Source organism: Hyperoodon ampullatus (assembly GCF_949752795.1).
Source record: "Hyperoodon ampullatus genome assembly, chromosome: 1".
NCBI classification, from domain to species: domain Eukaryota; kingdom Metazoa; phylum Chordata; class Mammalia; order Artiodactyla; family Ziphiidae; genus Hyperoodon; species Hyperoodon ampullatus.
The window spans coordinates 201,793,195-202,031,461 of NC_136914.1; the positions used below are offsets into that span (position 1 = coordinate 201,793,195).

Sequence of the window (238,267 nt, forward strand, 5' to 3'; positions counted from 1 at the left end):
AAAATTAAAGAAAAAATTTTCAAGAAATGTGAGATGGCAAGAAAGCGTCTAAGCAGTCATCATGGGAAAAATTAAAACTTCCTGACATTAGTTGTCCGGTTTAGCACTGAATTTTTTTTTTTTTTGCGGTACGCAGGCCTCTCACCGCTGTGGCCTCTCCCGTTGCGGAGCACAGGCTCCGGACGCACAGGCCCAGCGGCCATGGCCCACGAGCCCAGCCGCTCCGCGCATGTGGGATCCTCCGGGACCAGGGCACGAACCCGCGTTCCCTGCATTGGCAGGCGGACTCTCAACCACTGCGCCACCAGGGAAGCCCAGCACTGACTTTTATACATTGGGGGTGGGGTGGGGTGGAGTCAGTTGGAGAATCCGTCAAGGTTTCCGGCGTCTGAAGGTCTAGCCCAGCCCGCCCTCCAGGGAGGGCCTAGCTCTGGGCCGGCCTGGAGGGTGGAAGATGGTGGGAACTACTCGTTGCCCCCATCCCCAGGCTCTCGCGCCCGCTCTCCCCCCACCTTCCGTCAGGCCTCGGTCTGGGCCCAGGCCTTGGTCCTGCCCGAGCTGCCACTCCCTCCTCTGCAGCTCCGCGCGGCTCCACCCCGGGCTCCATCGTCTGCTCCAGCGCTTGCTCAGGCGTCAGTTCGCTTTCGGGCTCCGGTTCCCACTCGCGGCACAGCTTGCTCAGCTTGCTCGGGGCGTCTCCCTACTGAAGAATTATGTTGCATGAAGCAGCCGCCACCATCTTGAACTGGCAGTGAACTTTGCTTTCTACATATAAATACAGATAGCAATCACACCCCAATCAGCGCTGAGGCTTCAGGGCATCATCTCAGCAACTCTAACTTTCCCATTACGATAATGTGATTTTCACTCAGTCTATAATATCACCAGCCATGAATAAAGCAACTGGCTCTTTCTGTCTCTCTCCTCCCTCCCCTCTTTTACTGCATCTCTCCCACCTTCCTCGGTCTCTTTTCTTTTCCTCCCTCACTCCCTCCTCTTCTGTCTCTCTCTGCAACTCCTCCCGGGGTCAGCCTCCATCTCTATCTCTGCATCTCTGAGCATTTCAGCCTTCCTCTCCCAGTCTCTCTGTCTCCCTCCCTCCTCCTCTGGGACTCACCTTCCCTAAATACTAAAGACAGGCAGGGATTTGCAGTGCCCCGAGGGTTCAGTTAAGTTCTGTTCCCCAGCTCTGCCCTCATCTGCCTTTGCCTGAAGTTGAGAAACTCTGTGGGGTTGGAGGTGGTAGGGCAGCCTGCAAGGCTTTGGGGAGGGTGAAGAGATGGGGAGGGGAGGCCAGGAGTTGGCTGTTTGCCTCCCCTCTTTCTCTTTCCTTAGGTAACAGGATGGCTCTCTGCAAGGATTCCCATCAGGAACTTAAGGATCCAGCAAGGAGAGCTGAAAACTGCCTTCTTAGGAGAGGTCCTGGAGGTTTCTGGATATTGGAGGCACCAAACCCAATCAGATTCCAAGTGCCAGACTATTGTGAGTAGGTCCAGCTGGTGACAGGGTGCTCTGGAGAGGCCTGGGGAAAAGGAGGAGCTGGCCCAACCTTCTAGGGCTGCTTCTGAGTACACTGGGTTGTGAACTTGGCAGAGCTATCCAGGCTGGAGCTGCCTTTGCCAGGACATGGCTTAAAAGTCCACTGACAGCCTTTATCAAGGTGTCAGCCCCCATGTCAGAGCTCCTGGAAAGGCCTTCTCTTGCCTTCGTGGATATTCTCTAAGATGGTGGTGGTGCTGGTGGAGAGATTGTCTGTGCTGGTTGTTCATTTATCCATCCCCCTGGGTTTGTATTCCAGTTCTTTCACCTACTAGCTTTGAGGCTGTGGACAATGCTCTTAACTTCTCTAAGCTTCAGTGACCTCATCTATAAAATGGGAATAATAATAATACCTATCTAGTGAACAAAATAATGTATATAAAGTGCTTAACACCATGTTTGGCACATTATTCAATAAATGTTAGCCATTATTATTACTATCAGCAAATATTGAATAATCACCTGCCATATATATTAAGCAGTACACCATGGAGATTATGAGCCTGGGTTTTTGGAGTCAGGTTGAGTTTGGGTCCTAGCTTAGCCACCTTTCCAAGGCTTAATGACCTTGGAAAAGTCACTTAGCCTCTCTGAGACTCAGTTTCCTCATCTGTAACAGCAATAATAATTGTCCTTACTTATAGTGTTGTTGTGAGGGTTACTCAGGCTAAGATAGTGCTGGCACAGTGCTGACATATGGCAAGGGCTCTAGAAATATTAGCAATTAAGGGTCAGGCATGGCAGATCCAGTCATGAGTGAAGCAAACACTGCCCTGGGTGTCCTGGGGTTATTCCCTGGGCTCTGACTTTTTCTATTGTTCTGGACCACTGAAGACCTTGACCTTTCACTTCTGTCTAGGATGAGGGCTTGCTTTAATTTCTCTGGCTGTAAAACGTGGGCTTGCACCTTTTCAGCTGCCCACCTAGCTGAAAAGGGGTGGGACTAGGATTCCTGCTTAGCCCCTTCCCTGGGTAAGAGTGGTGAGAGAAGCTGGCTTTTGAATGCGCTGTCTTAGGCAAAGGTGACAGTGTCCAGAAGGCGACTCTTGAATGTGCTCCCTAAGACAGGGGTGACAAATTAGAATCAGACATCTGCATTCTGTCCATTGCTGTGTTTCTAAGTATGGGTTGGTCTGTTTGTTTGCTTGCTTGCTTTTAGTTTTTCTTGGTTTCTCTCTGAAGATTCCTTTGGAGGTATTCCCAACCTAATCTCAGATGAAAGAAGGGAAAGAAGACTCCACTCACCTCAGTTGGGCCATGAAGGCCAGACAATCAGAGCTTCCAGCTCTGGGGCCTGGAGAGGCAGACCCAGAGGAGGAACCTAGGGGCACAGTTTCTGGCCAGTGGTTTATTTGGGTCTCTTTGCTCATACCTAGCCTCTCTGCTTGGCTCCAGGAGAAAGGAAGCTACCCTTCAAAATCCAGAGCCATAAGCCAAAGCACTCTTAACTAAGTGCTTTAGCCAGGGGAACTTAGAGTCTGCTCTCCTCCCTCCTCACCCCTCTTCTCAAAGGCAAATAAGACATGGTCCAATTCTTCCAGATGCCACAGTCCAGTGGGGGAGTCAGGCATGAAAACAAAAAAGTAAAATAGAGTGAGAGACAACATAATAGAGACAATTACAGGGTGCAGTGAAGACAAAAAAAACAGTGGTCAGTTCAACCTCAGGTAACATTCAGGTAACACTTCTTAGAGGAACTGGTGCTTCAGCTAGTTTGTAAATGTGGGCAAAATGGGAGGGGGAAGAGAAGGAAGGGCATGTAAGGTGGGGGAACAGCATATGCAAAAGCCTTGAGGCATCAAACAGCCTGGCACATTTGGAGAACTGCTGTACAGAAGGTGGGGTAGAGGGGTCACTTTGGGGGAGGCCAGGGGAAGGGGACAGATAGTAAAGGGCCCATGCGAAGCTGTGCTTTTATCCGGAAGGGCATTAACAGTGGAATGATTTGCATTTCAGAAAGATAGCTCTGAGGATGATGAAGAGAAGGGGAGAAGGATGCAGCCAAAAATGCTGGAGGCTGGGAGGCCAGTGAGGAGGCCCTTACAATTGTGCAGGCAAGAGACAAAGAGAACCTGAGCTGTGACAGTGGTGGTGGGGGTCCTGAGGAAGGAGACTGGGGAGAGCCTTACAAGGCAATTGACAGGATTTTGTACCTGGTTGGATGAGGGAGGTGATGAGGGAGAGGATTCCTGGATGACCGCCTTGGGTGAATGGTTGGAAGTGACAGAGATGGGGAACAGAAGGAGTGGAATGGGTTTGGGGAGAGTGCAGAATACTGAGTTCTGATTGGGACTTGTACTTGGGAGACCTAGAGTACATCTCAGTAAAGATACCCAGGAGGTTAAGAGACTATTAAGAACAATTTTACCTCCATACATTTGGAAACTAAGATGTCTAGTAGGGAGTTGGAAATATGTGTGTGTGAGAGAAGTCTTGTCAGGGTATATGGATTTGAGGGTCACCAGCAGATGGATGGTAATTACGGCCATGGGAAGGAGGTCAATTACTTGGGAAAGACACATGAGGAGAGGGACTTCCCTGGTGGTCCAGTGGTTAAAAATCCACCTTCCAATGCAGGGGAAGTGGGTTCGATCCCTAGCTGGGGAACTAAGATCCCACATGCCGCAGGGCAACTAAGCCCGTGCACTGCAACTACTGAGCCCGTACGCTCTGCCGCAACTAGAGAGAAGCCTGTGCACCGCAACAGAGCCCTCACGCAGCAGCTAAGACCCAATGCAGCCTAATTAATTAGTTAATATTTCAAAAAAGCTGTGATGTTAAACAATTGCAGGTGATTATTAAAAAAAAGAAAGAAAAACACGTGAGGAGAGAAGAAGGCCAAGAACAGAGTCCTAGGGAGTATCAACACTTAGAGGAGTGGTTTTCAGCCTTGGCAGCACATTTCGATGAGCCAGGGAACTTGAAAAACACTAGTGTCTGAGCCCCATCCCAGACCAACTAGATCTGAATCTCTGGGAATGAGCTGTAAAAGTTCCTCAGGTGATTCTAAAATGAAGTTGAGACTGAGAACCAATGACTCAGAGGGAGGGCAGAGGAACAGGGCTAGCAAAGAAGGCTGAGAAGGAATGTTCAGGAAGATAGGAAGAGTTTCAAGGAGGGCGAGTTCCAAAGCATCAAATGATGCAGAATAGCAACGGTTGAACCCTACCCAGCACTTATGCTATGTTGGGGACTTTACATGAACTCACTGAATCCTCCCAGAGACTCGATGAGGCAGGTCCTATTATTATCATTGCCATTTTAAAGATAAGTAAACCGAGGCACAGGGATATTAAGTACTTGCCCAAAGTCACATAGCTAGTAACCAGAAACCAGGATTCAAGCCCAGGCAGGTGACTACCTGAGTCTGCGCTCCTAACTGCTCTGCTAGACCACCTCTTTTGCAGAGGGCTGAGTGAGGTGAGCACTGCCCGTGACTTTAGCAGTTAGCTGGTCCGTACAGCCTTCAAAGGGGGCCAGCTGTTCTCTTCTCTCTTCCCTTCTTTCTGTCTCTTTCCCTTTTTCCTCTCGCCCTTTGTTACTAAGGCAGCTGCCTCTCACCTCTCTGGCCTTCCTCTGGCTGATGGGCCAGGTGGAGCTGGTTCTCTTCCCTCTTGGTGAGACCACATGTTCTGCCCCTTACTGGGTGGCCACAACTGTGAGCACATGGCCGGTAGCCTCTTCATTCATCAGGCTGAGCTGAGCATCCTTTTAAGTCTCCACAGTCCGGAAGGGGGTGGGGAGTTGGGGTGATGCAGAAGAAATAGAGGCTCTGATCATCCTGGGAAGTAAGTCTTCCCGGGAAGTTGACGCCAAGATAGACCCTGAGGAGGAAAGAGACTGGAATCCACGTTCACGTGGAGGGGATGTGAGCCTAATCAGACACCTGGGACGCCCCTGTGCGCAGCTCCTGCCTGACTTCACCGGGCCCGGAAGCAGTGGTTCTAAACCAGTCTGCATGTTAGAATTTAAAAATATACCACAAAGATCACCTTCAGAACAAGTGGATCAGAATCTCCGGGGGTAGGGCTCAGGCACTGATGGGTTTTAAAAGCTCCCCAGGGGATTTTAAAGTAGCCAGAGTTGAGAAACACAACCTCAAGAAAAGAGGTCTGGATAAGTATGAAAAGACTCTGTTTCTTTATCATTTCCTAGCTGGTGGGCTTGGGCAGCCCATCGAACCTCTTTGAGCCTCAGTTTTCTTATATCTGTAAAATGGGGATAGTAACCTTGACCTTGCCTACTTTATACAAGTTGTTATGATGCTCAGGTAGACTGTTAAATGTGGTGTATTTTGTTAATTATATAAGGCACTATATAAAAGTGAGGTGGAATTAACCTATACAGATACTAAAATACAAATAAGCACACAAGGGACTTCCCTGGTGGCACAATGGTTAAGAATCCGCCTGCCAACACAGGGGACATGGGTTTGAGCCCTGGTCCGGGAAGATCCCACATGCCGCAGAGTAACTAAGCCCATGCACCACAACCAGTGAAGCCCGCGCGCCTAGAGCCCGTACTCCGCAACAAGAGAAGCCACCGCAATGAGAAGCCCGCACACCACAACGAAGACTAGCCCCCGCTCGCCGCAACTAGAGAAAGCCCACACGCAGCAATGAAGACCCAATGCAGCCAAAAATAAATAAATTCATAAAAAACAAAAACAATGGGTATCCCTGGTGGCGCCTGCCAGTGCAGGGGACACGGGTTCAAGCCCTGGTCCAGGAAGATACCACATGCCGCAGAGCAACTAGGTCCATGCGCCACAACTACTGAGCTTGCGCTCTAGAGCCCACAAGCCACAACTACTGAAGCCCACGCGCCTAGAGCCCGTGCTCCGCAACAAGAGAAGCCACCACAATGAGAAGCCCACGCACCGCAACGAATAGACCCCACTCGCCGCAACTAGAGCAAGCCTGCACGCAGCAACGAAGACCCAACGCAGCCAAAAATAATAAATAACTAAAAATAAATAAATTTATTTTAAAAAACCCAAAACAAATAAGCACATGTGTTCACTTGGCACAGTAGGTGCACTTGAGTGAGTACACACACACATACACAAGACCAGACAGCTGCTGGCTGGGTTCTGAAAGCAGAGCCGTGGTTCTCTAGACTTGGCCTTTTATGTTTTTAGCCTTCAGAATATGCCGTTAAAATATGGAGAGATGATCTGTGTGTGCGTGTGTGCGTGCGTGTGTATGAGTGTATGTGTTTAAATGATTGCTAAAGTGTGGCATCATTTGAGTCCGCCTGTCAGCCTATCAGAAACGTCATCTATAACCTTCACTGTTTGCAGTTTAATCTCCCCTGCCTCCCTGAGGGCCCTGTTCTGACATTTTAAACCCCATAAATGACAGTAGTGCTCTTAGCGATTTTGAAAAAAGCCAAGCATTTGGAAAAAACACACATAGACACATATCCCTAAATTCCCCTTCCCTGAACACATGCTCACTCATGCTCATAAGTGGAATCACACACCTGCTCACACCCTTGTACTCGCCAATTTAGAAGTCACAGATATTGGCCAACATAAGTGCACACACGTGATGGCAGGACACAGATGTATGAAGGCCCAGCCGTGCATCTGGTGCCTGTGTATACGCTCCAGTAGACACACAGCAGACACACCTTTCTGCTCCCATCCTCAAGTCCCATCTATTCCTCTGCTCCTTGGCCTTGAAAGAGAATGGAAGAATCCAAGGTCCTTGGAAGGCTGGTGCTGGGAGCAATGGGGTGACATGGGAGGCTGAGGGGCCCCAAATCTCGGTTTAGTGTTAGGTAAGGTTGTACGTTAATAGGCTCAAAGTCTCCACTCTTGGAAAGCCCATGCGTAGAGGGGATAAAAAGCAAATTGTACCCCGCCCTACCAGCAACCAGAGAGCTCACCACATTTGGGGAGCTAGAATGAAAAAAGAAAACCCAGAGATGCATATTAAAGGGTTGAGCATGTGAGTATAGAAGGACGTGGTATAAGATGTTGACAGGGAGCTCCATAAGGCAGGGCCCTGTCAGCTCCTGGCTGTATCCCTAGGGTTTACAACACACCAGAGGCTCATCAGTACTTGTTGAATGAATGAAAGAATGTGTAAGCTCTAGAGTGAGTAAGTAGTAAGGGGAACGTGTGTCCGTGTGTGTGTGTTGTGTGTGTGTGTGTGAGAGAGAGAGAGAGAGAGACAGAGAGAGAGACAGAGAGAGATGGAGATGAGGATGGGAGATTGGATAGTTAAGGACAGTTTCTTAGAAGAGATAACTTCTGATCTAAGACTGAAATAGAGGGGTCCACATCATATGTGATATCCATTTATTCCAGGGTAAGTGGCTGGCTTTTCTTGCTCTGGACTATCTCTGACTTTATAGCAAGATCTCCCTACTCAAAGACAAGACGGACTTTTCTCCTTATATGTGAGGCAAATGTACCAGCAGAGGATAGGGACTCTGGGCAGCCCTGCTTGATTCTGAGGGGCTCTGTGGATTCTTCGTGGCAGGGCTTGCTCTTATGGCTCTCCCTCCCACCACCTCAAGTCATCATGCACTTTAATGAACTTGTTTCCATGGCAACCAATTAGTGCCAGAAAATGAGGTCTGTGACATCAGGATGGGAGTGGGGTGAGAAACCTCCATCTTCCATATTCCTGGCTCCCTGCTCAGTGTCTGCAGCCTTGTGGGAGGACACAGGGAAAGCTCCAGAAGAGATGCAGGACATTGCACTCCTGAGGAGCACAGATTCTGGGTCAGGCAGGGCCCAGGAATAGGGACTGCGTTGGAGATCTGATTCACCTGGCAGTGTCCCTACCTGCCATTCCACTCCCAAACGCTGACAAGGCTGTGGGCCCAGTAGTGAGAGAGTGTGGGAATACTTAGAAGGGTAACAATAATCTGGGACCATTGCCTGTTCCCTAAGAGAGAGGGATCCCAGGCTTTCTTTATTTTGGGGGCTGTAAACATGGCCCAGAAGGAAGGAAGTCTTAGCTCTAGGAGAGGAGACCCTCCCCTTAGACCTCACTTAAGACCTGTTGCCACCCCCTAGGGACGGATGCTTTGGTCTACAGGAGGAAAGTGCGTGCTTTAAATAAAGAGTAGGAAGCGCAGCTAGAAAGGCGTCTGGAGAATGTAGGAGAGAGAATCCAATGGGCACTTAGCTCACTGATTCTTGGTGCAGAGAATGAGATGTGGGTAAGAGAACTTCACCAATCTGAACCCCTAGATCCTTAGGACCACAGCTGGCTTTCTGGGGGAGTCTGGCCAATTTGGGAAGGTCATTCTAATCAGAAGATAAAAGGAAGAATGCAAAGGACCTTGTCCTTAGGACAAAAAAGAAGGCTGGGTGTTCATTTACTGGACTTCCTGGCCAAAATATGTGAACCTCATCACACCAGCTGGGCAGGCTCTGCTGTGAAGATGATGGAGAGGACAATGATGATGATGAAGGCAAACAGCAGCAGATGTGTTTCTCATGGCACTTTACAAAACACTTTCATCCTTGTAGTAGCCCAGTCAGCAGGTAGGCAGGAATTGAATTGCCTGCAGGTTGGGTCTGGAAGCAGACTCTGGGGTGGAGATTACTGTGCAGGAGCTTCACTGGGGAGTGCCCTTGGGATCATCACAAGTGCAAGGGATGGAACTGGAAAGAAGCAGGACTGAACAGAAGGAGAAGTTGAGCTGTGCTGCAGTCTCAAAAAAGGCCTTAGTGGACCACAAGGAGGGCTCTGAGTCTGGAATGGCCCTTCAGGACTGTCCCAAGTCGGGGAGAGGGGGCTGAGCCTTCATATGCTGGGGATGACCAGGCATTGGATGCAGGCTGCCCAGGGGAAGGGCATGACCTTAAGTGAGGCAGCTCCCTTTAGACAGAGACAACTCCAAGGAAAGCTGCCAAGCCAGGGCAGCACCTGGAGACCGTCCTTGAGTACTGAGGGAAGCAGGGCATTGCAGCACGGCCTCCACAACAGCAGTTACCACTTTCCTTTTGAAGATGAGGAGACTGAAGTTCAGATAGATGCAATGACCTGCCTCGTCATACAGCTATCATACAGGTAGGGTTGGAGTTTAGTTTCAGCATCGAAGGCTTAAGCCTTGGCTTCATGGAGAAGGGATTTCAGTGTAAAATTCTTCAGTGTGACTGCATGAGTAATTCGTTAAGGGAACCGTCTCGCTGGGCTCCATGGAGGACAGGCCACTGGAGCTGAGGGTGCCCGGGGTGGGAGGCTGCAGGGAAAGCTCCGTGCGCTGTACCCGGGCAGACAGAGTCAGGGTGCAGCGACCCTGTGCCAAGCCTCCTGAGAGCCTGCTCAGCTCTGCCAAGGTCCAGAGAGCCTCTCCCCCTCTGGAAAGGGGAAACTGTGGCTTTAATCCTTCCCAGCGCAGAGGCCACAGAGCTGGCTGGTCTGGGCCGTAAGAGAAACTTTCAGGGGTCCGGCCAATGGCCAACCTCCCTGGCCAACCTCAGGGGCCACCAGCTGCCTCAGGAAGGCCTGGCAGAAGACCTTTGTTTGCTGAGGGATTGACAGAGGTGAGGGAAGGAGTGGGCAAGGTGACAGAAGGTGAGAGATACCAAGGTGGAGGCCAAGAGAACAGAGAGGGGGCTGACGCTCTCAGAACCGACCACCCCACAGAAACAAGCTGAAGGAAGGCAGTCCCTCGGCTGGGCCATCTGTGCCCTGTTGTGGATTCCGGAAGTCTCCGAAGAGTGTTATGAATACGTGCGGTAGGGTGCGGTAGGGTGACAGGATCAGGTGAGCGTGGGAAATGGAAGTCCACCTGCACGTTGGAAGTGCTGGGTCCGCAGGCTGGGAGTGACAATGGTTCTTGCTGTTGCTTCTTACAAGTGTCCCTGGCTAGGAGGTGGGAAAGCGCCCTGAGCCACTAAGGGGGAAAGACCCAGAGATGCAAGAGGCAAAGGGACAGGAACCTGATGGCAGCTTGGGAGGCTCTGCCAGGGAGACTCACAAGGATCTACCAGCCTCTACCCAGTTACCCTTTTTGCCCTGAGGGCCATGGGCATGTGCCCCAAGGACCCGGTCCTTCTTGCTCTTTTCTGGGAGGCAAGAGTGAGTGGCTGGGGCTTCCCTGGTGGCTCAGTGGTTAAAGAATCTGCCTGCCAATGCAGGGCACATGGGTTCGAGCCCTGGTCTGGGAAGATCCCACGTGCCACGGAGCAACTAAGCCCGCGAGCCACAACTACTGAGCCTGAGTGCCACAACTACTGAAGCCCACACACCACAACTACTGAAGCCTATGCGCCTAGAGCCTGCGCTCCGCAACAAGGGAAGCCACTGCAATGAGAAGCCCACACACCGCAACGAAGACCAAAAGCAGCCAAAAATAAATTAAACAACAACAAAAAAGAGTGAGTGGCCACAGCTTCTGTCCAGGAGACCCTGATCAGAAAGAGATTGTTGATTTTTGTTTTTTTTAACTCTGTCACCTTGCCCTTCCCCCATACATTTCCCTTCATGACCTTGTGACTCCTCCATTAGGTCTCCTTTCTTCTTGCTTCAAGAAAAAGCCAAGCGCGAGGGCTGGGGGCCAGGGAGGGAGGCGAGGCAGCAGAGAGGCTGAGCCAATCGCGGGTCTGCAAGGTGCAAAGCAATCAGCGGAGCCGCTGGTGAGCGGGTCACTCAGTAGTGTGCACATCAGGGTGAAATCCTTTCAGCTCTTCGCCAAACCCCTAGTGAAAGACAATCAGGCTCGCTGTCACCGAGCTAATTCTGTCTATATAAAAGCAGTAATGAAATTCACGGCAGGATTACCCTCTCCATCCAATGGGCCAGCGTCACGGTGACATATCTCTCTTATTGCCCGAATGTAACACACCATCTAATTTACGTCGTGTAGCGAGCAGGAATGAAATGTTCATAAAGAATTGCTGCATCTCGTCACCTTAACTGCGGCCCGGGGCTCTGAGGCATCTGTCAGGGAGAGGAGCAGGAGGGAGGGCGGGCGGGGCTCAGGGAGCAGCAGCCGGGGGCAGGGGTTCTGGGGGTGGTTGTTTCTCAGTAGGGTGAAGTGGAGGCAGAGGGAGATGGGGGCTGGGGCGGGGTAGGGAGAACAGTGGGAAAGGGGGCCATGGAGGGCTTTGGGAAGGCAAGGATAAATAAGGGTAGGATGGAGTGGTCTGTAGGGGGTGATCGGAAGTCTGTGTAAGTCTGGGGAGCCAGAGAGTCTGAGAGAGTGTGTGTGTTTGGGTGAGTTTGGGAGGATAAATGACTGCCTGGTTCATTGGGGAAATGACCCTCTAGGTGCCTCCCAGATACTGTGGGGCCCCTGGTTGTCTCTCTCATTCTCTGGAAGTGGAAATCCATCCACCTCTGAAGGCTATCAGAACCAAACTCTTGGGTTTGTGAGAAAGAAGACCTTTAATAGAGGTGAGCAAGGAGCAAACAGACACTAGGAGCAAGTTTACAAACCTAGGGGCCCTCTATGGCTCCTCTGGCTCCTCCTCTGCCCTTCAAGACCTGACTGTCGGCTAGCCCTCTCACCTCCCCTCTAAAGTGTTTTACTCATCCATCCTTTATTTTTCTGTCTCCACCACCGCAGTCCAAGGCCACTGCCATCTGTTGCCCACCTAACTCCACACCCCACTGACTGCTCTCCCCCTTGCCTCTTGCCCCCTCAACTCAGCCAGGTAGTGATCATCTCACTACTATCATCCCTCGACTTGAAACCCCGTATGGCGTCCCCTTGCTCTTAAGACAAAGGCGAGAACCCATGTCTCCGACTTCTTTGCCCTACACTCTCGGTCTCACGTTGCGCTCCAGCCATATTGACCTTTTCCTGTTGCCTGAACGTGCCATGTTCTAACCAGCCACTGGGACTGTGCACAGGTTTCCTCTCCTTGGAAGACGCCTATCGGCAGGAGCAGCACCACCCCTGCATGGCTTTAACACCCACTCTCACTTCTGATGTCAGCTGAAGTGTTGCGGCCTGGAGGAAGCCGCCTGTGACTACCCACACTTCGTTACCTTGCTCTTTGATATGCTTTCCGATTGTCATTTACTTCCTTTACAACAAAGACCACATATTGTAAGGAGATGTTTCCTTTTGTGACTATCTGATTACAGCCTGTATTTTCCCACTGGACTCCGAGCTCCATGAGGGCAGGGACCCTTATGTCTCCAACACCTGGTACAGTATTCAGGGACATTGTAGCCGCTCGATAAATATTTGTGGAATGAAGGGATGAGGGGCCTGCACAACCACTACAGGGCTAGAAACCCTGCTCCTTCCTTCTTCCATTCATTCAGCAAACGTCTACTGAGTGCCTTCTGTGTGCCAGGCACTGTCAGAGGCACTGTGGTCACAATGCTAAACAAGTGAAGACACAGTCCCTGCCCCTTAGGAGCTCACAGTCCAGGCAGGGGGACAGGCAAGCACCAAAAACAACCAGGGCCCTAAACATGTCCTGTGCTGCTTTACTCCGGAGACGAGCCTCATCCTGAGCCCACTGTCAGAACCCCTACGAGGAGGGGCTGATCTTCTGGGGCTATACAAAATTCCCCTAGACACAGGTCAGACACCTTTGGGGGGAAAAACTAGCAAAAGAAAGCAACTATATTAGAGAGACATAATTGGATTTCTCTTACTAGTGCTAAGAACAACAAGAAGCATTTATTGAGACTCAGCTATGTGCCAAGCACCTCACAACGACTGTGACTCCTATGGATTATTTCCCCTGGTTTATAGATGAGGAAACTGAAGCCAACTGAGTTATACAGCTTACCCCCAAAGGTCACACACCTGGCACACAGTTAATGCTTAATAAATATTTATTGAGTGAATGAATGAATGAGAAGCTGATAAGTAGTAGAAAGGGCAGGCATTAAACATAGGCTTCTGGCTCCAAAACCCCTGGGCTTTCTATTATTCATTTCAGGTAACTATTTTTGGACTCTCAGGGGCTTCAGTATTAGAGAAATAACCTGAGGTTGGACTCTGGATCTATGCTTCCTTCCGACCCAGACCCTAGTCTGAACATCCATAGCCTTCCCGCAGATACACATGATACCTCAGATACCAGAGAAGATCAGACCTTAATCCCTTCGGGGAAACACCTATAACGTGAACCCTTTCCAATCCTGTCCTGTCTTGGTCCAACACCCCAGGCTTAGGTTAGCTTATCAAGAAACCTAGGAAGGGGGCGTTCCCTGGTGGCCTAGTGGTTAGGATTCAGGGCCCCACGTTCAAGCCCTGGTTGGGGAACTGAGATCCCATAACCTGCCCAGCACAGCCAAAAAAAAATGTCTAGGAAGGGATCTTTGTGGGAGTTAGAACTTCATTCTCATGTGTATATAATCAACCACATCTTACACTATGTCTCTTGTGCCTAAGCTGTGTGGTCTTTTCTCATTGATTCAGACATATTACTCACCAGATGATCTATATCTATGTGGGACGTTGTGTGTGGACATGTGTTCATGTATGTATATATACACATGTATCAGTAAAGCCATCCTTTCATTAGCTCTCTCATATCCCAGTGGTATCTATTCTCTGTGTATGGAGACACCTGAGTCTGTACCCTGAAGTTCCCTCCCCCACAGACATCTGGGGGTATGTGTCCCTGAAGCTGTCTTTCCCTCTTGCTTCTACCCCCCACTCCTAAAAACTATACATGACCTTCCAGCTAATTCTGGCAGGACACAGAGTGGGATTATGTGCCATGTGTTTCCTCTTATTTTGAGGAAAGTTCTGCTCCCTGGCAGTGGGTAAATTTCTCTTTATCAAAGAGCTAATGCATGGATGTATCATCAAAGAGATAATATACGCCTGGCACACAGTAATCTCCTAATTCATGCTAGCTATTAACATTATTATAGCTCATTTGTCCTCCCTGACCAGAGGGCGTCCCTCCTTCTCCCCACAGGCCTCCTTGGGCTGGAAGTACAAGTAACCATATCCATTCCTGCCAGGGAGCTGTGTGAGGCTTGGTGCACTTACAAGGATCTCCTGGGGTGAGAGGCTCCGGGCCATTGTCATCTATATCTCTCAGTAGGTTAAAAATCTCACACACCCCTGGCAGGCAGGACTCCCTCATATTTTTTTAAAGTTTCCATAAAATAAGTCTCAGGAGTATCTTTAGACATTGCATCCAAAACCTTAAACTTCTAAGACACAGATTGCTTCCTAAACCCATCCTCTTGCAGCTGACATCTTTCCTCCTAGACTGGACCTGAGGCCAGACCCACTGGCCAATGCCCACCAGAGAAGAGCAGTTGCAGTCATGACACCTGATAATCCTAACTCCTTTCCTTTGGCCCAGATGGCCTATCCTTCCAGCTAGTGATCTGTTTTGTGGCTCTGCCAGGAGCTGACATTCTAAACCAGACCCACTTCTTCAGGTGAAGCAAGATATCATTCAATTTGGATACAGAGCATTCAGTAGCAGAAGCAGGGGAGGGTGGGAATGAGAGAGAGAACAGCTATTGAAAAGAATCAGGATTCTCTGGACAATATCCATCCTTAAATTGACATCAGGCATTCTTTTCAGGGTCTCTGGAAACCCAGGGGTCTGTACCTAGAGGTTTATTAAGATAAAGATTTGTTTGATTGTTTTTGGACAGGCAAGAGGGGGAAGGAAGATTCTATGGAACAGATAAACTAGAGGAGGTTGGTGATGGATTGAAAATTGGAATTCAACCCTGTCAATGTGTTTATTTGATTTCTACATTTTCCTCCCCCCTTTATTCCCACTCCTCCTCCCCTTCCCCAAGACTGACATAAATGAAACCCTGATGGCTATTTCAACTGCAACCTCTCATATCCAGGGAAGCCTGAGCTTCCCAGCTGCCAGCCAGCTCTGATCCTCTAAACCCAGAGAGACCAGCTGGTCAGAGTTCTCAGGGATGGCAGACCCCAAGTACAAATTTGGCTTCTGCTACCAACAAACTCTGATCATGGCAGATCACTTAACTTCTCTGGGTATTGGCCTTAATATTAACTTCCTCCTCCCACCTCCACACACACCACCCCAGGTGAGAGTAAGAAGCATCCTGAATTTCATGAAAAATGATTCTAGAAATTCACCTTTCCATTTCCCAGTATAATCACCAGATCAGAATGTAATCCCCATGAGGATTAGCTTGCTCTTGTGTGGGCCAGTCCTCTTCACTGTTGGCCTGGACAGCTGTTTAGTCATCAGCCAGCAGAGAGAGGTGCAGCTCAGCCCTGCTGCTGAGTGCACGACCCATTATGATAACAGCAAAGATAATTTTCCAGCTTCCTTGCTTGTCTGAGGGCTTTGTGTGTACCTCCAGATACCACATGGTTTAAAACTGTGTCAGCCCAGGGAATTCCCTGGTGGTCCAGTGCTTAGGACTCTGCACTTTCACTGCTGAGGGCCTGGGTTCAGTCCCTGGTCAGGGAATCCCACAAGCCACGTGGCATAGCCAAAAAATAAAAATAAAACCGTGTCAGCCCAAAGGAACTGCATCCAACCTGCTTAGAGTTCAGTATGATGGCGAAGGGATGTGTAGCATGTAGATAAAACTCAAAGGCCCTCAAAATGGAGACTAATTGATGACTTGAAGAAAAAGGCATAAATTCCTGTTAAGTATGGCTCAACTCCCTTGCTCTCTAGGTCCTCCCAAAGCCAGAAATTTGGTTTTGGTGGTCATTACCTGCTCAGTGTCATTAAATTCTCTGGTAATCTGCAGGGATATGTAATTATGCTATAGTTAGTGATTGTTCACTAAGTAAACCCTTGGTGTAGTTACCATGTAAGTCAACGGTATTTACAGGGTATTTTTTCTGCCTGTAACTCAAAGCCTTACCGAAACAAATTGGAATTGCCTTCTGGAGGCCGTTGTTATAAATTACAGACCCAACATCTGTCCACATCTGCAATGTCTAGACAGCCTGTCTCAGCTACGAGAGAGGGGAGAGATGAATGAGGAAAAGCAAGGGAGACATGAGGAGTGGCAGAGGGAAATCTCAGATTCGCACAAGTTTTCTCTGCAGAGGTTTACCCAGGTGATCCCTGTGCTGGCTTCTGAAATGGATCTGAATCTTCAGAAGCCTAACATCAAGCTCTGGAGGGTTCAGGACCTGACCATCACCCCTGAGTGGGTTGGCAATGCAGCCACTTCCTTTGGGCCACATCTCTGACCCGACAGGCTCTCAGGTCACAGTGGGGCCTGGAAGTTACAAACACAGGGACTGATGACGTCCAGGTCAGGAGAGTTGCCTGCTTCTCCAAATTCCCTCTATCCCCTCACCTGCTCCTCCCTGCCTCTCACCCCCACCTGGCTTAGCTTTTGGGGGGTGAGGCATTCATTTGCCTGCCTTTCCTGTGGTCCCTCTCCTGCACCCCCAACAAGGACCCTGCCCATCAGCTGAGTGATTGTATTTTTTTACAGTTCCTAGCACAAACCTTCTCATTTATATGTAAAGCAGCCATTAGTCATAGCTCCGTTCCCACACACTGCCTGATGTACAATCACATTTTGCAGCGGATGAATCTTTCCACACAGCTGCTCTGCTATGAATAATCCGTCTCCGGGCCCATAAATCAGAAAAAAATCATGCACCTCGTTCGCCTGATCCTTACACAAAGTCATATATTTTACATGAGGACGAGCTAAATATTCATGAGTCTTAAAGGCTTTTTTCATAGGCACTTGTTGGGGTTGTTTTCTACTATAGGGGGGATACCAAGGTTGTATTTAGGAGAACCAGGGATTTTAGAGAAGATAGAAGAAGAGGGGAAGGAGAGAGAGAATCTCTGTGTTTGAGTGTGTGTGTGTGTGTGTGTGAGAGAGAGAGAAAGAGAGAGAGAGAGAGAGAGAGAGAGAGAGAGAGAGAGAGAGAGAGAGAGAGAGAGAGATTGAGATTCCAAGCTTATCTCTTAGTCTAGGAGTCATGTGGGACAAAGGATGCTCATGTGAGGTCTTAAAAACATGATATATACTTGTTCACCTGCGCTTCTATCCTGCTCAGAGCCATGAATATTGCCTCCCTGACCTTCAAGTTCATTTCATAACCTTTGCCCTCTGACCTGTGCAGCAGTGACTTTGGCCCTTCTCAGTGTAGGGAGGTGCCTGGGAGCCCCACCCTGATTTGATAAAAGTAGAATTCAGGGTGAGGGAGGAGAGACGTGGGAAATGAGCAGATATAAAGAAAACCATTCTGATGCTAACAAAGCCTCTGGACCCACACACAACTTCAGGCCTCCAGAAGCTTCCTGGGGTTTTTGTTTATACTCCATTCTGGTTCCAGATAGCATTTAAGGTGGCTTTCTTCAGCCTCTGCTTTATCGCCATCCCCTGGTCTGTTTCCCTCCACTCACCCTCTTAGCCCCCCAGGCCCTGATCCCTGCAGTCTGCTCAGAGGGCCCACGTGCTCTGCCAGGATTACTCTCCCTGCACAGCCCTTCAAACTCCCCCTCTTTTCTGAAAGGCAAATTTTCACCCCTTCAAGAAGCCTCCTTCCACTATACAGAGGAGAAGGAGTTACTTGCCTTGCCATGCAAGACCCGCTTGCTTTCCCTAGCTAAACCACTTATCACACCAACTCGTCTGCTGGCAGGTACTTTTTCATTTTATTCTGGCATTCGCTCAACATTTGTCTGTGTGTTCAGTGACGCTGTCTGTCTGACTCATTAATGCTGTGGTCTGCAATGGAGATGATGATGTGTCCTCACTTCCCTTGGAAGGGTAGAAAATTCTTCATCCTGGATTTCACTGACTATATGAAGAACATATTGCTATTTCTGGGTAGATTTCTTGGATTTAGCTTTAGATTTGGAAACATATATAAGCTTCTCAGACCCTTTCAGCCTTCAGTGGATGATGATGACTTGTGTTCCAGTAGCTGTCCTCAGATGAAGAACTGTCCCCAAACTGTAGTGGCACCTCTGTGGAGAAAATCACCTCTCTGTTTAATCACTTCCATGCCTCAGATGGGCAAACTGAGGCATAACCTTGGCAAACTACTTTCGCAAGACAAATCAAGAGGAGATGACAGGAAGTTGCAAGCTAGTTAACTTTTATGATTTTGACTCAGGGCATCAAGTTTTTTCCACCAACCCCCAGGGTGAAAGGCCAGGCATCAAAGCCTTTTCCCATTTCTCCAAGTTCCACGGGTTTACTCTCTCTGCTACCCTTTGCTTCTCTGGCTCTCAACACGCTCTTGCTAATGTTCAGAAAGAATTAAGTAAAAAACCTGCCAGAGAGGAGGAAAAAGTCCAAACTATCACAGATGGCCGACTCGCAAATTTAATTTAAAATCATTCTTTATTATCCAAAATATTAAAATTAAAGCTATAATGCCCAAAGGAAAACACAGATTAAAACCCCCTATGTTTCACAGCCTCTTCCTCAGGTGGTCCCCAAAACACTGAGTAAGAAAGCTTTGAAAAGAAAGCAGGCATGCAGGAGCAAAGAGCCAGCTGTAGATCACTGAGCCAAACTCTCAATGAGTGACCCAATCAGCTTCCCTTAAAGCCAAACACCAACTGTTTCATATGCAATTAATGATTGCCCTGGCAAATGAAAGTGCATCAAGTCATCACAGGCATCATTGAATGAGAAGACACACAGCAGTCACAGGTAGCTCATCCCTGGCATCTACATAATGATATTACCAGGCTAATCTAGGCTCAGAGATTTAATTCTGCGAAACACCATGCACTAAATATTTATATTCATAAAAGGGCTGGCGGGGGGAAGCCCACGTGCTGCCTCTAGGCTCCCCATTTGTCTAGAATAGGCTGCTGGCTCATTTGCTGGGGTGTATGGTTGGGGTCAAGGGCATCAGTCATGTGTCAGTAGAATTCCAGTGTTTCTGGCCCCAACTTCACCCTTCGAAAATGTTCATTGCTGGATTGGGTATTTAGAGGTACCCAAGAGAAGGCAAAGCAGAAAAGGAGGCCCCCTCATATATCAGCTGAAAAAAGGGCAGTAGAATGGATGAGAACATCTGTTCTCCTTTCTCTGGTGCAAAAAAAAAAAAAAAAAAAAAAAGTCCAGAAAAAGATCAGAGACTGTTAGACTCATTCCTTACAAATTTCAAATTTTCAATTGCAGATATAGTTCCAATTCTTGGTACTACCACACTTGAACTGTAAAACTGAAGAAGAGAGTCTTTCCAAATATTCATAAATAAACCAATGCTGATGGAAAGAACAAGTGTTTTCTTTGGCTTTTTGGATTTGTCTCCATTTCCTCTTCTGGAGCCTAATTCTGAACTATGGCGCTTATTCAGATGTTCTTTGCAGTGCGTTCCTGGGCCTGACACCTCCAGCATACAAGGCACAGGACCTAACGTGGCTTGGCCTCAGGGGTTGCCAGGATCATTTCTGGGTCCATCCTGGAGACTCCTCTTCTCCTCTCCCCACTCCCATCTCAAACCCAATTCTATTTTTTTAAATTGAAATACAGTTGATTTACAATGTTCTGTTAATTACTGCTGTACAGCAAAGTGACTCAGTTATACATATATATATTCTTTGTTATATTCTTTTCCATTGTGGTTTATCACAGGTTATTGAATATAGTTCCTGACATTGTGGTTTAGCCATTCTATATATACCAGTTTGCATCTGCTAATCCCAAACTCCCAATCCATCCCTCTCCCACCCCTCTTCCCCTTGGCAACCACCAGTCTATTCTCAATGTCCGTGATTCTGTTTCTGTTTCATAGATAGATTCATTTCTGTCATGTTTTAGATTCCACATATAAGTGATATCATATGGTATTTGTCTTTTTCTGACTTACTTCACTTAGTATGATAATCTCTAGTTGTATCCGTGTTGCTGCAAATGGCACTATTTTGTTCTTTTTTATGGCTGAGTAGTATTCCATGGTATATATGTACCACATCTTCTTTATCCATTCATCTGCTGATGGACATTTAGGTTGTTTCCATGTCTTGGCTCTTGTGAATAGTGCTGCTATGAACATAGGGATGCATGTATCTTTTTGAATTATAGTTTTGTCTGGATGTATGCCCAGAATTGGGATTGCTGGATCATATGGTAATTTTATTTTTAGTTTTCTGAGGAAACTCCATACTATTTTCCACAGTGGCTGCATCAACTTACATTCCCACCAAGAGTGTAGGAGGGTTCCTTTTTCTCCACACCCTCTTTAGCACTTGTTATTTGTAGACTTTTTAATGATGGCCATTCTGACCTGTGTGAGGTGGTACTTCATTGTAGTTTTGATTTGCATTTCTCTAATAATTAGCAACGTTGAGCATCTTTTCATGTGCCTATTGGCCCTCTATATTTCTTCTTTGGAGAAATGCCTCTTTAGGTCTTCTGCCCATTTTTCGATTGTGTTGTTTGCTTTTTTGTTGTTGAGTTCAAACCCAGTTCTTTTAATCCAGCCCTCTCTGCCCTTCTCTCTCCTTGGCAGAAAATGCAGATGATGGAGCCTGTCAGTTCCCTGTGCACACCATGACTTGGAGCCTTCAGCAACTTTTCCAGTGTTCTGCATATTATAATCGAGATGAGATCAGCTAATAAAAATTACTTTGGTTACAATCCAAAAAGATTAACCAGCCTTAAGGGTTTCACGGCTATGCATTACACTTTTCAATTTTCCTACAATTAAGCTAACGACAAATACTATTGACAAATAAACTGCCAGATCTGCTAGCTGAAGCCCTGCCATGGCAAGAGTGTGTTGTTCTGCTGCTGAGTGATTGTCTAGCCATTGCCTGCTCGTAAGGTCCAGCCTGTGCGTTCTAACATGCTGGGGCACTGGCACTCTGGCTGCCTGGGTGAAGGGGCTATGAGGAATGGTTGTTGGCTTTGCTTTTAAAAAATAATTTTAAGAAAGGTGATAATCCTGACTCTTGCCCTCCTGCCACCTCTGAAGAATATTCCTGGTCTCCACTGATTTATCGACCTCCTGCTAGAGAAAATCCAAGGTGAGGGGACCTATATTTTCGTGAGGCACAACTACAACTCATTAACTAATTTGGAGTCACAAATCCAGGGCCCAATATAAACTAGACCTAGCACTAATAAAATCTGGGGATGGGCCCAAGTGTCTCAGTGAAAAACCCCTCCCGCACAGATGCTACTAGAGTTCTATGGAGGGCAGACTTCACCCTGCCTGGCTGCCCTGGCATTGGGAAAAATAGAAGGCTGCAAGATGTTTTGGATCCTGTCTACAAAGCTAAGGTCCAATTACCTCTCCAGATATTTCTATTACGCAGTGTTGGAGAAGAAGACAACAGGAGAAAGGGCTAGGAGAGGAGAACTACAAAGGGAATAAAGATCACTGTTACCATTTAATGAGCGTTTACCATGTGCCAAGCACTGTGGTAAGGGCTTTCACTCAGTAATTTACTTAATCCTCATAATAATCTTATGAAGTAGACCTGCATTTTACAGCTGAAGAAACCAAGGCTTGGAGAAGTTAAATAGCAGTTCCAAGAATTGAACGCAGGTTTTGGTTGCAGAGCCTGTGCTCTTTACCACAAAACCAATGAAAACTGCCAAATGATTATAAGTATAGATGCCACGCAGTGCGGCCAAAAAATTAAAAATAAAATGTAAAATAAATAAATAAATAAATTCTGATCTAGGTTAGAAACAGGACATCTAGCCTCAGTCATGCTCACTTTGATACAATGTTTGATCTTCATCAAAATCAAGAAATATCTGACAAGAACCCAGGCTCCTGGGCCAAATGGGAGAGTAAGAGAGTGTTGTTTCTCCAATTATGAGAAACAGGACAGTCTTTAAATCACTGGAGAAGCTTGTTAAAAATGCAGGTTCATGGGCCCCATGCAGTCTTCTTGATCAGAATCTCTGAGTAGGAGGCTCATGAGTCTACTGTTTAACAAGCTCTGCAGATGACTATGCATCCCCAAAAGGAAAACTGAAACCATGCACCTCAGATTGGGACTTGAACCCACGTGCCAGGACTTGGAACTGGCCAAAACCCACAGTCTTCCAACTGAGATCACACACCTGGTTTCAGGACTTAATGAAGCTCAGGTTCTTGATGTCTCATTGCAGAAAGAATTCAGTGAGAAACAAAGTGATAGGTAAGAAGTGGATTTATTAAAGAGAAACACGCTCCACTGAGTGTGGGCCATCTCAGAAGGTGAGAAAGGCACCAGGGTATGGGGTTGTCAGTTTTTATAGGAGTGGGTAATATCATAGGCTAATGAGTGGGAGGAGTATTCCAGCTATTTCAGGAAGGGGTGGGGATTTCCAGGAATTGGGTCACTTCCCACGTTTTGATCCTTCTGGTCAGTCTTGGAACTGTCATGATGCCTGTGAGTGTGTCATTTAGCTTGCTGATGTGAGTGTATACTGAGGTTCAAGGTCTAGTGGAAGTCGACTTGTCCACCATGTTGGACCCATTTGGTTCTAATCAGTTTATGTCATGTACTCAGCTATGTCATTCTTTCAAAGGTTGTGCCCTGCCTCTTGCCCTCCTGTTTCAAAACCATTGACATGAACTATGAACACTGCCCTCAAATAGTTTCTAATCAAACCCAAGTCCCCTGCCCTGGCATCCAGGCCACTAATCTGACCCTAGGCAGCCCTCACCTCCTTCACTCTCCCCCTCCCTTCAGTCTTTCATACGTGCCAACTGCATTTCTTCCTCCTGTCTGTCTTTGTTCTGTTTCACGCTGGTCCCCTCACCTGTGCTCGCCCCTCAATCTGTGTTCGGGTTTTATACACCGTGGCCTGCTATGACCTCTTTCTCTCCTCTCTACCTTTTTAAAATGTAATTTTTATTTAAGTATAACATACATACAGAAAAGTACACAGGTTAATAAGGTTACAGCTCAATGAATTTTTTCTAAGTGTATATACCCATGTAGCCAGCATGAAGTCTCTCTCTTTTTTTAAATACAAATTTGACTCTAAATAGCACTGAAGAGTAATTTAAGTCTTTAGTCTCTTAAAGGGGCAGCAAGAAAGGGAAATCCACTGTACATCACTCTTTAAAGACCTCTCCTTATAGAAGCTTCTCCCCACTGAAATCTCTCTCCCTTCTTCCCTTCCTTTCTTTCCTTTCACACGTATTTATTAGGCACCTACCATATTATGTGCTGGGTTGATAATGATGAACAAGATATACCTGGGTCCTGCTTTCATGACACTTATAGTCTCGTGAGGGAAACAAATGAAACACAGAAAGGAAACAATAATTATAAATAGTGACAGTTGCTCTGAAGGGATTAACTGGCACTCTGATGCCTGGAGGGTGAGGAGGTGAGGCAGCTTAGGGGAGAGTCTGAATAGCAAGGGCAAAGGTCCTGAGGTGGGTGGGACACACCTTGGCTCAAAGCAGGAATTCTTTCCTTTCTCCTCTGACTTTGGTGGCCTCTCTTCAGCCCTCTCCTCCCATCTTCACAACTTCTTCTTTTCCACCAGAAGCTTTCTACCTTGTCTGCCTCTTTTTATAGGAATGATTCACCATTTTCTCTCTTACAGCATAATAAAGGTTCATCAACACAAACCCTGACTGTTTAGTGAGTTAGGGAAGGGGCAAGAATGTGAACTTGCACTTTTTTTTTTTTTTTTTGGTTGCATAGGGTCTTCGTTGCTGCACGCGGGCTTTCTCCAGTTGCAGCAAGTGGGGGCTACTCTTTGTTGCGGTGTGCAAGCTTCTCATTGTGGTGGCTTCTCTTGTTGTGGAACATGGGCTCTAGGCAAGCAGGCTTCAGTAGTTGCAGCACACAGCCTCAATAGTTGTGGCACATGGGCCCTAGAGCTCACGGGCTTAGTTGCTCCGCGGCATGGGGGGTCTTCCCGGACCAGGGATCCAAACTGTGTCCCTCCGTTGACAGGCGGATTCTTAACCACTGCGCCACCAGGTAAGTCCCCGAACTTGCACTTTAATTTCTTTGTTTCTTCCTTTGTTTCTTTCCCCGCTTCCTTCCTTCCTTCTGAAACCGTGCATCTCAGATTGGGACTTGAACCCACGTGCCAGGACTTGAACTCAGCCAAAACTCAGATTGGGACTTGAACCCATGCGGCTGGGACTCGAACCTGGCCAAAACCCACAGTCTTCCAACTGAGATCACAGACCTGGTTTCAGGACTTAATGAAGCTCAGGTTCTTGATGTCTCATTGCAGAAAGAATTCAGTGAGAGACAAAGTGATAGGTAAGAAGTGGATTTATTTAGAGAGAAACACACTCCACTGAGTGTGGGCCATCTCAGAAGGTGAGAAAGGCACCAGGGTATGGGGTTGTCAGTTTTTATAGGAGTGGGTAATATCATAGGCTAATGAGTGGGAGGAGTATTCCAGCTATTTCAGGAAGGGGTGGGGATTTCCAGGAATTGGGTCACTTCCCACTTTTTGATCCTTCTGGTAGGTCTTGGACCTGTCATGGCGCCTGTGGGTGTATCATTTAGCTTGCTGATGTGAGCGTATACCGAGGCTCAAAGTCTAGTGGAAGTCGACTTGTCTACCATGTTGGACCCATTTGGTTCTAATCAGTTTATGTCATGTCCTTGGGCTATGTCATTCTTTCAGAGGTTGTGCCCTGCCTCCTTCCCTCCTGTTTCACTTCCTCCCTCCCTCCCTCCTCTTTCTCTTTCTTTCTTTCTTTCTTTCTTTCTTTTTCTTCCTTTCTTCCTTTCTTCCTTCCTTTCTTTCTTTCTTTCTTTCTTTCTCCCTTCCTTCCTTCCTCCTTCCCTACCCCCCTTCTTTCTCTCTTTCTCCCTTTCTTCCTTTTTTTTTTTCCCAGAAATGTTTGAACAGGATTTATCTACCTACTCATTGGAATCAACACTCAGTCCATCCTCAATGGAGTTGTCCCTGATCTAAGTCTACAGGAAGCCTCTGAGTTGCCTCCTTTTTCTGGTTTCTCACAGTTATCACTGAGACTCACAGAGGAGTTCTGTTCAGGAACTCAGAGGTTTAGAATCAAGAGGTCTCATCAGTGGATTTAGCAGCTACACTGCTTTGTTCCCGAGCTAACACTGTCACCACCTGGCATTAAAGGGAGGGGACAGCACAGTCTGTGCCGAAAGGGTTTGGCTGTGAGCCATTCAGATTCTCACCTACCAAAAATGACTTGATAGTGTTACAAGCACAGGCAGACCTGAGCATTCAAGTGTGGCCCTCTGTCATCTGGCTTTCTTCACCCCTGACATCAGTGTGGGCCCTTCGTGCCCTCTGACCCTAGAGGGAGGCAGAGCAAGTCCTTCTACTAGTCTCTTCTCTCCCTTTCCACCTCCACCGCACAGCCCATCCTCAGATCCTGTTTCAATTCTGTCTGCCATGGTCTGGCCTCTTCTCTGAAGAACTGCCTCAGTCAGACTCCCTGACAGGTGACTGAAGTAGGGAGAATGTTGGGAGGTGAGCCCTCATAACACAATAATTAGATTTTTCAAAAGCCCAGCTTTACAACCCTTTGCACTTTTCCAGTATTATGTGATATAACATCTCATTCTGTTAAATTCCATGTTCTAGAGAAGGTGAATTAAAACAAATTTAAAAAAACAAATAAACTACTCTTCCATACTGAGATTCAAGTTAAGGCCTCAAAGCCAAATCTTGGTATACGAATCTTTTTATGTCCTCTCTCTGTCCCAGTCCTTGACAAAATTCTGTCCAGTCCTTATCAGCATCATCACCACCATCTAACGTTTACTGAGTCCCTACCATGAGCTAGGGTTGGGCAAAGTGCTTTATGTGCATCTTTTCATCCTGGTCCAGCTAAACCTGGACTGCTAAGCCTGACCCAGGACAGTGGTTCTGCGGGTCAACCTCCAGGGCTGTGCTATGAATGAGGCAGACCCTCAGGCCAGCACTGGAGCCAGCAGGGAGAACCCAGGGACTGGGGATAAAGTTTAGATACATTGCTCTCTGACAGTTGGGACATGGTTGGGACAATTCTCTGACAGAGACTAGAGAGTAGAATTTGGTCATGTGTCCATTTAATAACTAGGAGAATGATACTAGCTTAGGATAGGGGAAGTCTGAGCTCAAGGAAGACTTTTTTTTTTTTTCTGGTCTTGAAATTTTTTGCGTGTTTATTTTTTATCTATTTTTATTTTTTGACTGCACTACGCATCATGCACAATCTCAGTTCCCCGACCAGGGATCGAACTCTCGCCCCCTGCAGTGGAAGCTTGGAGTCTTAACCACTGGAGCGCCAGGGATGTCCCCTTATTGAAGTATAATCGATTTACAATGTTGTGTTAGTTTCAGGTGTAGAGCACAGTGATTCAGTTTTATATATATATATATATACACACATATATGTATACACACACACATATATATAAAACATATACATATGTATATATATATTCTTTTTCAGATGGTTCCCTGTGCTATGAGGTAGGTTCAGGAAAGCTTTGAGATCAGAAGTCAGTAAGGAGCCTTATGACCTTATATATTGCAAGCTACCTGCATATTCATAGCTGAAATGATATGAGATTTGTGTCAATATAATCCAAAGGATGGGGGAAAGAAGTTGGTGGTGGTACAAATGAAATATAACTGGCCATAAGTCAATATTTTTGAAGCTGAGTAATTGTTGCAGGAGAAGGGGGAGCAAGAGAATGGTCATGTCCCAGGTCTCGGACTAGTTCCTGGGATGGGCCGCTAAGTGAGGGTCCTTGGCATTGTGCAGGGAAGAACTCAAGAGTGAGCCATAGTAAAGTGAAAGCGAGTTTATTCAGAGACCACATTCCATAGGCAGAATGTGGTCCATCTCAGAAGGTGAGAGCAGGGACTTCCCTGGTGTCCCAGTGGTTAAGACTCTGTGCTTCCATTGCAGGGGGTGTGGGTTCCCCCAAGGCACACAGAGCAGCCAAAAAAAAAAAAAAAAAAAGGGTGAGAGCACCCCTGGGATATGGGGTTGTTAGTTTTTATGGGCCGGGTAATTTCGTATGCTAACAAGTTGGAGGATTACTCCAACTATTTTGGAGAAGGGTTGGGAATTTCCAGGAATTGGGCCACCGCCCACTTTTGGGCCTTTTATGGTTAGCCTCGGAACTGCCATGGTGCCTGTAGGTGTGTCAGTTAGCATGCTGATATATTACAATGAGCATATAACGAGGCTCAAGATCTACTGGAAGTCTAATCTTCCAACATCATGGGCCCAGTTGGTTCTAATCAGTTTTTGTAGTATTCTGTTTTTCTTAATGGCTGTGTCATTCTTTTAATGGTTGTTCCCTGTCCCCTTCCCTCCTGTCTCCTAATGAGTAGAAGGAAGTTCACTATAGTCTTCTCTTTATCTTTCTATGTGTTTGAAAGTTTACATAATTGAAAGTTACACACACACACACACACACACACACACACAGAGTGCCCTTTCTTTGTGTGCATGTTTACTTCCAGGTGTTTTCTTTTCCTGCCTCCTTCCCTTCCTTTCTTCTCCTCTCTTCTCTTCTCTTCTCTTCTTTCTCTCTTTCTTCCTTTTCTTATTTTTAGTTGTTTTGTTATTGTTTCTCAAGTAAGGTGCCTTTATTTATTTTTTAAATGGCAGCCTGTTTTGGCTGTGGTAAGGACAAACCAAGTCAAATGGGCCACTGAGAAAACGGTTCCTAGGACCCTAGGGGCAGTAGTGGTAGAAGGGACAATCATCGGACAACCCCAAGAAGACAAATATTCTGGAATAGGGAACCCAGACCTCTGTGAAATAGGAGAGAAGGGGGAAGGGCACAAACTTTAAAAGAGTGACATAGCCCAAGGACATGACATAAACTGATTAGAACCAAATAGGTCCAAGATGGTGACCAGTCGACTTCCACTAGACCTTGAACCTCAGTATATGCCATTGTAACACATCAGCAAGCTAAATGACACACCCACCAGCACCAAGACAGTTCTGAGGCCAACCATCAAAGATTAAAAAGTGGGTGGTGACCCAGTTCCTGGAAATCTCTGCCCCTTCCCCAAATTAGCTAGAATACTCCTCCCACTCATTAGCCTATGAAATTACCCACCTCTATAAAAACTGATAACCCTGTACCCTGGTGCCCTTCTCACCTTCTGAGATGGCCCACACTCTGTCTGTGGAGTGTGTTTCTCTCTAAATAAATCTGCCTCTTACCAATCACTTTGTCCCTCACTGAAGTCTTTCTGCAATGAGACATCAAGAACCTGAGCTTCATTAAGTCCTGAAACCAGGTGTGTGATCTCAGTTGGAAGACTGTGGGTTTTAGCTAGTTTCAAGTCCTGGCACGTAGGTTCAAGTCCCAGTCTGAGGAACAGAGTTTCATTTGTATAGCTGTCCTGGCTCCCTCCTCTAAACTGCTGCCCCTCAGAATTGTTCCCCTCAAAAATTGTCTCTTGAAAAAAAAATTGTCTCTTGGGACTTCCCTCATGGTGCAGTGGTTAAGAATCCACCTGCCAATGCAAGGGACATGGGTTCGAGCCCTGGTCCGGGAAGATCCCACATGCCGCGGAGCAACTAAGCCCGTGCGCCACAACTACTGAGCCCGCACTCTAGAGCCCGCGAGCCACAAATACTGAAGCCCGCACACCTAGAGCCTGTGCTCTGCACCAAGAGAAGCCACCGCAATGAGAAGCGCATGCACCGCGATGAAGAGTAGCCCCCACTCATCACAACTAGAGAAGGCCCGTGTGCAGCAACAAAGACCTAACACAGCCAAAAAAAAAAAAAAATTTTATTAAAAATAAAAGTTGTCTCTTGCTATATGGAGGAGATTGCATTTGATTTAAGGGGTAATTCTTCAACATCAAAGTTCTGACTCTACCTCCCCCTCCAGCCACCCCCCAGTCTGCTCCCAGACCTCTCTTGGGCTGACAGCCTGGCTGTCTGGATTACTCTCTGTTTATCTACTGACTAATGTGCCTCATATGGAAGCTTCTTCCAGCTGCAAGGCCCCCTGGATTTCCCCCTCCCTGAATGACCTGCCCTGCCCTGCAGGGCTGTCCACATTCCAGATCTCATCTACCCCCACACCCCCAAGCTGGTTCCATGCTGAAGTCTTCTATTTGCCTTTCCAGGGACACTCTCCATCCTTCCCACCCTAGCTGGACCTTGAGAAATAACCTACATAGACTGCATCTTGCCCTCTGGCTCTGTTTGTTTGGCCAACAGGAGAGAATAAGATTGGGGGTGGGGGTGGGGGGGGGGTGGGGGGATGAACTGGGAGATTGGGATTGACATGTATACGCTAATATGTATAAAATAGATAACTAATAAGAACTGGCTGTATTAAATAAATAAATAAATATATATATATATATATATATATATATATATAAAATTAAATTTAAAAAAAAGATTAGAGGGCAAGAGGAGAGTGATGTTTGGCTATGAATCTTTCCAGATCCCTCCCTGTTGAGTTAATGGGGAAGGGCTGCATCCTCTTTTGAAGGCCATTGCTATTGTCAAGTGGCTCTCAACCCACAGCTACCTCAGGGTCTTGGTAACCACTCTTTCCCCTCAACCCTTCAGGCTAGGAGTGGTATGGCTCCTCCTGTTGCCAGCCCAGGGGTATGAACTATCTTTTGTTGGTCTCCCTGCGACACCTTTGCAAATAGGCCTTTAATTAAACCCTATTCAAATTAATCTAGTTTGCATGTGCCAGGACCCCGAATGATACAGGCCATACTGTTGCCAAGAGAGCCCTGAAGTTAGTATATATTTTATGTTTTGTTTCCCTTACAAATAGAAGCTTCCCGAAGGCAGGTCCTCTCTCTTGAGATTCTTTTTTTTTTCTTTAATATTTTATTTTTGGCTGTGTTGGGTCTTTGTTGCTCTGCGTGGGCTTTCTCTAATTGTGGCGAGTGGGGGCTACTCTTCATTGCAGTGCACGGCTTCTCATTGCAGTGGCTTCTTTTGTGGAGCACGGGCTCTAGGGCGCTTGGGCTTCAGTAGTTGCAGCACGTGGGCTCAGTAGTTGCAGCTTGCGGGCTCAGTAGTTGTGGCACATGGGCCCTAGAGCATGCGGGCTCAGTAGTTGCGGCACGCGGGCTCTAGGGCACGCAGGCTTCAATAGTTGTGGCGCGCAGGCTTAGTTGCTCCACGGCACGTGGGATCTTACTGGACCAGGGATCAAACCCATGTCCCCTGCATTGGCAGGCAGCTCCTTAACCACTGCACCACCAGAGAAGTCCCGATACTATTGTTAATAAATGCATTTAGGCTCTGGGGTTAGACTACATACAAGAGAATCTGTATTAGTTATCTATTGCCACATGACAAATAACCCTCCAACTTAACAGCTTAAAATAACAACAAACATTTATTATCTCATATGGGTCAGGAATTCAGGAACAGTTTAGCTGAGTGTTCTACCCAGTGTCTCATGAGGTTGTGTTCAAGATGTTGGCTCGGTTTGTAGTCACCTGAAAGCTTAACTGTGGCTGTTGGATCTGCTCCAAGATGCTTCACTCATGTTATTGGCTATTTGGTTTTGACTATTGGCAGAAGGCTTCAGTTCCTTGCTCTGCGGACCTCTCCACAGGGCTGCTTGGGGTTCCTCATAACTAAGTGCCTTGTTTCCTCCAGAGCAAGTACTCCAAGTTAGTAAGGCAGAAACCACAATATTTTTTATAACCTAGCCTTGGGAGTCACCCTCCATCATTTCTGCAGTATCTCATTGGTTAAACAAATCAGCCCTATTCAGTATAGGAGGGATGTGAACACAAGGAGGCAAGAATTATTGGGTATCATCTTGGAGGTAGACACCACCACATCTTTGTTCTTCTTACTGCATTGTATCAGGGGCACACAATTTCAATTTTCCCCATTCCTGATGATGTTCACCTTGCTTTTTTTTTTTGGCCACTCTGCGTAGCATGCAGGATCTTAGTTCCCCAATCAGGGATCAAACCCGTGCTCCCTGCAGTGAAAGTGTGGAGTCCCAACCACTGGACTGCCAGGGAATTCCTGATGTTGTTCACCTTGATTGCTTGCTTAAAGTTATATCTGCCAGGCTTCCCCACTGTGAAGTTACTCTTTTCTTTTTCGAATCATTAAGTATTTTGGGAGACATATCTCCATTATTCTTTGAGTACTTCCTTGTGTTCTGGCACAACATGTTCTAGGCTCATCTTGTATTTTCCTTGTCCTAGCTCTGGAATCAGCTATTTCCCCAAGGAACACTGATTCCTTTTAGTGGAGAATGGTACTTAGAAGCTAAGATCTGGACGCTAAGTGTACTTATTGTCACTGGGTATTGCTGCTCCAAGACCCTCACAGTGGGCAGAGCTAGAGAATGTATGTATGTAACCAATCTCCCATTGCTGCTGCTAGCTTCTTCCTCCACATGGATGCCCTTACCACACCAGTTGGGCTCCAACACCCCATGCCAGGTCACCTCTCAACATGGACACCAACTTTGTTCTGCCCTATGTAATAGTTTTAAGACTTAAATTATTCAGGAACGAGAAGGTCCAAACTGAGCCCATCTTGATTGTATATGCAAATTATATGAAATTTAGAGCTATTAATCGTTAACATTTATTGAGTACTTACTATGTGCCAGGTAATGGTCTAAGAATTTTCCACGAACCTTCACACCAGCCCAATGAGATACGAACTATTATGGTCCCCGTTTTGCTGATGAGGCATAAAGAGGTTAAGTAACTTACTCAAGGTCACACAGTTACCAGTGAGATATAGCAGAACTGTTTTATTGGACTTTTAGAACATATCCTTCAAAAGGAGGAGGTATCCTGTGTCCTCCACAGCGTTTTCCTGCTGTAGGCCTGGAACACAGATATTGCTAAATGTCCTCTGGGCACAAATTGCCCCCAGCTGAGAACCACTGGTCTAGAACAACATTAATCGAACCTAAGGAAGGCTACTTCTTGATTGTTTGTGCTAATGAATGAAAGAAAGGGGATAAACATAATCCAGAGGGGCAGAAAATGCAAAACTCTCATTTCTTTGTGCAGCAGAGATTGCTGGTTGCCTATTCCAACACCCATTAGAAGTGCATTTCTTCAACCTTTCTCCTCCAGCTCTATACCCCACCTGCATTTGCACCCATACTCTCTCCCTCCATTTCTGTCACTGGAAGCTAATCCTTCCATCTGGATTTCATTCTGTTTTTTCTCAGGACCTGACTCCATCATTATGCTCTCCTCTTTCTTTTATCTTCAACTTTTCTCTCTCTAATGGATCCTTTCTATCACCATTTAAATATGCTCAAGTCTCTCACTTCTTTTTATTCCCCAAGTTTTAATTTTGGAAATTTTCTTTAATTAATTAATTAATTAATTTTTAAATTTTTTATTTTAAATTTTTTTTGGCTGCATGGCGCAGTTTGCAGGATCTTAGTTCCCTGACCAGGGATTGAACCGGGGCCCTCCACAGTGAAAGCGCAGAGTCCCAACCACTGGACTGCCAGGGAATTCCCCATATTTAGTATTTTATTTTACTTTATTTTATTTTATTATTATTGGCTGTGTTGGGTCTTCGTTGCTGCACGTGGGCTTTCTCTAGTTGCAGTGAGCTGGGGCTACTCTTTGTTGCAGTGCGTGGGCTTCTCCTTGCGGTGGTTTCTCTTGTGGAGCATGAGCTCTAGGTGCGTGGGCTTCAGTAGTTGTGGCTCGTGGGCTCTAGAGCGCAGGCTCAGTAGTTGTGGTGCATGGGCTTAGTTGCTCCACGGCATGTGGGATCTTCCTGGACCAGGGCTCAAACCCGTGTCCCCTGCATTGGCAGGTGGATTCTTAAGCACTGTGCCACCAGGGAAGTCCCCAGAGCAGAATTTTAGAGTTTAAAAGATCTTAACCTCCCACTCAAACTGAACCCTCCTAGACAAGTCTGCCTCTATGTTTTCAGACAATATGGTCATCCTGCCTCTATGTTTCCTTTGTCAGGACAGCTCTGATTACTAGAAAGCTCTGAGTCTGAGTCCTATGTTATTACAGTGTGGTTCAGGGAAAATAGCACAGGCCTTGGAGTCAAGCAGATTTGGGTTTCAGTCCTGATGATGTAATTTGCTGTATGACTTGAGCAAGTTATCTCCTCTCAGTCTCACTTACTTCATCTGTAAATTAGGGATAATAGTACTTGTTTTTACAAAGTTACTCTATATTAGAGATTATGACTGTAAAATAACTAGTGTAGTGCCTGGCATAAAGAGCTAATAAAGTGACAGCTGTTATCATCATCATCATAATTATTATCCCACCCAGTGGTCCTAGTTTGCCCTATAGAGCTATATACATATGCATTTCAATACCTTCAAATACTTGAATTTAGTTGCCATGTTATTCCTAAGCGCTCTTTTTTCAGAGTAAGCATGCATCAATATTTTTTCTTTCAGTTATCTTGTCCTTGGCTATGCTTCTGCATATGATGTTTATAGAACATGGTACCCATAACTGAATAAAGTACTCCAGGTGTGAGGACTTCCCTGGTGGCGCAGTGGTTAAGAATCTGCCTGCCAATGCAGGGGACACAGGTTTGAGCCCTGGTCCAGGAAGACCCCACATGCCTCAGAGCAACTAAGCCTGTGTGCCACAACTACTGAGCCTGTGCTCTAGAGCCCGCGAGCCACAACTACTGAGTCCACGTGCCACAACTACTGAACCTGTGTGCCTAGGGCCCATGCTCTGCAACAAGAGAAACTACCGCAATGAGAAGCCCGTGCACTGCAACAGAGTAGACCCCGCTCGCCGCAAGTAGAGAAAGCCTGCGCACAGCAATGAAGACCTGATGCAGCCAAAAATAAATTTATATAAAAAAATTAAATTAAACAAAACGAAAAACCCACGAAGTACTCCAGGTATGGTCTTAGTGCTTTAAAACAGAGTAAAACCATAAAACTCTATTCCCCAGACACTAGTCTCTTCAAGCTGCCTAGGATTGCTTTAGCTTTTTTGGCAACCATGTCGCATACTGCCTTAGTCCTATGAGAAGCTGCAGGTAGTTTTCATATGAATGAGTTTTGAGTCTTCATTTTGCAGTAGTGTAAAACTTTTTTTTAAAATTCAAGAGTAAAACTTTTTATTAACTTAAAGTCTATTATGTATTAGGTATTGTGCTGAGTTCTGAGGACGTAAGGATGAGTAGGACAAAGTATCAACATACTAGAAATGTAAGCTCCACAAGACTGGGTCTACTGCATTCACTACTGAATCCCCCCCATCTCTTGGCACGATGTCTGCACACGGTTGTATGCTGTTTGTTGAATGAAGGAATGAATAAAATAGTTTACAATGGAAAATTTCCTTGTAACTGAAAAGGTATTTCCCTAATTCACTTATTTTATAAACTCAGATATTTTGTACAGTGTATCACTTTTAGCCCAACCCTAGTGTTTTTTCCACTTAGGTTAAACCCAATTTCCAAAATAAATTCGTACTGTCCCTTTTAAGGCCAAACTAAATACTTACATGCTTTATTTGCTGGATGGCCATTATATTTCACCATTAAAGGCCTTTTGCAAGTACCCATTTAACCCTTAATGCAGGGCTTACATCTCAGGGTTAGCAGTAGCGGCCATGGTTTCCGAGTGCTAAACACCCGAGAATTTCCTGAGCCAAGTTCTATTCGGCCCTGATTTACTGTGGACTAGAATAAGGTGACAGGAAGAAATGTGGGGCGATGACTTAGGAGGACCTTGAAATTCTGCATTAGTCTATAAGGTGCTGCCAGGTGCCCATAGGCCAAACGCCTCTGGGTTGAAATCCGTCCCGCAGACGCCAGACATATGAATTTTGGGGGCGTCCAGTTCTCTACAACCACATTTAGGGAGGCCCTAGGACTTCTGTCCTCTCACAGTTTTTTCCAGTATTTGGGCTACAGGTGAGGCACTGGTCGCCATCTTGATATCAATTGGCAGGCAAGATGCCACTGGCGTCGCTCGGTAACCACGGAGACACCGATGCCCCTCCCGTTTCCCAGCCCTAGAAGCTGTAAACTACGATTCCCATACGCTGATTCTCTACTTGACGGCCCGTTGTCTAGAGTCGGCTTGTTAGCCACGGCGACCCTACCGCAGTGAACCGCGGGAGTTGCAGTTCGCGGTGTGGCCTCATTTTTTGCGGCGGGAAGCCCCAGAACTACAAATCCCGTGAGCCAGGGGGCTCACGCACGCGCACGGAACAGCTGGTCCTCCCTGGCCGCCCCGCGGGTGCCTGAGAGGTAAGAGGGCGGGGAGAAGGAAGAGGAGGCGGGATCCGGGCGCTGCGTCTGTTGCGGCCTGGCACCAAGGGGGCGGCCCCGGCGGAGTGCGGACTCGGTGGCCGTTGGCGATTATGGACCCGGCCGAGGCGGTGCTGCAGGAAAAAGCGCTCAAGTTTATGGTGAGGAGAATGTGCAGGCCGGGGAACGGTGGAGGCGGTGGAGTTGGCGGCGTCGCTCAGGCTCGGGTCTGGGCCGCCATCCCGCCAGAGGAGGGGGCAGCGGGACCCTGGGCCGAGGCCGGGGCCGGGGGCGGAGGCGGCTGAAGGGACGGGACGGGAGTTCCTGGGAGGTAGGAGGGGTTGCGGAGAGGACCCGGAGGTGGGGGCAGCAGCTCCGCCATCTTGTGGATGAGAGGCCAAGTGACAGCGGGAGCTTAATCGGGGAGGGGGCTCTGGGCGGCGCGCAGGGCCCTGGAGGGAAAGGGGCGTAGGGACAGTTACTGAAGAGCGGAGGAAACCAGGAGGAGAGACGCCGTGAGGCCGCTGGCAGGGCCTTCCTTGTGTGAGGGTTACGGGTGAGGCCCGGGAGAAGAGGTGCATTCAGGAGTGGGGAGGGGGAGCGCGGGATAGTGGGAAGAAAGATATTGGGAGTGGGAGGTGGGTGGGAAACGGGCAGCGCTGGATGCAGCTGGATCTAAGGTTAGAGGAGAGAAAGACAGGGCTGGTGGGAGACATAGATTTGCAGAGTTAGGTGGGAGAGATAGTCTTTGCCTTCAGGGTACAATCCCAGCTTGGCCAAACTAATGTTGACAAACTCTGGAAAGGACTAGGCCTTACTTAGGAAGAAAAGGACTGGAGATGGGGATCTAGCGCTATGATGACAGTCTCTGGGAAAGGAAGGGGGTTGACTAGGAACCAGAATTACAAATATCAGGAAAGGGGGTACATCCTCTAGTTTGAAAGAAGACAGGAGAGGTTCATTGGCTAGGGAAACCTAGGTACAGGAGATTAGGGACAAAATTAATAACTAATAGGGTAAAACAAAACTTAGTGCTAAATTGTAGAGATAGTAAAATGAAGGGACTGGGTGCTGTACTACTTTCTGAGAAAGGAAAGGCCATGGAGAATCCAAAGATCCATAAGTGATAAGATCAGTGGAGAAATTCAGGAGCTAAAAGGGGGAATGCAGATATCGAGGAATGGCAGATGTCAGGATTGGTAGTTATGAGTTTTAGGTTGAAGCACAGTATGAACTTGGACTGGATTTTGTGGGTGTGTTTAAATCCTTTGGAATCTAGTTCTTTAACTTTGAATCATGCTTTTCTGTTTTTGATATGTGTATGTTTGGCAAATTTGTGGAGTCTGATATTTGATGCTTTTAATCTGATGCTTCATTTGTATATCCTAGATGTAAAACCAGACTTTGTGGTTACAGAATGATGGGATGCATAGACTTACTTCTGTCTTAGCAGGTGGCCATAGAGACATTGATATTACTTGCAGTCTAGTTTTGCTTTTTCCAGAAGTAATTGTAACCTGTCACTCCAAATCTTACTTCTTTTGTCAGTTATCTTGTGTCTTTGCCTGAGATACTCAAACAAGTTTAAACAAACATGGACACTAACCTAATTGAATTTAGCCTTTAAACTGCCCCATTTACAAGAATACTGGTCAAATTTACTATGACTTTACTTACTTTGTATTAGTGCTTTCAGAAACACCTAACTAAAGTTCAAGTGTATCTTTAACAAAATTCTGTTAGGCCTGAAGAAAGTTCTTGAGTTTCTACCCAATGTTGAAATTCTAAAATATTAAGAAGAGGCTTTGACATTTTTTTGGACTTTAGAAGTGAGAGGAAGTTGCTTTGTATCTACAACCAGCTTCTAGATTTGAGTCAGAAAAGTGGCATTTGCTTATTTTTGTTTTCCTGCTTAGAGATTGACTCAATCCTAATCTTGACATGTGTCAGGTTTATGGAATAATGTGGTTTAAAGATCATAAAGAGACATTATGAGAACATCATCTTTACTCTCCATTAGACCTCAGCCTAGGAACATTTTCAACCAATTGATCTCTGCTTGGCACCAGTGAGTTGTTTTGATAATGGTCTCCTGGTTGAGTTAAAGTTGAGCTAGAGATGGCCATGTAGTAGTTTGCAGCTTTTGGGACGCCACACATTATTAAATGTTGAGTCAGTTTCCATAGGGAGAAACCAATTCTTCTTCAGTTTTACAATAGTTACTTTCATTTTTGACTTTGCCTGCTTATTGTGGCTGCTGTTTGAGAAAAGGCCAACTGGAAGAGGGTCACCAAGAATGACACCTTAATAACTGAAACGGAACGCAGAGTTAGAGATTTGGTATTCCTTTTCAGCTCAGTAACAGTCTTATTATGAATCTGAGTAAGTCACAACTTGCCTTTGGTCCCATTTACCCTGTTATAACATGTCTGTTTCCTTAGTCAGTTGAGATAGGAAGATATTTTATTTGTGTTTGCACCTAGTAATTAGTGCACAGTACACATGGAAGGACTATCCTTTTAATCAAATTGAAGTTGTTGATAGTATTTGGCTTTATTTTGTCCTTACCCCTTCCTTCAGTTGTGAGTTGTGAATGATAAGTTTTATACCGATGCCTGATTTCCACTGTTTAAGAAAATGTAGGGCTTCCCTGGTGGTGCAGTGGTTGAGAGTCTGCCTGCCGATGCAGGGGACACGGTTCGTGCCCCGGTCCGGGAAGATCCCACATGCCGCGGAGTGCCTGGGCCCGTGAGCCATGGCCGCTGAGCCTGCGCGTCCAGAGCCTGGACGCGCAACGGGAGAGGCCACAACAGTGAGAGGCCTGTGTACCGCAAAAAAAAAAAAAAAAGAAAGAAAATTTGTTTAAAATAGCAACATGAAATGGATATTCTCTTTCATGAATTTTGCTCATTATTATATTGACATAGTACTTTGATTAGAAATTTTATAATAAAATCTTATCATTGAGACTGGTAATTCAGATTTGACCATAATTCACACATGGCCTAGACTTAAAGTTTACCTTTGGATTTTTGTGATATACCTATATCTGTCTATCCTTCTATATCCTATCTGTCTATATGACAAGTTGAGGGATGAATTTGAAGTTTATTTTTTTTATTTTTTAATTTTGGCTGCATTGGGTCTTCGTTGCTGCGTGCGGGCTTTCTCTAGTTGTGGCGAGCGGGGGTTACTCTTCGTTGCAGTGCACGGGCTTCTCGTTGTGGAACACGGGCTCTGGGTACACGGGCTTCAGTAGTTGTGACACACAGGCTCAGTAGTTGTGGCTCGTGGGCTCTAGAGTGCAGGCTCAGTAGTTGTGGCGCACGGGCTTAGTTGCTCCGCGGCACGTGGGATCTTCCCGGGGCAGGGCTCGAACCCGTGTACCCTGCGTTGGCAGGCAGATTCTTAACCACTGCACCACCAGGGAAGTCCCTGAAGTTTATTTTTAAATGGACAGGATAAACCAATCCCAGGATCTTAGAACTGGGAAAATTTGACGCATGCATGAAATAATTTTAGGACATATAAAATAGTTTTTTAAAGAATTGAAAGATAAGTGAAAGTGTAAAGGGTAACTTGCTGTGTAACAAAGATAAATCTGTGGTTGACTGATGCATTTTCTGTTTCACTTGGTGTTGGCTGGGGTGCCAGCGTGGCTGGAATGTTCAAAATGGCCACATTCTGTCATGGCTGGCCACTGGCTGAAAGTTCAGCTAGCAGTAAGGCCTTCTGTCCTCCTTTATGTGGGCCTCCTTTCTCCACATGGCCTTTCGATTTCCTTAAAGCATGATGCCTGGGGTCTAAGAAGGAGCATTCCAAGAGATAGGAAATAGAAACCAGTCAGCCAGTTCTCTTAAGTCCTGGGTTTGGAAGTTGAGAATGTTGCCATTGGTCAAAGACAGTCAAGGCCAGCCCAGAGTCAGAGGGAGGGAAAATAATCTCTACCTGTAGACAAGAAGAGAGGTATGCATAAACAGAGAGAAACTGCTGGGGGCCATGCCCTTTTGAGACCGGCTACCACAGATGCTATTCTAGTTGGATGCTCAGGATAAAAATACAAATGGGATCAGCCAAATTTGTGGGTAATAACACTAGGAATGCTTTGGAGGCATCTCTTTTTTGAGGTTAACTTCTTAAGGAACTAACATGATCTCCTGCATGACTTGTCTTAATAATGTTACTGTAGAGATAATACTGGATGAATTGATAGGATTCAGGAACTTTTCTTTTTTGCCTGAGAACCATATGTAACTAAAAGCAAGAAACTGCATTTTAAAATAAGTATTCAGATTTCTCACTATGATGGGCTTTTCTTTAAATCAGTGAGATTGATTACCAGCTGGCTGGATGGACATTTGAAACTAGTTCTTAGTTTGTCAGAATTTCTATATATCTGTTACCTGTTCTCAATTTAAATTAGCCTTCAGTTTCTTTTCTGAATACTCTTATATAGGTATTGGGGTATGGAATTACAAATTAATGATAATTCTCTGTGCTCATTTTCTTGATTCATGTTTGTAATGTACATAATAAATTATTGGAAGTAAATTATTAGATTGGAGTAAAAATTCTTCTACTTTGAATGATTGCCAGAAATTTTTTTTGTGTGTGTGGTACGCGGGCCTCTCACAGTTGTGGCCTCTCCCTCCGGACGCGCAGGCTCAGCGGCCATGACTCATGGGCCCAGCCGCTCCGCGGCATGTGGGATCTTCCCGGACCGGGGCACGAACCCGTGTCCCGTGCATCGGCAGGCGGACTGTCAACTACTGCGCCACCAGGGAAGCCCTGCCAGAAATTTTTTATTGCTAAATTAGAAAATGAACTTTCAAAGGAGACTACTTGTTATTCTATATTTTTTGTGTATTGTTTAAATCCTAAAAGAAAATAACCGGTTAAGAATTTTTTTCCCTTTCTAAAGAGAGATGGTACATATGTAAGGTCTTGATCATGTATAGATAAAATTATTTGTGGTAAATGGCATTACAATTAAAAAAAAGAATGAGAATGAAGAAAGAAAAAAGGATCTTTGTGGTATTAAAATATTTTAAAATACCATGTGCTTTCTAGCAGTATTTTAATACAGCATGAAGGTGCTTTCTAAATGTATATAATAAGAATTCACTGTGGATAAAGTAGAAAATATTTACCAATGTTTAACAACTTGGTCACTCTAAAGAAAACTGCTTTATTCCTTAATAAATCAATCCCAGCATCCTAACATTGGCAGTGGAGGAGGGGAAAATCTCTATGGGAAAGGTCCACCTGATTGTACCATTTCAACTAGTATTCCGTAAGATTCACCTTGTACTGGGGAATCTCTGGATAATTCCCTTTAGATTTCTGAAGCCTGATTGAAAACAGAGCTAGAACATTTTACAGAAGACTCAGAGATAACAACAGAGGAATAGATACTGAGAGTAATTTTGAACTAAGAATATGATTTGTTCTCTGGGGCACTACAGTCATAGTTCCTGGATTGCCTTTGTATGTGGCCAGGTGAGGATGGGGAGCAGGGGAGCAAAAGCCACCGAGCTGGGAGAGAATTCCTGCCTGCTTAGTGTGAACGCTTTGAGTTGGAGCTTCCTTCTGAGGTCTTGCTCCTTTCTGAGATTTGGCTCTCCCTTCAGGGTATACTTGCCTTCCTATTCCTAGGCTTGTGACTGACCTGACCTGACTCTGTGTCAATAATAGGATAACCACAGTAGAAATGGGAGGGTTGTGTTTATTTATTTTTCTTTGTTTTTTTTTAATATGATCAGCCATGAATAGCTAATATGTATTTACTTAGTGTTTACTGTTTGCTATTCTAAATTCTTTACATATACTATTATTTCATTTAATCCTCCCAATAATCCTGTAAGACAGATTCAGTACTATTGTTACTCCCATTTTCAGATGAGGAAACTGATTCCAGAGAGGTTAAGTAACTTGCACAAAGTCTCTCTGCTTAGCAAGAAGCCTGAGATCAAACCCAGGAACTCTGACTTGAGACCCTCACTCGCACTGTGTTTCATCCTTGAAGAGCAGAGAAACAATGGAATATGATGGCACATTTCTTTGCTGGTCCGATGGGCCGGAGTGGAGAGTTACTGTCCAGACATATATAGATTTCTGATCATTTGAATTACTGAGGAAACGGAGTTGTCACAGTATCATTGTATCAATTGGCTATTGCTGAGTAATAAAGACCCACAAAATGTCATGGCAATACAATGATAGTTATTTATTCTCATGAATATGTGGATTTGCTGAATACTGGATGACACAGACTGAATTTTGTTGGGTCACTCTGGATTTGGCTGCTCACTCAGGACTGTTCCACATGTTATTCTGGGACGCAGACTGTAGAGGCAGTGACTTCCCAGGCAGAGCTGTCCTTATAGCTATAGTAGAGGCACAAGAGAGCAAGCCCAGTTGTTCAAGTGCCTTTCAATCGTTGGTTGTATTATACCAGCTGATATTCCGTTAACCAAAGTAAATCACATGGTCAAGTCAAGAGGTGGGTAAGTATACTCTGCCCATAGAAGGAGTGGAAGAGAGAGCAACTTGCACAATAATTTACTATAGTAATAATAATCTAATATACTTGATTTATAGAAGAATGATAAAATGCTTACTGTTACAACTATTGTGCTTTCTTTCTGCTCTTCCTTGTTGACACTATTCTGACTAGCACTTTCACATTTTGGTTACTGAACAACACCTATTGGTTGGATACTTCCAGAATCACAATTTAATACAGCAGGTGTCTTTGTATTATGTCATGTAGAAAAAAAAAAGTGTAAAGAAATAATCGGAATCTTGACTTTAATCCACAGTGATGCCCTGGAAAGTTCATCAATATCACAATTCTATTTTTCTGTACTTGGGAAGGATAAGGTTGATGTCACTCGAGTAGCATTTGTAACAGAATTTGAACTGTAACAGAATTTGAATCAAGGTCATACATAATGCCCTAACAACTCCCTTGGTATTACATTCAGAGCTCTTAAGCCCCTTCTCTGAACATAAACTTAAGGCTGCAACGATATTTTCTGATGTCTGGGGGACTTTCAGGCTTTCACTGAAGAGTCATGGAAACAGAATTGTAGCATGTGGATAATGTTTTTGCAGCACGGATATGTAAATCCTTGTACTTCTTAGGAGGTACTACACTAAATTGTTAATGTGTTTTTTTGTGAAATGTTAGATTATGGGTAATATTTCAAAATATTTGGCATCTGAAGATGTATTAGGAAACACACAAAAAAAGCATCACTTAGGTGATTTTTCTTTTCTATATATTCCTTAATGTTTTCTACATTTTTATATGTATTGTTTTTAATCAGAAAAATTAAAATTTAATATAATGTATACATTTATAAAACAAGTACCCCAAATGAAGACCTGCACTTGATCATGGACTACAGTGTAACAAGTGTACTGGTCAGTGGACTGACAGTGGTGGCTTGAATAGACAACTCACTCTGAGCTCATTTTCTTAACTGAAAAGTCTTAATTGTTAGTCTTACCTAGTTAAGAAGGGTCTCTCTTTCCCTCTTTTCCCCCCCTCTCAGTTCATTTTAAATTGTAAATTGCCATGTATAATGTGTTAATTGATAAATTATGCTACTTAAACTCCTGTATGTATCCAAGTTTTCATTGGAAATTTAGAACTCTATGGTCCTAAATTGTGCTGGAGCACTGCATTTTCCTGTTAAGTAGTACTTGACAAAAGGAGTGAGTTGACAGCTGAAAACGAGGCATGCAGTGTGATTTGATAAAAATATAAACATAAACTGAGTGCAAAACATTATGTTACATGTAGAGGGAGGTGGTTATGGGGGCAGGAGGGGATGAAGACACAAAGTTAAGTATTATAAAACTTCTATCTTCTCTAGAACTTCACAGTCTGTTGAGAAGATAGGCATTTATAAATATCTCTTAAGGCACACTTTGGTAAGTGCCAAAATAGAGGCACAAAGTGCTATAGAAGTTAAGGGAGGGGAAATTAGTTTTAACTGGAAAGATCTTAGGAAGGTTTGAAGAAGAGAGCTTCATATTGGTCTTGTGGAATAGATAGATTTTGACAGACTTGTTTCTGAAGTGGGAAGTTCCAGGAAGAGGGAGTAGTTTAGGTAGAGGCTAGAAGATCAGGAGCTGGCCAGCACAGTGTGAGTAGATGTGTATGACTTGAACATAAGGTGAATAGCAGACAAGAATGAAAAGATAGATTGGGAGCCTAGGGAGTTTGGATTGAATCCAGTTTGTATTTAAGAATAATATTATAGTGTACTTGGTATGTGTCTATATAAGCTTTTATTGAAGTAAAATAAGTATACTTTTTAAAGAAATCCTAAGTATACAGCTCATTGAATGTTTACCCAGTTGTCACTTCTGTGTAACTATTATCTTATACCTGTAGATTAGTTTTTGCCTTTACTGGTATTTAACTTCACATAAATGGAATCACTCCAGTATATATTCTCTAGTGTCTGGCATCTTTTGTCCCACATAAGAAGATTCATTCAGGTTGCTGTGTTAGGTGTAGTGTGTTCATTTTTATTGCTATGCAGTATTCCACTGTGTGAGTATACTTCAAATTTTTAGCCATTTTATTGTTGATGGACGTTTGGGTTATTTCAAGTTTTGGGTTACTGTGAATTGTGCTATTATGAATAATCTTGTACGTGTCTTTTCTTGTACATATGTACATACTTCTGTTGGGTATATACCTAGGAGTGGAATTGCTGGGTCATAGGGTATGAAAAATGTTTAGCTTTAGTAGAGTCTATGAATTTTTTCCATTTCATGCTTTCTACAGCACCATATGAGAGTTCCAGTTGCTGTACATTCTTGTAACATTTACTTGCTACTGTCTTTTTTCACTTTAGCCATACTAGTGGGTGAATGGTATTATCTGACTGTTTTAATTTGCATTTCCTTAATGACTGCTGTAATCAAGCACCTAAAAAGATTATTGAGGTTTTTGGCTGTTTAGATATCCTCTTTTTTGAAGTGTCTATTCAGGCCTTGGTCTTTTTTTTTTTTTAATTGGATTGTCTGCCTTTTTCTTATTGATCTATTCCCTATATTCTGAAAAATACAACACAAATCTTTCAACAAATATATGGTTCTTTTGTAGGAACATGTGTTTTGTTTTCAGATTTTTTTCGTTTAAGAGATCAGTAAAAAAGTCACAAGATTTTGTGACTACAAAATACCTACACAGGATTTACAGCGTTAACAGTTTTTTTTTCCTACACAACCAGTACTTGAAAAAGAAGCACCACTGTCAGCACCATTTTATAAATGAACGAAGGAGCTTTTTAATGCCACAGAAGTAGAAAACACATAATCTCAGAATAAAGGAAACTCTTTGAGGTAGGCAAAATAATGCCCTCCCCCCACCCCCCCACCCCATCCCCCCATCCAAGATAGACAGTCTAATCCCAAGAACCTGTGGATATGTTAAATTACAGGGCAAAGGGGAGTTAAGGTAACAGATGGAATTTGGTTGCTAATCAGCTGACTTTATTTTTAATTTTTTGCCATACTACGCAGCGTGCGGGATCTTAGTTCCCTGACCAGGGATTGAACCCGTGCCCCCTGCGGTAGAAGTGTAGAGTCTTAACCACTGGGCCACCAGGGAAGTCCCTCAGCTGACTTTAAAATAGGGAGATTGTCCTGGATAATCCAGGTTGGGCTCAGTGTAATCCCAAGGGACCCTAAATGTGTAAGAGGGAGGCTGAAGAGGAGGTCATAGTGATGACATGTGAGAACTCAATCCACTGTTGCTGATTTTGAAGATGTGGTAAGAGAGCCCTGAGCCAAGGAATGTGAGCAGCCTCTAGAAGCAGGAAAGGACAAGCTAAGCCTCAGAAAAGAACATAGCCCCGCTGAGGCCTTGATTTTTGGCTCAGTGAGACCCATTTCAGACTTCAGAACTACAGGACTGTCAAATAATAAATTAATGTTGCTTTAAGCCACTAAGTATGTGGTACTTTTTTAAAGTAGCCATGGCAAACTAATAGTCTCTCTTAAGATAGTTAACCTAATTGGGGTGTGTGTTTGTGGATAAAATACACATACATATAACATCACTATCTTTATTTTTAGTGTTTGGTAACTACCAGTGCAATTCTTTCTCTTTCTCTTAATATTTTATTTTGAGTCAACTCAGAATTACAGAAAAGTTTCAAGTACAACACAAATGACATTTTTTCCTGAATCATTTGAGAGCAAGTTGTTACATCATCACCAAATGCTTTAGTGTATATTTTCTGCAAACAAGGACATTCTATATAAGACAACCATCAAAATTCAGAAATTAACATACAGTACAATTACAGATCTAACCCCTTAGACCCCATTCAAACTTTGCCAGTTGTTCTAATAATGTTCTTTTTTTTTAAAAAAAATATTTATTTATTTATTTATTTGGTTACACAAGGTCTTCGTTTCGGCAGGCGGGCTCCTTAGTTGCAGCTCGCCAGCTTCTTAGCTGCAGCACGTGGGCTCCTTAGTTGTGGCAGAGGGCTCCTTGGTTGCAGCTTACCAGCTCCTTAGTTGCAGTACACAGGCTCCTTAGTTGTGGCATGCGAACTCTTAGTTGTGGCATGCATATGGGATCTAGTTCCCTGACCAGGGATGGAACCTGGGCTCCCTGCATTGGGAGTGCGAAGTCTTATCCAGTGCGCCACCAGGGAAGTCCCTCTAGTAATGTTCTTTATAACAAAAGGGTCTAATCCAGAATCACGTACTGAAATTAGTTGTCACGTCTCCTTAGTCTCCTTCAGTCTGGAACGGTTCCTGTCTTTAACTTTCATGACTGTGGCACTTTTGAAGATTATAGGCTAGTTATTTTGTAGAACGATTCCTCAATTTGGGTTTATCTGATGATGTTTCCTCATGATTAGATTTGGGTCCTGTATTTTTGACAGAAATACCACAGAAGTGTTGCTTTATTTTACTTATTGCCTCCTGTTGGGTGACACATAATTTTTGTTTGTCTTACAACTTTTTTTACTTGATTAAAGTGGCATCTGCCAGTTTCTTCTTTAAAGCTAATGTTTTTGTAGTAAGTATCTTGTGGGAAGGTACTTTGAAACCATGTAACTATCTTATTCTTCATTAGATTTTCAATCTATTTCTAACAGAATGAGTTTATGAATTCCTGTTTTATTTGATGGGTTATAATACTATCATTCTTTCTTTTTTTTTTTTTAATTTATTTTTTTTTGGCTGTGTTGGGTCTTTGTTGCTGCACGCGGGCTTTCTCTAGTTGCGGCAAGTGGGGGCTACTCTTCGTTGAGGTGCATGGGCTTCTCATTGTGGTGGCTTCTTTTGTTGTGGAGCACGGGCTCTAGGCATGTGGGCTTCAGTAGTTGCAGCATGCGGGCTCAGTAGTTGTGGCTCGTGGGCTCTAGAGCGCAGCCTCAGTAGTTGTGGTGCACGGGCTTCGTTGCTCTGCAGCATGTGGGATCTTCCTGGACCAGGGCTCGAACCCGTGTCCCTTGCATTGGCAGGCAGATTCTTAACCACTGCACCACCAGGGAAGCCCAATCATTATTTCTTTTGACACTTAAATTGTTCCCTGTTTGGCCAGTGAGAGTGCTTTCAAACTGCTTTCTTTGTCTTTTTTATGTATTTCTTTCATTCTTTGAACATTGTACTTTTTTCCCCCAGCCCTGGAATCAGTGATTTCTCTTTTTTTTTTCTGGTTTCTTTTAGTAGAGAATGACATATAGAAGTCAATATCTGGGTGTTAGGTATACACATTGCTATTGGGTGTCACTGCTCCCAAGTCCTCTCAGTGGACAGAGGTAGGGAATATATGTATGTGTAAACGTGCATACACATGCGTGTGCACACATGTATCACTATTTTAATTTTATCTACATATTTATTTAAAACCATGGGTTCACACAGGTATCTCCAGTTCTCGTCTAACACAACAGGGTTTATCCAATAATTTGCTTTCCATAATTGTAACTCCCTTTTCTGTTAGTAAGTTGGCTCTCATTATCCTCAACATAATTTCTTTTTTTTTTCAACATAATTTCTTAATCAATCCCCCCTGTATGTGACCAGTCTCTCCTGTTGCTGCTGTTCCTGACACCCATCATGTGGATGCCATCCTCACCTTATCAGTCTCCAAAATCCTATATTAGGCTGCTGCCACTAGCCCCCGTTTGAAGACCCTTCTCATTTCAGGCTCTGATACTGTGCACTAGGTTGCTCTCCTCACTCCATTTGGACTTTAGCACCTTGTGCAGGGCTACTAAGGCTGCCATACTCCTGTATAGACATTCTCTTTATTCTGCTAGGGTTCTGACATCCTGCTGTAGGTCACTGCAGATCCCTCCATCCCATCTCATGTACACACTTGTTTTCCTTGACCCTCACTAAACTGAATACAGATTTTTCACTTTGTAAAACTGAAACTCTGTACCCATTAAACAGTCCCTGGCAACTGCCATTCAGTCCCTGGCAACTGCCATTCAGTTGCCTTCAGTCCCTGGCAACTGCCATTCTACTTTGTTTCTATGAGTGTGACTACTCTAGATACCTCATAAATGTGGCACCATACAGTATTTGTCTTTTTGTGACTGGCTTATTTTTCTTAGCATAATGTTCTCAAGGTTCATCCATGTTAAGGCATGTGTCAGAATTTCCTTCTTGTTTAAGGCTGAATAATATTCCGTTGTATGTATACATCACATTTTGTTTGTCCATTCATCTCTTGCCAGACACTTGGGATACTTTTACCTTTTGGCTATCGTGAATAATGCTGCTATGAACATGGGTCTACAAATATCTCTTCAAGACCCCGAAACGCTTAATTTTTTTTTCATCTTGATCTTTTGTTAGCACTTTTATGAATTCATCAGTTTTCCATTGGAGTTCTGAAAATGCTTATTCATTCAGTTCAGCAGTATAGTCAGTTACTAGAAACCTGTACTTGTCAGAGTCTTTTCCATGAATATTTTACCTTTTACATTTAGATCTACAGTCCGTCTGGAATTTTTATGTTTGATGTGAGGTAGTTGTTTTGTTTTTCATCTGTTGCGTTGCATGGTCACTTTTGTCATATACCACCTGTCTATATATGTGTGTGGGCTTGTTTCCAGGACTTTTCTGTTCCAGTGGTCTATTTATCCTTGTGACAATATCACACTTTCTTAATTACTATATTTTTATACCAATTCTTGATATTGGATATTGAATGTTCCTCAGCTTTTGCATGTCCATATATATTGGAATCAGCTTAATTTCCACAAAACATCCTCCTATGACTTTTATTGGAATTGCATTGAATCTATATATGTTTGGGGAGAACTGAGATCTTAACACTATTGAATTTTATAATCTATGAAAATAGTATATCTTTCCATTTTTGGGGTCTGTAATTTCTCTGTGTAGGGGTCTTTATACATCTTTTGTTAGATTTATTCCAGGTATTTGGTGTTTTTAGATGCTATTTTTAAAATTTAATTTTCTGTTGTTGAGTGTAAAGGTTTTTTTAAACCTGAGCTCCATGACCTCCATTCAGTATAAACACATGGGAGTACTTTTTTCTGAAAGGTCTATAATTTACGTCTGAATCTGATTCCCACTGGGGGCAATAACAACAAAGAAGATTAGAAGACCATTTTAGTTATTTGAGTGGATTGGACTAGGGACGGGGGAACAGACAGGCAGGGAGGCTGCTTAAAGACTATGTAATAGTCTAGGCAAGAAGCCATGTGGGCTTGAGCTAGGGCAGTTGGTATGGAAAGAAGGAAAGATATTCAAGGAATATTCTGAGATACAGTGAGTAAGGTTTGCCTGGAGTAGGCTAGGAGAAAAGAAAAAGAGAAAAGAGAAGAGTAAAATATGGCTGGTGTCAGGCGTGTTCAGGGCAATTAGTTAAAGGGAAGGTTGCCATAGCAGTAGGTATGGCAAAACAAGTATTTGGTGGGTAAAGATATTGGAATAGTCCCTAACTTTAATAAGGAGCTAAATTTAAAATATATACATATGGGGTTTCCCTGGTGGCGCAGTGGTTGAGAGTCTGCCTGCCGATGCATGGGACACGGGTTCGTGCCCCGGTCCGGGAAGATCCCACATGCCGCGGAGCGGCTGGGCCCGTGAGCCATGGCCGCTGAGCCTGTGTGTCCGGAGCCTGTGCTCTGCAACGGGAGAGGCCACAACAGTGAGGGGCCCGCGCGCCGCAAAAAAAAAAAAAAAAAAAAGATATACACATAGATAAAAATGGGCAAAGTGATATAATCTTGGGATTTGCTTTGGGATTTGGAAGGTGGCAAGCTGAGTGATGGGGATTCATTATATGCTGTTCTATACTTTTCTGAGTTTATGAAAGTATATATAATAAGAGGTTAGAAAAGAAAGATTTATCCACATAGAGAGTGAGCCAAGCTGAAGTTCTCTGGACCAGCTCTACTCAAATTCCTTTGTGATAGAAAGATCAGGATTCATCTAATTGTTACTTTTGTGTAATTGCATAATCATTGTCCATTGTACTGAGAACAGTGTTTTAAATCAAGATCAGTCAGAAGGAGACATAAAATCTACAGAGGCTTTACAGGCTGAGGTAGACCAAGTGCTTGGGGGTAGCTAGGAGCTGAGGAAAGGAAATTTAGCCAGGCAGATGGAACATGGTATCTGTTAGCAATCCAAGCAGATTTGGGGACTCAGAGAAGTTTAGAAGGGCAGGATATTATTTCAGAGGGGAAAATAGTGACAAGGAGTCTGGGTGCAGATATTCTGGGGAGATTCAATAGGCAGACAACATCAGTGAGTACTGAAAAGAGGCGGCAAGTCCTCTGTTTCAAGTTTGGGCTCAAAAACAGAACTGGAATACCCAGCAAGGAACTAAAGAATTCAGCCTACTCATTAGTGCCTACTGCAGTAGTACTATACTTTATTATTTGGAGAGGGTGTTAACATGTAGTGCAGATTCTCAGCTCCTCTTCCCTCCACTTAATTTAGTAGGCCTCAAGAATCTGCATGTTTAACAGGCATCTCAGTGTTTCTGATAGAGATATTTTTCAGATCACACTTTGACAAGATGTCTAGACTGTGTGTCCTGGCCAGTGTACCAACACAGAGGGAGTGGGGGAAGTATTGTGGCTAGAGCCAGAGTAAAAGGTGAAGCCTTGTACATGGGGAACATAGCAGGAAGCAGCTGAGTTAACTGGATTCAAGAGTGGAGGCAGGTGGTAATCATTTTGTAGTATGTAAGTATATTAAATCAACATGTTGTACACCTTACACTTGCACAGTGTTATGTCAGTTATATCTCAGTAAAGCTGGAAATAAACAGTGAAGGCAGAATGAGACAAACTTCACGGCAGAGGCTTAGAATTGCTTTGAGTTCCAACTGATTAGTAATAAGCGGTTTCTAAAAACAATTTACTTTGGGTGCTGTTTGCAGCTGGAGAATTTGGTGAAACATAGGGGCAGAAAAATTAACAAGATAATGCCATTTATAAGAGATATATCTAGTAGAAGAGCAATAGCAACATCCCCAAATGTGGCCATTCTAGGTATATTAAAATCACATCACAATAAACTGGTAGTCCCTGCTGGTGCTATGAAAAAGTTGTGGATAGTTCTAACATTACTTTTAATGTTAATATTCCATGACCCTATCACATACGTGAAGATAAATGACAACAGACTACCTCAACAGTTGTTTCATAGTGCTCTTAAGGTAATGTCTTGAGGTAATGTCAAGGAATGAAGGGAGAAGTTTAAGGAATCATTGAAGTGTTGCTTAAAGCAATAGGCATAACTGAATTGTAAGGAAATTTATGATGAAAGATTAGTCTTTTGTACAATTACATAGACTAGAGTTTTTCTTTTTTTTCTTTTTTTTTTTTTGCGGTACGCGGGCCTCTCACTGTTGTGGTCTCTCCCGTTGCGGAGCACAGGCTCCGGATGCGCAGGCTCAGCGGCCATGGCTCACGGGCCCAGCCGCTCCGCGGCATATGGGATCCTCCCAGACCGGGGCACGAACCCGTATCCCCTGCATCGGCAGGCGGACTCTCAACCACTGCGCCACCAGGGAGGCCCTAGAGTTTTTCTTTTGAGCACGGTCCTCAAGCTGACCTCAAGTGAGAGGCACAAAGGCACGGGCTTTCTGGTGAGTGAGAAATTGTCTGAAAAGGTCTTTTTATCTTCATCCCTTAGATTAAAAGCAGCATCAGCCACAGCATCAGAGGAAGATGTAATTTGATACAATTAAATGAGGTAAATGTGAAAGGGCTTTCTAGTCCATAAGGATATAGTGGTGGTAATACTTTTACAACAAAACTCTAGTTCAAAATAATTCACACAGACTTCCAAGGTTTATTGAATAGACATTCCACCCCTATTCCATTTTACTGTTTAAATGTGTATTTATTCATGTCTGCTCTGTGCATGTTTTTGGTCTTGGTTTTTTCTTTAAAAAACTAATGTTTAGTTAAATTGACTTTTTTAGTGTACAGGTCTCAGAATTCATGTAACCACCACCACTATCAGGATACACAACAGTTCCATCATTCCCCAAAAAACTACCTTGTACTATCTCCCCATCTTCCTAACTCCTGGGAACTGTGATCTGTTCTCCCTCACTTTAGTTTTATCTTTTTGAGAAAGTCATTTAATGGAATCATACAATATATAATCTTTTCGTACTGACTTCTTTCTCTCAGCATAATGCCTTTTAGATGATTCATCCAAGTTGTTGCATGTATCAGTAGTTCATTCCTTTTTATTGCTTGGTAGTATTCAGTTGTATGGATTGTACCACATTTTGTTTATCCATCTGTTGAAGGACATTTGGGTTGTTTCTGGTTTTGGGTGATTAAAAATAGAGCTGCTATAAGCACTTGTGTTTAGGTTTTGTGAGAACATAAATTTTCATTTCTTTGGGGTAAATACCCAGGAGGGGAATTGCTGGGTCATATGGTTAGTGTTGTTTAACTTTATAAGAAGCTGCCAAACTATTTTCCAGAGTGGTCGTAACATTTCGCATTACCACAGCAGTGTATGAGAGTTCTAGTTCTGCATCCTTGCCAGCACTTCGGATTGTTAGTATTTTTTATTTTAGCCATCCCAACAGGTATATAGTAGTATCTTATCGTGGTTTTAATTTTCATTTCCCTAATGAATACCTCAGTTCTTGATGACTTTATCTATTGGGCTCAAACACAAAAGCTAGTCATCCTAAGAAGAATCAGAAGAATGGTCATTAGAGTGATGTAACCTTCTGTGAAACATTCTATGAAAAACTTTTGTAACGTTAGCATTCTATGAAAGACTTTTTGTAAATATTTTAGAAAGGAGTTTGTGCTAATGAATGTTCATGGCTTTTCAATGAAGTGAGGGGTACTTTGAAACCTAGATACAAAGTTTCAAGTAAGCCCTGTGACAGTAAGAATGAGAGAGTGACTTAAGTGTTTTTTTCTGGTGGCATTTGGTCTTAGGTAGAGCACTTGTGGCTTTTAAACTGAGGAGATAGGCAAATGAAAAAGAAAAATATCTGATTACCTGATAGTTTTGTTTTGTTGGCACCGCGCAGCATGTAGGATCTTAGTTCCCCAACCAGGGATCGAACCTGCGCCCCCTGGAGTGGAAGCGTGGAGTCTTAACCACTGGACTACCAGGGAAGTCCCTACCTATAGTTTTTAGAAGCAAAGCAAAATAAGTGAGAAACACTCATGGTCATCATGATCATTATCAACATTTACTGATCTCCTATTCTTGGTATAATTTTGAAAAACTTGCTTATTCAGGGAAATAATTTAGATAGAGGAAAGGAGGGCATTCCCTTGAGTAATATATTTGTTTGGCCCCCTTCTACTTCTCCCTTCTTCATAAATCATCCCAAGCAGAAGGTTGTATTATAAGAAGCAAACCAGATGATTGCTAATTAAATGTTTAGTGTTTTAGTTGGTTATTAGCTTAAGGTCAAATTTGTTTAATGAGTAAATGTGGAAGAGTTACTTTTTTTTTTTTAACACTTTCAACATACAGTTAATGATCATTGGTATGTCATTCCCATTTTATGAAGGTGGAATGTAATTTCTTTATTTTTAATAACGATAGAGGTTTATAATTATTGAATCTTTGTTTTGATGTCATTAGGTGTGTCAGTACTTTTCTTTGATACCAAGTCCTCAGTTAGGAAATAGCCTCCTGATTAGAACTTGTTTCCCTGGGAAAATATAGTCCACTTAGAAGCAGTTTCCAGGAATATATTGGTGCAGAAATAGACAGTCAAGTAGTGACTCATGTGTAGCATTCAGTGTAATTTAGAAAAGATGACTTAAGTAGAGGAATATTGATGCATCTGTTTTTCAAATTGCAATTAATTATAGTGACAGCTTTTAAGATCTACTTCATTCTCTCTTGGAATCTTGCCTAACTTTACAAATTTTACGCGATTTAGGTTAGAAATGGACAATTTAAAAGTTAGTCAAATAGGGCTTCCCTGGTGGCACAGTGGTTGAGAGTCCGCCTGCTGATGCAGGGGATACGGGTTCGTGCCCCGGTTTGTGGCCCGGTCTGGGAAGATCCCACATGCCGCGGAGCGGCTAGGCCCGTGAGCCATGGCTGCTGAGCCTGCGCGTCCGGAGCCTGTGCTCCGCAACGGGAGAGGCCACAACAGTGAGAGAGGCCCGCATACCGCAAAAAAAAAAAAAAAAAAAAGTCAAATAAATTAATCGAAAAGAATCCTGCCTTATCAAATCATGCTTCTAAAGGTTTTTCACACCCTCCAATCTTATCCAGGTGTGATGTTTTGAAAATAAGGATGATTGTTTTAGCTTTTTTCAGAGTTTGAGAATAGAAACTCCTTTTATGCAGGTATGTATCATCTTTGATTATACAGTAGTCCACTGGATATAGTCCCTCTAATTGACGTATACCTACTGCATCAATAAACTGTGTGATCCTAGATATGTTTGTATGTGGTCATGTTAAAAAGTGTTGCTTAAGTATTCTTAAATGTGTTTTATCAATATCTTATGGAAAAATACTCATAATCTTTTGAAAGCATTCATATTAAAAAGAATTAGAAATGATGTTTATCTCATTTGGAACTCTTTCTTTTTCAATGTATCATTAAAGTGTAGGTACAGTATATAAGAATTCATACCATAGGATCAACTGAGACTTTGGTTTAAATATATTACAAATTATACACGGAAGCCTGCATAAGATACTACATTTTTTTTCCCAAAGAAGCTTCTTTAAATGGTTCTGTTAAGTGTAGGAATGTTCTGATAATTATCTTTTTAATTAAAATAAGAAATCTTTGTTTAAAGTGGCATTCTTTTTTTTACGGCCTGTTACAGTCTCTGTAACAATCATTTCTTAAGTCTGAACATTTTATTTCCAGGAATCCATTTATATAAAGCTATGTTCAGACTTAATTAAGGAACAATTCTTACAAAGCTTGTAAATAGCCGGGAAAAAAGGGACCAAAGATAAAACTGACATTCACGTTTAACAAAATGATTGTTACAAGTTATGTAATAAGCTATAAAAATACAATAAATCTCTTTTTATAAGAGTTCATATTTTTTGGTCCTTGTTTTCAAGGGTATTTAAGGAGAATATCAAAGCTCTGGAAAGTGACATCTGTTTTGCTGAATGGACTAGTGATAACTTCTTTTGTCTCTAACTGACAGTACCGAGTTTTACGTGTCTTCTTGGTGTGCTTTCCTTGAAATACCTTCTAATCAGTTAAGATTGGGATGTAAATTTTATATTGTGCTATAGTGAAAACAAGACCTAGTTCTCATCTCACTTATACTGATTTCTAGAAGTTAGAAAACTTTGGGCAAGTTGCTTAACCTCCAAGTCTCATTTTCCTCATCTGGAAAGCAACGATAAGAATTCTCTTCCTACTTCAAAGAGCTGTTGTGAGGACTAGGTGAAATTATAAATAGTGAAAATATTTTGGAAGTTATATATAGGACTGTGAGCATCCAAGCTACATTTCTTTGTCTCTCTAACCCTGTGTTATGGTAGCAGTAGTAATAATAAAATAACAACAATAATGGCAGAAAACACTCATAGCTCAGTATGTACAGTGTAGGATTCTAGGCACTCAACATATATTAACTCATTTGATCCTCTCACCTTATTAGATATGTATTGTTATTATCCCTGATTTACAGACATGGAAACTGAGGCACAGAGAGGTTAAGTTACTTCCTTAAGGTCATACAGTTGGAGGGACTTCCCTGGTGGTCCAGTGGTTAAGACTCCACGCTCCCAGAGCAGGGGGCCCGGGTTGGATCCCTGGTCAGGGAACTAGATCCTGCATGCCACAACTAAGACCCGGTGCAGCCAAATAAATAAATAATTAATTAATTTAAAAAAATCATACAGTTGGAGAAATATGGATGAAGAGGGGAATGGGTGGTATCAATCTTTTTTCAAATCTATAAAAAAATTGAGAAAAGCATTCATGTACCCCTCACCTGGATTGGCCAAGTGTTAACATTTTGCCATATTTATTTTTTTCCTCTCTGTATAGCTCTACTTTCCTTTCCTTTCTGAATCATTTGAAAGTTGTAGACATCATGATATTTCACCTCTACTAAAGCATGTATTTCCTAAGAACACGGGCATTGTCTTTCATAACCACAATGCAAGATCCCACTCAGGAGATTTAACATTTTAAAGTGATAAAGTGATAACATTTTATTATTCAATATATAGTTCATATTCAGATTTCCCCAATTGTTCCAGTATTGTCCTTTATAGCCTCCTTTTTTAAAATTCATGATCCAATCACATGTTACACATAGTTATGTCTCTTTAGTCTCTTTTAATTTACAATAGTTCCTTAGTCTTTTTATTCTTGAAATTGAAGTTTTTGAAGAGTCCAGGCAAGTTTTACAGAATGTCTCTCATTTGGATTTGTCTGATTGTTGTCCATGGTTAGATTCAGGTTAAAAAATTTGGCAGGAATATATGTTGTAGTTTCTCAGTGCATTACATCAGAAAGTACACGATGTTATTTTGTTCCTTTATCGGTGATGCTAAGTTTGGTCATTTTATTAAGGCTTTATTCACCAGATTTCTCCACTGTAAAGGTATATTTGGAAATAATAAGTGCTCAGTGGAGTGAAACTTGGAAACTGTGTAAATAACTTGTTCCCAACATTGTTTCTCCCAATAGTTTTGGCATCCACTGATGATTGTTCTGTAGAAGTTGTAAAATCAGCCCATTTATTTTTAGGCAGTTCTAAGTGTTTGTTTTTTTGTTTTTTTTTTTTCTTCTTGACTTTGAAATGGTGACTGTTTCCTATTTTGGGAAGATAATATGTAAACTTTGTCATTTTAATTTTATTTTTTATAAATTTATTTGTTTATTTATTTAATTTTTGGCTGAGTTGGGTCTTCGTTGCTGTTCTTGGGCTTTCTCTAGTTGCAGTGAGTGGGGGCTACTCTTCATTGCGGTGTGTGGGCTTCTCATTGCGGTGGCTTCTCTTGTTGCGGAGCACGGGCTCTAGGTGCACGGGCTTCAGTACTTGCAGCACACGGGCTCAGTAGTTGTGGCTCACGGGCTCTAGAGCACAGGCTCAGTAGTTGTGGCATATAGGCTTAGTTGTTCCGCGGCATGTGGGATCTTCCTGGGACAGGGCTCGAACCCGTGTCTCCTGCATTGGCAGGCGGATTCTTAACCACTGCACCACCAGGGAAGTCCCTTTATTTTTGTTTTTGAACTTAGCCTAATTAAAATGTACTTTTCACATTCTAATTTATTTATTATTTTTTTTTGTGGTACGCGGGCCTCTCACTGTTGTGGCCTCTCCCGTTGTGGAGCACAGGCTCCGGAGGCTCAGGCTCAGCGGCCATGGCTCACGGGCCCAGCTGCTCCGTGGCATGTGGGATCTTCCCGGACCAGGGCACGAACCCGTGTCCCCTGCATCGGCAGGCGGACTCTCAACCACTGCGCCACCAGGGAAGCCCTACATTCTAATCTATAGGTTATATGCTTTATAATTTTTATCTTCGGTGGAAAACATTGCTAAAGCTGCTTAAATAATTGGGTTTAGTTTTTAAAGGCTTGTGGTACTAAAAGCTGCAACAGAAGTTCCTGGAGGGCTTGTGTTTTCCATTTCATAGGCCTGGGGTGGAGCCTGAAAATCTGCATTTCTAACTAGTTTCCGGATGATGCCGCTGGTTCTGGGATCACACTTTGAGACTCACTGTGGCTTCTCTAGGCCTTTCAAGGCAATTTGCTCATAATTATTTGGGCTTTTTTTTTTTTCTACTTGTTTGCTTTATCTGGTAGACGTGAGAGTAGTGTGGTGTGTGTGCAACTAGAGAAAGCCCGCGTGCAACAACGAAGACCCAACACAGCCAAAAATAAATAAATAAAATAAATAAATAAATAAAAAAGCCTCAGGGATTGATGAATTTGGACTAACAATTCCAATTAATTATGTAAACCAGTAAGAAAGAGTGAGATCTTGTTTTCAATTGATGTGAAAATGTACCCAGAACCTAGAAAGAATGATGCCTGGTGGAAAGGATTAAAGAAGAGATTCTCTTTGTTATTGAGAAATAGAATATATTGTAGTTAAAATTTGAGTTTTGAAATTGGAGGGCACTATTTTTTTATTTTTTATTTTTGGCTGCATTGGGTCTTCATTGCTGCGCGCGGGCTTTCTCTAGTTGCAGCGAGCGGGGGCTACTCTCTGTTGCGGTGCGCCTGCTTCTCATTGCGGTGGCTTCTCCTGTTGCCTAGCATGGGCTCTAGGCGTGTGGGCTTCACTAGTTGCGGCGCACGGGCTTCACTAGTTGCGGCACACGGGCGTAGTTGCTCCACAGCATGTGGGATCTTCCTGGACCAGGGCTCAAACCTGTGTCCCCTGCATTGGCAGGCAGATTCTTAACCACTGCGCCACCAGGGAAACCCTGGGGGGCACTATTGGGCTGAATTTTTAATTGCTTAATTGAAACCATGAAGTTTAAAAAATTTTTATTTTAAAGTGAGACTGACTTTTATTGAACTTGGATTAAGAGAAAATGCGATGAATCAGAAGGAGACAAAGTTCTACTTCCTTAATAAGTGGGTCAGTTAATTTGCTTTAACTGAGATGTCACTAAGTTTGTGTGGGCTTTGAGTCTAGAGGGGTCATCTAACTCAAAGCTTCATAAACTTTTTTGTTCATGGACCTCACTGAAAATCTTTTGTATGTCATGAGATACTCTCCCCAGACATGCACATGTGTATACCTTTTGTACATGATTTCAGGAGGTTCAGAGATCCTTGAATCCTATCCATGGGTCCTGATCTAGCCTTATTTTAATGTTGTTACATAATGTATTTTAATTTAAAATTTGTTGTTGATAATTACCATTTCAACATAACTAGTTGTGACTTTAATAAGGGTATGACTGTCAGCTCTGAGCTTCATCATAAAATGGCATTTTGAGAAGCTAATGAAATATTATGTTATTTGGTAGTATCAGGAAAAAGGGTACAGACTTGACTGGTGGGTATCAAACATCCTACTGGAATGTTCTGTTCTTTATTTTCTCATCCCCCTAGCCACCCAGGCAAGCAGCCACAATTTATCCCTACCTGTGATGATAGAATTTTACTTGTCAGGGAGATATGGATAGATACACTTAATACTTTATTTGTTATCCTACTGATATTTCCATGCTGTTTCTACTTTTATCAGTTTTATTATTATTATTTTTTTTTGCGGTACGCGGGCCTCTCACTGTTGTGGCCTCTCCCGTTGTGGAGCACAGGCTCCGGACGCGCAGGCTCAGCAGCCATGGCTCACGGGCCCAGCTGCTCCGCGGCATGTGGGATCTTCCCGGACAGGGGCACGAACCCGTGTCCCCTGCATCGGCAAGCAGATTCTCAACCACTGCACCACCAGGGAAGCCCTCAGTTTTATTAAAGAAAGAGTATGACCAAGCTAATGCCCAGCAACGTCAATTTACCCTAGTAAGTGCACTTTACATCTAGGAGATTTGGAATACACACTTTTCTATCACGGTGAGCCTTAAACACTGTCAGCATGTTCAGTTATTTATACTCTTCAGCTCTGGGAGGGCTGGGAAACATCGTTTTCCCTTTTTCTTCATCCACTTAAGGTATCAACACTGGGAATCTGTCCACCTACTTAGCTCATTCAAGAAACAGTGGTTTGCAGTCATTTTAGATCAGTAGTAGTACACTTTGGGTAAAAGGCCTTGTTTGAATCATAGACTATGACTTCTTCCTTTTTTTTTTTTTTTTGCTTTTACGCGGGCCCCTCACTGTTGTGGCCTCTCCCGTTGCGGAGCACGGGCTCCGGACGCGCAGGCTCAGCGGCCATGGCTCACGGACCCAGACGCTCCGCAGCATGTGGGATCCTCCCGGATCGGGGCACGAACCCGCGTCCCCTGCATCGGCAGGCGGACTCTCAACCACTGCGCCACCAGGGAAGCCCATGACTTCTTCCTTTTAAAAATGAGCGAAGGCCTCGCCTCCGCCCCAGGCTCATGCGAGCGGGGTGTTTCCTGTGTCTCTCAGTCCGGGTTTGGAGACTCCAGTGTCCTCCAGTTTTTCATGGAAGAGATGTCAGGAGGAAGTGTGGTGAGCTCAGCAGTACCAGTGGCTGCGACCTGCACCACTTCGTTCAAGGGCACGAGCCCCAGCTCCAAGTTCGTGAAGCTGAACGTGGGCAGAGCCCCGTACTACACCACCATGCAGACGCTGACCAAGCAGGACACTATGCTGAAGGCCGTGTTCAGCAGGTGCATAGAGATGCTCATGGACAGTGAAGGCTGGATCCTCACTGACCAGTGTGGGAAGCTCCATGGTACGATACTCAATTACCTTTGTGACGGGGCGGTCCCCTTGCCCGAGAGCTGCCGGGAGATTGAGGAGCTGCAGGCAGAAGCCAAGTACTACCTGGTCCAGGGCCTGGTGGAAGAGTTCCAGGCAGCCCTGCAAAACAAAGATACTTATGAGCCTTTCTGCAGAGTTCCTGTTATCACCTCATCCAAGGAAGAACAGAAACTTATAGTGACTTCAAATAAGCCAGCTGTGAAGTTGCCCTACAACAGAAGTAACAACAAATACTCGTATACCAGCAATTCTGACGACAATATGTTGAAGAACGTTGAACTGTTTGATAAGCTGTCTCTGTGCTTTGATGGAAGGGTCCTGCTCATAAAGGATGTCATTGGGGATGAAATCTGCTGCTGGTCCTTCTACAGCCAGGGCCGCAAGATCGCTGAATTCTGCTGTACCTCTATCGTCTACGCCACGGAGAAGAAACAGACCAAGGTGGAGTTCCCTGAAGCCCGGATCTATGAGGGGAGCCTGAATATTTTGCTGTATGAGGCCCAGGATGGCCGGGGACCTGACAGCGTGCTCCTGGAGGCCACAGGTGGGGTGATCGGTTGCTCCCACCACCTGGACGAGGACGAGGAGTGGGAGCGGATCTACATTGCCCAGATCTGTTGAAGGGGCAGGCCTGTTGTCCCTTCGGCTGATCTGTGGTCTGGTGCTTGTTGGGACCCCGCAGGGTCTGACCAAGGGCAAAGCTGCCCCTTCCCCTGCCCTCCTTGTTGACCCACTCCATCCTGGGAAGGCCGCCTGGCCTGCTCACAGGCATAGTACACAAACCACTGCCCGGGGGGCTCCATTCCTTCCTCCTCGGCCTTCTGCCCCGTTAAGCGGGGCTTACTGCCCCCAGAGGATGCCCTGCCCTTTGCTTAGAAGAAATTAAACACGGCCCCAGACTCTGTTCTGGCATCCAGACAGGACCACCGCTCACACCAGCAGCCTCAGGATGGCTTGCCTGCTGTCAATGTAGCTGTCACCTGGAAATCCCTTCCTGTCTCTGCTTCTGATTCTTCCACAGTGTGGAGTGGCCTTCGGCGAGTAGACCGAGAGGACATGCAGATCCCTTTGGATCCAGTCAGTGTGTGTGTTCATGTTAGTTTAAGGGACGTGTGCGACTATGGATGAGGATGTGTGCCCATGGGGCCTGGGTGGCCCGCGCTGGATCCCTGCTGTCTGCACGGCACTTGTGTGGGACGGACGTTCTCGGTTACCTACCTCCCTGTCTCCTCTGCATCCATGACGCACAGGGGGAGTGGTGACGAATGTGGGTGGTTGAGACTAGGCTGGTAGAGTAGTTCCAAGGAGATTCGGTTGTGTGTTAAGGTATGGATGGGCTTTATTTTTTTATATAAATTTATTTTATTTGTTCAGTTTTGGCTGTTTTGGGTCTTCATTGCCGTGTGCGGGCTTTCTCTAGTTGCGGTGCGTAGGGGCTGCTCTTCGTTGTGGTGTGCAGGCTTCTTACTGCGGTGGCTTCTCTTGTTGTGGAGCACAGGCTCTAGGCGTGCGGGCTTCAGTAGCTGTGGCATGCAGGCTCAGTAGTTGTGGCTCGCGGCTCTAGAACACAGGCTTAGTAGTTGTGGTGCACGTGCTTCATTGCTCCGCGGCATGTGGGATCTTCCCGGACCAGGGCTTGAACCCATGTGCCCTGCATTGGCAGGAGGATTCTTTTTTTTTTTTTTTGCGGTATGTGGGCCTCTCACCGTCGTGGCCTCTCCCGTTGCGGAGCACAGGCTCCGGACGCACAGGCCCAACGGCCATGGCTCATGGGCCCAGCTGCTCCGCGGCATGCGGGATCCTCCCAGACCGGGGCACGAACCCGCGTCCCCTGCATCGGCAGGTGGACTCTCAACCACTGCGCCACCAGGGAAGCCCGGCAGGCGGATTCTTAACCACTGCGCCACCAGGGAAGCCCAGGATGGGTTTTGTCTGCTCTTCGAGGGAAACGTTACTGTTTTATGCCAAAAGTATTAATACAGGCAGCCTTTGATACAGTGTGTTCCAAAAAAACGAGTTTATATTTTGAAATGGTTTTTACAGCTCAGACTTTGTACATCCTGCCCTACTTGTGACAGTTGTATGCCTTTATTTTGTATCCAACAACAAGGCCTACAATAAAACTTTAAAACAATCATGACCGAACCTAAAACTCATGCATCAGGTAGATGCTTTTTAAACTGTTGTGTGGGAAACTTTCATATTAGGCCATTTGGATTTTATTAAGTGCTAAGGATGGGAGGGAGGGGGCTTAAATAATGTTTTGTAAATATTTTATACAGTTTAAGTTTTAAACACCAACCCTGCTGTTTGGGTTGAACTTTTTTAGAAAATTAAAGTGAATGTCAGTTGTGATGTTTTCTGTAGGAATGGAAAAGCCATCATGTAAGTTCTGTTTTTTAAATGTTTACGTGAGGAGTAACTTTGTGGAACAGTCTGATTAGCTGGGGCTTCTACACCTTGTGACCAAATGTTTCTGGCTGTCTCTCTACTTTCACATTTCCTCCAACTTTGCACTTGTAGTTTGTAGTCTTTGCTTCCCTGGGATATGAACAAGTTCTTGAAACATTCCATGGTGAGTGATACTGTTAGTTGCATACAGCCATGAGCTGACAATGACAAAGTGTTGGCTGGTCCAAGCTCTGTTATCAGACATATTTTACAAGGAACTGATTTCTTATGTGAGCACTAAGGGCAAACAAAAGTCAATATTTGTATTTAAGAACCATCCAAGTAAAACACTGGCCTAAGATTTGGTAAAGAGTAAAGTTTTATTACACTGTAATAGCTTACAATGGAAAAAGCAGAACAGCTTTGGGTCCCCCGTAATGAGGTTTTCTTCAAATAAGTCATCTGATTGCGGTGACTGGGGGCCTCTGCCCACGATGGTTCCGGGCCTCGCCTCTCCATTGTCCTCCTGCAGTGGCTTAGTGGGGCAGTCGCTGTGCAGGTACCCCGGCCCTCCCTCTGGAATGTGTGCTCTCTAGGTCTCCACCCAGAGTCATTGTAACATGTGTGTGTCACTAACCTTTCTGTCTCTTTGTGCCATGGAAAAAAAACACTATGAGCTTCAGAAGTAGTCATCGTATGTTGTACAAGCATCTGTGGACATATATAAAATAAAAGTTATATAACACTTCTACTTAAAAACAAAAAGAGCAAACTGAGACCCAAAGAGGTCATGTGACTTGTTCAAGGTTACAGTTGATGACAGCCTGGATTAGAGCCCACATTTCCCTAATCAGAGCCTAGTTGGTTCCCTTTTGACTCTTTTTGTTTTGTTTGTGGTTGAGCTTGTGTTTCTTCCACTGGATGTGATTGATAGATGAATTGAAGGGTGTGTGTGTGTGTGTTTAATTAGTGCTTCTATGACTTATTTAAGAAAGCCTTTTCTACCCTAAGGTTATGAAAATAGTCTCATATTTTCCACTAGAAGCTTGATAGTTTTGTCTTTTACATTTAGAATGTTAGTCTTTCTAGAATTGATCTTTGCGTTTGTGAGGAAGGAATTTCATTTCATTTTTTTTCCATATGGATTTCCAATGTCCCCCAGCATCACCTACTGGAAGAATATGTATTCTCCACTGATCTGCAGAGCTACCTCCATCATAAATCATGTCCTTACATGCATTGGTCTGATTTTGGATTCATTATTCTGTATATTTTTCTATTTATTTATCCCTGTATCAGTACCATGCAGCTTTATTCACATAGCTTTATAGTAAGCCTTGATATATAGAAGTTAACTATTGATAGAAATCAAAATATGGAGCTTTAAAAATATTTGTTTTTGAATATGTAAAACATGTAACACAGTACAAAACTCAAAAAATACAAAAGGGTATATACCAGAAAATCTCTTTACCCATCTTTGTAGCATTTATTTTCCCTCCCCAGAGGCCACCACTTTTTCTTGTTTCTTGGAGATTAGTTTAAATTAGATTCTATAAGGAGTTTTCTAGGACTCACCTAGAAGACACCTACCATGGATTAAATACTAAAATTTGAAAACCTTTGGTAGGGAAGATGGCTTTTGTTTTGTTTTGTTTTTTAAATGTTAAGAGGCAATGGTGTATAATGAAAGAGCACTCTCTTGAGCCAGATGGTTTAATAACCATTTGACCCTTAGACAAATGCTGGAGTTTCTTAGCCCTTGGTTCCGTTTCCTCTCTATACTTCCTATTTCTCATCTTGTAAAACAGGGGTAATGATAAACCACACATCCTACCTCATGAAGTCATTGTAGGGAATAAATCTAACACTGTTTTTCAGTTTTGATGTCCATATGATAATTTTTCATAAATGAGCTTTTTTTTTTTTTTTTTAATTTGGCTGTGCCAGGTCTTAGTTGCGGCACATGGGATGTTCGTTGCCGAGTGCAGGATCTTTGTTGCAACATGCAGGATCTTTTTCTTTTAGTTGTGGTATGTGAACTCTTGGTTGTGGCATGTGGGATCTAGTTCCCTGATTAGGGATTGAACCTGGGCCCCCTGCACTGGGAGCACAGAGTCTTAGCCACTGGACCACCAGGGAAGTCCCTAAGTGAGTTTTGTTTTTTTTTAATTAGAACAAATTTGAAAAGTAGAAAAAATAATTAAAAAACAATGAACGAATGAGGGGCCATAACTGCCAACCCCTTTGTATTATGGAACTCCCAGTCTTCCAGTGGAACAGTTGGTTCGTAGGTGACACATTTGACTGTCTAATATCAGATCAAATGATGGAACCATTTTTTGTGTATGGTGTTAAAGTATGTTCTAGTTTCTTTTTTTTACATGTAGCTGTCCAGTTTTCCCATCACCATTTATTGAAGAGACTGTCTTTTCTCCGTTGTATAGTCTTGCCTCCTTTGTCATAATTTAATTGACCATAGGTGCATTGGTTTCTTTCTGGGCTTTCTGACCTGTTCCATTGATACATATTTCTGTTTTGGTGCCAGTACCACACTTTTGATGACTGTAGCTTTGTAGTATAGTCTGAAGACAGGGAGCCTGATTCCTCCAGCTGCGTTTTTCTTTCTGAAGATTGCTTTAGCTATTTGGGGTCTTTTTTGTGTCTCCATACAAATTAAAAAATTTTTTTGATCTAGTTCTGTGAAAAATGCCATTGGTAGTTTGATAGGGATTGCATTGAATCTATAGATTGCCTTGAGTAGTATAGTCATTTTCACAATATTGATTCTTCCAATCCAAGAACATGGTATATCTTTCCATCTGTTTGTGTTGTCTTCAATTTCTTTCATCAGCATCTTACAGTTTTCACAGTACAGGTCTTTTACCTCCTTAGGTAGGTTTATTCCTAGGTATTTTATTCTTTTTGTTGCAGTGGTGAATGGAGTTGTTTCCTTAATTTCTCTTTCTGATCTTTAATTGTTAGTGTATGGAAATGCAAGAGATTTCTGTGCATTAATTTTGTATCTTGTAACTTTACCAAATTCATTGATTAGCTCTAGTAGTTTTCTGGTGGCATCTTTAGGATTCTCTATGTATAGCATCACGTCATCTGCAAACAGTGACAGTTTTACTTCTTCTTTTCCAATTTGGATTGCTTTTATTTCTTTTTCTTTTCTGATTGCTGTGTCTAGGACTTCCAAAACTATGTTGAATAAAAGTGGAGAGGGTGGGCATCCTTGTCTTGTTCCTGATCTTAGAGGAAACGCTTTCAGCATTTCACCATTGAGTATGATGTTAGCTGTAGGTTTGTCATATATGGCCTTTATTATGTTGAAGTAGGTTCCCTCTATGCCCACTTTCTGGAGAGTTTTTATCATAAATGGTGTTGAATTTTGTCAAAAGCTCTTTCTGCATCTACTGAGATGATCATATGGTTTTTATTTAATGTATTGTTGGATTCGGATTGCTAGTATTTTGTTGAGGATTTTTGCGTCTGTGTTCATCAGAGTGATGGTGGACTCATAGAATTAATTTGGGAGTATTCCTTCCTCTGCACTTTTTTGGAATAGTTTCAGAAGGATAGGTGTTAACTCTTCTCTAAATGTTTGATAGAATTAGCCTGTGAAGCCATCTGGTCCTGGACATACATTTGTTGGGAGGTTTTTGTTTTTTTTAAAGAACAAAACCATAATTTATTAGAAGAATGTGAGGTAGTTCAAAGAATGAGTACAAACATCAGGTAACTAGAAATAGAGCAAGTTCAGGATATAGGCATGGTTCACTACCTTGTCCAAATGCTTCCTTTGGAATTTTTTTTGAATTTTATTTTATTTATTTTTTATACAGCAGGTTCGTATTATTTATCTATTTTATACATATTAGTGTATATATGTCAATCCCAATCTCCCAGTTCATCCCACTGCCACGCCAACCACTTCCCCCCTTGGTGTCCATACGTTTGTTCTCTACACCTGTGTCTCTGTTTCTGCCCTGCAAACCGGTTAATCTGTACCATTTTTCTAGATTCCACATATATGCGTTAATATACGATATTTGTTTTTCTCTTTCTGACTTACTTCACTCTGTATGACAGTCTCTAGATCCATCCACGTCTCTACAAATGATCCAATTTCATTCCTTTCTGTGGCTGAGTAATATTCCATTGTATATATGTACCAAATCTTCTTTATCCATTCGTCTGTCGATGGGCATTTAGGTTGCTTCCATGACCTGGCTATTGTAAATAGTGCTGCAGTGAACATTGGGGTGCATGTGTCTTTTTAAATTATGGATTTCTTTGGGTATATGCCCAGTAGTGGGATTGCTGGGTCATATAGTAATTCTATTTTTAGTTTTTTAAGGAACCTCCATACTGTTCTCCATAGTAGCTGTATCAATTTACATTCCCACCAACAGTGCAAGAGGGTTCTCTTTTCTCCACACACTCTCCAGCATTTGTTGTTTATAGATTTTCTGATGATGCCCATTCTAACTGGTGTGAGGTGATACCTCATTGTAGTTTTGATTTGCATTTCTCTAATAGTGATGTTGAGCATCCTGTCATGTGTTTGTTGGCAATCTGTATATCTTCTTTGGAGAAATGTCTATTTAGGTCTTCTGCCCATTTTTGGATTGAGTTGTTCTTTTGATATTGAGCTGCATGAGCTGCTTATATATTTTGGAGATTAATCCTTTGTTAGTTGCTTCATTTGCATATATTTTCTCCCATTCTGAGGGTTGTCTTTTCGTCTTGTTTATGGCTTCCTTTGTTGTGCAAAAGCTTTTAAGTTTCATTAGGTCCCATTTGTTTATTTTTGGTTTTATTTCCATTACTCTAGGAGGTGGATCAAAAAAGATCTCGCTGTGATGTATGTCAAAGAGTGTTCTTCCTATGTTTTCCTCTAAGAGTTTTATAGTGTCCAGTCTTACATTTAGGTCTTTAATCCATTTTGAGTTTATTTTTGTGTATGGTGTTAGGGAGTGTTCTAAGTTCAGTCTTTTACATGTAGCTGTCCAGTTTTCCCAGCACCACTTATTGAAGAGACTATCTTTTCTCCATTTTATATCCTTGCCTCCTTTGTCATAGATTAGTTGACCAGAGATGCATGGGTTTATCTCTGGGCTTTCTATCCCTGTTCCACTGATCTATATTTCTGTTTTGGTGCCAGTACCATATTGTCTTGATTACTGTAGCTTTGTAGTATAGTCTGAAGTCAGGGAGTCTGATTTCTCCAGCTCCATTTTTTTCCCTCAAGACTGCTTTGGCTATTTGGGGTCTTTTGTGTCTCCATACAGATTTTAAGGTTTTTTGTTCCAGTTCTGTAAAAAATGCCACTGGTAATTTGATAGGGATTGTATTGAATCTGTAGATTGCTTTGGGTAGTATAGTCATTTTCACAATATTGATTCTTCCAATCCAAGAACATGGTATATCTCTCTATCTGTTTGTGTCATCTTTGATTTCTTTCATCAGGGCCTTATAGTTTTCTGCGTACAGGCCTTTTACCTCCTTAGGTTTATTCCTAGGTATTCTATTCTTTTTGTTGCAATGGTGAATGGGATTGTTTCATTAATTTCTTTTTCTGATCTTTCGTTGTTAGTGTATAGGAAGGCAAGAGATTTCTGTGCATTAATTTTGTATCTTGCAACTTTACCAAATTCATTGATTAGCTCTAGTAGTTTTCTGGTGGCATCTTTAGGATTCTCTATGTATAGTATCATGTCATCTGCAAACAGTGACACTTTTGAATTGCTTTTATTTCTTTTTCTTCTCTGATTGTCGTGGCTAGGACTTCCAAAACTACGTTGAATAATAGTGGCGAGCATGGACATCCTTGTCTTGTTCCTGATCTTAGAGGAAATGCTTTCAGTTTTTCACCACTGAGAATGATGTTTGCTGTGGGTTTGTCGTAAATGGTCTTTATTATGTTGAGGTAGGTTCCCTCTATGCCCACTTTCTGGAGAGTTTTTATCATAAATGGGTGTTGAATTTTGTCAAAAGCTTTTTCTGCATCTATTGAGATGATCATATGGCTTTTCTTCTTTAATTTGTTAATATGGTGTATCACATTGATTGATTTGCATATATTAAAGACTCCTTGCATCCCTGGGATAAATCCCACTTGATCATGGTGTATGATCCTTTTAATGTGTTGTTGGATTCTGTTCGGTAGTATTTTGTTGAGGATTTTTGCGTCTATATTCATCAATGTTACTGGCCTGTAATTTTCTTTTTTTTGTAATATCTTTGTCTGGTTTTGGTATCAGGGTGATGGTGGCCTCATAGAATGAGTTTGGGAGTGTTTCTTCCTCTGCAGTTTTTTGGGAGAGTTTGAGAAGGATGGGTGTTAGCTCTTCTCTAAATGGTTGATAGAATTCACCTGTGAAGCCGTCTGGTCCTGGACTTTTGTTTGTTGGAAGAGTTTTAATCACAGTTTCAATTTCAGTACTTATGATTAGTCTGTTCATATCTTCTATTTCTTCCTGGTTCAGTCTTGGGAGTTATTCTTAAACACCACCACAAAAATAAACTCAAAATGGATTAAAGACCTATATGTAAGACTGGGTACTATAAAACTCTTAGAGGAAAACATAGGAAGAACACTCTTTGACATAAATTGCAGCAATATCTTTTTCAATTCATCTCCCAGAGTAATGGAAATAATAACAAAAACAAACAAATGGGACTTAATTAAACTCAAAAGCTTTTGTACAGCAGAGGAAACCATAAACAGAATGAAAAAACAACCCACAGAATGAGAGAAAATAGTCTCAAACGGTGCGACTGACAAGGGATTAGTCTCTAAAATTTACAAACAGCTCATGCGGCTCAATATCCAAAAAACAAACAACCCAATAAAAAAATGGACAGAAGACCTAAATAGACATTTCTACAAAGAAGACATACAGATGGTCAATAGACACATGAAAAAGATGCTTGACATCGCTAATTATTAGAGAAATACAAATTAAAACTACAATGAAATATCACCTCACACCAGTCAGAATGGCCATCATCAAAAAGTCTATTATATAAACAATAAATGATGGAGAGGGTGTAGAGAAAAGGAAACCCTCCTACAGTGTTGGTGGGAATGTAAATTGGTACAGCCACTATGGAGAACAATATGGAGGTTCCTTAAAAAACTAAAAATAGAGTTACCATATGATCCAGCAGTCCCACTTCTGGGCATATATCTGGAGAAAAACATGGTCCAAAAGGATACATACACCCCACTGTTCATTGTAGTACTATTTACAAACATGGAAGCAACCTAAATGTCTGTTGACAGATGAATGGATAAAGAAGATGTGGTACATATATACAATGGAATATTACTTAGCCATTAGAAAGAATGAAATAATGCCATTTGCAGCAACATGGATAGACCTGGAGATTATCATACTAAGTGAAGTCAGTCAGAGAAAGACAAATATCATATGATAACACTTACATGCAGAATCTAAAAAAAAGATGACACAGATGAACTTATTATTTTTTTTTAATGAGGGAACAAGTGTCAGTCTATATTATAAAAATCAGAAAACATTAATTTCTTTTTAAAATCAAATTAATTTTAATAGTTTAATTTTTTCCCCCCTGTACCCCAAAGGATCATCCTGCCTACCTCCTGGCATGTGCACTTTGGAAACCAACTGGTCTAACACATAGGAGGAAGATGCCTTATGGTAGAATTGAGTTCTTTGTCTTTTTTCACATTCTCTTCAGATTTCATACATCATTGAAAGGCATTTGAACGAGAAAACTAATCTTTAAAACAAGCATAACCAGTATAATGCAGACTTCTTATACTGTATGTTGTGCCCTTCTAAAACTAAGTATATGCTTTGGAATCCATACCTAGGTCTTCCTTTATTCCAATGTTATAGTAAATAAATTAAAGACTTTGCAGAATATGGACATTGTTTAGCTGGACAAAAGGAGATGTTTCCATTTTAATTCTCTTTGGAAGATTAATATTCTTGTAGGGCTAGGGGTGGAGATTGATGACTAAAGGTACATTATAATTTCTTATTAAAGAAGATGACTCTTTGATAACTTTTTTTGTTTTTATTTGCGGTACGCGGGCCTCTCACTGTTGTGGCCTCTCCCGTTGTGGAGCACAGGCTCCGGATGCGCAGGCTCAGCGGCCATGGCTCACGGGCCTAGCCGCTCCACGGCATGTGGGATCTTCCCGGACCAGGGCATGAACCCGTGTCCCCTGCATCGGCAGGCGGACTCCCAACCACTGTGCCACCAGGGAAGCCCCAACTTATTTTTTTTATGATAATGTATTCTTTCAGTTTGGAAAAGTTATTCAGAATGGTTCAAATAGCAATAAAATTATTTTTAAGTTTTGGAAATTGGACCTTTCCAGATCCAATTGCCAGTGACTGATATAGTTAAGCTTTATAAATCACTACATCGCACCTTGGAATGTAAACGTACATTTAGATCTCTTGTGTATATATAGAATTCTTACCTCTTAAAATCACAGGAAAAGTACCATTTTGAAGTATTCAGTTTGCCTGGCTTGTGGACTTCACTTGCTTATATTGGGGACACTAGTTTATTCATGAGATAAGGGTTTTTGTCCTTTTAAATACTCAATTATATATCCGAATGAACTCTTTGGCCAGCCCAGTAGTATCAGAAGTAAAGCTAAAAGCAGGTTCTTCTCCCACTCTCCTCCTCTCTACAAAACACACAGAGATCACAGACTCACTAGTTATGAGTAGAGCATAACTACTTATCTTAGGAACAGAGAAGAGAAATAAGGAAGGCCCTAACCTGGAGAGAGTAAGGGTTAAAATTCTTACCACTTTGGACAGGATATAGCACACTCTTGAGAAGAGTTGGTAGGGGCTTGTCCCAGTAGCCTGCAAGTCCCTATGGAGTGCGTGGCTAGACATGTCAGATTAGGGCAGGAATAGCAATTCCACCAGTGAGTTCCAGCAGGTGTGATAGCAATAGCATAGATCTGAATGCAGACTGCCCTGGTGATGAGGCCAGAGCCTGTCTTTTGAGAGGTATTCTGGATGAGTCATGGCTGTTACCAAGAATACCAGGCCACACATGCACAGATAATTCACCAATCCTATCAAAAGTGCATCACAAAAATCCAGTCTTGAGACTCCAGTTCCAACAGCATTAGCACCTAAATTCACATTATTGCACTATAATAAAATTACATCATCTTGCTTATAGCCTAGGACCTACTGGCTTCAGCTAATTTAGAAGTCATTGCAAGGTAACAGTTACTTGGGAGTTTAAGCCTTAGAAAGGAGGATTTTCTTGAGGTTCCCTACCAGTACTATGGAAAGAAGAAAGCAGGGTTAGAGAGAGATGGGCTTTTGTGTACGATTTTAGCCCAGTTTGTTGGTTTCATTTTCATGTGAGAGTCTATCCAGGTTGCCCAGGATTGGAATCCATTTGGTCCTAGTTTCTCTCCTTTTCTGTCAGTACCCTCTGTGCTGCCATTCCTCCTCTCTCAACCACTCCTTTAAGTAGTGTAACTACCCATTTGCTCTAGCTGCCTTTTTTTTTTTTTTAAATTATCATTGTTTTGGAGTTCCTCATTTTCTTGTATGGAAAAGATTCTGAAGAAAAGATCTTGGACTTCCCTGGTGGTGCAGTGGTTAAGAATCCGCTGCCAGAGTTCATTCAGCCTTGGTCTGGGAAGATCCCACATGCTGTGGAGCAACTAAGCCCGTACGCCACAACTACTGATCCTGCGCTCTAGAGCCTGCAAGCCACAACTACTGAGCCCCCATGCCGCAACCACTGAGCCCCCATGCTGCAACTACTGGAGCCTGAATGCCTGGAGCCCATGCTCCACAACAAGAGAAGCCACCCTGGTGAGAAGCCCTCGCACCGCAACGAAGAGTAGCCCCTGCTTGCCGTAACTAGAGAAAGCCCACGTGTAGCAATGAAGACCCAACTCAGCCAAAACTAACTAAATAAATAAATTTAAAAAAACAAAAACAAAACCAGATCTTGATCCAGTCATTATTTTTGCTCTTTACATTTGCCAACCCTCTCCTCTTTAGTCTTTAAAAAAAACTGGCTAAAAACCAAATTGTTAAATTGTTATTTCAGAGGTTGGAAGAGTAGTGGATTTTTTCTTTAAAAAATGAACTTAAGAAAATGATCCTGCTATGATCCTCAGGTTTGGTTAAATAAATCATCTTTTTCAATTCACTGCAAACTACAAAATTTATTAAATTATCTCAGCTGTGATTAAAATTAAAATGTGTCTTGTTACATTAATATGTGAAAATTAGTTCAATTCTATAAAAATACTACATATTATAAATAATCTTTTAGATGCCTTAGGGAACTAAGGGGGAACTTAGTAACATTTGCATATTTTCTCCTCAAATAGTAATATTTCCATGTTTTGTTTGTAAGCAATAAATATATATACATATTCATGGATATTTATACTATGGGAGAATTTTTTTTTTGGCTGTGCTGCATGGCTTGCAGGATTTTAGGTCCCCAACCAGGGATCAAACCTGTGCCCCTTGCAGTGCAAACGTGGAGTCCTAACCACTGGACCGCCATAGAATTCCCACTATGGGAGAGATTTTAATGTATCTTGGTCAGCTGATCAAAGGGCTTAAAAGATCTGAATTTAGTGATTTAAGCTGTTAAATTAAAATAACCTTTTGCATATACGGAGTCCTGTTATACTGGTACAAGATAGGGTTGTAACAATTGATAGTTGTTTTTTTTTTAAAAAAACACACTTTATGTTCTGACATGATGGTCCTAGTAATGGATATGGTGATCTAGTAGCCAAAATATTTAAAAATTTTTGTGTTGCCAATTTAGAACAATAAATGCTTTTCTTTGATCTTTTCTATAAATAGGAGTTTTTATAAATACTCAATTTATACTATAAAAGAATTTGAACTGTATGAACTTCTTCAGGATTCTACTACCATGGAAAGCCTTGAATTGAAGGTAAAGATTTTAAAATGGAATTTACCTAGTATAAAGCCCACTACTTAGAGCTCTGGTATTCCTAACAAATGATGTTGGATTACCACAGCAAAGTATGCAGTATAGAACTGTATTCATTCTTGATTGTTCTACTTGGGACAGGTATTAATGAACAGTTTGCCACAGCTCATAATCATGATGATATTGCTATCTTTTGCTTGGGGAAGTCTGTGTAAAAGTAAGTCACTGCTAATGGTAGATAGTCTTTAGGTTTCAGGTTTCAGGTATCGGGTTTTTAAATTTTTTTTTTTTATGATGAAAGTTCCTATCAAATTAACTCTTCCCTCAAAAGATTTTAAAATGGACTTTTTATTACTTAAATAAAATTCTTATGTAAATTTTGTACTTTCTTCATGGGGAAGTCCAGTGTCCTTAAAAATACAATCCTAAGAGAAAGTTGTTACATATTGGAGAAAGGCAGGATGATTGTGTTGTTATGGCAACTCAAATGGAGAAAATGAAAACAGCACAGATAAGCTGCATCCTGTTGTCATAGCAACCATAGTTGTGAAAATGATTAAAGCTGGTCTAGAAAGGATGTACTGCAGCCTTAGTCAATCAGAAGTATGTAATGTAAGAAAGGACAGGGAGAATTGGTTTTAGACAGAAGGTAAATCCCTCTGGTGCCACAAGTTGCTAGTATCATTGCATATAGATAGATCTCTGTCCTTTCTAATTATATTTCAACTCAGTTTTATTGCCTCAGGTCATAATAATGGTAGGCAGGAAAGATAAATACAATAACTATATGAAAAGCTTGTGAATAAAGCTTTTTTGGTAGCACATTTAGAAAGAAATTGAAGTCACAAAATTTTAACTGAAAGTGCCTTTAAAAGAACAGTAAAATGTTTTCATTTTCTCCTCTTTCCCTTCTCTTTTCCCTCATTTCTTACCCAATGCTTTATTTTCATTCTTTTCTATAATCTCTTTTCTGTATCATTTTAGTCTTAAGTGTTGAACTGCAACATAAACGCCTAATGTCATGGCAATTTGTAAAGCATCAAATGAAGCATTGTGACTGCAGATGAACAGATGGGTTTGATGATAAACGATAAGCATCTTGTAGGTGAAATTTGTTTAGCTATATCCTTCAAACTTACTCTATAATCAAAGCTTCTTAATTATTTTAAATGCCATTATTTCTTTCCCAACTTCTACTTGCCCACCATAGCAAAATATTTCTTCCCAGTGGAGTGGAGACATGTTAGGAATGAAAGCTGTGCTCTTTGTTCAGCATCTGGCTGTTTGCACAGGTTTTTGTGGTAATGGAATTGGAATCTCTGTGTTAGAGTATTGATCTGCTGCTTGGTAGGTACTGTGTAAAAGAAGTATCTCAGTAACAATGTGTTAAAGTGGTTTAAGAGCAGTTTCTATTACAAATGGGGTGGAGGAAGGTGGAGTTCTGCAAGACTGGATGCATGCTATAAATATCCATAAAACTGAGGGGTTGATCTAAAAACTGTGGTCTTGAAATTCCCATATTTCTTCCACATTTAATTGCAAATAATTGAACACTACCTGAGCATGAGTACATGAATACCATTGCCCTTTTGCTCTTTAGTAGAGGTTTTTATATTTAATGTTCTTGTGTTGTAGTTGGAAACTGTGGTGTGAATGTAAGTCAGTTATGAGAGATAGTATCGACTGACCATAAAAACAGTGTTTTAAAGTAATCCATTGAATATTTTCAGTCAAAATCCAAATATTAATGTTGACTTGCTTAAATACAAGTTAATTTTCATAAATAGGCTCTTTAAACAATGCTTGATTTTGCCTGACTAAAATCTGTCCTTTGGTATAGGCTTAGGGAAGAAACTTCTTTTTAAAAAAGAAGAGAAGATGGGAAAAGAGAAGAGAGAACTAGAGTTTTTTTGTTTGTTTTGAAAGATTTGTAAAATACTTATCCCTTCTATGCTGTTATTTAGTAGTAGTAGGTCATATGTGACTCACGTGACTTAGATCAGACAGCTTAGGCTAGTAAATGGTTCAGATACCCAGCAAACACTTCAAAGATTGCTTCAATAAGTTAGCTAACATTTTGTAAAGGAGTTAGAAAATGAAAGCCTACCATATGTGCCTGTATACTGTTATGCCTAGATATTATAGCGCACTGGGATATAACAATGCATGAATTTGAATCTCCCTTTCTCTTAACTTATCTTGGAACAGAAATTTTTGAGACTAGTTTGTAAATCTGTAAAAATGTTTTACATTAGAATCTGATGTGCTGATTTTAAGATTGGTGTCTAAAAGTGGACAGTGTCATCATCACATCAAATGTCAATGTGCATTTGAGATTTACTAGTTTGCATCTTGGCTTGTGCTAAGTTAGGTTGTAAGATCAGGTAGTTAATTTTCTTGGAAGAAAAAAAAAATTAGCTATACTCATCACTCCCCAGTTCACAATTTCTTATCACATTTCACTTGCTCCAGAAATATTCATTTTGGAACCTTCTTCTGAATATGTAACTCTTAATACTGATGTCCTGAGAGAAAGGGGAAGAATTTCTTATCTAACCTAAATAATAACCACACCATCACAGAAAATGTCCTCACAAACGCATCAAGCAATCAGATAGCCAGTAAACCTATTCTCCTGCTAAATTCCATAAACTGAATGGGGAGGGTAGATTATGTTCATTTTTGTTTCTTACTAGGGAACATGACGCCTGATCTTTCAAATGGTTATTTATTTCATATATTGTAGCTACCAGTCAGCCAGCCATTTGCAAATAGTGAAATAAACACACTGCTGGAAAGGAGTTTCTTCTCTATGGGTCTGTAGTGCCCAGGAAGTCAGATGTAATGTGGTTCTGTTTATTTATGTAGGCATTTATTCTCTTTCTAGTGAGCAAGTAGTTTTCTTTTCTCTATTCCTACACAAAAGTTAAATAAAGGAGTACCCAAGGAGGGCTGGGATACTTGGTTTGTAGTAGTTGAAATACCGTTTGATATCAGGGGATCTTTTCATAAAGAGAGTTTCCCTCTCAGTTCAGAAGAAAGCTCCAGAGAGCGCTCCCTTTTGATCTCATTGTTAGAGCAAACACATCTGTAGAGAGGGGGATGTTCCAGAAGTCCAGTGTGAGGGTTTGTCTCATCTCCCTCCACCTCCCAATCAAAGGATTTTACTCTGTGGCTTCTTTTGCTCTTTTTGCCTGTGAAGTGAGGGATAAGAGCTAATTGCTCATATGGCAGCCAGCCTGCCTTAATATGTGGATTATTAACATGATACTGTCCTCTGTTGAGTCATAGCAACTGCTGTGAACAAATGTGTAAATCCATACTGGAAAAAAAGTGTTGCAAATGCCTTTCATCAAAATGGAAGACTGCTTCAACTTCTATTTACTCCTCTAGTTGCAATCAAGCTTTCTTTTTCTTTTTTCTTTTTCCTCTCTTTTCCCTTTCTCCCCTCCCTCTCTCTTTCAGAAATACATAAAGCCTAATCCTCCCAATGAGTACTGCGATCATTTGAAGTTTGTGTATAGGCCAACCCCATATCATCAAAAATTGTTGTGTAACCCCATGATTCCCAGGCCTCAGCTGGTGGCCTAGTTATTTCAAATAATATTTAATGCAATAAATTGTAGTGCAGTAAAGGAATTTGGACAGTCCCTTAGAGCTTATTGCAGTGGGATTTGACTTGATTTTAATAAAATGAAATTCCAGTATAACCAAATAATTTCTTTGTGGCATGATTTAAAAGGCCTTTAAGTACAGGTATAGGAGATTGAGTTTGTAAAACCTCATCTGAATAATTGCAGTTTTATTCTTACCGGGTAAATGAACATTTCAAAAATACAGGAATTCTCCTTACTTAGCATAAGGTGATTTTTAATAATTAGCAAAAGAAATGTAAGTGAACAGCCTTACTTTTTGTACTGTTATGGGGAGAATAAAGATACCCTGGCTGTATGCATAAATTTGTTTACTAAGTTGTTTGATTCCTGTAGGTGGGTACTAAAAATGACTTTTTGGTACAGAAAACGTGGCATCCAGGTATTATGATGCCATGCTGCCTGCTAATGTTGAATATTTTGTGTGATTTATTTTTTTAAAGAAAATTGTTCTTACTCATTCAACAGTCTTACAGTAAAGTCAGCCATAGACCAAATATTCAGGACTTATGTTGATACAAATGAAAGAAAAATACAACACAAGTATTTGGTAATTAAGAAAACCAGAATGTCCATGTTACAAAAATTTGGTCATAGTCTTGTACTCTGGAGTCCTTATCTTAAGCCAATGACTTTTAAGATCTTTTGTTTTCTGTACTGAAGCAGAATAGTGAAAATGTTTTTATAGAAAGTTATGAAAAAAAAGTATGTATTAATTTGCTTTGGGTCATTCTAATCTCTCTGGTAAATTCATAATTAGGAAGGCCTTTTTAAGACTGTGTTCTAGTCTCACAGGTACACAGCTTCTCCATATCTGGTAAATCTAAATTCATATGTGAGGAGGTTATGTTTTTTTAAAGCATATTATTTACACAATTCACTGGAATGGCTCCTTTGGAAGTTGGGTGGCTCTCTTATGTAATTATGTACTTAGTAACCCTGTGTTACACAGCAGTAGGAATTCAAATAAGAATAATTTACTGCTTATGCATAGTTATTAGAATTTTAAAGCATTTGTACAAAATTCTAGTTTATCAGAGTGTTATATTTGACTAATTGCATACTTAATAAATAATAATGAATAAAATTTATTTTAGAAAGCAGCCAGGTTTGAATCCTAACAGTTCTAAATAAGCATCAGGAGCTGCTTCCTCCTCTCCCCCTTCACCTTATTGTTTAAAGGGATTTCCATCCCTTTAGGCCAGATTTTGTAGTGAAACTAATAATTACTGTTAAAAAAATCCATATTAGATGTGTTGAAGATAGACTTAAATCATAGAATTATGGAATTTTATTGCTGCAAGGTGTTGTTAGAAATATTTTAATCTACTCCATTTTACCAGTGGAGAAGCTGAGGCACATGGAAATTAAGTGAACTGCTCAAGATCTTACAGCTGGTTTGAGTACGAGTCTGCACCTTGTCCTGGATTAGTGTCTTAACTCCTGGGTTAGTGTCACACCTATTCTCAGTTGTTATGATAATGTAACAGTTCACTTCACCGGGATTTCTTGAACACTTCTGCTGGACTAGGCAGTGGACTAGGCATCCAAAGATTATAAGAAAAGTGTGAGTTTATATGGGCTAACAATAATGATGTCAAACTAGTAATATTTTACATTTAAATTCTAATTTATCTAGTGTTTTTCAATGTTTATAAATGTTATAAATGTTTAAAGTTGGCTGAGCCTTTAAATCTAAATTTTCTACTAGATTATAATCTTTAAGGCAGGGACTCACTTGCTTTTCATAATGTTAATCCAGTTTCATTTTGGAAGGCTTAAATTAAAAAAAATTTTTTTTGGAGCATTGATGACATTGTTGGAATAAGTGTAGCTTCCCATGGTGTCTACTCTGGGGATAATACTCATTTCAGAATTACACTTTTTTCTTAATTGAATACTTTTGATTTCAAGTTAAAAATTGTCTCATTTCCGCCTTAAGCAAGAAGGAGCACCTATTTTAAGGGTACAGAGATAGCTCATGGAACTAAAGGGGAAGATGTCAGGCACCACAAAGACATGGAGCCAGGCATTGGAACACCTTTAGTGCTCAAGGCAGCCACCTTGTATACCTGGGTCATGTATCCCACTTGGTCATGTTGTATAATCCTTTTTATAGGTTGCTGGATTTTATTTGCTAGTATTTAGTTTAGGACTTTTGCTTATATATTCATGAGAAATATTGGTCTGCTAATCTCCATTCTGCTACTGAGACTGTCCAATGAGTTTAAAAATTTGTTATTTTCAGTTCTTATATTTCCACTTGGTTCTTATATATATCTGTTATTTCTTTGCTAATACCTTCTATCTTTCCATTTCTTTCAAGAGTGTTTGCCCTGAGTTATTGGAACATTTTTATACTATTTACTTTATTTATTTATTTTAAAATAAATTTATTTATTTATTTATTTATTTTTGGCTGCATTGGGTCTTCATTGCTGCATGCAGGCTTTCTCTAGTTGCGATGAGCGGGGGCTACTCTTCATTGCAGTGTGCGTGCTTCTCATTGTGGTGGCTTCACTTGTTGCAGAGCGCAGGCTCTAGGCACGCGGGCTTCAGTAGTGGCTCTTGGGCTCTAGAGTGCAGGCTCACTAGTTGTGGTGCATGGGCTTAGTTGCTCCGAGGCATGTGGGATCTTCCTGGACCAGGGCTCGAACCCATGTCCCCTGCATTGGCAGGTGGATTCTTAACCACTGCACCATCAGGGAAGTCCTGAATTATTTATTTTTTGTATTCCATTTTATCTCCTCTGTTGGCTTAATAGGTACTTTTGCTTTGATTTAGTGGTTGCTCTAGAGAGTACAATATGCATTTAAAAATATTTACTGAGGGAAATCCCTGGCAGTTCAGTGGTTGGGATTCGGTGCTTTCACTGCCAGGGCCCAGGTTTGATCCCTGGTCAGGGAACTAAGATCCCACAAGTTGCATGGCATGGCCAAAATAAAAATTATTGAGGTGAAATTCACATAACGTAAAATTAACCGTTTTAAAGCGAACAGTATAGGGTCATTTAGTACATTCACAATGTTATGCAATCACCACCTCTATCTAGTTCCAAAACATTTCCATCAATCCAAGTAAAACTTATTCATTAAGCAGTTTCTGTCCATTTCCCCCTTCTTCCAGGCCCTGGCAATCACTAATCTGCATTCACCTATTCGGGATATTTTATATAAATGGAATCATACAATATGTGATCTTTTGTATATAGCTTCATTTACTTAGCATAATGTTTTTGAGGTTCACCTTGTATCAGTACTTCATTTTTATGGCTGAATAATATCCCATTGTGTGTATATACCACAATTCATATATCTGTTCATTTGTTGGTGAACATATAGGCTGTTTCTACCTTTTGGTTATTGTGAATAAGGTTGCTGTGAACATGTGTGTACATATATTTGTTTGAGTATTTTCAGTTCTTTGGGAAATATACCCAGGAGTGGAACTGCTAGAAGTGGTCACATGGTAATTCTATGTTTAACCTTGTGAGGAACTGCCAAGCTGCTTTCTACAGTGGCTGAACTTTTCATATTCCCACTAGCAGTGTATGAGGGTTTCAGTTTCTCCACATCCTCACCATAACTTGTTATTTTCTGGTCTTGTTTTGTTTTGTTTTTAATTGTAGCTTCAAAAGCTTTTGAGACTGGGTAGGACTTCGATGATAAAGATCCTTCCAGTCTATCTGGATCTCCTGGCATGCTTTTTTCCTGAGGTATCTAGATAGCTCTGGGGTTTTTTTTGTTTGTTTTTTATTGCTATCCTAGCGGGTGTGAAGGGCATCTCGTGGTTTTGATTTTTATTTTCCTAATGACTAATGATGTTGAGTCAATGTTTTTTTTTGTCAATTTGTGTATTTTCTTTGGAGAAATGTCTATTCAAGTCCTTTGTCCATTTTTAATTGAGTTGTTTGTCTTTTTTTATTGAGTTGTGAAGTTCTTTATATTGATATATTCTGGATACTAGACCCTTATCAGATATATGATTTGCAAAACAGTATGCATCTTTAACTTATCACAGTCTCCCTTGAAGTATTATTTTACTTCACATATGTATTGTCAGGCCACTCAGGATGGCTGTTCTCTTGCTCTCTGTACATCCTCTGCCAGACCAGTGCCTGCTTCACCTATATATTACACACATGACTGACCTTCCTAGTACTTGCCCCAGGCCCCAGCTAGTGATTGATCTTATCAAAGGGGCGGTGAGGGGCGTGCCCTTCTGTTGGTTCCCCTGGTAACTAATGAGCCCACCTGATGTCAATTCCCCTATAACTGGTAATCTCCCTTTTCCCCTGGGAGTGAAGACTGCCACCATGTCCTGCCTGCTGACTGCCCCGACACAGTGGTGTGTCATTCCAGGACCTGGCTTCAGACGTGTAAGCTCCCCCATCCATTAACCCATTGTTGTCTCTGTTGCTGACTCTCACCTCTTTCTAAAGGCTTGAAGCTGGGCAAGCACAGGCCTTGCACGCCTGTGGGGTGAAGCCCAACAACATATAATATATTTCCATTTCCTCCTCCTATTCTTGGTGTTGTTTTCATATGTTTTATTTCCAAATATATTATGGATATCACAGTTCATTATTATTTTTACTTAAATTGTTATTGTATTTAAATTTTTAAAAATTAATTTATTTATTTATTTATTTTTGGCTGTGTTGGGTCTTCGTTTCTGTGCGAGGGCTTTCTCTAGTTGCGGCGAGCAGGGGCCACTCTGCTTCGTGGTGCACGGGCCTCTCACTGTCGCAGCCTCTCTTGTTACGGAGCACAAGCTCCAGACGCGCAGGCTCAGTAGTTGTGGCTCACGGGCCCAGCCGCTCCGTGGCATGTGGGATCTTCCCAGACCAGGGCTTGAACCCGTGTCCCCTGCATTAGCAGGCAGATTCTCAACCACTGTGCCACCAGGGAAGCCCTAAAATTTTTTTTAAATGAGAAAGATTTAAAGATATTTACCCACATATTTATATTTCTGGAACTTTTTTTTTTTTTTTTTTTTTTTTTTGCGGTAGTCGGGCCTCTCACTGTTTTGGCCTCCCCCATTGTGGAGCACAGGCTCCGGACACGCAGGCTCAGCGGCCATGGCTCACGGGCCCAGCCGCTCCGCCGCATGTGGGATCTTTCCGGACCGGGGCACAAACCCACGTCCCCTGCATCGGCAGGTGGACTCCCAACCACTGCGCCACCAGGGAAGCCCTATATTTCTGGAACTTTTAATATTTTTGTGTGGGGGACTTCCCTGGTGGCGCAGTGGATAAGACTTTACTCTCCCAATGCAGGGGGCCCGGGTTTGTTCCCTCGTCAGGGAAGTAGATCCCACGTGGATGCAGCAACTAAGAGTTTGCATGCCACAACTAAGGAGCTGGCGAGCTGCAACTAAGGAGCCTGTCTGCCGCAACTAAGACCCAGTGCAACCAAATAAATAAATAAATAAATATTTTAAGAAAGGGCTTCCCTGGTGGCACAGTGGTTGAGAGTCTGCCTGCCGATGCAGGGGACACGGGTTCGTGCCCTGGTCTGGGAAGATCCCACATGCCACAGAGCGGCTGGGCCTGTGAACCATGGCCTCTGAGCCTGTGCATCTGGAGCCTGTGCTCCGCAACAGGAGAGGCCACAACAGTGAGAGGCCTGCGTACCGCAAAAGAAAAAAAAGAAAAAATTTGTGTGGATTGTATCTGTTATCATTTCCAAATATATTTGGAAAATATATGCTTTCTCCCCACTCACTCCCCTGGTTTTCTTTATGGGATACCAAATTATACATATGTTGGACCACTTGTTTATTTCTCATGGGTCACTGAGGCATGATTCAATTTTTTCCAGTCCTTTTTCTCTTAGTGCATTATTTTGCATATTGCTATTTCTTCAGATTTACTGATCTATTCTTCTACATTGTTGTAGTTAGCTGTTAATCCCGTCTCATGAAATTACTATTTCAGACATTGTATTTTCCTTTTCTGGAAGTTTTATTTCATTCCTTTTTTATATACTATGATTCTAGAATCATAGAATAGCTGTTGTTAGACTAGCTAATGTTAGAATAGCTATTTTAACATTTTGGCCTGCTAATTTCCTTTTTAAAATTTTTTGTTAATTTAAAAAAATTATTTATTTATTTTATTTATTTTTGGCTGCATTGGGTCTTCGTTGCTGTGTGCAGGCTTTCTCTAGTTTTGGTGAGCGGGGGCTACTCTTCGTTGCAGTGAGAGGGCTTCTCATTGTGGTGGCTTCTCTTGTTGCGGAGCATGGGCTCTAGGTGCGCAGGCTTCAGTAGTTGTGGCATGCAGGCTCAGTAGTTGTGGCTCATGGGCTCTAGAGCATAGGCTCAGTAGTGTGGTGCACGGGCTTAGTTGCTCCGCATCATGTGGGATCTTCCTGGACCAGGGCTCGAACCCGTGTCCCCTGCATTGGCAGGCGGATTCTTAACCACTGTGCCACCAGGGAAGCCCAGCCTGCTAATTTCATTATGTCTGTCATTTCTGGATCTGCTTCTATTGACTGATACTCCTCCTGATTATGGGACACATTTTAATGCTTCTTGCCTCATCTAGTAATTTTATTTTATTTTATTTTATTTATTTATTATTTTTATTTATTTATTTTTGTGTGTATGTGTGGTACGTGGGCCTCTCACTGTTGTGGCCTCTCCTATTTTATTTTTATTATTACTATTTTTTGGCCACGCTGTGAGGCTTGAAGGATTTTAGTTCCCCAGCCAGGGATTGAACCCAGGCCTATGGTGGAAGCACCGAATCCTACCCATTGGACCACCAGGGAATTCCCTCATCTAGTAATTTTAGGTTAGACATTATGAATGCTACATAATTCAGTATTTGTATTTTGTTGTCTTTTTAAAAGAATGTGTTGAGTTTATTTTGGCCAGCAGTTAAGTTTCTTGCAGTTTGATGCTGCTGTGACTTGATTTTAAGCTTTATTAGGATAGGTTTAGTGTAACCTTTATACTAGTGTAGTTTATCCCTACAAGTGAGGTGTGAGCTTTCTGGGGCTCCTACTCAATGTCCCACATGTTCAGTTAGGCTTCTGCAGTCTGGCTGGTCAGAACAGAAAAGTTCCCCAACTCTGTGTGGGTTCTAGGAGTTGTTGAGCTTATAGCTCCTTCATGGTTTTTTGCCTGGCCTTATGGAGTTTCACCTTATGCAAACAGGACTTAGCGTTTAGGTATAGACTTAAGGAGTCCCCTGTTCAGTTATCTAGAGCTTTTTTCTGCATAATTCTTTCTCCAATACTCTGACTCACCGATTCTAGTCTATTTAGCCTCCCCACATTCTGTTCTCTGTTTCCTCAATAAGTGGTCCTATTTTGCTCTTCTTGGAGTCCCCTTTCTTATGCCACGGACTAGAAAGTGTGTTGAGGTTTAAGACTTGGACAGTTTTAAGGATCACCTCATTTATTTCCTGTCTTTCAGGGATTACAGTCTGGTACTGCCTGTACTGCCTGTTGTCCAATGTTTTCAAATATATGTTTCACATATTTTGTCCCTTTTTTTTTTGTCTATGATGGGAGGGTAAGTTTGATACCAGCTACTTCCTTATGGTAGTAGCTGAGGTCTAATGTTCTTTTACTTAGAATTTCTATTTTATTTAAATTTAATGTACTGGAAGTCCTCACTTTGCATGGTTCTGATATGCACAAATTTCAATTACTACAGTTTAGTTAAATAATACCAGTCCCTCAAAACATGGTTCAAATTTCAGTTATCAGAGTTTATTAACTGTAATTTTTGTAAAGTGCAAACTTCATTGCTAGCTCTCCAGTCCACAGATCACTATGTGGAAAACAGATGCACATCATGATCAGTCAGTCGCTTTCAGTCTGTTGATTAGTCACATACGTACTGCACAGTGTGCACTTGTGGGCACGCCTGACCTGGGTCCTCTTTAGGATCTCTTATAAGACTATAATGAAGGTACTGGTCAGGGCTGAGGTCTCATTTGAAGGCTTGATTGGGGAAAGATCCGCTGCAAGTTTACGTGGTTTTTGGCAGAATTCCTTTCCTCAAGGGTTATTGGAGACTCAGTTCCTAGCTGACTGTTGACTGGAGGCCACCCTCATTTCTTGCCATGTGAACCTCTCCAGTATGACTACTTGCTTCATCAAAGCATGCAAGCCAAGAAGGCAGTAGAGTCTATTAGCAAGATGGAAGTTTCAATCTTATATAACCTAGAAGCAAGGTATTAGGCTATCCCACACTCAAGGGGACAGGATTACTTACAAGTGTTATGAATATCAGGAGGTGGGGATGACTGGGGGGCATGTTAGAGTTTGACTGCCAGTATTATAATCCATTATCATCATTATTTATTCTGATGTTCAATTTGTCGCAGAATTAGCCTGTGAGAACCTTTTGCACTGGCCCCTGTATCATCTTGCTGTGTCTTCACCATTTTTGAGTACCACAAGATGATACTCTGAGCTCATCTTAAACTTTACTTGCCCAAGTCCTGGAATTAGCCATGTTCTAAGGAGCTCTGGTTCCTTTTAGTGGAGAGTGATATTTAGAATCATTAACTGTACTCATTGCTATTAAGGTGTTACTGTTACCAGACCCTCCCAGTTGATAGGGCCAGGGGGTGTGTTTGTGTATGTATGTGTACACACACATATACATACATCACTTACCTAGAAATTGTCTGTCTCTGTTATGAAGCTTTGCATTCATGACATCTTCAGTTGTAGTTCAGCAGCATAGTATTCACTCTGGCTTTCTTCCTTTCTATATTTGTAACTCTTCTCTGATGAGAATCCTTGCTCTTATTATCCTCAATATTTGATCTACCCACCTAATTTTTAAAAAAATAAATTTATTTATTTTATTTATTTATTTTTGGCTGCATTTGGTCTTCGTTGCTGTCTGTGGGCTTTCTCTAGTTGTGGCAAGTGGGGGCTACTCTTCGTTGCAGTGTGCGGGCTTCTCATTGCAGTGGCTTCTTGTTGCGAGCATGAGCTCTAGGCGTGCGGGCTTCAGTAGTTGTGGCATGTGGGCTCAGTATTTGTGTCTCATGGGCTCTAGAGCACAGTCTCAGTAGTTGTGGCACACGGGCTTAGTTGCTCCATGGCATGTGGGATCTTCCCGGACCAGGGCTCGAACCCGTGTCCCCTGCATTGGCAGGCAGATTCTTAACCACTGTACCACCAGGGAAGCCCTTCCCCCCCTCATTTGATGAATCCTCCTGTATAACTCATCTCCCATTGCCAACATAGCTCTCTCTCCATTTCCCACCCCATACTCTTTATGGATGCCTCCCTCACCCTTTTGGGATCTATTTGCACTGGGCTAACCCTTCCACCCTTCTCTCCCTACTGAGTCTGAAACTCTTTGCTGGGCCACTGCCCCTCACCCCACTGGGTCTGAATTCAGTGCTGTCCACTACCCCTCCACTCTGTGAATGTCTTCTTCTGCCCACTTTGGAAACCCTCACTGCCCTGCCCTTCCCCGTCACGTGGACATGCTCATCATCCTGCTCACGGCCACTTCAGTCCCCCATGTAGAAGCTCTCCTCACTCGACTAGGGCTGTAGAACCCCATGCCAGGCCACCCTCTTGTAAAGATTTTTTTCTGTCACCCTACTTGGGCTCTGAAACTCTGTGCCAGGGCTTTTACCCCTCAGGGACACCTTTCTCACACCCCTTGGACTCCAAAAGCCTGTATTGGGCCATCGTCGCCACTTATACCACTCAGTTTGATGCCCACTTAGCTTGTACTCACTTAATGGCTGTTGAAGTTCATTTTTCAGGTAGGAAAGGAGATGAGGGGGAAGAGGAATCGAATTTTATTTTTCATATTAAAAGAAATCTCGCTAGTATTTTTACAGCAAATGCTTTTAACCTGGTGCATTGTAGTTTATACGGAAGCCACCGTTTCCCACATCTGTGTAATGCTTACAGGTTTATACCCATGATTTCATGCCATATTTTTACTCACATACTAGAGGTTTATTATCATGTTATGTTTATGGTTTCTGAGCTTATCTACTCCACCCCACCCCAACACCCCCAAACCCACAGGTAGTTTTCAATTTACATGTGTCTGTCAGTGCTACCACCATTCTTCCAGTCATTCATTTGAAATCTTGGGTTATTTCTGACTCATCTTTCTTTGTTCCTTTCGTCAGTCAGTAAGTCCTGTTGATCTTTCTCTTTGCCCATTACTTTGATGATTAACATGGCCTCTTGGGTAGGACTCCTTTTCTTAGTTTCTGAGTCAGTCCAGTGCCCCTAAGCCACCTTTGGCTCCGCATTTTTAAATAAATGAATGAACTCCACGTGTGACTTTTTAAGTGCCTTTTTTTTTCTGGCCATACCGTGGCGACATGCGGAACTTCCCCAAGCAGGTATTGAACCCGTGTCCCCTGCAGTGGAAGCACAGAGTCTTAACCACTGGACCACCAGGGAAGTCCTTAAGTGCCATTTTTACATGGCATTATTCTAGGTAGTCAGAGTATCTAGTTTGAATCCCATATTTACCACTTGCGTGGTACCCATTCACTTTTGGTAATTTATTTAACCTCTCTGGATCTTTTTTACTTACTAGATTGTTTTACAGGTGAATAAGATAATGAATCGCAAAAGAGATTTATCCAAAACACATACTTTCAGCCTGGTAAGATCAGTCTCAGTAAAGTAAACAGTGTTATTTTATCAGTATTCTCAATGTTCTGTAAGCAAAAACTGTTTCCTTACTTCTCTTTGATATGTAGCTTTCAATGATCATTTGCCATTAAGAGCACATTTATTGAGCATCTACTATGACCACATGCTGGAGATTAAAAAAAAAAAGACATGACTCATATCTGAGAAATACATTATGATGGAGGAGGCAAACATATAGTTAATTTACATACAGTAACAAGTGCTACAATAAAATTAAAGACTGTGTCTGAACTTTTTAAAAATTAGAAATTTTAACTAAACTTATATAGCAGCTATTGTCTAACACAGTTTAGTATGTTATTGTATTTTTCCTTGTAGTTACTATTTGTGTTAATTTATCTCCCTCAAACAGAGTGTAAACTACTGGAGAATAGGTCTTTATAGTGGTGAGCGTGGGTTTTGGGAGACAAACACATCGTGGTCTTATTTCTGCCACTGACATTTAGTCACTGTAACTTCTCTGAACTTGAGTTTACTCTCCTGTTAAAGTGAAAATACTAGTAATTCTTTGACAGGATTGTAATGATTAAGTGAAATAATGTTTTTAAGGATCTAGCACAATGACTGGCAAACAATTTATGCCTGATAAATTTTGTTTCTCCTCTCCTTGTACTCCACTTGTGTCTGTTCTGCTAATGAACACTAAATATTTGATTAATGGATGAATTTATTGATTCAATGATCTGCAGTTCATAATGGCTTCCCAGAACATTTTGAAATGCAAGTGTCATTCATGGAAGCCTGTTCTTGGTAATGATGGCACTTTATATTTTTTTCTTTTGTACTTGAAGTTTTTTTTTTTAATATTTATTTATTTGGCTGCACTGGGTCTTAGTTGTGGCATGCGGGATCTTCAGTTGTGGCATGTGGGATCTTCAGTTGCAGCATGCAGTTCTCTTAGTTGCGGCATATGGAATCTAGTTCCCTGACCAGGGATTGAACCCAGGCCCCCTGCATTGGAAGTGTGGAGTCTTAGCCAGTGGAGCACCAGGGAAGTCCCTGTACTTGAAGTTTTTAGATCCCTTATTTTAATTTTACCAAAACCTTGTGCAGTAAGGGTAGGCAGATATGATTATCCTATGTGACAGTGGGAGTTTCATTTTTGAAGTGAGTGAACTAAATTGGGATTCTTTTTTTTTAATTTATTTATTGGCTGCATCAGGTCTTAGTTGCGGCATGGGGGATCTTTCTTTGCGGTGCGCAGGCTTCTCTGTAGTTGTGGTGCACGGGCTCAGTTGCCCCGCAGCATGTGGGATCTTAGTTCCCTAACCAGGGATCAAACCAGCGTCCCCTGCATTGCAAGACAGATTCTTAACCACTGGACCACCAGGGAAGTCCCTAAATTGGAATTCTTAAGAGCCAGTCATTGAATTTGTATAGGTAGAGTGTGAATGTATTACATGGCCTATGGAATACTATAGTTCTCTTGACCTGAATTTTTTAGTTGATATAGTAGTGAAAAGGGAATTCTTCTATTCCATGGCTTAAGGATACATAAACTCTCAATGCAGCAATCTTTTTATTGTTCATTATTATAGCTTCTGTTACTCTTAGAAGTTGACCAACAGGGACCTGAGTTTAGGAGATTTTGTCTTTCAGCTTTCATATAGTAAATGCTAAGGCCAGCCCTTTGCCTGCAGGGCCTTCTATCAGTGAAGAGGAACTGTGGCTTTTTCCAGGCAGCCAAATAGGGGGAGGAGTCAAGATTTTCAGTGTTCTTTGTGAAAATGAATTTGTGCTGTTGAACCTCATGGGCATTAGATACTATATTCTCCTTAAAGCACTACAGGCCCCTTGTTGCAACATTTCAGTCTCTTTTTCTGATTCTTTCAAGTAGTAGAAAACATGTTTCAGGCATTTAAAAACATGCTGTGTATGCTTTTTAAAAGCTGGTAAACTCATTCGATTGATTAACAGACTTCAGTTGTAATAAATTATTGACCCACTGTTTTTTGGAGTACTTTGCAGGATGCTATCCTTATATCAGTTATAGATAGTGTGAACAATGAATACCATATTTTGTTTCCTTAATATTTCTCCAACTAAAGTGTTTTAAGAAGAAAAAAAGTCCCACGATGATAGTAAATATTTCAAAACTTATAAAGTTTAGTATTATGTGCACTGACTGTTATATTTCAAAATATTTTTCTGTTTTTATATGTGCTGTGATCAGGTATTTAGTTTTTTAGTATTATTAGACTGTAATAGCACCCAAGTTGATGGACAGAGCTTCAGCCTGGGATACGTTGAGGGAAACCTAAAGATTGTAAAAATTCTTCTAAAAGATACAGTGTTTCATAAAGCTACAGGAGGAGTACCACTAATATTGTTTAATTAGTACTGCTAGAACTCATAATTTCTACCTTGTTTTTTGTTTGTTTGCTACTGAATACACTATATGTATATTCACACTTACACATTTGTTTTTGTTTCTTTAGAAGGTTTTAGGACCAGCAGCTTTTTGGGGTTCTCTTTTTTCCTCTTTTTCTGTCCCTGTCTGCTTCTTTCTTTGTTGTTGTTTTCCCTTCTGTTTGGATTGCTTCCTGCCTCCTCCCTCCAATATTCCCACCCCCCCTTAATCCATCTGGAAAGATGAAGAGGCAGCTACTATGGTAACTGTGCATTTTGGTTAATAGCAAACTAACAAGATACATAAAACATAGCAAACTGTGCAGAGTTAGTTGCTGTCAAAGCTGTAGGGGTATAATACTTTTTCTTTTCCTTCTCCCCACCTTCTAAAAAAAAACTAACTTTCCTGTTATATTTTGTCTCCTAAGTTACCATTTCTAATATTGAAATACTACCATGAATAATTCCTTTTTTCTGCTTAGTCTGCACAATATTTCACTCTGTGGTGAGTTTATGGGAGATGAGTTGAGGTGTGTAGAGGAAAAGAGTTGATTAATTGGGTTAAGAAGTAGATTTCCTTTAGATTCATACATAGAAGACGAACCGGGATAAAAATTTTTATTAAATATTTGGCTTCTTTTTTTTTTTTTTTTTTTTTGCGGTACGCGGGCTTCTCACTGCTGTGGCCTCTCCCGTTGCAGAGCGCAGGCTCAGCGGCCATGGCTCACGGGCCCAGCCACTCCGCGGCATGTGGGATCTTCCCGGACCGGGGCACGAACCCATGTCCCCTGCATCGGCAGGCGGACTCTCAACCACTGCGCCACCAGGGAAAAATATTTGGCTTCTTGACCTATAACATTTTTTTCTTGCTTTTTGGCCACCAGTGTCCCTTTTGAGTTTCCCTCTGGGGTTAGAACTAGTTAGTAGTATGTACTAACTAATTAGTAACTAATTAGTAACTAATTAGTAGTTACTAATCCCTCTGGGGTTAGTAACTAGTTCTTGAAGATGTGTCTATCATAAAGGCAAGCTGCAACTGGAATATTGTATTTAGCCAAGCCTTGAAAATTCCTGTAATCTGTGCCATCCTGTCTCATACTGTCCCATCTCATAGTTGTCCTCTCTCTGCAGTGCTCTATGCCCAGGTCTCTGTGGCTGGGCTGCTCCAGCCTGGCGGACAGCATGCCTTCGCTGCGATGCCTGTATAACCCAGGGACTGGCGCACTCACAGCTTTCCAGGTACTTTCTCTGTCTCTGTGGGTTATTTGTGGGCATTAGTATGTGTGTCTAATTAATTGGTGTGTCTCTCCTTCTTTCCCATCCTTTACTTACGTTCACTTTTCTCCTTCATGTTGCCTATATTTCACATCACTCAGTTCTCTAATTTATAATGTAGATCCAGATCCATCGACTCTTGAGACATTCTTATTATCATGATTGGTTTGCCAAAATTGACATAGCGCAACTTGACTTGTTGGTTTTCATACCTAGTAGAAGTATGATAGTGAATTTTAAAGTAATCTCAATAAATAGCATTCAATATGTAATGTTTGCTCTGGACCTACATAAAGCCAATTAATATAATCAATCAATTAATTACAACCAGTTGCCTGAGCACCTTGTGTTTTTCTTGTGATCACTAAAAATATAAGGTGCTCAATTCAGAGTGTCTCCTGGCTACTATACTATTATATATGTGTGTGTTTGTATATGTTCTTTTGGGTTTTTTAAAATAAATAAATTTATTTATTTATTATGGCTGCAGTGGGTCTTTGTTGCTGCACGCAGGCCTTTTCTAGTTGTGGTGAGCAGGGGCTACTCTTCATTGTGGTGTGCAGGCTGCTCATTGCAGTGGCTTCTCTTGTTGCAGAGCATGGGCTCTAGGCGCATGGGCTTCAGTAGTTGTGGCGCGTGGCTCTAGAGCGCAGGCTCAGTAGTTGTGGCGCATGGGCTTAGTTGCTTCATGGGATTTTCCCAGACCAGGGCTTGAACCCGTGTCCCCTGCATTGGCAGGTAGATTCTTAACCACTGCACTACCAGGGAAGTCCCCAGTTACTTGTCTTTAATGAAAATACTTTAATGTAAGTGTTTTAGTGATGATGCTGCTGGATATTTGTCCTTTGCAAAATTTCCTTTGCTTGTCTTATGAGATACAATATGGTGAAGGGTGTAGGCTTTAAAATTAGTTAAATCAGGGCTTATATACTGCCTGTCACTAGTGGTATGATCTTGAGCAAGTCATTTTCACTCTAAATTCATCTGTAAGTGGAGACTATAGTAAGGGCATGCAGTAAATAGTTGCTGTTATCATTCTTATCTTCATTGTCGTTAACATTATTGCTATTAATGTTAGAGAATATTGATATCCTGAGAGCATCAATTTATTTCAAACATCGTATTTTTGTTTGTTTGTTTGTTTTTTACTATATATCATATTGATGAAGTTTCGGCTCTCAAGGAACTCAGTCTAGCTTTTTGGTTTTTTTAAATCTTATTGGGGTTGCAATGAGTTTCACCAGACTGCAGTCTGAGAGAACAGTCCCTATAAGACTGCCCTCCTTCAGATACCAGTTGTAAGGAGGCCCGCCCCCCGCCTCAGGTTTGGTAACTCACTAGAAAGGACTCACAGAACTCACTGAAAGCTGTTATATTCACAGTTTATTACAGGGAGAGGATACAGGTTAAAATTAGCAAAAAAAGAGACATACAGGATAGAATCTGGAGGGAACCAAATGTAGAAATTCCTGTCGTCCTCTCCCCATGGAATCATGGATGGCATTACTGCCTCTGGGCCACTGTATGTGACAGTACACACAGGATATTGCCAATCAGAGAAACTCACCCATGCTTTTTGTGTACAGAGTTTTTATTGCGGCTCAATTACAGGCTGCTCACATGGCTGACTTTTAGTCTCTAGCCCCTCCTGTAGGTTACACTAATGCTTTTAGTCTCTGTTCCTTCTTAGGATTGGAACTGAGTGTGGCTCAAAGCCCCCATCATGAATCACATTTGTCCTGTGGCCAAAGCCCCCAGTCAAAGTTCCGTTAGGTAAGAAGTTCCAGGGGGATACCACCTCCCAGTAACCAAGGGGAAAGACCAGGCCTCTCTTTGGGTAAGATTAATTCTTCAGTTTATAGGGGTCATGTACTCCTTTGAGAATCTGATGAGAACTACTGAACTTAGAAAAATACTCATGACACATAGGCAAAGTTTTATTTATAAGTTTTATATATTATGATTATTATATTTATATTATCTTAAGCTATTAAATTACTGTTTATTTTTTTAACATCTTTATTGGAGTATAATTGCTTTACATTGTTGTGTTAGTTTCTGCTGTATAACAAAGTGAATCAGCTCTACATATACTTATAACTCCATATGCCCTCGCTCTTGCGTCTCCCTCCCACCCTCCCTATCCCACCCCTCTAGGTGGTCACAAAGCACTGAGCTGATCTCCCTGTGCTATGAGGCTGCTTCCCACTAGCTATCTATTTTACATTTAGTACTGTATATATGTCAATGCCACCCTCTCACTTCGACCCAGCTTACCCGTCCCCCTCCCCGCATCCTCAAGTCCATTCTTTAACGTCTGCATCTTTATTCCTGTCCTGCTTCTAGGTTCTTCAGAACCTTTTTTTTTTTTTTAGATTCCATATATATGTGTTAGTATACAGTATTTGTTTTTCTCTTTCTGACTTACTTCACTCTGTATGACAGTCTCTAGGTCCATCCACCTCACTACAAATAACTCAATTTCGTTTCTTTTTATGGCTGAGTAATATTCCATTGTATATACGTGCCACATCTTTTTTATCCATTCATCTGTTGATGGACACTTAGGTTGCTTCCATGTCCTGGCTGTTGTAAATAGTGCTGCAATGAACATTGTGGTACGTGACTCTTTTTGTTATGGTTTTCTCAGGGTATATTCCCAGTAGTGGGATTGCTGGGTCTTATGGTAGTTCTATTTTTAGTTTTTTAAGGAACCTCCATACTGTTCTCCATAGTGGCAGTATCAATTTACATTCCCACCAACAGTGCAAGAGGGCTTTTCTCCACACCCTCTCCAGCATTTATTGTTTGTAGATTTTTTGATGATGGCCATTCTGACCAGTATGAGGTGACACCTCATTGTAGTTTTGATTTGCATTTCTCTGATGATTAGTGATGTTGAGCATCCTGTCATGTGTTTGTTGGCAATCTGTATATCTTCTTTGGAGAAATGTCTCTTTAGGTCTTCTGCCCATTTTTGGATTGGGTTGTTTCTTTTTTTGATATTGAGCTGCATGAGCTGCTTATATAGTTCGGAGATTAATCCTTCGTTAGTTGCTTCGTTGGCAAATATTTTCTCCCATTCTGAGGGTTGTCTTTTCGTCTTGTTTATGGTTTCCTTTGCTGTGCAAAAGCTTTTAAGTTCCATTAGGTCCCATTTGTTTATTTTTGTTTTTATTTCCATTTCTCTAGGAGGTGGGTTATAAAGGATCTTGCTGTGATTTATGTCATAGAGTGTTCTGTCTTTGTTTTCCTCTAAGAGTTTTATGGTGTCTGGCCTTACATTAAATTACTATTTAAATTACATAACCCCCAAATCCCCCAAACTAATAAGTTCTATTAAGGAAATGTTGCAGGAAAGGGGACCCCTTCTAGGGCCTGAGAGTGGGCTCTTGTCTCACACTTGGAAATGAATTGTCTGAGGAGACACACGTGCTGACAAAGCAAGAGACTTTTTGGGAAGGGGTGCCCAGGCAGAGAGCAGCAGGGTAAGGGAACCCAGGTGAACTGCTCTGCCACATGGCTTGCAGTCTCAGGTTTTATGGTAATGGGGTTAGTTTCCGGGTTGTATCTGGCCAATCATTCTGACTCAAGGTGCTTCCTGGTGGTGCGCGCATCACGCAACCAAAATGGATTCCAGTAGGAGGGATTCTGGGAGGTTGGTAGGACATATGGACTGGCATCTCCTCTCTCCTGTTGACCTTTCCCGAGCTCTTACAGCTGGTGATAGCTTGTCAGTTTCCACGTTCCTTACCAGGATCTCCTGTTGTAAGGTACCTCATGCAAGTGGTTACTATCCGGCCTGGCCAGGGCAGGCGGTTTCGGTCAGTGGTTACCCTAACAGAAATGTGCAGGGAGCCATAAGAATATATAAAAGAGGAACCTGATTTAACCTGAGTGTGGGGGTAAGGAAGATCAGGTAATTAAGGTTTGAGTTAAGAAGTGAATGATGAGTAGAGATCAGGCAAAAAGGGAGGTGGGGGAGAACATTTCAGGCCAGTTCAAAGGCCCTGAGGACAGGTGGGGTTTTGTGCATTTAAGGACTCTGCTGGGAAAAAAAAAAAAAGAAACCTATCATTTCAGAGAATGAGGAGAATAGAGGAGAATAGAGTTAGGGAAGACTGGGGAAGCTTGATCATGGCAGGATTTGTCGGCCATTGAATGTTTATCTTGATGCTAAGAGTACTAAGCTGTTGAAAGTATTTTTTTAAATAAATTTATTTATTTTATTTATTTATCTTTGGCTGCATTGGGTCTTCGTTGCTGTATGCGGGCTTTCTCTAGTTGCGGCAGGCAGGGGCTGTTCTTCCTTGCGGTGTGCGGGCTTCTCATTGTGGTGGCTTCTCTTGTTGCGGAGCCTGGGCTCTAGGCACATGGGCTTCAGTAGTTGTGGCTTGTGGGCTCTAGGGTGCAGGCCCCGTAGTTGTGGCTCACAGACTTAGTTGCTCTGCGGCATGTGGGATCTTCCCGGACCAGGGCTCGAACCCGTGTCCCCTGCATTGGCTGGCGGATTCTTAACCACTGTGCCACCAGAGAATATCCTGTTGAAAGTATTTAAACAGAAGTTTGACCTGATCAGATTTGTATTTAGATGTATTACTCTAGCTATCGTAAAGATAATTTCAGTAATTGAGGGAAGAGATGTGGGCAGTTTGGTTTTGATGTCAGGACTCCTTTGCACTCTTAAAAATTATTGAGGACTCCAAAGTGGTTTTGTTTATATGGGGTATATCTATTGATATTTATTATATTTGAAATTAGAACTGAGAAAAAATTTAAATATTAATTTATTCATTAAAAATGACTACAATAGCTACAATAAATCCATTATATGTTAGTGCATATGAATGTTTTTATTTTAAAAAAACTAAAAAAACCTATTTTCGGGCTTCCCTGGTGGTGCAGTGGTTGAGAGTCCGCCTGCCGATGCAGGGGACACACGTTCGTGCCCCGGTCCGGGAAGATCCCACATGCCGCGGAGCGGCTGGGCCCGTGAGCCATGGCCGCTGAGCCTGCGCGTCCGGAGCCTGTGCTCTGCAACGGGGGAAACCACAACAGTGAGAGGCCCGCGTATCGCAAAAAAAAAAAAAAACAAAAACCTATTTTCTAAAACAAAAATTTAAGACTAGCATTGTATTCCATTTTTACAGTCTCTTTAATGTCTGGATTAATAAGACAGCTGGATTCTCATGTCTGCTTCTGCATTCATTCTGCATTTGTGACGTGGTGTTTTGCTTGTAATACATGTAGAATTCCAGCCTCACACAGATATATAGTTTGAAAACGTAGAAGTGTTTTAATATCCTTTTCAGGTAGTTGTGATTTCTTAAAGATTAGTTGTAGTATAGAATCTGAAAGCATATCAATGAACTTCTTGTGCTCTGTTATATTAAAAGCATTGGTCTCTCTTTTTAACAAATCATGCTGGAAAAATTGGACATCTATGTGCAAAATAATGAACCTTGACTAGATACATTGCACCATATTCAAAAATTAACTCAAACTGGATTGTAGACCTAAATATGAGCTAAAGTTATAAAACTACTAGAAGAAAATGAGCGAGAAAAAAATTCGTTGTGACTTCACATTAGAAAATATTTTTTCGAGAAGACAAAAAACATGAACCATAAAAAAAAATAAGTTGGACTTAATCACAGTTTAAAACGTCTGATTTTTAAAAAGATACTGTTTAGAAAATGAACAAGTAAGGCACTGACTGGAAGAAAATATTTGTAAAATACGTATTTGATGAAAGACTTGAATTCAGAACTCTTACAAAACAATAAATAATAAGATAAACTACCCAATAAAAAAGGGCGATTAATGAGCAAAAAATTTGAATGGATATAATACCAAAAAAAGATACACAAACAGCAAATAAGCACATGAAAATATCCTCTATATGTTTAGACATCAGGGAAATGCAAATTAAAACAATAGGAAGACACTACATTGCCACCCACATGCTTCTTCCCACCCTGGAATGTGGGGCTGGGAATTCAATAGATCCTAGTAGTTATTGTATCCTAGCTTAATATGAGAAATGTTAGGCTAGAAAATTCCTTGAAAGCAGAAGCAATCTCTTACACTTATCCATTGACCTCCTTTTTAGTAGTTGGGGCTCAATAAAAACTGATGATTTGAACTATGTTAGATAAGTGGTAAAGATAATCATGTGCAACTAAAAATTGTAGAAGTCAAAATCATCTGACTTGGACACTAAGATATGAAGAACAATTCAAAATTTCTTTCAGCCTAAAACAATTTTGAATCTAAGGCCAGTAGGAAAGATTTGTGAACAAAATTACCATCGCTGTCAGGGCTTTCTCTATTTAGTCTTAATCAAAAAAATCAACAAATATCTATTTTTTAAAATATTGAGTCCCCTTATAAATTACTGTACTTCTGGAGTATATTTGGAGACAAATTGATTTAGAGATTTTGCTGAAAAATTCAGCATAAATTGGTGTGTGGGCCTTGAATTGTATTGCAGGGGTGAAATTGTGTGACATAGGCAGAAAAGAGATGCTTAAAAAACATCTTAGGCCCAGAGGCCAGTATTGGTGTAGTGGTTAAGAGCCCTTGTCAAACCCAAGTTCTTGTATCTTACGCACAGTAAGGCCAAACAAACTGAACTGTCAGAATTTGGAGCAGAAAAGGGTTTATTACAAGGGCCAAGCAAGGAGAATGGGCAGCTCTTGCTCAAAATTTGGTGGGGAGGACTGCAGGGTGTGTGACCTTCCTCAGATTGGTTGGTAGTGTGATAACAGGGTGGTGTTTCAGGAATCTCAGTCATTAGCCTTCTGGTTCCAACCAGTCTTGGGTCCATGTGGTAGTGCTTAGCTTGAAGTTACCATCTTCCCCCTGGGTGGGGGGACCTTAGTTCCTGTAGATAAAACTCAGAGATGTGTATCAGATTGTTATGTATATACCTTGAAGAGGAACAAGGACCCTGCCCCATTGCTGCACTGTCGTTTCTTGACTTCTTTCCTTTGTCTCTTCATTTCCTCACTTAATTAGTAACTGTTTGAATCTGCCCATTGGAACGCAGCGAAGGTCTAGGAGGCTGAAGCCTTTTTTTCCTGCAAACAAGAAAAAGGCTTTTGTACCAGGGAGGGCCCTGTAGGGTTCTGCTCAGTTTCACCCTGGCACCAGACTGCTTGAGATTTGAGCCTGGCTCTGTCCACATGTAACGTTGGGTACATACCTGACTTCTCTATACCTCAGTTTCCTTATCAGTTAAGTAGGGATGATAATAGTATCTATCTCATAGGGTTGTTGTTAGGGTACAAGTTGACTTTTATTAAGTCCTTATGAAACCATGCAACTCAGATAGAGACTTAAACCCACTGTCTTTTAATTGAGATTACACACCTGGTCTCAGGACTTAATGAAGCTCAGGTTCTTTATGTCTCATCACAGAAAGAATTCAATGAGAGACAAAGTGATAGGTAAGAAGTGAATTTATTTATAGAGAAGACACACTCCACAGACAGAGTGTGGGCCATCTTAGAAGGTGAGAGGCCCTGAAATACGGCTTGATTAGTTTTTATGGGCTGGTTAACTTCATAGGCTAATGTGTGGGAGGATTATTCCAACTATTTCAGGTGAAGGGGCAGGGATTTCCAGGAGTTGGGCTACTGCCCACTTTTTGGTCTTTTATGGTTAGCTTCAGAACTGTCATGGCACTGGTGGGTGTGTCATTTAGCATGCTGATGTAGTACAATGAGTGTATAATGAAGCTCAGTGTCTACTGGTAGTTGACTCTTCCACCATCTTGGATCTAGTTAGTTCTAACCATTATTCGTCATATCCTGTGGCTATGTCATTCTTTTAAAGGTTGTGCCCTGCCCCCTTCCTTCCTGTTTCACTTAGAACAGGGTCTGGAAGAGAAATGGGTTCTATATTATCAGAAAACTGCACAGAGGACTAGGTTTGGAAGCTTTCAGCAAATAATGTTTCACCTTGGTATAAAACAGTACACTGTTGAATTAAATCTTTTTTTTTTTCATACCTTACAACCCAGTTCTGTATCATAGCAAAGCCTACACTTGGTTCAGGTATTGAGAAAATTTTGCTTTCCCCAACATTGCTATAAGTATGAATGTTTATTTTTCTTTTCTTATCTTCAGAGAAATCATTAAGTTCTCTGTAGCAAAAATGGAAGAAATGGGCTTATATGCTGGTTTTTTCTATTAATCCAACAGTTTGTTCTGTCAGGTTCATTGTGCACAGGTGCTTAATATTGCTGATTGACTAATTGGCAGATATAGACTTAAGTCTAGTCTTTCCTGTTTCCACTACTAGAATTAAAACAATCTTAGTACATTTGCATCTTTCTTGCTTGGGTTTTGCCTTATTTGCTTATTTAGATTTTTGTTTATGTAAAAATTACATACAGTAAAATATACACATCTTGTGTACCCTTAGATGAATTTGACAAATGTATACATTTGTGTAACCTCACTCTCAAGATATAGAGCATTTCCGTAATCTGAGAAAGTTCCTTTGTACCCACTTCCAGTTAGTGCCCATATCCCATATGCAATTACTGTTGTGATTTGTCACCGAAGATTAGATTTGCCTGTACCTGAACTTTATATAAATTCAGTCACAGAGTATACATTCTTTCGTGTCTGTTTTTTTTTTTTTCTTCTGGCCATGCCACACGGCATGCAGGATCTTAGTTCCCTGACCAGGGATCAAACCCCTGCCCCCTGCAGTGGAAGCACAGAGTCCTAACCACGGGACTGCCAGGGAATTCCCTGTGTCCTCTTGATCAGCATAATGTTTTTGAGATTTATCCATTTTCTTATGTTTATCTGTAACTTATTCTTTTTTATTGCTAAATAAATTCCATTGCATTAATATATTACAATTTGTTTTTCCATTCATCTGTTGGTAGACATTTGGATTGTTCTTATTTTTGTCTACTATGAATAAAGCTACAGTATACAGTTTGTATGTCTTTTTGTGGACATGGATTTTTATTTCTCTTGGCTTTAATGCCTAAGTGTGGAATTGCTGGGTCATAGAGAAAGTGTATTTTTAACTTTAAAAGATATAGTTCAAGTAATTCTTCAAAGTAAGTGGTTGTCCCAGTAGGAATACTCATTTCTACTAATATTGCTGAACATGTTTAAGGAAGTGACTTAGTAATAGTTTCATAGTATTTTTTCTTTGAAATTATCGCAAATATTTAGTGAATTTGAAGCACCCTCGAAGTAAAAATTCTGTGACAATAGAAAAGGAAGAGCCATAGAGTTGTTGCTGAATATGTTGTATTATCCTCAGTAACTCAGATGGAAATGGCAACATTGGGATGGTTTGATTATTGACATTACAAACCACACATTTTAAACTAGTGACAGAGGGACTTCCCTGGTGGTCCAGTGGTTAAGCCTCCATGCTCCCAGTGCAAGGGACACAGGTTCGATCCCTGGTCAGGGAGCTAGATCCCACATGCTGCAACTAAGAGTTCACATGCCGCAACTAAAAGATCCTGCATGCTGCAACTGAAGATCCCGCATGCTGCAACTAAGACCCAGTGCAGCCAAATAAATAAATAAATATTTAAAAATCACAAACTAGTGATAAAGAAGATGCTGTAAATATTATTTAAATAGATTCTTTGAGGACCTGTTTAGTTTGAACGTATTTTCATTTCCATCACTCCATTATTTTGTCCTGGAAAGTCAATAGGTGATTAAAAGAATTTCTGTTGATTAACAGTGGGTGTATTTTGTGGAATCATTTGTTTATCCTCAGCAAATGGCAGTTGTAATCTGTACTATTAAATGAGACTGAGCAATAGAAAGTGCTTAAAAATAGCTGAGTAATTCAGATCCTTTATTTTCTTTAGACACTAAAGAAGAAGAGAAATTCTAACAATAATATAGGTTGGGACTTCCCTGGTGGTGCAGTGGTTAAGACTCTGCGCTCCCAATGCAGGGGGCCCGGGTCCGATCCCTGGTCAGGGAACTAGATCCCAGAAGCATGCCACAACTTAGAGTTTGCATACCACAATTAAGGAGCCAGCAAGCCACAACTTAGGAGCCTGTGAGCTGCAACTAAGCAGCCCGTGAGCTGTGACTAAGGAGCCTGTGAGGCGCAACTAAGGAGCCTGGTGGCCGCAACTAAGGAGCACACGTGTCGCAACTAAGGAGCCTGTGAGCTGCAACTAAGACCTGGCACAACCAAATAAATAAATATTTTTTTAAAATGTACTAGTCGGGGCTTCCCTGGTGGCACAGTGGTTGAGAGTCCGCCTGCTGATGCAGGGGACACAGGTTCGTGCCCCGGTCCGGGAAGATCCCACATGCCGCAGAGCGGCTGGGCCTATGAGCCATGGCTGCTGAGCCTGTGCGTCCAGAGCCTGTGCTCCGCCACGGGAGAGGCCACAGCAGTGAGAGGCCCGCGTACCCCCCCCCAAAAAAATGTACTAGTCAATGCCTTAAAAAAAAAAAGAATATAGGTGGATTTATATGGCCTTAGAATATTTTAGGTGTCAAGTATAGCTAGTAATTTTAAGGAATTTTTGAGCTTGAATCATATAGTATTTTAATATTAGCTAGGGTCCCTTGTCAAAGGTTGAAATTGTTGAGGATTGACTTCAGGAGAGATTATGTAATATATTTTACTGTTTAAGAATACTTAGGTTTCGGGGAACTATATTCAGTATGTGATAAACCATAATGGAAAAGAATATGAAAAAGCATATGTATATGTATAACTGAGTCACTTTGCTGTACAGCAGAAATTAACACAACATTGTAAATCAACTATACTTCAATAAAATTAAGAAAGAAAAATACTTAGAAGTCTACTAAATCTTACCATCTACTACATGAAATGTTAATGTGGAGCAATACTAGGAAAATTAAGCATTATTCAGAATATACGTATATATACATGTATGGAAGCCTTATTTTACTTTTGAGGTTTTAGGGGAATATGGATTATCACACTGAATGTAAATGAACATGTAAAACTTATTACAAAACAATACCGTAAGGAAAATTACCCCATGACAAAAATGCTTACTTACCAAAGTCCTAATTGACCGCCCTCCCACTGTATATAAATCATCTCAGTACTGCATAATTTCTATTTAATAAAAATTCAGTTCCTTTTGAACGGTCCCAAAGACATTCTGTGAAGCCACCATCACCCTTATACCAAAACCAGACGAAGACACTACCAAAAAAGAAAATTACAGGCCAGTATCTTTGATGAATGTAGACACAAAAATTCTCAGCAAAATATTAGCAAACTGAAACCAGCAACACATAAAACCATGACCAAGTTGTATTCATCCCAGGGTCACAAGGATGGTTCAACAGTGTCATACTAATCAATCAGTGTCATACACTACATCAACAAATGAAAGGACAGGGACTTCCCTGGTGGTCCAGTGGTTAAGACTCCGTGCTCCCAATGCAGGGGGCCCAGGTCTGATCCCTGGTCAGGGAACTAGGTCCCACATGCCACAACTAAGACCTGGCACAGCCAAATAAATAAATAAATGTTAAAAAAGAAAAAAAGAAGAAAGGACAAAGACCACATGATCATCTCAATAGACACAGAAAAAGCATTTGATAAAATGCAACATCCATTCATGATAAAAACCCTTATGAAAATGAGTGTAGAGGGAACATATCTCAACATAATAAAAGCTATTTATGACAAACCCACAACCACTATAATACTCAATGGTGAAAAGCTGAAAGCCTTCCCTTTAAAATCTGGAACAAGACAAGGATGCCCATTCTCACCACTTCTCTTCAACACAGTATTGGAAGTCTTAGCCATAGCCATCAGACAAGAAAAAAAAAAAAGGTATTCAAATAGGTAAAGAAGAGGTAAAATTGTCATTATATGCAGATGACATGATACTATATATAGAAAACCCTAAAGACTCCACACAAAAACTACTACAACTGATAAACAAATTCAGCAAGGTAGCAGGATACAAGATTAACACACAGAAGTTGGTTGCATTTCTTTACACTAATAATATCAGAAAAGAAATGTAAACAAACAATCCCTTTTGAAATTACATCAGAAAACAAAACAAACAAACCTTAGGAATAAACCTCACCAAGGAGGTGAAAAACTTATATGCTGAGAACTACAAAACATTGATAAAGGATATTAAAGATGATTCAAAGAAATGGAAAGATATCCCATACTCTTGGATTAGAAGAATTAATATTTTTAAAATGGCAACACTGCCCAAAGCAATCTACAGATTTAATGTGATCCCTATCAAATTACCCATGATATTTTTCACAGAACTAGAACAAATAATCCTCAAATTTATATGGAACTATAAAAGACCCAGAATTGCCAAAGCAATCCTGAGGAAAAAGAGCGAAGTAGGAGGCATAACCCTCCCAGACTTCAGACAATACTACAAAGCTACAGTAATCAAAACATTGTGGTATTGGCATAAAAACAGGCATATGGATTAATGGAACAGAATAGAGAGCCCAGAAAAAACCCCATACACCTATGGTCAATTAATCTTCAACAAAGGAGGCAAGAATATAAAGTGGGAAAAGGACAGTCTCTTCAGCAAGTGGTGCTGCATGTAAATCAAAGAAGTTAGAATATACCCTCACAACATGCGCAAAAATAAACTCAAAATGGCTTAAAGACTTAAACATGGGACTTCCCAGGTGGTCCAGTGGTTAAGAATCTGCCTTCCAATGCAGGGGACATGGGTTCAATCCCTGGTCAGGTAATTAAGATCCCTGGTCAGGGAATTAAGATCCCACATGCCTCGGGGCAACTAAGCCTGCGCACCACAACTAGAGAACCCGTGTGCCGCAACTACAGAGCCCACACGCTCTGGACCCCACGTGCTGTAACTACTAAGCCCACATGCTCTGGAGCCCACGCACCACAGCTAGAGAGTCCGCGCACCACAACTACTAAGCCCACGCACTCTGGAGCCCACACGCCACAACTAGAGAGAAGCCCGCGTGCTGCACCGAAAGATCCCGTATGCTGCAACTAAGACCTGGTGCAGCCAATGAATGAATGAATGAATGAATGTCTTAAACATAAGATATGACACCATATGACTCCTAGAAGTGACCATAGGCAAAACATTCTTTGACATAAATCTTATCTACCAATGTTTTCTTAGGTCAGTCTTCCAATGCAATAGAAATAAAAACAAAAATAAACAAATGGGACCTAATCAAACTTACAAATTTTTGCACAGTGAAGGAAACTGTAAACAAAATGAAAAGACAACTTGTGGAATGGGAGAAAATATTTGCAAATGATGCAACTGACAAGGGTGTAATTTCCAAAATATATAAACATCTCATATAACTCAACAACAAAAAAACAAACAACCCAATTGAAAAAGGGCAGAAGACCTAAATAGACATTTCTTCAACGAAGACATACAGATGGCCAATAGGCACCTGAAAAGATGCTCAACAGCGCTAATTATTAGAGAAATGCAAATCAAAACTACAATGAGGTACCACCTCACGCCAGTCGGAATGGCCATCATTAAAAAGTCTACAAATAACAAATGCTAAAGAGGGTGTGGAGAAAAGGGAATGCTCTTACACTGTTGGTGGGAGTGTATTGGTGCAGCCACTGTGGAAAACGGTATGTAGGTTCCTCCAAAAACTAAAAATGGAGTTGCCATCTGATCCAGCAATCCCATTTCTGGGCATATACCCAGACAAAGCTATAATTTGAAAAGATACATGCACCCCTATGGTCATAGGAGCACTATTTACAATAGCCAAGACATGGAAGCAACCTAAATGTCCATTGAGAGATGAATGGATTAAGAAGATGGGTATATATATATATACAATGGAATATTAGCCATCAAAAAGAATGAAATAATGCCATTTGCAGCAACATGGATGGACCTAGAGATTATCATACTAAAGGAAGTAAGTCAGAAAGAGGAAGACAAATACCATATGATATCACTTACATGTGGAATCTAAAATATGATACCGATCAACATACCTACGAAACAAAAACAGATTCACAGATATAGAGAACAGACTTGTGGTTTCCAAGGGTACGGGAAGGAAGGAATGGGAGTTTGGGATTAGCAGAGGCAAACTATGTATATGGGATGGATAAACTACAAGGTCCTACTGTATAGCACAGGGAACTATATTCAATATCTTGTGACAAACCATAGTAAAGAATATGAAAAAAATATATATATATATCTGCATAACTGAGTCACTTTGCTGTACAGAAGAAATTAACACAACATTGTAAATCAAGTACAATAAAAATTTTTTTAAAATTCAGTTCTTTTTTGTGCATATGTTGACATTTGACCTATGTTTATCCTAGCTATACTCCTTACATTAGGAGTTTGCATATAGTGAGAAGTCAAAAATGTTTCTGTTTTGTGTGGGGGGAAAACCCTACATTTTCATCTGCTTATAAAACTAACTTATTGTTTATAGTAGAATATGTAAACTATCTGGTAAATATATAAGCAAGAAAGTATCACTCATACTCCTACTTTAAGATAATCATCAATCAATATGCTAGTTTCCTTCAGTCTAGAATGACTTATCCATTTATGTATGCATGTACACACACAGGCATGCCCAAGGAAATATAATTTTGTTTAAAAATATATTTATTATTACCATTTTATTATAAAATTATAAAACAAAATAAAAATTTAATAATTATAGAAAATACAGAGAAGTAGAAAAAAGGAAATTTTTTTTTTTTTTTTTTTTTTGCGGTAGGCGGGCCTCTCACTGTTGTGGCCTCTCCCCTTGCGGAGCACAGGCTCCGGAGCACAGGCTCAGCAGCCACGGCTCACGGGCCCAGCCGCTCCGCGGCATGTGGGATCCTCCCAGACCGGGGCACGAACCCGCGTCCCCTGCATCGGCAGGCGGACTCTCAACCACTGCGCCACCAGGGAAGCCCCAGGAAATATTTTAATGTCCTCCCAGATATTACTATTTTATTGATAGTAATACTTTCTTTTCTTTTTTTTTTTTTTTTTTGTGGTACGCGGGCCTCTCACTGCTGTGGCCTCTCCCGTTGCGGAGCACAGGCTCCGGACGCGCAGGCTCAGCGGCCATGGCTCGTGGGCCCAGCCACTCTGCGGCATGTGGGATCCTCCTGGACCGAGGCACGAACCCATGTCCCCTGCATCAGCAGGCGGACTCTCAACCACTGCGCCACCAGGGAAGCCCTGCTAGTAATACTTTCTGATTTTCAACTTTATTCTGTACTTAATTAAATTCTGTGTTTGTCACCTGGTTACATTTATTTTGGTCACTCTATCCCATGTAAGTTTTAGCCATTTCAAATTCATAGTTCTCCAAAGGTGCTGTGTTCTCCCATGCTCTGTGTCTTTGCATATCCTGTTTTCCCTACCTGGAGATGCTACTGAAAACACCTATCTTCCCTTACCCCCTGTCTCCCACTTTTATCTACCTGGCTAATTAAATTCCACAGTTCGCTCAAGTTGTTTCACCCCTAGCATAAAGGCCCTCACTGATCTTTTCACTCCTCCGCCTTAAACGTAGTCAGAGCATCTGTACCAAGAGCATGCAATAGATACCTCTGTCATAAGCACTGATATGCTTATTGTGATTGCTCAGTTCCTTGAGAGCAGGACTATATTTTGTTTATATTTCCAATGTCAAGCACAGTATAAGTGCTTGATACAGAGTATGTGCTTTATGAATTTTTGCTGAATGAATGAATGGACTTAGATATATTGAAGAAAATTATTAAATAACATATATAGGGTGGGAAGAGAGAAAGCATTGAATTGCTGGGGGTACCTGCACATACATACACACAAGTGTTCTGTATTTAGAAAGAAGTCATGATAATTAAATAATCATTCCAAAGACTACACATTTACATGGAAAAAAGGAAAACATGCTGAGTCTGATTTATGGGCAGATTTATACCTCTGGCTTTCATACAGCTCACACTACGATGATCCCTTCTGAATTGGATTTTGTATGCTGAATTTGGACTCTTGTTGATGAACAAATGCACATTTCAAGCTATTAAATAGTGGCAGTACCGGCCAGCTAACAGTTAAGTTTTAATGATGGCAACGTCTTTATCTTCACAGCAGTGTGTTTGTACAATTATTTGACTTTTATTGCATTGTACCCTTATTCTATACAAGAATAGACACCAGGAGAATTAAAATGATCATAGTGATAAACTAAAGTCTACAGAAAGGATGGAGATCATTAGGGACACTGAAAATGACCCTTTAGCCTTGATTGAGAACAAAATTAAAGTATATGTGCAAAATGTTGGAAATATAGTATTGAAGATCATTTATTAAAAAGAAAGTATAATTATGGATTTTAAAACATTTTAGCTAAAATTGAAACTTATTGTTCAGCTTCTACCCTTTCAACTTTTATGTATATTTAACTAAGAAAAGTTAGAGATGACCTGAATTTGGTGTATTTTACTTTATGCTAGAAATTGTCTTGGAAGAATGACACCATTAGGACTGATTTGTCTTTCAGGATGCCTACTTGGTTGTTCTAAATACTCTGTTTTAAGTTTGGTAATAATAGATTCCTCCATTGCTAAGTATTTTGACGTGTCTGTGATGCAGGTGATGTTCATTTACAGGCTAATTTACAACATTATCTAATATCTAGATTAAACAAGATCATCTTATTGTGAGATGATCAGATTTCCTTAAAAAATTTTTTTTGTCGTATTTCCTGATGGATTTGAAAAATTAAACTTTTCACTCCACAAAGAGGGCTTATTGCTTTTATGTTGAATAATGTCGGATTTTACCTAACTGCCCTAACTTAACATGACCCCTAATGGCAGAAGAGAGAGTATAGGTACCCCAGGGCGCCTGGAGTTGCCCCAGTATAAGAAGCACAGACTGGAAAAATCAAATTGATGAAAACTTTAAGGGTGATGGGATCCTCTGTGGATGTACTGTCCTTACCAGAGAAATTCTTCCTGTGGGCAGTTAAGGCTCACCTGTATCCTCTGGAGAGATAATATTACTTTCTTTATATTCCAAGATTACCTTCTTGTTATTGCCATCTGTGTGCTGAGTAGAGGCCAAAGTACCACAGGAGTTCTTTATGTGCTATTCAGGAATCATTGTTGGTTGTTTTGTGACTGCCACAGCCATTTGTACCTTCTTTCACTATTGTGCTGTTTTATGTGGTAGTGTTTTATTGTCTTGCTGTCCTTCCTTGTGTTCGTTTTCAGACTTGGTATTTTATGTGGACTGTCAGGATATGGAATCTTGGTAGACAGGCAGCATTTAGGAAACTCTTTGTCATTTTTCATGATGAGAGAAACCCAGGTTATTTATGTAGGCCTCATTGGGGGGAAAAAAAAAGACCAATCTCTTGACTGTTTAGCTGCTTAGGCCTCTGAGAATTGCAGTACTTTACCATTGTGGGATGATACCCATGAGTTCTGTTTTTCCTAAGAGTGATGTTGAATAGCTGTGAGCTTTTCTATATTCTCTGGCCCAGTCCTCTGAAAACCAAGTCTCTATTTTGAAATAGTTATTTGGGCCTAAGATGTAGTACATCATCATGAAACGGGATTTTGCAGTGTACTTTTTCCCTGCTGGGTTGTCTGTCACCTGCGTTTTAAAGTTCTTAGGTGTACCATTCAAATTCTCGAGACCTTTGTCACAAACCTAGTATCTGTGGCTTGGTATGAATTAAACTGGAATTCTGTACCCAGTAAAATTGACATAAAAAGAGTAAATTCATTTTTATGTATGATCCTTTAGCAAAAAGTTCACATCTTAACCTGATTTGGTCTAATTTTTTTGTGTTAAAGATCATAAACAGAAGAGAAGGTATACAGGGATAAGTACTCGTTTTATCTTTTTGTGTTTCACACACACAAATATATATTGCAGTATTTAAAACTAGTTTATGCACAGCTTTTGTATATGAACATGAGAAGTTTTATATTTGAAAGAAAGCACATGATTAGTTTTACTAAAATATAGTTGCTATTGTTCATTCCAGTTTCTATCCTTTGCATGAGCCGTATTTTGGGGAGTGCCTGTTTCTTTACTGGTAATAAAACATAAGGGAAATTTCTAGTATAATATTAGTATATTTCCCCTAGATTTTTACATTGTCAGGTCATTAATTTTTTTTAAGCATTTCAGTTGTAGCATAGTGCAGTCCTTTGGGGAGAATTGGTAAAATGAGGATAAAATGGGTACAGGATTCCAACAGCTTGAAGATAACACAGTATTTGACCAAAATCTCTTTTGTATTCCCTACTCTGGTTCTATTCCAGTAGTCTTGGAAATGTGCCTACAGACTATTTACAGTGAGATTATAAAACTGAATCATGATTTTGGTGAATAGAAGCCAGAGCATGTGGCTCCAGCACCCTAGCTGGCAGTAAGCTCTCCCTAGGTTTATGAATGTAGTTAGATGGCCCCCAACTGTTTACAAGACAGCAGAGGTGAGATCTTTGATTGACAAGTCAGAAATGCATTAGATCATTCTCTCTGCCAGTCTCTGGTTCATGCTGTTAAAAATGTCAGCCTCCAAGTTTGAATGGCAGCCTGAGGGCCTTAGAAGCTTTTTGTTTTCTGAGATGGAAACACAAATTGGATGTGTGCCTGAGCGCTTCATCCTGGGCTGTAATTTCATCTTTTAGCTAAGAACCACAAGGTACACGAGCAAAGCACCCTGTAAACAATAATACTGTGGAAAAAAAATAAACAAGGTCGTGTTTCTGGTACGTTGATCCGATGGTGTCCTGACCTCTATCACGTTGAACATCTCCACTCTGATTGCTGTTCCCTTTGGCATTACAATGAGAGAAAGAGAGACTGACATAGGAGGAAAAGATTTAAAGTTGCAGTGTTGTTGCACATTCCTTGTATTGGCTATGAAATATTGAACTGTCAGAATGCGACACTTGGTTTTTTAAGCAACCTTTCTTGTTTGAGGTGTTTGCAGTTCATTCCTTTATCCCCCATTTGTCTGCTTTCATTGATAGGGTTGGAAGTAGTCGCCTTAAATGCATGAAAAGGGACAATGTTAAAGAGAAGTGGTGCTGATGGAGCCAACACCTAAACTTAATACTGGAACATAAATGCAGGCTGTGAGGCGTGGGCAAAAGGAGACTAAAGCTGGGTTAGTAAACTAATATTGGGGTTTACGGAATACATTCTATTCTAAGGAAGAATCAGCTTAGGTCCTGGTTCTGTTTTTGTGGAGGCAGGAAGTTGGGAAGGCAGTAGTGGGTAAAGATAGGAAATGGAGTGACATAGTTTGTTAAACTGATAGCCTTCTATATGGCAGTATTGCCAGTCAAATAAAAATTAACCCAGCTATGTTATTTATTCCTCTAATTATCCACAGTTTTGGCAAGTGGTTCATTATTGAAAGCCTTAAACGTTTGGCAAGAAAAAAATACCTTTTTTTTAAAAAAAGTGCAGAATTCATATTTACAGTAAGAAGGTTGATGAATAGATAATATGTAAGAACCATTATGTTTGTATTAGTACAGCTTAATGGCACATGAATAGAAAATTTTTGTTGAGAAAGCCAAATCATAGATTTCTTGGAAAATATATTCTAGTAATAGAATGAGTTTTCTATTACTATTTAAGTTGCAGTATATCTTAAAACAACATATTTTATAGAAAAAAAATTTCGTTCTAAGAAAACAGCTCTATTGTCAGATATGTGCTTTTATCGTAATTCATTTTGGGGGCCTAGACCTTACAAGTAAAGTTTTAAGTGAGAATGACCTTTTGGAATTCTTCTGGAGTATGAAAAAGTAGGAGTTTGTGTTGAAAGTACTTGAATTAACTCTTATTGATGTTTTTAAAGCACAGCTGTTTAGCTTAGTCTTCTCCCTCTGCGAATGTGAAAGGCAGAAGCTATTCTCTATCATGAATACATAGTGAAATGCACTGGAAAAATGGTGGTAATCATTCCTGACATTTCTTAATTCCCTGCTTTGGGGGCATGCTAGAAGCAGGAGATGGTATTTGTAAAATAGTGTCCTGCTCCCTCGTACCCAGAATTATGTCCTCACTTACCAAGTACAGCACAGAGAAAGCAAGGCAAAAGGGAGGGATATTGAGAATGACTTACTGTTGTTGTTTAAGTATTGCTCTATATTTTTAAAGCATAAATATTGATGTAGATTTGCATTTAAGCTATGAGAACCCAGTGTCTTGACTCAATGGGGGAGTTTTCAAAAATCATTCTTCTAGAAATTGATTTCTCATTGGCTGATATCCTGAGGATAAGTAAAAACAAACCATTCTTTTCAATCTTGGAAGAACAAGAGGAGTGCAAGTGCTTATCTAAGAAATAAGACTAGAAATACCTACATTTATGGGACCTCCTAAATCTTAAAACAGAGAAACTGTACAAATTTTCTTCTTCCTTGGTGTATTATCATACAGCAATCACTATGAAAATGCCTCACAGCCCATGGGCTTTTATACAGCCACTCCTCCATAATAATGATTAGCTTTATTACTTAAAGTCCAGGCTTGCCTTATAAGCAAAAATCAGTATATTCATAGAACCATAGAATTTCAGTGTTGGAAATGATGTCAGAGGCCATCTAGTTATATATAGGAATCCTTTATGAAGTGTTTTTGGCAAGGGGCTATCTAATCTCTGCGTGATCACTGCCTTTATTGGCAAGCTGAACTTCTTGAAGCATCTTGCTTTCTTCTTCACTGTTGGTTCTGTTAGAAAATTTTCTCTCAAGGAGTCAAACTTCTTATTCACCTACCATTTGTGGTAATACAAAGTAATTGTTTTCTTTTTCATGTATTTATATGTTTGAGGATAGCTGTCATGTTGCTTATATTTGCTGTGCCCAGGGTGAATATTCCTGGTTCTGTTAGTATTTCTTTGGAAAATGCTAATAATCATTCCTGTCATTTTCATAACCCTGTATTTTGATGGAGGGTGCTAATCGTTCTGATTGTCCCTCCTTATGAATGCTTTCCATCTTGGCAGTGTCCTTGTTACAGTGTGGCATGCATAACTAGAGGCAGTGCTGCGAAAGTGTAGAATACAGTGACACATCTTGTTTTGAACATAATTTGGGTTATATAATTTAATTACTGCAGCCTAAAATTGAGTATATTTCTTTGGTGTAGATGATGGAAAAATCTCTAGGAACTTAGCCTGAGTGTGTTTCTTCACCTTTTCTTTGAAGTCAGAAAAGCATATGTAAGTACTTTGATAAATGACATAATGTAGTGGCATATTTGAGTGGTACAGGTATTTTAAACCTAGCTCCAGTTCTTGAAGATGGTGAACATCTGCTTAGAGGTATTGTAGAGCTCCACAATGCACTAATTGAATTACTCTTTTCTGGAGTTGCCGACTGCACTAATTGAATTAGAATCAGTGTATGTGTGTGTGTGTGTGTCTGCGTGTGTGTGTGTGTGTGTGTGTGTGTGTGTGTGTGTAACTGAGATAATTCCAACCTTAACGGGAGAGACTAGGGGAGATATGAATGATGGTGTGTACTGTGCTGCTATCTAATGGCAGCGCATGGAAGTACTGCCTGGTCTCCAGGGAAGACAGAATGTAGTCATCTGATCTAGCATGACCTTAGTCTAACCCCATCCAGTTTAGTTCAAAAGGTCTCAGGATGTATTTTTGTAGTTCTAAATCCAAGAAGAAAGAATGTGATTAATTTACCTATTAAGAATTAAGATATGTTTTATTAGGCATAAAGTTTTTTACAAAGTATTAAGTCTCAAATATTCAACTGAATTAAAAACTTCTAATATCAGTATAATTGGTGAAAACAAATCCAAATGTATTTAGTCAATGGGTCATGTTCTTTTTCATTTTGCCTTTCATATGACATAAATGTAAAAAAGAGTTACCTTTTAAAAATTCTTAGCATAACAGAAAGTAATGATATAGGCCTTATGTTCTTAAATAAAATTTCTTTCTGGTTGTCAAAATACTGAGAGTCAGTCAGTCAATTTAAGGGTGTTATCAAATTTTACTATATATAATTATGCTTATATAAAATTTTTAAATTATTATAGGAAATATTTTAATTATAGCAGTCTCAGAGCAAGTTTTACAAATTGCTGCTGCTCTAGTTAATTGTTTAAAATTTAACTTTATCACAAGTTTGGTCAAGTTTGAAATTCTCTGAAGTGAAATAGGTAATTCTTCCTTTTCTAAAAAAAAAGAACCCATTAATCACAATTTAATGATTTTTGTAAAACATCATGAAAATATAATTCTGTACAACTTTAAAAGCAAATACACTGAGGACAGCTCAGCAAGCATGAACTGTATTTTGATTCAGTATAACTCTAGGCATTCTAACTTATAAAGTAACCCTTAACAGAAAAATACACATGTATAATCACTTGATTTATAGAGTGTGTATGTGGACCTGTAATACCACTTTAACAATAGAAAAGTGCTATTGGATACCTTTCTTATATAAGTTTCAATCTCTTATATATGGTCTTCATTATTAAAATAAAAAGTAAGTTTTAACATTCCAATATTTTATAGGCTAATTTGGTTTTTATTGTAGGATTGAGCTGCTTAGGTTTCTGAGCTATACAAATAGCATTGATTAATAGGACTGAAACAGGGGCTTCCCTGGTGGTGCAGTGGTTAAGAATCCACCTGCCAATGCAGGGGACACGGGTTCAAGCCCTGGTCCGGGAAGATCCCACAAGCTGTGGAGCAACTATGCCCATGCACCACAACTACTGGGCCTGCGCTCTAAAGCCTGCGAGCCACAACTACTGAGCCCTAGTGCCACAACTACTGAAGCCTGCACACCTAGAGCCTTTGCTTTGCAACAAGAGAAACCACTGCAATGAGAAGCCCACGCACCGCAACAAAGAGTAGCTCCTGCTCACGGCAACTAGAGAAAGCCCGTGTGCAGCAATGAAGACCCATTGCAGCCAAAAATAAAATAGAAAAAATAAATTTAAAAAATTTAAATGACTAAAATATATGTTATGCACTCTATATATCTGTTTTCAAGGGCATTTTACTGATTTAGAAAATGTATTTTGACACCATGTAGATTTAAAGCTTTACAAATAACATTGCCATTCACAACTAGCTACAACTCAATTTAATTCACGTATAGAGTACCTTCTGTGTGCCAGGTACTGTACAAAGTACTGGGCATAAATTAAGATTTAGACCCTATCCTCAAAGAGATTATAGTTATTTATTAGACATTTATTAAGAACTTATGTACCAGGCACTATTTAGATAATTTGAGGGACTACTGCTGTGAATAACCATTAGTTTCATGTATTTTTCCCATTCATTGAGCTAGAGGTCTGGTTTAGTAGCAGGTCTAAGGAAGCAGTATACTTGTTTTCGTATCAGATATAGCTCATCTCAGCAAAAAGAGTGATCTTAAATGGTTTTCCCTTCTGCCTTTACATACCTTCTAAGGGAGCAGTGATGTTTTTGATAGCTTTACATGTAGCTTTAAAAAGAGATGGGTAACATTTATTACAGTGCCTCCTGCTGGTAAATCATAGATTTTCAACCCTGTTGTCTCCAGAATTTGTAGTGCCCACTTGTGGTTTGGTAGTTACTTCAGGGTTTCTTCTAAGGCTATGAGTGGGAAAGAGTCTACTGCATACAAGGTATAAAGCACTTCTTTAAACCGTCTATTTCTAGAACTTAAATTGTCCTGGGACCAGCTCTTGATATAAAAATTCATAGAAACCTGTTTTTCACAGAGTGTGGTAACTCCTTGCCATAGTGCTGTAGTGTTAAAATTCACATTGGCCAGGTTGTTCTGTAAATTAAACACTGACAGCTGCCCTCAGGGGAACAGCCAATGTATTTATGATGATGTGCTGATTACACAAAATACACTGCAAGCAGAAAACAGCTGCAGAGAACAAACCTCTTAAAAAGAATACAATTACAAATAGCACCCTCAGTATTTCTAGTGGTGAGTGTAGAGTACAGCATGCTAATGCAGGTTTCTTACTTAGTCTGCCTGAAAACAGAAAATCTGAAGGAGATAAGTTAAATTATGGTTGGTTGCACGTGTGCCCACATTAGCAATGAACAAATTTTGTTTCTGAAGAGCACAGCTATGAGTGCACAAATATAAGGTGTGGAGTAATTTTAACCACCACCCCCCACCCCTTTTTTTGTTAGTAGGCTTTATTGGTGCCTTTCTCATATATAGTAGGGCATGGCCTTGAGTCGATAAGGGTTTGGACATTTGAAGGATATTACACAATTGAGCAGGAGAGTATCAAAAATTGTGATTTAAAAAATTCAGTAGGAATTCCATATGTTAGGGCTTGGATATCAACATTTTGTTTGGGACTTCCCTGGTGGTGCAGTGGTTAAGAATCCGCCTGCCAACGCAGGGGACACGGGTTCAAGCCCTGGTCCAGGAAGATCCCACATTCGTGGAGCAACTGAGCCTGTGTGTCACAACTACTGAGCCTGTGCTCTACAGCCCATGAGCCACAACTACTGGGCCCACGTGACACAACTACCGAAGCCCACACACCTAGAGCCTGTGCTCCACAACAGGAGAAGCCGCCGCAATGAGAAGACCGTACACCACAAAGAAGAGTAGCCCCTGCTCGCGCAACTAGAGAAAGCCCACGTGCAGCAACAAAAGACCCAACGCAGCCAAAAGTAAATAAATTAATTAAATTAAAAAAAAGACAAAACATTTTGTTTGCAGATACACCTCTATACATTCATTGTTATAATGGCTTTGAAGACGTTTGCCCTTGGAATTAATAAAAGGAGTCACAACTCTGTATCTATGGTAAGGTCTCTGATTTCTTAGATTCTGTTTTTCAAGAATTTAGTGTTTTAGGACACTGTAATAGCTGGGCGATTACATATTTTTAGGAGAATCAATTCTCAGGTATGTCCCCTTTCTTTTTTTTTTTTTTTTTTTTTGCGGTACGCGGGCCTCCCACTGTTGTGGCCTCTCCCGTTGTGGAGCACAGGCTCCGGAAGCGCAGGCTCAGCGGCCACGGCTCACGGGCCCAGCCGCTCCGCGGCATGTGGGATCTTCCCGGACCGGGGCACGAACCCGTGTCCCCAGCATCGGCAGGCGGACTCTCAACCACTGCGCCACCAGGGAAGCCCTCCCCTTTCATCCTTGCATGTTCATGGTCATGTGCAGACAGGTGAGATCAGAAAAAAATTTAGTTTTCCTTGTTTGAGATTCTCTCTGTTACAGTTTAGGGTCTGTATCTATAAAATATTTCAACCGCTGAGCATGCTAGCTTCTGTTTAAATCAGTGGAAAATATGTTGATCTTCCAAGACATGGATTTACTCAAGCCAGTGGTAAGGTGTAGCAGGGGGATATAGTTATTGGAAACAGTTCACTTCACCCGCCTGAAACTAAGAATCAACTCTTCAGTATATGGATCACTGGTATGTAATAATCGACTATTATTGGTCTGTCTGTTGGTCTCTTTTTAAATCAGTTTGGAACCTCCTGGAGTTATTTTCTTGCTCTGCTGACATCAATCCCATGTGGCAGAGGAGTTGTGTATAACCACTTTGGTTTAATCAATAGAATAATTGATAAACCAGATAAGATTTAAACTGATTATAGCCCCAACAGAATTCCCCAGAGGCCTTGGACTCTCTTAATTTTGACGTGTGTTTTGTACCCTGAGGATGAAGTGCAGTTTGAATTATCTGTTTTTATTTGCTTAATGATGGGGAGGGTGTTAAAGTCAAATGTTTAATTAACCCAGCAATGGGCTGCGTTGTCACTTACACACAGCTGATTGAGATATCTCATGGAGAATAGTGAATAGGAATGATAATGTGGCACTGGGACGGAAGATTGCTTTTTCAATCTATTTGCTGGGTCACTGCTTTGAATGTCTTATTGGATGAAAGGCATTCAGCCTGGAGAAAAAATTCAGCATTTAAGTACATTTTGTTCTCTTCTCCCCCTCTAACCCCCCCTGCCCAGAAGTTAACTAAAACAGATATGTTCTAGGTTTAATAAGCCATTCATGTACTAGTAAGAGACCAGGGTAGTCAGTAGCCTCAAGCTACATAATTTCCTGTGGAACAGAAAAATCATAGTAGCCTCCAAGGTATTCTAAATGTGAGCTCTTTTGTCCCTCACATCCCTTGTCCCTTGCCATTATTGTGGAGTTGTCTTTGGTTACTTGTCTCTTGCCTCTTTCTGCAGTGTTTGCTTGATGTGCCCCTACCTCTAGGGCCACAGGCAGACCTTTTTCTCCTACAGAAGCATATTCTTCAGTACATTTTTGCCATTTCACGCAGCTGGCTTCTATTTGGTTGTATTTCTGATCAAATATTATAGTGAGATTGTTGAACTATTTAAAGAGATGAAAATGTGAAGCATATAGATTCTTGCTCCCTTTGCTACTGCTATTATAAAACAGTTGGTTCCATGTATATTTTATTTTCTTCAGAAGCAGTTTGCTTTCTGTATGAACTAAAATCTAGGCCAGGAAAGATTCTAATAGCCCACATATCAAAAATGCAATTCAGGCAACTGGAGTTTTAATGACTTGCTACCCACAAAACATTCCTTACTAGCTTTATAATCAATGTAAAATTCTTTGGAGGCATATGAGCAAAACTTAAAACATTTTTTTGTCACGACTTTCCTTTTTTGTAGTTCTATGCTTCTTCCTTTTATCCCCCAAAGATCTAAGCCAGGAATTTACTAATTTTTTTTCTTTGCTTTAGTCATTTGTATTCCAGAGAGCACAATAGGGAGAAGGATACAAGATTGATTTTTGTGTGTGTGTCCTCTTGAAAGCATAGTCTGGGGCATGACTACTTGTGTGTGGGGGTGTGGATTTACAAAGCAACAGAAGCATGTAGCTACTTTTCAGGCGCAGGTTGGACTTTTGCAGGTCAAGGCAGACCAGAGGAGTAGCTTATCTTGAGGGACGCAAGTAATAGACGAAATATAGAGCAGCTATTTCAGGAATCATGTAGGTCATTTAATTATCCATTATGATTGAGTGGCTAATGCTCTTTTGGCAATTACATGACCTCTGTTATTCTTGAAAGCTTTCCAGGCCCCCGTGGGTCGAATGACCCACCAGTCAGTGCTTGCAGACTTTATTCCACTCAAAAGGAAAGGAGATGCTGGGCGCTACTGGCATTTAGAAATGGCTGTGCTTTCTTTACCAAGCACTACCCAGAATATCCTTTGTACAGCAGTCAGTGATAGCTGGTTTTGAAGTCTACCGTTCCTTCCTTGTATGCAGGAGCACGAGGTATATCAGTTTCCACAAGAGGGAATTGTGGCAAACAAACTTTAATACCAAAGTTGGCCATTATGGCATTCACAGGTTCTGTACTGCAAAGAACAAGTACTGTGGTATTAAAACTAATGTTTGATATCTCTCAAACCAATCATTCATTATCAAACTCTGAAGTTAGTGATTTTTTCATTCCATAACTCAACAAAATAGCATTGGCAATACTAATAACAGATTTTTTTAAAGAGATCATTGATTAAATCAGCCCAATCTGAATTGGTTGATCATTATTTATTCAACTAAATAAAATTAAATAATCATGCTTATATGTGGAATCTAAAAAAAATGATGCAGATGAACTTATTTACAAAACAGAAGTAGACTCACAGATATAGAAAGCAAACTTATGGTTACCAAAGCGGAAAGGGGGTGTGATAAATTAGGAGTTTGGGATTAACAGATACATACTACTATATATAAAATAAAATGTCTATATATAAAATAGACAAGGATCTACTGTATAGCACAGGGAACTATAATATCTTATAATAACCTATAATGGAAAATAATCTGAAAAAGAATATATATGTATATATATATAGCTATATCTGAATAACTTTACATGTGAAACTAACACAACATTGTAAATCAACTACACTTCATTAAAAAAAACATGCTTAAATGATTATCTAATTTTAAAAAAGCCACTTTCAAATTGAGATGCTGATCCAAGACAGAATAATTCTGCAACATTTAGATGAATGTTTCTCACCTTTTTTTCTTTAATCAATAAAGGATCATTAATATTTCTAAAGAAAATTCTTTACTCCTGCTAAATGATAGTGAAACTTTTGCTTTTTATAATTATAGTGACTTATTGAGAAATTCTGAGAAAGGAAAACAATGTAGGTTTCTTGTGATTCTTTAGATTAAGAACAGTTATGGAGTGGAAAGTAATGACACCACAATCAAACTATTTATAGGGTTTGTTGGAAATGTACAAACAAAATTCTAGATACTTAGCAAAATGGAAGATTACCATTCTCTAGCGGTCCAATAATTTAAAACCACAGGCTTAAGAGAAATAATTTTGTTAGAATAATGTACAAACATATCCTTTAAGTAGAGACCATTTGCATTGTTATAGGAAAAATAATCTATTGGAGAAAAAGAAAAATCTTTTTAAATTTGTTACTTACACATCAAAGAGCGTTGTTAACAACAACCCTACAAGGTTGTTTGTCCCTGGGGTAGTAAAATTAGCTATCTTTCCAAATAAATTTATCAGACCACTCTTGGTAGAACTCAAAGTTGATCTGTTTTTCTTTTTTAAAAAATTTGTTGTTTGGTGATATTAACAAATGAAAAACTGAAGACATGAATTGATGTTTATATAACCTTTGACCCTTCAGAAGTGGAAGCCTTCTCACTTAAATTTTAAATCCTTTAGGCCAATACTACCTTGGTATCTGGCTACTTAGAGACCTGTGAGAATGTAGTCAGTGTGGATTATATCAGTTGTTTTCTGTTTAAAAACATATTTTCCCTCATTATATATAAATATATGTATATATATATTTTAAAATTTCTGTAGTGGAGATGAGCAGAAAATGAGAAAGCAGAATTTACACTAAAAGCAAAAGTTAGAGCTTAAACTCAAGTATCCTGAATAAGGAGTATAATTTGTCTGCTTGGCACTTTAAGAGGAAAGCAAGGACTATAAAGCAGAGTGTGATGTTTGATTTCTTATCGGTAAGTTGCTATTCTTTAAGGCATACCCTTCAAGACCTGTGTTGGACTGTGTTATTCACCCTTGGAAACCAAAAATCTATATAAGTAAATGAGTGGAGATGGTATTTGTAATTTTAAAGACCTGAAAATTCATTAAGACTTCATATAATTAGTGGAAAAGTCCACAGGATAATAAGCCCACAGAAGAATAATTTCTTAATAATAATAAGGAAGAAGGAGAGTGATTATATAAGGGATAGTGCACAATAGAAATATACACCTAAATACAAATCTTAACCTAACCCAATCCGATTTCCACAAATTTACTTATTTACTTGGGATGATTTTATTTTCATTCCAAATGGATAGATTTGGGGATAAGTTTATCAACTGTAAAGGAGCCCTAAATTTCTTCCTCAATATTGTTGAATTGTAATAAAATGGGAATACCAAAGCAGGGAAGATATCCAAGGTGTGATGAAAGTCATTTAGCAGAAAAATTCAGGAACAGGAATGACAGAAATAACTATTCTGCAGAGAGAACGGATTTTGGCATACCTCCTAAGGGTTCTATAGTTTTCAACCCCATTTTGAGAAATCAAAAAGATCTACCGAAAGCAGATGTCTCTGAGTTACAAAAATAACCAGATGTCCTTATTAGTAGAAGCAAATGTTTGCCTCCTAATTCACACAAAACTATATGCATAGGATCACTGGATGAAATATTGTGTAAATATGGCAGCAAAGAAAATTGTGGCAGGAAAGGGTCTGTCCTAAACATGTAAGCATAAAGGTTCTATCCTGAAAAGGAAAAAAAAAATTTTAGATCCATGTAGATTTAAAGGTAAGAGAAGTAAATTAAACTATTTATACTTTTGTTCACTGTGATAAGTGAGATTGGTTTTTTTTATTATGTATGTCTTTCTATCCTAAATCCTCCTGGTGAACCTTTATTCATTTTACTGTGCTTGTTTAGCTACTCTGTGCATTTTCATTGTATTTTAAACAGTGAAAGCATACGCATGAAACACATTTTTTTCTGAATGAATGATAGTCATCTTGGTTCTGTCAAGAAAAAACAAACAACCTGCAGTAGTATATAAATGCCCTCTTTGCAAACCTATTGGGATTTAAAAAATATTAAGCCACATTGTTAAAAATAGATGTAGTTTGGTGACTGCGTTGGGTTGTTAAGCAGAATTTTAAAAAAAAAGGCAAGGTATGAAGTTTTTCTGTTTGTTTTTAAATCAGGCCTTAAGAGTCAAAAAAACCTTTAGAATTTAAATGGACTCTTACTTCTTATGTGGAGCATGTTAACATAATTACAAGCTCTTTTATGTAGTACTTACAGTCATTGCTAAGTTAATGTTCAAACCTTTGATTAAGAAGTCACAAAGCTGAATGTGTTCAGACAGCTGTGTAATAATACCTCTCCTGTTCACAAAACAGAGAACTATTTTAGTTTTTTTTCCTGTTCCGCATATTTATTGATAGAAATCTCTCCTCCTATGCTAGCTATATTTTTAATAGTGAAATATTAAAATGCTGTATTATTATACATTCTATAACTTGAAAGTTAACAAAAGCAGCTCTGCTCCTTCATGTCCTTGCCTTGTCACTCCCTGGTGCTGTTCCTCTCTTCCATCCTTCTTATCAGAGTATCTCAGTGCTTAGTTGAGCTTGTTTATCTTAAAAGAGCAGGAGGCAGGCTTTTAGGGAGTAAGCGTGTTCCAGTATAACAGGCACCAATGCTGTTTGACTTGAAAAACATTTGATCTCTTACATTAACAGCCCATGTCACTGTAATAGGACTACAGCCGGGCTGTTGTTCAGTTTTCTATTATTTTAGCTTTGAAAGAACTGTTAGAGCTGCTCCAAAATCTCCGTATTTAAAATTGTATATTGGCAGTCCCCCCAGGACTCGTAAGTAAACAAGGTGATGTGTGTGGCCAGAGGGAACATATTTTGTTAGCTTTGTTTTAAATAAGAACCTTCTCTATCTAAAGATGTTTTTTGTCTGATCCCTGATAGTGTGCTGCATGACTTTGCTTTTGTAAATTTGCACATCTTAAAACAGATTTTTGTTTGTTATTAATGTGTGTGCTCAGTAACTATTCATTATGAACTTTAATATTTTTTCTCAAATAATGAAGCATTTAGTTTTCTCATGAAGCTTAACTTCAAATATCCTGCACAATTTCTCTAAGTACAGCAGTTTGTGCAGCAGTTATTGGAAACTGGCAAGCAAGAATCTAAGGGGTATGTTTGTTAGACTTAAGTATTACTTAGTTTTATTTTTAAATATTCAGTTATTGGTAATTTCTATGCCAGAAATAGTTTGACAGTTGGAATCAGGTAGCAATATCTAAAGAATAGAAAATAAAATTTGTAAAATCAGGTGGTTCTCTTCCTTTTTAAGAGTACCTCTTATTGTAATAGTGATAGAATGGCAGCTTATTGTAGTAGTGGTGGAATGGCAGCAATTTTACTCCTTCCTTTCTTCCTTCTTCTATCTATCTATTTTTAAGAACCTAGTTTGTTTTCCTATTCTGATTCTTTTCTGGTGTAATACATCATTGCCAGGCCACCCAGCACTTTCCTTGCATTTAACCTAAAATACATACATCAGCCAACACAAGCATAATTGGTTGAAAGGCAGACATCTATCTGGGGAGTTCTTCTAAATACTGAATGTGTCATGCACTTTGACATGACATATCTGTAATATCTGAATACAGAAAGCACTTTTTGCATTAGCTGTAGGTGTTAAAGCAGTAGTATGTTTTAAGAATGTCTGCTGTGCAAATTCTGGCTTGTGAGGTAATGACAAGTGTTTGCCTGCATAGACAATATATTTTTCCTCTTGAGGTCCCCACACACCTAGTTTCCCTCAAGCTCATCATCTCTGTCAGGTTAATCAATAGGCACCGTATGGCAGAGGGTCAGTAATCAGTGTCATCGTGCCTTTAAATCGTGTTGAAAATTTGCTTAAAGCCTGGGCCAATTAACATCGAGATGATGAATGGATGGGAAGATGGAAAGAGCCTGACGCTCAGGGGCTTTGTGAGGAGGAGATGCTCAGCTGTTGAGCAGCAGACACCAGCGAATAAAATCAGCCATTCATGTGAGCTCAGTCCACCCACTCTTAATGATAATGTCAATCTAGCAAAATATATACACATTGGATTTGTCACAAGTTCATAAATCAAAGGAGTTTGTCAAAGGCATTCAGATTAACGAGGCAGCAGCAATAACAAGTCAAATTTGCATAGAGAATTGCTCGAATCTCAGTAAATTATGATCCTGTTTTTCATTTGATTATTTGCTAATGTCTCAAGAGGGAGAATGATTATACTAGCATGCAAAATCTACTCCAGAAGTAGAAATCTGAGGTATAGAAGACCAGCACACTATGACAATTAATCAGCTTCTGCCTACTAGCATAAATGTACAAGGCCCAGAAATGAACTTCTTTTTATTATTATTTCTCCTTGCCACTGATCCAAATGGTTCAGCTTGACAGAGACTTTATATTGCTTTAACAGTGTTTTGAATTGTGCCTGCAGGCAAGACATAGTTATGCAGCTATAACCAACCTATCCATCTGCCAACCAGATTGGAATTCTCCTATCCAAGGCTTCCATTAACCCCCACTGACAGCTCCAAACAGGATTAAGAATTTGCAAGCATAAAAAATAGTTGTTTGCAAATAATACACAGTCCCTTTGCATCTTGAGAAAGGCTGCATCTGTGTTTTGTAATTAGTGTTGGACAGTGTAGCAGAGGGAAAAACCAACTTGGCGTTTTTTGGACTTTTGTCATAAGGGAGTAAGGCAATACTAATGGAAGTTCTGTGTTTGGTTGTCCCAGAGAGTGCTTTCCATTCTATCTGGTTCCTAGCACTGTGCTTGAATTGGTGTTATTACTAGAAAATATCACTTCTTGAAAGGTTTAACTAGTGGATCTTGTTGAAGGTGAGCAGTATAGGGAGGCTTTGATGTGGCTGTGGTTTAATAGAATGTGTCAAATGATAAAACGTGCTGGAGAAGCAATGTGCATGAAAACATGCTAGAGAATATTATCTTATGAGGACACTTGACGCCCTCCCTAAAATAAAACTGGTACTTGAATAGGATTCTTCAGTCAGCTTCTGAACTTAAATGACCTAAGTTTTCTCCATTGTATCCTAGAAGAATTAATTAAAATTTGCTTAAAGACACAACACATACACTACCCGCCTGCCACACACAGTGTTTTGTCATTTTCATTGAAGAGTTTGAATGATTTTTATTTATGTAGCTAAATCATCTTTTAACCTTGTAGAAGAATAATTGGTCTTTTTTTTTTTTTTTTTGCGGTACAGAGGCCTCTCACTGTTGTGGCCTCTCCCGTTGCGGAGCACAGGCTCCAGACGCGCAGGCTCAGCGGCCATGGCTCACGGGCCCAGCCGCTCCGCGGCATGTGGGATCTTCCCGGACCGGGGCACGAACCCGTGTCCCCTGCATCAGCAGGCGGACTCTCAACCACTGCGCCACCAGGGAAGCCCTAGTCTTGTTTTTGAAAATTGCAAATCATACATATTTGGAGGATATAATTAGCTCCAAATCATGTAATAAGGTAATGGGAAAAATATTAATCCAATTAGTAATTTACAGGTCAAGCCCATGATACAATGTTTGCAACTAGCTATGGAAATTGGTCTCAAGATTTTTCTCTTCACATGGGTTGTCATTTTACATGATGATGAACAAGTGATTCAAAATCATAGTTTTAATTCACCACGATTTACCTGCTTTGCTAAAATGATACAAATTTCCTGTTACAGAGACCATTGAATTCTCCCAGTGAAGAATGTGGCATAGGTGGAAAATGTTACTTCTGGTTTTAGAGCTGGTAATTTTATTTTTAACAGATGTCTGTTCAAATAGGCTCAGGCTCTGTTGCACCATCCAACCTTGAGTAAGCAAGATGCTTACTCAAAGATTATTATAAGTCATTATGAGTGGCTTGACTTTTCATCACTGTGTAAATTAGTTTAGTTTTTTATTTGATTATATAATCAACTCTTAATTATCCATGTCACCAGGAGTTGTGTGTTCGAATAGATAACTAAAAACAGTAAATAAGCCGCTTACTAGGTTGTGGAGAATATTGCTCCCGCCATAAACATCTGAAAAGTTAGGAGTGCTTTGCTTACCAACAGAAGAACATTTCCTTGTTAATGAAGGGTTGGCAAACTTTATTTGTAAAGGACCAGATAATAAACATTTGAGGTTTTGTGGGCCATAGGACCTCTGTCCTGACTACTCACCTCTGCCATTTTAGTGTGAAAGCAGCCACAGACAAAAGGTAATGAACAAGGGTGGCTAACTTTCAATAAAACATTATTTGTAGAAACTTTATTTAGAGCAGGAGCTGGCAAACTCCTCCTGTAAATTATACTGGCATTAAAGTTTTGGGATGGGGACTTGCCTGGTGGTCCAGTGGTTAGGACTCCATGCTCTCAATGCAGGGGGCACAGGTTTGATCCCTGGTCAGGGAACCAGGATCCCACGTGCCACGTGGCATGGCCAAATAAATAAATAAATGAATAAGTAAAGCGGTGGGATGATAGGACTGTAGTTGGGCTATCACTTTGAAGTTTCTCTGCTATGAAAACCTTTTTTTTAAAATTTATTTTAATTTATTTATTTTTGGCTGCTTTGGTTCTTCGTTGTGGTGTGTGGGCTTCTCATTGTGGTGGCTTCTCTTGTTGCAGAGCACAGGTTCTTAGGCACATGGGCTTCAGTAGTTGTGGCACATGGGCTTAGTTGCTCTGCAGCATGTGGGATCTTCCTGGACCAGGGCTCAGACCCTTGTCCCCTGCATTGGCAGACAGATTCTTAACCACTGCGCCACCAGGGAAGCCCCATGAAAACCTTTTTTTTTTTTTTTTTTTGCGGTACGCGGGCCTCTCACCGCTGTGGCCTCTCCTGCTGCGGAGCACAGGCTCAGGATGCGCAGGCCCAGTGGCCATGGCTCACGGGCCCAGCCGCTCCGCGGCATGTGGGATCCTCCCGGACCGGGGCACGAACCCGCGTCCTCCGCACCGGCAGGCGGACTCCCAACCACTGTGCCACCAGGGAAGCCCATGAAAACCATTTTTAAAGCTAGCTGGATGGTGTGGGTGTAGGGTTCCAATTATTTATTAAGCCCTTATTATCTGTATATTATGTAATGTGTTGGGAGGTAGAGGGAGTCACAAAGACTGCCCAGTAAGCTTACAGTCTTATTGGGTAGTTGAGAGTAACTTGCAAAACATTCATCTATTTAAGTGCCAAATTGTGTGGACCAAATTAAAATGTTAAGGCGTTTCCAGTAAAATAAGGTGGAGTAGTTGTATGGTTTCTTAAGAGAAGACAGTTGAAACATTTTAAGAATGGGTAGGACTCAAATCGATTAAATAATTGTGTTTATAATTCTAGACTAGCATTAAGGACCCTTCTAGCCTGGAAATTTCAAGACCAAATCACATGTTTATAAGACTGTAAAGAGACTTGCTTAACTAGGGCAGAAAAATGTACGTTGAGGGAAGTAACTTGATATAATGTAGCAGAAATTCTGGAAGGTCTTGAAAACCAGGCCTAGAACTTCATATTTAATTTCATAGAAACAAAGAGCCACTAAAAATTTTTGAGGAAAAAAGACCACCACGGCAGTAGTGGTGATTAAGAAAGATTAATCTGGGCTTCCCTGGTGGCACAGTGGTTAAGAATCTGCCTGCCAGTGCTGGGGACATGTATTCGAGCCCTGGTCCGGGAAGATCCCACGTGCAGCGGAGCAACTAAGCCCCTGCGCCACAACTACTGAGCCTGTGCTCTGGAGCCCGCGAGCCACAACTACTGAGCCCACATGCCACAACTACTGAAGCCTGTTCACCTAGAGCCTGTGCTCCGCAACAAGAGAAGCCACTGCAATGAGAAGCCACTCGCCGCAACTAGAGACAGCCTGCAGCAATGAAGACCCAACTCAGCCAAAAATAAATAAATAAATAAAAATTGACTCTGAGGATTTAAGTCTGGGATAGAAAGAAAAGTTGAGAAGGAAAGAGCTAGCTTAGAATGGGTGAGAATGGTAAAGAGTGCTTTAAATTTGGATATGTTGGACTTCCCTGGTGGTCCAGTGGTTAAGTGGTCCAGTGGTCCAGGGGGTGCAGGTTTGATCCCTGGTCTGGGAAGTTCAATCCCTGGTCTGGGAAGTTCTGCATGCCGTGCGGTGCGGCCAAAAAAAAAAAAAAAAAAACCCACAACAACAGAAAAAATAAATTTGGATATGTTGATTTTGAGACAGTTTAAGTTTTTTTTAAAAAAATGTGATTCCTTTTTCTTTTTTATTCACCCCCAGGTTACTTCTGGAAACATTTTAGCCAAAATACATCCCTGAGATCTAATGCATGGGCTTTAGCAGTATTTCACTTTGACTTTTTCCTACCCAAATTTCTGTTACCATATCTGCATGTCTGCAGATGTTATAACTCTAATGCTTCCAGTTTGAAGTTAAATTCAAAGTTGTCAGTGAGGCTTTTATTCTGCCCTTTAAAGTTCTAACCTAGTGAATGCTGAGTTAAGAGATAAACATTCAAGTTAATATAAAAGGTAACAAGTTATATAGTATCTTTTACAGGAATATTTTCATGTAATGCTAATATTTATACACTATTGTTACTGCAGGACTTACAGACACATTCTGCAAATGATTTACTATAATGAAATGTTCCATCTGAGTGTTGTGAATGAGTTGTTCTGAGCAGTCAGGTTTTTCTAGTTGGCTCAGGGTTAAGAGGTATAATATAACTTTTATTTTTTTTTTTTTTTTTTTTTTTTTGTGGTACGCGGGCCTCTCACTGTTGTGGCCTCTCCCGTTGCGGAGCACAGGCTCCGGATGCGCAGGCTCAGCAGCCATGGCTCACGGGCCCAGCCGCTCCGCGGCATATGGGATCCTCCAAGACCGGGGCACGAACCCGTATCCCCTGCATCGGCAGGCAGACTCTCAACCACTGCGCCACCAGGGAGGCCCTAACTTTTATTTTTATTGAAGGAATTTTTTCCCTCAATTTATTTTTCATTTATCTAACTTCTGTTTTTCCATTTCTTAACATATTTTCTTCTAGGTTTCACCTGTTTGGTTAATTTTTATTTTGACAGATTTACATAAAAGTTGAAAGAATAGTACAAAAATCCCCTTATACTTTTTTTTGAAAAAAAATATTTATTTATTTGGCTGCTTCGGGTCTTAGTTGCGGCATGTGGGCTCTTTGTTGATGCGTGTGGGCTTCTTTGTAGTTGTGGCTTATGGACTCAGTAGTTGTAGCATGCAGTCTCTCTAGTTGTGGCATGAGGGCTCTGGAGCGCACGGGCTTAGTTGCCCTGCAGCATGTGGGGTCTTAGTTCCTTGATCAGGGATTGAACCTGTGTCCCCTGCATTGGAAGGCAGATTCTTAACCACTGGACCACCAGGGAATCCCTTTATACTCTTCACACAGATTCTCCATATGTTAACATGTTACCGTGTTTGCTTTATCTCTATACATACACACACATATATACTAACATCCATTTACTTGTATCTTCTGAGTTCTTTGAAAGTTAGTTACAGACATATGTCCTTTTACCTCTAAATGTTTCTGTTGTATGTTTTCTGAAACCAAGGACAGTTCTTTTAAGTAACCACAGTACAAATGATACAAATGAACTTATTTACAAAACAGAAATAGACTCACAGACATAGAAAAGAAACTTATGGTTACCAAAGCGGAAAGGTGGGGGGGGACGCGGGGGGGGCAGGGGATAACTTTGGAATTTGGGATTAACACTACTACTTCATATAAAATAGATAAACAATAAGGACCTACTGTATAGCACAGGGAATTATATTGAATATCTTGTAATAACCTATAATGGAAAAGAATCTGAAAAAAGAGTAGATATAAATGTATAACTGAATCGCTTTGCTGTACACCTGAAACATTATAAATCAACTACTTCAATTAAAAAAAAATAAGGACAGTACAAATTGTCAAAATCAGGAAGTTGAATGTATAAACAAACTTTGGTAGCTCCATACAGTGATACTACTTGCCAATGAAAAGGAAAGAACTGCTGATATATGCAAGAACACAATGAACAAATGAATCTCACAAATGAATGTATTATGTTAGGTGAAAAAAGACAGACTCAAAAAATTACATACTATATGATTCATTTTATGACATTTTAGAAAAGACAAAATTATTGAGACAAAAAATAAATCAGTGATCACTGGGGAAAGAGGTTGTAACTATCAAGGGGGATTTGGGAGCTGATGGGACTGCTTTACATCTTGATTGTGGTGGTTACACAGCTTTATGCTTTTGTCAAAACTCAGAACTATACAACAAAAAAGAATAAATTTTTCCATATGTAAATTTTAAAAGCAGGAAACAATCAGGAAATTAACATTGATACGATGTTATTAGTTCATCCATAGACTTGTTTCATATTTTTCCAATAATGTCCTTTATACAAACCTTATGTCATAATACCCACTCAGTAATACCCACTTAATAATTACCCATCAAGAACAGATAAAGGGTGGGGAGGAAAAAAATTGTGGATATAGGCTAGATAGTTATTACTCATCCTGTTAGGCTCAGCTCACTTATTTTTCATTGTATAATTCAGTGCAGAGGAGTTTACCATCAATTTTGTTTCAGCCCCTCCCCCCCAATAACCTCAGATCACAAACTGCATTCAGTTACATCTCTTTAGTTTTCTTTAACCTGAAAGCAGTTCCTTATGACCTTGACATTTTTTTAAGTACAGACTAGTAATTTTATAGGATGTCCCTTAATTTGGGCTAGTCTGTTGTTTTCTCATGATCAGATTGAGGTTATGTGTTTTGAGCAGGATGACCTCAGAAGTAATAATGTGTTCTTCTCAGTATATCATATCAAGAGGCACATAAGGTTAAGGTGGTATATACCAGATCTCTCCACTGTGAGGCTACTGTTTTTTTCTTTTGTAATTATTAAGTATATTATGGAGAAATATTTTGAGATTATGTAACTCTCCTGTTATTTGTCACCCACTAATTTGTGTGATTAGTCTTACTTGCATCTTTTAGTTACCCTTAAGTAGAACTTACTGGACATAATGTAGCTTGATGACCCAGGACAGTTGTGAACGTTGCTTATTGGGATGCATCATAGTTGAAGATACAAGGAATAACTGTGCTACTGAGCTCTCCTGGGTGATGTTGGAGAGCACAGGCTTTGAGAACCTGTTGAGGTGACTATTAGGTATACACAGCTATTTCATCATTCCCGGCCACCCTCGACTGTAGAGCTATTAATTTCTTATTCACTGGCTTTCTGGCTCTCCTCTTCACTATTAGTAGGGTACCTTACTCCTTGCTCCTGATATCATGACTGTTTAATGTCCCTGCTCCTATTTTATGCAAGAGAGTTGAATTTTTTGTATTGATTTGTATCTCATGGTGGATGGTCCAGTAAAAGTAAAAAATGAGTAAAAAGAAGTTGGGAAAAAAGAGTAAAAAATGCTGGGTTAATCTATCTAAAAAGAACTAGTTATAACAATGTTTTTCTCTTTTTCGTTTTTGTTAATGTTGAGTTACTTTTTTAAAAAAAAAACAATGCAATATATAATATATATATCCTTTGCCCTGATGGGGTAGAGAAGGGAAAGGAGCTCCTCTACAGCTCTATGTTCTGCTCTCAGGTAGTAATTATTCTTTAGCTCCCTTCATCTTTTAATACCTTAGACATTCTTATAATACCCACTCAATAGTTTACTATCTAAATCAGATAAAATAGAGGGTCAGAAGCAAGAAAATTATTGATGTGGGCTAGATAGCCACTACTCATCCTCTTAGGTTCAGATCACTGTTTTTCACTATGTAATTTAGTATAGAGAGTTTGCCATCAATTTTTTTCCATCCCAAGCACCTGTAGAGTAAAAATGTGATTTATAACATCTTCAGTATAACAAACTTCCCCCAAAAAGTAATTAGGCTTCCAACTTTATTATAATGACATTTAAAAAAAATTAATTTTGAAATATAGGACCTTACATTGAATTAAACAGGTTTAGGTGATCTGAAATGGTATTTTATTTAAAGGAGGGTGTAGAACTTCATGGTCTGGGAAATAGTTACTTGCAAATTATAAGTTTAAAATTGAATACTGGCTTAATTGAATACAGTTAAAATTGAATGTTGGCTTAAGTTTTTATTATATAAGACATTTAATTTTAGCATTTAAAACATTTGATCTGTACTTTTTTTTTTTTAAGAAAAGTTAAATATACAATTGATCTTATGGGTTTAATGTTGACCTTTCCCTTCCTTTTATTCTCTTATAATGGCGTATATTGCTAGTTTCCTTATCTGGAATGCTTTATTTTATTTTACTTTATTTTTATTTTTAAATTTTTTTGGCCACACAACATGGCTTCCTAATTCCCCTACCAGGGATGGAACCTGGGCCCTCGGCAGTGAAAGCATGGCGTCCCAACCACTGGACTGCCAGGGAATTCCCTGGGATGCTTTATAGTCATGAACTCAACTATATCTCTCCTTCATTTTTCTGTAGATAGTCTACATTCCTTTTTTCCCCAAAACAGAGAGAAAAAGCAGAATTCTAAAGTTATTGAGCCTCTATCCCTTACTTGTAACATAGCATTTTTTCTTCTTCTTTGTCCCTAAAATTGACCTTTAATTTAAAGTGATCATTACAAATGTAAAATTATCAAGTTAAACCTCATAAAAGATTTCTGCCCAAAAGAACCTTAATGTACTGACCTGTCAAGGTGACAGACAAGGCACACAGATGTTAGCCACAGAGGGCCTTTTGATACTATATGTATGCTATTTATCCTTTAATATCTTTTAAAATATAATATTTGATACAAAGCAAAAGATTCATAATATCTAAATTTAAAACACTGTTATGATCCTATATTCTAATAATGATTTCATACGTATGAAGTTTTTCAGATAAACTCATATGTTGGATATAATTTCTGGATCTAAAAGTAACTCCTCAGAATGTGATGAATATATGTAATGTAATGAGTAAATCAGCTGCAAATTCTAAAATGTTAACATTACACGTGGAACTGTGGAAAATAGAGCCCAAATAATGTGTACTTGGATTTTCTGTATTTTGTCTTGCAGAGAGTGATTTACATGTGTTACCAGATTTTTTAAAATTATTTTTTAATGTGATAAAATACACATAACATAAAATTTATCACCTTTAACATTTTAAAGTGTACAGTTCAGTGGTATTAAATACATTCATAATGTTGTGCAACCATCACCCCCATCCATCTCCATAACTTTTCATCTCATAAAACTGCAACACTCTACCCATTAAACCATAACTCCCCATTCCTCCCTTTTCCCAGCCCCTGGTAACCAACATTCTACTTTCTGTCTCTATGATTTTGACCACTCTTAAGTGTCTTATATAAGTGGAATCATACTGCATTTATCTTTTTGTGACTGGCTTATTTCACTTAGCATAATGTCTTCAAGGTTCATCCATGTTGTGGTTTGTGTCAGAATATCCTTCCTTTTTAAGGCTGAAGATTATTGCATTGTATGTATATACCACATTTTGCCTATCCATTCATCCCTCAGTGTACACTTGGATTGCTTACACGTTTTAGCTGTTGTGGATAGTGCTGCTATGAACACAGACATAAAAATATCTCTTTGAGGGCTTCCCTGGTGGCGTGGTGGTTGAGAGTGCGCCTGTCGATGCAGGGGACGCGGATTTGTGCCCCGGTCCGGGAAGATCCCACGTGCCGCGGAGCGGCTGGGCCTGTGAGCCATGGCCTCTGAGCTTGTGCGTCCGGAGCCTGTGCTCCGCAACGGGAGAAGCCACAGTGAGAGGCCCGCGTACCGCAAAAAAAAAAAAAAAAAATCTCTTTGAGACTCTGCTTTCAGTTTTTTTGAGTATGTACCCAGAATTGGAATTGTTGGATCATATAGTAATTCCTTTTTTAATTCTTTGAGGAACCATACTGTTTCCCATAGCTGATGTACCATTTTACATTCCCACCAAAGGTGCACAAGGGTTACAATTTCTCAGCATCCTCATCAATGCCTGTTATTTCCTGTTTTTTGTTTTTGATAGTAGCCTGCCTAATGAACGTGAAGTACCTTGTAGTTCTCCTGTTCATTTCTGAAATGATTAGTGATGTTGACCATCCTTTCATGTGCTTGGTGGTCATTTGTATATCTTCTTGGATAAATGTCTATTCAAGTTCTTTGCCCATTTTTTAATCAGGTTGTTCTGTTTTTTTGTTGCTGAGTTTTTACAACTTCTCTCTATATTCTGGATGTTAATCCTTTATCAATAAATGATTTGCAAAATTTTTTCCCATTTTGTGGGTTGGCTTTTACTCTGTTGATATTTAGAACTGTGAACTTGCTTGCAGTTGAATTGTTATTTCCCTCTTTTTAAGTATTTAAAAATCTCACTGACGTTTTAGGGCCTTCTAGCTGCTGTTTGAAGTATAATGGCAAGAGTAGACTCTAATCTTAAACTACTGATAAATTTTATTGCTTTGAGCTAACTAAGCACTATGCTCTTTTTAATAAAGAAAAGAAAACCAAATCAGAGAAAAGAGGAAGAGAAATAACTAATTGTTTTTAGGATCCAGACATGAGAACTTGGACCAATCAAACATTTACTATGGTTTAAAACTAATTATTTAAAAGAGAAGGCAATAATCCTGGTCTAAGTTGTTATCAGCTAAGTATAGACTGGAGCTTTCTTGTGTCCAGTGCCAAAGAACAATAAACTAGACATAATGAATATGATCTGCTAGGCAGTGCTTAAATATAGATGAAATACTTTTCTACCTAGATCCCTACCTATATTTATTTATATACATGGGCATATGTTTTCCTTTACATAAGTGTATGTCTGTATGTATATAAATCTTCAAATGAACAAATGCATAAATATACACGGTATTCTAGCTTACAGAATTAAAAATGTAATTCAGTTTACTCCCACAGAATAAGATTGAAGATAATGAGAACTGAATTAAAGCTTACTTTCTTTCACAGAATTCCTCAGAGAGAGAAGACTGTAATAATGGCGAACCCCCTAGGAAGATAATACCAGAGAAGAATTCACTTAGACAGGTATGAAATTCAGTCTTACTTAAAAAGCTACCAACAACAAAATAAAAGACAGGAAACCCTCAATTTGCCATTTGTTAAGTACTGGAGCTTAAATTAAGAGTACTCTGAAGTTGGTCTGGCTCTAGCCATCAATTTCAGTCAGTTACATTGTTTTCCCAATCATTTAAAAAATATCCTAGGTATACAAGTACAGGGCAGTCAATTGTTTATGTGTAGTGAAAACAAAATCAAAGAAAAGCTTTCTTGGAAAAATAACTTGAAGTGCATCTTAAGTGCAGGTAGTAGAATGGTCCTCTTTAAACCTTACTTTTCTATTAAGATTTTTCATACATTAAAAAATAATAATAATCAAAAGAGATCTACCTATGATGAAGTTAGCTCCTTTTAGTCTAAGCAATATTTGTTTGCTTTTTCTAGAAGTAAAGGCCATTATTAATGACAACTTTAAAATAATTTTTACTCACCACGGTGCCCCCACTCCTCAAACTTTCTCTTTGAAAGTTCAATTCCATGGTGCTCTGTTTTTAAAAATTAAAATGTTCAAAAACATTTGGTCAAAAAATTGGCTCTTCTCACTGCCTGTAGCAACCTCTAACATCTTCCATCCCTCACTGGCAACAAAAACAAGTTCTTACAGTATTGCCAGCAGTAGTAAAAATAATTTTATTTTACTTGCACTTATGGCATTATTCTAAGAAAAAGAAGAAGAGATTAAATATTTGTTGAGCACCTACCATGAACCTGTTACTTATTTTACTTCACTCTCACAATAACCCTGTAAAGTTGCTAGATATGATTTCCATTTTATAGATGAAGAAAATGGAGGCTGAGAGAGATTCGATGACTTGTTTATTTAGCAAGTCAGTGATTTGAAACCCGGATCTCAGTGTTGCCAAAGCATTTCTACTTCTGTCTTCTAACTCTATAGGTTGTAGACAGTGTTAATTTAGGGGGAAAGTAGTTGAAATTGTGACACTCATTTTTTATTTACTATATGTTAAAACATTTTTGGATGGGCAAAATTTCTTTTATAAAAATAATTGTGTGGTAAGTAGAATTGAATCAGTTTAGGAAGCTTTGTTAAATAGCCAAAAGATCAGGGATTGATATTGTTCAGTTAGAGCATTAACTATTTGGAGATAAACACCTAATCTATAAATCTAAATATATAGGACAAAATTGAATTAAGATAAATCTGGAGGTGGAAACACTCTGCCCCACTATACAGAAACAACTGTCAGAAAACAATGACATGACAAAAAGTTTTGGCAACTTTAAGCTAACAAACGAATTTTCACTCTGCAAAGTTATAAATTAATTTTAATAGGCTGATCCAGATGGTCCATTTGGAAAATGGATAGGCTGATCTGTTGAAAATTAAACTAAATTTATCTCTCTCATACTTCAAACTGAAGCAAGAGAGAGAATCGTGCCTATTAAGTCCAGCACATACAGATGGACCAGCAGGTCACACATGGGACTAATCTGATTCATTTTAAAAATAAATGCATACATTATTGAATCATTTTATACTTGCAAGATCTGTTGTGTGCAGTATTTGAAATAATGTTGTTTTTTTCATTGCTTTTTTAGCAGGTTCTCTTTACCCCCTCTGCTTTAATATAACGACCGTTTTTGGGTTTGTTTTTGTTTGTCCTCCTAGTGCTCCAAACTGATTTTTCTAATATCTGTCATTCAGTGTTGAGATCCAAGCTCTGGAGATTAATTAGGTCATGAGGCTTTTCCTCCTCCTTTCTTTGTAAAGGGTTTTATCTCCATTCTCTTTGTGAAGAGCATGAACTCAATGTTCTTGGAAAGAGAAATGGCCTTTAGAAATGGGGAAGTAGGAGATCCTCCTGGGGCACTCGGAGTCTTTTAGCTTCTGGGTGTTTTAACAGCCCCATGAATGCAGATTTGTAAATTTATTGCAGTGCCATCTGGTTTTTTGCTCGAACCAGATTACTGTTGGCTTGTGTCTGTCTATTGTGGTGGTCACTCCCTAGGAGCTTGCCCTCTCAGTCTTAGGGATGAATGATGAATAGCAGGGGTCAATAGAAGCGGGTCACAGGGCAGCTGTCCAGGATTGCCCTGAACTTGATTACACCACCACCAAGTTTTTTAATGTAGGATGTAGTATATAAGCTGTTTAAACTCCCTCTTTTCGCCAATGCATATGACAATAATGAAGTGCCATTTGCTCCCCTCACCCCACCTTTAGTCAAGTTATTATAGATAAAAAGATGTCAAAGCTGCCTTTTACCTAGTGTTGATGTAGGTAGGATTTGCATCATGTGGGCCAGTCCCTTGAGATTCTTTTGCAGACTATTTCTAATGGGGTTTCAGGAACTCTTTCACCACTGATTTTAAAATGCCAAGTTATGTTCTAATAAATTTAGTGTTGTTTTAAACTAATTTTAGAGCTTATATATATTATTCTAAAGTATAGTTTTACCATTGTTGATAGGATATGACCACTGCCTGTTAAAACTTGGAGTTATTTAACTACTGGAGGAGCTGAAAGAAGTATTATCATTACAGTCTTACAGACATTAAACGGGTAAAAGGGAATATTACAAATAACTTTAAGCCAAAAATTTGGCTTCTTCCATGATATGGACGAATTCCTTGAAAAACACAACTTACTGAAACCAAAACAAGGTGAAACAAAATTTGAATAGCCATATGTCTATTAAAAAAATTGAATTATTAAAAGGCCCATATGGTTTCCTGGTGAACTCTATCAAACGTTTAAGGAATAAATAACACCAAAATAGAAAATAGAGAAGGAAAGAACACTCCCTGACTTGTATTATGAGTTTACCATAACCATAATTCCAAAACTTGACAAAGACCTAGCAGAAAAAAACTATTGAAGGAGAAAGTCACGAGACATTACTCCCTGTGTCACCAAGTCATTTTGTATACCTGCTTTTCCATTTCATTTCCAACATCAGAAGGCAGTAGAGTTCAGGGTGGGGGAAAGTAATGCAATGTATTCTTTAAATTTTCTAAGTTTTTGAATAATCTTCTGACATCTTGGCATTAAGTGTAAACTTTTATTTAAAGGACGTACAAAGTAGCTACAGTTTTCTTTTTACTTTTATTCCTAGAATATGAAGCCAAGAAAACCATAGCAAATGTGTTCATAGCTTTTATTCATATCTGCAAACAAGAGCAAAGGCCTGAGAGGATACATGAAAGTACTCATTACTTTTTGAAAACATAACCTTACAACATGCAACTCCTTCTTTGCTTCACATTGGTGCTAATAGGATCTGTCAACCCTGCCTTTCTCTGTAATTGAGTAAATTGTGACCTCTGTCTAATCCTTCTCCCATCCCCCATTCCCTTTGTGTATGTGTCCACTTACCATCCTGAGAACGTGGGTAGTGATAAATAAAGCATTGAGTAGTGCTCTCTCAACTCTTTGAAAGCAGCATGATGCCAGCCCTCTAGTTATATTTCTTTAAGTGTTTACGTTTTTCTGTATTCTTTCTCTTGTGTAGCTGGAACCCTGGGGATGCAAAGCCATGAGAGAGGCCAAGAAGCTAACAAAGTAGCTGTCTCCCTTGTTCCTTTATTCTTTAAAAACAAGATAAAAACCATCTGGCTCAGGGCATTACATTTTCCTCCCCCATGCACCTCTATAGATGGAGACTTCACCTGCAGTGAGGGTTTACATTGATTAGGGAGGGAGCAGTAATTCAAGCTTCCATCCTCTTCAAGGATACTTTGCAGTCTTTAAAGGTGCTGACCCACTGAGTTAAACTGTCAAGGGAGGATAAAAAAGTATCTTCATCCCAGGAGGTAACAGCTGCTAGGTTTTCAACACCTTGCATGCTGCTGGAAAAATGTCACAATTGTCAGCTGAAAGAAAAATGACTGTTGTCATCTTCTGTTAATGACTGGGCCTTATAAAAGGAACTACATAAGCCTTTTAGAAGGAATAAGTAGCTGTTTTCCTTTCCTACCACCTTCCCCCACCTCTCCCCCAGATTCCTATGTTGTTCTAAACATTACCTTGGAGTAGATGCACAAAAAACAGCGGTGAAGAACTTAAAAGTTAAAACAACCCCGTGTAAGCATGGAGGTCTGATTGGCATAGCTCCTTTATACAGTTGGCTGAGTAGGAGGAACAGGCACATCACTGACACAGAAAATGACATTATCGTGTGTATTAACAAAACAACAACAACAAAAAGTCATTCATAAGCCAGTGAACTGAGAGAAAACATACTGTATTTCTGCTCTTTGGAGGACAATTTGTTTTCAAGCAGCATCCAGATGGGTAAATACCACGACATTTCTTTTTTCAAGAGAGCCACTTCTTTTCTTCCTTTAAAAAAAAAAGGGAGAGAAACTCACTGAATTTACTTCCTTTGATAGCTCTGTAATGTTTGTATATAATGGCATTTCCCTTCTTTCTGATTTGATTGATGAGGGGAAAAGGTTTAATGAAGTCCCTGATATCAGGCAGACAGGTTTTTTTCCTATTTGTTTTAGGTGAGTCATTTTAATTGTATTGAGTAATTAGAAGGTACACACAGCCAAGGGAGCTTTGTTCTGATAATTGCTCAAGAAAATCCATTCCCTATCTGCCTTTGCTTTGTGTTAAGACATTTCTCCCCCTAGTGGCAATAGTTAGCACTTTGTCTTGGCAGTAGGCAAGGTGTAATTGCAATATGACAAACTATGCTTCAGGGACTATCTTGTAAATACTTTAGTTTAGGGTTTGGCATTATTTCATTATATATGTGTGTGTTTTCCCCCTAAGAAACTTCCTACCTCTTTTTTTTTTCCTGAAGTGCTTTGGGCTTTGGATGGAAAAAAATTGCCTGAAATGTTTATTAAAAAAACAAACAAACAGTAGTGCATCCTGGGTGATGTTTTGCAGCTTGACTTACTTTTAGTCATCTGTTTTAATTACCTATTTATAAAAATGCTTTTGCATTTGTAGACATTATTTAATACTTTGGAAGAAGCACCTCATTTGAAATAAATAAATAAATTGTACTTATTTTAAATAGTCCATATAAAAGACCTTAAAGGTAATTAATGTAGGTCCCTTAAGTAAGACAAAAATGATCTTTCCAAGTCTGATGAAGTGATTTGTTTATTTAACTTCCCACTTTGGCTGAATCCTTCAGAGTCTAATAACTTTTTTTTTTAATGTTTTTTGCAATTTGTGTCTAGCTACAAAAACCCTTCTTCAAAAACAAGCAATTTAATAACCAGCTTTCTTAAAATTACTTTGAGGAAGGAAGACTGTATAGGGGGTTGGTGTTTTGTTTTATTTTTATTTCAGTGTAATCATTCTTTGATAAATTGTGTAATCGCTGACTTAGTAGAAAAAATATTATCGAATTCCTGGGTTGTAATGACCATAAAAAGTGTATTTTCATATAGAGACTTGAGATATTGTGCATAAATTATAAAGGAAACAGCTTATATGTTGGTTGAAGTCCATATGGGCCTAATTTATTTTGTGTTCAGTGCTTAATCTGGATGTACCATTAAAAAGGTGGGAGGGGCTATTGTATCCAGTTGTGTGAATCCTTAAAAAATCTGCCCTAAGAGCAACATGGAATGAGATCAGATACAACTTTGCATCTATTGAATGAGATTTGGTAGCATCATTGTGGCATTTTTTAAAGCCCAGTTCCACCTTTCCTAGATGTCACTTTTTAGTGTGCTTTTTTATCCCACATTCTTGCTGGGGACTTGATTTGATGTTTTTATTTTATATATATATATATATATATATACATAATATATATATAAAATATATATATAATCTGAATCTCATTATATATATAGAATATATAGAATATATATATTCTATATATTCTATATATAGTATATATAAATATTATATAATATATATATTCTATATATTCTCTCTCTCTCTCTCTCTCTCTCTCTCTCTCTCTATATATATATATATATATATATATATATATATATATATATATATAATCTGAGGTCCCTGTGTACCCCTCCCCACCCCCTAATTACTAACCATTTTCACTACAACTGTATCTTGTTTTGCTGTAGGGCTGCTGAACAGATTTCTTAAGCAGCTTTTTGCAAGGTTAAAAGAATGCAGGTAACAAGTTTGTGTCATTTTAAATATATACCTTCTAGTAAATAAGGAGAAGTCTGGCAATCAATCCCTTTTAGTGTGTTATATGTTTCACCTGACAACTAAACCTTCTATTGATTAGCCATTACTTTGTTAGATAATCCTATGTCACTGAATCCATTGTAAAAAATTAAACTCTTTAAAATGTTGTACCCTAGCAGCAGTGTGAAAATTGAAAACTTGTTCAGAATTACAGCCTGCTTTCACAGAGAAGGTAGTTTTCAGCAAGGCATCTTACTGGTTTATGCTTATGTGCTTTATATGCAATATAAAAACATATTAAAGTACTGTAACGCAAAATTCTCTGTCTCTGGTTTAGCAATGAAGCTACCTTTTCAGATGTTGCCTGGGTACAGAACCTATTTTGCCTGTGGCTCTTATACTCACTAGTTTATTTAGCTGGAAGGAGTCTAATAATAGTAAAATACTGAATGTAAAATATTTGATTCTTTAGAAAGCCTTTTTATTCAGAGTGGTCTAAGGACTGTGATCAGTTTTGGTTTACTAATCTAGGTGACTTCCTTTGGGGAAAAAGAAGATCATATACCCATTTTACAGATGGAATGTCTAGAAAATAAAAACCTATATATATCCTTACTCTAGAAACTCCCGCAGGTCCCCTAATGTTCCCCTGAGTGTGTTATACTCATTTCTGAGGGGAAAAGGAATTTTGGAGGAAAAATTAGTTTTCTACCTGCCATGACTATTTTATTCAGAAAAATAAAATAACATTTTTATTAATTAACTGGACAGACCTCTAGTACTTTATCCCCTAAATATTAACTGCAGACTTTTATATTTTCATTGAAATAAAGTTTTCATACAGTGAATTATATAGATATTAATTGCATAAGTCAATAAATTTTTGATGTCTTTCCAATTGTGTAACCACCACCCCAATCAAGCTATAGGACATTTTCATTACCCAGGAAAGTTCCCTTGTTCTCCTTCCCAATTTCCCCACCCACAGTGAATCAAACATTGATCAGATTCCTGTCATAGATTAGTTTCGCCTTTCTTGAATTTTATGTAATAGAATCATCCATGTTGGGGGTCTCACTGTCACTCAGCATAATGCTTATGAGATTCATCTATACTTCTGTGTTTATCAGTGGTTTATTCTCTTTTATTGTACAGTAAATTCCATTGAATAAATATACTACAGTTTGTTTTCCATTCTTTTGATGGACACTTGAGCTATTTCCGTTTTTATAAATGAAGTTGCTGTGAATGCTCTTTAAGCTTTTTTGGTGAGCATGTGTTAAATACTTTTTCATGTGCTTTTTGACAATTCACATATTTTCTTTTGCAAAGTATCTGTTTTTTTGCCATTAAAAAAATTGCATTGTCTGCCTTATTATTGAGTTCTAGGTAGTCCTCTGTCAGATATGTGTTCTGAATATTTTCTCACAGTCTATATCTTGCCTGTTTATTCATGGTGTGTTTTGATGAAAAGTTTCTAATTTTTGAATGAAGTCCAATCAACCCTTACCCCATGATTATGAAGATATTCTAGGTTTTGTTCTATTGATAGAAGCTTTATAAGTTTTAGCTTTTACCTTGAAGTCTGATCCATTTCAAATTAATTCTTAAGTGTACTGTGAAGTAGAGTTTGGGGCTCATTATTTTCCCCATGCTTTTTTTTGACTGAAAATTTTTAAGATAGTTTATTTATTTTTTCCTGCAGTTTATTGTTAACATTTTATTGTGCTTATTTTCTGATTGTTTGGTTGGCTAGTATTTGTTTGCTCATTTATTATTTATATTTTTTTATTGAAGTATAGTTGATGTATCATATGTTACAGGTGTACAGTATAGTGATTCACAGTTTCTAAAGGTTATACTACATTTATAGTTATTATAAAATATTGGCTATATTCTCTGTGTTGTACAATCCCCATACTTTTTTATTCAGTTGCTTTGGAACCATTGTTGAAAAGGCTTTCCTTTCCTCCATTGAATTACATGGGTGCCTTTGTCAAAAATCAGTTGGCTGTACAAGTGTAGTCTATTTCCGAACCTCCTGGAAAAGAGGCTGCTTGCTGCTGTATGTAGAGCAAAGGGTAACAGTGGCTGAGGCACTGACCAACTCCTACTTCATGTCCCTGCATGACACAGAAGATGAGCTCAAAGTCCTCTATTTTTTTTAGAGGTGCCTATCCTTGTACCAAATATTACACTGTCTTGATTGTTGTAATTTTAATAATTCTTAAAATCAGGTAATGTGAGTCCTCCACATTTTATTTTTTAATATTGTTTTGGCTATTCTAGGTACTTTTACCCTTCTATGTAAATTTTAGAATCAAGTTAGAATTTCTATTAGAAAGAAGTCTGTGGGGTGTTGATTTGGATTTTTTTGAAACTATATATTCATTTGAGTAGAATTAACCTCTCAATAATATTGAGTCTTCCAGTGTGCAGACAGGGTCTGTATCTCCGTTTGTCTTTTTAAATTTTTCTAAGCAATGTTTTTTAGTTTTCAGTGTACATTTCTTGCACATAGTTTGTTAGATTTATTCCTAAGTATTTAATGTTTGTCAGTGCTATTGTAAACTTTTCTCATTCTCTGTTTGTTGCTAGATTATATAAAGCAATTGGTTTTTGACTGTTGACCTTGTTTCCTATCATTTGTGAATAAAGAGAATTTTATTTTTTCTTTTCCAACCTATTTGCCTTTTGTTCTTTTTCTTGCTTTATTTGAATGGCTAAGGCCTCCCTATAATGTTAAATAAATGTGGTAAGAGGACATCTTCGCCTTGTTCCCAATTGTGAGAGAGTATTATGTCTTTTGCCGCTAAGTATGATGTTAGTTGAAATTTTTTCGATGCCCTTTATGGGATTGAAGAAGTTCCCTTTTATTCCTAGCTTGCTGGGGTCTTTTTTTTTTTAAATCATGAATGGGTGTTTAATTTTGTCAAATTCACCTCCCCATTCTGTTAATATGGAGAATTACATTAATTGACTTTATTAAGAAGCTTTGTGTCTGTGTTCATGAGGGATATTGGTCTGTAGTTTTTTTTCAAATGTCTTTGTCATGTTTTGGTGTCAGGGTTATGCTGGCCTTATAAAATGAGTTGGGAAGTCTTTCCTTCCTCCTCCATTTTCTAAAAGTGTTTGTATACGATCCTGATGTTCGTCCTTAATGTTTAATAGAATTCACCAGTGAAACTGTCTGGGCCAGAAGTTTTCTTTGTGCGAAGATTTTTTTTTAATTTATGTGGAGTGGTTTTTAATAATTTCAACTTCTTTAATAGATATAGAGCCGTCTAGATTTTCTATTTCTCATTGTGTCAGTTTTGGTAATTTGTGTCTTTCAAGAAATGTGTCCTATTTTCAACAGATTGTGAACTATTAATATATTTTATTTTATTTTAATACTCTTCCATTTTGGGCCAATGAGAGCCCATTTAGGCTGGCATCTATGCTTCTCTGATGTATGTCCAACATTCCCTGAGTGTTTCCAGGTTCATCTTGTATTTACCCTGTCCAATCCTGGAATCAACCATTTCTCCAGGGAACTATGGTTCTTTTTAGTGAAGAATGGTATTTAGAAGCCAAGATTTAAGCATTAACTTTTATTTTACATCTATATTTTATGTTTTGAAAACCATGAGTTCACACTGATACCTCCAGTTCTAATACAGTGACACAGAGTTTGTTTTAGATTTCTCCCTCTACATATTTGTAATTCTCTTTTCTAATGGTAAGAAACCCGGTTTGAGTTTTTTCCTTTTAGCACTTAAAAAAATCACGTTCCCCAGGGAATTCTGTGGTGGTACAGTGGTTAGGACTTGGTGCTTTCACTGCCAAGGGCCCAGTTCAGTCCCTGGTCAGAGAACTAAGATCCCGCAAGCCACAAGGTGCAGCCAAAAAAAAAAATAGTGTTCCCTTGTCTTCTAACCTTCATTGTTTATGGTGAAAAATCTGCCATTATTTATATTGTTACTCCCATGTATGCAGCATCCCTTTTTTCTTTGGCTGCATTTAAAGTTTTGTCTTTGTTATTGGTTTTCAGCAGTTTTGACTGTGTTGGGCCTAGGTCTTGTTTTCTGATTTTGGGGTTTTTTGTATTAATCTTTTGGGGTTTGCTTATCTTAGATCAGTAAGCCAATGGTTTTCACCAAATTTTAGAAATATTTGGTCACTATTTTTATAACTTTTTGTGCCCCATTCTTGCCTCTCTTCTGGGTCTCCAATTACACAATGTTAGAGCATTGAAAATTGTCCCACAGGTGGCTGAGACTCTGTTCTTTTTTTCTTTTACTCTTTCTGTTCTTCAGATTATTTCAGTTGACTCTGTCTCTGAAATTCATTGGCCTTTTCTTCTGCCATCTCCAACCTGCTTTTAAGTCCATCCAGTAAATTTTTAATTTCTAGAATTTGTTTGGTTCATTTTAGTTTTTTATTTTAAGGGTGAAAATTTCCGTCTGTTTACTTATTGTGATTGTATCTTTCTTTAAGTTGTTGAACATATTTGTTATAGCTTCTGTAGAGCCTTTATGTACTAATTCCCATAACTAGATCATATTGGGGTCATTTTCTATTGATTTCTTTTTCTCTTTACTATGGGTCCCATTTATTTTCTTCTTCTCATGTCTAGTGTTTTTGACTCTATAGTGGACATTATAAACAATACATTGTGGAGACTGGTTTCTTTTATCTTCCTCTGATTATCTTACTGGCTGACCACTGTGACTTCATACTTGGTTTATGTTTGTTAGGGCAGGTGTGTTTTGGTTTTGACCTTAGTCCTGAGGCACATCCCTTAGTCCTGAAGACTTACTCTTTAGTCTAAATGCAGGGTCTTTCTAAGTTTTCAGTGGAAAGTTTGAGATGCCTATTAAGCCCCTCTAATTTAGTAGGAATCAAATTCAAAACCTTGTCTCCCCTCATGGGCAGGAGCTGGAGTCTCTGCTCAGATCTTTCAGTCTCCTAGCTTTTACTTTCCATTGGAATATTTGGAGTCTCCCATTTATGTAAGTAGTTTGAGGGTTAGCCATGGATTTGAGGGAAATTTATATGCATGTTTTGATGCTTCCTCCCTGACTTGTCTCTTTCTATTTTCTATTTTTCTTCTCAATTTCTAGCCACTATGGTTGCCCTGAACTCCATCTTCTGACATCTCAAGCTGATAGGCTGTGGCTTTCTAACTGAATTTTAGTCACCCTGCACCAAATAGCCTAGTGAGTACCCTCAGGGAAAAAGCATGTAAACATGGATCTTACCCAGTGTGATTCTCCTTTTTCAAAGTCAGTCCACATCTCCCGCCAATTTCTGCCTACTTTTGGTCAACCTCTAGTGCCTTTGTTATTTTAAAATATTTTTTCCATAGTTTATAATTGTTACCTGAGAAGGGGTTAATCTAATACAAACATCTCTGCCATTATTGAAACCAGAACTCTTTGACCTAAAGTTTTATTTTATTTAGTATATATCAATTGCTTCATAAATGTCTTAAAAACACATTAAGTTTCATTTTTTTAAAATTGTATTGTCAGAAACTAATTAAAAAAATTGTATTGTCAGATGACATAAATCACAGCAAGATCCTTTTTGACCCACCTCCTAGAGAAATGGAAATAAAAACAAAAATAAACAAATGGGACCTAATGAAACTTAAAAGCTTTTGCACAGCAAAGGAAACCATAAATAAGACAAAAAGACAACCCTCAGATGGAAGAAAATATCTGCAAATGAAGCAACTGACAAAGGATTAATCTCCAAAATTTACAAGCAGCTCATACAGCTCAATATCAAAAAAACAAACAACCCAATCCAAAAATGTGCAGAAGACCTAAAGAGACATTTCTCCAAAGAAGATATGCGGATTGCCAACAAACACATGAAAGGATGCTCAACATCACTAATCATTAGAAAATGCAAATCAAAACTACAATGAGGGCCTCCCTGGTGGCGCAGTGGTTGAGAGTCCGCCTGCCGATGCAGGGGATACGGGTTCGTGCCCTGGTCCGGGAGGATCCCATATGCCGCGGAGCGGCTGGGCCCGTGAGCCATGGCCGCTGAGCCTGCGCATCCGGAGCCTGTGCTCCGCAACGGGAGAGGCCACAACAGTGAGAGGCCTGCATACCGCAAAAAAAAAAAAAAAAAAAAAAAAAAAAAAAAAAAAAAAACTACAATGAGAGGGCTTCCCTCGTGGCACAGTGGTTGAGAGTCTGCCTGCCGATGCAGGGGACATGGATTCGTGCCCCGGTTCAGGAAGATCCCACATGCCACGGAGCGGCTGGGCCTGTGAGCCATGGCCGCTGAGCCTGTGCGTCCGGAGCCTGTGCTCCTCAACAGGAGAGGCCACAACAGTGAGAGGCCCACGTACCGGTAAACAAACAAACAAAAAAAAAAAACTACAATGAGGTATCACCTCGCACCAGTCAGAGTGGCCTTCATCAAAAAATCTACAAACAAATTCTGGAGAGGGTGTGGAGAAAAGGGAACCCTCTTGCACTGTTGGTGGCAATGTAAATTGATATAGCCACTATGGAGAACAGTATGGAGGTTCCTTAAAAAACTAAAAATAGAACTACCATATGACCCAGCAGTCCCACTACTGGGCCTATACCCTGAGAACTCCATAATTTAAAAAGAGGCATGCACCCCGATGTTCACTGCAGCATTATTTACAATAGCCAGGACATGGAAGCAACCTAAGTGTCCATCGACAGATGAATGGATAAAGAAAATGTGGCACATATATACAGTGGAATATTACTCAGCCATAAAAAGAAATGAAATTGAGTTATTTGTAGTGAGGTGGATGGACCTGTCATACAGAGTGAAATAAGTCAGAAAGAGAAAAACAAATACTGTATGCTAACACATATATGGAATCTAAAAATAAAAAAGGTTCTGAAGAACCTGGAATCAGGACAGGAATAAGACGCAAATGTAGAGAATGGACTTGAGGACATGGAGAGGGGGAAGGGTAAGCTGGAACGAAGTGAGAGAGTGGCATGGACTTATATATACTACCAAATATAAAATAGATAGCTAGTGGGAAAACAGCCGCATAGCACCTGTGACCATCTAGAGGGGTGGGATAGGGAAGGTGGAAGGGAGTCGCAAGAGGGAGGAGATATGGGGATATATGTATATGTATAGCTGATTCATTTCATTACAAAACAGAAACTAACACACCATTGTAAAGCAATTATACTCCAGTAAAGATGTTAAAAAAAAAAATTGTGTTGTTGGGACTTCCCTGGTGGTCCTGTGGTAGAGAATCTTCCTTCCAATGCAGGGGATGCGGGTTTGATCCCTGGTCCAGGAACTAAGATCCACATGCCGCGGGGCAACTAAGCCCACACGCCACCACTACTGAGCTCGTGCGCCTCAGCTAGAGCCCGTGTGCCGCAAACTACAGAGCCCACGCACTCTGGAACCCGTGTGCCACAACTACAGAGCCCACTTGCCCTGGAGCCTGCGTGCCACAGCTAGAGAAGAAATAAAACCCACACGCCACAACTAGAGAGAAGCCCACACGCCGCAGTGAAGAGCCTGCATGCCACAACGAAAGATCCCACATGCCTCAACGAAGATCCTGTGTGCCACAACTAAGACCCAACACAGCCAAAAATAAATTAAATAAATAAATCTTTTTTTAAAATTGTGTTGTCTGTACATGAAGAGTGTTTGTGGTATTAGCAGTTGCAAAAGAAGTACTGAACCTGAGTCCAGAATGTATTAGTACATGTCCCAGTAGTGCCTGTACACTAATGTCAAATGATTGTTTATTCTTTTAAAATATGTGTTTGAAATAATTTCAACTTAAACAACATAAGAATAAAACAAATGGATAAATTTTTAAAAGTTTAACTTGGTTAAATGGAAAACCAAATTTATAATGTTATTTTCCCCTATTTTCTTAAATTTTATTCTTGTCTATTTACTCTTTTCCAAAGAATGATAATTGACCAAAAATGAATTATTTAAAATATCTATGCATCCATTGCTAATATAAATAAATACATAAATGAATAAGTAAACAAATGGGAAGAACTATAGCGCTTCCTTAAGAAGAATTCCAATTAATAGATGTAGATGGAAAGAGAAATTTAAAAGTCACCATTAGAACACCACAGTAAAAATTACAACAGGCAAGATCCACCAGTATGCTACAATTAGCAGGCAAAAGTTGAAGCAGAAGTAAAATACTTGCATAGTCTTCAAGTATTTCCTACAATATATTTAGTAATTTCTAAAGGAAAAATAATAAGCTTATAATAGAGAATCTTGGCAGACACAACCTTAGGCAAGTGGTCAAGGTTAATATCACCAGAAGCACTCAGCAACATACCTCTTGACTTGATGCATTGAGAAGGTTATATCACTTCTGTTGTATCCTTCCCTATAACGTATAACCTCAATCTGATATGAGAAAACATGAGACAAACCCAAACAAAGGGACATTCTGTAGATTAATCAGTACTCTTCAGAAGTGTCAGAATCATGAAAGACGAGCAAAGACTGAGGAATTGTCACAGGTTAGAGGAAACTAAGGATACACAGCAACTAAATGCAATGTGGGATCTTGGATTAGATCCTGAACAGAAAAAGGATGTTAGTGGAAAAACTGGTGAAACTCAAATAAGTTCTTAACTTTATATTGTACCAAGGTTAATTCCTTAGTTTTGATAAATGTTCTGTGGTTGTGTAAGACATCAACATAAAGGGAAGCTGGGGGATTTCCCTGGTGGTCCAGTGGTTAAGAGATCAGCTTCCAATGCAAGGGACGCAGGTTCGATCCCTGGTGGGGGAACTAAGATCCCACATGCTGCAGGGCAACTAAGCCCATGCGCTGCAACTATTGAGCAAGCCCATGCACTGCAACTAGAGAGTCCACACGCTGCAACTACAGAGCCCGTGTGCCACAACTAGAGAGAAGCCCGTGCACCACAACTAGAGAGGAGCCTGTGCACCGCAACAAAAGATCCCGTGTGCCACAGCTAAGACCCGATACAGAGAAAAATAATTAATAAATAAATATTTTTAAAAACATAAAGGAAGGCTGGGGAAGGGTATACAGGAACTCATATCTATTTTTGCAACTATTCAGTAAATCTAGAATTTTAAAAACTTGATTCTTTCCTATTATTGGTTATAAGAGATCGCCGACGTCTTAAGATTTTTCTCTTTAATTTCAACACACATATTTATAAAAATAGTTCTCAAAGAGTGTTCTTAGACCAGCAGCATTAACATCAGCTGGGGACTTGTTAAAAATGCAGATTCTCAGAAGCTCTGGGGATGGGACCCAGCGATCTGTGTTTTAACAAGCCCAGATGATTCTGACATGCACTATTGTTTGAGAGCCATGACATTTACTATCAGTAAAAATTTAAGACTAAAAGGAAACATTTTAATTAATATATTGGCAAGTTTGATTACAATAAAGTATAACCAGTGTTTTTTTTTATTGTGGTAAAATACATGTAACATAACATTTACCATCTTAACTATTCTTAAACATACAGTTCGTGATATTAAATACATTCACATTGTTGTGTAATAGTCACCACCATTCATCCGCATAACTCTTTTAAAAAAATTTTTTTTTAAATTTTATTTTTGGCTGCATTGGGTGTTTGTTGCCGCGCATGGGCTTTTCTCTAGTTGCGGCGAGCCGGGGCTACTCTGTTGCGGTGCGTGGGCTTCTCATTGCGGTGGCTTCTCTTGTTGCCAAGCATAGGCTCTAGGCACGTGGGCTTCAGTAGTTGTGGCTCACGGGCCCTAGAGCACAGGCTCAGTAGTTGTGGCGCACTGGCTTAGTTGCTCCACGGCGTGTGGGATCTTCCTGGACCAGGGCTCGAACCCATGTTCCCTACATTGGCAGGCGGATTCTTAACCACTGCACCACCAGGGAAGTCCTATCCACATAACTCTTAACATCTTGTAAAACTGAAACTCTGTACTCATTAAACAGTAACTCCCTATTCCCCGCTTCTCCCAGCCCCTGGCAGCCACCATTCTATTTTGTTTTGACTATCTAAGTGGAATCATACAGTGTTTGTCTTTTTGTGACTGGCTTATTTCACATAGCATACCGTCCTTAGGTTTCATCCATGTTGCAGTATATGTCAGAACGTCTTTCCTTTTTAAGGCTGAATACCATTCTACTGTATGTATATACCACATTCAGATGAATGCTTATCCATTCATCCGTCAGTGGACACTTGGGTTGCTTGCACATTTTAGCTATTGTGGATAATGCTGCTATGAACATGGATGTACAAGTATCTCATCAAGACTCTGTTTTCAGTTCTTTTGGGTATATACCCAGAATTGGAATTGCTGGATCATATGGTAATTCTATTTTTAATTTTTTTGAGGAACTGCCACTATACTGTTTTCCACAGTGGCCGTACCATTTTACATTCCCACTAACAGTGCACAAGGGTTCAAATTTCTCCACATTTTCACCAACACTTGTTTTCTGGTTTGGTTTTGTTTTTTTAATAGTAACCATCCTAATGGGTGTAAGGTGGTATCTTATGGTAGTTTTGATTTGCATTCCTCTCATGATTAGTCATGTTGAGCAACTTTTCATGTGCTTTTTAGCCATTTGCATATCTTCTTGGATAATCTCTGTTCAAGTCCTTTGCCCATTTTTGAATAGCTGACATCCCTGCCTTTTGTATATACAGTAAAGTCACTGCTGCTCACATACTTGTTCGTGGGCACATCAGTGGCACTTTTGGGCTCTCACTTTCTTTACTTCCCCCGTCTACCTTGTCCCGCAGCTCCCATAAATCTGGTATTTACACATAGGATCTATTTGTGTGTTGATTTTGAGAAATAAGGCAGAATTTGAAAACTACATGACAGTATTTCAGTATTTAAACCTATTTCCAAAAAATTCTCTTTACAGACCTACAACAGCTGTGCCAGACTCTGCTTAAATCAAGAGACAGTATGTCTAGCAAGCACTGCTATGAAGACTGAAAATTGTGTGGCCAAAGTAAGTAATATTACACATCAATATATATTATACCACATCATAATAATGGTTTATCTGTAGACATCTTTACTCAGTATTGCTATTAAAGACTATTATAGGATTTTTTAATATTTATTTTATTTTTATCTATTTGGCTGTGCTGGGTCTTAGTTGCGGCGTGTGGGATGTTTTAGTTGCGGCATGTGGAATCTTTAGTTGTGGCATATAAGCTTTTTTTTTTTTTTTTTTTTTTGCTGCACGGGGGCCTCTCACTGTTGTGGCCTCTCCCGTTGCGGAGCACAGGCTCTGGACGCGCAGGCTCAGCGGCCATGGCTCACGGGCCTAGCTGCTCCGCAGCATGTGGGATCTTCCCGGACCAGGGCACGAACCCATGTCCCCTGCATCAGCAGGCGGACTCTCAACCACTGCGCCACCAGGGAAGCCCCATACAAGCTTTTTATCTTTAGTTGGGCATGCAGGATCTAGTCCCCTAACCAGGGATTGAACCCAGGGCCCCTGCATTGGGAGCACAGAGTCTTAACGGCTGGACCACCAGGGAAGTTCCTATTATAGGATTTTTAAAAAGAATGTAGGAGGCATCATTTTATCCAAAGCAGATTGCAAGTTGGAGTTTCTTTCTCTTCAGTTGCAGCAGAATTTTTTGATAATGTGTTCTGGTCACACTTTAGTCTAATTCACATTTGTTGCTTTACACTAGTTATGGATTATTACAGCTAAGATTTGTGTGGGACTTCCCTGGCTGTCCAGTGGTTAAGACTCCTTGCTTCCACTGCAGGGGACACAGGTTCGATCCCCGGTCGGGGAACTAAAGATCCTGTGTGGTGCGGTCAAAAAAAAAAAGATTTGTATAAAAAAAATACAGTTATTCTCATAAGTTTGTTGGTGGTTTTAAAATGTAATAAGTATAGAGTACACCATTGTAGGATGGTGAAATATGCTATAGAAAATCCAATTATTATATCACTATTATTATTTATTGAGTGGCTATTGATAAAAATACCGCTTTTGGTGATCTTGATCTGACTGGACAAGTATGTTTAATCACGCATATGGAGCTTCTTGTTTCTTATGTATAAATGTGTGCCGTATCTATAGCCTAAATACAAAAATAATCTTATGTATTAGAGATCTTACAATCTAATAATTGTATCAACTATGCCTCAAGTTTTCCATCTCTAATTACTCAGGAACTTTGACCGAAATTTAGATTTCAGCCATTTAAATTATTCCAGGAGTAAGTAAAAGTACAGTACAGGCTCTGTTTCTAGACTTCTACTCTGCATATCTGCAAAATTACTGCCTTTTATAACTATTCAGGGATTTGTCACTTTTACAACATTCCCAACTTTAACTAGTTTAATCTATTGTCTAATCTAGTGTTTAATCTATACACTCAGGGTCTCTGTTACTGTTATTATTAGAGCCAGGCCTGGTATCATGTGTCTCCATTCTTTGCTACAAAAATCAAGGAACAGCAATATTTTTTTTTTTTTTTTTTTTAGTTTCTGCTTTATAACAAAGTGAATCAGTCATACATATACATCTGTTCCCACATCCCCTCCCTCATGCATCTCCCTCCCTCCCACCCTCCCCATCCCACCCCTCCAGGCGGTCACAAAGCACCGAGCTGATCTCCCTGTGAACAGCAATATTTTTTATTTTGTTTTATTTCTTAAAACATGAAGTAGTTTCAGTTGATAAAGGACATACTTTATCAACTGAAAATATATCATACAAAATAGAACCATTGGAAATGATCCATATAAGAAATGTCGGAATTTATTAAAAGTTATAGTGAAAAAAGGTAGAGTTAATCAGTTCAGTTCTTAAATTAGAATGTCTTAATAATTTACTGCAAAATATGAATATTATAAATTAACGTGTATTTATTTTTCAGTCATATAGTCACAACTAGCCAAGTGCTGATTGACCCTATTTTTTATCTAGCATTTGTACATTGAGGAGACCAATAATTTGGGCCTTTGAAAATAATCTTTTTCCTTTTTGGCCATGCTGTTCTCAGTTTCATCACAAGTGGGTGACTTCTGGCTAAACAAGGTAAAATCTTAGCATGAGCACCGATCCAAGGACAGGGTGACGATTTTAATGAGTTACATTGAGAGCTGGCCAAGTGAGCATCTGTTCCTTTTGTTTTCTCAATACTTTGTAAGCCAGGATCTCTAAGCTACATAGCTATGTTGGTGTATGTCTGTATGATGGGTTCTTTTTTCCTCTCCTACCTTCTACTTTAGAGGTGCATGGTTAGAAATCTTGTGGCATCTGGCACAATGGTATAATTTCTTCTATGCTCTTGAGTGAGGAAATAAATTTGCTCATTGCTGCTGTTTCCATTGCTCTCAAATGGTGACCCTCTCATCCCATTCTTGCTTATTTTAGCATTATTCTGCCACCTATATCCTTTCATCATCTCCTTAAACACCCTAATTTAATAATGATTTCTATCATTTCCTACTTTAGGAACCCACCCAACTTTCTGATTCCTTTTATTGGCCCATCTTCATCTTCTGGTTCATTGCTTCAGATCTGAGCCAAATAATCAGTTGGTCGATGGCAAATAAAAACATGTAGCTGAAAATTCTCTTTGTTGCAACAGTCTCCAGTGAAGTGCCAATAACATGGGAATAGGAAGAATTTTCCCTTTTTTATTTACATATGTTATGTGTATCTCATGATTCTGTGCTGCTTCTACTGGCCTCATTTATTGCTTGCCCTTTGAAAAGTAATGACTTGCCATTATTTTTGTAGGTCTGTAAGCTTGTCCCTATTTCATGCTCTTCACCTTTAGCCCTTAACTGGATAGTTTCACCTGCTATACTTGATATGGCTGCATTGGTTTTTAACTTGGTACAAGTATGTGTTGTTGATTCAGATTGTGCTCCAAAGTGGCCTTGAATGTCCCAACTCCATGGAGAGCAGCTAAAATATGGTGATATCAACCATTTTGGTCCTCTAGTTCAAAACAACTAATTCTGATAGGTGTGACTTTGGTTTGGGTGGAGATGGTAATTAAAGTCTAAGACCTTATTATTGAAAACTGTTTATATAAGACATTAATACCAGTTAGTCCCTTTAAAAACAGCAATCCTGTTATGTTTGGACCCCTATAATATATTGTATGTGACTTCTTTGCCAGAGATATCTTAAAATAAATGTTTTATAATAGGTGTATGAAAAGAGACCCTTAGTCCTCCTTAGAATACAAGAAGACAAAGTTGTAAGGCAAACTACAGCCACCCTCGGTTAATAATCTTCTGAATCTCTGACTTGAAGAATGAGTCTTAAGAAAATATTTTAAAATAAAAATGGAGGAAGGGTCATTTTATAGTATAACTTAATCCAAGTAATATTTGGAGGCATTGAGATGTTTTTTATTTCTTCCAAAGCCTTCCTTCTTACTAATTATAGCCCTGTAGTTCATGAGGTTTGTGTTTGGAACATGATAAGCTCTGTGTTTATTGTAGCTTTAAATGGACAGTCATTATTGACCTCCAACTTAATCTTTAAAATCAATAATCATGTTGTACCTAATTGTCAACCTTCATGATGTCTTTTAATTGGTAAAGAAAGCTTACTGGAAAAATAAAGAGCATTAATTTTTGTTATATTTTTATTGACTTTAAGTATTATTGAAAATTTTTGTTTTCAGGCTTTTCCCTAATTTACCCTTACACACACACATACACATACAGTTAAAACTGAGTTGTTTTTGAACACATCTGCCTGGATTCCTGCCTAGGTTGGAGAAGTTCTGCCTCTTTATATTTAGAAAATAAACCCCTTCCATAGTCCTTTGTAGATGTGTTCTGTATTGTAGTTGTTATTGTTTGTTGTTATTGTTTTTTACTTTAGACTAATAATCTTTTTGCAACTGAGACAGAAAAATGTGATGTTCCTTTCCACTCACTCCAGATTTTGATAGAAGACTTGTTTTATTTATTTCCAAAATTATATCCGCAGGAAACAAGCTGTTTAAATTCAGATTATGCTGAAGCAAAATGGTCCTGGTATGAGAAGCAACGTGCTGTTTTACGAGCACAGAGTCCCTTTTCTCATAACTGATTGATAGTAAATATTTTCCTGAAGAATTATTGCCAACCATGAACAGTGCAACTGTTTCACTTTTTTCCTGTGCTACTTGCTGTACCAGCCATTGTCGGTAATTAAGATCTACAATTCACAATGCAGACGTTTGCACTTCCTCTGGGTCTGTGCTATTTATAAGGTATTTCAGCTGTTCAGAGTTTCTTTTGAGTTTTAAACTACGTGTTAACAGACTTCTTTAATATACTGTTCCACAAGTAGCATGTCAGATGGTCCATTCTGTACACAAGCTTCTCTGTTGGGTCTAAAGAGTAGCTTTGTGGAGAATATATTAAGATTTAACCATATCATTGAAGCTGATGTGGTTGGAAAAACTGAAGTATAATGTTTTATACATTAGGCTTATTGCTGTATTAAAGAGGCAGGAATTAAGTTCAGAAGTAATGTTTTTTCTTCCATCTTTAAATATTCATATGAATTTAATGAATGTTAATGGGGGTTACAGAGAGGTTCTGAGAAATATTAGTACAGTGACTTTTCCAAGCTCACTTTGAAGTAATAATAGAATCAGGAATCCTCATTATAGACAACAGTTTGTGTGTTTGTCAGATTAAGGATATGAGAATACATAACCTTCTAGATGTGCATGATATTTAAGAATACAAACATGGGGCACCAAAATGGATCAGCAGATTGACTGCACATTTGTTGTGTAATCAGCTTCAGGAACCCTAAGTAGCATATGCCACTGGAGGGGAAAGTGTAAATAGGAATCCTGGTCTGTATTACAATTGGTAAAATTCAAAGTCATTTTCAACCATTTCAGCAAAGTTAATTAAAAAAAAAAAGTTAGGACCCCAGTGAGAATCTTCATGAATTATAGTCTAGATTCACAATAAATACTTGCACAGTCTCCTTGCTACCTGCTCTCATTGTTAAACATACAAGAAAAAGAAACAAGAAACTGAAAGCTGTTAACAAAAAATGTTAAACTTTTGCCCTGAATGGGGATCAGACTGACTGTTTTTAAGTCTGAAGTCAGAGGCATTGATTCTGCACATTGGCCACCAGCATCTTCCAGCAGAGCAGATCTGTGGAGAAAGGCAGGACACAGGTTCAGTGCTGATTTCTTGATGGCTGCTTGAATAGACAGAGCTTATAACAAAGCCTTTCCAAGGCAGTTTTATTTGCCAAAACCTAAAACTTTCTGTAGTTCTTTTGAACTACAGTGTTTCTGTAAACTTTTTCCCTTCAGTGAACTCTTTATGAGCCTTTTTTTAGATAGCAGCAGTGGTTCAACTGTTGGGAACCACTGATATATCTGACTGAGGCGCTTCAAGATGCTAGAACCTATTCACATTTCTATCTAGCCAGGGAGCTAATAAGATTGAGTTTGTCTTTGTGGGTTGATCTAGATTAGCATGAGATGAGCCCAGTCATTGTCTCCCTCAGTGAAAAAGGAAAGGTTGGGAGAGAGTGGGATGAAGGAAGAAAGTTTTTCATCAAGAACTGACTGCAGTATTGCCTGCTGATGCATGTCGGATCACCCGCACCAAGAGATCACATGGCTTCTCCAAAAGTCAAACGATCAATTCGCCTCGTTTTGGCTCTGTACTTAATGCACAAACAGTGCGATCTGCGGGGCTGTAATTGCATTGTTAGGGCCAAGGAACAAGCCTGTGCCTTTTCAGCAGACAGCTGGCAGGGAGAGAGGCATGTTGTTAGGAAAGAGAGAGGCAAGGCAAATAAAATTACTGCTAACGCTCAGAGATCGGCAGGAGTCCTACTTGCCTAATCTTACCGGTGGGAGCAAGCGGCTGTTGTAATCCAATTATAGCAGCATAAGCAATTTGTTAGACACTCCGCATAATGTAACAATTTCCCAATAAACTCTGACTTGTAATAACGTCGGCAAGAGTCCGCATAAATCTGCCCGAATGGTGGGGGCTGGAGCGTTAGGCTGGGGGCTTGTAATTGGCGCCATCAGCACGTTTTGCGGAGTGCAGTATGGTGCAGTCTTTAGTGTAGGAATTTTAAGGAGAAAAGCGTGGCACACGTTTCTTAGAAAAAGAAAAGTGGCCATTAAAGGGGGAGCAGCAAGAAGGGCATACTCTTGCCTTCACATTACCTAGGAATCTTAGTATAGATAGAAAACAGGAGGAAGCCATGTTTCCTTCTAATACTGAAAAGGGGAATAGGGATAGAATGTGTGGATTAAATTCCTTTATTTAAAAGGCATCAGTTTCCATTATTTATACCCTCCTTCTCCAGCCCTCCAAAATGCTGTTCAGGCAGCATTTAGCTAACATTTCTACAAAATGTTCTCAGCTAAGCAAGCCTAGAAATGCCAAATTAATATATTTTCTTCTAGAGTTTAGCATTTTCTTTACAACAGGAAAATATATTTTCTTTGTGCCCAGGACAAATCTTTTAAAGATATTATCTCATTGACTATCAAACCTTTGTGTAGAATTCTGTCTTCTGCTTTAAGCAACCATCTCTTACTGAAGGGTTTAAAACCCAGATTGTTGTTTGCTTAGCTGGCTTTATTATGCTTCTTATTTTCCAATTCTGAAATATATTGTGAATTTCTGTGATACTAGGATTAGTAATCTTTCTTGATCACTTACATTGTATAAGAATACAGTTTTTATTATTTAAACCTATACCTATATAATCATTATAGAAACCATTTTGATTTCTAAGTCATAAAATTGCTGTTTTAGAAATATATTTGTTGTTGTGTTGTGCACAGTAGAACCTCCACTATTTATTGATTGATTAGCATTTGTAGTCACAGAATAGAGTTTCTTATTATACAGGGTATAGGAGGTGAAGAGTGCTCACATATTCGAGTTAATAGACAGATTTTCATGCTACTGTGTGTGTATTAAATGTTATCTACTTTCTTATGCCAACTCAACTGTTCATTGTTGTTAATTGGTGTCAAAACCAAGCTTATAAAATAAGGACAGGATTCTTCAAAACACCCTGTTGCTGTGGGTATTATTACAATAAATATTTACTTTCAGTGTAAACATTTCCTTCTACTGAAGCAAATGCTGCCTTGTTTGACTGGAGCTACATCAATAAACTGCAGTGCCTCTAATAAAGCCACTCAGTGTCTGGGTTTAACTAATGGCTGATTTTCATGGCTTTGACAGTGAGCTGTGTGCGTTATTTTCTCCTGATATTGTAAAAATAATGAGAGCAAATTAGAACAATCAGTTTACACAGATAGCTCCTGATTGGAGGCAATGGGCAATATGGTAGCAGGTAATCCATCTTCGGGCTCCTGTCACATTAACTTCAGCAGTGTGAAAAGATCAGGTGGGGTAAGCAGGGATCCTGCCCATTCGGAACACTGAAATTAATGAGAAGAGCATTGTTCTGTGATCAACCTTTTAATTAGCAAGACTGGAAATGTTGAGAGTGATGAAGGCAACACCACAGCTGCACAATGCCAGGCACAGTTCCTTAAAAGAGAATGAAAAAGAAAAATCTTTGGGTTTTACATCATACTTTTGTTGCTGTATACAGGCATTTTGTTTCCACTCTAGAGCTGGTTTACAGACTTTAAGAAGTACTGCCTATACACTTGAAACTAATGTAGTGTTATATGCCAATTTTACTTCAATTGAAAGAAAGAAATACTACCTACTTGCCAAAGTATTGTCACAGATATGGTTGATGTATTAATGATCTGTAGACGGTAATTCTGTCAAGGGTCATTTAGAACTTTACAGTTTCTTTGGCATTGCACTCTGGGTTTTAACCTTTGATTTTTTAAAAATCAGGTAACCAGAGAAATTAAAATTTTAAAAGGTCTGCCATCGTAGCCTCCTACCACCCCACCCCTCCAATATAGAGTTTTCCTTGCAAGTAGCATGCGAGTTTTCTGGTTTGGAGGACTTCTGTCACTTTGAATTATTTAAAAGAGGACCCTAATGCAGGCAGTAAGCTATGGGGTATTTAAGTTATGTTCCTTTCCTGATTCTGTTTATTAGGAAATTCACTATTTGGTTTTTTTCCCTTATGCCATTGACTTCTCTATGTGGGGGACTGTGTTATTTCAGTTTATATAATTGAGAATTGACTATCAATGAATGGTGTTTATAGGAGGAAGAGGGGGGAAAATCTATGCAGTAACTGAGACTAAGGGCTGGTTCATCCACTTAAAGCTCAGTTATACTAAAATTGTAACCATGTTAATCATCCCTGAAATATTGGAAAATATGGTATTAGGCTGTGGAAGACATTAATGAGCCAAATTTTCTCTACCAAATCAGTGCCTGTTTTCTTGGCCACCTTTGACAGGCTTTGACTATGGGAAAGTATATGAGGCCACCAGGATTTGCAGTATTTTAGAGTTTATATCTTAAGTTTAGTGGCTTACTGTAAAAGCAAGTAATATAGGCTATGTAGATGAATCCAGATATCTTCCAAAGACATATAAAATAAATTTGTTTTCTTAATATTAACAGTCAGTTGTCTTAGGCACTTATTTAAAGTATTAATACGTAAAAGCCAGTTTATCAGGTACCCATCTGAGTATAGAATTAACAGGAAAGAGCCAAAGTATAGTATGAAATATTCAGGTTAGGTGTAAGCTAATCTTTTCTCATCATAGTTAATAGGACTTTTAAAATAATATATGTAACTAACGGAAATTCTTTATTGCAGCCCTGAGATACTGTATTTGCAGAATATAAGTCCCTGATATTCTACTTCTTTGCAGAACTTATAGAACAAAACCCCTTCACTTCCTCCTAGTACCTATCTCCCTACCTTCCTTTCCCCTCTAAAAATCTTTAGTATAGCTCTTGCAATTCTGTCAGAAACCTGATTTTTTGTTTTGTTTTTTGACTAATAGGTTTTCCTGAAAATATTCATTAAGACTTAAATGTATCAGTATTTTAAGATCAGTGACTTAATACTAAATAGTTTCTAGGACTCCCCCCCTACACTCTATAAGAGAATGGTGCTACTGTGCATATTAGTATTTTAAAGCCCACTTGTTAGAACTTTGTGTGATAACTTTTCTGCATTTCTTAATCTGGAAGAGATTTTTAGTCTTACTGCTTTTATGGATTTTTGTGGCTTTTCGTTCTCTTCTCTCTTAGTGACAGTTCCAGAAGCCTGGGCTCATAAGCTCTCCATAAATAAGTATGTTCTTAGTCATACGGTATAAATAGATCGCTTACAAAGCTTGTGAAACCTGAGTGAGCTCTCCTTGTGAACCTTTCAGTACCCATGAGCTCAGGATTCATACATGTAAAATTTTATTCTTGTGTTGAAGTTCAGCTTCTTGTAAGGCAAATGAGCTATGAATTTAAATGTTCTCTATACCAAGTTTCTACAAAAATAAAATTGTGTTTTTCCATTTTCCTATGATTCTGGAATTCCATCTGACTTAATGATCTTGCCAATATTTGTTCTTGTTGTTAGAGCTCTTTTCCAGTAAGATTTGTTTCTTAAGATGAGTGTTAAAATAGATGTTTCTTTTTTTGAGGGCATCTTTTTTGTTTGTTTATAATAGTAATAATAGAAATGTCTAACTGGCTGAATGACCAAGAAACTCCCTTTTAATTTCCTAACAGAGCTTGAGTTGCCAAGTCACCTTAAATTCTACTAATCCAAAATCTCATCAGTAGGGTTCACTTTAGAGAAATTTTCATTAGTCTAGTCCTTTGGAGCTCACCTAACACACCCTTATTTAAAGTTCTTATGTATGGAACCAGTTTTATCTCTGAGGCTGTGATAATCTTTTCTAAGTTCCTCATCCCCTTCAATTACTAGTTTGGGGTATATTCCTATACAAGGAATTTTTAAAGGTCCATTTTCTTTCTCTTGTAACTTCAGGATGGAAGATACTTATTTTTACTTTTGTACTACTCAAAAGTTTGAGGAGGAGAGAGAGAATATGTTAATATTTATTAAGCCCCTGTGTTTAGGCACTTTTGTGCTAGCTGTGTTGTCTGTTTCAACCTGATGAGATGGATGATACTATCCCTATTTTACAGATAAGGAACCTGAAGCTTAGAGAAATTAAAACTTTTCACATCTCTAAGCTGTAGAGTTTTGAGTCATCTCTCTGACTTCAGAGTCCTTGCTCTACTGCATACGGTTGATTTTTAAGTAGTATTTGGAGGCCCTGTGTATCCCTTCTGTTATACTTGGCCTCACACTACAAAGGACCTATAGCTTTTCAACATTTGATTTATATAGAACATTTGACATCTAGCAAATATTATTTCTTCATCTCCCCCTATCCCCCCACCCCTTACTGCTTGTAAAATATCTTGTTCTGCCTGAACTGTGGCAAGACTGTTTCCAGAAAATTTAACTAACTGCGTTAAATACTCTGGGTTACCTAGTCAATAATTCTATGCAATTTTAAATGCTTACTCAATAATAATCACCTACCTTGTAAACATAGGTCTTTAAAGGATTGAAGATGACCTCATGTCATTGGACTTATTATGAGTATGGTAACATCTTAGTATGAGTCCAGTACAATTCGTTCAAGGTGGTAACCTTACCTTAGTAATTGTTTTAGAAATTGTTTTGGAATACAAATCTCATTTGAATTGCTGTGTCAGGATTTACAGTGTAAGCATATATTGGCAGTCCTTTTATATCAAAAACTTATTTTTCCTGGTTAAACTTGGTAATTAGTTTTATCAGTTAAAACAAAAAAAATGTCCCTTAGGGCTTCAAAGTCCAGGCTCTGTCTGATTACACTTTAGTAAATATTTTTTGTAAGTATTCATGCTTTTAGATAGTTTGGTGATTGTAAAGACATGATGAGGGTATCAGAATTAATAGTTGGACCTTGAATCCCCTGTTTCAGACAGGAAAGAGGAGGACTGGGACAGGAGTGAGTAATTAAGAAACAGGTTGATCAAAAGCAAATGAAAACAAAAAGCAAATAAACATGAATATTATTCTGTGGGGTGTGTGTGTGTGTGTGTGTGTGTGTGTGTGTGTGTGTGTGTGTGTGTGTAAAATCTCCCTGGATATTCTCTAATGGAAAGAACAGAAGTTTTTGATAGTTACAGTTCACATATAAATATATGTAAGAAGCACTTGGTCACATGGAGCACTAAGACCACGACAAACAGAAATGTTTAAATATTTCTAGAAGAATGACCATAAATTTAATTATGCTTTATACCTCAGACATCACTTCTTTAACTTTAGCCACATTTTCTTGGAATATCTAATAGCATAAGAAATTTAATTATAAAGATTAAAAAAACAAAAAACTTTGGAGCAAGCCTAAAGGGAAATACAGAGAGAAAACCATGTTTAAAAAGAGATGGTTCCTACAGTGTTAACTATGGAGTGTGTAGTGTGACTCTGTAATGGAATATCATGGCAGGGGGTATAATACTGTAAATAAGATGAATATGCCACTTGTGGATTAATGGGCAACCTAAAGAGTGGCTTTATTTACATCTATGTGTGAGGTTTGTGTTTTTTTTTCTTATTCTTGTAATTGGAGTACTTAAAACCTGATGGTTTAATTAGGAAACTTAAAATCAGTTTCCTTGAATCTTAATATGTGTGGGGTTTTGTTTAGTTTGGGGGTTTTTTGCGGGGGAAGGGGGTAGGATTAGTATAATGTCATTTTTGACTTTAAAATTGATCGGTTGAAGGACTTTTCTTTTTTTCCTCTAGGTAATACTTAAGGAGAAGAGGTGGGTTCTGAATATAAGTCCAAGAAATACAACTACTTTTTATGTTTTACATTTTGATAGGGAATAGGTGAAGACATCACATTATAGATTATAGTAGATTCCATTTGCAGTGATAAAAAGATATGGGATGCTTTTCAAAGGTTTGAGTACTGAGTAATGTAAACTTGAATACTTCTAGCCTGGGACACTATAGGAGCCACTATCTCAACATTATAACATGAGAACATGCAATAAGTGTAGATTCTACGTGAGAGTTTTATATAACTTATTTTTTTTAATTTATTGAAGTATAGTTGATTTACTATTTTGTGTTAATTTCTGCTGTATAGCAAAGTGTTTCTGTTATACATAAATACACATTCTTTTTCATATTCTTTTCCATTATGGTTTATCACAAGATATTGAATACAGTTCCCTGTGCTATACAGTAGGACCTTGTTGTTTATCCAATTCTATATATAATAGTTTGCTTATATAACTAATTTTTTACTCAGCTGTTTAGGTTGCTGTTGGTTTCCACTTAATGCTATTATTTAGTGCTCTTGAAACTTCAAATTTTGAGATTTAGACTATTTTTTACTCCCTGTTTTCCCTCAATTGAAAATGTGTGGTAAAAGTTACCTATAAAAGGCAAATTATATGCAAAAGTAAATTGCCTTCATTGTAGAGTCTGAATAGGACTGATTTCCACTTGCAGAAGGTAGATTCTCAAATTATATTTGTTGAGTCTGATATATATTATTTAAAGTATTAAAATCCAGAGATTGTGTCATCAAATTTTACAGCATTTGTGCACCATTATTTATTGAATGTTTACAATGTGCCAGACACTAAGGGTTAAGGGTTTTATATACACTCTCACTTAAATCCCCACAACAATCTCATTAAGCATACAACCCCATTTTATATATAGATTAACCAGAACTCAGAGATATCAAGCAATTTGCCCAAGGTATGTTGCAGAACTAGAATTTGAACCCAGGCTGTCTGACCCCATGGCCATGTGCTTTCGATCATTGTGTTTTGTGAGTTTTAGTACATAGAAATTAGGGCAGATGTAGCAAATGTGAGGGGATTATCTAAAAAGTTCTCTATGGTGCCTATTAAGTGTTAACAATTTATTAACAAATAGCCATGATTTGGAAAACACAGAAATATGCAAATTGGTTATATAAAATCATGATACAGTAATACATTTTAGGTTTGTGTTCTCCTCTTACACTTATAGTATTTTCCTTTTCAGCATTCTATATGAGATGATAAAAATTAAAAATACCTCAATTAGCAACCACAAAAAAGTAAAACTGTTAATTAAACCTTGTAATCTCCTCTTACTGTCTGTTAGGCTTTTCTTTCCAGGCTTTGATTTTGTGTAATAAAACTGTTGCTTAATTAATGCCAGGATTCTGAAGCCTTTGGATGCCACAAAAGAGAGTGAAGTGGAGAAACCAAAAGGCAGCATCAAATAGCTTTTCTGTTGTGTTAATTTAGATCTGTCATTCTTGTTCTAGTTCATGATATATGGCTCCCAGCAGATACTAGGTGAATTAAAAGAGAAGCAAGTAGTGGATCCTGTCTCAGGAAAAACACAAATGATTGAAGCTCTCAGTAGCTTAATGAATAACTGTTTTCAGATAATATTTCACCCCTAGTTTGAGCTGCTCTTGGAATGAATGTGGCCGTGTTAATGTGACCAACAGACATGATGCAAAACCAAACTAATTAGTAACTTGGCATTATGGCTTTGTGGTATGTACGGGAACGATCCAGTACTGATGTCCATGCTGTACTGTCTTTGGCAGAGTGGTGCTTGTGTGTAACCAGAGCATGAGAGAGGAAGTCATCCTGACTTGTATTAATCTCCATTTAGAATGCTAAAAAAAAAAAAATGGTAAAAATTTCCCTTGGAAATTGTTAAAGTTTCCTATAATTGTGGATACACTTTTTGAGGGATCTGTATGCTAAGAAAAGGTTGATAGGAAATGTTTGTTCCTTATAATAGCTCAAAAAATGTTTCTTTAGAATGCAGAATAATGAAGAACACATAATAGTCTTAGCTAAAATGAATTTATTTTTTAAGGTGGTTCTTCATATTCTCTTCTTTTTCATTCTCCTTGATTCAAGGGACTTATTAATTAGCTGGTTTTATATTTGTATTAATTTTAACAAGAGTGTTGAAAAGCAGTGTTTCTTTCAGAGAGGGGAAGATTTGAAACCCAACAATGAAAAACGAAGCCCCTTTTATTTCTGGCTGCATTCTCAGATAGTGTGTATTATAATCATTGAACTTTTAGAGACTGCTCAAATGCTGCCTGAAATGTGTAGGATTACAACATTATAACTAAATTATACTTTCTGGCATATCCAAATGTGAAACAGACATTGCTGAGTGGAAGCATTTATAACATAATTTCCATTGGTTAAGGTGTCAGTGGAGAAGGGAGTTTACAAGCATGGGCAAAGAATACAGGCTAATTTGAATAGGTCGCTATTGTCCAGGGGGTTATTTAATGCTAATAAATACTTGTTTTAGAATGGATGGAACTAGATTAAGTGTTACAGCCAAACCTTCCTCTTCTCCTCTACGGAAGAGCAAGGTTCTCCTGACACTGACCTACTTTGCTCTTGTATGGTACTATAGGTACAATATATAGGTATGAAGCCATGAAGAGAAAAATTGATGAAGATCAGAAGAATTTTTAGTAGGAAGTGCTTGGTAGCATGCTTCTTTGTTGGTGAGACATAATGTTGCCACAAATCATGAATAAATGTTCCAAATTCTCTAATATTATAACAGTTATAACCATTTTTAAGCCTCCTTTCTAAGTAGATATTTCTCTCCTGGCTTTCTGTATTGTGAACTTTACAAAACTGGCTTAGGCAGCCTATTAATTATTCATATCATAGCAACAATTAAAGCAAATTAAAAATAAAAATCGCCATATTGAATTTAACCGTGGGCAGCACCAAACTGTGTCAGCTCTAAAGGCCTGTGATGTTTCCTTAGTTAAAAGTGCTAGAGGGAGCTCTAACCTTGTTCAGAGTAGTGGCATATGGGAACAGTTATCTGTATGTGGCCAAAGGGTCGTAAGTGAAGATAGACACTAAGGCTGTGCCATGGCAAAATTTTAAATCTTTTTTATAGAACTCCCTGTTTCATTTATATCAGAAAATAAGGGTTAGGACTATGTATCTGTAACCAAACAGGACTTTATTCACCCTTATTTCTCTTTTTATGAATATAATAATCTGTTCCTAATACAATATTCAGGAGACCCCGAGTTTGGCTCAGTGAATTTTCACAAAGTGAACAACACATCTGAGTAACCACCAGCAAGATTTGTTTTTTTTAAACAAAGAAGGAAAGGAAAAGAACCTGACCAGAAACCCACTCCTGCCCTCTTTGTCATTCCCCTCCCAAGGGTAGCCGTTATCCTCTCTGCTAACATCATGTGTTAGTTTTGCCTGGTTTTGAACTTGGTGTAAATGGAATCATACAGTATACATTCTGTACTGTTTGACTTATTTCACTTAACATAGTTTTTTGAAAGTCATATTATTGCATATACCTGTAATTTGTTTATTCTCAATGATGTATAGTATTTCATTATGTAAATATACCAAATTTATGTATCCACTTCACTATAGATGAACATTTGGGTTGCTTTCAGATTTTGATAACTACAGAATTTTTTCGGTATATATTTACAATGAATGCACGTATTCTATTGTGTATGTAACTAGGAGGGGAATTAGAATGTCCTGACAGTGGTACCAATTTATACTCTCTCCAGCAGTAAATGAGAGTTTGATTGTTCCTTTTCCTCACTACACAACACTTGTTGTCTGGCTTTTTCATTGAAGCATTCTGGTGGTGTGTACCAGTATCCCATTGTGGGTTTTTGTGTTTTTTCTTAATTGTGGTAAAAAAAAATGTTTATATAACATAAAATTTACTATCTTAACCATTTTTAAAGTGTACAGTTCAATAGTGTTAAGTATATTCACATTGTTGTCACATATTTTTAAATTTAACTTTCCCTTAACACTTAAAATTGAGCGTTTCTTTATATGTTGATTGACTACTTAGATGTGAAGCGCCTGTTCAAGTCTTTTGCCCATTTTTCTATTGTGTTTTATATTTTTTTCCTAATGATTTGTAGGAGTTCTTTATGAATTCTGGATATAAGTCCTTTGATACATGTGTTACGAATATTTTCTCCTACTCTGTGACTTGCCTTTGCACTTTTAAAATGATGTCTATTGATGAACAGAGGTTCTTAATTCTAATATAGTCCAATTTATCAATCTTTGCCTCACATAGTTCTACTTAAGAAATCTATGCCTACTCCAGTGTCATGAAGATATTCTCTTATGTTTTTTTCTAAAATTTTTATTGTTTTTTACCTTTAACGTTTAGATCTGCACTCCATTTGATTTTTGTGTGTGGTATTAGGTAGAGGTGAGAGTGCTTTTTTTAAAAAATGTGGTATTCAGTTGACCTAGCACCATTTATTAAAACATGTATTTCCCACTATACTGCATTGTTTTCTTTGTCATAAATTACATGACCATATATGTATAGGTCTTTGTCAAATCTTGAACTCTGATAGTAAGCCCTCTAGCTTTGTTGTTATTCTTCAATATTACCTTGGTTATTCTTGGCCATTTGTATTCTCATATAAATTTTATTTTATTTATTTTTTTATTTTTATTTATTTATTTTTTTTTTTTGCGGTAGGCGGGCCTCTCACTGTTGTGGCCTCTCCCCTTGCGGAGCACAGGCTCCGGAGCACAGGCTCAGCGGCCACGGCTCACGGGCCCAGCCGCTCCGCGGCATGTGGGATCCTCCCAGACCGGGGCACGAACCCGCGTCCCCTGCATCGGCAGGCGGACTCTCAACCACTGCGCCACCAGGGAAGCCCTCTCATATAAATTTTAGAATCACCTTATCAGTATTTACCATCTATGTGACCTTTGCATCGCCTAATATAGTATTGGCACATAGGAAGTCCTCAATATATTTGTTTAAATGAGATAACTCAGTACACACAAAAATTCCCTAAGTTGTAGTTTCCTCTGATTTCACCCAGAGCCTTTGAGCCTGGCTCTGCTGAGCTGCTCTTACAGTCTAATCACATCTTAAATTTTCTTTTTTTCTTCACAGTTCTATCCCCAATCACATCAGCTAATGGTGGCCAGACAAGTTAGCATATTTTAAAATATTCCAATTCATAATTCCCCTTCCTGGGGAATTTTGTATGGAGTTTCAGTTAAAACTTTACTTTCAGAGTTTGGTGGGCAGGTCCTGATACAGGCTGAATTGCTCTAATGGTTTCTACATACTAGCAAATGAAAACAACTACCTTTATTAGGCATTTATGTGCCAGACCCTGTGCTTAACATTTTATACATAATCTCCTGTTGTTTCTTTTAACAACCCTGGGAAATATGTGGTATTATTCCACTTTTCATGTGAAGAAATTTGAGGCTTAAAGAGGGTAACTAGCTTGCGCAAGCCTACATAGTTTGTACATTGCAGACATAGGGCTTGAACCTAGGCTTGTCTGGTACTATGTAGTACTGCCTCTAAAATCACAATTCCTTTTACTTCATTTACAAGGAGCCCAGGCTTCTTGCTATTATCCCTAGGAATATATCCTCCCAAATGTCTTGATTCTGTCTTCTTCCCAACCCTACCCAACATAGTCACTGCTACTGTCTTAGTCCATGTCCATTCTGCTATCAGCCTACTCTTCCAGCTTTATTTATTTACAGTGTAGGCCCATTAGGTTGCTCACTATTGAAAAATACTATCACCATGGCAGATGGTGCCACAAATTATGTTTGTAACTTCCAGTGAAATTTAATCTTTCAAATGGAAATTGAGGCCCAGTTCTTTTTCATATATCTTTATTTATTACAGTAGCTGATGTATCACCTTGGCCTTGAGGACACTTGATGGCCTTTGGAATTGACAGAAAAAGGTCTCTAAGATACAGCAGGCTATGGGCTATCATGCCGAAAATTAAACTGGCCGAGAACAGCAGAACCTTGATAAAACATTAAGAGGATCCCAGTAGGTTTTTCATATCTATTTGCAGACTCTTCATGTAGCCCTGTTACTTTGATTTGGCCCTAAATAAGATAACTTGGTATATTAAATTGATACAATATTTTACCTCCATGCGAAATAAAGGAATTTTTAATAGAGATACATTGATTTATTGACAGTTTTCTTGAAAACCTTCCCTTAAATACTGGGAACTATGGAGAAGGTGGGTGGGGAAATGAGAGTACATTATGAAAGAAATGAGGCACATTGAGACACAAAACCTCAAGACATCGTTAGGTCTTCAGATCCTCGAGTCAGCCCTGAGAAAGGTTAACACCGTGAAGTTTTAAATTCTTAATTATGGAATATTTTATTTAGCATGTAGAAAACTAAGAGAATAATAATGTTACCTGTGTACCTGTCACACTCAGAATGATAACATTTCTTTGCATTAAAAACTCAATTGTTGCAGAAAAGTTTGACTTATTCTTGGGATTTTGGAATATATTGCCTGTCCAAATAATATTATGAAAAATATTTCTTTTTACTTGAGATGTGTACTTAAACTCTAATATGTTAGTTTTTTAGTAAGAAAATGTGAAGAATTATTCTTTTTAAATGTATTCCCTCAGCTCTCTTTTAATTTACCATGGAACTGAACCATAAACTCAAAATATAAAAGCCAGACTGAGCCTGAGATTATTCCATCCACCCACTCATTTTACAGATGAGATCTCAAACAGTAGAGACTTATCCAAGATCACATAGCTAATAAGTGATGGGACTAGGCCATCATGCTGTCTTACTTTTGCTGTGGGGCTGTTCACATGTGAATCAACTATAAGAAAACTTTTCATAATGGTTTGTTTCCAAAGCCTCTGTTTATTCCTTAAACAGAAAAATGGAAATAGAGTAATTTCAAAACATTTGGCACATAGGAAAACTTCATTGGAAAAAGTTGTTATCCTTGCATTTCATATTTATAGTGCTCCATGTGAGCTTAAGCCACACCCAGGTGAAGTAAAAAGTTGGGTAGTAAAGCAGGAAATGTCTTTATAGAAACTATTTCATCCTTTAAGAAAAGCCAAGTTCTGCAAAGGAAAGATACAAGTCCTATTTCTAAATTAAGCACATAAACAATATGGAATTAACTATATTCCTGATTTTCATTTTCTCATCCCACCTTCACTCCCAACAAACACACACAGAATCCCTGGTGGGGGTTTGTCCCATTTTGAAAAAGAAAATTTTTGTGACACCCAAGATTCAGTATTTCCTCCAAAACACCAAAAATCTGCAGTCTCTGGCCCACGAAACCCCATAAAAATAGTGCCCATGTGGGGGAAATGTAAATAACCTTCAGACAAAATCACAAAGTAATCATTTTTCTGCTAATTTTTGAGAAAAAGGAGGGTGGATGCTGATGACAGCTGGAATTTCAGTCTGACTTCTGCCCTAGCTATGTCTTTGCTGATTACTAAAATGAAGTACAAAATCTGAAGGAAGCAAAATATACTCTGTACCCTACAGGATGTAGGAATCATCCTGTATTTACTGTAGAAATCAGTAAAGTGGATTTTCAAAATTAGGGTACTGTATTGAGAATCTTGTTACCATACTAATAATTTCCTTATGGTTCTTCCCTCACTAAATTTGAGTGTTATGGGAATATGTTTTGGCAGTTGCCCTGAAAGATTGAAAATGAAAAATAATTATGTTCAAATGTCTTTTATTTCACATCATAAAACATATTTCGAGGTCTTCCTTTTGCTCTTTCCTGTCTTCACCAGTTGTTAAATGTCACTCATCATTAGTTCAGTTTTACCCTCATTCTTAAATTTTTACATAGTAATATTTTATATATTTTATTACATTAAAATGTTGAAACTAATCTTAGAAAACAGTGGATTAAAGGTTATTAAGTTAGAGTACTTAGGGACAAGCGTCAATGTAGTGATAGTAACATCCTTGTTGGTAAGAGAAGGGGACTCCAAATATGTTTATAACCACAAAGCAATTTACCACTACTCCCCAAAAGCAATATCCACTCCTTACATTAGCTTGGATTGACATTTCAATTTACCTAATATTTTTGAGCTGCTGCTACATATCTATATAGTTACGGTATATATCTAAATGGCTTATGTCGATCTCTGTCCTTCAGAGTTTAAAATCTAGTTTGAAAGTGAAGGTTGCTGGGCATATATTATTGTAAAAGTGAAGAAGATTGTATTTAATAAAAGTATTAAGCTAATAAAAATCAGCAACTATGTACATTGCAGTGCTCTCTAGTTAAAAGCATAATGAGAGCTAATGCCCTTACTATGTGCCGGGTACTGTTCTAAATGCTTTTTCATATGTATTACTTATATCCTAACATTAACCCTTCCAATTAAGTACTGTGAGAATCACCATTTTACAGATGAGGTATTTGAGGCACAGAGAGGTTAATAAGTAACTTAGCCAAGAACACATGGTAGTGCTCGGATAGAATCAGTGCAAAATCATGGTATTATTTTTTTACGATAGTCTATTACATAAACATGAACTCCTTCAGAAGGACACTTGAACTGGCTTCGGTGTAGCACTTGTGGTCTTGGTGTTCATGTAAACTTCTTTTGGCTATAGAAAATGTCTTTATCCTTTTATACAAAATAGTCCTAGTGTTCTGTATTTAGTCTTAGTCATTGACTTGGAGCTTCATTGTTATTAGAAAGCCAAAGGTCCAGAATTTCATTTTAGAAAAACTGTACACTTGTAACAACTGCATTTTGAAATTTAGTCTGAACTCTACTAACTTACGTGAATTTGAGCAAGTTATTTTGATCACCTCTGCTAAAAAAAAAACAGATGCTGCATCCAAACTAAGCTTTTCCTGGATAAATTAAGAAGACAATTACCCATGTATTCCAGAGAGAAATGTCTTTTGTCCCTTGATGCTCCAAGGGTTATTAAAGTTTTACCTGCAGATAACCAAGACTTCCAGAAGTTACAGGTCATTTACTTCATTCACTGCAGCTAAGAGAGGCCTGTGCTGCTGTCTCATAGGATTATTTCTTGCTGCATTTAACATGCATTAACAAGCATTTGGAAAGAGTTGAATTTCTTCTAGAAAGCTGAGTTGGCTTCTTGAGATCCTAACCCAAAAAACCTTGTATTTTCCTAATCCAGGTTTTAGATATAGCTTCTCAAAGGCTTTCTTCAGGAGCAAGTTTTACCAAGTCATTGAGACCTTTTATTGGACCAAAAAATGTAAGGGTTAGAGCACAAAGAGGAGGAGGGTAGTTTTTTCTTCTTTATTTAAAACTGACTATATTTTTTCCCATGTCCTTTTTAATTGCGTTTTAAGTGTGTCTCTGTGTTTTCCTCTGGCAGCCAGTGCCTCTATCATTCCCTGTTATTTATTGGTAGAACTTAGCTTTCTGATGCTAAAATTAAGGGAGGATGTGAGGGAGAAGTCAGGGAGAAGTGTCGTAGTTAAAACTTTCTTCATCACAGAAATTTTATGTTGGTAATATTAATATTATTTAACATCCAGATGAGCAACCTCTATCTGAGGAAGTTTACAGAAAGAGCAACAAGATCCCAGACAATTAAACTTTATTACTCTGCCCGAAACATTAAGCAGTGGTTTAGAAAAGTAGTTTTTCATCCCCTCTCCCTCTTGATGTTTACTGTATGGGAGAGGACCTTTTCATCCAACAGGCATATTGCTTTTCTTGGGGTAGGTGAGCTTGGTAATGTTAGGTCCCTTTTGCATTTGGTTATATTTATTCCTTTCCCCCTCATCTCTCTCCACCTCATCCCTACTCTCTCCCTCCATATCTCCCTCCATCTCTTTCCTTGCCCCTCATCTCTTTTCCCTTTGCCATTTCTTCCTATCCATGCTATCCTTCCCATCTCTTTCCCGTCTCTCCCCTACCCACTCTCTCCTGTTCCCCATCTTCAGTCACTTTCATTCCTCTCCCTTCTCACCTCTCCTCTCCTCCTTGCTCTCCTTTCTCCCTGCTTCCCTTCCCTTTCTTCCTGCTCTTCCCCTTCCTTCTCCCTCCTCCTCACTCCTTCCCTCCTCTCTCTGCCTCTTCCTCCTCTTCTCTCCCCTCCTTTCCACACTCACAATCACTTATAATTCTCTATCCTATAGGATCAGATCTTGACTTCTCTGAGGTGTTCAGCAAAGGAGATAAATTTTGCCTGCTCTGATTAATTTGATGTTATAGACAAAGAATTCTCTAGATGACACAGAAACACTCTCCCACATATTAAATAATTGACTAATAATTTTTTTTAGACCAGAAAGATATATATCCACCAAAATGTGAACACTGTTTATTTGTTGATGGTGGAAATTATGGGCAATTTTTATGTTCTTTGTGTTTCTGTATTTTTCATATTTTCTAAAGTTTGTCTATTATAAATGCTGTTTTTTAAAAAATCAATTGATCTTTCTTTGCTTGACCCCAATAATCCTTATTTAAAGAAAGAAAACCCAAAAAAATGAGGAATCAAATTTGATCCTCTAGTGAATATGAATTTGATTTGCCATTTTGATATTCAGTTTTCCACATCCTTTCAGCTTTCAAAATGGTGGCCCCTTGATTGCAACATGAAGCCTTCAGCTGTTGGCGCAAACATAGCAGATAATGGATGTTAAAAACAGTCTCACAAGTTAGGCTTAAACTCTAAGTCCTACAAGACCTTTTCTGCCTTCCTCTACCTTTCCCAAAATTTAGTTCATATTTTGTTGTTTGTAATATTACTATACTATGAGGGTGGTCACTTTAACAGACTTAGCAGTTTATATAGAGATTTGTTTTGTTTGGGGGGATAGAGGGGACTGACACTGGTGAGCAGCCATTCTATTATTTGTTATACCTTGTCTATTGTGTTTGCTACCGTTGGTTATAAAAGACTTAAAATTCATACTGTACTAGGCCATGGTACCAATTCGCTCGCAGTTAAACGTTAAAATTCCAAGTTCAGATTCAAGTTTGACCAAAAGAAAAAAATTCCAGACTGTTTCCTTCGCAGTTGGCTAGCTTAGGTGTGGAAGGTGAATGTAAGACTAGATGAAATGTTCTACACAAAGTTATGCATTTCCTAGCTATAGTGTACTTGTTTCAGAAAGGGTTAAATGGTGTAGTTAGTAAATGGTTTTCTAGCTGCAGGGATTTTTGAAAAGAGATCTAGGAATTCTGCAGTTAATTGGATTCTGCAGGCATGGACTTATGGTCGTTGAAAAAATGTGAGTGAGTGAAATTCTCTTGCTTTGCTCCTAGGTATAGTTCATACAGTTTCTTAGAAGTCCAGAATTATTATTTTTTTTAAGGATCTTATGCCTGTTTGTGCTGGTTGGACATTTTATATGATAAACATGACATTTTGAAAGATTTTACACAATATATTCCCTTGGTTTGCCCTTCTCCCTGTTTTTTTTTCCTTCTTCCCTCATTTCCCCAAGTCTGCATCTCTGGTGCTTTTTCTCATTTTTCCCCATCTTGTGAGCAAAGTCTTAACAGTACGTAGAAAGTTAACTGCCTGGAGTCTTTTAAATATAAGTAACACGCAACCAGTAATAAGCTGTCGGTTGTTTTTTTGCTGCCTGCAAAGAAACATAAACACAGCGCTCATTTCTGGCAGGTTTTTACTGTCAGAGTTTCTCCTATTATATTTATCTTACAATTTGCCAGGGGGTGAAGTTATTAAGTTTTAGCAGCAGCCATCGATCAAGTTCACAAGTTAACACGATAAAGGCTCTATGCCGCTCCGATCCAGGGAAATGATGATCCTCACTCGGTAATTAACTAAATGAGAAAGTTAAATCTTACTTGAGAGCTGGGAGAGATGAAAGAGAGATGTTTGTCAGTTTCTCGGTGGAAATTAGAAGCAGTTTTCTGCAATTCCCTAAGCTGCTGCTCTGTCATATTTTACATAAGCACTGGGAAAACGTCTTGTAATTAGTGCTGTCATGGAGGATTTTTTTTCTTTTTTTTTTTTTTTGCTGAAGGATGTTGGAATAATTCATTAGATTATCAAGAAAGGCTTGTGTCCTGAAATGATTAGCACAGTGAAATTTAAACCATTAACGATAACAAGTTTAGAGCTTGCTGCAGTGCAGAGGCACCCAGGGTATGTCTGTGCCTATTTCAATCATTTCTTATAATTAAACATTATGTCCTTTTTTCCCCCCATCACTAAGACCCATCCAAAAATCCTTTTAAGGTGGCACTGTCTACATCAGTGCATTTACCAGCCTTGGAGGTGTGGGTGGTGAGTAGCTATCATAATGCAGCAGTAAATTAAACTGCTGTGAGCTTCTTGGTTTAGAACAAAAGAACCTATCACCCTGGAAGCTATGAAATTGCTTGAGGGAACCCACTACAGAAACAAGAGCCCCGATTTGAAACCTAAATATGTTAAGTGACTATCCTATCCCTTTAACTACCTCAAAAATCCAGAAGTAATAAAAATGGCTTTGTTGTGATTTTGGTGAATTTTTTTATATGGCTTTTCCTATAATTAGTAAATAGAAAAAAAGATTGCCAAGTGTCCAGTCTTTAAATAGTCATTTATTCCTGGGCATTTGTGAGTTCATTTCCTGGTACATTTTATTTAAAAGAATTGGAGTGATTGCAAGCTCTTTCTTGTTGGTTATTAGAAACCAGTCAAATTCATAATGTGAACTTTCCTTCTGCTGACAAGTCTGCCCCTTCCTGTCTTCCACGTTCACTAATCAGATCTGACATATTTATGAGTTCACCTAATATATAATCATATTTAGTAGAAGCTGTTAAAATATTAATACAATAATCCCACTGAGAAATGTGATGCTTACTCCTGTTGAAATGTTTGTCCTGTCCTATACATGCAGCCACCATTTTCTTTTCATTTGCACTCTTACCTGAGGCTCTCCCCCAAAGATAAGGGACTACTTCTTTGGTCACTGAAAGTTATAGAGATTTTTTTAAAACGGAAAACTGGAAATGTTAAAAGTTATGGTTCCACTTTTGAGCATTCATTACCTTTTACTCTGCATGTTCAATTTATGGCCAAATTCTTTCAGTTTCTCTTGAAACTCTCTTGTTAAAAGATGCTCAAGTGCCAGTGGACTCTATTGAACCTTCTAGGTCCCTTTTTCTTTCCTACCCTAGCTCTTTGTAAGTTCTAGAGCTGTTCTGGATCTCCCTGCTATCACCATCTCCATCCTTAGGTGTGCTTACTTATTTCTTTCAGTCCTAATCAAAATGTAGACAATGTCATTTCCTCTTAATTTAACAAAGACAATGTTGACTTTTTTTAAGAGATATTTTTACAAAGAAATCAAGGGAAAACACTTTGAAATCAAAGTTTTTGTATTCTTATTTAGCTGAAGCCTGGCAATAACCAATAGAGAATAGTATAGACCTAAAAACTCCTCCTCTTTCCCATGCAAAAGTCTTGAATGTTTTACCTTGTTTCTCCTGGCCACAAGGAGCAAGAACCCTGGTTTTATCCCTATCCAGGTTAATGTACCAGATTAAATATTTGAAGGATCGGCCCTACTGAAGAAGTAAATCACTATACTGAAATAAATGTGTATTATAACCTAGATTTATAATTCTCAACAGGGCTTTTCTCCTCCTTCCTCTCTTGTGAGGGTAAAATACCTTTCTTCTAAGCACTTCCTAATCTACCTCTTCTAACCTTAGCCATGATCACTTCTTGCCTGGATTATTTTATCAGCTCTAATTGGTCTTCCTTCCTCTGCTCTTTCAACTTGCCCTTGTTATCCCCTCCCCACTGCCCCAGATGCCCCCCCTCCCCTTTCTCTGTGTGGTACCTAGTATAAGCATTTCTAAAGCATAAATTAGATGATGCCATATTTAACTATCTCTAAACCTCCAGGGGCTCTCCTTTACACTTAACAAGAAATCCAGACTTCTTACTGTGACCCAGAAGGCCTTATATGATCTGGCCCTGCGTCACCTTACTAACCTCGTTTCCCACCACTTTCCCCCTCATTCAGTTTGCCCCAGCCATACCAGTCACCTTTCTTTCTTTCACTTGAACATACCTTTGACTTGTTCTTCCTTCTGTCTGGGAGGCTTTTCCCCCAGATCTTCACAAGGCTTGACTCTGATCTTTCAGATCTCAGCTCAAATGTTACCTGCTTCAGCATCATTTCATAACCACCTCAGTTAGAGTAGGTTGTACTATTCACTTCCTGTTTTTTGTTACCTTATTTTGTTTTCTTCACAATACTTACTGGTTTCTGAGATTAAAATATTTATTACATATTCTACCTCTACTCCTCACCAGATAAAGAAACTTTGTCTACCTGTTCACCAGTTTCCCTAGCACCTAGAAGAATGCCCAGCACAGACTAGTCACTCAATAAATGGTTGTTAAAATTATGGTTACCACGGGGTAAAGGGGGAGGGATAAATTGGAAGATCGGGATTGACACATACATACTACTATATATAAAATAGACAACTAATAAGGACCTACTGCATAGCACAGGGAACTCTACTCAGTACTCTGTAATGGCCTATATGGGGAAAGAATCTAAAAAAGAGTGGATATATGTGTATGTATAACAGATTCACTTTGCTGTACACCTGAAACTAACACAGCATTGTAAATCAACTATAACCCAATAAAAATTTTTTAAAAAAAAGTAACACAGGGAGGCCCAGGGCAGGCCAGCTCAGGCCAAGACATCACTCTGATCCCACTCTGGTAGCCCTGTGTCCCCTCCCTGTATGTGTGAAGGTGGGGGTTTATGTGGGATCGGTCTCCCTCAAGCAAGAGCAGGCTGATGAGGGGTTAGAAGTCTGATGGGCCAATTATGTCCACACCCCAGGTCAAAGCTGGCTGGGCTGGATGTAGAGAGCCCAGGCAGTGCCCTTCTACCCGAGGTTTATCCCAAGCCCTCTAGATGTATATCCTTTCTCCTAAGTGCATATCAGAGCAGACACAGGTCTGTGCCTGATGTGGGAGCAGAAGGTCAAATGGGCAGAAGAAGCAGTGATAAGATAATGGCCAGGCAGGGCTCTGATACCTCCGGGCCAGGCCAGCTGCTGGTCACTGTCATTGCAGAGCCCCAGCCCAGAGACTGGCGAAGAGCTGCTTGATGGGGACATCCAATTCATCTGCCCAAGTGAGGGGCCGGTGCACCACACTGCCACCGAGGGCCAGTGTAGGCTCCCAGTGAGTGTGGCCACAGATGGTTCATCAGAACCAGGGCCCAGAGGTGAACAGGAAAGGCCTTGGCCCCAAACACCACCCAGGCTACTCTCCAGGATCCTGTCCTGGGCTCACAGGGAGCTTATTAGCACATCCGGCTCCAACATGGAGCACCGTGTCAACCTTCCCTTGAGTTAGCTGTAGGACCTGGAGCCCACAGAGGCAGAGTCTGAAGCTCCAGCAGGAGACCCAGCCCCAGATGATGATTCACCATGTGGGCAGGGAGAACCCGCAGCTGCTTCTGCAGGAGACCCAGAGCCAGGTCAAAATTCACCACCCCTCCAGGGAGAACCTGCACTAGCTCCTGCAGGAAATCTCCACCTCCCCACAGGCAAATCAGGCTCTTCAACCGCCACCATTGTCAGCTCCTGATCTACACCATCAACCTGCTACCCCAACCCGAAATTTACTTTCTTTCCTCAGTCTTTGTGTTTGGGTGATTTGTAATTTTATCTTTTTCTTCCCTGTTATTTACGGCATTCTGTACTTTATGTTTTAAGTGTAAAGTAATACAATTTAAACATTTTCTTTTTTTTTTTTTAATGGTTGTTGGTTGATTGATAACACTGAAGTTCCAGCCTTAGTCAGAATTCTTGTCCTATCCCTCTTAGGCTGCAGCCTTATCCCGAGCACAACTTTTACGCATTTTATTCTTACATTCATTCATCATTGTAATCATTATATCCCTTTCCCCCTGCCCCCCATGGGTTTCAATGCCAGAGTCTTTCCTCAGAGTCCTTCTTAAGGCCAAACAGAATTCTTAAATATCATTTGCATCTCTCTAGTCATCAGTATTATTCTCTGTATCTAGTCCTTGCACCCCCAATTCCAAATGTTGTCCTATATCTGGAACATTTTCCTTTCTCTACTTAACATACCCTTCCTTGTGATTAACGCAGGGTTTACATGCAAACTAGAAACATCTGTCATCTTACCATCAAATTCAGCCAGTCCATGCTGTATCTTCCAGCCTACACACAGTACGGTTAGCAAAGTCAGCACACTTAACGTTGCCATGGTGGTGGTTAGGCTAGTTGGTGTCTGCAAGTATATATTTTCCCCTCCTGGCCCAGGCAGCAGCTTCAGAGAAATTCATGGTAATTTTGAAAGTGATGCTTTAATATATTTTCAGGGAGGGAAATGTTAGCCCTTGGCCTTTGAGGACTAAGCTGAGGACAGTCGTATAAATACTTAAGTCCTTTCATTTTGTGTGTTTGTCACCTGACAGCTTCTTTCTTTCTTTCTTTCTTTTGGAGATAACTGTTCATTGTAAACAGAAAAGCAGAACAGGAGATGTGCAGGGGTGGCAGAAAGTTAGTGTTACCATTAAACTGAGGTTGTTTGTCAGCTTTCCTAGACATTTGAACAGTAGTGGTTGAGTCATCAGGCTTTTGCTGGGAAAGCCAAATCAATTCTACTGCCACAAGTAACCATTACCGTCACTTCCATACACTCTAATATACAACCTTTTGATTTTTTAATACTTGAACTTTTTCACTGTACCCTTGTGGATTTTCTGAGATTCCCAAATTGAAATTTTGCTGCATTTACTTTAGACATTAGTTGAAAATCCATAAGGGAGAAGGATAGAGGGAAGAGGCTTGATAACAAAGACCTTTATCTCCAGAGTTCTTTAGAAATATAATATCTTAGTTATGAATGAAATTAATATTATGGTGGCATTTATCCTTAGGAATATGCTATCCTTAGAAGTTCTTAAAATCTATTTTATTAAGGTATAATTTACATACAATAAAATACACCCATTTTAAGTATCCAGTTCGATGAATTTTGGCAAATATATATACCTGTGTAACAGTCAACCTATAGAGCATTTTCATTACCCCCAAAACTTCACTGGTGCCCTTACCCAGTCAATCCCATCCCCATATCCAGCCCCACGCAACCACTGTTCAGTTTTTATCATTATAAATTAGATTTGTTATTCCTAGAGTTTCATATAAGTAGAATCATAAAGTATATATTCTTTTTGTGCCTGGCTTCTTTCATTCAGCATGTTTTTGAGATTCATCCTTGTCATTTTGTGTATCTGTAGTTCGTTCTTTTATTGCTAAGTACTATTCTTTTGTACAGATATATCACAATTTTTTTATCAGTTAAACTCTTATTTTTTTTGCGGTACGCGGGCCTCTCACTGCTGTGGCCTCTCCCATTGCGGAGCACAGGCTCCGGACGTGCAGGCTCAGCGGCCATGGCTCACAGGCCTAGCCGCTCCACGGCATGTGGGATCCTCCCGGACCGGGGCACAAACCCGTGTCCCCTGCATCGGCAGGCGGACTCTCAACCACTGCGCCACCAGGGAAGCCCATCAGTTAAACTCTTGATGGGCATTGGGATTCTTTCAGTTTGGGACTATTATAAAGCAGCTATGAACATTCATGTGCAAGTTTTTGTGTGGAAAAAAATTTTTTTTTCATTGGGAAGGGGTAAACACCTAGGAGTGAAATTCCTGGGTCATATGGTAAATAGATATATAACTTCGTAAGAAACTGTCAACCTGTTTTATAAAATGGTTGTGCTATTAAACATTACTGCCAGCAATGTATGAAAGACCCAGTTGCTCATCGTTGTTGCCAGTACTTGGTACAGTCAGTCTTTTTAATTTTAGCCATTCTAATAACTGTGTAGTCATGTCTCGTGATTTTAACTTGCATTTCCCAAGTGACTCATGATATTGAACATCTTTTCATGTGTTTATTGGCCATCCCGTATATGGATCCTTTTTTGTGAAGTGTCTGTTCAGGTCTTTTGCCCTTTCAAAAAACAAAACAAAACAAAATAGGGTTACTTGTTTTCTTTTCTTATCGAGTTCTAAGAGTTTTTTAAAAATATATGTTTGTTCTTTCTTGTTCTTTTATGCCTTATCTATGAAATGTTTGCCTATCCCAATAACACCAAGATTTTCTGTTTTCTCTTAGAAGTTTTGTTTTCTTCTAGAAGTTCAGCTCCTATGTATAAGTCCAGAATCCACTTACGTTAACTTTTTTTTTTTAGATTTTTAACATTTGTTTATTTATTTATTGGCTGTGTTGGGTCATCGTTGCTGTGCATGGGCTTTCTCTAGTTGCATCGAGTGGGAGCTACTCTTCGTTGTGGTGCGCGGGCTTCTCATTGCGGTGGCTTCTCTTGTTGCGGAGCAGGGCTCTAGGTGCACGGGCTCAGTAGTTGTGACTCACAGGCTCTAGAGTGCAGGCTCAGTAGTTGTGGTGCACAGGCTTAGTTGCTCCGTGGCATGTGGGATCTTCCCAGACCAGGGCTCGAACCCGTGTCCCCTGCATTGGCAGGCAGATTCTTAACCATTAGCCACCAAGGAAGCCCCTAATTTTTTAATAAGATCTAAACTAGAGAACAAGGTTCATTTTTTTCTATATGGATGTCCAGTTATTTCAGCATCATTTGTTGAAAAACACTATCCTTTACCTATTGAATTATCTTGGCACCTTTCCTAAAAATCAACTGGCTATATATGTGAAATTGTTTGTGAATTTGCTATTCTGTTCCATTGAATCTACATGTTTGTCCTTACACCAGAGCCATGCTATCTTGATTACTATTACTTTTTTTTTTATAGACTATACTACAGAGTTCCATCCATCAAGCTACCACATGCTGTAGTTTAAGGGTGTGATTCTTTTTTTTTTTTTTTTTAATAAATTTATTTATTTATTTATTTTTAGCTATGTTGGGTCTTTGTTGCTGCGTACGGGCTTTCTCTAGTTGCGGCGAGCAGGGGCTACTCTTCACTGCGGTGCGCAGGCCTCTCATTGCCATGGCCTCTCTTGCTGTGGAACACAGGCACGCGGGCTCAGTCATTGTAACTCGTGGACTGTAGAACACAGGCTCAGTAGTTGTGGCGCATGGGCTTGGTTGCTCCGAGGCATGTGGGAGCTTCCCGGCCCAGGGCTCAAACCCGTGTCCCTTGCATTGGCAGGCAGATTCCTAACCACTGAACCACCAGGGAAGCCCAATTACTATTACTTTATTGTAAGTCTTGAAATTCATTAGTGTGAGTCCATCTTTGTTTTTATTTTTCAAGATTGTCTGGCTAAAGTTTAGGTCTTTTGCACTTCTGTCTAAATTTTATTTATTTATTGTTGGGGGTAGGAGTTTATTAATTTATTTCTTTATTTTGGCTGTGTTGACTCTTCATTTCTGTGCGAGGGCTTTCTCTAGTTGTGGCAAGCGGGGGCCACTCTTCATCACGGTGCGCGGGCCTCTCACTATCGTGGCCTCTCTTGTTGCGGAACATGGACTCCAGACGCGCAGGCTCAGTAGTTGTGGCTCACGGGCCCAGCCGCTCCGCGGCATGTGGGATCCTCCCAGACCAGAGCTCGAACCCGTGTCCCCTGCATTGGCAGGCAGACTCCCAACCACTGTGCCACCAGGGAAGCCCCCTGTCTAAATTTTAGAATCAGCTTGTCAGTTTGCCTGCTAGAATTTTGATTGATATTGCATTTACTTTATAGATCAACTGGAAAGAATGAACATCTTAACAATATTGAGTCTAATTTGTGAACATATATTTCTCCATTTATTTAAGTATTTTAAGTTTTCCCTCACCAATGTTTTGTAGTTTTCAAGTGTTACACATATGTTGTTAAACTTATTCCTAAGTATTACATTTTTTTAATGCTACTGTAAATTGTATAGGCAGTTTTTTTTTTTTGTTTGTTTGTTTTGCAGTACGCGGGCCTCTCACTGTTGTGGCCTCTCCCATTGCGGAGCACAGGCTCTGGACGCGCAGGCTCAGCGGCCATGGCTCACGGGCCTAGCCGCTCCACAGCATGTGGGATCTTCCCGGACCGGGTCATGAACCCATGTCCCCTGCATCGGCAGGCAGACTCTCAACCACTCCGCCACCAGGGAAGCCTGAATAGGCAGTTTTTTAAAAAATACATATTTTATAAAATGAAATGAAGAGACTTTCAAGATGGCAGAGGAGTAAGACATAGAGATCACCTTCCTCCCCACAAATACGTTAGAAATACATCTACATGTGGAACAACTCCTACAGAACACCTACTGAACCCTGGCAGAAGACCTCAGCCTTCCCAAAAGATATATATCTTTTCTTCCTTTTTCTCTTTTTGTGAGTGTGTATGTGTATGCTTCTTTGTGTGATTTTGTCTGTATAGCTTTGCTTTTATCATTTGTCCTAGGGTTCTGTCTGTTTTTTTGTTTGTTTGTTTGGGGTTTTTTAGTACAGTTTTTTTTTTTTTTTTTTTTTGGCGGTACGTGGGCCTCTCACTGTTGTGGCCTCTCCCATTGCAGAGCACAGGCTCCGGACGCGCAGGCTCAGCGGCCATGGTTCATAGGCCCAGCCGCTCCACGGCATGTGGGATCTTCCTGGACCGGGACACGAACCCGTGTCCCCTGCATCGGCAGGCAGACTCTCAACCACTGCGCCACCAGGGAAGCTCCTTTAGTACAGTTTTTAGTGCTGGTTATCATTGGTGGATTTTTTTTTTTTTTGGTTTGCTCTCTTCTTTCTTTCTTTTCTTATTACTTTTTATTTTTAATAATTATTTTTATTTTTTATTGTAATAACTTTGTTTTATTTTACTTTATTTTTTTCTTTCTTTCTTCTTCTCTCCCTTTTCTTCTGAGCCGTATGGCTGACAGGGTCTTGGTGCTCCAGCCAGGTGTCAGGCCTGTGCCTCTGAGTTGGAAGAGCCGAGTTCAGGACATTGGTCCACCAGAGACCTCCCAGCTCCATGTAATATCAAACAGCGAAAGCTCTCCCAGAGATCTCCATCTCAACGCTAAGACCCAGCTCCGCTCAACGATCAGCAAGCTACAATGCTGGACACCCTATGCCAAACAACTAGCAAGACAGGAACACAACCCCACCCATTAGCAGAGAGGCTGCCTGAAATCATAATAAGGTCATAGACACCCCAAAACACACCACCAGAGGCGGTCCTGCCTACCAAAAAAGACAAGATCCAGCCTCATCCACCAGAACAGAGGCATTAGTCCCCTCCACCAGGAAGCCTACACAGCCCACTGAACCAACGTTAGCCACTGGGGGCAGACACCAAAAACAACGGGAACTACAAACCTGCAGCCAGCAAAAAGGAGACCCCAAACACAGTAAGTTAAGCAAAAAGAAAACACAGAGAAACACACAGCAGATGAAAGAGCAAGGTAAAAACCCACCAGACCAAACAAATGAAGAGGAAATAGGCAGTCTACCTGAAAAAGAATTCAGAGTAATGATAGTAAAGATGATCCAAAATCTTGGAAATAGAATGGAGAAAATATAAGAAATGTTTAACAAGGACCTAGAAGAACTAAAGAGCAAACAAACACTGATGAACAACACAATAAATGACATTTAAAATTCTCTAGAAGGAATCAATAGCAGAATAACTGAGGCAGAAGAATGGATAAGTGACCTGGAAGATAAAATAGTGGAAATAACTACCACAGAGCAGAATAAAGAAAAAAGAATGAAAAGAACTGAGGACAGTCTCAGAAACCTCTGGGACAACATTAAATGCACCAACATTCGAATTATAGGGGTCCCAGAAGAAGAAGAGAAAAAGGGAATGAAAAAATATTTGAAGAGATTATAGTTGAAAACTTCCCTAATATGGGAAAGGAAATAATCAAGTCCAGGAAGCGCAGAGAGTCCCATACAGGATAAATCCAAGGAGAAACATGCCAAGACACGTATTAATCAAACTATCAAAAATTAAATACAAAGAAAAAATATTAAAAGCAGCAAGGGAAAAACAACAAATAACATACAAGGGAATCCCTGTAAGGTTAACAGATGATCTTTCAGCAGAAACTCTGCAAGCCAGAAGGGAGTGGCAGGACATATTTAAAGTGATGAAAGGGAAAAACCTACAACCAAGATTACTCTACCCAGCAAGGCTCTCATTCAGATTTGACGGAGAAATTAAAACCTTTACAGACAAGCAAAAGCTAAGAGAATTCAGCACCACCAAACCAGCTTTACAACAAATGCTAAAGGAACTTCTCTAGGCAGGAAACACAAGAAAAGGAGAAGACCTACAATAACAAACCCAAAACAAGGAAAATGGTAATAGGAACATACATATCGATAACTACCTTAAATGTAAATGGATTAAATGCTCCAACCAAAAGACGTAGACTGGCTGAATGGATACAAAAACAAGACCTGTATATATACTGTCTACAAGACACCCACTTCAGACCTAGGGACACATACAGACTGAAAGTGAGGGGATGGAAAAAGATATTCCATGCAAATGGAAATCAAAAGGAAGATGGAATAACAATTCTCATATGAGACAAAATAGATTTTAAAATAAAGACTATTACAGGAGACAAAGAAGGCCGCTACATAATGATCAAGGGATCAATCCAAGAAAAAGATATAACAATTGTAAGTATTTATGCACCCAACATAGGAGCACCTCAATACATAAGGCAAATGCTAACAGCCATAAAAGGGGAAATTGACAGTAACACGGTCATAGTAGGGGACATTAACACCCCACTTTCACAAATGGACAGATCATCCAAAATGAAAATAAATAAGGAAACACAAGGTTTAAATGATACATTAAACAAGATGGACTTAACTGATATTTATAGGACATTCCATCCAAAAACAACAGATTACACTTTCTTCTCAAGTGCTCATGGAACATTCTCCAGGATAGATCATATCTTGGGTCACAAATCAAGCCTTGGTAAATTTAAGAAAATTGAAATCGTATCAAGTATCTTTTCTGACCTCAGTGCTATGAGACTAGATATCAATTACAAGAAAAGATACAAACACATGGAGGCTAAACAATACACTACTAAATAATCAAGAGATCACTGAAGAAATCAAAGAGGAAATCAAAAAATGCCTAGAAACAAATGAGAATGAAAATGCAATGACCCAAAACCTATGGGATGCAGCAAAAGCAGTTCTAAGAGGGAAGTTTATAGCAATACAATCCTACCTCAAGAAACAAGAAACATCTCAAATAAACAACCTAACCTTACACCTAAAGCAATTAGAGAAAGAAGAACAAAAAAAAACCCAAGTTAGCAGAAGAAAAGAAATCATGAAGATCAGATCAGAAATAGATGAAAAAGAAATGAAGGGAACAATAGCAAATATCAATAAAACTAAAAGCTGGTTCTTTGAGAAGATAAACAGAATTGATAAACCATTAGCCAGACTCATCAAGAAAACAGGGAGAAGACTCAAATCAATAGAATTAGAAATGAAAAAGGAGAAGTAACAACTGACACTGCAGAAATACAAAGGATCATGAGAGATTACTACAAGCAACTATATGCCAATAAAATGGACAACCTGGAAGAAATGTACAAATTCTTAGAAGAGCACAACCTTCCGAGACTGAACCAGGAAGAAATAGAAAATATAAACAGACCAATCACAAGCACTGAAATTGAGACTGTGTTTTAAAATCTTCCAACAAACAAAAGCCCAGGACCAGATGGCTTCACAGGCAAATTCTGTCAAACATTTAGAGAAGAGCTAACACCTATCCTTCTCAAACTCTTCCAAAATATAGCAGAGGGGGCTTCCCTGGTGGCGCAGTGGTTGAGAGTCCGCCTGCCAATGCAGGAGACACGGGTTCGTGCCCCGGTCCGGGAAGATCCCACATGCCGCAGAGCGGCTGGGCCCGTGAGCCATGGCCGCTGAGCCTGCGCGTCCAGAGCCTGTGCTCTGCAACGGGAGAGGCCACAACAGTGAGAGGCCCACGTACCACAAAAAAAAAAAAAAAAAAAAAAATATAGCAGAGGGAGGAACACTCCCAAACTCATTCTACGAGGCCACCATCACCCTGATACTAAAACCAGACAAACATGTCAGAAAGAAAGAAAACTACAGGCCAATATCACTGATGAACATAGATGCAAAAATCCTCAACAAAATAGTAGCAAAGAGGGCTTCCCTGGTGGCGCAGTGGTTGAGGGTCCGTCTGCCGATGCAGGGGACATGGGTTCGTGCCCCGGTCCGGGAAGATCCCACATGCCGCAGAGCGGCTGGGCCTGTGAGCCATGGCCGCTGAGCCTGCGCGTCCAGAGCCTGTGCTCCGCCATGGGAGAGGCCACAACAGTGAGAGGCCTGTGTACCACAAAAAAAAAAAAAAAAAACTAGCAAGGAGAATCCAACAGCACATTAAAAGGATCATACACCATGATCAAGTGGGGTTTATCTCAGGAATGCAAGGATTCTTCAATATACACATATCAATCAATGTGATAAACCATATTAACAAATTGAAGGAAAAAAGCCGTATGATCATCTCAATAGATGCAGAAAAAGCTTTTGACAAAATTCAACACCCATTTATGATAAAAAAAAAAAACTCTCCAGGAAGTGGGCACAGAGGGAACTTACCTCAACATAATAAAGGCCATGTATGATAAACCCACAGCCAACATCATTCTCAATGGTGAAAAACTGAAAGCATTTCCTCTAAGATCAGGAACAAGACAAGGTTGTCCACGCTCACCACTGTTATTCAACGTAGTTTTGGAAGTTTTAGCCACAGCAATCAGAGAAGGAAAAGAAATAAAAAGAATCCAAATTGGAGAAGAAGAAGTAAAGCTGTCACTGTTTGCAGATGACATGATACTATACATAGAGAATCCTAAAGATGCTACCAGAAAACTCCTAGAGCTAATCAATGAATTTCGTAAAGTAGCAGGATACAAAATTAACGCACAGAAATCTTTTGCATTCCTATACACTAATGATGAAAAATCTGAAAGAGAGATTAAGGAAACAATCCCATTCACCATTGCAACAAAAAGAATAAAATACCTAGGTATAAACCTACCTAAGGAGACAAAAGACCTGTATGCAGAAAACTATAAGACACTGATGAAAGAAATTAAAGATGATACAAACAGATGGAGAGATATACCATGTTCTTGGATTGGAAGAATCAACATTGTGAAAATGACTGTACTACCCAAAGCAATCTACAGATTCAATGCAATCCGTATCAAACTACCAATGGCATTTTTCACAGAACTAGAACAAAAAAAAATCTCACAATTTTTATGGAAACACAAAAGACCCTGAATAGCCAAAGCAATCTTGAGAAAGAAAAGCAGACCTGGAGGAATCAGGCTCCCAGACTTCAGACTGTACTACAAAGCTACGGTAATCAAGACAGTATGGTACTGGCACAAAAACAGACATATAGATCAATGGAACAGGATAGAAAGCCCAGAGATAAACCTACACACATATGGTCACCTTATTTTTGATAAAGGAGGCAAGAATATACAATGGGGAAAAGACAGCCTCTTCAATAAGTGGTGCTGGGAAAACTGGACAGCTACATGTAAAAGAATGAAATTAGAACACTTCCTAACACCATACAGAAAAATAAACTCAAAATGGATTAAAGACCTAAATGTAAGGCCAGAATCTGTAAAACTCTTAGAGGAAAACATAGGCAGAACACTCTGTGGAATAAATCACAGCAAGATCCTTTTTGACCCACCTCCTAGAGAAATGGAAATAGAAACAAAAATAAACAAAAGGGACCTAACGAAACTTAAAAGCTTTTGCACAGCAAAGGAAACCATAAACAAGACCAAAAGACAACCCTCAGAATGGGAGAAAATATTTGCAAATGAAGCAACTGACAAAGGATTAATCTCCAAAATTTACAAGCAGCTCATGCAGCTCAGTAGCAAAAAACAAACAACCCAATCCAAAAATGGGCAGAAGACCTAGATAGACATTTCTCCAAAGAAGATATACAGATTGCCAACAAGCACATGAAAGAATGCTCAATATCACTAATCATTAGAGAAATGCAAATCAAAACTACCATGAGGTATCACCTCACACCAGTCAGAATGGCCATCATCAAAAAGTCTACAAACAATAAATGCTGGAGAGCGTGTGGAGAAAAGGGAACCCTCTTGCACTGCTGGTGGGAATGTAAATTGATACAGCCACTATGGAGAACAGTATGGAGGTTCCTTAAAAAACTAAAAATATAACTGCCATATATGACCCAGCAACCCCAGTACTGAGCATATACCCTGAGAAAACTGTAATTCAAAAAGAGCCATGTTCCACAATGTTCACTGCAGCTCTATTTACGGTAGCCAGGACATGGAAGCAACCTAAGTGTCCTTCAACAGATGAATGGATAAAGAAGATGTGGCACATATATGCAGTGGACTATTACTCAGCCATAAAAAGAAACGAAATTGAGTTATTTGTAGTGAGGGGGATGGACCTAGTGTCTGTCATACAGAGTGAAATAAGTCAGAAGGAGAAAAATACCGTATGCTAACACATGTATATGGAATTTAAAAAAAGAAGTGTTCTGAAGAACCTGGGGGCAGGACAGGAATAAAGATGCAGACGTAGAGAATGGACTTGGGGACACGGTGAGGGGGAAGGGTAAGCTGGGACGAAGTGAGAGAGTGGCATGGACTTACATATACTACCAAATGTAAAATAGATAGCTAGTGGGAAGCAGCCGCATAGCACAGGGAGATCAGCTCCGTTCTTTGTGACCACCTAGAGGGGTGGGATAGGGAAAGTGGGAGGGAGTCACAAGAGGGAGGAGATATGGGGATATATGTATATGTATAGCTGATTCACTTTGTTATAAAGCAGAAACCAAAACACCACTCACTGTAAAGTAATTATACTCCAATAAAGATGTTAAAAAAAAAAGTGAAATGAGTATAGTGGTTACCCTTAGGGGTGCTAGTGACTTGAAAAAGGGAGCACAAGGCAGGGCTTGTGAGGCTTGTGATAATCTGTTTCTTCACCTGGGTGCTAGTTACATAGTATGTTTACCTTGTGGAAATTCATCAAGCTGTACACTTAAGATTTTGTACTTTTACGTATATTATACTTCAATGAAAATTAAAATAGAAAAAATATATTACATAATGAGAAAGAAGGATGTATTTAAAAAGAGAGAGAAGGCCTAGCTCCAGCAGTGTCATAAATTCATTTACTGTTGATTTACTGAGCACTTTACTGTATGCCAGGTGGTGAGCCAATTAAGCATGGCTTTTCTTAGATTATTTTCTTTGATCTTCACAAAAACCCAATGTAATAGATTCTATAATTAGCCCCATTTTACAGACAAGGGGAACAGAGACTCAAAAAAAACCAAGTTATTTATTCCATGTCATACAGCTGCTAAATTGAGGAGTTAAAATTTAAAACCAGGTCTTTCTACTGTAGGGCCAACGCTCTTAAAACAATGCAGTATGGTGTAGTGATGAAGAGTACTCATGTAAAGTGATGATGGATCTGAGGTGTATGTCTTTCTACCTACAAGGAAATACTCTGTTTTGAGGGGTGGTGACTAGAATGTAGTACCAGCAGACAGTTGGCAAACACATGAACTCTCAGGTTATACTTAATTTCTAATAGCCAGTGTTTTAGGTCCCATTTATGACTGGATCATTGAAAGTATGACAAAGTCTTGACTGAACTTTAGCTCCTGCAGTGGGATAATCAATATGTGAAATCCTTAGGCATTTTTATCTGTTAATGGTCTGATAGCCGCTGATCCCATTTTTATAGAAACATCTGGTTCATTTAAAGTATAAACAGAATAATTTCATTACTTTGCTGATTATTGTTTTCTGTTACTGGCGTTTCTGGTCTTTAGCCAGAATACAATACTCTGGTGGCATCCAACTTCAGTCCGTTTCCACCTTTTAAAAGATAAAAGACAAATATATAAAAGACGATGGAGTGAGAGGTTTTGGATGTTGGGATCAGAAGTGGCGTTTGGTCAAGCTTGTAAACCCACCTATTTATTAGCTCTCAAAATCTTACTCCATATTTCACAAGTTTTCATTTTCTGAGATACAAACAAATAACCTACATAAAACAGCCTGGAAGTCCCCCAAGGCCCATGTCCAACAAGGTTCTTATTAATCATTTTTGGTCTTATAGACAACCATGGCATTTATGCTAAAAAACATCCAACTCTGTGTACACCAAGGTTTGCTGTTTATGGTGTCCACTCTTATGTAAATAGAATGGCTTGGGATTTCCCTGGTGGTGCAGTGGTTAAGAATCTGCCTGCCAGTGCGCCAGTGCAGGGGACAATGGCTCAATCCCTGGTCCGGGAAGATCCCACATGCCGCGGAGCAACTAAGCCCGTGCACTGCAACTACTGAGCCTGCGCTCTAGAGCCCACAAGCCACAGCCGCTGAGCCCACGTGCCACAACTACTGAAGCCCTTGCACCTAGAGCCTGTGTTCCGCAACAAGAGAAGCCACCACAATGAGAAGCCGGTGCACCACAATAAAGAGTAGCCCCCGCTCGCCACAACTAGAGAAAAGCCCGTGCGCAACAGTGAAGGCCCAATGCAGCCAAAAATAAATAAAATTTTTTATTTAATTAAAAAAAAAAAAGGAGAATGGCTAATGCCATTCGTGGAAATATACTTTCAGCTGTGTATCTAGAATCATTTGTAAAGAGGCCTACAGGTAGGAGTTAACCTTTAGAAATTAAGGCAAGTCTGTGCCTTTAATAGCAGAAGTTGATTATCCAAATTTGATACAGTTTTATGGCACATTCAGTATGTCTAGGCAGGTATGAACTCCATAGTAGCATGGCTCTCCTTGCCACACTGGGTTTGCCTCAGTCATATATGCCAAAGATCCATCAAGTTACTTTGAAAAGTACAATGCAGGGGACGCGGGTTCAGTCCCTGGTTGGGGATCTAAGATCCCACATGCCACGGGGCAACTAAGCTCACATGCTGCAACTACTGATCCCGCGTGCCACAACTAGAGAGAAACCCATGTGCCACAACTAGAGAGAAGCCTGCACGCTGCAACGAAAGATCCTGCATGCCACAACTAAGACCTGATGCAGCCAAAAAAAAAAAAAGTACAAGTACCTAGTTGTACCTACCATGTTGTGGTTATCCTCTAAAGAAAATCAACTTTTAGAGTAGCAAAAATTTCAGTTAATTTCTGAATCTTACCCTAGTGTTCCCCAGCTTCAGACTTGAGTATGGTCCTTGTCTCCTTTTTCCCCCTCATACTCCACATTCAGCCTATCAGCTAATTCAGTTGGCTCTGCCTTCAAAGTGTATGTTGAATCCCAATTATTTCTCACCACGTCTGTAACTACCTTACTAGTCCAAAAGATTGTTGTCTCTTCCATGGACTACTGTGAAGTAATCTGTTAATTAGTCTCCTAATTTCCATTCATGTCCCCTGCAGCCTGTTCTCCACATAGCAGTGATCCTTTATAAGGTCTCAGATTGTCATGCTCAGGCTATGTGCTTCTCCATGTGACCTCTCTCTGCATAGCTTCTCATCCTCCAGACTTCCCTCTCCAGCAGGGTACTCTGAATTTCTTACATGGTAGCTCAAGGTTCTAAGATGGAGTAAGCAAAAGTTGCCTGGACTCAGAAGTCCCAGAATGTCACTTTCTCCACATTCTGTTAGTCAAAGGCCACATTCAAAGGCTAGGACAAACTACTTCTTTTTTTTTTTTTTTTTTTTTTTTTTTTTTGCATTACGTGGGCTTCTCACTGCTGTGGCCTCTCCCGTTGCGGAGCACAGGCTCCGGACGCGCAGGCCCAGCAGCCATGGCTCACGGGCCCAGCCGCTCCGCGGCACGTGGGATCCTCCCAGACCGGGGCACGAACCCGCGTCCCCTGCATCGGCAGGCGGACTCTCAACCACTGCGCCACCAGGGAAGCCCAGGACAAACTACTTCTTGATGGGAGGAACATAATTCATGTTCAGGGAGGGATGGAATTGTTTGGGGCCATCTTTGGAGATAGCTACTACCACCCAAATGACCTGGATCATCTGGCTTGTACTACTTCTTCAACTGTATTTCTTCTTGCTTTGCTCACTTGGTTCTAGCCACCCTGGGCCCTCCTGTTGTTCCTTGAACATGCCATTTAGACTACCACCCAGGACCTTTGCTCTCAAAATGCCCATTGCCTAGACCATTCTTCCCCCGTGTAACAAAATGTCTAGTTCCCTCGTTTCCTTCATGTGTCAGTTCAAATGTCATATCTTTAGGGAAACTATCTCTGACCCCTTAGACTTAAATAATTGTTAGGTTGTTTATTAACTGCTATATAACAAATTACTACAAACTTAGCAAGTTAAGATAACACCCATTCATTTGCTCACTGTTGTCTAGGTCGGAAGTCTGATACAGCATGACTGGGTCCTCTCCTCAAAGTATCACAAAGCTGAAATCAAGGTGTCGGCTGGGCTGAGTTCTCATCTGGGGAAAAATCTTCTCAGCTCATTGTTGTTGTTGTTGGCAAATTCAGCTCCTTGCCTTTGTAGGATTGAGGTCCTCATTTCCTTACTGGCTGTCTGCTGGGAGCTGCTCTCAGCTCCTAAGGATGACCAAATTCCTAGTCAGGTGATCCCCTTCTCTTCTGCAACCAATTGGAGAAAACTCTCTGCTTTTAAAGGGCTCATGTCATTCGGTCACACCCACTGGAGTAATCTCCCTATCTTTTTTTTTTTTTTTTTTTTGCGGTACATGGGCCTCTCACTGTTGTGGTCTCTCCCGTTGCGGAGCACAGGCTCCAGACGCACAGGCTCCAGACGCACAGGCCCAGCGGCCATGGCTCACAGGCCCAGCCGCTCCGAGGCATGTGGGATCTTCCCGGACCGGGGCACGAACCTGTGTCCCCTGCATCGGCAGGTGGACTCTCAACCACTGCGCCACCAGGGAAGCCCCCTAATCTCCCTATCTTATGGTCCTGATTTAGGACCTTAATTAAGTCACGGCAGTACCTACATGTTTGTTTGAATAACTGAGAGAGATGCTTGTACACCAGGGGTCAAGAGTTTCCTGGGGGACCATCTTAGATTTTTGCCCGTCACAATAGCATATATTAATTTTTCTATCCCTTTATCCTGCTTTATTTTTCTTCAAAATACTATCTACATTATATTTTCTGTTTGTATGGTAATGTTTTTAGCTTGCTGTACCTACTACAATGTAAGTTACTGATGGTAGAGACTGTATTATTTTTGTTCAATGCTGTATTCCTAGCACCTAGGACAGTGTTTGGCACATTATAGATGCTCAATTAATATTTATTGAATGAATCAATTAATATAGAGGACTTTATGGCATATAATTTTGATGACAGCAGAGATAGGATTTGGGGGTGGTTGGGGGGAGGAAAAGGGTATATTGAGCATTGATGTTATTTAAGCTTTATCTCCAAAGGTAGCAGGGTCTCAAATTATTCATTGGCTTTTCTTTGCATGGAGGATTTCTTACTTGACTATTAAAAAATAAGTTGTGGGCTTCCCTGGTGGCACAGTGGTTGGGAAGTCCGCCTGCCAATGCAGGGGACGCGGGCTCGTGCCCCGGTCTGGGAGGATCCCGCATGCCGCGGAGCGGCTGGGCCCGTGAGCCATGGCCGCTGGGCCTGCGCGTCCGGAGCCTGTGCTCCACGACGGGAGAGGCCACAGTGGTGAGAGGCCCGCGTACCGCAAAAAATATAAATAAATAAGTTGTGAGTAAGTAATTGTATAAATGCCCAGTAACTGGTGTATACAAGAAAAAGCAAATTAGCTTTTTTGCTTGCTAGTAATAACATGCTTTCATCGGTTTTCATCTATATATCTCCAAATAATGCTTTCCTACGAACTTTTGGAAATGGATACCTTGTCATCCAGCAGTATTCGTGATTTACCAACTTGCTGTGGTATTTCTGTGGCTTTTTCCATATAACTGCTGTTTGCAAACATCCAATTACTAATAGAGTAACAGAGTGAGCTCCATCATATAGACATACATAACATAGCATGCCAGACTGGAAAATTATATAATTTCTCTTATTTTCAATACTTACATGTTTCTTTCAATTCACCTCTTCTACAGACAAAACTTGCCAATGGCACTTCCAGTATGATTGTGCCCAAGCAACGGAAACTCTCGGCAAGCTATGAGAAGGAAAAGGAACTGTGTGTCAAATATTTTGAGCAGTGGTCAGAGTCCGATCAAGTGGAATTTGTGGAACATCTTATATCCCAAATGTGTCATTACCAACATGGGCACATAAACTCGTATCTTAAACCTATGTTGCAGAGGGATTTCATAACTGCTCTGCCAGGTATGTCTACAGATGTTTGTAAGCCATTAATTTGCCTGGAAGATATGTTACAATGGTAATCATACTAAATCTACAGCTCTATATCTCTCTATTTTAAAAAATCTTTGTTGGCTTGATTTTTACAAACTGAGCATTTTAATTGTACCTTCTTGGGATATAAATACAAAAAATCAAACTCTATAAATAATAGAGACTCCTCTTTCCCCTCTCTTCTCCCTGTCTCTATTCACCCTATTTTTACTCACACGTAGGTTTAAATAAAATCTTTTCTGAGGTGTTGTCTGGTTTGAGATGTGTCTTTTATAATGTGTCTTAGTTTTAAGGTATATTAACTAATGTATTTGAATTTGGATTTCTATGTGAATTTATCAACCGAATATTTACATTATAGGAATGACTAAGAAACATTTTTAATTGAATATTTTAGAAAGATGGGTATCTCAGGAGCCTTGTTGCGATATTAAATATGTAAGTGCCAGGGTTTACAATCTCACTGCTCAGGAACTAAATAACTATTATAAACTATATATTTTTAAATATATATATATATATTTGTACATACACACACAGACACACATATACACACACACACTTACAATACTTAGGAGAGTGCTGTGGTTGTTTCACTGAATGCTTGATGGTGATCTAGGATACTATGTAGGCATCAGTATTTGGGGGAAATGATGTCTCAGGAAAATACAAGTTTCTCACCTGTGTTAATAGCTTATTCTAAAAGAAAAATAGTACAAAAGTGAGTGAATCTCTAAAATAGCTTGTTTTTATTTTTTTTCAGTTGTTTCCTATAGCACTTATGGGAAATTTAGAAAATTCAAAACAGTTTAAAATATAAAAATAAAATTTACCAGAACCCTACCATTCAGAGAGAACTACTAATATGCTATTAATATTTTTCCTAGGTGTGTATATTTCCCTCATAAGTGTTTGTAACATTTTTTCTTACTGTATTCTCTTAATGTGTTTTTCTAAGTGTTGGTTCTTTTAAAAAATAATTTTTTTATAGTATTTGTATTATTTATGGTGATTGAAGCATATATTATTTAAACCCTTTATTGAACATTTAGGTAGTTTAAAATGTTTTTTCCATTATAAACTGTGCTGTGGTGGACATTCTTATTCATCTTTTGGGCATCCTAGGGAAAAAAATACCAGAAGTGGGATTTCTATATTAATGAATTATGAACATTTTTTAAGGCTTCTAATACATATGCCAAACTATCCTCTAAGAAAAATATACCAACTTATACCTTCCCCCCAAACTGCATATTACCACTCTGCTTAACCTTTGCCAATTATATCTTTTTAAAAATTTGTTTTTCTAAAATTGGAATTTAAATTGCCCTTTAAAATAAAAGAAATGCCTATTTATATCTTAGAAATAACCATTTTCAAGCTGAATTTGTTCCTGTATCTTTTGTTAAGTAGAATAGACTTCTGCCCCTTCTTCATTCATTGGATTTTATTTTAGCCATAGGCAAACAGTTTTCTTTGTGCGAACAGTCTGTGTGTACCTCATTACTGTGCTCTTCCCAATCACTGAGACATGTTACGATCTCAAGCATATACCACTAAGAATTGAACAGGAGATGATTAGACTTGTGTATCCTTTGCCTAATACCAATCTCTGATGTATATCTGCTGACCACTTCATAAGACACTAAATCATCAGTCTAATGCTTTATGGCCACTTCAACTTATGAACCTACACCATCTGGCTACATTTAGTAAACCAGACTACTTCAAAAAATGCCTGTAATCCATTAATGTAATGGGTTTGTTTGGAGTGTTAGGTGAAATTACTTCCAAAGACTTATTATAGGGACATAGTGAAAGATCAGGAGCAATTTCATGCCAGCCATTAAAAACAGGAATGCATTTTGGGAACTTCTGATGGTGTAGAAAGTTTCAGTATAAAGATGCAGAAATTGTGCCATTACTGTATTTTGTATGACGAACTAATTATTATATCTTTAATTGGCTTATAGTCATGTTTTTTAAATAAAAATTAGGTGATGAATGCCTCCATCTGCTTGTGCTTAAATATGAACATGTGATGCCAGCCAAACAAGAACCATTTAATGCTTTCTTTTCCAAATCTGCTGAAAAATGTGACTGATATCCATACAATTTTTATAATTAAAATAATGTTTAAGCACATTTGGATTTTTGCTAATGGCATCCAAATGTGTCTTTGTATGATTCAGGGGAAAGACACAAAATGAAATGTGGTATTCCCTCTCCTGTTTGTTAAGTTTGTGCCTAAGGGAATCAGAGTATGAAGGAATCTTTCTGCACTATTTAAGTCTTTAGCGAACCTCTGATATGTAACCTGTAAAGAGAAATAACTTTGAATGTTTTTGTCTCACTTGTGAATTAGAACAGCAGCCAAAAGTTAGTGCGAATATCCTATTTTTTTTTGCGGTACGCGGGCCTCCCACTGTTGTGGCCTCTCCCGTTGCGGAGCACAGGCTCTGGACGCGCAGGCTTAGCGGCCATGGCTCACGGGCCCAGCCGCTCCACGGCATGCAGGATCTTCCCGGGCCGGGGCACGAACCCGCGTCCCCTGCATCGGCAGGCGGACTCTCAACCACTGCGCCACCAGGGAAGCCCCCAAATATCCTATTTTATAGGATTTGTTCCTCTGAGGCCCCAGTACAGATTTGGGTAGTAGAGAATTGTAATTGAGAAGCCCACCCAGTTAACACAGTCCAAGATCTACTTCCACTGTTTTTCTCTGTATATCCTACAAAAATAGTCTCTGAAATTATAACTTATCTATTGGTCTGGGATTTTTTTTTCCATTTTTGGCCAACTGTCATTTAGGCTTTATAGCAGCAACTGTTCTCAAATATATTTTTTAAACATCTAAAATTAAACTCATACTTGAACTTAAACATACCTCTCGGTCATTCCTCTTGGGGTGTTTCTGTACCAATCTGTATTTCCTTCTTCTCTCCTTTCTGCATGCCCAGAATTCTATAATCCAGAACATTCTGACTTAGTGCCTCTCTCCCAGTACATTTAAAGGATATTTCTTTTACTGAACAGCTTAAGAACTGCAGCAGTAATAGAAACAGAATGAGAAATGGACCTAATATAGAGAATTGGGGTGTGGGGGGTCTGAACCACAGAGTTTGAGATGCCGTCCATAGAACATCCCCTAGTGCCGAAATCCATATAGATAGATGTGAATTGTTTCCTGGAATCCTTTTTATTTTTAATGTCTTGGGGGGTTTGCTGGTTGTTAGTTTTCACTTCCTTATCTAAAGGAAGATGGAAAATACTGTTCATTTCTGTAACCTTATAGAAAAATTATTGACACTCATTTTACCCTAGTCTCTTTGAAAAAGAAACTGGACCACACTAGGGACAGTAATGTGCCTTCACAGCAGAATAAATGCTGTTCTGATTTAAAGGACCTTTTGTAAAAAATCATTCACCACTATCTATGTTCTTTTTCTTTGCCTCCTCCCCCCACCGAAAGCTCGGGGTTTAGATCACATCGCTGAGAACATTCTGTCATACCTGGATGCCAAATCGCTATGTGCTGCTGAACTTGTGTGCAAGGAATGGTACCGAGTGACATCTGATGGCATGTTATGGAAGAAGCTCATTGAGAGAATGGTCAGGACAGATTCTCTGTGGAGAGGCCTGGCAGAACGAAGAGGGTGGTGAGGCTTTTAACGTTCTTACTATTAGAGCTTCAGGACCTGGCCTTTCAGTCTCTGAAATACAGTATTATTAGGAGCCGTGAGACCACTTATCTTTTGATACAGTGATTTTGCTGTTTTATAGCAAAAAATGTTAAATAGTTCATGTACTTGACAGTTTTTCTTCTGACCAGTCACTCATAAGTGACATAATAATGTGTTAATACTGCTTTGCAAAAAATCATAAAAAACTGGCCAGCCATTCTATTTGAAGCGTTCTGTTCTCTGGGCAGAGATTGGTATCCTGAAAAAGGGCTGATGGGCAATTTATAAGGCAAGTAGATGGCTTTGAATCACACAGAAGCCATCAGATCTAGCTTTCCCCTAAAATAATCCAGAACAAATAATTATTTTCTTTTTCAGATTTCTTGCCTTCAGCCCTTGCCTGTGGTGTTTTATCATCTTTGTAATCAAAATTATTTTTATGCCCAACTAGAATAAGAACTCAAGCCATCAGAAAGAGGGAAGATTGGAATTTAGTATAAATCATTGTTTCTTTTTAAGACTCTTATATTTTCTCAAGATTTTACTGCTTAATCCTGAATCCCTTAAGGCATTATATAGTTAGCAGCCCAAGAGATAGTCACCAATTTTGTTGTTCTCTTAATGTAATGGTAGCATTTCATTAGAACTTCTGGAAGATGTCTTCTATATATAATTTTCTCTCGAAGGATGTCTCTATAATGTCACTGTAAGAAAGTTGGGTGTGAATATTTCATAAATAAAATAAAGGTGACATATTAAATGTTTTAGTTGGTAGATATGCACCAGCAGGCATATGTATGCTCAGTGATATCGTGAGCAATTAATTTTATGAATTGTTTATCGTGGATCATAAAGAGATACAGAACAGTTAAGAATGGAGGATCAGCTTTTCTTAGCAATTTTCATAAAAATATAGTCAGCTCCCTTTTTTTGCATCTTTGAAATTCATTAAAGCATAATAAACATAATGACCTCTAAATATTATACCAAGTGCTTCAAGAGATTTCTGTCATTCTGGCTATTAGGAAGACTTTAAAATTTCTCCCAAATTCAATTAAATTAGGAAGCAAATGCCAGGCAGTTTTTGGCTATATAAAAATTGCATAAGTGAAAGTTATTGTTTCTCCTTCCCAAATATGTTTTCTTTATTCTCACTTATTTCACTATATAGAAAACTAGAAATCTTATATTTCATAACTTATTTCATAATTTGGAAATAAACTCTTTATATTGTATAAAAAAGCAAAAAAGTATATAGTTGTATGGCATTCAAAGTCCATCATTTTGCTAAGCATGCCAGGATGAGCCTTAGAAATAGAGGAGGCAGTTGCTTACATGGGAAAATTTTAGGGCAGGTAGGAATATTCCTCCACCCCTCAAGGGAAAAAAAAAAATGAAAAGAAACTCCCCTCCAGATAAGTCCTGACCTGAAATTTCAGTTGTAGAGACTTATTCCCATAGCTATAAAGGTTTTGTTCCCTGTTAAAATGTACTTTGTTCCCATTTGGACTGTAAATGACAATTAGCCTTTATCACACCTTGAGACTTTACAAAGTCTCTTTTTTTGAAGGCAGGGAGAACAAGAAGCAGATGGACAGATCTTGACACATACGTGTGAAAATGCCAAAGATAAATGTAGGCTCCACAGTTTTGCTTAGGGTTGGCACTAAAGATCTATTATGTTAGTTACACAGAAGAAAAAACCAAGTAGATCATTGAACAGATGGCTTTTTGGCCTTTTAAAAGGGTGTGTGAAGGTTTAGCTGAGAAATAATTCAGGATTCAGCACCAGTTACCACTCTTCCCTCTATCTCTTCAACCATAGAAACCCATTCCTGCTCTTTTGAGTATCCTTCAGAGTTCTGACTGTATTCCTTTGTCTTTGGCCATATTTATCAGCTTGATATAGACCCATGAAATTTCAAATATTTGTTCACCCCATGAAGATCGCCTCCAGTATCCCCTTCACATTCTGTGGCTGCTTATTTTTACATGTTGCCTTTCTTCCTGTGTTAGTTGTCCTTCCCCACTTAAAAAAAAAATTAATCTATGATCACTTTTTCATTTTTTTCTTGCAAGTTGTCTTAACCAAGCTTCCTTTGTCAATAAAGTCTGTTATACTACCTTTCCCCAAATACTGTCTTTGAAAGTTTCTTCCATTTCTTCCAACCAAAAATAAATAAATACAGTTTTCTAAAAAAGCTTTGGGTTTAATTTCCACTCTACTGTTGTATTTTATATCTAGATGAATTTGACAGTCTGCTCCTAGGACATGAACTCTTATTTTCTCTCTTGAATAATACTGAATATTCTCTCTGCTCAGTAATGGTAACCCTTAAAAGTATAATAAAAGACCACTTGGGAAAAGTCCATTTTCTTAATCAGCAGATCACATTTTATGATAACATTCTGAATTTAATATTTAGCATTTATCATGTCCTCACACTCTCAAAAGTACTAGACATTTCAATAGAAGTGGTCCCTGTTGTCAAAGAGCTTCCATCATAAAAGGTTTTGACTTACAAAATAAATATAGACTGAGAAACCAGTTTTCAACACTTAGCCACCCTTTTTTGTAGCATCTTTGATTCAAAGAAATTCAAATACTTTAGCAAGGTGTGATAAATACTGTGGGGTAGAAAATGAGATCAGAGGTTTGTATGATTTCTTTTTCCTTAGGGTATAGTTTCATTGCATATGAAGAAAATCATGGGGTGCCTGTATACGATTGCCAGAGATTAAAAGGAGGGCAGGAATCTCTGAGAAATGGTGGGCATTGAGAGACAGTAAAGTAGTTAGGGCTTCCCTGGTGGCGCAGTGGTTAAGAATCCGCCTGCCAATGCAGGGGACGTGGGTTCGAGCTCTGGTCCGGGAAGATCCCAATGCTGTGGAGCAGCTAAGCCTGTGAGCCACGACTACTGAGCCCATGCGCCACAACTACTGAAGCCCGCACGCCTAGAGCCTGTGCTCTGCAACTAGAGAAACCACCACAACGAGAAGCCCGCAAACTGCAACAAAGAGTTAGCCCCCACTCGCTGCAACTAGAGAAAGCTCACCCACAGCAGCGAAGACCCAACACAGCCATAAATGAATGAATGAATAAATAAATAAAAATTTAAAAAACAAACAAAAAAACCCACCAGAGATATAAAGTGATTAAGAATGTGGCCTCTGAAGTCAGACTTAGATTCAAATCCCAGGTCTCCTCACTAGCTGTGTGACCTTGGGCAAGTTGCTTAACCTCCCTGACATTTGATTTCTTCATCTGCCAAATGAATGTAGTGATTCTTACCTCATTAAAGGATGTTGACGTTGAAACTATTAAATTGTAATTATTGACCAGATTTTTTTTTTTTTTTTTTTTTTTTTTTGCTGCGCTGTGTGGCTTGCGTGATCTTAGTTCTCCCACTAGGGATTGAACTCGGGCCCCCAGCAGTGGAAGTGCCGGGTCCTAACCACTGGACCGCCAGGGAATTCCCTATTAACCAGATTAGAACCTCTTCATTCAAAATCTGTTTGCCTGCAATGTGTTTATAGAATAATATTGTTCAGAGAAGTGTATCTTGAAGCCCAAATTATTTCATAATGTGTCTTGTTTGCCCTTTTCTTTATGTTGATGTATCATGTTTCTTGTTCCTATTAGTCCCTTTTTTAAAAAAACTATTATTTTAGCTTCTCTGTTTCAGATTACCCTTTTTGTATCAACACAGAAGTCAGAGCCAGCTACCTTCCTGATAGGAAATTTTCTCAACTAATTTTCAAGGTGTATAATAGGAAGAGGGCAGGGGAGAAGTGCTCCTAGAGACACTGAACAATTAATTATTCTGTAATGGAGCTAAAGAGGGAGGAGTGGATGACTGGCCCAGAGAAAACATGATTTCTCTGGTGCCAGGATTACACTCAGAGGCATTTCTGCCTATCTCCACTTTGCAAGGCACAGTGCCAATGAGAACAGCAGTTAGTACACCCATAGTGGGGTTTACTAGCTTGCACACCGTGTTTGGTGGGTTCTTAACTTCAGGATGAGGAGTTAAATTTTTTACCCAGCAGGAAGTGATTGCCATTTACTGATTTTTTTTTTGTAGCAAAGATCTAGCTTGGGATATGAGTATTCCAGAGATGTGCTGTCATAAGGAAGGAGATGCTAACAAATGTTGCTCACTGGAATCAAGGAAAGGCAATAAAATCCATGTATGTATGTACATAGCCAGGAACACACCTGTGAAAGTCAATTTTGTGCCTTAGGCTGGACAGCACAGTGCTCTTAGGCATTTCTTTTTTTTTAATCTGCTTTCATAATTGCTGCTGGACACTCCTGTGGTCCCTTTGTTTTCTGTCGAAATTGCTCCTTTTAAAGCATAGCTACACTGATCACCAGCAGCCTGGGTGCCTGAGCCGCCAACACACCTTACCCCATATAACTGGGACTAGAAAAAGTGATCTCTGTGACAGAGCCATTCCTGCTGCCCACAATGCTAGGCTCCACTGACACTGGCACAGCTTTACTCAGTGAAAAAAAAGTCTTTGGGGCATGTGCCTAGTTCAAAGCTGGTAGTTATCATCACTAACAAAATTTTCAAAAGATAAGGCCAATGAATCTGTCTATACAGAGGTATGATAGTCAATAGATAAATTCTGACTATGTGCACTCCATTTGTCTATTGACATAATATTCCTGAAGGCCTGACACTCTGATGTTCTGTACTAGAAATCATCATGTTTTAGCCAAAAGCGAATCAATGTTGGCAGAGTTCCTTTGAGCCCAGAAAGTTCCTCCTTGACATGGACTCCTGAAATCGAGCTTAACTTCACACCTCTCCAGGCTGGTTATGGAGATTATATGGAATGGTAACTGTGAAAACACTTTGAAGAAATAGGAAGTTCCTTGTAAATGTATAATATTATGATTTTTATTGGGAAATATTTGTTGTTTTTTAGGGGACAGTATTTATTCAAAAACAAACCTCCTGATGGGAATGCTCCTCCCAACTCTTTTTATAGAGCACTTTATCCTAAAATCATACAAGATATTGAGGTAAGAATCTATGTATATTTGGATATTTGCCAAATACTAGAGAATCATCAACATTCTTCAGTAACAGCGTTGTTACAGCAAACCCATTAGGGTTTATTGTGTGGGTTAAAAATCAGTTTCTTTACAAGTGAGTAGGATAGGTAAAATATAGTAAATTCCCAGGCAAAAAAAATGTAAAGCTTTTAAAAATTGTTTACTGATAGATAAATAGATGAGAGAATACGATAACAGCAGTGAAACTGCTAAAGTTGCACTTATAAGCCATTATTCAAATATCTTCTGAATTGAGCCTCTGTGGAAGTTCACTGGTAGAAATGGCCACCACAAATGAAAGATGAGCACTGAGTAGGTAACCTCATGTGGTTCATAGCTTGCCCTCTGTTGGTGAACAGTCTCTTTCTAGCAGGTTTATTATTTAGTTCAACGAGTTATATACAGGAGAGTTCTAGGAAATAAATCTTTAATTACTTTGCACATGGAAAAGTGTTTTACAGTGTTAAATAGTGGCTTTTTTAAAAAAATGCCTTAAGTTTTATATATCCAGTAGAGTAAAGCATTTGTCATTGGTTGCCATGAAAGTCAGATAAGAGCTTAGTTCTAGTCCTTTCCTAATTATTGCTTCTTTACCATTCCTTCTTCTCAGACAATAGAATCTAATTGGAGATGTGGAAGACATAGCTTACAGAGAATCCACTGCCGAAGTGAAACAAGCAAAGGAGTTTATTGTTTACAGTATGATGATCAGAAGATAGTAAGTGGCCTTCGAGACAACACAATCAAGGTGAGGTCTCTTCAGTTATGGGAAGGTAGAAGAAGGGGTGAGGATGACCACAGTATAAAGCAATCTAAAGCATAAACTCTAAGCAGTATTTCCAGAAAGTAAGAGTTTTAGATTGTATCCAGTCCAAAAGCCAAAATTTCCTTAAAGGAAAAATGCCTGCTTCCCTCCAGAAACACATGCAAATGGATAGGGCTAGGGTTAAATTCTCTTCTTGAAGTGCACTGAATGGGCTATTACTCTTTTGGCCTTCACATAATTATAGGCTACCGCTGTTCCTTAATGAAAAGGATAAAGTCTGCATTAGTACTCAAGCCACATATATATAGGTGCTTAGCTATACCTATAGGAAAGAATGCATTCCACACTACTCCGGGCTTTGATTCTTTTGGGGAATCAAACACATAATAGAGCCAGCAAGTCTCTGCAGCACCCCATTATCACGATGATCAAAAGGATCTTGTTTGCCATCCTAGATCTGGGATAAAAGCACATTGGAATGCAAGCGAATTCTCACAGGCCACACAGGTTCTGTCCTGTGTCTCCAGTATGACGAGAGGGTGATCATAACTGGATCATCGGATTCCACAGTCAGGTAGAAAATTTCAAATGATCTTTTGAACTCTGAAATATCAGATTCACTCTGTTCTGTCTTAGATAGTAATTTTGTATGTATCTGCATGAACACAGTTATGAAACTTCATAACCAAAAAAGAATAAACCACCAGCTCTCCCCATCATTGTGTCAGTCTAAAGCTAGAAAACTTGATTTAGGAATGGTTATGGTAAGTTTACATTTTTGTACATTTAAGAAACTACAGGGACTTCCCTTGTGGTCCAGTGGTTAAGACTTCGCAGTGCCAATCCAGGTGGCCCCGGTTTGATCCCTGGTCAGGGAACTAGATCCCACGTGCCACAACTAAGACCCAGCGCAGCCTAAATAAATAAATAAATATTTTAAAATAAAAAAAAAATTTAATTACAAAAAAAAAGAAACTACATATTCTATTTTGATTTGGGGGAATCATCTATTATAGAAACTTGGTAAACCTTGCATTTCTTACAAAAGCCACCTCACAGGGGAATGACATGAATGGAATGAAGCCTTCCTTTCAAGTGGTTATAACTGTAGTACAGGCATGCATATCTCCTTTAAAATGTGTACAGGTGAGCAAAGCTCTCTCTTTGCCAACCCCTCCCCTGCTGTCCCTGCAGTTTTTAATTGCAAGCTTCACTCAGGGAGGGACCTTCAATTTCCAGAGGTGTTAGTGATTTCATGACACAGCCATTATGCTGCTGGAGTCCAGTGTAGCTTGAGTTCTGGGTACTAGCAGCACTACTAGGAACCTCTGTTAGGAATTTTGCCTTGAGCTAAAGGATTTAGCAAACATAATGCATCAAAAGTAACTTTTAAAAAATAGGAAAAAAAGCAGTTAACTGCATTGTTAGATTCTCTGAAGTTAAATGTTTACCATTCCAAGTTATCCTCTGTGAATAGAAAAGGCCATTCCTGTTTCTTGTCTTTTGACTTAAAGGCATAGCAAATTCTGTTCTTAGAGTTATCAACATTTAACATTTATTGGTGCTTGTGGAGTGCCTCAAGGAAGCTGAAAGATTGTAGAGGCTAACATTTATAGGACAAGGGAAAAAATGATTTTCTAAAAGAAGGTTAAACTGAAAAAAGAAATAAAATGTGTTGTAAAAAACAAAGTAAATATACAAAAATAGAGTGATCAAAGTAAAATATACCTTCAAAAAAATTCTCAAGCTATCCAAGGGGCTCACACTCTGCTGTGAAGCCCATATTGATATTGGGATGGCTGTTCTTGATCCCTACACTCATTTAAAGCACAGAAATGGGGCCTTACATTTAGAGTCTAGATAATTTTAGGCCTTGATCTATGTGGTGAAAAGGTCCAGGGTCATCAAACTCACATCCATAGTACTAAGTCTGTTAGGGAAGCTTCTTTGCCTATGTCAGCCTAGGACCTGAGGGATGTCTGTGGGACCACCAATGCTGTAGTTATTAATCAGATTCCCAGTTTAAAATGTATCAGATTGAATGTTAGAAGGTTTATGATAATCTTGAAGTCTGTGGCCAATTCTCTGGTGATGGTCGCTGCAACCTCATTCCAGCCCCCTGAAACTAGCCCAGATTTCACTGGGCAGCATCCCATCCCCTTCCTCTTCCTACTCTCCCAGTCCAGCCCTCTGTCTACCACTTCCCCATGGTCCATCAGTACACTTTAGCTCAGCTCAACTTCAGAGCTGCAGAAGCAAAGTAGGGTATAACACTAACTATGAGAATAGGGTGGGAAGGGTGGGGAGTGAGGTGGTCCAGTACTGGTAATAGATTGTAGCATGAGCTCCTCCTCAATCTCGGATAACCTTAATGTTGTTTGTTCCAGGGTGTGGGATGTAAATACAGGTGAAATGCTAAACACATTGATTCACCATTGTGAAGCAGTTCTGCACTTGCGTTTCAATAATGGCATGATGGTGACCTGTTCCAAAGACCGTTCCATTGCGGTGTGGGATATGGCCTCCCCAACTGACATCACCCTCAGGAGGGTGCTTGTTGGACACCGAGCTGCAGTCAATGTCGTAGACTTTGATGACAAGTACATCGTTTCTGCATCTGGGGATAGGACTATAAAGGTAATAAGGCATTTTTCAGTAAGTCCCCAAATTAGAAAAGGGAAGTTCATGTGGAAATCTGCTCAAGGGCAGTTTCATACTTAACCCTCACTGTAGAATACTTAATATTTAAATCAAATACTAGTTTATGCGTAAAAAGGTAATGAGTGAGATAGGTTGTGTGACAATTTGAATTAGGTTTTTATTCCTATAAATAATGGTGAGTATGAAAAGGGCAGGGGTAAATTTAGGTTCAAGAAAATTTGTCTGCAAGACCAGACTAACCCCATAAGAGTACATCAATTTGAGGATTCTCATGTGATAGCAGCCAGCTACAAATTAGCTGTATATTACTATGAATTAAACTTGTCATTTTTTGGTTTGATTTGGATTGGTATGAAAAGTTGAATTCCCCCTGTTCGTTCAGTCCTATTTTCTGCCTCCCAAAAACTCCAGTTGCCATAGATTTTACTAGTAAAAGCACCAGATCAACTGCCAAATGCTATTTTTGTTTCAGGTATGGAACACAAGTACTTGTGAATTTGTAAGGACCTTAAATGGACACAAACGCGGAATTGCCTGTTTGCAGTACAGAGACAGGCTGGTCGTGAGTGGCTCATCTGACAACACTATCAGGTGAGCAGCAGGTGCCCTTGCCCAGAAGGGATCACTGTTATCCTGCCATTCGTTGTTTGTGCACAGATCAAACAGATCTTCGACTGTGTTATGTTTATAATAAAACATTTTTCAGTTTCTGTAGCTTCTTACAGATCAAAAGTTTGCCCCAAGCAGAGAGGCAGCATAGCAAAGCCTTTTGTTGATGTGTTTCCTTCCTGTAATAGTTCTATCACCATATAGACCTATTTAAAAAGTACTGCTTGAAAGAGGAAGTGAGCAAGAGAGATAAAAATGGAGGCTGAAGGCCCTTCTCTTTAAATTTCTCCTGTCTGCAGTTGAAAAGTGCTAATAAATAGCTAAAGGCCTTTTCTCTTTGCCACTGTTCTAAAAAAAGAAAAGAGATTTGTTTCCCTGCTAGAAATTGTGCATTTTGTTTTCTTAGCATTACATAATTGGCCAGGGAGCTACCAGTCTTTGAAATTATGAAGAAATTATGAAGAATCCACAAATTGAAGTACTTTTTGGTATTTATCCTTCATGAAGATGAATGACACTCATATGAATAGAATTTGGAAGATTTATCAACCCTCTCCCCCTCCTTCAAAGAAGTACTAAGGAATGAAAAGGCCATTGAAAAAATAACAGATAGAGATATTGTTATATCTAAGGAAATTATCATTCCTAGAAATCCTTTGGATTGGTCAGAAAGCATACATAATTTAAATTAGTATATAAAAGTTTTTGAGAACTTACTTTGCATTTCCATTATATGAGAAAAGCTGTCCTGGACAATGAGGTGAAAGCAGAGAGTGTCCTCGGTGACAAAGGTGGACATACTTTGTGAGGGCAGGATGTCACTGATACTGCATCTTATTCTTATTAATTGTGATTTTAGGAAACATTATTTTTCTTGGCTTGGTCATTTCCTTCATAGGCAACTGTGTACATTGAATTCATCTTTTATATTCCTTGGTGACCCTGATTACAGAATTATATGAAGGTTGGTGCTTTGAAAATATATACTGCATATTTGAACTTAAATCGTACATTTTTCTGCTTATATGGCAGAAAAGAAATAAATTACACTGAAAGTAATACATTTGTGTATGAGTGTTGATTGATTTTATTTTTTGGATATTTTAAAAGATGTATGGGGCCTCCCTGGTGGCGCAGTGGTTGAGAGTCCGCCTGCCGATGCAGGGGATACGGGTTCGTGCCCCGGTCTGGGAGGATCCCATATGCCGCGGAGCGGCTGGGCCCGTGAGCCATGGCTGCTGAGCCTGCGCATCCGGAGCCTGTGCTCCGCAACGGGAGAGGCCACAACAGTGAGAGGCCCGCGTACCACAAAAAAAAAAAAAAAAAAGATGTATGAAGTATGCTATTATAACATTCCAAGCTTAGAAAAGAATACCTGAAAATTCACTTGACTCAATTTTCTCTTTTAGATTATGGGACATAGAATGTGGTGCATGCTTACGAGTGTTAGAAGGCCATGAGGAATTGGTGCGCTGTATTCGATTCGATAACAAGAGGATAGTCAGTGGAGCCTATGATGGGTGAGTTTGCTAACAGCGTTTTTAAAAAATCCGCCTGTTAATCCCTCCTGCCTTAGAATGTTAAATATAACCTTTCCTTGTCTCTAAAAGATTATAGATATCACAGAAAAAATCTGAACAACATTCTTGTGTCTAATCCATATATTCACCTCTCCTTTGTTTACTCTTTTCTAAAATATGCTTCCCAATCATTTAATTGTACTTGTTTGCTCATGAATTTCATTAATATTTTGGTTTTTTGGTTATATATTTATCTGTTTTGCCGTATAAAGCAAAGAACTGGGTAAACCCACTATATCAGGATATGAATATAAAATAGTGACTTATTAGTAAAGCTGAAATGTTGGAGGACGATATCTTGGGTGGGGGTGGCGCTTAGTATGGTACAGTCTTGAATTTTTATCCCTTTGAGTGATTCCTAAAAGTACAGCCTTCTTGTCCTCACTTCTAGCATTTCAGTCACAATGAGTTAAGTAATCTTTACTTTCCTTCAGCCTGATTTCGAATGGTCATAGAGTCCATTCGTGTTGTGGATAGATCCCATGTCCAGCAATGCTAATAAGCACATAGTAAATTCTTACAAAAGTGTATTCACTTATGAAGTGCTCTCTATCGTTTCTCCTCATCAAGGTGCCTGATTTGGGGAAGTAGAAGGCCACAGTTCAAATATTGGCAGCTTTTTATTTTATTTTTATATTTATTTATTTAGCTCCACCAGGTCTTAGTTGCAGCACGTGGGATGTTTTTAGTTGTGGCATATGGGATCTAGTTCCCTGACCAGGGATCGAACCCAGGCCCCCTGCCTTGGGAGTACAGAGTCTTAACCACTGGACCACCAGGGAGGTCCCTGGCACCTTTTTTTAAATATCAGAAACTAACTTACAACATTTTCTTAGTTTATGAGCTGGCTATACTGATATATTAAGACAACTCAAGCAGCAGCAGTAAGTGTTAACAGACCCACTTCCTCTGCTTTGAGTCAGCCATCACTGTTCTACCCTTGGGAAATTGTTCAGGGTATGATGACATGTTCCAGATAAGTCCAAGGTTGTATTTTCTCATTGCCCTGGTTTTGACCTAAACCCACTTCTCTTGGGTTTTGTCTGTTACTAATACTTACCTTGAGGAGACATGACCTATACTTGATTTATAGAAGGGCTATACTTTTCTTATTTAAATCAAAATATAAGGATTTACTTATATCAACTCCAGAGCTCTTAAATGGACCCCAGTCCTCTGATATGTGTGACGTGAGCCATTCTTAGAATTGACCAGAAAGAAGATGCCTCAGAGTTATAGGTTTCTAGGTCTAAGTGATCTCTTCTATGATTAAGAGTTCAAATGTATCGATATAAGAACTCCTTTTGGCCCAAAGTATGGTGTAACTTTACCATTCACTCTCTTCAGTTTGGTTAAAGCTAACCTGTTTCTCGTTTTTAGGTTAATCACGTACATTTTCCACTTTTAAGAATGAATGCAAGGACTGAGTCTCCAAAACAAAAAAGTTTTTGTATATTCCTGTGAGCTGCACTTATAATATAAACTATCTTCACTGTACATATTTATTGCCATGACTTTTTACTGTTCTTCCTGTGTTCCCTTAATTTTGCTTTTAACTAAGATTTTTGTCCCCTTTTTGATCTTTAGAAAAATTAAGGTGTGGGATCTTGTAGCTGCTTTGGACCCCCGTGCTCCTGCAGGAACTCTCTGTCTACGGACCCTTGTGGTAAGAGCCTTATTGTTTGGAGGGGTTTGGGGAGCAGGAAGGGAAAGAAATTAACATTGATGTACTGTGGAATACAGAGCTGGATTTGATAGTTAGAACTTCACAAAGCCTACTACTATGTGGAAAGGCAACCAATACATGACAATAAAATATGTTTATATAGCTGCCTTTCATCCAAAAGTGCTTTAGAGACTGTATATGGAGAAGAATGTGGCAGCTGTTCAACAGCTGCACAGCAACGCTACACAACAGTTTAGTACAGGAAGTGAATAAGAATTCTGTATCCGCCAGAAACAGTAGGGGGTACTTAGGGAGAGACAACATAATTACTCAAATTGGAACCTGTCCAGAATCTGAGGACCTGCACACCTGTGCCTGCAAAAAGTGCCAGGGGAGTCTATGTGAACCCCCTGGTCAGCCCCTGAGTTACGCTTCCTATTTAAGGCATGATGCCTCCAGCAATTTAAATCTCATCTCTTTTATACTAATATACCCCCTTGCCCAAACATCTTGATATTTGGGCAAAGAAGTGACATAGAAGGAAGAATGTCACCTCAAAAGCACCAAGTTCTTTATCGTGGTGTTAGCCAAAGGCCCAGATCAGAAAATGGCTTAAGGTTTGAAAGCTGCTTCCATTAGAAAAAGATTAGGTGGGGCACCAGGGAGGACAAATCTTTTGCACAGTTCAGGGAAAAGATGAGAGGAAGCATTTGAAGCCCAGTGTTCTGAATCCTGACTCTCAACATTTAGGCAGCCTCTGCTTTGGAGAAGAGAGAGATGCATTTCTTTGTCTTCCTTGTTGGATTTAAAGCTCATTCTTATAGCACCAGACCTGCTTTACCTGCATGTTTCACACATGGTTTTTTAAAGTGTGTACTTTAATTCATTAGATTTTTGAAGTATAATTTACATACAGCAAAATTTGTGCCTTTTTTAGTGTACTTCTATGAATTTTGCAATTGTGTAAATACCACAGTCAAGATATAGAGCATTTCCGTCACCCCAAAAATGATACCCCTTCATATTAATCCCCTCTCCTCAACCCCTAGCAACTGTCCCTATAGTTTTGCTATGAGCGTCATATAAATTAAATCATATTTATGTAGCTTTTTGCATTTGGCTTTTTTCACTTCTTTTGAGATTCATCCACATTGTTGCATGTTCCTTTTTATTGCTGAGTGGTATTCCATTGTATGGATGAACTAATTTCTTTATTCATTTACCAGTTTAAGGACATTTGGAATGTTTTCAGTCTTTGGTGATACTGAAAACATTCCCATACAGGCTTTTGTATGTACATTTTTTTCTTTCATTTCTCTTGGGTAAAAAATACCGAGGCGTATGATTTCTGAATATATATTTAAATTTAAAAGAAACTACCAAGCTATTTCCCAAAGTAGCATTTTGGGAGTTTGCAAATGCAAACCATTTTACATTTCCACTAAACAATATATGAATGTCCAATTTTTCCACATCCTTGACAGGACTTGGTGTTGTCAGTTTTTAAAAACATTACAGCCATTTGAGTGGGTGTGTAGTGGTTGTAGTTGTAATTTGCATTTCTGTGATAGCTAATGGTATAGAGCATCTTTTCATGTGCTTATCTTCTTTTGAAGTGTCTTCACATCTCATCCTCATTTATTTATTGAGTTGTCTTACTAAGTTTTTAAAAACAGACTTATTGTGATATAATAGACATACAATAACATGAGCATATTTAAGTATACAACTTGATAACTTTTGACGTATGTACAAAACAGTGAAAACATCACTTCAGCCAAATAATGAACATATCCTCATGCCCCCTATTACATAGTAATCCCTCCTTCCCATCCCACCCCACTTTTCCTTGCTCCTATCCCCAGGCAGCCACTGATCTGCTTTCTGTCAGTATTGATTAGTTTACATTTTCTAGTGTTTTATAAATGTAATCATAACAATATGTACTTTTTTTTGCCTGTTTCTTTTCACAAAGCATAATTATTTTGAGATTCACCCATGTTGTTCATGTAGAGCAATTTTCCTTTTTGAAAATTGCTGAGGAGTATCCCATTGTATGGTTATACCAAAATTTATTTATCCATTTGCCAATTGATGAAAATTTAGGTTATTTCCAGTTTGGGCCTATTACAAATAAAGTTTCTATAAACATTTATGCACAAGTCTTTGTATGAACATATATTTTCATTTCTCTGGGATAAATCCTAGAAACAGAATGGCTAGGTCACATGGTAAGTATATTATTAATATTTTTAGAAACTGCCAAACTGTTTTCCAAAGCAGTTGTACAGTTTAACATGGTAGTACAACTGTGCATGAGAGTTCCAGTTACTCCATATCCTCACCAATACTTAGTACAGTCTTTTTTGAATCCTTCTAATAAGTGTGTCATTGTACTGCATTGTGATCTTAATTTTATATCCCTAATATTAATAATGTTGAGCATCTATTTTTTTTTTTTAAAGGGGGACTTTTAAAAAAAATTTATTTATGGGCTTCCCTGTTGGCGCAGTGGTTGAGAGTCCGCCTGCCGATGCAGGGGACACGGGTTCGTGCCCCGGTCCGGGAAGATCCCACATGCCACGCAGCAGCTGGGCCCGTGAGCCATGGCCGCTGAGCCTGCGCGTCTGGAGCCTGTGCTCCGCAACGGGAGAGGCCACGACAATGAGAGGCCCGCGTACCGCAAAAAAAAAAAAAAAAAAAAAATTTATTTATGTTTGGCTGCATTGGGTTTTCATTGCTGCGCTCAGGCTTTCTCTGGTTGCAGCAAGTGGGGGCTATTCTTCGTTACCATGTGCAGACTTCTCATTGAGGAGGCTTTTGTTGGAGGGCACAGGCTCTAGGCCCACGGGCTTCAGTAGTTGTGGCTCGTGGGCTCTAGAGCACAGGCTCAGTAGTTGCGGTACACAGGCTTAGTTGGTACACGGGCTTAGTTGCTCCACACCATGTGGGATCTTTCCGGACCAGGGATTGAACCTGTGTCCCCTGCATTGGCAGGCAGGTTCTTAACAACTGTGCCACCAGGGAAGCCCCAGTGTTGGGCATCTTTTCATATGTTTATATGCCGTCCATATATCTACTTTGTTGAAGTGTTTGAATGTTTTGCCCATTTTTAAAATTGAGTGGCTTTCTGATTATTGAGTTTTAAGATTCTTTTGCATATTCAGGATACAAGTCCTTTATTAGGTATGTGATTTGCAAATATTTTTTTTCCAGTCCATGGTTTGTTTTTTTATTCCCTTTAAAGTATCTTTTGAAAAGCAGAAATTAATTTTGATTAAGTCCAGTGTGTCAATCTTTCTGTTAGGGATTATGTTATTAGCTATTATATCTTTAAAAAAATTTTATTTGCCTAATCCGAAGTCACAAAGATTTTCCCCTCTATTTTCTTCAAGAAGTTTTATACTTTCAGGTTTTACGTTTTAGTCAGTGATTCATTTTGAGTTAGTTTTTGCAGATGGTACAAGGTATGGATCAAAGTTCATATGGATATCTGATTGTTCCAGCTCCATTTATTCAGAAGACTATCCTTTTTCGTCTTCGTCTTCTTTTTTTTTTTTTTTTTTAAGATTTTTATGTTTTATTTATTGCTGTAGAACAACTGCCTGACATAGTGAAGATACCATTAATGGCTTTGGAGATTTGTTTCCCCTTTTTCTTCTTTTTTTTTTTTTTTTTTTTGCGGTACGCGGGCCTCTCACTGTTGTGGCCTCTCCCGTTATGGAGTACAGGCTCTGGACGCACAGGCCCAGCAGCCATGGCTCACGGGCCCAGCCACTCCGCGGCATGTGGGATCCTCCCGGACCAGGGCACAAACCCATATCCCCTGCATCGGCAGGCAGGCTCTCAACCACTGCGCCACCAGGGAAGCCCCCCCTTTTTCTTCTTAATAGCAGCTTTGTCAAAAACAAATTGACCATATATGGGTGGGTCTACTTACGGACCTACTCAGTTCCATTGCTCTTTTTGTCTATCTTGATGCCAATATTATACTATCTTGGTTACTGCAGCTTTTTAATAACCCTTGAAGTCAAGTAGCATTAGTTAAGTCGTTCAACTGTGTTCTTTTTCAAAGTATTTTGGATTCTTTGAATTTTCATGTGAATTTTAGAATCTGTTTGCCAGTTTCAACAACAAAAAGTCTGCTGAGATTTTCATTGGGATCATGTTGAATCTAGATCAATTTGGCAAGAATTGACTTCTTAACAATATTGAATTTTCTTCTAAATAAAGACCGTTTATTTAGGTCTTTTAAAATTTCTCAGCAATGTTTTATAGCTTTCAATGTAAAGGTCTTACATATCTTTTGTCATATTTATCCTTAAGTATTTGTTATTTTTAATGCTATTATAAACGGTATTTAAAATTTTTGATTTCTGGATTGTTTACTGCAAGTATGTACAAATACACTTCTTTTCCAATCTGTGTACCTTCCATTTTTCTTTTTTGTTTTACTGTACTGACCATCACTACAGTGCTCAAAAGAATTGGTAAGAGTGGATGTCCTTATCTTTGGGAAAAGGCATTTGGTCTTTTACCATTTTATATATACTTTTATATAGATATATGTTAGCTATAGGTTTTTCATAGATACCAGGGGATTAGGAGGTTCCTTTCAGTTCCCAGATTGCTGAGAGCTTTTATTAGGAATGGATGTTGGTTTTTGTTAAATGCTTTTATCTGCATCCATTGAGGTGACCATATGGTTTTCACCTTTATTCTGTTAATTGCTGTATTACATTGATTTTTGATATTAAACTTTGCATCACTACAGATCCTGTGGACATTAAAAGGATTCTAATAAAAGAATACTGTGAACAACTCTATGCCCCCAGAATTGATAACCCAGATGAAATGGACCAATCCCTTGAAAGATACAATCTTCTACAACTTAGGAAGAAATAGACATACTGAACAGACCTATACCTATTAAAGAAATTTAATAAATAATTAATAACCTTCCAAAACAGAAAGCACCAAGCCCAGATGGTTTCACTGGTGAATTCTATTAAATGTTTAAGGAAGAAATTATACTAATTCTCTATAATTTCCTCCAGAAGATAGAAACAGAGTGAATACTTGCTACCTAATTCTGTGAGGCCAGCATTACCCTAATACTGAAACCAAAGATATAACAAGAAAAGAAAACTACAGACCAGTATGTCTTATGAACACAGATGCTCATCTATCTAATGAGCTCATTTATATCTTGTAAAGAATATAAAATAGTGCAGCCTCTATGGAAAACAGTATGGTGGCTCCTCAGAATATTAATGATAGAATTACTGTGTGATCCAGCACTCCCACTTCTGGGTATATATACAAAAAAATTAAAAGCAGGATCTCAAAGAGATCTTTGCATACTCATGTTCATAGCAGTATTATTCATAAAAGCCAAGAGGTTGAAGCAACCCAAGTATCCATTGATAGATGAATGTATACACAAAATGTGGTGTGTTTGTGTGTGTGTGTGAATATATATATATACACACAGAGAGAGAGAGAAAGAGAGAGAGAGAGAGAATGGAATAGAATAGAATATTATTCAGCCTTAGAAAGGAAATACTGTCACATGCTACAACATGGATGAAACTTGAGGACATTATTCTAAGTGAAACAGGCTTATACCTGCTTATGGGAGCCAATTGTTAGACGTTCATGAATTTTGCAAGCTGGTTGAACTCGGGTAGCTTGAAATTGGCCAGGACAGAAATTTTTAGACCATAAAATGTGCAAATGCTTTTACAAATTGGGGAGAGTTAATTGATAACTATATACCAGCACACTAGTTATTATTGCTCATCGGTCCTTGGCCTCTGATTGTAAAAGAATCCTAGAAATACAGAGAAGAGGATAAACCCAGGGAGGTACTGAGGAATGTTCTCATTCAGCCTAAGTCTAGGAGAGTTAGTAATGAGAAACTAGTGTACTATTTGACATGTATCAGCTCTTGTAAATATTACTTTGATTGTATACAAAATCAACTACCCAATATTTGACTTTTCCATCCTGCCTTTAATCCAAGTTAAGGTTTTTCTCTGTATTCTTGAAACAGCTAAATGGTAGAGAAAACTATCAGCATAGCCTTTCCATAGACTCCTTTTGACAAGTTGCTGAATTTGTGTCCTTTTGATTTTGAGTAGTTCATAAGTTTTGTTTCTGCTTCTTTAGGAGCATTCTGGAAGAGTTTTCCGACTCCAGTTTGATGAATTCCAGATTGTCAGTAGTTCACATGATGACACAATCCTCATCTGGGACTTCCTAAATGATCCAGCTGCCCAAGCTGAACCCCCCCGCTCCCCTTCTCGAACATACACCTATATCTCCAGATAAATAATCAAACACTGACCTCAGACTTGCACAGGTATGAAAAAGAATTGTGTACATAGCACTGTGGGTAGGAAATGGAACATTGGCTGTAAGGTATTGTGAGTTCATGGAGCCTTCTCATGCCCTTTATATCTCCAAGTCCTGTAAAGCAGAAGCTGACACCATGAGACAGGGCTGGGGCTGCACAGTGGACACTGCCTTTGGTTGAGGTAGCCAGCCTCAGTTCTTAGATGATTCTTGAACTAGATCTAGATGATCCTTGTGTAGTAGAACTAATATTCCTGCCTCAGTAATCTAGTAGGATTTTTAAGAAAATAAAATGAGATTTGAATCAGTTTCATAACTAAGAGTATTGACCCCAAAGTCTATGGCTTTGTAATTCCCAGATTAAATTAGCACCTATAATGGAGACCCTTTAACCCAGGTAGATAATCTAATGTGTGAAAGGAAAAATCTCTTGGTGAAATATCGGGCTGCCTTCTCACAGCTCTGCCTTATCAGTATCATTTGATTGTAAAAGGTAGCTTTTCTTTTATCCTTATCCGCATTCCCTACTGCCTCCAAAAAGAAAAGAACTATTTTTTGACCTTGGAAGTAGCTCTGGAGTTGGTGACAACTCCATATAATCTCCCACTCAAGTCTCCATCCTGTCTCTGGGACAGGAAAAGATCCTAACATTCATCTTAATCTATAGCCATGGTATATTTAGGTCATACTTGGTGCCCTAACCAGTTCAAATATAGGTAATCACTGGTTTGGGAAAACTGTACTAGCTACTGGGGAGGATTGCCATTATTGTGATTTCTTGTTTCCCATACCTGCCTCCGTTCTTGTGCCAGAAGTACACATTTAGTACACTTTTCTGCACATCTTTCTATAGTGGTTCTTCTGACCAGGGTGTTCCATGCCCTGCTGGGCTCGCTTCAGTGCTCACTTCTCTCACAGAGGATGCACTGCTTCCTCAACCAAGGCACACAGACAGGCCTAGGTGAGAATCCTAGCTGCATGCCCTTGGGCAAATAACTTCCCAGAGCCTTAGTTTCCTTATTAGTAAAATGAGGGTTGCAATACCTACCACACAGAGCTGTTGTGAGGATCCCCTTGAAATGTTATATGTAAAATTCTTAGTGCTTAGCACAGTGTCTAGCACATAACAGGCCCTCACTAAAAAGTAGCCATTAATTAGTATTAATATTGTAGTCATCATGTACCTATCCCCTCCTTTTGCCAAAATTTTCTCCTCCTTAGATTTTGATGGCATTTTGTCATTTTTAATATTCTTCCTGGCTCTCTGATTGTTTGTGTCTCCTTCTTTCTCTCACCCCTAAAACGTAGACATCTACTAAGAGTCTGTCTCGGGCTTTTCTTCCTTATCTGAGTTCCCTGCTTTGGCTGCCTTATCTCTTCCCGAGGCTTCAGCTCTCATCTCTAATTTGTATCTGTAGTCCCAACTTCTGCCTAATCTCCAGGCCACATTTCCAGACGCCACCTACACACCTGTCCTTGAAGGTACCAGGAGCACTTCTAGAGCACACATCTAACAATCAGGCTCTCCCCTCATCTACACTGCCAGTCCCCTCCAGCCAAGCAACCAGATAGCCTCACCTCACTCCCCCACTTCTGTTAGTGGCACATTGCGTTCATGGCCACTAAGGGCTGGAGCCTCAGAGCTGTCCTTGCCCGCTCTACCATTACAGGGAGCAGCTGAGAGCTTGATGCTACACTCACCATAGTCATTCTTAATCTCTAGATTCAGAGCCACTCTGCATGAGCACTACAGCCCTGACCATGTCAGTGAGCCCTGCCAAGTCCCCAAACAGGCCATGTAGCCTTTGACAGAAGCTCCTGCATAGCATGGACAGAAAGCGGGCATTAGGAAGGACCTCTGAGCCTTTCCCCCAATTGACAGCTAGTTTAATATTCTTTTCCTCTTAGAGAAAGTGAGAAATATAGGAAAAGGGACTAATGACTATGTGCTCTGTTTTCGCACAGGACTCATTAAAGTTGCGGTATTTAACGTATCTGCCAGTACCACGATGAGCAACAGCAGTAACAATCAAACTACCACCCACTTTCCCCGGACTAGCTGAGGAGCAGGGCTTTAAGACTCCTGTTGGGACACAGCTGGTCTGCAGTCGACCCAGGATGGTTTACTCAGCACAGCTGACTGCTTCCGTGCTGCTATCAGAAGATGTCTTCTATCTTTTGTGAATGATTGGAACTTTTAAACCCCACCTCCCTTCCTTCTTTCCTCCTGCACCTGTTTTTTCCTCATTTGGTTCCAGACAGAGATGACATAAATATATTTAGTGTTTTGCCAGAATCTCTCTTGCTTTGCCGTTAAGCAGAAGAACTAGTTTTCTATGGAGCCTACTGGGAGAGAGCCGCTTCTAGGGGACGGGGGATACAACTTCAAGCCAGACAGCACCCAGTGTCTCCCTGTAAACTGCAAGAATACCCAGCACCTGGCAAGATCTGCCCAGCCCCACTGTGCTTAGGAGGAAATAGCTGTCTGTGTAGCCTCTGGGGCAAGAAAGAAAGAAAACAAGAATGTACACCCTGGAAGATCTGGGCCTCTTTCCTTCCATCTCTTTCCCTGTTTCTGTCCCTCTTGCCCCTTCTCCCACTCCCCTTCCACATGTTTATCTGCTCCACCTGAGAAGAAAGAGTATGAAGAAAGTATCCTCAGTTATCATGAGGGAAATTAGAAAATGCAATACTTAGAAGAGTTAAGTACTCTTCAGTCAAAATTTCAAACCCAGGCTTTTGCTACAAGTGACCCTATGTGGCGACGATGGATTCTCAGGCATGGTACTCTCGTCGTATTTGCACCTCTTCTCTCTTCTCCTTGTAACACCCACCCACACCCCCAAAACAAAAGGGGGGGAGGGGCAGAAATTTCCTGGGCTCCTTCAATGACCACATCTTTTCTGGACTCAGCAGTCTCCTTGATTCCATGTAGAGTGTGGAAAGGAGTTGTTGATTGCATTTCCTCATTAACAATTAGATGTGTAATAAAAAGCGTTGTACTTCATCTTAAATCACTGCTAAGGCTCAGCCTACAGACGAGGTTGAAATGGCCAGAGCCAGTTGCTCATTGCATTCTGCATAATGGTTCGCATCTCTGATTTCCTCATCAGGGCCTGCAAGTACCCAGGCGTGCCTGTATCTTTGCCAAGACCATGATCAGACTAGCTTACCAGGTGGTCAAGACTAAAAGGTGATGTCTTTTTCATTTAAGCCAGTAAATATTGTCTCTCAGAAATCAAGCTAATCATCTCAACCTTGCTCTGCAGAACCAACCTTCTGCTTTTCCAAACCTGGTATTTATAAAAGGCAAAACTGCCAGAGAGAGAATCAGGGTGAAGTTTGGCGCACAGGGTTTATTAATGGCACAGAAACTGCCTTCTCTTTCCTTTTCTTCCTTCTCTTGGCCTTATTTTACTCTCCACTCTCCCCAATAAAATTCCTCTGGCAGTTGGTGAGCAACATAAATAAATGGACTAAAGCAAGGGCCAAGGCTTACTGGCCACTTCAAAAAGCAGCTATAGGGGCTTCAGGTGCAGGGCACATGTGCCCCCCAACCTGGGGGCACAGGGAGTACTATCAGTATGTGCCTGGCTTGTTTCCCTGGGCAGGAATGGGCCTTCACCAGCCATATTGTATGGCACAGACACACCCATCAATGGGCACAGGGCAGTCTCCAAGTCTTCCCTTGGAAGCTGAGCAGACAGGCCCATTGTTTCCGTTATATCAAAGCAGTTGAGTAAAAGAAAGGCCCCTTTTAACCAGCTGCTGTAAAAACTTCAGAATGGGATCCTGTTGCAGGCGACCTCAAAGCCAGGCCACCTTTAGTTGGGTGGGGGTGGTCATCCTCACTCTTCCCTCTGCTTTGCCAGAAGGAATCCTCTTCCCAAAATATGCCCAGACTGAATGTTTTTACGTACTGAGAGGCAGATTGTGCATATGCATTTTCCCTTTCCTGCTTTATGAGTGGTTTTAAGCTTTTAGTTCCAGGTTATAGCCAAAAAACATTTCCCAGTGAAATGATTGTCATTGCTTGGGAAATTCTGGGTTGGCCGAAAAGTTCGTTCGGATTTTTCCACACATCTTACAGAAAAACCCAAAGGAACTTTTTGGCCAACCCAGTATTTTCTGAATATAATTTCCTTACCAAATACCCACATGCTAGATGTATGTCTTCTATTTAGCCACTATCAGGGTTCCTTGTCTATTGTCTTGACTTTGTGTGTGTGTGTGTGTGTGTGTGTGTGTGTGTGTGTGTTGACTATTAATGGCTTTTTGATTGGTTAAGGATTTTGCTATAGATGAGGCAGAGGGCCATCCCAGATCAGGCATTAAAGAGGCATGGATTTTGAGCTATTTCAAAATATTGTCCAATAGCCATAACTTTACCAGTTCTTCTCTTATATGCTGCTATTCAGAAGTGGAACCATGGAATATTCATTGGTCCCCAGGGTTTTGCTCTCTCATCTAGGTTCAGTTGAAGGTATGTTGACAGGAGCTTGTCCAGTACATCATAAATGAGATCAAGGGTGAACCCTGCAGTCTGGAGCCATTAGCTCTATGGAGGATATTCTCCAGGTTGTCCTCTGCTGCTCACGGAAATGGGAATGAAGTTAAGTGGTCTGAAAAACTTGTCGGTCACATTTCTCAGCTCCTGGGGGTCATTTACCAGTTCATTGTAGAAGAAATAATCAGGTAAGTAGAAGTTCCTTTCCAGAGAAAGTAAACGCCACTTACCATCTCCGCATGATTTCAGTGGGAATCGATTATCACTAATCCCCAACTGGGCTAGAATAAATATAAAGTTTGACCTTTTTAAAAAGACAAGAGAAATGAAGTCTCAACACCTCCAAAGGAATGGTAGAAAAGGAGCTAAAGGTGTTTCTGGGCTCTGAAGTGAAATGTCCCCATTGTAAATTAGTCTCTTCTCACTAAAATTCCAATTTAGGCCTGAAAGAAACATCTCATAAAGATGGGAGGAATCCTGTTCAAAGGCAGGCAAGGAGCGTGTGCATGCCCCTGCACCTGGTTACTCTGTGGGCACTTGTGAGCTCTCTGTTCACACTGGGGCTCCTTGGACAAAACCAGCATGCCTTGCTACATATGTGTGTATTTCCACTGCTGAGAACATCCTTTTACTTTCTTATGTGCAGTTTGAAAATGGACATGAATTGTGAGTGGGAGGCCTTTTACACTTGTCCCTTGGCAAAATTCTTTCCAATGACTCTTCACCAGAAACTTCAGAGACAGGGACTCTCTGGAATTCTATTGACAAGTAATAAAGTCTGGCCCTCATAGCTTGTTTCTGGGAAAGACCCTGGAATCCCTAAATCATTCTGTTTTCTGCTTGAGTAAGAAAAATCCTTTTTATTTTTCTTTTGTAAAATCAAAAGCTGAAGAGAAGAAAATATGCACTCTTCTCCTTTGCCATCTCCTGGTACCCATTGGTCTGAATAGCTGTGGTTGGTCTGTTCCTTACTTAGCACTTGGTTACACGTGGAAACACAGGGTGGGGGGTGGAGTGGCGGGGGGAATATTGGAATAATTAGGGCAACATTTCCTTCCCCAGAATTAGACACCTTGGTATTGTTGACCTTCTTGGCATCTTAGATGGTAATACCTTCCTGCCTAGAACAGCACAGGACAGGGAGGCCAGGCTGCAAGCTTGATTCTGGAGGAATCCGAAGTACATCCAGGTGTCAAAAGGGATGCTTCGATGCCTACCACCTGTTTGATGATCAGGTTTGCAATATGACTTTAATCCATATTTCTGATCTCCTCCATTTCTCTGAGTTCAACAGACTTCCCCAAGCTGGAGAACAGAAAAAGGTGCCCTTGCTTCTTTTTGCCTTCCTCTCTTCCCTCCTAGAGTAACCCTCACTTCTACCAAGTGTACCTGAACCTGCAGGCTGAGTTTATCTCCCCAGGCCTCATCCACGTAGCTGATCGCTGGCAGACCACAGCCCCTTACATTTTTCACAGTCTCAACATAATCAGTGTTGAAAAGACAGCCGTCTCTTAGTAGATTAAAGCTGAGTTTCTCTTCTTGTTACTTTACCTGTAGTTCATTTGTGACTTCAGAATCCTTGGAACTGAGGAGAGAAACCAAAAAAGCGTGATTATGGCTGCTGATTTCAGGTGGAACTTAATGCATTGATATCCAGAAACCTCTTCTCAGAGTTGGAAATTGAGTACCTATGACCTAAAATTTCCTGGAGGCAGATGACATCTGCCAACATCTCTCCAGCCCACCCAACTGGTTCCTGGGTGGCTGTGTGGGTGTTTAAGGGTCAGTGCAGTAAACAGCATTATAAAGCTTCACCTCCCCTCTATCCCTGTCTCTTCTTGGACACTGATGGAAAAGACCAACAAGAAGGGTTAGATCTCTGGGTACCAAGGACACTAACTTTCCCAAATCAAGCCCAACGCAGACTGTTCTGACGGATGGTCACTGGACTCCAGCTATGGGGCAGGCCTGGCAACAAGTGTGAGCCTCCCTGAGAGCTTTCGGTTGGCTCAGCCTTTATTCTCTAGACTCTTCAGTACTGACTGCTTTGACTTTTGTGATTATGTTATGGTGATGTGTAGTCAATGTACCAGTATGTTCACAACCTAGGATCATGGTAATACAGTGTGTTTTGTTTTGTTTTTAACTGTTCAGAAAAAAAGTAACTTAAATTACAAATATAAGATTAAAGTGAATGTCCTGGGTGTCTTATCTCTTTACACCAACATGAAGAGGACAATGACTTTTTCCATATAGAAACTGAGGGAGTAAACAGAGACCTTTTTAAGATAATCTGACATGAGAAAACAATATTGAGAGAAGACAGGGCCAAATGGGTATGAATAAGTATGGGAAGGGAACCCAGGCATACAGTTAGTGTTCCATGTTGAATTAAATTGAAGCCAAAGTGAGGTCTAACTTGGAAACTGGTCACTATAGCCTTGGCCTACCAACCTGAGCTCAGAACTTAAGTTTTCCTCTGCCACCTCATTAGGTGAAAAGACTTGGGTTTCCCCGGCATCCCATTTGATCAGTTTCGAGATGGGAGAGCTCACATTTGGGAGTAATTTCAAGAGAGATTCCAACAAGCTATAAAAACGAAGGGAGCATTGACTGGGGAAACCCACCCTCCTTCCCTTCTTAAATCAAACCTAGGGAAGTGAGTACCAGGTTGCAGCCAGACCATTCCCTCCTCTCCTCCCTCTTCCCCTCTAGTGCCACAAGCAGGAACCTCAGCAAAAGTAACTCATCCTTGTTCTACATCTATGGGCTTTTAGTAGTGGTGGTCTTCCCTGCCTGACTAGGCCCCCTGGCTCTTTCAGCCTTGTGCCTGTTGTACCTGGATTGACAACTGCGGTCATGAGACTATTAGATGACAGGGCCCCAGTGCAGAAGTATCCCTGCTAGAACAGGAGGCATGTCAGAGCATCAGGTGCACCTGACATTGTGCAAACGAGGAACCTGAGGAACAAGAAAAAGGGCTCCCCACACTGCCCGAGACCACACTGGAGTCTCCTCCCTAAGAGCTAAGGAGAGGAAAGGGGAGAAGTCAGTGGACACTCCTGGGGCCACTGGCATCTACTCAGTTGTCACTTGTAGGCTGGACTCCTGAGCCCAAAATTGAGCAGAGGCTGGGCCTGGGAGGGTGATGGGTCTCACCTTGAAACCCAGTGTCAGATCGCTCCCCCGCTAGGAAGACTGGGGTCTAGGGCACACCCTTGGAAGACTCAGCCCTGAAATCACTTTCCTAAAGCAAGGCTGGGCCTGGAATCCCTCTCCCCTTGAAACCTAAAGCTGTACCACCATCAGCAATGACTGAGGGGAGGAGACCTCTCTTCATCCTGATTGGCTCTTGCCAATTAAGAGCATTTTATTAGGCTGCTAATTAAAGGCACTTTGTTAGCAGCAGGAGAGGCCCGGTGGGTGCCCGGTGAGATGGAGCCGAAGCCAGGAGAAATCATTTTCCTCCCCCCCGCATGGAAGCTGAGCCTCTCAGGGAACCCTCTCAGTCCCCCAACCTCTCCCGCTGCGCCTACCACACCCCTTGCTTTCAGTTATTGGCTCTGAGGGGATTAAGGTCATTACCAAGTCCGGGTGGAGAACCATCCCCTGCCTCAGACCAAATGAGGCCTTCCGGGGGGCTGTCCTTGTCCCAGTCTCAGTGCACTCGTGTACCTCCTTTGGAGTCTGGGTCCAGGAAAGGAGAAGCCCAGGGGGTTGTGTTTGTTCTCCCCACTGGGGAATGGCCCTTGGGTCCCCATCACTCAGACTCACTAACTTGGGTCACATGGTATGAATCTCCATGCCCCCTTCCTCACCAAAGGCTCAAGAGGTTATTAGGAAATGTGACCTTCCTATCACTTTGCAAGAGCTGAGCCAACTTAGACCCAGAGTGGGTCCAGGAAGAGGAGCTGGACCCACACATTTCAGACACTTAACCCTGCCTGGTCCAGCTGAGCACCAGGAAGGAAAGTCCCCTTCCTCCAACAAGAGAGGAGGGCCTGGCTGTGACTTAGCCCATAGGGGCCGGCATGCAGGGTCAGAGATACCCCCTAGCCAGAACCTTCCCTGTCCCATCTTGCTGCCCTCCTCACCCCCTCACTTAACTGCAGAATTAGCACCAGCCCAGGCTGGGAGGGCGGATTTATGGCTAGGCCTGCCTCCTTCTATTTAACCTGAGGCTGGCCCAGGCTCCAGACACTAAATTAGATTTTTGACAATTAGAGAGACTAATGGGCACATAGCCATCCCCAGAGCCAAATATCCAGCAAGGCCGTCCTTTAATATCCACCATTGGCCAGTCAGCCCCTCCCTGGCTGCCCTCCTCTCTCCCCTGGTGGGCATTTCCCTCCCACACCCTGTATCTCTCTACCCCGGCTCTGAATGCACTCCAGAGGTTTCTCTGGTTCCGTCTCCCTCCATTTCTTACCCTCTCCTTCCCACCCCTGGCCCAGAACCAGCTCGGCTCTGGGGCTCTGCCCCTCCTTGCCCTCCAGTCACATCTCCCCATCTCTGCCTTCCCGAGGCTCATCCCTCTGTAATCTTTCCATCGGCCCCTAGCAGACAGCAAGCCCCTTGAGGGCAGGGGTTTGTGCCCTACCTGTATCCAGCATGCCTAGTAACCAACGGGTGCTTAATAAATGTTTATCGTTTCCTGGGCCTGTCTCCCTGCCTCCTCCCTCTGAGTCTCTGGATCGCTAAGGCCTGCCCACGCTGCCCTCCTGGCCCCAGGCCCTGGCCTGGCTGTGCGCCAGCATGGGCTGGGTCCTCTTTCCTTGCAGCCCCATAGCTCTGGCCGGTCTTGGGCTGGGCGGGTAATGAGATTGCAGTAAGTGGCGTTGGTGGGGGAAGCTGCTCACATTCACTCAGGCCGGCTCATAGCTCTGTCAGGCTGATTGGTCCTGAGTGGAGGCACAAACGGCCCCCCACGGACACGCTGAGATTGGTTATAAAATTACAAGCATTTGTTCTGCTGTCAGTGGCCTTCGCTCCCTCCCTGCCTGCCTGCCTGCCTGGGCTCCTCACCGCCCCCCACCCAGCCCTCTCTCCCCTGGGGTCAGCCCATACACCCTGAAGGACCCTGGCCAGGGGCTACCATGCCAGATGAGGCCAAGAGGCTAAGGCCACCAGGCTCCCCATCCAGGCTGGCCTTCTTGCCTTGGCCCTGGGATTGTCACAGCTCAGGCTGGCCTCAGAGTGACCTGACCCTGTGCTCAGGGTTTCCTGTTCTCTGAAGGTAAGTGTGGGTGGGGGCCCAGGGCAAATAGGCCTTGGAATCCAGATGCTCTGATCCCAAGTAGAGGAAGATGTCCCAAGCCCAGGCCTCCCTGGGACTACCAGTGCCCACGACATTTGAGGGAGTCCAGGGCAGGGGTTGGGGTGGCTAGGAGGCTTCCATGCTAAAGGAGGGAGCAGCAAAGCCAGGTTGGTGGGAGGAGTCCATCTCTCTTCCCTTCATGTGGCCAGTCCCCTGCCATGTACCCTAACCCCAGGTAAGGACAAATAAGCTCTCAGGACAGTCCTCCCACCCCTACCCCCAGTCCCTGGAGCCTGAGCCAGACCTAAAAGCCAATTTGGCCCACCAGATGCCTGCTATGGTGCCCACTACAGACTGAGTCCCCTCAGCCTGGTCCTTGTACTCACCCTCAAGGACCAAGGGTCAATCAGTCCTTCTGGCCTTTGCAGGGGCCCAATTACCCCAAAGCAGATGTGCCTTAGATCCTGGTTTGTGCTCTGGTGATACTCTCACAGAGCTACTCACTCCTTACTGGCCCTGCTCCCCTGCCTGACACAGACACACCAACCAGTCCCTCTTACTCTGGGCTCTCAGCCTCCTTCCCACCCTCATTCCTCCAACAAGGCCCCAGGCCCTGGCCCATTCCTGGCCCCTCAGCTCCAGCCTCAGTCCCTGCCTAACTGTCACCGTCCTGTTGGGAGGCACCAGGGTGCCCTGCGACCAGGTGCTGGGTTCCCCAGCTTGGAGTGGGAACTTGAGGGAGCATCATTTCCTGGCTGCTGCCTACAAGGTGCCTTCCTGCCATCCTTCATTCTTTCTCAGCCCAGAATGTATTTGCTGCAATTACATCTTTAATTAGGGTGGTGATGGCTCATTGTTCAACAATGATGGATCAGATCCTCCTACTTACCTTCCTCCCTCTGTCCAGCACCCTCCAGGTCAGCTCTCCCCCAGCACTGGGGTTGGGAAGGGTGCATAAGAACTTGCCCTCTCCTAGGGACCACCAGATGTCTCCTTGGTCCAAAGTGGTCAGGTTGTGACAGGGGGGCAGGCTGATGTTGCCCCCATACACACAACATGCCACCATCACCACCCCAGGCTGGACCCTGAGCCACACACTCATCTGAGGGGCTGACAAGCACAGAAAACCTCACAACAAGTGTTGGGTGTATGTGTGGGCATCCCTAACTCCAAGCTCCCCTGTGCATCAACCAGGGTCTCTGGCAAGTTCTCTACTCCCATATACTTGCACCCACTCAGGCCATAGGCCCAGGTCCCAATCTGAACGTGGTGGCTGTTCAATGACAGTGTTCAGTAAATGAACATATCAGTCGGTGAAGGGAGATCTGCTCTGAGAGGGTGAGGCTCAGAGCTCCTCATTGGAGGCCGTGGGCTGGTTGGAGTCCATGGTGAGCAGAGGGGCCAGGATGAGCAGTGAAGGCCCAGGATCCTCCAGGAAGCCTTATAGGGTAAGATCCTAATCTGGGTTAAAACCTCAACTTGGCACCTACTGACTGTATGACACTGGATGAGTTTCCTAACCTAAGTCTCAGTTTCCTCATTTGTAAAACAGATATGAAAGCGGTACTCTACCTTGTGCGATGGCTGCAGATTCATGGAGACACTGCATGTAAAGCGAAGAGTCCTGGATAAGGTGGTGGCAGTGGCAGGGAAAGGTGGTGGCTGAGCAGCTGTGGGGAACCCATCTCTACTGTGGCTGGCTAATGGCACCCGGAGCTGGGAGGTAGCCTCCATCTCGGTTTGAGGAAGGCCTTGCCCACTCCAGGCGCTGTTGGGCACAATGGTGGGGGTGGCAGGGATGTGACAAGGCTGGTGTAAGATTAGGTGCACAGTAGTTGCACAGGCCATCTTCACTGATAGGAATTGGCTGACCTCCTTTCAGAGCTGCGGGGGATCTTCCCCGGCGTGGTCAGGGTCTGGTCAGAGCAGGGTCCTGGCCTGATAGTACAGGAGGGCCTGAGAGGGAGAGCCTGGAGGCCCAGCAGGGGAACTTAGCCTGTACCTTATCTTTAAGGGGACTGGACTTCAGGAAGGTGGGGAAGGGAGAGAGCTGGGGTGGGACCTCTATCCCTTCTACCTTTCAGCTCTAAAATTCTATGACTCCCCCCCTCCATGGGGCTGTGTCATCTCCCACAGAGCTTCCTCGCTCCCAGGGGTTGCCCCTCTGCATTCCTTCTTCCCAAGTGATGCTCTTCACCCTGCAGGGCCCACCTTCCCCAGGGTGACTCCAAGGCCCAGGCTGAAAGGATGAGCCGTACCTAGCGGTAAGTATGAGCAACATTACATATGTATATTGGAGAGTAAATAACCCCAAAAAGCGCCTTGTAAATAGACTCCAAGTTTATCCTTTATTAATGAGGCACCGAGTGCCCCGCTGTTTTAGAGCAGCGAGACTTTCATAATATCAAAACCTAAATTACACTTGCGTCTCTCATCCCAGGGATGAACATCTTTCGGCTTCGTTTTCAGAGTGAGTAAGCAGGGATCCCTCCCTGCCTGCCTGGGATTTTTTGTTGTTGTTGTTTGTTTTGTTTTGTTGGGTTTTTTTTATATGTTGGGGGTAGGAGTTTATTAATTTATTTTTGCTGTGTTGGGTCTTCGTTTCTATGTGAGGGCTTTCTCTGGTTGTGGCTAGTGGGGGCCACTCTTCATCGCGGTGCGTGGGCCTCTCACTATCGCGGCGTCTCTTGTTGCGGAGCACAGGCTCCAGACGCTCAGGCTCAGTAGTTGTGGCTCACGGGCCTAGTTGCTCTGTGGCATGTGGGATCCTCCCAGACCAGGGCTCGAACCCGTGTCCCCTGCATTAGCAGGCAGATTCTCAACCACTGCACCACCAGGAAAGCCCCTGCCTGGGATTTGTTGGCACCTTTCCTTTACTGGAGGGAGGGAGAGAAGGTGTACACACACGTGCATGCATACACACACACACCCACATACACACCCCGAGTTCCCTTAGCTTTGTGTCTAAGACCTCAGGTCCCAGTGTGTGAGGGCCGCCTGTGATGCTGGCCTTCATTCCAGGTACAGAGTTTACAGGATCAAGGGGTCACCCCAGGCCCTGGGGTGTGGAAGTGGGGATGGGTCACTGGACCTTTACAAGCTCTGTGACCAAGCTATTCCCTATCTTTTAGCTTCAGTTTCCCTGTCTGCGAATGGGGATGACAATAGCTTCCTCCTAGGATTGTTGTGAGGACTCAGTTAATGGGTCAGAAGTGGGATTTGGTGTATAGCAAGTCCTTGGTAAATGTGAGCTGTGATGGTGATGATGATGAAGACGGTTAGTCCCCTCTTTGGAATGGGACACCAGTGTCTTCAATTTCTGGAACACACTACATGTGGGGTCACAGAATTCCAGCCTCATCCTGGCACCAAGGTCCTGCACTGACCATGGCCCATCTCACCCTTAGCACGTGCAAGACCTGACCTTCCAAAGGCCCCCAACCCTGAGCTGAGCCAGGGCAAGAAGCCTGGACCCTCTCGGCCCCCCTGATTCCCCAAGTCCAAGGCTCTTCTCATACCCCTTGGGGATTGTGCCTACCCTACCCCAGTCCTAGACCAAATGGATTAGCTGGGCAGGTGGGCAGGTGGGCAGGCGGGTGCTGTGTGGGCAGGATTTACAGCCTGGCTGGCCAAGCTCCTGGTGCTCCGGTGGGCGTCATGTCGAATCTGTCCCATTATATGGACAGTTGAGTTTAATAGTCATTGTGTGCTTGCTCAGAGCCCAGCAAACATCGCGGGGCGACACCCTCTTCGTGCGAGCCACCCGCTCCCCACCCACACAGCCCATCCGTACAGTAAATTAAAAATATGAATCACTTCTACCCACTGCCTCCCCAAACGCTCATCTTGTCAGCCTCTATGTTGCCTTCATTTGTATTACCTTAATTTAATGTTAATTATGGTCTTCATTTACAAGGAACAAGCGGGCCCTGCTCTGCCAGGGGACCTTCCCCCCACCCCCTCCCCCTCAGCCCAGGAGGGAGAGGCTGGGGGAGAAGGGGAATTTGGGGGGGCTACAAAGGAGTAAGGAAGGGAGTTGGGAGAGGGCAGGAGATAAGATCTGAGCCATCAGTGGCTGATGGACACTCAGAGAGGGACTAGGAATACACCCCCCACCCTGTCATCAATCATTTATTCATTCAACAGTTATTTATTGAGCACCTAATAAGTGCCAGATAACCAGGAAACAGAGATTGGGTGGGGAGTCTTCCGCCCTAATAAGGGCTAATGGAGTCCCCTCTGCCATCCTGAAGTGAATGTGCTAGAAAGCAGCATCAGGAAGACAAGTCATCCATGCCCCAGGTGGGCTGGTACCTGAGTCAGCCCAAAGGGCACAGGACATGGGCAAGAGACCTTCTCTTCCTTCCAAGCTCCTCCCTTGGCTACTAGTGCCATCCCTACTCCAAACTGCTTCATACTCTTTCCAGGCAGGAGGTTCTTTCTGAAGTCTTTCCTGAGTCCCTCTTGCTGCAGATCATCCTAGGCTCAGAGCCTGAGTGGGGTCAGGAGTGGAAGGGTGACTCCCAGGCTGCACTGTCTCTGGAGGGTTGGGAGGAAGGCATTGTGCGGATCACCACTCATCACACCACCACTCACCACCTCCACCACCCAGCCCTGCTGACTTGCTCAAAGTCCTGTGTCTTTGAGAGGCCTGGGAGGCCTGAGTGTGACCGTTTTGGCTGTCCCTGTGCTGCCACATTCTGCCAATGGGACACACAGTCACATGCAGGCCTGTAGAGCCTGTGAGGGGGCTCAATAAATGTTGGTGGCTCACGTCACACGTGTGCACACAGGGAGCTGGCAGAGGGCCACCTGCACTCAAGCTGCCATTAACCACGAACACCAGCCCCTCCCCCCAGCACACGTCTCCTCAACTAGGGAAGGGGATCTCCAGCTGGGAATATCTGCTTGACAGATGAGGCTGTTCTGAGTGTGTGTCTGCATGTGTGTCCGTCTCCAGGGAGCCTTGATCCACACACAGGGATGTGTGTCTCCCCAATTCCGGTGTGCCCCCTCAGGTTCCGTGTGCCTATGTGTATGTGCAGGAGCGTGTGTCCAGCAGGCCCACGTGCGTGTGTGCGCGCCTGTGCTCATGCACGCGAGGCCGCCCCCCACCCCATCCCCGCCTGTCAGAGGCGCTGGTGACATTGGCGCAGAGGAAAGTGATGACAAATGCCCGTTATCAGCGAACGAGGCCGATGACAAATGGGCGGGCGCCCGAGCAGCCCCATTACGCTGTAATAACAGAAGATGGATGGTCTAGCGCCCCCCACCCCCACCCCTACCCGCCTTCGCCGGTAACGGGAGCCCATCCGGCTCCGCCCTCCCGGGAGGGAGCCGAGCCGCTCGCTGGGCCGCCAATCACGGCAGGGCCGAGAAGCCCAGGCCCAGGCCGCGGAGCCGGGAGCCAACGCGGCTGCCCGCGGCGGAGGAACAAAGCGATGCGCTATGGTGGGAACAGGCGGTGCCCAGGGTATCCGGCCCGCCCGCGGCCAGGACACGCAGCTGTGCACACACATGGCCTGCACACGCGCCAGCCGCCTGCGTCCTTGCACGGTGCACCTGCAGCTCCTGTCCAGGCACAACCCCCACGTCACGGGAGCACGGACACATGCTTTCCTGCCGTGCGTGGGCACACCATGTGCAGCCCAGAACCGGGTACACACCCACCAACATAAAACCATGCACACACAGCCATGCAGACCCGTGCACCTGCAATTCATGCACGCGACTACAGAAACCACTTAGGTCTGTGAACACGTATGCTGCCAACATGCCTGCACATGGATGGATATGGAAATGTGCACACACTTAAGTAGAAATGCTTATGCATGGACACAAACCCTTACACTCAGTTCTGTGCACACAATTCAGGGCCTCCAAACATGCCCACACCCACACACCAAAGATGCTCACAGCTGCATCAACAAATGTTAACTGAGCCCCTACCACGTGTCAGCTAGGTACTGTGGAGTTACAGTGATGACTATGGCACCATCCCTGGCTTCTAGAATTTTAAGTCTACTAGACGGGGCGAACGGCTGTGAGTGAAGGCAGATTATTTGTGTTTTGACCCAAGTACATAGTTTGTGATGTGAGATTTCCAACTGGAAAATCAGAAAAGTCTTCCTGGAGGAGGTGACTAAAGGAAGAGTAAATTTTCAAAAGGAACTGAATTTTGGGAAAAAAAGTATGGAAATGGGAAAGTGTAGGAAGTGCTTGGGGCCAAGATACCTAAGGGGCCAATAGTCCAGGCAAATAGTGCGGGTGAGTGCGGTAGGAGTGAAACTTCCCAGATAGACTGGGGCCAAGAGGCTGGAGCTGGGAAGAGGCTGGGGCAGGTCCAAATGAGAGACCAAGGAGCTAGTTCCTGACATAGAAAAGGAGAGGACCAGGAGGTCAGTGAGTGGGGAAGTAAGTGAATGAGAGGTGCCAGGCAGGGCCAACTTCCTAGGTGTGTGACCTGGGTGGTCCCATGGGGCTGTGCGTTTAGAAGAGCCCTGTGCTTGGTTTAATGCTGTCTTGAAATTCTTTATAAATTTATAATAAGGAGCCTGCATTTTCATTTGGCACTGGGCCCTGAAAATTATATAGCCAGTCCTGGAGCTAGGGATCTCTCAGGTTGGTCGAGTAAGACAGAAGGAGCAGATTGGGGGAAGAAAACGGTGAGTTTTGGGGGGCCAGAGAGTATATGAGGGTCTGGATATGGAGCAAGGGGTTGAGATGATGGGTAGTGTTTCCCTCCCTGGAGTGGGAGTTGGTGCCTTGCTTATGCCTCTACCCATGGTCGTTTCTACTCCACAGAGAGTCCACACACTGCCACATGCCATAGAGGTTCCTCCTAAAACATGTCTATGTACCCCCTTGCTGGAATATAAGCTCTCCAGTGTTGCCCCCATATCCTCAGGGCATGGAAAATGGTTGCCACTCAATACGTTTGTTGAAGGAATAAGTGAAGGTATGCATGAATGAGCACATGCGAGTCCACATATGTACACACACTGGGCACCATGGGAGGGGTACATGAAAGCCCAAATATGGTGCCACTACCCCATTGCCACTTCAGGGGTTGTTCTGTCACCCTGTGTCTACTTTAGGGAAAGAATGCCCTTGTCCCAGGGCCCCCTCATTGGATGTCTCCTTTGCAGACAGAGCTGGGCAGGAGGTAACAGTGAGCCCAGGACCCTGGGGTGATGGGCAGGGAGGGGCTGTGGTTTGGAGCCAGAGGATCCAAATTCAAGCCTCAGCTCCTGCCTTGGCTGACTGCTCCTTTCTCTGAGCTTTAACTCTTCATCCACAAAATGGGACTATAAGATGGGAAAGCATTTATGCCAGCACCATGATGCTGACAGAGGTAATTAGGGGAGATATATTCAATCAAGTCAGGTATTGAGAGAGCTGCTGCCTTCCCCCAAACTCTGGGTTCCCTAGGGTGTCAAAAATAGACTGGGGATCCAGAGGATGACCCAGGTGACCTCAAACAGGAGGGGAGCTGGCAGACTGGAAGAAGGGAATGGGAGTTGGCAGACTGGAAGAAGGATGCTTTGGTCTACTCTCAATAGGAGCCAGATGATCGAGGAGCTGAGACTCAGGCCCTGCCTCCCACAACACCCCTGCAAGCAGGGGCACGTATGAGGCAGGGCAAATAGGAGGTGCCCTCCATGGCTAAACACTCTGACTTTGGGTAGCTTGGGTGGGGAGAGGCAGAGGACATCTCCAGAGATATGGACCAATTGAGAGAGCCAGGTGGAGGCGGGTAAAGGTGAGTGCAGGGCACCAGTGTTGCTCTCTATTTCTTTCCCAGGGTACCCTGCCTTCTGCCCCACGGGAACTCCACCTGCTAACTTTGGCTTCCTAATATGTGACTTTCTCCGGTCTACAGAATGGGGGTGGGGGAGCATTTCCAGGAGCCCCCTCTGGTCTCCCTCACCCTCATGTGACCCACTTTGGGTCTCTCCAGTATGTCCCGGTCCCTGTCTCCACCTCCCCTATTTCAGCTGTGTTAACCATAACCTCTCAGTCCCTGTCAAGAGGCCCTCGGGAAACCCCCAGCGGAAGGGGCCTGCAGCAAGAGGTACCGGGATTAGAGACAAGATGCCCGGAGGAAAACGATGGGCCAGCTAATGGGCCTCGTTCCTCCTCCCTTACCAGTTCACTTTTTCTGTAGCATTATTGACCCGTCATTAGTTATCCGTCCAAGGTCGCCGGGCCTGGCCCAGCTATAAATCATGGAGGCTGGAGGGGGGCTACTAGCAGAGCGATAGCTCCCAGAATACAGCGGAGAACTCAGCCCCCAGCACAGCGCGGAGGAGGCGCAGATGGCCCCAGTCTCGGGAGAGCTTCCGCTGAGAGGGCTAAGCCCCTCTTCGTACCCACCCATCCCTCCCTCCTTCCCTTCCTCTTCCTCCATTCTCCCCTTCCATTTGCTTTTCCATCGCCACCTCTCCTTCCATCACACACTCTTTTCTCCTCTCCCCATCTTTTTCTACTTCCCGCCAAGCTCTGTGTTCAAGGTTGGCGAGGTCAGGGGAACGGGGCGGGGAGGAGGGGGGTACCTGGGGCGTACTAGTTCTCTTTCACTGGGTCGTCTCACCCCACCTGGTGTCCTAGTTTAGAGCTTCCGGGAGCAAGGACAGAACTCACGCAGGGGGAAACTGAAGCACAGAATTTCGACCAGAGGTGAGTATGAAGAAGGGGTCCCACCCGATTCAGCATCAAAGGTCACCAGTCCTGAATCCGCGGACCCTGCTCCCTTGCCCGGTAATGGGGAGGGTCTGCCCACCCAGGGAAGGGCGCGCCGGGCCACATCCCCATCGGCCGCCTCCTCCTAAGGAGCAAGGGGCCGCGCAATCCGGACACTTCCAGCCCCAGCTCCCACCCCGGAGCTCGGAGAGAAGCTCCTGGGCGGCTCCTCCCCGGCACTTGCCGTCCTCTCTACCACACCCCCATCCCCGGCCTTCGCGCACGCCGGACCTCTTGGCCGGTCCTCGCGCGCTCTCTGCTGGCGCCTCCCGAGAAGCGCGCCCGTCGGCCTACGTACTCGCTCCATCTCCAGCCCAACACACCTGGCGGCGGCGCCCGGCCTCCCCCAAGGCCCCGTCCACCGGCCGGATACACATTTGCGGTGCCGCCCCCGCTCACAAGGAGGCACCCTGGAGCACTCCTCTATCCTGCCATCCCCAGCTTCTGAGCAGTCGCTGCCATTCCAGATCCCAGGGAGGCCCGTTTGCCTGTTCCAGAAGAGTGGAGGGAGTGAGGTCCAGCAAGACAGAACTTGAAGCTTGGAGTGGAGAGAGCATTTCTCTTGCCCATGGAGCCACGTTATGGAGGGGCATCTGCAGTCCGAGTCTATACGTCACAGGGCGGCAGGTGGGGTTCCTTCAGGGCATCCCCCTGGACTTGGCCCTGCAACTTCCAAAGGTACTTTGGTGGGGGAGGGTCGGGGAGGCCCTCAAGGTAGGGGGACCTTGGTGTTCAGAAGCTCTGAGGTGGGGGCTGCAGTCCTTGGCCCATGAGGTGGGAAGCTGGGGCTGCTCAGCGCTGCAGGACTGTTCTCTGGCATGGAGAGGAAGGACATGGCCTCTGGGGGCCTCTCCCGGGGCCAGACCCTAAGGGTCCTGGGCTTTCTCCCCATTAGGCAGCTTGGGAGGAAGAGGGACAGGCCAGGGGGTGATCCTTTCCACTGGGGTGTCTGGCCCGGTAGGTAGGGAGGGTGGCTTGACCAGAGGCCCTTGCCACACTGGCCCCAAAGTTCTCCTGTACAGCAGAGTCCAAAGTTATGGTGTTGAGAGAGGATTCCTCAGGTGAAGCCTGGAGCTGAGGGGAGGAGTCTCTCAGGCCAGGCCAGGCCCCCAGCAAGCCCTGTGTGGAGTCCATGTGGGAACAAGTCAAGTATGTGTGGAGCTGTGAGGGAGGGGTCCAG

The 238,267-nt window shown here is 40.7% G+C and overlaps 2 protein-coding genes across 2 annotated transcripts; both read left to right on the forward strand.

Annotated features, from left to right (window-relative positions):
• Nucleotides 1–35,660: 35,660 nt before the first annotated feature.
• BTRC (beta-transducin repeat containing E3 ubiquitin protein ligase) lies at nt 35,661–220,781 on the forward strand (the record flags this gene model as incomplete). The annotated part of the gene is made up of 16 exons (XM_079711568.1): nt 35,661–35,708; nt 91,563–91,670; nt 116,427–116,513; nt 134,814–134,891; nt 151,913–152,002; nt 195,930–196,161; nt 199,664–199,850; nt 204,813–204,909; nt 205,553–205,690; nt 206,164–206,282; nt 208,096–208,345; nt 208,842–208,960; nt 210,388–210,498; nt 212,146–212,224; nt 218,396–218,588; nt 220,547–220,781. 15 exons carry the CDS (start codon nt 35,661–35,663, stop codon nt 218,555–218,557), a joined length of 1,905 nt encoding a protein of 634 aa, XP_079567694.1. The 3' UTR covers nt 218,558–218,588; nt 220,547–220,781.
• LOC307054486 (BTB/POZ domain-containing adapter for CUL3-mediated RhoA degradation protein 3-like) lies at nt 60,017–61,018 on the forward strand (the record flags this gene model as incomplete). The annotated part of the gene is made up of 1 exon (XM_079706213.1): nt 60,017–61,018. The coding sequence occupies one exon, from the start codon at nt 60,017–60,019 to the stop codon at nt 61,016–61,018; it is 1,002 nt and encodes a 333-aa protein (XP_079562339.1).
• Nucleotides 220,782–238,267: the final 17,486 nt, after the last annotated feature.